Source organism: Ahaetulla prasina, chromosome 3 (genome assembly GCF_028640845.1).
Source record: "Ahaetulla prasina isolate Xishuangbanna chromosome 3, ASM2864084v1, whole genome shotgun sequence".
NCBI lineage: Eukaryota > Metazoa > Chordata > Lepidosauria > Squamata > Colubridae > Ahaetulla > Ahaetulla prasina.
In genome coordinates, this window is record NC_080541.1 from 225,128,873 (window position 1) to 225,402,623 (window position 273,751).

A 273,751-nucleotide genomic window follows, 5' to 3' on the forward strand; every position below is an offset into this window, starting at 1 on the left:
CTGATGGCTATCAGCCCCACCAATTTGCTCAACTTCCCTTCATAGTCAAATGAGAACAAAGTCAGCCTGCATGACACACAATAATCCGGTTATTGAATTAAATCCATTTTGGGGGCTGCTGCTACCATTTATTTACCCCTTGAACAAGGCCACAGACTGGATCCTACTATATACATGAAGCCATCCATCAATCTTAACCAAGGTGAATTCTGATCAACGTTCACATCCAGCATGAATGCATTCTGACCAGATGTTGACCTATCTATGTAAGTCTGTGTGAGAGAGTCTAACCAATAAGTTTTCCTCAAATGTATTTTCTGATTATTTGTTTGCTTGTTTGTTTGTCTTTTATCCCACCATTAAATCATTCAGAGTGGTGAACATGCATAATATTCCTTCCTCCTACTAGTTTCCTCACAACAATCCTGTGAGGTGGGTTGGGCTGAGAGAGAGTGATTAGCAGAAAGTCACCCAGCTGGTTTTCATGGCCAAGGCAGGACTAGAACTCACTGTCTCCTAGTGATTGGTCAAAAGCCACCCAGGCATCTTTCATGCATAAGGCGAGACTAGAACTCACCGTCTCCTGGTAATTGGTCCAAAGTCACCCAGTCATCTTTAATGCCTAAGGTGGGACTAGAACTCACTGTTTCCTAGTGATTGGTCCAAAGCCACCCAGTCATCTTTCATGCCTAAGATGGGACTAGAACTCACCATCTCCTGGTGATTGGTCCAAAGTCACCCAGTCATTTTTAATGCCTAAGGCAGGACTAGAACTCACTGTCTCCTAGTGATTGGTCAAAAGCCACCCAGGCATCTTTCATGCATAAGGCGAGACTAGAACTCACCGTCTCCTGGTGATTGGTCCAAAGTCACCCAGTCATCTTTAATGCCTAAGGCAGGACTAGAACTCACTGTCTCCTGGTGATTGGCCCAAAGTAACCAGCTGGCTTTCATGCCTAAGGCGGAACTAGAACTCTCTGTCTCCTGGTGATTGGTCCAAAGTCACCAGCCGGCTTTCATACCTAAGGCGGGACTAGAACTCACTCTCTCCTGGTGATTGGCCCAAAGTCACCCACCTGCCTTTCGTGCCTAAGGCAGGCTAAAACCATCATTAAATCAGATTGCCAAGCCTTTCTCCAGGAAACCCACATTGCCTGATAAAATCAGTTCTCAACTTTCCACTTTGGGGAGGTACATAGATTGTGCACCTTTATCTCTATTGAGGAAATATATATAAGCAAAGTATGAATAGATGTATAAGCGAAAGGCACACTGTAGACGCTAATAAAACAACCCTGAAAAGCAGTGTAGAATGTGCAAACTTGGCTGAAGTCCTACAAATCTCTGCTTAAAGTTACATCTTGATTTAATTTAATGTAATTAACTCTGGGCTCCTAGTTCTGACAGTGCATAATTTTTTTAAAATTTATTTTTGTTTAAACAGTATACGTAAACATCGGCATAAAACAACAACACATCATAAAAGAAAAGAACATATATATGAGCAAAAGTATGCATCAACTATATTAATTAGATATAATGAAAGGGAACAATAGGACAGGAACGGTAGGCACTTTTGTGCTCTTATGCACGCCCCTTATAGTCCTCTTAGGAACGGGGTGAGGTCAATAGTAGACAGTTTTTGGATGAAGTTTTTGGGATTATGAGTAGAGACTATAGAGTCAGGTAGTGAGTTCCAAGCGTTAACAACTCTGTTACAGAAGTCATATTTTCTGGAATCAATTTTGAAGCGGTTGACATTAAGTTTGAATCTATTGTTTGCTCTTGTATTATTGCGATTGAAGCTGAAGTCGTCTTTTACAGGAAGGACATTGCAATAGATGATTCTGTGTGTTAAACACAGGTCTTGTCAGAGTCGGCTGAATTCTAAATTTTCTAATCCCAGGATTTCAAGTCTGGTGTTATAATGTATTTTCTTGCTTTCAGAGGAGTGGAGAACTCTTCTTGTAAAATATTTCTGGACACGTTCTATTGTGTTAATGTCTGAGATGTGGTATGGGCTCCAGACAGGTGAGCTGTATTCAAGAATAGGTCTAGCAAATGTTTTGTATGCTCTGGTTAGTAGTGTAGAGTTTTTGGAAAAGAAGCTCCGTAAAATTAGGTTTACAACTCTTAGAGCCTTTTTTGCTATGTAGTTGCAGTGGGCTTTGGCACTTAGGTCATTTGATATGAAAACTCCAAGGTTTCCTAGATCAGGAATTATGCCATTAAAACAGTGTTGGCTGCGCCTTGGTAACTCTAGGATGCGTGGACTTCAACTCCCAGCATCCCCCAAGCCAGCTACAGTCCACCCATCCTAGAGTTGACAAGGCTGAGAAACGCTGTATTTAAAAGCAGCAAGGTGATGAAATCCAAGCACTCGTGTCCGCAAGAAACTACGATTCCAAATTTGCACTTTAAATCTTTCTATTCATTGTGGCGATTTTAGTTGTGGAAAACAAGCTGTCTGAATCTCAAAATTGCTTTCAAAAGCTTTCAGTCTGGGATTCTTAAGTGAAGCCTTTAGCTGTTGGTCAGTGGTGGGTTTCAAATTTTTTTTACTACCGGTTCTGTGGGTGTGGCTTGGTGGGCATGGCAGCAAAAGAATACTGTGAAATCTCCATTCCCACCCCACCTTCAGGGGAAAGTTCCTGCAAAATCCCCATTTCCTCCTGAACAGCTGGGACTTGGGAGGCAGAGAATAGATGGGGGTGGGGCCAGGTTCCCACCCCAATCCAGGGGAAGGTTATTGCAAAATTCCCATTCCCACCCGACTCCAGGGAAAGGATACTGTGAAATCTCCATCCCGCCCCTACCTCCAGGGGAAAGTTCCTGCAAAATCCCCATTTTCTCCTGATCAGCTGGGACTTGGGAGGCAGAGAATAGATGGGGGTGGGACCAGTCAGAATTTTTACTACCAGTTCTGTGGGCATGGCTTGGTGGGCGTGGCAGCAGAAGGATACTGTAAAATCTCCATTCCCTCCCCAATCCAGGGGAAGATTGCTGCAAAATCTCCATTCCCACCCCAATCCAGGGGAAGAATACTGTAAAATCTCCATTCCCTCCCCAATCCAGGGGAACGATACTGTAAAATCTCCATTCCCTCCCCACTCCAGGGGAAGGATACTGTAAAATCTCCATTCCCTCCCCACTCCGGGGGAAGATTGCTGCAAAATCTCCATTCCCACCCCAATCCAGGGGAAGATTGCTGCAAAATCTCCATTCCCACCCCAATCCAGGGGAAGAATACTGTAAAATCTCCATTCCCTCCCCAATCCAGGGGAAGGATACTGTAAAATCTCCATTCCCTCCCCACTCCAGGAGAAGGATACTGTAAAATCTCCATTCCCTCCCCAATCCAGGGGAAGGTTACTGCAAAATCCACATTTCCTCTCGATCAGCTGGGACTCGGGAGGCAGAAAATAGATGGGAGAACAGTCAGAATTTTTACTACCGGTTCTCCAAATTACTCACTATTTCTGCTATTGGTTCTCCAGAACTTGTCAGAACCTGTTGAAACCCACGTCTGCTGTTGGTGCTCATAAAATGAATCACAAAGCAAAATGGAGGGTGGAAAAATGTAATGTTTTTGTTTTTTTTAAAGTCAGAATCACACAATCTAGATTGCAGGAGGGCTTTCCATCCCTGAGACTCTGTGAACGAAGGCAATTAAATTGTCAGAAAAAAAGAGCTGGTTCTACTCTCTGATTGAAAATTATCTGAAATTTTGCAATAGTTTGAATTTCTCCTCAACAACACCATTAGCATAACCTTGGATAAACAGCGCACCTGGTTATCTGAATAAAATATTGAGCTGCACTGAAGTGGCTGCATTTTCAAATTAAATTTATATGCTAGCTAGAGTTGCTTTGGTGATGAGATGGGTGACACATAAATGTAATAATTAAATAATTTGCACTCTGTGGACACAATTTCTGGATTTGTGCAAAATGGCTAGTCCTCGACTTACGACCATGATTGAACCCCAAATTTCTGATGCTAAGCAAAACAGCTGTTAAGTGAGCTGAAGAAGTTTCTCGGATGAGAAGCGAAACATCTTCAAAGAAAAACCGGAAAGTCCAGCTGGCTCTTGAAAAAGCACCTTTGGGACCGTTGTTAAGTGAGTTTTGCCCCATTTTATGACCTTTATTACCACAGTTGTTAAGTGAATCACTGCTGTTGTTAAGTTGGCAACATGGTTGTTAAGTGAATCTGGCTTCCCTGTCAACTTCGCTTGTTGGAGGAGTTCGCAAAAGAGGATCATGTGACCCTGGAATACTGCATCCGTCATAAATATGAATCCGATGCCCAGCATCTGACCGTAGGGATGTTGCAACTTGCTTTTTTCAGTGCCATGGTGAATTTGAACCGTCACTAAATGAACAGTTGTAGATCAAGGACTATCTCTACTTTGCCTCATCAGCTAATCAAATGGGTTAGTTTCACACAACACGCTAAATCAGAAAAAAAAAAACCAAAGAAACAATACTGAGCAGGGTTTACCTGTTGTACAGAAACATCTCTCAGATCTTTAACTGATCTGGTGAAACATGGGTCTAAACCAGTGCTAGCCCACACCTAGGACACGTGTGTCAAAGGGGACACACCATGATATTGTGAGTCATATTCTCGAAAGCCTATCCCTTTCTCTCCAAACTCTCTAAAAAGAACTTTATTCTACCCATTTTTGTAAATATGTCACTTTTCTGCCCCCTTAGTTGGATCGTATCTTGTTTTTTTAAAAAAAATAAATGAATGTATAAACAATTGCTTCTCCTTTATTTGGAGGGATAGGGTTGGGACACTCCAGCACAGTCAAGTTAGGCGTTTTCTAAAATTTTGAGCCCAAATGTTGCGTTATCCTTGATAACCACGCTCTTCTCCAGGATCCAGGCAGTTTTCAGCACCAAGGACAGCTCCCGCTCTGCCCGTTCCTATATTTCTTCTAATTTCACAGCAGGCGCCAATCGTGTTGGGTTTCTTGTACAACGGTCTTCCAAAGAGAAATAACCATGTCTGTTTCTCTTCACCCATCCTGGTTAAGTAGCGAATTGCAAAGCCAGCAGCTGCTTTGATCCCAAACTGCTAAGTTTGGTTAGTCGTAACTTTGGAGTTTCAGGCAGCTGCCGCCCCATCCCCTACTTAACCTTATTCCATTGGAACGAGCCTCCCGCCCACTGCCCCACTCACCAGAGACCCCTGGCTTCCCTCCAGGGGTGGGATTCACATACTGGAGCAACGGGTTTTCCCAGCACGGGAAATGTGAGTGCGCGCATGTGTGCGGCGTCACAAAACACAGCAATTCGCTCATGTGCGCCGTCTGTGCATGCATGCAATGTCAAACAACATGGTAATTTTCTCATGCGCACTGTTGACATATGCAGGCAGTGTCAAAAACACAGTGATATAGGATGGGATTGTGCTCAGACAGGTGGGCAGGTGGGCAGCCAACCACAGGTCACTACTACTGGTTTTCCCAAACCGGTCCAAACTGGCTAACTACCACCTCTGATTCCCTCCCCAACTCCACCCAGCCCCCACAGGCACCCCCTATGTGAGTGACAGTTAAGCTGGCCACACCACCACTACCTGAGCCTTGCCCAGTTGGCCACAACCTCCCCGACCACGTCCCTCTCCCAGTCCTCCCAAGGACAACCACAATGCTGATCCAGTCCTCAATGAAATTGAGTTCGACACCTCTGGGCTAAGGGAACTAGGTATGTCTACTCTAATGAAGAGAAAGGAGTAGGGGAGACATGGTAGCAGTCTTCCAATATCTCAGGGGTTGCCACAAAGAAGAGGGAGTCAAGCTCTTCTCCAAAGCACCCAAGGACAGGACAAGAAGCAATGGGTGGAAGCTCCTCGGAGGGGAGATCCAACTAGAACTAAGGAGAAATTTCCTGACAATGAGAACGATTAATCAATGGAATAGTTTTCCTCCAGAAGTGGTGGTCGCGCCATCACAAGAGGTCTTCAAGAAATGATTGGGCAGCCATTTAGTTGGGATGGTATAAGACTATAGCACACATGCCACAGGTAGCATGCGGAGCCATATCAGTGGGCATGCAAGCACAGCTCGCCAGCTAATTTTCAGGCCTTCTGTTCCCACCGGAAGTAGGGAAACAGGCTGTTTCCTGCCTCCAGAGGGCCTGGGGAGAGTATGGGGAAGGCCCATTTTTTGCTCTCCCCAGGCTCAAGAGACTTTCTAGGAGCCTGGGGAGGGTGAAAATAGCCTTCCCCACCCCCCTGGAGGTCAGAAACGGCCCATTTGCCAAATTCCGGTGGGATCAGAAGGGCCATTTTTCCCTCTCCCCATGCTCCAGAGCCTTTCTAGGAGCCTGGGGAGGGCGAAAACGGCCTCCCTCCCCCCATGGAGGCCCTCCGGAAATCAGAAATGGCCCGTTTGCTGGAAGTTGGCAAACAGGCCATTTCCAGCCTCCAGAGGGCCTCCGGTGGGGGATGGGGACAGCCCTTTTCACCCTCCCTAGGCTCCTAGAAAGGCTCTGGAGCCTGGGAAGGGCAAAAAGCGGGCTTACTGGGCCCACTGTGCCATCACATGCCAAAAGCGGGGGGAGCACGGGGGGGCACGCGCATATGCGCGAGGGGCGGGTGCATAAATTATGGGTGTGAGCATGCACGCAACCCCCCGTGCTCCCCCCGCTTTTGGCACGCAATGGCAAATAGGTTAGCCATCACTGGTATAAGGTCTCGAGTCTTAGGCAGGGGGTTGGACTAGAAGGCCTCCAAGGTTCCTTCCAGCCCTGTGATTGTGCCCATTTGATAGGAACAAGAAGCGTATTCCCAGTCTAGTGAAAAGAAGGATTAAGGGAGATACGATCGCAGTGTACCAGTTTTTGAGGGGTTGCCCCAAAGAAGAGGGGGTCAACCTATTCTCCAAAGCACCTGAGGGCAGGACTAGAAACAATGGATGGAAACTAGTCAAGGAGAGAAGCAACCTGGGATTAAGGAGAAACTTCCTAACAGTGAGGACAATTAACCATCAATGAAAAAAATGGCTTGCCTTCAGAAGTTGTGGGTGCCTATCACTGGAGGCTTTTAAGAAGAGACTGGCCAGCCATTTGTCTGAGACAATATAGACTCTTCTGCTTAAGAAGGGGGCTGGACTAGATGACCTCCAAGGTCCCTTCCAACTTTGCTTTCCTACGTAGGTTCTCTCCAGTGTGAAACAAGAACATGGCTTGATTCCCCAACCAGGTTAAACGGCTTGGGGGGAAAATCCAGCTCCCGAGTTTCATCGCAGTTGCTGCCACTCAGCTCCCCTCCATTACATCACAACCAACATCGCAACTCCACTCCAATTTTATTCCTGTGCCCACAGCGGGCGGGAGTGAGGGTGTCTTGAAAGCTCTCTGCTATAAATAGCATTGCAAGCTTTAGGTGGCTGAGAGTCCGGGACTGCAATCCAGCAGAGGGAAAAAAGACGGTGAGTTCAAATCCACCTTGGGGAAAAAGCCCCCCCTCCCCATTTGGGTTGGGGAGGAATTTTGGGGACCGGTCCAGAGAAGGCATCTCACCTAAACAGCCAAGTGCAGGAAAATTGGGGGGGCTTGCAATTTAGGGGGGGCTTCCGTCTGGAAAGGAGAGAGAGAGAGAGATGGTAGAAAATGTAGGATGGTGATGGGTTTATGGATGATAACTGGACTAATGGACCAAGGGACAGGTGAGGCAGGAATGGAGAGGGAATTGTTTGCCCACCTGGACAAGGGAGAAAGTAGAATAAGAGGATGCTGAAGAGAAGAAGCGTGTGGTGTTCACATACCAGGCTTAGCTAGGTTCTTCAACTCATTCTTTTTGAGAGATTTGTGCACAATCTCATGAAATTTCTACGGCGATTCTCAACCATCCAGGTCATGCTTGCGTTCCAAAAGGCAACTGGACTTTCTTGGTTTTGTGTTCCTTGAGAACATTTCACTTCTCGCCCCAAAAGCTAGACGTCTGCAGAGATTCTCAGTCATCCAGGTCACGGTTGTCCCCAAAGGTGCTTTTTTTCAAGAGGCAACTGGACTTCCTTGTTTCTTCTTTTGAAGACATTTCGCTTCTCCTCCAAGAAGCTTCTTCGGCTCTGACTGGATGGTGGGGAATGGAAGGATTGATACTCCTTGCCGGCAGCTGGTCGTTTGCGTCCTTTTTAGAAGGTCGTTGAAGCACTTGGAGGTTTATCTGTGTCCTCAGGGTCACCTGAGCGGCGCTCTGGGTTCCTTTCCATTCCCCACTATCCTGTCAGAGCTGAAGAAGCTTCTTGGATGAGAAGAGAAACGTCTTCGAGAGAGAAAAAAACAAGAAAGTCCAGTTGCCGCCTGAAAAAACAACTTCGGTACCCGAGAAGCTATTTCAGTTCTCCTGAAATGAAGCAGCTTTTTGAATGAGAAGTGAAACATTTTCAAGGACAATAAAAAAACCGAGATAATCTGACTGCCTTTTAAAAAGCACCTTTGGGTAGCCCACAAATTATGAGCCAAACAGACTGCAGTAGACGTATACTGTAAACCAGGGGTCTCCAACCTTGGTCACTTTAAGACTTGCAGACTTGAAGTCCACAAGTCTTAAAGTGACCAAGGTTGGAGACCTTTGCTATAAACTAAGCCCAACAAACTTAACCAAGATTTAACATAACATAATAACAGAATTGGAAGGGACCTTGGAGGTCTTCTAGTCCAACCCCCTGCCCAGGCAGGAAACCCTACACCATTTCAGACAAATGGCTATCCAATATTTTCTTAAAAATTTCCATTGTTGGAGCATTCCCAACTTCTGCAGGCAAGTCGTTCCACTTATTGATTGTTCTAACTGTCAGGAAATTTCTCCTTAGTTTTAAGTTGCTTCTCTCCTTGATCAATTTCCACCTGTTGCTTCTTGTCCTGCCCTCTGGTGCTTTGGAGAATAGCTTGACTCCCTCTTCTTTGTGGCAACCCCTGAGATGTTGGAAGACTGCTATCATGTCTCCCCTAGTCCTTCTTTTCATTAAATTAGACATTTAAACTAATTCAGTTTACCAGGTCATCTTTTTCCCTGTGTGTCCTGCAAATGCAGGCTGACGGTGGGTTGAGAGCAATCCTTCCACCTCTTTAATACCAGAGCAGAACAAAGAGATTCAAAGAACATAGCATAATAGGGTGGGAAGGGACTTCGGAGGTCTTCTAGTCCAGCCCCTTGCTCAAATAGGAGGTTCCAAAGTGAGACCTAAGTTTCAACTAGATTGAAAAAGGTTGGCTAACCTGGAAGACAGATCTTCGTGAAATGGTACCCGGATGACTATGTACCAAATAGGTTGGAAGGAAAGATCAGAGTTGAGTAGCCGGCTTTCTGATCTGCCTGCTGAGCTGGTATCTCATCCAACCAAGTTCTGTTCTGATGCAGAGAGGTTGGTGTAATTTTGAAGAAAGGGAGGAAGGAAGGAAGGAAGGAAGGAAGGAAGGAAGGAAGGAAGGAAGGAAGGAGGAAGGAAGGAAGGAAGGAGAGAGAGAGAGAATGTGAGGAGGAAGGAAGGAAGATGAGAGAAGAATGAAAGATGGAAGGGAGGGAGATGAAATAGGGAGAAAGAAAGAAAGAAAGAAAGAAAGAGGGAAGGAGAGAGAAAGAGAGGAAGGAAGGGAGGGAGGAAGGAAGGAAGAGAAAGAAAAAGAAAAGAAAGAGGGAGGGAGGGAGGGAGGGAGGGAGGAAGTTAAGAGAAAGAAATGATAGATAGGGAGGGAAGGAGGGAGGGAGGGAGGATGAAAGAAAAAGGGAGGGAGGGAGGGAGGAAAGAAGGAAGGAAGGCGAGAGAAACGAATGAAAGATAGGAAGGGAAGGAGAAAGGGAGGGAGGAAGGAAAGATAATTAGGGAGGGAGGGATGAAGTTTGATGGGAGGGAGGGAAGGAAAGAAGGAAGGAAGGTGAGAGAAAAGAATGAAAGATAGGAAGGGAAGGAGAAAGGGAGGAAGGGAGGAAAGGGAGGGATGAAGTTTGATGGGAGGGAGGGAAGAAAGGAAAGAAGGAAGGAGGAAGGAAGGAAGGAAGGATAGGAGGATTATCTATCCTTGTGGAGGCCATCTGTTTAATCAGGTCTCAATAGGTAGAGTTTTTAGCATATTCATAAGTTAAAGGAGCATTGAAATAGCCAAATATGGAGCTCACCCATTGTTATTTTCAGACCTATAATGGGCAACATTCTTACCTGAATCATTAGCTGGATGTTAAACCCCCCTTAAATGCTGTTGCTGCTGTTCGATGCTTTGAAGTTGCCGGAGCCAAAGAGAAGCCTTTTGAAACCAGGCTATTTCTCAGAGTAATCGCTGGATTCTATCCTAGGGTTTGGGGATGGCCTTCAAGATTTCTGCTGGGCTTCTCGTCCTTCTGCTGTTTCTCCCGCGGACCTCCTGCCTCCCGCTGGCCCAGCTGCTGCCCATCAATGACCTGGGTTGGGAGCCGGTGTGGCTGAGCCCCTCAACCTGGCGAGACCCACCTTTGGGACCAATGTCCAGCTCCGGAGAGGGGATCTTCCCAGAATCAAGCTCTCCCAGATCCTGCCCACCCACAGGGGACCGATCGCAACCACAGAGAGCTGCAAGATCAACCTTCTCCAACAAAAGACGAGCCGGCCGTCCTAATTCCTTAGACTTAACTTTTCACCTTCTCCGAGAGTTCCTGCAAATGGCTCGAGAAGAAAAAATGGCTCAGCAGGCACGGAATAATAAAATACTGCTGCATAATTTAGGCAAATGAGGGTGGGGGAGGGAAGGCCGGGGCAGGGGGAGGTGTCGGTTATCCGTAGTCCAATGGATCATTCATTTTGTAGAGAGCTGTGTGTCATTTTCGCATAGGTAGTCCTTAACCAACGATCACAGTCGGGGCTGACATTTCCATCGTTGAGCGAAGCCGTTGTCAATGAGTCGTGTTGGATTTTACGACCTGTTTTGCCACGGTTGTTAAGCAAATCCCTGCGGTTGTAAAATGAATCCCTGCACTTCTTAAGCGAATCGTGCAGTTGTGAAGCCAAACCGGCTTCTCCTATTGGTGTTGCTTTGTTGGGACTCTTTATGCCAATTGCCAAGACCTTGAATGTTGGCCACGTGGCCATGATGATGCTGTGATGGGAGGGTGAGTCACTTTCTGAGTGACTTTTTAAGGGGGAGGGTGGGTTGTGAGTCACTTTTGCAGTGTTGGTTGTAAGTCCGAAGCATCCCTAAATGAATGGTTGTAAATCGAGGACTATCTATACAGATTACAATGTCTGGCCTTGCTTCAGAGCGATGTTTCTCAACTGCAGTAGCTTGAAGGCGTGTGGACTTCAACTCCCAGAATTCTCCAGCCAGCTCAGGGAGGGACAAAGTTTGATGTGGATGGATGGAGGAGGAGAAAAGAAGGAGGGAGGGGGAGGAGGAAGGAAGGAAGGAGGGAGGGAGGAGGGAGGAGGGAGGAGGAGGGAGAGATGTAGGAAAGAAGATGAGACAAAGGAATGAAAGATAGGAAGGAAGAAAGGAAGGGTTGTAGGAAGCAAGGAAGATGAGAGAAAGGAATGAAAAGAAAAGGAAGGAAGGAAGGAAGATCAATATAGAACAGGGCTGTCAAACTCGCAGCCTGTGGGCCAGATGCTTGCTGACCACACCCACACCCAAAGTTGATGGTAGGGGAGAATTCATCACGAGACGCCTGAAAAAGAACATCAATATAGAGTAACAGAGTTGGAAGGGACCTTGGAGGTCTTCTAGTCCAACCCCCTGCTCAGGCAGGAGACCCTATATACCATTTCGGACAAATGGTTGTCCGATCTCTTCTTAAAAACCTCCAGTGTTGAACTTCCACAGCTTCTGGAGGCAAGTCGTTCCACTGGTTAATTGTTCTCACTGTCAGGAAATTTCTCCTTAGTTCTAGGTTGTTCCTCTTCTTGATTCGTTTCCCCCCATTGCTTCTTGTTCTACCCTCAGGTGCTTTGGAGAATAGCTTGACTCCTTCTCCTTTGGGGCAGCCCCTGAGATATTGGGAGAGTGCTATCATATCACTCCTGGTCCTTCTTTTCATTAAACTAGACCTACCCAGTTCCTCCAACAGTTCTTTATATTTTTTAGCCTCCAGTCCCCTAATCATCTTCGTCGCTCTTCTCTGCACTCTTCCTAGAGTCTCAACATCTTTTTTTGACATCGTGGTGACTAAAACTGGATGCAAGATTCCACGTGTGGCCTTACCAAGGCCTTATAAAGTGGTATTAAAGGTAAATCCATTTACCTTCGCTACCAGTTCAGGAGCTCACATGCTCTATGCACAAACGTGACTCTTCTGCGCATGCGTAGATGGTAAAAAAAGGAACATAATGTCATCCCGTAATGTCATAATGACACCAGTGCTACTGGTTTGGCGAACTGGATAGAACAGGAGGGGATTTCACCATTGGTATGAACACTTCACGTGATCTTGATTCTATCCCTCTGTTGTGTTTCGCCCAATCTCACCACAGCCAGGGCCTTCTTATCTGCTTCCGAACACGGAGGAATGTCCTAGTATGCCTCCCGGCCCCAGCCATGGCTCCATGCCCAGACAGGTTTGAGAGGAGGAAGTATCTCCAGCCCCCAGCTCTGGCTCCATGCCCAGGCAAACGGAGCAACTAGACCCCTCCCCCTCCTCCACAGCATGTGAGCCTGAGGGAGGTCAATTGCCAACAGCTGCTGACTGGAGTGACCCTCGCTTCAGAAGACTTGATAGACGGAGGCGACAGAAGGAAGGGAGGGGCAGGCCGGGATAAGTGCTGAGTCATGGAGCCACACCCCATGGCCTATATAACGGATCTGCTTTCTGGCATTCTCTGAGTCAGGCAAAGTCGAACATATCTTGCTGAAGTCACTTCCTGGTCTCCTGCCTGCCTTGAGAACTTTGCTAGGACTTTGGCAGAGCTGCAGAGGCACGCCTGATTCGGATTTCCCTGACCTGGCCGTCAGCGAAGGAGTGGGACACGACACCCTCTGTTTATGCAGACCTAGGAGTGTGTTGGCTTTTTTGACAGCTGCAGCACACGGCTGGCTCATATTTAAAGTTGCCGCGTCGCCAAGGTCACGTGATCAAAATTCAGATGCTTGGCAAAATGACTCATATGTATGACAGTCGCAGAGTCCCAGGGTCACGTGATCGATCCCCTTTTGCGACCTCCTGACAAGCAAAGTCTACGGGGAAGCTGGATTCACTTAACGGCCATGTTACGGTACTAACTTAACCGCTGCAGCGATTCACTTAACCGATGTGGCAAGGAAGGTTGTAAAATGGAGGGAGACTCCCTTAACAACCGTCTCGCTTAGCAACAGAAATGTTGGGCTCTTTTGTGGTCGTAAGTTCGAGGACTGCCTAAATTCGAAGACGCTGCGGTGTCCTCCCCAGTCCTTTTCTTCGATAGACCGGACACAATTTCAGTAATTGTGTCGGATGTCATACTATCACACCATTTACACAAGAAGGTTAAAACACACACAGCTTAAAATTTTTGTTATGGTGACATATTCCAGATGCTTCTGGAAACCCTGAAAATCCCCCGCTTCCTTCCTCTGGTTTCTCCCAAGGATTTGAGTGTGGTCCAGAGAATTAAAATGTCTAAATCTAAATCTAAATCTAGAACTAAATCTAAATCTAAATCTATATCAGGGGTGGAATCCAGCAGGTTCTGACAGGTTCTGGAGAACCGGTAGCGGAAATTTTGAGTAGTTCGGAGAACCGGCAAATACCACCTCTGGCTGGCCCCAGAGTGGGGAGGGAATGGAGATTTTGCAATATCCTTCCCCCAGGAATGGGGTGGGAATGGAGACTTTGCAGTATTCTCCTCCTGCCATGCCCACCAAGCCACGCCCACAGAACCGGTAGTAAAAACCTTTGGATTTCACCATTGATCTATATCCAGTGGTGGGATTCAGCCAGTTCGCACCACTTCGGGAGAACCGGTTGTTAACTTTCTGAGCAGTTTGGCAAACTGGTTGTTGGAAGAAATTGTTAGGGCAGAGAACCGGTTGTTAAATTACTTGAATCCCACCACTGTCTATATCTATATCTATATCTATATCTACATCTATATCTACATCTACATCTAATCTATCTATCCATCTAAAACTCAGATGCAATATTGTATATATATATAAAATATATGTAGGTCTTTGGTTATTTGGGTTTTCTCCCGCGTAAAATTAGAAGTGTCTTGGTGACGTTTCGACGAAGTCTCATTCGTCATCTTCAGGCTTCAGCTTCGTGCTTCTAGGTATATTTAATATATACCTAGAATATAGTATATTTAATACAGTATATTTAATATACTATCTATCTATCTATCTATCTATCTATCTATCTATCTATCTATCTATCTATCTATCTTTTGCAAAAAATGCCCCCAAAACAACAACAAATAAGCTTTAAAAATCAGCAACCATTTCTAGAACACAACAAAAGAGGATTTTTAACCTTGAGGCCGTAACATCTGGGGTGTTGTCATTCTTGAATGCTGTCGGACATACGTCTCGTAAACTGTCGTCAGCTTTGAGCTCACAAGTGTGAGATCACAGCAAGATGTGTCGGTGTGCGCGCACCTGCCCGTATGTGTTTAATGTATCAGCGATGACTCAGTTGCTTGTGCTGGTGATCGCAATCCAGTTGCGTAGGAATTGTTCACTTCTGTCGTCCGTAATTTCCTCCCGAATGGATTAAAGCCACCGCTTGCTTTAAGAATGGACGTGGAAAGTGTACTCCATAAACTTTATTTTAATCATTGTCTCTTTTCTAAAACCGGGATTAAGACACAGGCCTGGCCTGACAGAAGCAAGGATCACAAAGGGAGTTTCTTCCCGATTCAATCATTCAAACAAATAGAGATAGTCCTCAACATATGATCACAACTTTTATGTTGTTAAGTGAGAAATTTGAGTCCCTGCCATTGTTAAATGAGGAATGCGGTTGTTAAGTGAAAGGGCCTCTGGTGGCTCAGACTGCTAAGACAGTCTGTTATTAACAGCAGCTGCTTGCAATTATTGCAGGTTCAAGTCCCACCAGGCCCAAGGTTGACTCAGCCTTCCATCCTTTATAAGGTAGGTAAAATGAGGACCCAGATTGTTGGGAGCAATAAAAATTGACTTTGTATATAAATATACAAATAGGATGAAGACTATTGCTTAACACAGTGTAAGCCGCCCTGAGTCTTCGGAGAAGGGCGGGATATAAATGCAAATTTTAAAAAAAAATCTGGCTTCCCCATGGACTTTGCCGGTCAGAAGGTCGCAAAAGGGGAATCGCGCGACACCCCAGATCACCACAACCGTCATAAATACGAGTCAGCTGTCAAGCATCTAAATGTAAGTCATGTGATCCTGGGGATCTGCAATGGTCATAAGCACGAAAAATATTCATACGTCCCTTATTTCAGTGCCGTTGTAACTTTGAACGGTCACTAAATGAACTATTGTAAATTGAGGACTACCTGCACTCTTTTTCTATTACCTGAGTTTTTATTTTTTTGTAAATTATTTATTTACCAAAAAAAAAAAAAAAAGTAATCCCTGCCTTCTAATATCTTCAATTGCAAATTTGCTTGCAATTGTTTTTAGCTTAGACATCTTCGATTTGCAAATAGGTCCAAATCTGTGCATTATGTATGCAAATAAACCCAAAGGTCCTGGGAGTGAAGCAATCAGACATCAAAAGCATGACCACAAATTTGAATTCATGTATTTACCTCTCTTCTCCTGAAGTGACAGACAGCCTTCCAACAGGTGGCAAAGACTACAGAAAACCCGGGGGGGGGGTTTCTATCGAGACCAGCGTTTCTTAAGCTTAGCCTGCTGGCTGGGGAATTCTGGGAGTTGAAGTCCATGCGTTTTGAAATTGAAAAGGTTGAGAAGCACTGATTTAGACCCTCCTCTTGTTTAAGCCCCACCCCTTGTTTAATGCAGGGACCCAGACTGAAGCATCTCTAAGAGAGAGGGGGGAGGGAGGGAGGGAGAGGGGGGAGGGAGAGGAAAAAAGAGAGAAAGGAAGGGAGGGAGGGAGATAGTGAAAGGGAGGGAGGGGGATAGCGAGAAAGGGAGGGATGAAGAGAGAGAAAGAGAGAAAGGGAGGGAGGAAGAGAAAGAGAGAAAGGGAGAGAGAGAGGGAGGGAAAAAGGGGGACAAAGAGAGAAAGGGAGGGAGGAAGAAAGAGAAAGAGAGAAAGGGAGAGAGGGAGAGAGATAGTGAAAGGGAGGGAGGAGATAGCGAGAGAAAGGGAGGGAGGAAGAGAGAGAAAGAGAGAAAGGGACGGAGACAGGGAGAAATGGAGGGAGGGAGATAGCGAGAAAAAGGGAGGAAGAGAGAGAAAGAGAGAAAGGGAGGGAGGGAGAGATAGAACGAAAGGGAGGGAGGAAGAAAAAGAGAGAAAGGGAGGAGAGAGAGGAGGAAGGAGGACAAAGAGAGAAAGGGAGGAGGAAGAGAGAGAAGAGAAAGGGAGGGAGGAGAGATAGAGCGAAGGGAGGGAGGGGATAGCGAGAAAGGGAGGGAGGAGAGAGAAAGAGAAAGGGAGGAAGAGAGGCGAAAGGGAGGAGGAAGAGAGACAGGGAGAAATGGAGGAGTGGGATAGCGAAGAAAGGGAGGGAGGAGAGAGAGAGAGAAAGGAGGAGAGAGAAAGCAAAGGGAGGAGGAAGAGAAAGAAAGGGGGAGAGAAAGGGAGAAATGGAGGGACGGGGATAGCGAGAAAGGGAGGAGGAAGAGAGAGAAGAGAGAAAGGGAGGAGGAGAGATAGAGCGAAAGGGAGGGAGGAAGAGAAAGAGAGAAAGGGAGGGGGAGAGAGAGGGAGAAAGGGGGACAGAGAGAAAGGGGAGAGGAAGAGAGAGAAAGAGAGAAAGGGAGAGGGAGATAGTGAAAGGGAGGGAGGGGGATAGCGAGAGAAAGGGAGGGAGGAAGAGAGAGAAAGAGAGAAAGGGAGGAAGAGAGAGCGAAAGGGAGGGAGGAAGAGAGAGACAGGGAGAAATGGAGGGAGGGGGATAGCGAGAGAAAGGGGGGAGGAAGAGAGAGAAAGAGAGAAAGGGAGGGAGAGAGCGAGAGCGAGAGCGAAAGGGAGGGAATGTTTACAATCATTCATTTAGTGTCTGTCCAAAGTTACAATGGCAAGGTATGACCATTTTTCACACTTATGGCTGCTTGGCAACTGGCTCATATTTATGACTCATATTTGCAGCGCCCCAGGATCATGTGATCTTTTGCGACCGATAGCAAAATCAATAGGGAAGCCAGATTCACTTAAGAACCGGGTTGCTAACTTAACAACTGCAGTGATTCTCTTGAGAACCGTGGCAAGAACAGGCGTGAAATGGGGGGGAAAAAATCACTAAACAACTGTCTCACTTAATGACAGAAAGGTTGGGCTCAGTTGTAGTCGTAAATCAGGGACTACCAATACGCAAGAACTGTCATCTAGGCAAAGAGGAATGAAACATTTCTGAGAAAGTTCTGAGAAAGAATATTAGAATATTCTGATAATATCCCGGAGCTCTTAGGACAAGTGTCTCCCCGTAGGAGAAGGACTTACAGAACCAGGGGGTGGAGTTAAAAGAGGCAGAAGCTTAGAATCGTTATGTAGCCATAAACAAACGAAGTCCAATCCTCCTCGAATTCCATGGAGCCTTCTCTAGGACTAACAAGATGCTAACCATCAGTCTGAGAAGATTCCTGTGCATAGGCTTTAACAATCAATTACTACAGGTAATCCTCGACTTACAACGTTCGTTTAGTGACTGTCACGGAATCCCCATTTGCGACCTTCCCGACTGGCATCCAGCAAAAATAGTCGATGGGGAAAGCCGGATTCACTTAACCACTGGGTTACTCACTCAACTGCAGTGATTCACTTAACAACTGGGGCAAGGAAGGTCGTAACACGGGGCAATAAATTCACTTCACGGACGTCTTGCTTAGCAAGGGAAATCTTGGGCTCGCCAGTGGTCGTAAATTGAGGACTAACTGTAACCTCTTGCAAAGGAGCTTCTTGTGTTCCCACGTGAAGATCTGGACTGGATGACAGGCGTCAACGTGGACCAAGAAGAGTAAGACCTGATCTCCCGCCAACTTGTCTTAATCATGGAGCCAAAGGGTGGGGTTGAAACAGCTGCTAAGCAGAGGTTCGGCAAAGTCCTCACTTCTCCATCGGTCAGCTGTGGGACTGGAGACAGGAGCCTGGAAAACAAACAAACAACAGAAAGGCTGGGATGACTTAGTGCCATTTTTCACACTTTATTTATTTTTATTTATTTATTTATTTGATTTTTATACCGCCCTTCTCCCGAAGGACTCAGGGCGGTGTACAGGCAAGATAAAACCAACAATACAAATATACAGGTTAAAATACCATTTAAAAACTTATTTAAAATTAGCCTGAAATTAAAATTACCGTAAACTAAAAAACCCCGTTTAAAAATTAATAAAATTTCACATTAAAAATCCAATTTAAGCCAGCCCCGCGCGAATAAAGAGATGTGTCTTCAGTTCGCGACGGAATGTCCGAAGGTCAGGTATTTGACGTAAACCCAGGGGAAGCTCGTTCCAGAGTGTGGGAGCCCCCACAGAGAAGGCCCTTCCCCTGGGGGCCGCCAGCCGACATACAAAGGACTTAACGACCTTTGTAGAATTCCCCTTGGTCATGTGATCAAAATTCGGATGCTTGGCAGCTGGTTCACACTTACGACCGTCGCCGTGTCCTGAAATCACGTGATCCCACTGGTGGGATTCAGCCAGTTCGCACCACTTCGGGAGAACCGGTTGTTAACTTTCTGAGCAGTTTGGCAAACTGGTTGTTGGAAGAAATCATTAGGGCAGAGAACCGGTTGTTAAATTACTTCAATCCCATCACTGCGTGATCTCCTATGGCAACCTTTTGACAAGCAAAGTCGATTGGAGAAGCCAGATTCGCTGAACAGTTGTGAAATTAACTTAACGACTGTTGTGGGTTCACTCAACAAGCCTGGCAAGAAAGGTCTCAAAATGGAGCAAACTCACTTAAGAAACGCCTCACCGAAGAACAGAAATGTTGGGGCCCAATTGGGGTCGTAAGTCAAGGACTACCTGTACCATTTCAGACAAGTGACTGTCCAGCCTCGACTTAAACACCTCCGGTGACTTCTAGTGGCCAGTTGTTCCACCGGCTAATTTTTCCTCCCTGTGAAGGACAAGTTTCTCCTTAATTCCAGGTTGCTTCTCTCCTTGAATAGTTTCCATCCTGTCATTTCTTGTCTTGCCCTCTTCTTTGGGGCAACCCCTGAGATATTGGAGGACTGCTATCATGTAGAAGGACACATATTAATAAACCTACATCTTTAGAAGACAGCCAGATTAATTCCTAGCTGATATCTTTAATTACTCATCCTGATGACTCATTGCAACCAATTCTACAGAGACCTCTCCAGCTGCTTTGGGATGAGAGTGGGAAACGGTGTACGGACCTCAGGGTATAGTCTTAAAAAGTCGGAATGCCAATCAACATGTGGCGATCAAAGCTCGGCCTGCCTTTAATGTACGTTGTAGGCTTTTAAGATTTCTGTTATAATTCCCTACACCAATAAAGAGCATTCTATACTGCCCGCTTGTAGCTCTTCTTTTTTTCTTCTTCAATCTTTCAGTTTATCTCGATCACATCTTATACCAAACTGCATCAAGACAATTTTAAATTTTTACTAATGCAGTTATTTTATTTATCTAAATCCCACCATTATTATTTTTAAAAAAAAAAACAATTGAAGGTGGCAAACATATTCAAGACAGGTTCCTCTTTCTAGTTTAGCCACAACAACAACCCACCTGCGAAGTGGGTTGTGGAGCTGAGAGAGAGAGGGATTGGCTCAAAGTCACCCAGCTGGTTTTCCTGCTTAAGGCGGGACTAGAACTCACTGTGTCCTGATGATTGGCCCAAAGTTACCCAGGCGGCTTTCATGCCTAAGGCGGGACTAGAACTTACTGCCACCAGGTGATTGGCCCAAAGTCACCCACCCGACTTTCATGCTTAAGGTGGGACTAGAACTCACCGTCTCTTGGTGATTGGCCCAAAGTTACCCAGGCGGCTTTCATGCCTTAGGGCGGGACTAGAAGTCACCGTCTCCTGGTGATTGGCTCAAAGTCACCCAGCTGGCTTTCATGCCTAAGGCGGGACTAGAACTCACCGTCTCCTGGTGATTGGCCCAAAGTCACCCTGTTGCCTTTCATGCCTATGGCGGGACTAGAACTCATGGTCTCCCACTTTCTAGACTGGTGCCATAATCATTAGTCCAAACTGGCTCTATTTTGATCTGTATAAGAAATTGTATAAGATTTGTAAATGAAAGAAATGGTGAATTCCTTAGTTCTTCTTTCTCAAAACTAAGTAACTCCTCCTCTTTTCATTGGACAACCAATGAAACCAATCCTATACCACAGTGAGGTATAGGATCTCCTGCTTGAGCAGAGGGTTGGACTAGAAGACCTCCAAGGTCCCTTCCAACTCTCTCATTCTGTGATTCCATTCACAGAGTCAGGTTTACATGTATCATAGCCCCATATCAAGATACACTGACTGCCTTCCAGGCAAACTGAAGAATAAAATATATTTTTAAAATTAGTTCTCAAGTTCTTTGTGGTTCAGAAGTAAGAAAAGGACACTTTTATGTTGATGGGAGAGCCAGCAAGATATCGTGGTTAGAAATCCTGGTTAATTGTCTTAACAACTGCAGCTAGATTAAGCCGACGTGGATTGAGAACTTCACTTGATCATGGGGTTCACTCAGTGATGAAAGGTAAAATTTGTTACTACCAGTTCTGTGGGTGTGGCTTGGTGGTGGTGGGGGGTTAATGTGACTGGGTAGGCGTGGCGAACTTTTTTTTTTTTTACTTTTGAAAGCATTTTTTCTACAACCTCTTTGGCTGAAGAGGTTGTAAAAAAAAGGCTTTTAAAAGGCTCTGATGATCCCAGCTGAGCTGCCTGATCCTCAGAGTTTTTGTTTTCTTTTAAAAGCATTTTTTCTACAACCTCTTCGGCTGACAAACAAAAGCCTCTGGAGATCAGGGAACTGGGATTGTCAGAGCCTTTTAAAAGCATTTTTTTACAACCTCATCAGCCGAAGAGGTTGTAAAAAATGCTTTTAAAAGGTTCTGAGGATCCCACCTGAGAGGCATGATCATCAGAGGCTTTTTTTTTTTTTTACTTTTAAAAGCATTTTTTCGGCCGAAGAAAAAACACTTTTAAAAGTAAAAAAAAACCAAAAAACCTCTGATGATCACACGGTTGCTACCAGTTCTCTGAACCACCCACCGCCATTCCTACCGGATCGGGCATCTGGTCCGAACTGGGAGCATTTAACCCCTGGGTTCACTGGAAAAAAATTGAATTTATCTCTCAATTGAAACATGCCTCACAAGATTTTTGCATGGGGGAAAAGAGACCACAAGGGACAATGCAAGAAAAATGCAAAATGCAATGCAGGTAATCCTCAACTTACAACCGTTCGTTTAATGACCATACAAAGTTACAACGGCGCAGAAAAATATGATTTACGGCCGTTTTAAACACTTATGACCCATTGCAGTTTTCCCACTGGTCACGTGATCAAAACTCAGACGCTTGGCAACTGGTTCATATTTATGACGGTCGCAGTGTCCCCCAGGGGGTCACGTGATCCCCTTTTGTGACCTTCCGGCAGACAAAGTCAATGGAGAAGCCAGAGTTGCTTAACAACCGTGTTACTAACTCAACTGCAATGATTCACTTCACAACTGGGGCAAGAGAGGTCATAAAATGGGAGAAAGTTCACTTTTAAAAAAAAAAAAATTACATTTATATCCCGCCCTTCTCCGAAGACTCAGGGCGGCTTACAGTGTGTAAGGCAATAGTCTCATTCTATTTGTATATTTTTTTACAAAGTCAACTTATTGCCCCCCCAACAATCTGGGTCCTCATTTTACCTACCTTATAAAGGGTGGAAGGCTGAGTCAACCTCGGGCCAGGCTTGAACCTGCAGTAATTGCAGGCTACTGTGTTCTAATAACAGGCTTCTAACAGCCTGAGCTATTACGGCTTAATAGCTTAACAGCTGTCTCGCTTAGCAACAGAAATTTTGGGCTCAATTGTGGTTATAAATCAAGCACTACGTGTACTGTAGGTCCATAAAGATTCTCAATCATCCAAGTCATGGTTGCCCAAAATTTGACTTTTTCAAAAGGCAACTGGATTTTCTTGGGTATTTTTTGTTCTTGAAAATATTTCGCTTCTCATTTATTTATTTATTATTCATTTATTATTTATTTAAATTTCTATACCGCCCTTCTCCCGAAGGACTCGGGGCGGTTTACAGCCAGAATAAAACAATTGATACAAAAATTAAAACCAATTTAAAAAAGCGAAAACTCAAAGTTTGGCTGGACACTATAAAACCAATAAAAACCCCATTTAAAAACCATTAGGCCAGTCATTCTTGGATGAGAAGCAAAATGGTTAGCAAGATAAAAAAAAAAAAAAAACCCAAGAAAATCCAGCTGCCTTTTGAAAAAAAAACCTTTGGGACTATCTATAAAGAAATAATTTCAAAACGCATACAATTTTTCACAGGGCCCAGAAATCTTTTGGGGGTCGTGACTTTTTTTTTTTTAAATTTAAAAAACTTAAAACCTACTTATTTCGTCTTGCTGGACTCGCTTAAATTTTATATTATTAAATTGATTTATGGGTTTTTAAATTTTTTAGTAAATTTTAGAGGGAATATTTTTATCTATAAGTAGCCAAATTAAATAGGTTTTTAAAGGGTTGTTTTTAGTTTTGTATTGTTGTTTTCTTTCTGTATTTTATTTGTGGCTGTACACTGCCCTGAGTCCTTTGGGAGAAGGGCGGTCTATAAATAAAAATATTACTATTATTATTATTATTAATAATTTGAATTTATATCCCGCCCTTCTCCGAAGACTCAGGGCGGCTTACACTATGTCAAGCAATAGTCTCATTCTATTTGTATATATTTACAAAGTCAACTTATTGCCCCCCCAACAATCTGGGTCCTCATTTTACCTACCTTATAAAGGGTGGAAGGCTGAGTCAACCTCGGGCCAGGCTTGAACCTGCAGTAATTGCAGGCTACTGTGTTCTAATAACAGGCTTCTAACAGCCTGAGCTATTACGGCTTAATAGCTTAACAGCTGTCTTGCTTAGCAACAGAAATTTTGGGCTCAATTGTGGTTATAAATCAAGCACTACCTGTACTGTAGGTCCATGGAGATTCTCAATCATCCAAGTCATGGTTGCCCCAAATTTGACTTTTTCAAAAGGCAATTGGATTTTCTTGGGTATTTTTTGTCCTTGAAAATATTTCGCTTCTCATTTATTTATTTATTTATTTATTTATTATTTATTTAAATTTCTATACCGCCCTTCTCCCGAAGGACTCGGGGCGGTTTACAGCCAGAATAAAACAATTGATACAAAAATTAAAACCAATTTAAAAAAGCGAAAACTCAAAGTTTGGCTGGACACTATAAAACCAATAAAAACCCCGTTTAAAAACCATTAGGCCAGTCATTCTTGGATGAGAAGCAAAATGGTTTGCAAGATTAAAAAAAAAAAAACCAAGAAAATCCAGCTGCCTTTTGAAAAAAAAACCTTTGGAACTATCTATAAAGAAATAATTTCAAAACGCATACAATTTTTCACAGGGCCCAGAAATCTTTTGGGGGTCGTGACTTTTTTTTTTTTAATTTAAAAAACTTAAAACCTACTTATTTCGTCTTGCTGGACTCGCTTAAATTTTATATTATTAAATTGATTTATGGGTTTTTAAATTTTTTAGTAAATTTTAGAGGGAATATTTTTATCTATAAGTAGCCAAATTAAATAGGTTTTTTAAGGGTTGTTTTTAGTTTTGTATTGTTGTTTTCTTTCTGTATTTTATTTGTGGCTGTACACCGCCCTGAGTCCTTTGGGAGAAGGGCGGTCTATAAATAAAATTATTATTATTATTATTATTAATAATAATTTGAATTTATATCCCGCCCTTCTCCGAAGACTCAGGGCGGCTTACATTATGTCAAGCAATAGTCTTCATCCATTTGTATATTATATACAAAGTCAACTTTCATTGCCCCCAACAATCTGGGTCCTCATTTTACCTACCTTATAAAGGATGGAAGGCTGAGTCAACCTTGGGCCTGGTGGGGCTTGAACCTGCAATAATTGCAAGCAGCTGTGTTAATAACAGCAGACTTAGTCTGCTGAGCCACCAGAGGACTTGACTTCATGCTCAGAGGAACCTCAATGGCTAATACGGTACCAAACCTGGCTGGTGGTTGATGCCATTCCTTCTAAGAGGACATGTTCTCCTTTAGGTTCTTGTTGGCTTTCCGGGCCACCACCTTCTCTGTTCTCTGCTGAGCTCTCCGTGGTGCTGAAATCTTCTCCAGGAGATTGCTCCCTGCTTTGAGGAGGTCCATTATCTGCTAGGTCACCCTCAGGTGAAGGCGAGGGTGGAGTGGAATCGGTCACTTGGAGTCCTCCATCCGGCTGACCCTAAAATATATGCATATCCAGAAGATTGAGGGGGAAAAAAGGGAGTGTAAATCTGGATATTCAACAAAATCTTGGATTTGAGAATGTTGTGATAACTTTGGGCCCATTTCTATATCGGTTTGCCTGGCATGAATCAATCTACGATAGAGTTGTTTAAAAATAAATCTAGTTTGGGGGAAATGAAGAGGCATCAATCTACCCATTTCCTTGTAGAAAGAGTGTAGAGTTTCTAAGACACTTCTTAACTGGGTGTATACCACACGTTGAACTTAAATCCTAGCAAATCACTAGCGCTCGCTTAACGTGTCTCTCAAAACAGGATACATTACAGTAAAATCTTGATCTAATAAGGAACTCAAGGGAAAGAACCATCTGTCATCGGGTACAACTCACACTGTTGCCTTGCTTAGCAACATATTTTTTTTTTTATTTGCATTCATATCCTGCCCTTCTCCGAAGACTCAGGGCGGCTTACACTATGTCAAGCAATAGTCTTCATCCATTTGTATATTATATACAAAGTCAACTTTTATTGCCCCCAACAATCTGGGTCCTCATTTTACCTACCTTATAAAGGATGGAAGGCTGAGTCAACCTTGGGCCTGGTGGGACTTGAACCTGCAGTAATTGCAAGCAGCTGCTGTTAATAACAGACTGTCTTACCAGTCTGAGCCACCAGAGGCTCAGTTCCAGTTGTGGTTGTAAGTCAGGACTTTGAAATATGTGGGAATAAGAATCATTGGGCATATGAGAACCTAACTAGCATACCAACATGGAAGACCATTTATGGTTAACCTGATTACTGAACTAATTATTCTGTCTCCTCAGCTTCTGCTAGGAAACTATTTTTCAGGTGTCTGAAGAGTAGTAAACTACCAGAGTCACTTCCGAGAGAGGAGTAACCATATAAATGTGTTAGACTATTTGTTTGTTTGCTTGCTTGCTTGGGTGGGTGGGTGGGTGGGTGATTGTATGGATCGATATATGGATGGATGGATGGATGGATGCTTGTTGGATGGATGGATGGATGTTTGTTGGTTTGGAAGTTTGGATGATGGATGGATGGATGGATGGATGGATGGATGTTTGTTTGGATGGATGGATGGATGGATGGATGGATAGACAGATGGATGGGTGGGTGGGTGATTGTATGTATGTATGTATGATTGGTTGGATGGATGGATGGATGTTTGTTGGATGGAGGGAGGGAGGGATGTTTGTTGGTTTGGAAGTCTGGATGATGGATGGATGTATGTTTGTTTGGATGGATGGATGCATAGACAGATGGATGGGTGGGTAGGTGGGTGATTGTATGTATGTATGTATGATTGGTTGGATTAATGGATGGATGGATTGATGTTTGTTGGATGGATGGATGGATGTTTGTTGGATGGATGTTTGGATGTTTGGATGGATGTTTGTTTGTTTGTTTGTTTGGATGTTTGGATGGATGGATAGATGGATGGATGGATAGATGGATGTTTGTTTGTTTGTTTGGATGGATGGATAGATGGATGGATGCATGGATGTTTGTTGGATGGATGGATGTTTGTTTGGATGGACGGATGTTTGTTGGATGGATGGATGGATGTTTGTATGGATGGATGGGTGATTGGTTGTTTCTTTGTATGGATGGATGGGTGATTGGATGGATGGTTAGTTTGTGTATACACACACATATACAGAGAGAAAGGGGGACGGAGGGAGGAGAGAGAGAGAGAGAGAGAGAGAGAGAGAGGAGATGATCATGTTTTCCTTCAGTCTTCTATTGTCAAAGTTAAAACCATCTGCTTCCTTCCAACCTCTCTTCTTCTAAAACTTAATTTCTAGCCCCCGATCATCCCCATCCTCCTCCTTTCAACCTCTTCCAGTTTCTATAAATCCTTTCTTAGTGGTGCCCACTAACAGGATGTACAAGCTGGTGTCTGAGCAAAGCGAGAGAAAGGGGAATAAGGCAGGCTCATCAAGTGAACCAACCAGGAGTGTGAGAACGGAGAAATTTTGCACAGAACTTATATTCAGCCAAGAGGAAAAGAAAGGAGAAAAAGAAAGAAGATGACAGAGGAAGAACCAGGAGGATGGAGTAGAGTTGGGACAGGTTGCTCCCAGCTTTTCAAGTGAGATTTCTGGATCAGGAGATCAGGATCTGGATCTTACCTGCTGGGTGGACCATATGTTACTTTCTTGGCTGGTTTCAGCTAGAGATTGAGCGAGCTCTGGGGTTGAAGCTCCTGCCCCAACGGCAGCACCATTCTGAGTCCCGTTGACCAGAAGAGATATTCCTTGCCACGGGTCTTCCTTTCCAAGGGCAAAAGAGTCTTTGAGGTCCTCTTCCCTCTCGCCACCTTCTGGTTCAGCCTCTCCTAAAGCATCTTCTGGTTCTCCACAGCCCCCTTCTTCTTCAGCCGTCAATTCGGGGTCTTCAACTAGAACAAAGACACAACCGGTGGGATGAACATCAAAGTCCCCCAGGTGCTTTTTTTCCAAAAGGCAACCGGACTTCATCGGTTCATTTTTTTTTTCTTTGAAAACATTTCGCTTCACATCCAAGAAGCGTCTTCAGTTCTGAAGAACTGAAGAAGCTTCTTACAGATTAAGAGAGTTGGAAGGGACCTTGTAGGTCATCTAGCCCAACTCCCCACCCAAGCAGAAGACCCTACACAATTTCTGACAAATGGCAGTCCAATCTCTTTTTGAAAGTCTCAAGTGATGAAGCTCCCACAACTTCTGAGGGCAACTTCAGTTCCATTGGTTGATTGTTCTCCCCGTCAGAAAATTTCTCCTTATTTCCAGGTTGAATCTCTCCTTGGTCAGGTTCCATCTATTGTTCCTTGTCTGGCCTTCGGGTGTTTTGGAGAATAGCTTGATCCGCTCCTCTCTGTGGCAGCCCCTCAAATATTAGAAGACTGCTATCATGTCTCCCCTGGTCCTTCTCTTCACTAGACTATCCAGGCCCAGTTCCTGCAACCGTTCTTCGTATGTTTTAGTCTCCAGTCCCCTCATCATCTTGGTTGCTCTTCTCTGCACTCTTTCTAGTCTCAACATCCTTTTTATAGTGTGGTGACCCGAACTGGATGCAGTATTCACTAAGGCTTTGTAGAGTGGTATTAGTACCTCACTTGATCTTGATTGCCTCTCTCTGTTAATTCTTCTTAGATGAGAAGTGAAATATTTTTCCAATTGTCTGTTCCAATATCTCAGGGGTTGCCACAGAGAAGAGGGAATCGGGCTGTTCTCCAAAGCACCTGAGGGTAGAACAAGAAGCAATGGGTGGAAACTGATCAAAGATGTTGAGACTCTAGAAAGAGTGCAGAGAAGAGCAACAAAGATGATTAGGGGACTGGAGGTTAAAACATATGAAGAACGGTTGCAGGAACTGGGTATGTCTAGTTTAATAAAAAGAAGGACTAGGGGAGACATGATAGCTGTGTTCCAATATCTCAGGGGTTGCCACAGAGAATTGGGAGTCGGGCTGTTCTCCAAAGCACCTGAGGGTAGAACAAGAAGCAATGGGTGGAAACTGATCAAAGAAAGAAGCAACTTAGAACTAAGGAGAAATTTCCTGACAGTTAGAACAATTAATAAGTGGAACGACTTGCCTGCAGAAGTTGTGAATGCTCCAACACTGGAAATTTTTAAGAAAATGTTGGATAACCATCTGACTGAGATGGTGTAGGGTTTCCTGCCTAGGCAGGGGGTTGGACTAGAAGGCCTCCAAGGTCCCTTCCAACTCTGTTGTTATGTTATGTTATGTTACGTTATGTTTTCAAAGAAAAAACCCCAAGAAAGTCCAGTTGTCTTTTGTAAAAAGAACCTTTGGGACAATCTGGATGATTGAGAATCTTCCTAGAAGATGAACATCAAAGCAACTTCATGGTTGAGCATAGCATGTGGTAATCATATTGCCCAACCTAAGATTTTGATTTCAAGTCATGTTTGAGGCTCAGCTATCCATGGCTCCTATGATGAAATGTAAAATTTGTTACTACTTGTTCTGTGGGCGTGGCTTGGTGTGTGGGGGGTAATGTGACTGGGTGGGGGTGGCCAACTTTTTTTTTACTTTTAAAAGCATTTTTTCTACCCAAAGCTCTGACTATCAGGCATCTCAGCTGGGATCACCAGAGCCTTTTAAAAGCATTTTTTTACAACCTCTGCAGCCTTTTAAAAGGTTCTGACGATCCCAGCTGAGCCGCACGATCATCAGAGGCTTTTTTTTTTACTTTTAAAAGCATTTTTTCAGCCAAAGAAAAAATGATTTTAAAAGTAAAAAAAAACCCTCAGCTGGGCATTGGGGGAGGGGCAAGGATTTTTGCTACCGGTTCTCCGAACCACCCGCCACCATTGCTACCAGATCAGGCGATCTGGTTCAAACTGGGAGCATTTTATCCCTGTATGGCTCTCTCAACACCATCAACACTCTGGGTTATGAGATCGAGAATGGCCTCTATTGACATGTGGCAAGCTTCAACTGTGAACCCATGTTGCCTTGGGAAGCTGAAGGACCCATCCTTCTGTGAAGAACATCTCCCAAGGCTCATTCTTTCCATTGACCTCACCACGTGGGTGCAACATTGGTGTAATTCAGGTTGAAAATACCACTGGGTGACATTCAAATATTGAAATATTCTTTGTTGCATGGACCTTTCTTGCAATTAGGAACTTCATGCTACTTGTCATATTCATCAATATCCCAGATTCACATGGCTCTTTGGGGTTTTTGAGATATCCTTTAAGTAACACATGTAGATTACCTTTTCTAAAACATACACATAGTAGTAATGCCTTACTATATTTTGGAGCCATCTTATTCTCTTGGTATTAACCTTGAGACCATAATTGGCTAAATAGAATACAGAATAACAAAATTGGATGGGACCTTCGAGGTCTTCTAAGCCAACCCCCTGTAAAAGACCCTATATCAGGGATGGGCAGCTATAGCTCCTTTACAAGTTGAGGATTTCAATTTCCCAGAAGTCCTAAACCAGCCAGGCTGGCTCAGGAATTCTGGGAGTTGAAGTCCTCAGCTCATAAAGGGCTGACAGTGTAGTTCCCCATCCCTGCCCTATGCCAGGGGTCTGCAAATTTGGCTCTTTTAAGACTTGTGGACTTCAACTCCCAGAGTTCCTCAGCCAGCTGGCTGAAGGACTCTGGGAGTTGAAGTCCACAAGTCTTAAAAAAGCCAAGTTTGCAGACCTCTGCCGTATACCATTCTGGGTTGTCCACTCTTATTTTTGAAAATCTCCAGTGTTGGAGCACCCACAACTTTTGGAGGGAAACCTTTTCCGCTGATTAATTGTTCTCACTGACAGGAAATTTCTCCTTAGTTCTAGGTTGCTTCTCTCTCTGATAAGCTGCCATCTGTTCCTTCTTGTCCTGACTTCAAATGCTTCAGATGAAATATAGAAGTGGGTTTACATCTTCTTAATTTTCATTTTTAATGCCTGAAAGGCTTTCTCATCACTGAGAATGATTAATCATTAATTATTTTCCAAAGCACCTGAAGGCCAGAGAAGGAATAATGGATGGAAACTGCTCAAGGAGAGATTCAACCTAGAAATAAGGAGAAATTTTCTGACAGTGAGAACCATCCACCTACGGAACAGAAGTTGTGGGAGTTTCATCACTGGAAGCTTTCAAGAAGAGACTGGACTGCCATCTGTCAGAAATGGTGGAGGGTTTCCTGCTTGGGTGGGGGGTTGGATTAGATGACCTAAAAGATCCCTTCCAACTCTATTATTCTGTCTAATCAGTAGAACAGCTTGTCTCCCAGAATTGGGAGTGCTCCATCACTAGAGGTTTTCATGAAGAGACTGGACTGATCTATATAAGAAATTGTATAAGATTTATAAATGAAAGAAATGGTGAATTCCTTAGGTTTTCTTCTTTCTCAAAACTAAGTAACTCCCCCTCTTTCCATTGGACAACCATTTGTCTGAGATGGTGTAAGGACTCCTGCCTTGAGCAGGGGGTTAGACTAGAAGATCTCCAGGGTCTCTTCCAGCCCTATGATTCCATGATTCTATGACCTTTAATGAAATCCAGTTGATAGAGGATCCGTTCCTCAGCGTTGAAGTCCACCGTGTAGTGTTCCATGTTGTCGTACCCTGGTTCCAGAACTTCTGGTTGGCAGCTGTCGCTCATCTCCACAATCCTGGCAGGAGGCAAAAAAGTTACAAGTGGAAACCTTTGATTTTTTTTTTGGTTTCGATTTTTTTTTATTTTTGTCACAACAGTATACATGTCAGGGTTCCAGAAAAACCTCTTCTGCATAAAAAAAAAACTCAGAAACCATTGTCTTTCAGAGTTCTTCACTAGCATGAGGAAACTGGCACACAATGAGTGAAATTCCAAAACTGAACTTCCGGATTCTTTTCCCAGTTATACAAACCCCAAGAGTCCCACCCCCCTGACCCCTTTGATGGTCACATGGTCCCACGTTCTCCCAGTTCATTCGAATATCTTCTCGCCACTCCTCCTGCAGATGTGAACACCATCCGACCTTGACCACCTGCAGAATGTTACCATACCCCTCAGCCCCCCTTCTTCCCCTCAGGGGAAAAATGTGGCAGCGTCTGGAACCCTAAAGTCTAGTATGGTTTCCAGGCCTGACAATACACAAACATCGTCATAAATAAAAACAAGATATCACGAAAGAAATATATGTATATATAAGTAAAAAACGTGCAACAACTATGTTAATTTGATATAATGAAGGGAACAATAGGACAGGAATGGTAGGCACTTTGTGCTCTTATGCATGCCCCTTATCGTCCTCTTAGGAATGGGGTATTATAAGAGGATAAATCATACTCACTTTCGGATGAGAACTTTGGCATTCTGATATATTGGAAGAAAGAGACAAAAGGAAGATCAATTCCAAAAAAAAGAAGAAGAAAGAAATGATTAAGAAAAAGAGTGTGAGAAAGGATACAGGTGATTGATTAATCCTTGACTTAGAACCATTCATTTTAGTGACCGTTCAAAGTTACAACCGCACAGAAAAAAGGGACTTAGGACCGTTTTTCACACTTACGACCGTTGCAGCATTCCCGTGGTCACATGATCAAAATTCGGATGCTTGGCAACTGTCTCATATTTATTTTTATTTTTTTATATTATTTTCCCTGATACATTTGCCTTTATTATGCATCACGTTTCCATTTCTACAACGAACAGTGTCGTGTTTGTATCAAGTCCTCGGGCCGCGGTGTGGCTCAGGCTGTAAGAAGCCTGTTATTAAAACACAGCTGCCTGCAATTACTGCAGGTTCTAGTCCCACCAGGTCCAAGGTTGACTCAGCCTTCCATCCTTTATAAGGTAGGTAAAATGAGGACCCAGATTGTTGGGGGGTTGACTTTGTAAATATACAAATAGAATGAGACTATTGCCTTACACACTGTAAGCCGCCCTGAGTCTTCGGAGAAGGGTGGGATATAAATGTAAATAAAAATAAATAAAGAAAAATAAATAAAGAAAGTCCCTTTTAAGTATACATAGTATTAAACACCCTGATTTTAACCATTGTTCTCATAATTATACAATGTAGTCTCTTTTAAATATATGTAATCTTGTACGTCCTGGTTATAACCGTTATTGTCGTAGTTATACCATAACACTCTATACCCGTGATGGCGAACTTATGGCATGTTTGCCACAGGTGGCACGTGTAGCCATATTGCTGTGACTCCAGTCCCCGAACCTGGCCTCATGCCTGAAAGTGACTCTGCGAGTGAGGGGGAAGGGCCGGTAAGGCTTACCGCGGGAGCACCGATTCCTGTGGCTCGGCTCCAGGAGCTAGAACCAGACCAGTCAGAGGACGTAATGAGGCCGTCATCCCCTGATTCCTCCCTTCCCCAGGCTATGCCTTCAGACCCAGCTGATAATAATAATAATCAAGCTTGGCTTGACTTCAGAAGATTAGAGAGGCGGCGTCATCAAAAGGAAGGGTAGATATATAAGGAGCTTTGGGACTGCTCTCACTCCACGGGAAGCAAAAGTTTAGCTGAACCATTTCAAAAAGAGCTGAAAGTCTTGCTACGTGAGTCATTTGTTTGAACTTTGGCAAGCAGCTGCGATTTCTCTGCCAGGACTGATAACAGCTGTGAATCCACTGGCTGAAGGCCAGCTCGTGGGTCTGAAGTGGGGAAGGAGACAGAACACATATATGTGCACTGGCCAGCAGATTTTCGGGCCTTCTGAGCCCACTGGCAGAAGGGAAACAGGCTGTTTCCTACCTCCGGAGGGTCTGGAGGTGGTTGGGGAAGGCCCGTTTTTTGCTCTCTCCAGGCTCCAGAGCCTTTCTAGGAGCCTGGGAGGGGCAAAACGGCCTTCCCCACCCCTCCTGGAGGCCCTCCAGAGGCTGGAAACGGCCCGTTTGCCAACTTCCGGTTCGCCTTCACTGCTCTATACAGTTGTCACTCTATACACTTTAATCTATAGTCGAGTATAGTCCAATGGTAATATTACTTTTAGTATATATGCGTATAAATATCTATATATATGTATTTATTTCTATTTTGTTAATCTTCTTTCGTTATTAAGTTACTGATCTCTGCACCTGTTATCTAACCATTAGTACAATAATGTACTAACAATAATGTTAAGTAGTGCTCTGTTTCCTCCTTATCCTTAATTTCCATCATTAACCTGCCTATTTCGGCGCATATGTATGACATCTGCAGCATCCCGGGCTCATGTGATCCTCAAAGAAACCAACTCTACCTGAACTTCTCTTTGAAGTCACCAGAGTTGAACTTAGCTTGACTTTTATAACTAGTAGAGCGGCCATTTTGTGACAGTGCTTGAAATTCTACCAGGCCATAAACATGTGCCTTAAACACAGTATTTTTCGGAGTATAAGATGCACCTTAGTTTTTGGGGAGGAAAATAAGAAAAAAGCGGATTGGCAGGTGAATCAGGCCTCCTGGAATACCCCCAATTAGTTGTTCCCAGAGGTAAATTTTAGCAACAGGTTCCTTGGTTGTGAGCTCTGTGCCTTGCTTTTTTTTTGCTTTTTTTTCTGCCTCTGAAAGCCTCCGAAACAGAGCTTCAGAAAAAAAGCCGCTGAAGCTCTGTTTGGAGGCTTCTTTTCTGAAGCTCCGTTTGGGGGCTTTTTTTCTGAAGCTCAGTTTGGGGGCTTTTTTTCTGAAGCTCCGTTTGGGGGCTTTTTTTCTGAAGCTCTGTTTGGATGCTTTGTTCAGCCTCTGAAACCTCCGTTTGAGAAGCTGGGCGGGGCTACATTCGGAGTATAAGACGCACCCAGATTTTCACCCTCTTTTTTGGGGGGGGAAAGGTGTGTCTTACACTCCGAAAAATACAGTATATAATATACATATTTGTGTGTGTGTGTATGGATGGATGTGTGTGTGTGTGTATAATCTATCTATCTATCTATCTATCTATCTATCTATCTATCTATCTATCTATCTATCTATCTATCTATCTATCTATCTATCTATCTATCTAGCCAGCCAGCCAGCCATTTAAATATCTATCCATCCATCTCTCTCTCTCTCTTTATATCTATCTATCATCTATCATCTCTCTCTATCTCTATATAATATAATATAACAACAGAGTTGGAAGGGACCTTGGAGGCCTTCTAGTCCAACCCCCTGCCCAGGCAGGAAACCCTACACCATCTCAGTCAGATGGTTATCCAACATTTTCTTAAAGATTTCCAGTGTTGGAGCATCCACAACTTCTGCAGGCAAGTCGTTCCACTTATTAATTTTTCTAACTGTCAGGAAATTTCTCCTTAGTTCTAAGTTGCTTCTTTCCTTGATCAGTTTCCACCCATTGCTTCTTGTTCTACCCTCAGGTGGTTTGGAGAACAGCCCGACTCCCACTTCTTTGTGGCATCTATCATCTATCTCTCTCTATTTCTATCGATCCTTCAATCTATCTATCTATCTATCTATCTATCTATCTATCTATCTATCTATCTATCTATCTATCTATCCATCTATCCATCCCTCTCTCTTTCTCTCTCTCCATCCACCCTCTCTCTCTCTCTCATTCCATCTCTCTCTCTCTTTTCTCTCTCTCTCTCTCTCTATCTGTACCTATCGCTGGTTTCAAGGGCTCTTACCTGGACAAAAACTGACATCTGAGGTTCTTCCATGGACTGCAGGGCTGTGTCCACCAGCTTGGAAGAAGTTTCGATGTGGTCGCTGCATACTTTGCTCAGCCCGTTCAGATGCTGGGCCTTGCTTTCCTGTTCATACGTGATCCTTTGAAGCATGATCTTCCTCCGTTCTTCCAAAATTGCCCCCATGCGGTCAAACTTCTCACACAGCGCCTGCTTCTGAGCTTTGCAATTTGCCTGCTCGAGAAGGAAGGGATCAGGCGATACAACCAGGTTAGAGGGCCTAGCCAGGCTAATAAACCATGGTTTGTTACCGAGGCTGGGTTTGCTCAACAATACACAACTGGCGGATTGTGTTATTTGAACCCAGGGTTGTGAATGAATGACCTCAGAATAACAGAATAGCAGCGTTGGAGGGGACCTTGGAGGTCATCCAGTGCAACCCTGGTTAAGTAATTAAGCCATGTTCTAGTTTCACACTGGAGACAACCTCCATAGGAAAACAAAGTTGGTAGGGACCTTGGAGGTCATCTAGTGCAGCCCCCCCCTTTTTTTTAAATTTGCATTTATATCCCGCCCTTCTCCGAAGACTCAGGGCGGCTTACACTGTGTTAAGCAATAGTCTTCATCCATTTGTATATTATATACAAAGTCAACTTATTGCCCCCAACAATCTGGGTCCTCATTTTACCTACCTTATAAAGGATGGAAGGCTGAGTCAACCTTGGGCCTGGTGGGACTAGAACCTGCAGTAATTGCAAGCAGCTGTGTTAATAACAGACTGTTTTAGCAGTCTGAGCCACCAGAGGCCCTTCTCAAACAGAAGAGTCTATATCATCTCAGATAAATGGTTATCCAACATCTTCTTAAAAACTTTCAGTGTTGAAGCATTCACAACTTCTGGAGGCAAAGAGTTCCACTGATTAATTGTTCTCACTGTCAGGAAATTTCTCCTTAGTTCTAAGTTGCTTCTCTCCTTGATTAGTTTCCACCCATTGCTTCTTGTCCTGCCTTCTGGTGCTTTGGAGAATAAGTTGACCCCCTCCTCTCTGTGGCAGCCCTTCAGATATTGGAAGACTGCTATCATGTCACCCTTGTTCTTTCTTTTAATTAAACTAGACAAGGGCAACACTGGCAGCCATTTTGTGAAGGTGCCCACTACATATATTTGTGGTCTAACCCCTGGTTTAAAAAATGTGGAGTTTTTTCCTACTTCTCAATCTACTTTATTAATCCATCAGCATGGATAGCTTTCTAACCAGAAAGAGTTAGCATACTTTTAAAAAAACATGATAGATTTTAATTCCTGGAGGACAAATCATTTCCATGTATATGTGTATGTATGTATGCGTATATATTAAAAAGCCATTAGTATCACCGCGTTTGAAAAACATCTAAATTCCACCCACTTGTTCTGGAGATATATTTGGCTTCATTTGCTTAATTTTTCAAAAAGACACTTATTTACAGTCAAGTGAAGTAGGAAAATGGGAGGAAAAAAAAAACTTGAAAGAAACTCAAAGAGTGTTTGAAATTGTACGGGGGAAATGTTTTTCTCTTGGTGCCTTCATAAATACTTGATTCATCCTGAATCACATCTCGAATGATGCCATCAAACAAATTTAGATAGAAGTATTTTGCACCGTCTTATACCAGCTCCATCTTACCAGCTCCATCTTTTATAGTCCGCTTAAGTGGGTGAAGAAATGCAGGTGATCCTTGACCTACAACAGTTCCATTAGTGACCGTTCAAACTTATAACGGCAATGAAAAAAGTGACTTATGACCAGTGGTGAAATTCAAAAAAATTTCCCTACCGGTTCAGTGGGTGTGGCTTGGTGATCATGTGACTGGGTAGGTGTGGCTTGGTGGTCATGTCACAGGATGGGCGTGGCTTGGTGGTCATGTGGCCTGGAAAACCAACTATCACACTTTACCTGGAAAACCAACTATCACACTTTACACAAAAACAACACAAAAGCTACCCAACCACTGTTCCCTCTAAACTGCGCGCGTGCACTCTGACACGGTCTCACAAGAAATGCAGCTAATCAACGCCTGTCAAATGACGTTGATTAGCTCGCCAGATTCCTAGCTAAAACTTGCTAGCCGAATCTAGCTAAAAGTTTTAGCTAGCCGAATCTGTTTGATTCTTTTAATAAATCATGTGACTTGAATGGATGGATTTAATAAATAAATAATAATAATAATAATAATAATAATAATAATAATAATAATAATAATAATAATAATAATAATAATAATAATAAATAAATAAATAAAATAAAATAAAAATAAATAAATAAATAAAATAAATGAATGGATTTAATAAATCATGTAACTTGAATGGATGCGATGCTGGCATGACCCGCACGTCTGATGTTGCTCACAGTGGTCCAAGGGACCGCTCAGGGAGTTAGTGTGCTTGCTCAGACTCGTGAAAAATTAGAGGGAACATTGTACCCAACTGACTCACACACAATGCAAAAGCAGCTGGACTTCACACAAAATGGGCCCTGCAACAAGCAGGAACCTCACAGAGTCAGAGAAAGCTCAAAAACAAACTATCACACTTTACACAAAAATACCGGTTCGGGCAACAGGTAGTAAAAAAAATGCTTTCAAAAGTAAAACAAAAATTTCCAAGGATCCTGCAGCAAAGCTGATTGTCAGAACCTTTTTTCCCCCCACTTCTTTTAGCATTTTTTTTACTACCTATTACCCCAACCGGTTGTAAAAGTGATTCCCCTTTCGCGACGTTCTGACAAGCAAAGTCAATGGTGGAAGCCAGGTTCCCTTAACAAACCGTGTCATTAATTTAACAAGTGTAGCGATTCCCTTAACAACGGTGGCAAGGAAGGTCATATATGGGACAAAATTCACTTCACAAATCTTTCACACAGCAAGAGAAAATCCGGATTCAATTATGGCTGTAAGTTGAGGTTGGCCCAAAGTCACCCAAGCGACTTTCATGCTTAAGGCAGGACTAGAATTCACCGTCTCCTGATGATTGGCCCAAAGTCATCCAACCAGCTTTCATGCTTAAGGCAGGACTAGAACTCACTGTCTCCTGGTGATTGGCCCAAAGTCACCCAACCGGCTTTCATGCATAAGGCAGGACTAGAACTCACTGTCTCCTGGTGATTGGCCCAAAGTCACCCAACCGGCTTTCATGCCTAAGGCGGGACTAGAACTCACCGTCTCCTGGTGATTGGCCCAAAGTCACCCAAGCGACTTTCATGCATAAGGCAGGACTAGAACTCACTGTCTCCTGGTGATTGGCCCAAAGTCACCCAAGTGGCTTTCATGCTTAAGGCAGGACTACAACTCACCGTCTCCTGGTGATTGGCCCAAAGTCACCCAACCAGCTCTCATGCCTAAGGCGGGACTAGAATTCACCGTCTCCTGGTGATTGGCCCAAAGTCACCCAAGCGGCTTTCATGCTTAAGGCAGGACTAAAACTCACTGTCTCCTGGTGATTGGCCGAAAGTCACTCAACCGGCTTTCATGCTTAAAGCTGTACTAGAACTCACAGTCTCCTGCTTTCTAGCCTGGTACCTTAACCAAAAATACTTTGGTCACCTAATGAGAAGGAAGGACTGACTGGAGAAGAGCCTAATGCTGGGAACGATGGAGGGCAAAAAAAATAAATGGGACGACAGAGAACGAGGTGGCTGGATGGAGTCACTGAAGCAGTAGGCAAGAGTTTAAATGGACTCCAGAGGATGGTAGAGGACAGGAAGGCCTGGAGGAATGTTGTCCATGGAGTCGCGATGGTTCGGACACAACTTCACAACTAACAACAACAACACCTTAACCCCTAGACTAAACTGGCTCAACTGCACCATCCAAGGCAGGGGTGAAATCTACTTACCTTCCTTACCGGTTCGGAAGTGCGTGCGCATGTCACATGTGTGCACAGACCTTCTGCACATGCGCAGAAGGTAAAAAACCACATTACTTCCGGGTTAAAACTAGAAAGTAATGACACCCGGGTAGGTGGGCGGAGCTTTTCTCCGCCATCGCTACCGGTTCGCTGAACCACCGACCACGGGCGCTAATGGATCACAAGATCCGGTCAGAACCGGGAGCATTTCACCCCTGATCCAAGGGTCCTATAACCACATTTTGCAGCCGTTTTTGCTGAAAACCTCCGCTTTTTCAGTTTTCAGCAAAACCGCACCTGTAGCAAACAACGGATTCACATTTATGACCGCTGCATCCACTTAATGATCACTGCCAAAATTGTCCTCAAATCAGGTCAGTCATTGAATTGGGCAGGCAGCAATTACGGTCATAACTTCAGGACTACCTGTATTTCTCTGTTCCACTTAATCGCTTAATGTGAATGCAGCCAGTGGAAAATGTTTGGGCATTTGAAGAAGCCTGGAAGAGATTCCTGATTTACAGAAAGAAATGGGAAGAGGAATCAGGGCCCACCTCAATATTCCTGCACCTGCCTTGGAGTTCTGCCGTGTAGGTTTGGATCCTGTCATTGGCTGCCACGAGGGCCGCGATTCCATTGGTCAGCTCCGCCTAGATAGGAGAGATTGGAAGCAGGTGGAATTGCGGTCAAGATGTTTATTTATTTTATTCATATCCCACCTTTGTTATCTTCTTAGAAACAACTCAAGGCAACAAACACCTTACTATTTCCCCCGCAACAGCACCCCCTATGGCAGGGGTCTCCAACCTTGGCAACTTTAAGACTTGTGGACTTCAACTCCCAGAATCCCTATCCTTTTGCTGGCTGAGGGATTCTGGGAGTTGAAGTCCACAAATCTTAAAGTTGCCAAGGTTGGAGACCCCTGCCCTATGGGATGGGGTGGGCTGAGAGAGACTGATTGGCCAAAGGTTACCCAATTGGCTTTCATGCCTAAGGCAGGACTAGAACTCACAGACACCCAGTGTTTGGTTCAAAATCACCCAGCTAGCTTTCATGCCTAAGTGGGATTAGAACTCGCATTTCCTAGTGCAGGGATCTCCAACCTTGGTCCCTTTAAGACTTGTGGACTTCAACTCCCAGAGTTCCTCAGCCAGCTTTGCTGGCTGAGGGACTCTGGGAGTTGAAGTCCACAAGTCTTAAAGGGACCAAGGTTGGAGACTCCTATCCTAGTGATTGACCCAAAATCACCCAGCTGGCTTTTATGCGTAAGGCAGGACTAGAACTCACTGTCTCCTGGTAATTGATCCAGAGTCACCAAGTTGGGTTTCATGACTAAAGCAGGACTACAACTCACAGTCTCCTGGTGAGTGGCCCAAAGTCACGCAGCTCGCTTCCATGTCTAAGTCAGGCTTAGAACTCATAGACACCCAGTGATTGGTACAAAAATCACCCAGCTGGCTTTCATGCATAAGGCATGATTAGCTCTCACTGTCTCCTGGTGATTGGCCCAGAGTAACCAAGCTGGCTTTGATGCCTAAAGTGGGACTAGAACTCACAACTCCTGGTGATTGGCCCAAAGTCACCCAGCGGGCTTTCATAAATAAGGCAGGACTAGAACTCAGAGGCACCCTATGATTGGCTCAAAATCACCCAGCTAGTTTTCATGCCTAAAGTGTCCATGTTTCACTGGCATAAATTAAGAGCGGGCAGCACACACCGATTAAAACCTTTATATATATATATATCAGAAAAGTGACTGTAAAGGTTATCCTCTCTTATCCTATCCAACCCTACCCTACCCTACCCTACCCTACCCTATCCTATCCAATCCAATCCAATCCAATCCTATACTATCCAACCCTCCTACCCTACCCTATCCAATCCTATCTTATCCAACCCTACCCTATCCTATCCTATCCAATCCAATCCTATCCTATCCAACCCAACCCTACCCTATCCAATCCTATCTTATCCAACCCTACCCTACCCTAATCAACCCTACCCTACACTACCTTACCCTATCCTATTTATCCAACCCTACTCTACCCTACCCTATCCAACCCTACCCTATCCTATTCACCCTACCTTACCCTACCCTACTCAACCCTATCCTACCCTACCCTACCCTATCCAACCCTAACCTACCCTACCTTACCCTATCCTATCCTATCCTATCCTATCCTACCCTATCCAATTACCCTACCCTATTCTATCCAACCCTACCTTACCCTATCCTACCCTACCCTATCCAACCCTACCCTACAGTACCTTACCCTATTCTATTTATCCAACCCTACCCTACCCTACCCTACCCTATCCAACCCTACCCTATCCTATTCAACCCTACCTTACCCTACCCTACCCTATTCAACCCTATCCTACCCTACCCAACCCTACCCTACCCTACCCTATCCAACCCTAACCTACCCTACCTTACCCTATCCTATCCTATCCTACCCTATCCTATCCAACCCTAACCTACCCTATCCTATTGCTTATTTTATATCTCATAGCTTATCTTGTATCTTATCTTATCATCTTATATCAGCAGCCTGGGCCACACCTTCCGCTTTGTGCAGATGTCCGAGAGTGGAGCTACTTCGCATTCTTTGTGTTCCCCAAAAACTTTGCACAGGGAGCATGTGGGAACAGCGCACGTCACGCAATAAATGTTGATCCTTTCCTCCTCGTGCTCTTCGCAAGTTGGGTGCTCGGTTTTCAACAGAGGTCTGTTAGAGAAGAAAGAAAAATATCGGGGGGGGGGGGGAGAATATACGATGGGAGGAAGGCTAGATCTCCCCAAGGTTCCCAAAAATCCCCTTTAATTCTGTATTGGGTCAAATCCGCTGCTTGCTTTTAGAGCACTGGTTCTCAACCTTTATAGTACTGCGACCCCTTTAATACAATTCCCCACGATGTGGCGACCCCAACTGTAAAATTATTTTTGTTTTAAATTTATCGTGCCTGAAGCCATATTGGCTATTGATCTGAACTGCTTGCGATTGCCATGAGGACGGAGGCATTAAAGCGGAGACTCCTCCCCTATTAAGTTTATCGCGCCTGAAGCCAGATTAGGCTAGCGATTGGGAGTGATTGCAGCTGGCTTGAGAGGGAGACATCAGAGCAAAGATTTCTCTCTTTTTTAATTCATCGCGCCTGAAACCGAATTCGGCTAGCGATTTGAAGAGCCTGCAGCTGGCTTGTGGAGTCAACCATTGGAGCGCGATTCTTCGACTCGCAAGTATACTTCCCATATTTCCGATGGTCTTAGGTGACCCCTGGCAAATCGTCATTCGACCCCCAACGGGGTCGCGACCCACAGGTTGAGAACCGCTGTTTTAGAGTCTACCCAGATCTATGTTGGAAGAAATGTCCATCTGGGTTCAGTTCCAAGAGGGGAGAAAGACTCTGGAAACATGGTGACTGCTTGGAAAGATGGGTTTTAATGGTGGTGTCAGCTTTGGAAACCATATTAAGCCGGAAGCTTCCATGCTGCCACCTTCTCATGTGTGGGAAAGTAGGAGAGGGGATTTAGTATAGGGGTTGTCTTTAGACATAATAACATTCCTTACAGACACTTATAATACAGACACTTATGACTGTATGACTGTAACTTTTTGTTGCTATCATTAAGGGTTAAATTGCAACCTATGACCATCATTTGTGTTGTAAATGATGTACCTTTGATGAAGGTTTTTCTTTTCTTTTTCTTTTCTTTTATGTACACCAAAACAAATTCCTTGTGAGTCCAATCACACTTGGCCAATAAAAAATTCTATTCTATTCTATTCTATTCTATTCTATTCTATTCTATTCTATTCTATTCTATTCTATTCTATTCTATTCTATTCCTCCTGTCGGTCAAGGTCAGGCTGATCCTGCATCTGGAGAAGGAGTGGTCAGACTGCTGTCTCCAGATGGGACGATTGGCGATTGGAGCACGTGATCGACTGCGGAGTGAGGGGATGGTTTGGGGGATTTTGATTTCCTGAGGGAAAACCCGGACCTTTCAGATTCGGGTTTTCCCAGATGTGCCAATTTACCTATTCTAGTAAATAGAACATTGAAAGATGCTTGCTTCGGAGTTTTTACTTGGAGTTGGGGGGTTTTCTGGAACAGGGGGCTCCAACCTTGGCAACTTTAAGACTTGCGGATTTCAACTCCCAGAATACCTCAGCCAGCTTTGCTGGCTGAGGGATTCTGGGAGTTGAAGTCCACAAGTCTTAAAGTTGCTAAGGTTGGAGACCCCTGTTCTGGAACACTGACAGGTGGAAAGGATCACCTGCCTTGAAAATCTTGGGTGAAGAAGGAAAAAAAAAAGGGAAGAGATGCTGAGCGTACCTGAGTTTTATGCCCTCTCTGGGATTTTGAATTTGAGCTTGTGTTCTGATTGGTTGTCAGACACCCACGGAGCTATGCAGGGGTAACTTTATAGGTTGCCTATGTCCCAGGCTTGGTTGACTCTTGCTGGGTGATGATGTCATGAAAGGGCTTTGGGCAATTCCTGCTATGGCTCTGCCTGAAGGAGGTAGATCTTTGTGATGTAGAATAGACTGACCTTAATGGCTCTGTTGTTTCTGCGCCCCCCCACCCCCGAGCCGGGCCTCCTGCCAGAAAGTGACTTGGAAAGTGAGGGGGAAGGGCCATCAGGACTTACCTCGGGAGCACTGGCTTCCCTGGCTCAGCTCCAGGAGCCAGAGGCAGGCCAGGTGGAGGAGATAACGAGGCCTCCGTCCCCTGACTCTTTCCCCCCCAGGCCACGCCTCCAGACCCAGCTGATGGCAATCAGGCCTGGCTGGACCCTAGGTTTCGTAGGCAGGAGAGGCAGGAACAACAGAAGCAGGGGTGGGGCAGGCCTAGGAAGTGCTGAGTCATGGAGCACACCCAACAGGATATAAAGGCAGCCAGAGCTGCTGTGCCTCTTCGTAGGAGGCAAATTAACTGCTTAACTAAGAGCTGAAGTACTGTTTATTCCTGGGTGACTCATCAGCGTTGAGGGAGATAACAGAGACACTTGGCAGACGCTCGCTAGTTTGCTGCCAGAGCTGATAGTGCCGGCTAATTAAGCCATTGCTCGGACGGAGGCGAGGGGGGACAGAACAGGCTCATTGACAAAGGTGGGGGGGGGCTGAGTTTCTGCCTCCCTTTTAGGGGAAATATTCTGCCCTTTTAATATCCCCCCAAAGATCTCATTTTTCTAGGAGAAGGGTGGGAGCTAACGTCCTACATCTAGCCAGCTGGAATGACCAACTGTTGTGTCCTTCTCGCCTCCGTCCGAACGATGGCTTTATTAGCCGGCTCTTATCAGCTCTGGCAGCAGAAGAATCAGCGTCTGCCAAGAGCCCTCGATAGCTGCCAAGACGCTGGTGAGTCACAACCTTCAGCTCTAGTCAGTCTGTGGATTTGCCTGATACAAAGAGACACACCAGCTCTTGCTGCCTTTTATATCCTGTGGGATGTGGCTCCATGACTCAGCACTTCCTAGGCCTGCCCCTCCCCTGTTTCTGTTGTTCCCGCCTCTCCTGCCTATGAAACCTGGGATTGAGCCAAGCCTGATTGCTGTCCGCTGGGTCTGAAGGCGTGGCCTGGGGGGGGAAGAGTCAGGAGAAGGAGGCCTCATTATCTCTTTCACTTGGGCCTGCTTCTGGCTCCTGGAGCTGATCCAGGGAGGCCGGTGCTTCTGAGGTCCTGATGGCCCTTCTCCCTCACTGTCCAAGTCACTTTCTGATAGCAGGCCCGGCTCCAAGGCAGGGGGCCAGGTTTGGGGGCAGGAGCCACAACACCAACCAGTTTAATAAGTCAATCAGTGAATTCCGCCCCCGTTTGGGGATGTGATGTGAAAGAGCCCAGGAACAGCTGGGAAAGACAGCCCACCTTTCTGGACCCCTGGCTGACGCTTGCTTGTAGATGTCGATGATGTTCTCCACCAGCAGATTCCGTTGCAAGCCGTAAATGCCGTGTCTGTCCAGGACAACTTCGTGGCGGCACGAAGGGCAGCGGAATCTCCCTGCAGAGCCCAGGGTTGTCCCGCGAGACTGTGGGGCGCAAGAGACCAGGGTGATCAATACACCGATAGGGAGTATCGTGAGGGAGAGGACCGTTTGGATGCGTCTTTACTGTGGAGTTATCCATGGAGCATTCAAGTGTGCAGTTGAAACTATCAAAGTAATCAGTTGGTTAAAGCTGCCTATTGGGACGGGGAAGGGGGAAGGAGGAGGAGGAGGAGGAGGAGGAGGGAGAGAGGAAGGAGAAGGAGAGGGAGGAAGGGAAAGGAGGAGAAAGAGGGGAGACAAAGAAGGAGGAGGGAGAGGAGAGGGAGGAAAGGGAAGGAAAAGGAGGAGAGGGAGAAGGAGGAAGGAGGAGAGGAGAGAGGAAGGAGGAAGAGAGGAGAGAGGAGAGGAGGAAAGGGAAGGAGGAGAAGAAGGGAGAGAGAGGGAGGCAAAGGAGAGGCAAAGAGGGAGGAGGGAGAGGGGAGGGAGGAAAGGGAAGGAAAAGGAGGGGAGGGAGAAGGAGCAAGAGAGAGGGAGAGGGAAAGAGGAAGGAGGAAGAGGAGAGGGAAGAAAGGGAAGGAGGAGAAGAAGGGGAGAGAGAGGGGAGGCAAAGGAGAGACAAAGAAGGAGGAGCGAGAGGAGAGGGAGGAAAGGGAAGAAAAACGAGAGAGAGGGAAAGTGAAGGAGAAGGAGGGAGAGGGAGGGAGAGGGAAAGAGGAAGGAGAAGGAGAAAGAGAAGGAGGAAGAAGGGGAGAGAGAGGGGAGGAGAACGAGAGACAAAGAGGGAGGAGGGAGAGGAGGGAGGAAAAGGAAAAAAAAGAGAGAGGGAAAGTGAAGGAGAAGGAGGAGAGGGAGAAGGAGGGAGAGGGAGGGAGAGGGAAAAGGAAGGAGAAGAAGAAAGAGAAGGAGAAGGAGAGGAAGAAGGGAGAGAGGGAGGAGAAGGAGAGACAAAGAAGGAGAAGGGAGAAGAGGGAGGAAAGGGAAGAAGAAGGAGAGAGAGGGAAAGTGAAGGAGAAGGAGGGAGAGGGAGGAAGGGAAAGAGGGAAGGAGGACGAGGAGAAGGAAGAGAGGAGAGGGAGAAAGGAAGGAGAGGGAGAGAGGAGGGAGGTAGGGGCGGAGGGTTGGAGGAAGGAAGGAGGAAAGAAAGAAGGAAGGAAGGAAGGAAGGAAGGAATCAGGTGCTCTCTTGGGGTGTGTTTTAAGGGCCTTCTTTGGACTAATCCCCAAATCCTTCTCCACTTGAAATTTAGGTCTTCAGAAGGGGACCAAGCTCAGGTCACATCTGACCTTGAGACATCTTATCCCAAACAAATCCAACCTCTTTTGCTTGCTCCTGCAGAGTGTCGAGTGTCGTTTTGTGAGGAACCCCCCCCCCATCCTCAGTGGGCTATTTGGGTAGGTAAGTTGCACATGTTTGCAAAAACAGCCACCCACATAGAAATGGAGGGTGGGGGGGGGGTTTAGGACACAGAGCTCTGCCTTCCCTGGTTCCTCTGACAGCAGAAAACTAGCAAGCTTTGGCTCTCCGTAACTCACAGATGAAGGGCAAATGACGTGGGTTATTTTTTTTTAATTTGTCAACTAATGTAGTTACTTTGCATTTTAATTTGATTTGTTTTCTCTCTTTTAAAATGAGGTTCAGGTTCCTTAGCTTTTAACGTTCCTAAACTGATGAAGGTGTTGGGAGACTTGCTCCCGATAAGAAAAAAAGTTTGTTAGTACAAATTTGGGTGATCTCTTTGGTGAGCTCCAAACAATTATTTTCTTACAATTACACCCCCTTCTGACGTCAGACCTCATTTTAATAAACATGTGTGATATGATGGGATGCAAATATGTAAATTTTGCTCCTATTCTGTAAGGCAGCGGTTCTCAACCTGTGGGTCGGGACCCCGCTGGGGGTCGAATGACGATTTGCCAGGGGTCGCCTAAGACCATCGGAAATATGGGAAGTATACTTGCGAGTCGAAGAATCGCGCTCCAATGGTTGACTCCACAAGCCAGCTGCAGGCTCTTCAAATCGCTAGCCGAATTCGGCTTCAGGCGCGATGAATTAAAAAAGAGAGAAATCTTTGCTCTGATGTCTCCCTCTCAAGCCAGCTGCAATCACTCCCAATCGCTAGCCTAATCTGGCTTCAGGCGCCATAAACTTAATAGGGGAGGAGTCTCCACTTTAATGCCTCCATCCTCAAGGCAATCGCAAGCAGTTCAGATCGCTAGCCAATACGGCTTCAGGCGCGATAAATTAAAAACGAAAATAATTTTACGGTTGGGGTCGCCACATCGTGGGGAATTATATTAAAGGGGTCGCAGCACTATAAAGGTTGAGAACCACTGTCATAGAGAGATCTTATTTTATCAGGGTACCCCAATAAACTGCTTTTAAGTGATCTTCTGACTCAGTTGCTTACCGTGTTAGAATGCTTTCTCCAACCTACCTTGTATTTTCCCGCCCTTGTCTCACATTTCAAAATCGGGGCACCTCGGGGAGCAAGGCAAACGGTTCCAGAATTTGAGATACGTCCCACTTCTTTGCAGCCCAGACCTTGCAAAGGTCAGTGGTTGGATGCTCAGCCCTCCGGGGGCAGGTTAGGAGGTGGGGGGTGGGGGCTAACTAGATCAGCTCCAGCAAAGGAGCATATTATTTTGGCAAGAAATCCAAATGTCCAAGACTGACTGGAGCCAAGCCACGATATCCAATAATAGCGCAAAGGCAGGTGTCCGGTAATCCCCAAGGGGAAACAAAGAGCTAGAAAACCCAAAGCATTCATCGTCCTTCAGTCATTGTGACCTAGGACCACGAATGTCTGGGAAGAAATCTCGATGGTCTATATTGCACGCGCACACACACAGGCTAGACGTACAACAGGTCGCAACAGGTCGCAATCAGATGTTTGGTTTTGTATTCGTATCCTGGGTTTAGTCATTTTTATATATATATATGTGTTTACATTTATATCCCGCCCTTCTCCGAAGACTCAGGGCGGCTTACATGTGTAAGGCAATAGTCTCATTCTATTTGTATATTTACAAAGTCAACTTATTGCCCCCACAACAATCTGGGTCCTCATTTTACCTACCTTATAAAGGATGGAAGGCTGAGTCAACCTTTTTTTTTTTTTACATTTATATCCTGCCCTTCTCCGAAGACTCAGGGCGGCTTACAGTGTGTAAGGCAATAGTCTCATTCTATTTGTATATTTACAAAGTCAACTTATTGCCTCCAACAATCTGGGTCCTCATTTTACCTACCTTATAAAGGATGGAAGGCTGAGTCAACCTTGGACCTGGTGGGGCTTGAACCTGCAGTAATTGCAGGCAGCTGTGTTTAATAACAGGCAAACATATATGACTTTGGCAAACATATCCAAAACAGGGATGGGGGTGTTATCATTTAACCGTTTGTATCTTGGGCTGGTTGTTGTTGTTGATCTTATTAGATAAGCAGCTAAGAGTTACTGAGATTAAGTGGGCAGCTATATAAATTCTCTATAAACAAACAAATAAATAAATCCTGCGAGGTAGGCTGGGGAGAGAGAGAGAGAGAGAGAGAAAGAAAGAAAGAAAGAAAGAAAGAAAGAAAGAAAGAAAGAAAGAAAGAAAGAAAGAAAGAAAGAAAGAAAAGACAGACAGACAGGGACAGAGAAAGAAAGAGAAAGCGAAAGAGAGGCAGAGAGAGAGGGAGCAAAAGAGAGAGAAAGACAGAGAGACAGAAAGAAAGAGAAAGAGAAAGGGGGAGGGAGAGAGATGATATATCATAGTGAGTGAGAGAGAGAGAGAGAAAGAGAGAGATGAGAGACAAGAGACAAAGTCGATGCTGAAAGTTGTAAAAGTGTATATATCTGTTGTTAGTATTGTAGTTTAACATTTGATGTAAGTGTAATAATAATAATGTTTTAATTTGTATACCGCCCTTCTCCCGAAGGACTCAGGGCGGTGAACAGGCAAATAAAATACAGACAGAAACATACACCATAATTAAAACAACCCTTAAAAATGTGTTTTTGTTTTTTTTCTCTTGTTTTCTTTTGTTATTGTGTGTTTGGTTTTAAAAATATAAAATACTCAATAATCATTTTTAAAAAAAAAGAGACAGACAGACAGACAGACAGACAGACAGACAGACAGACAGACAGACAGACAGACAGACAGACAGACAGACAGACAGACAGACAGACAGACAGACAGACAGACAGACAGACAGATAGATAGATAGATAGATAGATAGATAGATAGATAGATAGATAGATAGATAGATAGATAGCCCAAAGTCACCCTGCTGGCTTTCATGCTTAAGGTGGGACTAGAACTCCTGCTTTCTAGACTGGTTCCTTAAACCAGGGGTCTCCAACCTTGGTCCCTTTAAGACTTGTGGACTTCAACTCCCAGAGTCCCTCAGCCAGCTTTGCTGGCTGAGGGACTCTGGGAGTTGAAGTCCACAAGTCTTAAAGGGACCAAGGTTGGAGACCCCTGGTTTAAACAGTAAACCAGACTGGCTCTCTATGTTGTGGCTTTCCTGTCCTGAATTCAATAATACAGATAGATCCTTGTTACTCCAAGTAGGGAAGCCTTCCAGGTCAACGGTGTGATCAAGACAGAAGATGGTGGTCAAAACAAGGAAAGCCTTGCCCCCATTTTTAAAAAGGGGGCGGAGCTTGACTAGGAAGATTGTGGTTGCCATCTTGGATATTTTTTGACCAGAAATGAGGATGTCTCCGGTCCAAGAAATATGGAAGTGTAGAATAGGTTTTCTTAAAGCATCAAATATGACAAAGAAGTTGACTTTGCTCCATGGAGTTGGGTGTTCCTTAACCTTGGACCTTTGAAGAGGTGTGGACTTCATCTGTTCCATCACCTTCAGGCTGCCACGACTTGATGCAAAAAACACAATCATGTCCCTTTCCAGCTGTGTTATAATATCAGTCTAATTTAATTTCAGAAGGGATCCTTCTCATTTGGAAGGATCTCATCCTTCGCATTCGGAAGTATTGCTTCCAAATTTTAGCCATTTTAAGACGTGTGGACTTCAACTCCCAGAATACCTCAGCCAGCATTGCTGGCTGGTCTAAAGTCGGAACACAATCGTTGGTCCCTGAACCCTTTTAACCTGCTGAATTTGTGTTTCCTGCTTTTTTTGAGGAAGAAATACATAAACTTCAAAGTCTAAAGTAGACTTAATATAGTGGTTTTTTTAAAAGGACAATTGTACCTATCTTCTGAAGCAGGGGTCTTCAACCTAGGGAACTTTAAGACTTGTGGACTTCAACTCCCAGAATCCCTCAGCCAGCTTTGCTGGCTGAGGATTCTGGGAGTTGAAGTCCACAAGTCTCAAAGTTGCCATGGTTGGAGACCCCTGCTCTGAAGAACAGGAAATCCTCGTCACCCACAAACACATATGATACAATCCCAACCACCTGGTTCTCCCATCCTGAAGGCATCTTCCCAACTCCTCAAAGGCTGTGTTGACCCAAGTTCTGCTCTCCAATTCTGAGAGTCAACTGCTCCACGTTGAGAAACATTTCCATTAACCTGCTTTGAAAGGTTTTTCCTCCACACACACACACCCACACCCCCACCCCCAACTAACCTGAAAAATGTCATTGGCACATTTTCGGCAGAGGTTGTGCTGGCAGGGAAGAATGACCACAGGTTTGGTGAACATCTCCAAGCAAATGGGGCAGATGAGTTGCCTCTCCAAGTTCTCCATGGTGGGGCAATCTCTTGGGTAGGAGGTGTACTCCATGTGCTTCGACATGACCAGGGTTCGAGGCAGCCGTTCGTGGAAGTTCGCAGCTCCTTCTGTGTGCCCTGGCAGGACACGGCGGTGGGGGGGAAAAATGCTGGAGAAGCCCAGAAGCACCTGACGGCTTGGGGTTCCCCAGAGGTCTGCCACATGTTACTTGAAGGCTCCAGAAATATAACTGCCCTGTGCCTCGTGCTCCCCACCAGGGGTTTAAGTTTCGTCTCGGTCTTAAAGGGCCATTTCAGCTCAAGATGCAAAAGTTGATGTTTCAAAGGTGGAAGCCGGGATTAAAATTTTGGAAGGATAGCCGGAGAAGATTAGGACTAGGGGGTGACACGATAGCAGGGTTCCAATATTTGAGGGGCTGCCCCAAAGAAGAGGGAGTCAAGCTATTCTCCAAAGCACCTGAAGGCAGGACAAGAATCAAGGAGAGAAGCAACTTAGAACTAAGGAGAAATTTCCTGACAGTTAGAACAATTAACCAGTGGAACAACTTGCTTCCAGAAATTGTGAATGCTCCAACACTGGAAGTTTTAAAGAAGAGGTTGGACAACCATTTGCCTGATATAGTTACAAGGTCTCCTGTTTGAGCAAGGGGTTGGACTAGAAGACCACTAAGGTCCCTTCCAACTCTTGTTATTCTATTGTTCACTTCCAGGGTGGCCCTTGTTGAGAATTCTGGAAGTTGAAGATCACACAGATGGGAATTGTGCAGGTTGAGTGTGCATTAAATTTAAGAATAAGAATAAAAGAATAAGAAGAATTCCAGCCATTTGTCTGAAATAGTATAGGCCAGTGATGGCTAACCTTTTTGCCATTGCGTGCCAGGAAGTGGAGGGTCGGGGGGGTGGGGAGTTGCACACGTGCGTGTCCACACCCATAATTTTATGCACCCTGCCCCCATGCATGCGTGCATGACCCCCTGCCCCGCTCCCCAATTGCTCCTGGCACGCGATGGCCCAGTAGGCCCATTTTTCTCTCTCACCTGGCTCCAGAGCCTCTCTATGAGTCTGGGGAGGGCGAAAACGGCCTCCCCACCCCCGGAGGCCAAAAACAACCCGTTTCCCAATTTCCGGTTGGACAGGAAGTGTCGTTTTTTGCTGTCCCCAGCCTCCAGAGACTCCTAGAGAGGCCTGGGGGTGGGGTGGGGTGGGAAAGGCCATTTTTGCCCTCCCCAGGCTCATAGAGAGGCTCTGGAGCCAGGTAAGAGAGAAAAACAGTCCTTCCACCCCCCCCACACCCAGGCCCTCTGGAGGCAGGAAACAGCCTGTTTCCCTACTTCTGGTGGGCCCAGAAGGCCTGAAAATTAGCTGGTCAGCACCAGAGCTGAGCTTGCGTGCCCACTGATATGGCTACGTGTGCTCACGTGTGCTCACAGATATAGGCCAAGGCAGAAGTGTCAAAGTCAATTTCATTGAGGGCTGCATCTGGGCTGTGGTTGACCTCGGGGGGGGGCGACTGGGTGGGCGTGGCCAGCTTGACATCACTCCCCAAACTGCTGGCATGTTTCCTCTTCACACTGGGTAGACCGGGCCAAAGTGACATGGGCCAGCTCCTTACATTTTCCAGGATGGCCCATGGGCTGGATCCGACCACATTGCAGTGCGTATCCTGTCCATGGGCCTTGCGTTTGACACCCTTGGTATAGGATCTCTTTCTTCAGCAGTAGTTTGGACTAGAAGACCTCCAAGGTCCCTTCCAGCTCTGTTACTCTGTATTCTCAGAAACTCTTTCTGGTGCACGCTTGCAATCCGGTTCTTTTTCAATCAGATGACAGGTGGTCCTCGACTTACGACCACAAGCGAGCCCAAACTTTATGTTGCTAAGCGAGAGGTTTGTTAAGTGAATTTCAGGGGTGGGCTTCAAAAATTTTAGCAAGGGGTTCTCTGCCCATTTGCTGGGTGGGGGTGGCCTAGTCAGCCTCCTGCACCATGGGGGGGCGTGGCGTGTTTTTGCCCTCCCCGGGCTCCAGAGGCTTTCCTCGAGACTCCAGGAGAGCGAAAAAGAGCCTCCCCAGGCTTCGGAGACCCTTTAGAGCAGAGGTCTCCAACCTTGACAACTTTAAGCCTGGTGGATTTCAACTCCCAGCAAAGCTGGCTGGGGAATTCTGGGAGTTGGAGTCCTCCAGACTTATAAAGTTGCCAAGGTTGGAGACCCCTGCTCTAGAGGCCAGAAACAGGCCTGTTTCCGGTCTTCCCGAACTTCTGGTAGGCCCGTTTTTCACCCTCCCTGAGCCTCCGGGTGCGCCCTGCACTTACCTGCATCCAAAACGGGCTGCTTAGGGACTCCTGGGAGGGGAGGGGTGGGCGGGGCCAGCCAGGAGTGGGATTTGGAGGGTTCTCGGAACTGCACAGGATCTTAGCTAGAGGTTCTCCCGAACCCCTGCAAACCACCAGCAGCCCTCCCCTGGCGAGTTTTGCCCCCATCTGTTAGGAAATTTCTCCTTAGTTCTAGGTTGCTTCTCTCCTTGATTAGTTCTTGTTGTGACACCAGCCCCCGAACCTGGCCCCATGCCCGGAAGTGACTTGGAGCCAGGCCTGCTGCCAGAAAATGACTTGGACAGTGAGGGGGAAGGGCCATCAGGACTTACCTCAGGAGCACCGGCTTCCCTGGCTCAGTTCCAGGAGCCAGAAGCAGGCCAGGTGAATGAGATAACGAGGCCTCCGTCCCCTGACTCTTTCCCCCCCCCCCAGGCCACACCTGCAGACCCAGCTGACGGCAATCAGGCTTGGTTTCATAGGCAGGAGAGGAGGGAACAACAGAAGCAAGGGTGGGGCAGGCCTAGGAAGTGCTGAGTTATGAAGCCACACCCCACAGGATATAAAAGGCAGCCAGAGCTGCTGTGTCTCTTTGTAACAGGCAAATCCACTGATTGACTAGAGCTGAAGGTTGTGACTCACCAGCGTCGTGGAAGATAACGAGGGCTCTTGGCAGACGCTGGCTCTTTTGTCGCCAGAGCTGATAGTGCCGGCTAATTAAGCCGTCGTTCGGACGGAGACGGCGGAGGACAGAACAGTTCTCGTCTTGCACTGAAGGGGTCTGCAATGTCCTTTCCTGTCTGACTGGGTGGGCGGGCTGATGTGATGGGGGTGAAGATGGTTGGGTAGGTCACCTGGCCCTAAGCCATGTAGGGCTTTAAAAGTCACAACCAACACCTCAAATGGAACCTGGAAATAGACCTGCAGACAATGCAGCTGGCACGGCAGAGGTGTTACATCTTTGGGGGGAGGGGGGGCAAGATTGCCTGTGTGGTTGTATTTTGTACTAGCTGAAACTTCCGGAAACTTTTTAAGGGTAGCTGCATGTAAAGTGCATTGCAACGGTCCAGTTGTTTTCCAGCAGACCTGGGTCACCTCCCATTCAATGCCATTCCAGTTAGATTTCTAATCCACGCAATAGCAATAGAATTTAAGACTTATATACCACTTCTTAGGGTTTTACAGCCTTCTTTAAGCGGTTTGCAGAGTCAGCCTTTTGCTCCCAACTATTTGGGTCCTCATTTTACCAACCTCAGAAGGATGGAAGGCTGAGTCCACTTTGAGCCGGTCAGGATTGAACTCCTGGCAGTGGGCAGAGTTAAGAATCCTGGATTCTAACCTTTTCGCCACCACGGCTCCAAATCTTGAGGTTAAAATTTGCAATTGAGACAGGGGAACAAGGAATTTGGAGTGGCTGCTTTTTGGCTTTCTTTCAGAGAGAAATTTAAGTTAATTCCACTTTCATCCCCAAGGACGGAAGGAAGCTTAGTTGCTGAGTAATATGGAGCAGAATCTTTCTCTCTTTCCTATAGTTTGCCTCTTTTCTCTTTAATTAAATCCCCTCTGTTTCATTTTAACTCAAGCTTGACTGGTGTTTTGTGTTTTTCAGCCTCGGCAACTTTTAGATTGAGTGGACTTCAACTCCCAGAATTCTTCAGCCAGTACTGGTAGTCCTCAACTTACAACCACCAATGGAGTCCAACATTTCTGTTGCAAAGACAGTTGTTGGGTGAATTATGCCCCATTCTATGATCTTTCTTGCTACAGTTGCTAAGTGAATCACTGCAGTTGTTAAGTGAGGAACACAGTTGTTAAGTGAATCTGGCTTCATTTGGCTTTGCTTGTCAGAAGGTCACAAAACCCAGGGACGCTGCAAAGGTCATCAGATTACCACAATGGTCGTAAGTGTGAAAACTGTTCATAAGTCACTTTTTTTTCAGTGCTGTTGTCACTTCAAATGGTCACTAAACAAGTGGTTGTAAGTTGAGTATCCAGTGGTGGGATTCAACCGATGTAACAACCGGTTCGCTGAGCGTGTGCTTTGTGCACGTGCAGTACATTTGGAAACAGCTCTAAAACTTACCTTCTACTCCAACCCTGGTGAGCAAAACAGTTAAGGCATGGCAATTCACTCTGCCACACCTATCAGCTGGGCTTCAAACAAAGGAAATATAGGTTGGTATAGTGCAGAGGCAAGCAGGCGGGCCCAGCTGATTGTCGGAGCGAACAGTTCACTCTCAGCTAATCGTCGGAGCTACTGGTTCACCCGATCTGGTTCGAACCGGCTGAATCCCACCCTGGGAGTATCTATACCAGTGCTGGCAAACCTATGGCCTGCGTGCCAGAAGTGGCATGTGAAACCGTCCCGTGCCGAATGTGCGGCTTTGCCGGCTCCTTGTGACGTTCTTGCACTCAAACGCGCGCCGGCCAGCTGGCTATCGCACGCGCGATGCCAGCGGACCCTAGACGTGCGGCGATCTATCACGCATGCGCGAACCGGCATCCAGCCTTTCGGGTTGGCGTCTCATGCGTCGCGCGTTTAAGCACGACGCATGAGGGGCCTCTGGTGGCTCAACAGACTAAGACAGTCTGTTATTAACACAGCTGCTTGCAATTACTGCAAATTCAAGTCCCATCAGGCCCAAGGTTGACTCAGCCTTCCATCCTTTATAAGGTAGGTAAAATGAGGACCCAGATTGTTGGGGGCAATAAGTTGACTTTGTATATAAATATACAAATGGATGAAGACTATTGCTTGACATAGTGTAAGCCGCCCTGAGTCTTCGGAGAAGGGCGGGATATAAATGCAAATAAAAAAAAAAAGCGCAAGAACGCGACAGGAGCCGGCGAGGCCGCACATTCGGCACGGGATGGTTTCGCGTGCCACTTCTGGCACGCGGGCCGGCACGCGAGAACGTGAAATGTTCGCCAACACTGATGTATACAATGAATCCAGCTACCACTTATGGATTTCCTCTTCAATTAAAATCCATTTCGGCTAGAAAACGGCAAAGATTGTAACAAAGAAGAAAGAAAGAAAAAATGAAAATCAATCCAAGGTTTGGTTGGTTTTTTTTTTTTTGCCATGAAAACATTTATTTTACAATCTTGGTTTCTGGTAATTTAGCAATTTTTATTGATTTATTTTTCACTTTTAAGTTCCTACTCAGACATACAATACATAAATTACCATGCTAAAACATAATAGAATTCCTTCTGGAACTGGAGGTATGTACAGGAGCTCAGGACCTGCGAGTGTTAACAATCCACAAAGTGCATACAGCCACAGCTACTTACATACAATTTAAAGGACGACCCTTTAAATAAACATAACAAAATATATATATATATATATTCTATGTATATATATATATTTATATAATTGCTTTTCAAATGCATCTATACTTTGATTGTTTTTTTTTTCTTTTTAATAATTAACTTTTTGTTTTTATTTATTTTTATTATTTTTACTTTTTAACACCTTGGGATTTCCCACCCCACTTCTTCCATCCCACAAATACAAGTGCAAAAAACCAAAAAAGCAAAACAAAACAAAACAGTTACCTTGACAGGTTACATGATTTTCAAGAAGAGGTCACAGTAAAATCTAAAAACCGTCATTAAGTGAATAATGTGCACCCACCATAGGTTGGTGTTTCAGAGCCTTGTTTTTGGAAAGTTACTGAACTCAACCAACCACTGTAAAACAGATATACTGGCCAACTACCCCTTCGTCTAGGAATCTCCAATCTTGGCTACTTGAAGACTTGTGGACTTCAACTCCCAGAATTCCTCAGTCGGCATGGCCGGCTGAGGAATCCTGGGAGTTGAAGTCCACAAGTCTTCAAGGTTGGAGATCCGCACCTTAGTCCATTAAACGTCTTCCTTAAATACATGAGACCCCCTAAAATTGACTGAGAACTAAACTACTAGGGCAGGGGTCTGCAAACTTGGCTCTTTTTAAGACCTGTGGACTTCAACTCCCAGAGTTCCTCAGCCAGCCATGTTTTACAGCTTTGCTGCCTGAGGAACTCTGGGAGTTGAAGTCCACAAGTCTTAAAAGAGTCAAGTTTGCAGGCCCTTGTACTAGGGAAATAAATTCACCCCCCCCCAAAAAAACAATAAACCTTAAGAATAGCAGGCATATGAGGAAGGGAGGTTGACTGGAACAACTGCTCAACAAGACAAAGCTGGCGTACATTCACACAGACATCCACATCCCACGAGAAAAACGGAACATCTGAAGGGCTGGTTGCTTGATAAGAGCTTCAGGTTTAGGTCATCCCTAAGCTTTCCAGAGAGAGACATAATTTAAAAAAAAAAAGGTTCAAAAGATCTCCCAACGAAGGGACTTGCACGGTGCAATTAAAATGATTGTTCTGATCGCCTCCGGGGAAATATAATATTTTTATATATAGGGTAAAGGGGTTTCTGGGGATGGAGAGGAAAATGTGGAGTCGGACAAGGGAAGGGAAGGGCTACATGGTCTTTCGAACGACTCTACTTTCCACTCGAGGGTTTTTCCACAAACCAAAACTTCTACGTGCCTATTTCAGTTCTCCCCGCATAGACGACGTAGGGATCCAGCCAAGAGGAAGGCGGGCTAGGAGGATGAACAAAATCATAGAATTTTCCCACCAATCCTCGTCTGCTCTATCTGGTAGCTTCATGGCTTTCAGAGAGCTTGAGACCTGGTGGAAGGAGACCTTTCGTAGGCGGCTGGAGGAAGTCCTCCCGGTTTCATCGGGATGGTTGGCTGAGGATGGTGGGAGGAATGAAAAAGCGGAGCGTGACTTTTAAGGCAAGGACCACAATAACGATACTCCCTACATCTAATTTGATGTAGGGGGTCGTCCCTGAGGGCCTCCCTTTCATCATGAATTCTTCTGGAAAGTCTCGTCTTTTATTCAGCCATAAAGTATAATTAATGTAGGGTCGGGTCTGCCCAGCTACCATTTTAGAATGGTGGGGAGGGAGAAAGGAGGAGAGAGTAGGAGGTAGGAAAAAGGAGAAGAGGGGTAGAAGAGGGAGAAGAGGAAGGAAGAGGGGTAGAAGAGGGAGAAGGAAGGTGTAGGGGGGAAGGAGGAGAGGATGCAGATAAGAGAAGGGGAGGAAGGTCTGGAAAGTAGAAGAAGGTAGAAGAGGGAAGAGAGTTAAAAGGAGAGGGTGGTGACTGGGCAAGCCCGACTAATTGTATATGACTGTACATTGGATGAGTTGTTGGATATGAATGTAAAAATAAAACTTTTTTATATATAAGAATCCTAGTTCAGGGATGCTTCAGAGCAGAACCTCTTGTTCCTGCTTGGCGCATGAGCTGCAGAAAAAGTGTATTTGTGGATGATCGGCAGGATGGGATTGGCAGGCTCCAGATTTGACATAGGTTCTGTCAAAGGGAGCGTTGGGACCGGGGGAATGCCGCACTAGCACACTATCCGATTCCACAGGGTGTCTTTTTAGGTACACAGGGTTCTTATCCAAAGACTTAAAAGCAAAGGATGTTAAACTACAACCAGCACAAATTATGGCTGCTGCAAGTATAAGCTAGGGCAAGGTATGCACACACACAACTGCTTTGAGGATATATTTACGTAACAGTACCGACAGATATAAAACTCAAGAGTTCCTACGTACGTGACTTAGGTTTTCAATGAAGCCCTTCGGCTTGCTAGTAAAAGACTTGTATTCTTCTTATACGCTCCTAATTTATGTAGAAGGGGGGGAGGGGAGGGGAGGGAAGGGGAACGGGAAGGAGGAAAAGGAGACGGAGACAGTGAAAGAAAGAAAACGGAAAATAAAAATGAAGGGAAGGTAGAAGAAGGGGATGGAGGAGGAAGAGATGAAGACAAAGAAGGAAGGGAGAAAGAGAGAAAGGAAGAGGGGGAAGGAAGATGGAGACAGAATGAAAAGGAGAAAATGAATGAAATGAAGGTAGGAGAAGGGAGATGAAAAGGGCAGAAGGGGGAGGAGGAGGGGGGAGGAATCAAGAGAAATTTGGCTACTCAAAGGAAAATCTAAATCTCCTCTGGATGAATTTTCAGATTGAGGATACATGAGCAATTTGTTAAGTGCAGAAAATTTAGCAGCAATATATGTGTCGGCAAGACTGCCAAATCAGAAAACAATTTGGGAGACCTATCGTATTTAGTTGAATCAGAGAATGTACTGGCAAAGTTCTGGCTTCAAATTCGTTGGCACGTCGTCTCATAAATCAAGGTCAGTGGACTTTTTAAAAACGCATTTATGGATTTAGGCCCCTGTCTTGGATCTCAGTAGCTTCTTTTGGCTTTCGAAGGGGCAAGACCTTGGGTGCTAGGTTTCACCAAATGGATGACTGAAAAGCAGCTTCGCCAGAACTCTGGGGAAAATTAATTCTGGGTGTAATACATTTTGGGCCTTACTTATACCTACCACCAACGCATTAATATCTATTGCCAAGATTTTGACGAAGTTAGAAAAATCAGAAGAAACAGCTGCTGAGAGTATTGCGGCAACGCACAACAGTTGGTCAATTAAGAACAAAGTCAAGCAACTGGGAAAAAACTCAACTTGAATTCGCCTCTTATCCATTACTGAAAAATCTGGGAAACCAGGCTGAATTGAGCACAGAACCGCTGCAAAAGATAGATCAAATAATTTTAAAATCTCCACTGCTCAAGGCACAGACAGCCATCTCTCGGGATTTTAACATTTGGGTTTGATTTAAAGAGGGGGGGAAAAATTTATGTACTAACAAGGTTTCAGAAACCCGTCTACACCAGGGAAGGGAATCTTTGGCTTCGACTAACTTTAAATTAAATTAATCTAAAACATCAAGACTCTTGAATGGAAGACAGCACTGATTGCTGTCTAAATCTGGCTTTCATTTTACACTGGAGATCAAGATCTAGACTAACCAAGGTCTGTCTACCCCCTGAATAGAATTAAAACAGTGTTCCCCAACCTTATCCATTTTAAGATGCGTGGACTTCAACTCCCAGAATTTCCCATTGTCCACACATCTTAAAATGGCTAAGGTTGGGAAACAATGAGTTAGAGAGGAATCAAAAAAGTTTACAAGAACATGATAAGGTCCTGCAGAAAAGAATGAGCATAATGAGACCACAAAGAATGAAGTAAAATTTGCAATGTAATTACTAGAATGGGTTATGGCCGTAATGGCGAACCTATGGCACATGTGCCACAGGTGGCACGCTAGCGTTGCCGAGCTCAGCTGCAGTGCACATGCGTGTGCTGACCAGCTGATTTTCGGGCCTTCCGAGCCCACCGGAAGTCGGGAAATGGGCTGCTTCCAGCCTCCAGAGGGCCTCCGGGGGATGGGAAGGGCGTTTTTGCCCTCCCCAGGCTCCTAGAAAGGCTCTGGAGCCTGGGGAGGACGAAAAACGGGCCCACTGTGCCATCGCGTGTCAGAAGCAGGGTGAATGCAGGGGCGCGCATATGGTGGCGAGGTGCATTAAATTATGGATGGGGGCACACATGCGCATGGCCCCCCCATGCTCTCCACGCTTTTGACACACGACGGCAAGAAGGTTAGCCGTCACTGGGTTATGCTACCTAAAACATTGGGTTGTTGTTTTTTTCAAATTTGGCTGTTTTAAGAGGTCTGGATTTCAACTTCCAGAATTCCTTGGCCAGAATGCTGGTCGGGGAATTCAAGGAGTTGAAATCTGCCTTTCTTATAGTGGCCAGGTTTGAAAAACACTGATGGAAACCCATCACCTGTTGAAACTCTTTCTGATCCATCTTAAATAACAACATCAAGGATATCCATAGGAAAAGACCGATCCTACCATCGAAGCCCTGCCGGTGTCAAATGCACAACTTGCGTACCAACGTGACAAAGAGTTTGATTCCAAGACCGAGGACACAATTTTGACTTTTGTGACACCTTCTCCCACCGGATGCCCTTACAATTCTACAAAGATCTAGGAGGCATGTGTGACAAGGGAAGGAGGATGTGCCTAGATTATGTATGAAAATAAGTCAATTAACAGATAACAACAGCTTGTTCCCAGTGATTTGGAATGACAGGCCAGAAGGGCAAAACTATGCTAATGGACAAAACTTGACAAAACTGAAATCATAATCAAATTTCATGCCTGAGAATGAGTCGGGTTTGGGGATTTTTTTGTTTTGTTTAATGTTACAATCTAACATCCAAATTTTGTTCTGTCGGCCTCAAATCAAGTGATTTTTGCCTTGGAAAAATCAAGAATAAACCTTAGCGCAGTGAGATTAACACCGGATTATCAACACTTCAGCCACAGTTTATACATTTGACTATTAACCCATTGTTTTTATTTCGGATGATAAACCGGACGAGGTTTCGGAAATCCATACATACGAATAAATTCATAAACTGCATTATTAATTGGAGTTATTATGCCTTTATTCTCTACGACAGACATGTTTTGGCAAAGCGACAGGGGATACTTCCAATTTTTACTAGCTAACTCAAGAATATAACTGAGCTAGCAGGGCAGTATCCAATTGGTAATTTTGAGAAATAGATTGGGTTTGCACATCATCCTTCCAATTATTTTTAAAAAAAATCAAAATTATATCTAGGTCCAGAAAGGGGAGAGGGAGCCACAGAGAAGCATTTAAAAAGGAAGCCGTAAAAAGCAGGGGAAGAGGAAATTAATCTACACCAGGGACTTTGGTGACTCCAAAGACTTGTGGACTTCAACTCCCAGAATTCCCCAGCCAGCCATGCTAGCTGGGGAATTCTGGGAGTTGAAGTCCACAGATCTTCAAGTCGCCAAAGTTGGACACCCCTGAGTTATAAACAGAGCGGAACAAGAACCAGACAGATTGACCGACTATTTCAAGTATTACGTGACATAAAACTGTTGCCTGTTTTTTTTTTTAAAAAGTGACCACCTTAAAATAGAGAAAGTGCAAGAAGATCCCCGAAGCGCTTCCTAGTGTGAATGTTTTCACTTCGCGACGATTCAACACATGCACAAATATACACACCGGGGGAGGAGTCAAACACGTAGCTGCACACCTGCCTGTGGAAAGCATAACATTCCTATCTGGCACAATGTCACAATGGGCCACAACGACCTCACGCACGTGATGCAAAAGCGGTTGTCGGTGACGGGATTTCATGGGCGCCCCCCCACCCCCGAATGCAAAGTGGGAATGAGGCTGTGAGACCAAAAAAAAAAAAGAGGGCGGGGAAGTGATCGAAGCAGAAGCCGCTGGAACAAATAGGCGAGGTTCTGACCGATGCCCTTATTAACAAACCTAGTGTATTGTACCGCAAAACTGGATGACAGAGGAAACTTTGAGACGTCCGCTGCCTGGATGAACACACAACTTCTATTTGTGGTGGATTCTCCCACTCGTCACAGAGTAAACGTTCAATAGAAAGAGCCCGAATGGAATTGGGTCCAGAAGAAAATCTGCAGAACATTTCTCCAAACCAGAGGTCTCCAACCTTGGGCACTTTAAGACCTGGGGACTTCAACTCCCAGAATTCCCCAGCCAGCATGGCTGGCTGGGGAATTCTGGGAGTTGAAGTCCCCTGATCTTAAAGTGCCCAAAGTTGGATATCCCTGCTTTACATAGATACAGGGACAAGCAAGTGGGTTTTCTTTTTTAAAAATTGCCATTTAGGCACACAACCTCGCACAACTCTACCACATACTGCTTCAAATATGTCAAGTTCCGCACAATGAAGTTTGGACATTTGAAACAGACCTGTTTTATAAAGGAAGGACGGAGGCAGAGAAAGGAACCCGCCCACCAACCAGATAAATTCAGCCATGGATTCGAGGTTGATCCGGCCATCTCAGGTCCCACTCATTCTCCCACCTGGCTCAGTTCTAGTCCATTTCCATCTGATTCTTGCCCTGCAGGTTGGAAATGGGGGAAAAAATGGAGGCCAATTCTACAATAGCCATCGCTGTCAGAATTTGTGACCTGCTTAGATCGCTATTCCTCAACCTGGTGACCCCCCAGTTGTGTTGGGACTCCCCATTCCAAAATTCCCAGCCATGAACACTGAGAAAGGGAAGGGGGGAAGCATTGCATGCATTAAGTCTGTCAAGGTGCATTATGTCTCTTACATCAGCCTCATGATACTACTGACGGCCACAATATCAGTGGCAGGGTGTAGAAACCAAGATGGTATCACCCAAGTCGTGAGCAACGGGCTCAAATTATATCAATGGACTGACGTCATCAAGGCATTCTTGACATCACTGCCATTCGCTCCCAGGACAGGAAGCGAACACCACTGGCTGATGAATGTTAAGGGCTGCACCCCAACACCTGCCGGATAATGGTACCGATTTAAGGAATCGTGAGCTGGGTGGCAGCGATTATTTTAAAATATAAATTAAAAATAAACCTAAGTACCATATATATCCCTAGAACACATTGTCTATAAAGTGGACTTGATAAGATTTATTATGATTATTTTTTAAAAGAGTACCGGTAATCAGATCTCACTAACACTTCATTCCGATTGGGCAGTGAAAACATGCATTTGTACCCAAAAAAAGTCCCAGCAGTTTAACTATAAATAGTTTGGGGGGAATGCTTATTATTTTAAAATTTAAACAAGAATAATGTGCATTTTAATTTCAAGAGATGATTCAAGTAATTTCTAGTTTTGTAGTTAAAAAAACAACAACCCTACTTTGGCCCTCTCCCACACAAGAAAAACGACAAAGAAAACTTTGCAGAGGTGATCGCTCTCCAGGTACAGGGGATTACAACTTCCTACACGGTAAAGAAGGTTGGGCAAAACGCCTGGGAAGCCTCAGATGGCTTTGAAAGAAGAAACGAAAACAACACTTCCAGAAAACAGCATTTTCCCCCCTTAAACCCCCCCCCTTCCTTGCAACGTCAGCAGTTTTCAAAATACAGTTACTGAGGCAAAAAAAATCAGGTACCAACAGGCAGGTGGGCGATCGGAAATCTCTGCTGCTCTCCAGTGGAGCAGGAGGGGATCGTTAGCTCAACTGTATGGAAGTTTTGTGGCTCCATTCGATTAATTTTCAAGTTCTCTTTAAAGAAAGAAAAAAAAAAGCCTCCTGGTTTGACTGCTTAAAATGCAGAATGTAACCGTCACACACACACTCGTCATGATAAAACTCCTTAGTACATTTACAACACAAAAAACGTTTATAATGTAAACTTGACACATGCTATTCTTCCTTTTAGAAAACAGAACGAAAGAGGGAGGGGGGGGAAAAAAAGAAGAAGACTAAAGCTAAACAGGTTCAGATTCGGCATGCTACAGTACTTCCATGTCTCATTGAGATACGACACTGAAGGTGACAAAAAAGATGACGAGGGGATTACAAAATATTTGTCAGCAGGTTATGAAGCTGCCCAATTGACCTTCGGCGAATGCTTTTCCCTTCCCCATAATCTATTCCTAATGTCCATGATTCTAGTGCTGGATTGGCCATTTAATTATTTATTCTTATCCGTTCGGGTTAAATAAGTGCTTCCTTAACTTAGTTAAATCCATCGGTGTGATAGCTGGGGTGAGAATCTGCCGTCAGCTGAGTCGTCTCTGTGGCGGAGGCTGGCTGGATCATGATGGGGGCTTCGGTGTTCTCTGAAAAACAGACAGCACCTGTTTGAAAGCTGAACATCAGGAAGGGTCTGCTAGCGCCTGTCAGGGTTCCAAGTAATACACCCATAGCAAACAGAACTCCAAGGCAAGTAGGTTCCTCAAAGAACAGGTTTATTGGATATATATCATATTGGCACAGATTGGTGCAAACCGACTCTAAAGGTTCCCACGGTTTTCATCTAATTGAGAGTAAAAAGTTTTCCCCCCTCTTTCCCAAAACAATCAGTCACATGGGCCAATCAAAGTGCTGCCCGGTTGCTTGGAAACTTCGCTCCTCCTCTCTCTTCAGCCATCTGTGGGAATGTCCTTGGTTCTCAGGGGAAACTTATTTTGTTTTGGCTACAAAACTCCAAAATTATCTCTATTTCCCCCACCATCCCCATCCCCATCCCTCAGCACCATTGTGGTAACACTGAAGCCTCCAAGATGGCCTCAGTCAGGCCAGCTTCAGAGTTAACGGCACCTTTCCTGACCGACTTATTTTATTAAAGGTTTATTTAAGCCTTAGCAGAATATGCAAGGCGTCATCGTTGGTGGAACCGAGTATTTACCAGAAATTCCCGACCTATTCTAAGAAAAGTATTCTGCAACTACTCAGATGGTACAGGTAGTCCTTGACTTACGACCACAATTGAGCCCACAGGTTCCACTGCTGAGCAAGATAGTTATTGAGTTCTGCCCCATTTTACAACCCTTTCTAATGGTTGTTAAGTGAACCACTGCTGTTGTTAAGTGAATCCGGCTTCCCCATTGACTTTGTTTATCAGAAGGTCACAAAAGGAGATCACATGACCCCAGGAGGGTATCACAAACATATGCCGGTTGCCAAGTGCTGGAATTCTGATCATGTGACCACAGGGATGCTGCAACAGTCATAAGTGTGAAAAACGGTCATAAGCTCATTTTCCCCAGTGCTGTTGTAACTTCGAATGGTTGTTTTAAAAAAATGGTTGCAAATCAAGGGCTACCTGTAATGGGTGGTGTAACAGGCTGGTGAAAACAAATTACTATGACATTCTATTTTGAACATTCATTTTACAGATTTCACCTATTTCGTTTTTTAAAAAATTGTATCTGCTTGAATGCTCAATTTATGAATTTGTTGTAATTTTTAAATTAAGTGACTTACTGTCTGGTGAATTATAAAGCTCTATTGACGTAAAAAAAATATGTGTCGCTAATTCATGCAAGTAATTTGCGTAAGTACCTTAAAGAGAAAAGTATTGTGCTGCGACTTTTGAAAAGAAAATGAATATAAAAATACAAGGGTAGATAGATAGTTAATTTTAGTCCTTTGACTGGATGCAGAGAGTGGCTGGATTGATGGAGGATCTAAATTTGGAGAAGGGAGGGGAAAGTCAGTAAGAAAGGTAATAAGCAAAATCATTATTTGAGAGCTCTCCCTTGGGGCATGTGCAGAGAGAGGGGAGTGAAGGTGTCATCCGAAATAAAATACATCTTTATAGATTTATTTATTATTTTTACAAATAACTCAAGGTGCTAAACATATCCAATACACCTTCTTCTTCCTATTTTCCCACAACAACAGCCCTGTGAGGTGGTTTGGGCTAAGAGAGAGGGGGACTGGCCCGAAGTCACCCAGCTAGCTTTCGTGCCTAAGGCAGAACTAGAACTCAGCGTCTCCTAATGATTAGCCCAAAGGGACCCAGCCAGTTTTGAAGCCTAAGGTGGGACTAGAGCTCACTATGTCCTTGTTTCTAGCCTGATGCCTTAACCACTACACCAGGGGTCTGCAATCTTAAACACTCAAAGAGCCATTTAAACACTCAAAAACCCACAGAAAACATCAGGAGCCACAAAACCTGGGTGGGCGTAGCCAACTCGACATCACTCATTCCCACCCAGTCACATGATACCCACCCAGCCATGCCTAGCCAGGTTTTGTGGCTCCCAGTATTTTCTTTTCTCTGGGAAACAGGTACAATATTTTTTGGAATATAAGACGCACCTTTTTCCACCAAAAAAGAGGGTGAAAATCTGGGTGCGTCTTGTACTCCGAATGTAGCCCCACCCAACTTCTCAAAGGGAGGTTTCAGAGGCTGAAAGAAGCTTCAGAAAAGAAACTCCCAAAAAGAGCTTCAGAGGCTTTTTTTCTGAAGTTCTGTTTCGGAGGCTTTCAGAGGCAGAAAAAGGTTTTTTCTGAAACAGAGTTTCAGAGGCAGAAAAAAAAAAAAAGCAATCACAGAACTTATAACCAAGGAACCTGTTGCTAAAATTCATCTCTGGGAACAGCTGATTGGGGGTATTCCAGGAAGCCAATCCACCTGCCAATCAGCCTTTTTCTTATTTTCCTCCCCAAAAACTAAGGTTTTTATACTCCGAAAAATACGGGGTCTTTCTCTCTCTCTCTCTCTCTCTCTCCCTCATCTCTCTTTCTCCCTCTGTCTGTTTCTCATCTCTTTCTCCTTTTCTTTCCCTTTCTCCCTCTCTCACATCTCTCATCTCTATCTCTCTCATCTCTCCCCCTCATCTCTCTCTTTCACCTCTCTCTCTCCCTCTTTCTCTCCGCCCCGAGACAATGGCTCGGCCAGGCTGCAGCCAATGGTCTGTCTCATAACGGGCTCCAGGAGGAGGTTGTCTCCCACATTGTGAAGCGCGCTAAATTTAAGTCTGCTGCGCAAGGCGCTGAGCAGCAAGCAGACCATAGAGGCAGCGAGAGCAGCAGTGTCAGCCGCAGCTGGGCCAGGCCAGTGTCTCGGGATGGAGAGAAAGTTGTGCGTCTCCCCGAGTGACCGAGGTATGCGCAGCACCAACAAGGGACGGAAGAAGAGGCAAGTACAGGACTGTTTTGCTCCTGCTCTGGCATATGGAGCAAGTCTCCATCCACTGCTTTTGCCCTTACCTTTTCAGTCGAGGAGTGACTGGGAGAGGAAGGCAAGGGGCGGGGGCGGGCCAGCCAGTGATGTGGCTCTATGTGGCTCTGGAGCCGCAGGTTGCTGACACCCGCACTGCACCAACTGGTTCTCAACTATATTGTACCTTAAGCCACATCATGTCATCTCTTTCCCCTTTTCTGATGTTTGGATGTGTTTCTGGTGGTTTAACTAGAGCAACCAACACTTACCCCTCTCGTCTGATTGTACTTGGGCCTCCAAGTCTTCTGGAGAGACATAAAATTCCGGTTCATCTCCTTCGGGGGGTTTCGGTTTACACTTTCCACAGCAACAGTTACAGCAACAGCAGAGACAGCAGCAACAGTAGCACCCGGTTATGAGCCCACAGAAGACAAACAACGCCTGGATAAGGGAGAAAAGAAATGTAGGTTATCCGTTTGGAGCAAGCAAGCTTGCCTGGGGAGGGCAAGTCAGAGAAAAAGAGTGATCAGAATTGGGTGAGTACATGTCTTAAAGAGCTGATGACGGCTCATTGGGTATGATCTTCCTCCTTGACTATACTGACTGATTTATGACAGCTGTTCAGCAACCAGTCCTGTGATCCAACGGCTTTCAAGTAGTTAATCAGCCAATTATACAAAGGGCATCCTTGTTGTGACCCAGGCCCAAGTAGGTAGTCGGAAACTCAGTCAGTGTAAAAACAAACAAACTTTATTCGAACAGCTGAGAATTACTTCATTCTCAGTGTAGTTCAATTAAATTAAAGCAAATTCCTCCCAACACAAATTCTTCAATCTTATCACCAACCTTGATCCAATTAGAGAAACTGTCAAAGGCCTTTCTTGGCAAAAGTTCAGAAGACATGATACAAAATAAATGCAACAAGACAAAGCTATCAACGTTGTTTTCCGGCAAAGCCCAAACACCGTTGCTGGTCTTTTAAGCCTTATGGGAGGGGCCAATCATCTCTTGGCCCTACTCCCGAGTTGTCCTCTTTGCTTGAGCTGCTCTTGCCTTCTGGCAGCTCTTCTCATGCGTGCATTAGGAACAGGCTCCTTCAGTTCCTCTGCCTCACTACTGTCAGCCTCTGGAGGCTCCGGAGTCCGCACATCACTCCCCGATGGCCCTGGCCCCACCTCTGCCTCTGACGCAGAGCCCTCATCCGGGCCTTCCCCAGCCTCCAGGACTGGCCCATGTTCTTCCTCAGCCTCAGCCCAGCTCCGCAGGCTGCTGGCAGACCACTACAATCCTTGGAAGGCAACTCAGAAGGGGTAAATATCTACAAAACATGGTGGGTCAGGTTGCAGGTTGAGAAAAACTGGCACGGTAGAATCACAGCCATCTCGAGGCTGCTGAGCCAGGTCCAATGCTGGTTATTATCTAGTGGACTCTTTAAAATTTAGCACTGGGATAGAGGGGAAATCACCTTGCTAAAAAATTAGATCTGCCTGTCCAGACTGAATACCAAGAGAGAACCTGCTAAGGGTCTCCCTGACCTCAAGTGATACGGTTCCTGGAGTATGGGTCCCCTTTTCAGTGATGGCCCTAGGAGAACTTGGAACAAGCTGAGAAAGAAACGAGAGGAACACCAGACAGACATCCTGGCCTATCGCATAAGCAGTAATTTGGCCTCCAGGAAAAAGAGATTAAAAATGTTCAAAGAGACATCACCTTAATGAACTCGCTTATGAAAGAGGGCTGGGGGTCTCTCTTCAGAATTTTGTGGTCTTTATTCATTCTTATCAAGGCCTGCGGGATTCTTGCTTCTTCGACAAGGCCTTACTGTAAGTGACTTGACAAGGATGACAAATGCTGGCTAGGGAATTCTGGGAGTTGAAGTCCACCAGTCTGAAGGGTGGCTATTATTATTATTATTATTATTATAATTTGTCCATTTGGACCCATCATGTCACCCATTTGGGCCCATCATGTCACCCATAATCATAAGTCTTTCAAGACCGTCATAATTCCAACATGTCTTTGGGTTTGAATGATTGTGGGTAAACCCTCCTATTATATTAACATCATTAACAATACATTAACAATATCGTGAATATTTTTATCCCTGGTTTATTTTGCTTTGTGTGCCCTGTGTCACGATGGGTTGGGATGAACAAAAGCATAGATGCATTTAGAAATATTTTTAAACCTTTCATTAGCTCTCTGGAGCAACCTTTCCAGCATTCGGGCTGTCATTATATTACCAAAATATATATCTGATCTAATAGATCTAAACTGCATCCATTAGCACAAAACTCTTGCTTCTGTATAGGAGAGTAGCAATGGCTCAGCATGACCAAGCTCTTGGTTGGACGGAGTTCCAAATGCTTCTATCATGGTAGAGAATCCAGGAAAAAGCTGAAAAGCCATAGATAAGTGTGGCTGATTCACCAAAACAGGAAAGCAGGACCTTCAAACCCACAGGAGGCTTCAAATGGGTGACATCATATGATATTCTTAAGCTAAAACCCCATGTCGTGTCCCACTCCCCCTCCGACGACTGGGTCTAGGAAGTCCGTATCAAGCGTGGCAACGAAGCCTCTGCAGCTTGTCAAATTCCTTCGAGGTTTATCAGGGCAGGCAGAAGTCCAAGTTGTGACTTCAGCGATAGCAGCAAACTAGATGAGACTTTGCTTGACTCAAGGTTGGAATGCCAAAAGCAGGTCCTTTATATAGGCTGTGGGGTGTGGCTCCATGACTCAGCATTTATCCAGGCCTGCCCCTCCCTTCCTTCTGTTGGCGTCGCCTCTCAGATCTCCGGAAGCGAGGATCCTCCCACTTTGAATTCTCTTCAGCTGTCAGTAATTCTAGCACGTGGCTGCCTTCCTGCTCACATGCTGTAGGAGTGACGTTTATCAGGTTTGTTTGTTCATTCCTGGAATCCTCTCCGGGCATGGGGCGGGGCGCTGGAGGCATGACAGGCCGTTCATCTTCATTATCAGACTTCTGATAACAGGCCCGGGTGTAGACAGGAGGGGCCCGGCTGAGGAGAGGAGGGAGGATGAGACACAACACCCCAGCAAACCTTTCTGTTTATGACGTTTAATTAAGACGTGTTTCAAACTTTAAGGAGGCCCTCCGAAAACAATCTAGAATTTTCGGGGAAATTGTATATTCATCATCATCTTCGTCATTAGGTCTTGTGCAGAGCACCCAGGGCAGCAAGTCTTTTCCAGTGTTTGTGATCATTTGAAGCATCTTTGGCATCATCCCAAGGGACGTTAACGTAATCAGAAAGATATTGCTCATGAAAAAGTCTTCAAATTAAAATGTGTTGTTGGCCTCAAATTTGTACCTCGCCACAAAAGATGAAAACGAATTCATTTTAGACAAGCTGATCACGATTACGACGAATGTTTGAAAAAAGGGCTTACAAATGGCAGACTTTAAAAAAAGATGATTTTTAACCCTCACACCCTTGTAAAATTATAAATGGCAATTCATCGTCCTCTGCTAAATTATTTGCTTTTCCTTTCCTAGACTGAGGGGGACATCTAGAAATATACGATCTCCTATGACCTTTCTAAACTCCTTAAAAAAAGACAAGGCTGTTTCTTGCTTTGGAAATCTTTATGACCCACCACCCTCCAGGAAAATTAACTGGCAGACAAATCATATGTGATTTAGAATTTCTTTAATCATGCTGCAGTTAACATTTTTACAAGCCTCAGCAGCTACTCAATTTATAGAGAGGGAGAGGGAACAGGATAAAGAGGCCAAAAACCCTGGTCTGTGGTAGCAAGATGGAAGCCTGACTATTTATTCATTTTTTTCCACATTAGAAAAAAAAGGCACTTCAATCCTTGAAAATGAACGAGGCAAATTTTGCTTTAAGACAAAATTAATTTAATTAATTTCAGGACAGAATCCACTCGGTACTCACCTTGGCCCACCAGCTGGATAACACGAAATAGGTGTTCACATTCTCTTCTCCAAACTGTTCTGCTACGTACAGCCCCAAGGAGCCATACTTATCATAAATATTTCTTTTTGTAGCATCAGTCAATATTGCGTGTGCGTTGTTAATCTCTTTAAATTTATCTGCGGCTTCTGGATTATCTGGATTCTTATCGGGGTGATATTTTAATGCAAGTTTCCTATGGAAGAAGTAAACAATATTTAAGGGGGGGGTGGGGGGAAAGCTTGACAAAACTTTAAATATAGCTGCTGGAACAAGTCACTGGGGAGCTACTCTTCAAGCAGATGGAATTCAGAGAAAAATGAAGCAACACACAATCATTTATACCACAAACATGGTGTGTGTGAGTGAAACACAGACTTCACATTTTGATACATACTGAGGATGTAGCTTTTGGGAGGGTGGGTGTGTCTGTCTGTTGTAGCTTTGAACGGTCGCTAAGTGAGGACCGCTTCTATTGGTGAAGGCATCAGGCTAGAAACCTAGAGCTATGTGTGACCCGATTTCAAAGTTATGATGGCTGCATCCCCTTCTCGCAGTCACACAATCACATTTGGGATGCTGGGAACCAGCTCGCCTTTATGGTCGCTTGCCACCTCCACTGCCCAAGGAGCTGCTGATTCAGTTCTACAGAGGAATTATTGAGTCTGTCATTTGCACCTCTATAACTGTCTGGTTCGGTTCTGCAACCCAACAAGAAAGACACAGACTTCAGAGGATAATTAGAACTGCAGAAAAAATAATGGCTACCAACCTGCCTTCCATTGGGGACCTGTATACTACACAAATCAAGAAGAGGGCCGTGAAAATATTTACAGATCCCTTGCATCCTGGACATAAACTGTTTCAACTCCTACCCTCAAAACAACGCTATAGAGCAGTGATTCCCAAACTGTGAGCCGCGGCTCCCCAGGGAGCCGCGCCACCGCCACAAGGGAGCCACGAAGAAGCAGCGTCCGCTCCACACGCGGTGCCGCGAGATCCCAGACGCACAAAGCCGGACACAGCCGCAGCGACCGGGACTCGCACACCGCAACTCGGGACAACTCCAAAAGCCAAGGGACTCCCGCGCAGCCGCACCCACACCCCCCGCGGGGCAGGCCACAGCAGGCAGGAAGACGGCAGACGCCGACGACGGACCAAAGGAGAAGCGTGAGCTCCGGCCCCGCCCGCCCGCCCGAACCACAGCGCCCGCCCAGACCCGCCGCCTGACGAAGCAACGGCGCACCTCCCCTCCAGTCTGCCCGCGACGCCACTGGCCTCCCAGACCACCCGACACGCTGCCCAACACGGCCGCGGCCACCACGCTCGACGGCATCGGGAAAGAGGGCTGCGAGAAAATAGCAAAACCACCCGTTAGTTCCTCCCAGGTGAGCCAGGCTGGAGGCGAGAACAGCCACCTCCTCCACAAGGCGGAGACCCGAGGAACAAGGGGATCGCGAGAGGCCAAACTCCGAGACCAAGCAGGGACCCCACGCCTGGGAAAGTTCCACAGAGGCCGCTCCCATCAAAGGAGACGGCGCGTCCATCAGCAAAACATGAGTATGCCAAACACTTTGTAGAAACAGACTTTTTGATTAAACTCACATACCTATGTGATATCTTTGAAAAGTTGAATGTGTTGAATCTCTCTTTACAAGGAGGCAATATGCACATTTTAAAGTTAACAGAAAAGATTTCAGCTTTCAGAAAAAAATTCAGAAAAAAAGACAAAAATTAAAAAAAAAATCGGATGTACCTATTAAGGGAGCCGCGGAAAAAATCCGAAGTGTTATGGGAGCCGCAAACCGAAAAAGATTGGGAACCTCTGCTATAGAGCACTGCACACCAGAACAACTAGACACAAGAACAGTTTTTTCCCGAAGGCCATCACTCTGCTAAACAAATAATTCCCTCAACGCTGTCAAACTATTTACTAAATCTGCACTACTATTAATCTTCTCATCGTTCCCATCACCAATCTCCTTCCACTTATGACTGTATGACTGTAACTTTTTTGCTGGCAGTCCTTACGATTTATATTGATATATTGACCATCATTTGTGTTGTAAATGTTGTTGTTGTTGAATAACAACAAATGTTGTTGATGATGAAGGTATCTTTTCTTTTATGTACACTGAGAGCATATGCACCAAGACAAATTCCTTGTGTGTCCAATCACACTTGGCCAATAAAAAATTCTATTCTATTCTATTCTATTCTAGTTATATGGTGGCAATTTTTGACAATTTTTTTGCTGGTTTAGTTTCTGGCCAAAAAAACCTCCACCCATTGGGTAAAATGGATTTACTTAATGACCAGCGTAAAAAAATGCCAGCAAATCAGGTCTTATCACGTGGTGGCCCATTTAGTGACCACCATGACTTAACACCATAACTCCAGGCCCAATTACGGTTGTAAGTTGAGGATTAACTCAAGAAAGCAGACACCATGAAGAGCCAAATTGTTTTACTTTTATTCGACGCTGCCAGCGCAGCTTCTTTTTGGAAGCATGAACAGGTGGGGCACAAAGCCGTACGGGTCTGGATGGGGAGAAACAGGCTCAGGCTCAATCCCTCCAAGATGGAGTGGCTGTGGATGCTGGCACCCCGGTACAGTCAGCTGCAGTCGCAGCTGACTGTTGGGGGTGAGTCATTGGCCCCAATGGAGAAGGTCCGCAACTTAGGCGTCCTCCTGGATGGACAGTTGTCTTTTGAAGACCATTTGACGACCATCTCCAGGAGGGCTTTTCATCAGGTTCGCCTGATCCGCCAGTTGCGCCCCTTTTTTGACCGGGATGCCTTATGCACGGTCACTCATGCTCTTGTTACATCTCGCTTGGACTACTGCAATGCTCTCTACATGGGGCTCCCCTTGAAGAGCACCCGGAGACTCCAGTTAGTCCAGAATGCAGCTGCGCGGGTGATAGAGGGGGCCGCTCATGGCTCCCGTATAACACCACTCCTGCTCAAGCTGCACTGGCTGCCTGTGGTCTATCGGTGAACTTCAAGGTATTGGTTACCACCTTTAAAGCGCTCCATGGCATAGGACCGGGTTATTTACGGGACCGCCTGCTGCTTCCGTTTGCCTCCCAACGACCCGTGCGCTCTCACAGAGAGGGACTCCTCAGGGTGCCGTCGGCCAAGCAATGCCAGCTGGCGACCCCCAGGGGAAGGGCTTCTCTGTGGGGGCTCCTACCCTCTGGAACGAACTTCCCTGGGACTTCGTCAACTTCCCGACCTTCGGACCTTTCGCCGCGAGCTGAAGACGTATCTATTTCTTCGAGCAGGACTGGCATAGGATTTTAGAATTTTATATGTTTACTATTGGGGTTTTAAATTTTAACTGGGTTTTACTGTTTATATATATTTTAAATTGGCCATATTTGATAGGTTTTTTAATTATTGTTTTAATATATTTATTATTGTGGTTTTAGTTGGCTGTGAACCGCCCTGAGTCCTTCGGGAGAAGGGCGGTATAAAAATTTGATTAAATAAATAAATAAAAATAAATAAATAAATAAAATAAACACCCCTCCCCACTCTAAAGCACCTTTCCTGTTGGAGCCCTTGTTGGAGAATGTGCTCCTGAGCATATGTAGAATGCTAAAAGAATAGCAAGTAATTAAGTAGCAGAAGTTCCCATTGAAAAGAAAAGCTGGATGCAAAGGTTTATCCTAGCCATTATCCTAGACATTCATTGGTATCCAAAGTAAATTATAGATTTATTAAGAAAGGTAAGAAAGCTTAAGTTCTGCCTAAACTGCATTTTGAACAGAAGGACCTCACTGTCGTCCTCATTGTCTTCCTCCTCTCTGCAGATCCCATCTCTTTTCAGCACTGATGATGTTACCTAACTGGGTAATGAAACATCCGGCTCATAAGTGCAGGGGGATGATCCAATCTTCATCACAAACTATCATCCCTTCAAATCAAAACTTTAAAATAACATTTACCACCAATAGCTCAGCGTCCTCTAAAAGTAGATGGTTCCCATCCAGTTGGTTTTTTTTAATACATTATTCTTGATCAGCCTGAGTTGCAGACAGATTTGGAAATACCTGATACATTTTTAGAAGAAATACTGCAACGTTATTTTTGCAATTCATTGGCAGGGTTTCTAACATCCACTGATTAGAAACAGCCAAAGAACAAGGTGACCCAATCCCCTAATTAGATGACTGAAATGAAAAAAAGGTTAAAGTAATTAGGATAAATTCAGGCATGGAAAGAATAACGACACATCCCAAATTTTGAACCTGCTTGATTCTATTTTTAATTTGTGTTTTTGCATGTCTGTTTAAGCTGATACTAAGAGGGAAACTCCAAGTTGCTTCGGCATTTTCTTTTTGCTCTATGTGGCAGCATCTTTGAAACCTGCGGCTCTTCATGCCTTCTTTACCTCAATCACAGCTGTGAACCCACAAAGATATGCCACTTACTTTGGGAGCAGAACTACTCCAAAGCGCTTTTCTTCAGATTTCAAGTGTTCCACACACCCCGTTAAACATAGAAAAAAATTGTAAAAAATCCCTAGTGATCCATCAAGTCTGCCCTTTGAGGTAGGTAGGTAGGTAGGTAGGTATTTGATGATGGATATGGATTTATATGGATTTATTTATATGGATTTATTCCAAGCATGTTTAAACAGTTACTGATGATTGACCCACTACCCCTGCTGGAAGTTGTTTCCAAGCTTCCATTACTTAATGACTATCATTAAGCTTTGTACCTTATTATTCTTGATGAAGGTATCTTTTCTTTTATGTACACTGAGAGCTTATGCACCAAGACAAATTCCTTGTATGTCCAATCACACTTGGCCAATAAAAAATTCTCTCCTCTCCTCTCTCCTCTCCTCTCCTCATCTAGTCTAGTCCAGTCCATTACCCTTTCTAAGAAGTAACACTTGGTAACATTACTTTTGAGCTTCCCACCTGTTGCTTTGAGGTTGTGCTCCTATGTTCTTAATTTTTGCTTTCTACCGAAATTGTCAAAAGCTCATATTTAACTAAAGTAAGTGATATCATCAAGGGACACGGTGGCTCAGGGGCTAGGATGTTGAGCTTGTCGATCGAAAGGTTGGCAGTTCGGCAGTTCAAATCCCTAGTGCTGCCATGTAACGGGGTGAGCTCCCGTTACTTGTCCCAGCTTCTGCCAACCTAGCAGTTTCGAAAACACGTAAAAATGCAAGTAGAAAAAATAGAGACCACCTTTGGTGGGAAGGGAACAGCATTTCGTGCACCTTTGGCGTTGAGTCATGCCGGCCACATGACCACGGAGACGTCTTCGGACAGCGCTGGCTCTTCGGCTTTGAAACGGAGATGAGCACTGCCCCCTAGAGTCGGCAACAACTAGCACATATGTGCGAGGGGAATCTTTACCTTTACCTTAAGTGATATCATCAGTTGAAAAAAACAACAACAACACATTGGAAGATCACAGTTGATTGAATTTTTGTTGAGTCCCCAACTCAAGAAAGTTGGTGGCGGATTCCAATGGGCACATTTTCTCCTGGTGAGTGCATTTACTGATCCGTACACCAGCTGACCTCATACAGGTAGACCTTAACTTACAACCATTCGTGGAGTGACTGTCTGAAGTTATAACAGCACTGGAAAAAAAAGGGACCGGCAACAATCCTCCTGGTTATGACACTTACAGCATTCTCATAATCACCTGATCAAAATCTGGTTGCAGCATCCCAGAGCCCTGTGATGGGTCATTTGCAAGCTTCCCAGCCAGCTTCCAACAAGCAAAGTCAAGGGGAGAAGCCAGGTTCGCTTAACGACCATGTGATTTACTTAACTGCGGCCATTCACCTAACCAAACCACCTTACTTAGCAAGAGAAATTCTGGTCCCAAAGGTGGTTTTAAGTTGAGGACCGCCTGGTTTCAGGTTCTAGAAATGCGGAGACCCAAAACCGCAAGCTGTGCTGGTTGTATCAACAAACGTTTGTATCAGTGGTGGGCTTCAAATATTTTTGCTACTGGTTCTGTGGGTGTGGCTTGGTGGGCGTGGCAGGGTGAAGGATACTGTAAAATCTCCATTCCCACCTCACTCCAGGGGAAGGTTACTGCAAAAATCCCCATTTCCTCCCGATCAGCTGGGACTCAGGAGGCAGAGAATAGATGGGGGCGGGGCCAGTCAGAATTTTTACTACCGGGTCTCCGAACTGCTCAAAATTTCCACTACCGGTTCTCCGGAACTGGTCAGAACCTGCTGAAACCCACCTCTGGTTTGTATGTCACATACTTATGTGCCACCCGGAGATGTTTGAAACTCAAGACAGCCTGCAAGTGTTTAAAATGCATCTGAAATCCATACTACCTTCAGAATGAGGCTCCGCCTCCTTACCTGTATGATTTCTTAATATCATCTGAGGTGGCATTCTTGTCCAGTCCTAGAACATGGTATAGTGATTCTCCGGACGTGGATAACGAACGTTGCCTCTGATCTCCCATCCTGAACTACCCTGTCAGGAAGAAAAGGGTTCAAAACATGACAATGATGTTGTCTGTGAAGAGTCTCAATCATCCCAGTCATGTTTGTCTCAAAGATGCTTTTTCTCAAAGGCAACCAGATTTTCTTGGTTTCTTATTCTTTGAAGACGTTTCGCTTCTCATTTAAGAAGCTTCTCCGGTTCTGATGGGGAATGAAAGGATTTCTATTCCACAGTGGTCAATCTGGTCGTTAGCACTCTGAAGGTCAGATCTTTACCTCTCTGAGGACCGCTGGATTGAAAAAGGGGTCAAAGAGGCCATCTATATTAAAACTGAACAGCCCCTCTCAATGCAGGGGGGAGGGATATGGAACTACCTATCTCAGTGGTTCTCAACCGTTATAGTGCTGTGACCCCTTTAATACAATTCCCCATGATGTGGCAACCCCCAACCATAAAATTATTTTCATTTTGAATTTATCGTGCCTGAAGCCATATTGGCTAGCGATCTGAACTGCTTGCGATTGCCATGAGGACGGAGGCATTAAAGCGGCGACTCCTCCCCTATTAAGTTTATCGTGCCTGAAGCCAGATTAGGCTAGCGATTGGGAGTGATTGCAGCTGGCTTGAGAGGGAGACGTCAGAGCAAAGATTTCTCTCTTTTTTAATTCATCGCGCCTGAAGCCGAATTCGCCTAGCGATTTGAAGAGCCTGTGGCTGGCTTGTGGAGTCAACCATTGGAGCGCGATTCTTCAACTCGCAAGTATACGATGGTCTTAGGTGACCCCTGGCAAATCATCATTCGACCCCCAACGGGGTCCTGACCCACAGGTTGAGAACCGCTGACCTATCTCCTGTCTATAACAGTCCTCTCAGCAGTCCCAAAAAAGCTTTCTTACCACTGGTGGGATCTTCCCGGTTTAACAACCGGTTTGGTGATTGTGCGTTTTGCATGCGCACGCCCCTGACGCACACTATACACGCATGCGCAGTTTGAAGAAATCTTCACTTCCTGTTTTCTTCGAAGGAGTAACGCAGCTGATTCGTGCGGCAATCTGCTCCACCGCGCGAATCAGCTGAGAAGATAGAGGTAGGAAAATAGTATGGGCGGGCCCATCTGATCGTCAGGATGAACCGGTTCGTTCTCAGCTGATCGATGGAACTACTGGTTCGCCCGAACCGGTTGAATCCCACCCCTGTTCCTTACCCATTTCCACTCTGATTCAGGTGACCCAGAGGGTATAGATAAACCCCCAAGTAGTCTCAACGAATCTCAGAGAGCCAAAGAATGCTACTCAACAGATGACAGCAAGGAATACAAATTCTTCCACAACCCACCATTCAGCCAGAACTGAAGAAGCTTCTTGGATGAGAAGTGAAATGTTTTTTTAAAAAAACAAAACAAAAGAAGACAATCCAGTTCCCTTTCGAAAAGCACTTTTGGAACATGACATAAAATGGGGTTTCCATCTCCATAAAACTAGCACTCTGCAATCTGCAGTGCTGAGTTGGATTAAGAAGGCTGGACCTCCCAACCCTCCGCAGCCATGAAGTTCCTTTGGAAGACACTCCAGGATCTTCTGACTGCCTGATCAACCTTATCAGGATAACGACAGGATCAATCCCATGTGTTTTGATCATAGCACCATGAAGGAAGGACATTATCACGCTCTGAAATTTGCTTTTGCTGTTTCAGCCATTTTCAATTCTCAGGTTACCAACATCCTGAGGCGGAAAGGAGAGGAAGAATGGAATGTACGCTCCAGGCAACGAGGCAACAGCCATGGGAACCAAGGACACTTCAACAGGTGTTTGCCAGAGCCAAAAAGATTTTCTCAGAGCAATATTAAGAAATACAACTGGTCAAAGTGACCTGGCCTAAAAGGGGAAGGGAGAATCTATACTTTCACTATATGGGTTTGTGCGGGAAATAGCTAGATCTGGTTTTGCTTTCATATGTGCCGAAATGATGTAATCAATAAGCTTTGCATAAGGAGATTGGATCGTCTCTGTCATGCCTGCTTTGCTTGGGTTCGTCAGTCGGAACCTTGATAGGCATGTTCCTTCATCATGAAATTAATACACTTAATCTTAAATATTCTTAAGTTTTCTTTCTGCGCCAACTCAGAAAGCTCAAACTGCCCAAGGAACTGCTGATTCAATTCTACAGAGGAATTATTGAGTCTGTCATCTGCACCTGGTTTGGTTCTGCAACCCAACAAGACAGACATAGACTTCACAGGATCATTAGAACTGCAGAAAAAACAATGGCTACCAACCTGCCTTCTTCCACTGAGGACCTGTACACTGCACAAGTCAAAAAGAGGGCTGTGAAAATATTTACAGACCCCTCGCATCCTGGACATAAACTGTTTCAACTCCTACCCTCAAAACGACGCTATAGAGCACTGCATACCAGAACAACTAGACACAAGGACAGTTTTTTCCCAAATGCCATCACCCTGCTAAACAAATAATTCACTCAACATTGTCAAACTATTGACTAATCTCATTGTTCCCATCACCCATCTCCTTCCACTTATAACTGTATGACTGTAACTGCTGCTTGTATCCTTACGATTGATATTGATATTGATTGTTTCCTGATTGCTTATTTGTACCCTATGACTATTATTAACTGTTGTACCTTATGATTCTTGATGAACGTATCTTTTCTTTTATGTATACTGAGAGCGTATGCACCGACAAATTCCTTGTGTGTCCAATCACACTTGGCCAATAAAGAATTCTATTCTATTCTATTCTATTCCATTCCATTCCTTTCCATTCCATTCCATTCCATTCCATTCTATTCAGCATCCATTTCTTTTTCCACAGGAAAAAAAATAAAGCACAGTTTTAGTGATGAACATTATTTCCGTGACCTTGATAAGATGTGAATTTATTATACAGGTAGTCCTTGACTTACAACCATTCGTTTAGTAACCATTTGAATTTGCAACAGCATTGAAAAAAAAGTGACGCAACTGTTTTTCACACTTACAACCGTTGCAGCATCCCAGGTCACATGATCAAAGTTCAGATGCTTGGCAGCTAGCAGATATTTCTGATGATTGTAGCGTCCCAGGGTCATGAGATCACCTTTTGTGACCTTCCGATGGAAGCCAGATTCACCAAACAACTGTGTTACTAACTTAACAACGGCAGTGATTCACTTAACAATTGTGGCAAGAAGGGTTGCAAAGTGGAGCAAAACTCACTTAATAACTGTCTCGCTCAGCAACAGAAATTTTGGGCTCCACTGTGGTCGTAAGTCGAGGACGACCTGAAATCCGTGTGTTGACTTCTAACCAGCAAATCTGTCATCAAGGTTTTCCAAATACATGTCAAGAATGAAACTTTGGCAGCTACGTGCCTCTTCGTTGCAACTTGCCATTAGAGTAAGGGGAAGTGTTGCTTTAGAATGGGTTAGATGGAGAAACGAAACCTCCACGATTCCGCTGAAGTCCGGGAGAGCCCGAAACCTTTTCAAGGACATTTTAGGAGGTGTGTGGAGTTGAAGCAAGACGGTTCCCATAACAAAGTGAACTGGGCTACGTGAGAGGCTGGGGGGACTGGCTGGGGAAAGTATTGTTTAATTCTATGAACTGTTATTTGGGAAACCCAGAGTTGGTTTTGCTTCCGCATCGCCATGCAGCGTGTTCAATAAACAGCTAAGATTTTCAGTAACGGAACGAACCTGGGAGTTTTATTTGGGTTTTTTGAGCTGGATGTTGACAATACATTTCACCGGTTTGCATCGGCAACATTTATTTATGTTGAGTTCAAAGCTTTTATAACCCCAGTTTTCAGCCTCTTAGGCAGAAAGAAAAGGTGATAGGGAGAGAGAAAGGAAACCTATGTAAGTCACTACGTAGTACGGGTTAATTTGTTAGCTGCTAGCTAGGGCCAAAATAGACTGATCGGGGAAAGTGCAACAGATCCCCCATCATCATCATCATCATCGCTAGAGCACAAAGTCTGTTTTTTTTTAATTTCCCCAGAGGAAAACTCAAGTGACTCATGTGAAGATGACCTGATGGGCTCAGCAGGCCACAATAACAGGGAGTCCGTAGGGCAGCCCCGAGGACGCCTTGCTCATAACTCATATCATTCGCTTCTGGTAAAAAGTGCTGAGAAACAGAGATGACAGTTTACTGTTATTTCCACAGAGGAAGAGCAAGGGGAAAAAACAGGCAAGTCCTCTTTTTAGGCTTATCACAACGAGAAAACAAAAGGAGCAATGCTTTCCCAGCCCTGGGCAGGGGGGTGGGGGAACCAGCTCATCCGCCTTCAGGAATGTTACTGCAACCTCTGATTGCTCCTCAATAATAATAAAGTGCAAGGCTCCACCACTAAAGGCTGCTCTGCCCCCTTCTAGCCGGATGGCAGCCAAAATGTCCCCAAACCATTCACAAACTTCTTGCAACAGTGTAGAAAGAGCCCTGGTGGCGCAGTGGTTAGAATGAGGTATTGCAAGCTAATTCTGATGACTGCCCAGAAGTTTGATCCTGGCCGACTCCAGGTTGATTCAGCCTTCCATCCTTCCAAGGTCGGTAAAATACAGACCCAGATTGTTGGGGGCAAATAGGCTGACTCTGTAAACCACTTAGAGAGGGCTGTGAAGCGGTATATAAGTCTAGTGCTATTCCTATCTATCTATCTACCTATCTACCTCATCTAACTACCTACCTACCTAATCTATCATCTACCGTATCTCTCTCTCTCTCTCTCTCTCTCTCTCTCTCTCTACCTATCTACCTACCTAATCTATCATCTACCTAATCTATCTATCTATCTATCTATCTATCTATCTATCTATCTATCTATCTATCTATCTATCTATCTATCTATCTATTTACCTACCTACCTACCTACCTACCTAATCTATCATCTACCGTATCTATCTACCTATCTACCTACCTACCTACCTATCTACCTATCTATCTACCTATCTATCTATCTATCTATCTATCTATCTATCTATCTATCTATCTATCTATCTATCTATCTATCTATCTACCTATCTGTCATCTATCTATCTCATCTATCTATCTATCTGTCTATCTATCTATCTATCTATCTATCTATCTATCTATCTATCTATCTATCTATCTATCTATCTATCTATCTATCTACCTACCTACCTACCTACCTACCTACCTACCTACCTACCTACCTACCTACCTATCTATCTATCTATCTATCTATCTATCTATCTATCTATCTATCTATCTATCTATCTATCTATCTATCTACCTACCTACCTACCTACCTAATCTATCATCTACCGTATCTATCTATCTATCTATCTATCTATCTATCTATCTATCTATCTATCTATCTATCTATCTATCTATCTATCTATCTATCTATCTATCTATCTACCTACCTACCTACCTACCTACCTACCTACCTTATCTATCTATCTATCTATCTATCTATCTATCTATCTATCTATCTATCTATCTATCTACCTACCTACCTACCTACCTACCTACCTATCTACCTACCTACCTGCCTACCTACCTTCTATCTATCTACCATATCTACCTACCTGCCTGCCATGGTGGCACAGTGGTTAGAATGCAGCCTTGCAAGCTAATTCTGCCGACCGCAAGGCATTCTATCCCGACTGGCTCAAGGTTGACTCAGCCTTCCATCCTTCTGAGGTCAATAAAATGAACCTCGATGCTGAATTACTTCCATTCACTGCATTTTTCATGCTGTATTTGCCTCTCATGTTACACCTGTGGCTTTTCCACTGCCGCTGTCTTACTATGAGAGACAACATCTGTCCAAATGACTCAGGGCCTCCTATTGAAGACTCTGCTTCTTTTTAACAAGCATCTCAACCGCTGACGCATGTCTTGACAAAACAGCCTTTCCATATCCCCATGTCACGTCAGCTCGTTCATTTTCACTTCCCACCTTCCTCCCACCTAGCACCATCATTAACTGCATGACTCACCATGTGCAAAAGACAAAATAATAAAATTTCCATGATTTATTTATTTTATTTATTTATTTATTAAATTTTTATACCGCCCTTCTCCCGAAGGACTCAGGGCGGTTTACAGCCATAATAAAAAACAACAGCAATGTACACATAAAACCATAGTTTAAAAAACTTATTATACAAATGGCCGAATTAAAACATTTAGAATAAAACCCCAAATTTTAAAATGTTAAAACTTTAAAACTAATTAAAATCCTATTAAAATCCTATGCCAGTCCTGCGCGAACAAACAAATAGGTCTTCAGCTCTGGGCTACAGGTAGTCCTCGCCTTACGACAGTTCATTTGGTGGCTGTTCAAAGTTACAACGGCACTGAAAAAAAACTGACATGACTGTTTTTCACACTTATGACCGTTGCGGTATCCCTGTGGTCGCATGATTAAAATTCAGAAACTCGGCAACTGATTCATATTTATGTCGATTGCAGTTCCCCGGGATCATTTGATCAACTTTTGTGGCCTTCTGACAAGCAAAGTCAATAGGGAAGCCAGATTCACTTAACGACCATGTGACTAACGTAAAACCTGCAGTGATTCACTTAACAGCTGTGGCAAGGAAGGTCATAAAATGGGGCAAAATTCACTTAACAAATGTCCTGATTAACAACAGAAATGTTGGGCTCAATTGGGGTCGTAAGTCGAGGACTACCTATACAAAGGCCAAATGGTGCTCTGGGTTAATCAAGGTTTCATTTTCCTTCAAACAGAATTTAAGGGAGAATGTTTGTTTTCTAGATTCAGTATTTATTTTCCTACATAACCAAAGGAAGGGATAGCAAAAGGTGACTCTGAATCCAGAGTGATGTTACAAGAAAATTGTTTAAAATCTAGAATACTAACTTTCTGGATACTAAACAATCTGGAACTGAACACACTCAAAACCGTAGAAATGGTGGTAGACTTTAGGAGAAACCCTTCCATACTTCCACCTCTCACAATACTAGACAACACAGTATCAACAGTAGAAACCTTTAGATTTCTAGGTTCTATCATATCGCAAGATCTAAAATTTATTTTATTTATTTTATTTATTTGATTTCTATACCGCCCTTCTCCCGAAGGACTCAGGGCGGTGTACAGGCAAGAATAAAACAGACGGTACAATATACAAATTTAAAATGCAGTTAAAAAACTTATTTTAAAATTGGCCTGAGAAGTAAAATATATAATAAGCTAAAAAACCCCATTTAAAATTAATTTCTAAGAATTTAAAATTTTGTTAAAATCAATTTAAGCCAGCCCCGCGCGAATAAAAAGATGTGTCTTCAGTTCGCGACGGAATGTCCGAAGGTCAGGTATTTGGCGTAAACCCGGGGGAAGTTTGTTCCAGAGGGTGGGAGCCCCCACAGAGAAGGACCTTCCTGGGGCCGCCAGCCGACATTGCTTGGCGGACGGCACCCTGAGAAGTCCCTCTCTGTGAGAGCGTACGGGTCGGTGGGAGGCATGTGGTAACAGCAGGCGGTCCCGTAAGTACCCAGGCCCTAAGCCATGGAGCGCTTTAAAGGTAGTAAGCAACACCTTAAAGTGCACTCGAAAGGCCACAGGTAGCCAGTGCAGTCTGCGCAGGAGCGGTGTTATATGGGAGCTACGCGGAGCTCCTTCTATCACCCGCGCAGCTGCATTCTGGACTAACTGAAGCCTCCGAGGGCACTTCAAGGGGAGCCCCATGTAGAGAGCATTACAATAATCCAAGCGAGAGGTAACGAGCGCATGAATGACCGTGCACAAGGCATCCCGATCAAGGAAGGGGCGCAACTGCCGAACCAGGCGAACCTGGTGGAAGGCCCCCCTGGAGACGGCCGTCAAATGATCTTCAAACGACAGCCGTTCATCCAGGAGGACACCTAAGTTGCGCACCCTATCCTTTGGGGCCAATAACTCGCCTCCAACAGTCAGCCGCGGCTGCAGCTGACTGAATCGGGGTGCCAGCATCCACAGCCACTCCGTCTTGGAGGGATTAAGCTTGAGCCTTGGACAGCTAACATCAAAAACATCATCAAAAAAGGACAACAAAGAATGTTCTTTCTGCGCCAACTCAGTAAGCTCAAACTGCCCAAGGAGCTGCTGATTCAGTTCTACAGAGGAATTATTGAGTCTGTCATTTGCACCTCTATAACTGTCTGGTTCGGTTCTGCAACCCAACAAGAAAAACACAGACTTCAGAGGATAATTAGAACTGCAGAAAAAATAATTGCTACCAACCTGTCTTCCATCGAGGACCTGTATACTGCACGAATCAAGAAGAGGGCCGTGAAAATATTTACAGATTCCTCACATCCTGGACATAAACTGTTTCAACTCCTACCCTCAAAACAACGCTATAGAGCCCTGCACACCAGAACAACTAGACACAAGAACAGTTTTTTCCCGAAGGCCATCACTCTGCTAAACAAATAGTTCCCTCAACACTGTCAAACTATTTACTAAATCTGCACTACTATTAATCTTCTCATCGTTCCCATCACCCATCTCTTTCCACTTATGACTGTATGACTGTAACTTTGTTGCTGGCAATCCTTATGATTTATATTGATATATTGACCATCATTTGTGTTGTAAAACCTTGATGAAGGTATCTTTTCTTTTATGTACACTGAGAACCTATGCACCAAGACAAATTCCTTGTGTGTCCAATCACACTTGGCCAATAAAGAATTCTATTCTATTCTATTCTATTCTATTCTATTCTATTCTATTCTATTCTATTCTATTCTATTCTATTCTATTCTATTCTATTCTATTCTATTCTATTCAAAACAAATAAGTTCCTGCTGATCATAAAAGTGAAAAATCTCCCGATTATGTGCTGAGTAACTGACACGGCATTTTAAGAATCCTTTCCTGAGGCCTACGTTAAATGACAGCCAAAACAGTTTTCAAGCTTCCTTTATCTACATCAGTGTTCCTCAACATTATACACATCTGGAAGTTGGAAAAGGTTGAGAAACACTGATCTACAGAGTGAAAGGACGCAGTTAAACTCCCAAATATTATTCATGAGAGAGTAATACCGGTGGAGAAGCCCCTGCAAATGGGAGGAAGTACAGAGTTTCCCCGGACTAAAAAAAAAAGCCAGATTTTGCAGACATTGGTCAATGCTCCTGTTTCTCCAAGCGATAGAAGGACATCATCAGACTGTGAAACAGATAATAATATTTATTATTAGATAGCCCTTGACTTACAACCACAATTGAGCTGAAAATGTATGCTGCTATGCATGAAATATTTGTTAAATGAGTTAAGTCCCCCACTTTTACAACTTTTTTTTGCCACTGTTGTTAAGTGAATCATTTGCGATTGTTAAGATAGTAGCACGGTTGTTAAGTGAATCTGGCTTGCCCATTGACTTTGTTTGTCAGAAGGTTAGCAAAAGCGGATCACGTGACCCCGGGACACTGCAACCGTCATAAATGGGAACCGATTGTCAAGTGTCTGAATTTTGAAAAGGTGACCGTCGGGATGCTGCAATGGTCGTTAAGTGTGGAAAAAAAGATCGTAAGTCACTTGTTTTCAGTACTGTTGTAACTTTGAACGGTCGCTAAACGAACTGTTGTAAGTCGAGAACTACCTGTATACAGTGTTTTTATTTAAACATATTATATAACTTTTCAATAAGGTCTGATCAAAACATACTGTAAAGAAGAGAGCAGTACTCTAATCTCATGGAAATTCAAAGATTAAAACTAGGGGTGGGTATAAAAAAACACACCTATGTCAACCTCAACATGTTGCCGGTGTGCCATCAAATCAATGTTAACTCTCTTTTTTTAATACAAGTTTTATTAAAAAAAATTCTGTCATCATGCACGGGTGATAGAGGGAGCTTCGCGTAGCTCCCACGTAACACCGCTCCTGCGCAGACTGCACTGGCTACCTGTGGCCTTCCGAGTGCACTTTAAGGTGTTGGTTACGACCTTTAAAGCGCTCCATGGCTTAGGGCCCGGGTACTTACGGGACCGCCTGCTGTTACCATATGCCTCCCACCGACCCGTACGGTCTCACAGAGAGGGACTTCTCAGGGTGCCGTCCGCCAAACAATGTCGACTGGCGGCCCCCAGAGGAAGGGCCTTCTCTGTGGGGGCTCCCACACTTTGGAACGAGCTTCCCCCGGGCTTACGTCAAATTCCTGACCTTCGGACTTTCCGCCGCGAACTGAAGACATACCTTTTTATTCGCGCGGGGCTGGCCTAAATTTTAAATTTTACATTTTAAATTTTAAATTTTAAACTACATAAATCTTATCGATTTTAAATTTTCTACTAATTTTAAATGGGGTTTTGGTTTTATAAATTTTAAGGTTCTAGGCTAATTATAATAAGTTTTTTAACTCGTATTTTAAATTGTATATTGTGGTGTTTGTATTTTATTGTAGCCTGTACACCGCCCTGAGTCCTTCGGGAGAAGGGCGGTATAAAAATCAAATCAAATAAATAAATAAATAAAAAAATCATACATTTCCATAATTCTTTTATCATTTTCAATTTTACTTATAAATAAGATCATTTTACACCTTATATTTCTCCTCAGTTTCAATTATTCCAGTTATTTACCAAGTCTGAACTGGGACTTCTGGTTGATGTTGCAGCGGGAACGGACTGGAAAATAGAGGGCTCTTATGAGCCGCCTGAATTCTAGCCAGAGAAACCCCTTCCAGGAGGTTTTCGAGCCATAGTTGTCTTGCAGGGATGGTGAAGAAAGGAGAGGCGTTTTGTGGACCGCGAGGAATTAGCAATTTCCTCACTGGAACAGAAACAGCTTTCCCGAAGCAGGGGGGCGGTGGCCATCTTATGATAGCTGGGACAACCAGATCTAAGAATTGAGCTGGAGTGGCATTTGGACGGAGTGCTAGAACTGGGTGAGATAATTGCTAATTTATACTAAGAAAAAAATGAAATTGGAGTCTTAAAAGAAATTCCTGAGCTTGGACTAGCGGATATCTTGCATTTGGGGGGGAAAAACACACATAAAAAAAGAAAAAGCGGGGCTGTAATATCAAATGCCTAAGAAGTTTTAGATCTGGAAAATTGGGAAAAACAAAATATTTCAAAAGGGAAAAAAAGTGATTTTCAGAAGAAAACAACAACTTTATATGAGGATTTTAAAAATTTCCGGATATTTTGATAATTAATTGGATTTAACAGACTATTTTGTAACTGAATAGAAATGGAGAGTGCCATCTGCTGGAGAAAAAAATAAGTACTGTAATACTCTACTTAAATAGACAAAACAGAAGAAATAGCAGCTGGAAGCCCTGACCTTGGTCATATATAAGAAGATAATTTGGACATTGTGAGAACGATTAAGGAGTGACTGTGTTTTACATATGAGATTTTGTTTCATTTCCCTTCTCTCATGGAAGATAGCTTTTAATTGAATTTGACTGTTGCTGAATTTGGACAATTAATAACTGAGGAGATCTTTTTAAACTTGAAGAACAACAGAATAACTGAAGAAGAAAAAGAAGAAAAGAAGAAGAGAGATAAGAAAATTAAATAGACTTTAAATTTTGGCTAATTGCAAAGAGTTACAATTGGGGAGGTTTTAATAATTTTTTAAATTGCTACAAAATGGAGTTGCAGATATATGAAGAGTTAATTTTGATGTTTAAAAGTATGTGTGAATCTTTATTAGTCAAAAAAGAAATAGAAAATTCACTGAAAGATATAGAAAAAGAAAGTGAAGAGGAGTTTGAAGAGGGAATTATAAACGAGAAAGCAAGAAGTTAACAATGTTGAAGAGAAAATATTAAAAAATAAAAATCAGCTCAATAATATTATAGAAATTTTTGGGGATGCAAAAAGAGTAGAGAGGAAAGGGGGAAAATTCCCCCCAGAAAAGAAAGAGTTAAAAGGGAAGAAGGGAAATATCTGGGAGAGACAAGGGAAAGTCTTGGTGAGGGATGCTCAAAAAGTACAACAAAAAAAGATAAAAGGAATCTAGAAGATGAAATGTAACACATATAAAAAGAAAAAAAAGAGAATTGAGACTTTAGAGTGAGGTTGAGCAAAAAACAATTAGAAAATGGGAAAAGATTGAGAGATGATGGTTAAAGATGAACGATGATGAGGTAAATCTTAGTAAATATATATAATAAGGTAGATTAATGAATGGGAATGGGAAAGTAGACAATATAACAATAATAGTGATTGTAATAGTCTTGAATTTAAGTTGTTATTGTATTGGTAAGAGAGAAGAATTATAGGATATACCGTGATGTTATTTGGGTGAAAGCATTGAATATGAAATGATAAAGATACGGGAAAATAAGTAATTTGATAACATTAATTTTGATAACAATGTAAATTAACATGAATGTTTAAAATGTCAATTGTAAAGGGAATAACAATGTTGAAATCATGTAAGCGATTATTATTGTAAAAAAGAACAAATAGAAGTTGTTTGTGATAAACTTCAGCAGATGGAAATGTGAAAATAAATACTTTAACAACATTATTAATTTTGATAACAATGTAAATTAAGATGAATAATTCAAATGCTAATGATTGGGAAAAAGGAATTACAGACATACTTCCGGAAATGAAGAAAGACGGTAAATAACTGGAATAATTGAATCAATGTTGACTCTTAATGACCGTTTAGATTTTCTCCGTGTCTATCCCTCATCTGTTTTTTTCAGGTCTGTTCTTAATAGCGTATCCATCGCTGGTATAATGGAGTCTATCCACCTTGCAGTTGGTTGTCTGAATTTTTAGTGCGCACGCACATAATTAACTCCAATTTAAAAGAAGACCTTGAACCTCATTCTCCCTTCTGTCCAATTTTTTTAAAGTTCTGCACTACAGAGTTTCAGTTTCAAACCAAGCTAAATCACCATCTGCCATTATTTAGCAGCAAATACTCTTGAGAGAAGAGACACTGCTAGCTATTTTGGGATCAGGTCATTGCAGCTAGCTATGCTAGATTAAACAGGCCTGACGGAAAAGGTATTTTTAAAGCCCTTGGATTAACTCTGTGTGTTTTCTCTTGCTTGGGGGCCTTCTCCTTGCAAAACAACACTAGCTAAAGAGACAAGGATCAAAAGATTTTTCTCACCTGATTTTCAAAATTGGTTCTTCTAAAATGATTTGGGGACCTGACATTCTAGATACAAATAAACCAATGATGCTCAAATTCTAGGCAAGGCAGCATCAGCCTAAACAATCAAAACTCAAAATATGCCTTTTAAAGACACAGGAGGCCAAAGGTGGCAGAGAGCTTTTTGTGAATCTTTTTTCTTAACCCAGTTAAAATAATTAGGCAAGGACATACCCAACGTGGAGGAAAGCTCTTTTTAACACTAATTTCACTTAAAAATTAATCTGCATTTTGTTGGGCCTGTTTTCTTGGTAACAGTACAGAAAAAGCTTGCCAGGGTGTTGTTGCGTCTTCCCTATCTAATCTACAGCCCTGGGATCTGCCCTCCCAATTTCTGGAGAAAGCGGATATTAAATTAAAATTAAAATTAAATTAAATTGCTCAAGTTCCAAGAATCAAAGCTCCACATGGATTCCAAAATCTTGCTAACAAACATATATGAAATGACCTGCTTTTTCATTCAAAACCATTTGGTTTGAAAAATCCACTTTTTTTCCCTGCACTGAGAAATGTATTGCTAATGCTTGTATTATTGTTATATGCAATGTTTTATATCTACCTGGCCAGTGGTGGGTTTCAAATTTTTTTACTACCGGTTCTGTGGACGTGGCTTGGTGAGCGTGGCTTGGTAGGTGTAGCAGGGGAAGGATACTGCAAAATCCCCATTTCCTCCCGATCAGCTGGGACTCGGGAGGCAGAGAATAGATGGGGGCAGGGCCAGTCAGAGGTGGTATTTACCAGTTCTCCGTTCTACTCAAAATTTCCACTACTGGCTCTCCAGAACTGGTCAAAACCTGCTGAAACCCACCTCTGTACCTGGTCTACCAGGACAAGAAGGCAGAGCCCCACCTCTGTACCTGGTCTACCAGGACAAGAAGGCAGAGCGTGTTACAGGTCCCACTGAATAGGGATTGTTAGCTAGTGGGGCCACAAAAAAGGGGTTTTCTCGGTAGTGACCCCTTCTTTATAGAACATCACACACACACACTAGTACGTTTCATCCTCACCCTGCTGTTTTTCCGAAAGGCCCTAAAAATGTAGTTTTGCCAATGGGCCTGGAAGACCAAGAGGGAGCAATCGAGTCATTGTGTTATTCCTACCATGGAGGAGATAGTGAGGGGTTTTTTTTCAATGTACTTTTATTATATAATGGGTTTTTAAAAAAATTTGTAAGCTGTCTGGAGTCACCTATGTGTGAATTGGGGGGAGGGGGTCTATATAAATTTGTTTAATAAATTGTTTGTCTTTAAGCATTTAGTTGAGTCCAACTCTTAGTGACTTTCTAGGCAAGTGCTCTCCATGCTACCCTGTCAATCGCGGCTTCTTTCCGTTGTTCAATGTTCAACTTTGCATCTGATTTGATGTTATCATCACAGCCACAGTTCTGGGCTCCATAAACAGAGGGATAGAATCAAGATCACGTGAAGTGTTAGTACCACTTTATAATGCCTTGGTAAGGCCACACTTGGAATATTGCATCCAGTTTTGGTCGCCACGATGTAAAAAAGATGTTGAGACTCTAGAAAGAGTGCAGAGAAGAGCAACAAAGATGATTAGGGGACTGGAGGATAAAACATATGAAGAACGGTTGCAGGAATTGGGTATGTCTAGTTTAACAAAAAGAAGGACTAGGGGAGACATGATAGCTGTGTTCCAATATCTCAGGGGCTGCCACAAAGAAGAGGGAGTCGGGCTGTTCTCCAAAGCACCTGAGGGTAGAACAAGAAGCAATGGGTGGAAACTGATCAAAGAAAGAAGCAACTTAGAACTAAGGAGAAATTTCCTGACAGTTAGAACAATTAATAAGTGGAACGACTTGCCTTCAGAAGTTGTGAATGCTCCAACACTGGAAATTTTTAAGAAAATCTTGGATAACCATCTGACTGAGATGGTGTAGGGTTTCCTGCCTGGGCAGGGGGTTGGACTAGAAGGCCTCCAAGGTCCCTTCCAACTCTGTTGTTATGTTATGTTATGTTATGTTATGTTACGTTACGTTACGTTACATTATGTTATCAAGCCAGCCTGTTCTTTGCTTGCTCCTTCTTCTTGTTCCACTAACCATTCCTGGCGTCACTGCCTTCTCCGATGAATTTGAACACAAAACATGTCCAAAGTAAACCATAAGACATAGACTTATGATCTCAGTTTCTAGAGATGTATCTAGTTTTAAACTATTTAACACCTCTCTGTTAGTGACACTGGCTGTCCATGGTAGTCCATGCAGTAATTTACGCCACTTCCACAGTTCAAAGGTGTCAATTCTTCTTCCATCACCATTCTTATGGTCCAATTCTCACACCCAGACAACATTACAGGGAAGACTACCAGTGGTGGGTTCCACATATTCTTACCACCTTCCGTGCATGTGCTTTGCTTGTGCGCGCGCGACTTCCACCCATGTGCCCATGGCTAAATAGGATGGCATGTACACTGAGAGCATATGCACCAAGACAAATTCCTTGTGTGTCCAATCACACTTGGCCAATAAAATTCTATTCTATTCTATTCTATTCTGTCCGGGCGGGCAGGCCCACCACTACCGGTTCGTGCGAACTAGGACGAACCGGCTGAATACGACCTCTGAAGACTTCTGCTCTAACTAGACTGCTTTTTGTATTAATACCTGTCAGTACTCAAGAAAGAAAACCCCCGACTCCATTTTCATAGAGAAAGGTACTTTTACTGAGTATGAACTGAATGCAATTAAAGAAAATTAAGGTCTGAGGCAATAGGCGCGAAAATCACAAATAGGAAACATCCCCAAAACCAGGGATGGAATCTAAAATTTTTCTCTACCGGTTCTGTGGGTGTGGCTTGGTGGTCAGGTGACTGAATGGGCATGGCCAATAATAATAAATAATAAAAATAATAAAGTATACAAAACTTGGGAGCGCACCATCTACCTTCTTTAAAAATAGAGGCACAGGTCTACTAATTGCCTTTTTTTGGGAGCGCACCAGTCTACCTTCCGGCGTGAGTTGGAGACTCTTTTATTTCATCGTGCAGGACTGGCCTAATAGTTTTTAATGGGGATTTTTAATAGTTTTTAGAATTTTCAGCCTATTTAAATTGATCTTTTAAATTTGTTTTTTAATTTTTATATATATATATTTTTATTTGAATTTATATCCCGCCCTTCTCCGAAGACTCAGGGCGGCTTACATTGTGTAAGGCAACTTGTTGTTCTTAGTTGGCTGTAAACCGCCCTGAGTCCTTCGGGAGAAGGGCGGTATAGAAATTGAAATAATAAATAAATAAATAAATAAATAAATAAATAAATACCTTCTTTAAAAATAGAGGCACGTGTCTACTAGCCGCCTACAGCGCTGACCAGCTGTACTGCGGCCCTTTGAAGCGCCTAGGCAGTCATTTAAGGCCGTCTGCAGCTATATCATCACCGAGAGCTTCAGGGACAGAGAAGAGGAACAGCGAGGGGTGGGCAGTGGGGCAGGGATTTTTGCTACCAGTTCTCTGAACTACCCGCCCCCATCGCTACCGGATTGCGCGATCCAGTCCAAACTGGGAGCATTTCACCCCTGCCCAAAACCCTGCCCCCAAGGTTCCAGTCAGGATTATCCAACCCACATTCCCTCAGGGGGTCATGTGGGGTGCAGCTTCAGATGGCCCCATCCTTCTGGTATGCCTGGACGGTTGACCTTGACTAGTTATCAGCATGCCTCCCAGCTTTAGAGAGAATCCTGGGGGGAAAGTTCCTCCAATTCACTCCCTGTTACAAGACATCTCCACCACCTCGCTTCCCCCCCCCCCCCACAACAGCCAAGACAGCTCCCTCTCCCCCCCCCCCCCCCGTTACAATGGCAGCCGTAGCAAGCATTCAATATAGAAGCGGAGGCTGACAATATCTCTGTTTTTTTCAGAGCTTTTTCATAAGGTGAATAAGATTTGAACAAACTAATCATAAATAATAAATATCTTTGCCAGCATTTAAGAAGGCACCTGGGAAAAAAAACACACCACGATTTGTGCATCTTAAGTACAGGGAGAGCAATCAGCAATATTTTTTAGATGACACATTTGAAAAGAGAAGATGTTCTTAGGACAGCAGAGAACTTGATATGTCTACAATGCAGGCAGAGCTAATATAAAGTAATAAGTTAACGCCAAACAAGAATGTGTTTTGTGCCAGATAGAACAACGAAGAGCAAAAAATCATTATTTAGAGGAGGCCTGATTACAGATAGAAGAAACAGACATCAGCATTTCCCTAGTTTTATTTTGCTTGATGAAAGGACATCAGCTCAGTCCAGTTGAGAGGCAGTCCTCGATTTACGACAGCAATGGAGCCCAAATTTTTTGTTGCTAAGTGAGACAGCTGTTAAGTGAATTTTGCCCCATTTTACGACCTTTCTTGCCACAGTTCTTAAGTGCATCACTGTAGTTGCTAAATTAGAAACACAGTCACTAAATGGCTTCCCCATTGACTTTGTTGGTCAGGAGGTCACAAAATGTTACAACATGACCCTGGGAAACTGTAACTGGCATAAATATGAGTCAGTTGCCAAGTATCTGAATTTCGAACACATGATCCCAGGGATGCTGCAGAAGTCGTAAGTGTGAAAAGCGGTCGAAAGTCACTTTTTTCAGTGCCGTTGTAGCTTTGAACGGTCATTAAATGAACTGTTCTAAGTCGAGACTAACTGGATTTGTTTGTGGTTCAAAACCAGGGGCTGTGAGGATGGTGTTTTGGGGTGCAGGCTGGCTCAGGAATTCTGGGAATTGAAGTTCACAGGTCTTAAAGTTGCCATAGTTGCACCCCTGATCAAAACCAATCATAAAAATACAGTTAGTTTTCAAATTACAATAGTTCGTTTAGTGACTGTTTAAAGTTACAACGGCACTGAACAAAGTGACCATTTTTCAGACTTACAACCATTGTAGCATCCCCACGGTCACATGAGTTATATTCAAATGTTTTTTGTTTTGTTTTACATTTATACCCCGCCCTTCTCCGAAGACTCAGGGCGGCTTACAGTGTATAAGGCAATAGTCTCATTCTATTTGTATATTTTTACAAAGTCAACTTATTGCCCCCCCAACAATCTGGGTCCTCATTTTACCTACCTTATAAAGGATGGAAGGCTGAGTCAACCTTGGGCCGGGCTTGAACCTGCAATAATTGCAGGCTTCTGTGTTCTTAATAACAGGCATTACCAGCCTGAGCTATCCGGCCCCAACTCACATTTATGACCGTTGCAGTGCCCCAGAGTCACGTGATCCGCTTTACGACCTTCTGACAGGAAAAGCCAATGAGGGAAACCAGATTCACTCAACAACCGTGTCACTAATTTAACAACTGGAGTGATTCGCTTAAGAAATCTGGCAGGAAAAGTCATAAAATGGGGCAAAACCCACTTTACAAATTTCTCACTTAATGTGACAAAACATGAATTTTGGGCTCAATTGTAGTCGTAAGTTGAGGACTACCTGTAGTACATTTATGCATACATCCCCCCCGCTCCAAATGTATATGTTACAACATAGGCCTGAAATAGTTAATACTGTAAAGAAGGCATCCAACAATTTATATAAAACATAGTCATCGACAGAGGTTTTTGGAGCTATGGAAAACTGGTTGCATAGACCAGGAATGGTCTATGAAAAACTAAACAAGGAGAGAAGCAACTTAGAACTAAAGACAAATTTCCTGACTGTGAGAACAGTTACAATTAAGAACAACTGACTCTGACAAGACCTGTGTTTAACACACAAAATCATCTATTGCAATGTCCTTCCTGTTAAAGACTACTTCAGCTTCAACCGCAATAATACAGGAGCAAACAATAGATTCAAACTTAATTTTAACCGCTTCAAACTTGACTGCAGAAAATATGACTTCTGTAACAGAGTTGTTAACACTTGGAACACGCTACCTGACTCTGTGGTCTCTTCTCAAACTCCCAAAAGCTTCAACCAAAAACTGTTTACCATTGACCTCACCCCATTCCTAAAAGGACTATAAGGGGCGTGCATAAGCACACAAAAGTGCCTACCGTTCCTGTCCTATTGTTCCCTTCATTATATCAAATTAATACTTTTGCTTTTATATATATATATATATATATATATATATATATATATATATATATGTATGTATGTATGTATGTATGTATGTATGTATGTATGTATGTATGTATGTATGTAGGTCTTTGGTTGTTATGTATGTATATATATACGTATTTTAGCCTATATTTTATACATATTTTAGCCTATATATATGTTTATATGATGTGTTGTTGTTTTATGACAATATTTACATATACTGTTGTGACAAAATAAAAACAAAAACAAAACAAAAACAAAACAATTAATCAGTGGAACAATTTGCCTCCAGAAGCTGTAAATGCTCCAACACTGGAAGTTTTTAAGAAGATGTTGGATAATCATTTGTCTGAAGTGGCGTAGGATTTCCTGCTTGAGCAGGGGATTGGATTAGAAAAGGGGTTCCCAAACTTTCAAACCTCAGGGACCACTAAATTCATAATTTTAAAGCCCGTGGACCACTAATATGATCTGCCTAAAGACCGGCTGGGTGGACGTGGCTAGGTGGGTGTGGCCAACTTGATGTCACTCACATCGAGGGGTGCCTTGACGGCCTTTTTATTTATTTATTTATTTATTTATTTATTTATTTATTTATTTATTTATTTATTTATTTATTTATTCATTTTACCTACCTTATAAAGGATGGAAGGCTGAGTCAACCTTGGGCCTGGTGGGACTCGAGCCTGCAGTAATTACAGGCAGCTGTGTTTAATAACAGGCTTCTTACAGCCTGAGCCACACTGCGGCCCCTCCCCTCCCAGCACTCCTCGCCTGCCCACCCGGGCTCCTTAGGGCCCCAATAGGAAGCAGTTATTGGAGCTAAGCAGCCACCACGCAAAACAGCCGGCTCAGTTCAAATTGGATCTGACTGAGAAGGAGGCTTAGCAGAAGCACCTCAATGAGGACTAGGAGCATAAGCTTTCCAAGCAGAGGGGAGACCTGCGGATGTGCAAGGCCAGGTACCGGTGCCTGAAGGCTCAATGGGCTGAGATGGTCAGCCGGTTCCAGGCCATGATACAGACCCACTGGAACAAGGCCCTCCAGCTCTTCACTACCAGTTTCACTTCCCTCCAGCTTTCGCCCAAAGCCTCGCACCAGGAGGCTGAAGCAGACCCCAAGTCAGAATTTCTGTCCCCCACCCCCGACCCACACAAGAAGACTCCGAAGTGGGAGACTCTCTGCAGCAACACAAACATTCACTGCATGTATCCAGTCCACGGGCCGTAGTTTGAGGACCCCTGATTTAGTGCAATATAAAAAATGCAAATAATTTTTCTGCGGACCACCAGAATTTTCTCGTGGACCACCAGTGGTCCACGGACCACCAGTTGGTGACCGCTGGACTAGAAGACCTCCAAGGTCCCTTCCAACTCTGTTATTCTATTCTATTCGTAAATTCATGATATCGATTAGATTTATTGGGAGATGGTGATATGAGACTGGCTCAGCACTGAGTGTGCAACTAAAGGAAAGAGGAAGCGAGAGAGCTACAGGTCACCCCGGTGGAAATATAGAGATCGTCATCGGCATAACTGTTGGAAGTCCCTAAGGATAAAGGCAGACAAAGAAGAGGTGAGGGCAGGACAAGACAGAGAAGAGCTCAGCATTAGTGGGGTTGCTGGGCAACCGGGGACATCAGAGGGCATAGAAGCTGTGTACTGGGAGGCTGAAACCAGTGGTGGGTAGAGAAAATCAAGAGAGAAATCAGCGGCTGAAAGTTTGAAGTCTCAGCAAGCAGGAGGCCAGGATGGGCCTTCTCTGGGCTACAAAACGGGCAGGGTACACAACTCTGTACAACCCCTGGTCTGTGGACCGACACCGGGTCACGGCATACCGGAAACTGAGCCGCGGAAACAAGTGAAACCCCAATCGCCATGGTTACGCTACCTTGCCTGCTGGATCAGCCAAGGTTAGCGAAGTATTGCAACTTCAAATCATGATTATTATATGAACAATCCAGGAATTTTTTTTCTGGCATTTAATTCAGAAATAGCAATAGCACTTAGACTTATATACCGCTTTACAGTGCTTTCACAGGCCTCTCTAAGCGATTTACAGAGTCGGCATATTGCCCCCCCCCAACAATCTGGGTCCTGATAGAAGGATGGAAGGCTGAGTCAACCTTGAGCCTGGCTGGATTCGAACTGCCAAATTGCAGGCAGGCGGCAGAAGTCGCCTGCAGTACTGCACTCTAACCACTGCGCCACTGACAAAAATAGTTCGTTACGGCATTCTACCTGCAAATGTTTCATTGTCAGCGTCAGTGGATGGAAGAGTCAAGTTTGTTGCTTGTTTATGCATATTTATAGGGAGTCCTCAACTTACAACAGTTCACTTAGTGACCGTTCAAAGTTACAACAGCAGTGGGGGGAAAAAAGTCTTATGATTGTTCTTCACACCTAAGACCGTTGCAACATCTCCATGGTCATGTGATCAAAATTCAGACGCTTGGCACTCATATTTATGACGGCTGCAGTGTCCTGGGGTCATGTGATCCACTTTTACGATGGTCTGACAAGCAAAGCCGACAGGGAAGCCACATTCACTTAAACAACCATGTTACTAACTTCACAACTGAAGTGATTCGCTTAACAACTGGGGAAAGAAAAAGTCATACAATGGGGCAAAAATCATTTAACAAGTGTCTCGCTTAGCAACAAAATGTTTGGGCTCCATTGTGGTCATAAGTCGAGGACTACCGATACTAAGACATCAGCCTTGAAAAGGCCCATGGAGATCTACCTACTATTTAAAGATCCCACCAAAAGTCAAGGAACTAAAAAAAAAAAGCCCAGCCCACAGTGGAATTCTTTCTAGTTGGCCACAACCAGATAAGCAGGAAACCGCACCAATTAAACAATCAAGGAAGAAACCAAACCCTAATTAAGGAATATTAAGGAAAATTGATACCACACCCCAAACAAGACTGGCCAGGGATATATAACCAGCAAACTTTAATCTCTGCCTGCACTGATGAAGTTCCCCAGCCTCAAATGTCTCGAGGGAAACTTTCAGGTTCAGAAAACATCGAGAACATGACAAAAAAAAAAAAAGGGATGATTATCAGCTGCATTATGTGAACACAGCCCATTTGTGCATAACGTTGCTCAAAGTGATATTGAAGGTATTTCTTTGACCATAGTTCTCCAACTAGCAACTCACAGGCCTTCTCACTAGCTTATTCACCCCAAACCAAATTTGCTTTCCCTTCTAAGTTAAATACAAGACAGACATTACCAGTGGTGGGATTCAAATAATTTAACAACGGGCTCTCTGCCCTAATGAACGGTTGGGTGGGCGTGGCCAGGGGGGTGACAGGCAGTATTCAGTCTCCTGCACTCCCTCCGGGAGCAAAAATGGGCTGCGGCGGGGGGGGGGGGGTATTGCCCTCCCACTTCCTTTTTTTTTATTTTATTTATTTACATTTATATCCCGCCCTTCTCCGAAGACTCAGGGCGGCTTACATTGTGTAAGGCAATAGTCTCATTCTATTTGTATATTTATATACAAAGTCAACTTATTGCCCCCCCAACAATCTGGGTCCTCATTTTATAAAGGATGGAAGGCTGAGTCAATCTTGGGCCTGGTGGGACTAGAACCTGCAGTAATTGCAGGCAGCTGTGTTTAATAACAGGCTTCTTACAGCCTGAGCCACACCGCGGCCCTATTTTGGGCCTAGTAGGCCTCCCTGCAGCCTCCTGGGAGCCAAAACAGGGCGCATGGGGACTCCTGGAAGGGGCGGGGAGGGGAGGGCCCAGCAATTTAACAACTGGCTGAATCCCACCACTGGTCATTACCCTTTGAAAGCAAAAAACACCTAGTGGTCGCTTTCTTGCTACAAGGGGCAAAAGAAACTTCACCAGCTGGGAGCAAGGTTATTAAGCAACTGGAAACACATTAAAAGTAAAGTGATACAAATGGGAGAGAGAATAACAGAGATGGAAGGGACCATAGAGATCTTCTAGTCCAACCCCCTACTCAAGCAGGAAAAGACAATCATCGTGTAACTGGGATATCCAAATAGGCCTGAACCTACGACCATACTTGAGCCCCAAATTTCCATTGCTAACAAAGACAGTTGCTAAGCAAGTCATAGCCAACTTTATGACCTTTTTGCCATGGTTGCTAAATGAATCACTTGAGTGGTTAAGTTACTACACGGTTGTTAAATGAATCCGGCTTCCCCACTGACTTTGCCTGTCAGAAGGTCGCAAAAGGGGATCACATGACTCCGGGACACTGCAACCGTCATAAATACCTGCCAGTTGCCAAGCTCCCGAATTTTGATCATGCGACTATGGGGCTCTTGCAAAGGTTGTAAGTGTGAAAAAGGGTCATAAGTCACTTTTCTCAGTGTCGTTGTAGCTTCGGACGGTCACTAAATGAATCGAGAACTAAGTCAGGGACTACCTGTACTTGGTTAAATGCGGTATATTTGATCTTACCTTTTTCCTCTCCACCATCATCCCTTGCTGCTGTTGTAAGCTAAAAGACTAATGGGCAGCCTGAGAAATCGATTAAATAAAATGGAACTTACTTACATATGGAAAGAAAAGCTAGAATGTACCTAACTAAGAATAGGCCACAACTAAGGTGCGCCTTATTTGATTTCCAAGGATACATACAAAGAAGTGATCACACACAGCTTTCAAACATTACATTAAGCCATAATTTAATTTGGTGCCGTCAAATTGATGAATGGGGGCTAACACTGGCTATAATTTAGCACAGGTAGTTCTCGAATTATGACCACAATTGAGCCCAAAATTTATGCTGCTAAGTGAAACATTTGTTAAGTGAGCTTGCCCCCAATTTATGATTTTTTCTTGCCACCGTTAAGTGAATCATTGCATTTGTTAAGTTAGTAATATGGTTGTTAAAACAATCTGGATTCCCCATTGACATTGCTTCTCAGAAGGTCGTAAAAGTGGATCACATGATCCTGCAGCACTGCAACCGTCATAAATATGAACCACTTGCCAAGCATCCGAATTTTGATCACATGACCATGGAGATGCTACAACAGTCATAAGTGTAAAAAAAGGTCATACGTCACTTTTTTTGGTACCATGGTAACTTTGAACAGTCACTAAACAAATGGCTGTAAGTCATGGACTACCTGTATAATGTATAGGCCAGGTCATATATAAGGCTTAATTAGCTACAAAGACATCCAGATTTGTTCAATCAAAGCTTCACAGACCGTTTTTGAAAAACTGAATGGGAACATTCAAAATCTTCAAGGATGTTATTTTTTGCCAAGAGTTCATCGTGGTATGTTAGCCAAAGCTGCCTATTGGACAGCAGATGATGATTTGAGATCGTGGGTCTTGGACAAATACCTGCAAAGCAATTTCTACATCCAAGTTGTGAACAGGATGCAGGGAGAAATCTGAAGCTAATATTCCTTCACTGTCTTTTTCTTCTCTTTTCTCTAAACACTCTCATTTTATTTTCATCCTGGTTTTAGATTTGCAGCATTAGGTTGCTATTAAAGAGAGTCTAGAGCCGAGGGAGACCACTGTACCTCAGATTGCCGGGTGTGAATCCCTCTTTGTGAGGTGGGGTCATAGATGTCAGATGGGCTTGCTGGTCGCGTACCTGGCTCCTTGCTGCGTGACAGCTGCCCTGCCCGAGCCCGAGCTCCTGGAGGTGCTTGCCGGGGTGGCAGTGGAGACCCCCAGACTTTTAGTCATGGGGGACTTTAACTTGCCATCTGCCGGCTCGTCATCGACGGTAGCTCGGGAGTTCCTGGCCTCCATGACGGCCTTGGACCTGACTCAAGTAGTGGATGGCCCCACTCACATCGGGGGAGGCACACTGGACCTGATTTTTGTCTCTGGTCAGTGGTTGAGAGATCTGGACTTAAAGGAAATAGTCATTGAACCTTTGTCATGGTCAGATCACTCTCTCCTTCGCCTGGACTTTCTGACCGCTACCCAACACCGCAGGGAGACGGAACCATTACGGTGGTACCGTCCCAGGCGCCTGATGGACCCAGAGAGGTTTCGGACGGAGCTTGGGCCACTTCCTGAGGGTCTGGCTCACGGCACGGCAGAGGAACTAGCTGCAGCCTGGGAACGGGCTGCGGCTGGGGCTTTAGACCGTGTCGTGCCTTTGCGACCTCTGACCCGGCGCAGATCCCAACCGGCTTCTTGGTTCTCCGAGGAGCTGAGGGGATGAAACGCGGAGAAGACGCCTAGAGAGTTCCTGGAGGTCCAGCCGCTCAGAGGCTGATCGGACACTAGTTAGATCCTATACCAGGACCTACCTAGTGGCACTGAGGGAAGCGAGGCGTTCCTCGCCTCCTCCCTCATTGCGCCGGCAGATAACCGCCCAGCTGCCCTGTTTGGTGACCCGCTCCTCCTTCACCAGGGGAGCGGGATGACCCGCTATGGGACGTGCTGAGGAGTTTAACGGTTATCTATACGATAAAATCGTTCAGCTTAGGGACGGTCTGGACCAAAATTGTGGCGATTCAGGCGAGGTATCTGAGGCGGTCTTGGTGATGTTGTGTGGGATGAGTTTGACCCTGTGACTCCGAGGACATGGACAGGTTGCTGGGTAGATTGAATGCCACCACGTGTTTACTGGACCCGTGCCCCTCCTGGCTGGTGCTGGCCACTCAGGAGGTGACACGAGGCTGGCTCCAGGGGATTACGAGCGCTTCCTTGTTGGAGGGAGTCTTTCCGGCCGCCTTGAAAGAGGCGGTGGTGAGGCCCCTCCTCAAGAAGCCTTCCCTGGACCCGGCTGTTTTAGGTAATTATCGTCCGGTCTCCAACCCGCCGGCGAAGGTTGTAGAAATATGGTGGCATATCAGTTTCCCCTGCACCTGGAGGAAACTGTCTATCTGGACCCGTTCCAGTCCGGCTTCCGACCCGGTTACAGCACTGAGACGGCTTTGGTCGCGTTGGTGGATGATCTCTGGAGGGCCAGGGATAGGGGTTATTCCTCTGCCCTGGTCCTATTAGACCTCTCAGCGGCTTTTGATACCATCGATCATGGTATCCTGCTGCGCCGGTTGGGGGGGTTGGGAGTGGGAGGCACCGTTTATCGGTGGTTCTCCTCCTATCTCTCCGACCGGTCGCAGACGGTGTTGACGGGGGGGCAGAGGTCGACCCCGCGGCGCCTCACTTGTGGGGTGCCGCAGGGGTCGATTCTCTCGCCCCTTCTGTTCAACATCTATATGAAGCCGCTGGGTGAGATCATCAGTGGCTTTGGTGTGAGGTACCAGCTGTACGCTGATGACACCCAGCTGTACTTTTCCACACCGGGCCACCCCAATGAAGCTATCGAAGTGCTGTCCCGGTGTTTGGAAGCCGTACGGGTCTGGATGGGGAGAAACAGGCTCAAGCTCAATCCCTCCAAGACGGAGTGGCTGTGGATGCCGGCATCCCGGTACAGTCAGCTGAGTCCGCGGCTGACTGTCGGGAGCGAGTCATTGGCCCCGATGGAGAGGGTGCGTAATTTGGGCGTTCTCCTGGATGCACGGCTGTCTTTTGAAGATCATTTGACGGCCGTCTCCAGGAGAGCTTTCCACCAGGTTCGCCTGGTGCGCCAGTTGCGCCCCTTTCTAGACCGGGATGCCTTGTGCACAGTCACTCACGCCCTTGTGACGTCTCGTCTGGACTACTGCAATGCTCTCTACATGGGGCTCCCCCTGAAGGGCATCCGGAGGCTGCAGTTGGTCCAGAATGCAGCTGCGCGGGTGATAGAGGGAGCCCCTCGTGGCTCCCGAGTGACACCTATCCTGCGCAGGCTGCACTGGCTACCTGTGGCCTTCCGGGTGCGCTTCAAGGTGTTGGTGAACGTCTTTAAAGCGCTCCATGGCATAGGGCCGGGTTACTTACGGGACCGCCTGCTGCTACCAAATACCTCTCACCGACCCGTGCGCTCTCACAGAGAGGGACTCCTCAGGGTGCCGTCGGCGCGACAATGTCGTCTGGCGACACCCAGGGGACGGGCCTTCTCTGTGGGGGCCCCCGCCCTCTGGAACGAGCTCCCCCCAGGACTTCGTCAACTTCCGGACCTCCGAACCTTTCGCCGCGAGCTCAAAACTTACTTATTTATCTGCGCTGGACTGGGTTAGTTTTTTAAGTTATGGGTTTTTAAATGGGTTTTACTTCCAAATTTTAATTATGGCCAATTTAAATAAGTTTTTTATTAGTATTTTAATTGTATGTATTGTGCATTTTACTTGGCTGTGAACCGCCCTGAGTCCTTTGGGAGAAGGGCGGTATACAAATTTAAATAATAAATAAATAAATAAAATAAATTACAATCTCAAAAAAGTTAGAAGCAGGTTTATTCTGAACCAAAGGAAAAATGAAATTAAATGCCAAGAAGTTTGCTTCTGGAGCCTCATGACCGTAGTACGCATCGTCGAAAAAGATTGTGGTAGTCTAGAATAGCTGAGTCATCCCAAAGCTGCTTTTTCAGAGGAAACTGGACTTTTGTGGTTTTTTCTTTGAAGATGTTTCACTTCTCATCCGAGAAGCTTCTTCAGCTCTGACTGGATGGTCTAGAATAGTCCAAATTCAGGAGACTAGTACACTTTTCCTGACTACAGGTAGTCCTTGACTCACAAACACAATTGAGCCCAAATGAACTGAAGAAGCTTCTTGGATGAGAAGCGAAACATCTTCAAGGAAAAACAAAAAACGACCATTTGCCTTTTGAAAAAGCACTTTTGGGAAAACCAAGATGCTGGATGACGGAATCTCCACAAATTGAACCCAAAATTTCTGTTGCTAAGCGAGACAGTTGTTAAGTGAGGTTTCCCCCATTTTACAGCCATTCTTGCCACAGTTGTTAAGCGAATCCCTGCACTGGTTAAATTAGGAACACAGCTGTAAAGTGAATCTGACTTCCCCATTGATTTTGCTTGCCAGAAGGTCGCAAAATGTGATCACATGACCCCGGGACACTGCAACCGTCATAAATATGAGTCAGTTGCCAAGCGGCTGAATTTTGATCATGTGACCATGAGGATGCTGCAACGGACATAAGTCTGAAAAACAGTCATAAGTCCCCTTTTTCAGTGCCTTTGTAATTTCAACTGGTCACTAAATGAACTGTTGTACGCCAAGGACTACTTGCAATATATTTTTTTCTCAAAAGGCATCATGAAGATGCAACTCTCTCCTCAGAGGCATGGAGCTGCTAAACTGATGTTGGATTTAAACGAGGGGTGAAATGCTCCCGGTTCGGATTACATCGCCCGATCCGGTAGCGATGGCAGCGGGTGGTTTGGAGAACCAGTAGCAAAAATCCCTGCCCCTCCTCATGTCCAGCTGAGCCACGTGATCATTAGAGGGTTGTTTTTTTTACTTTTAAAAGCATTTTTTCTTCAGCCGAAAAAATGCTTTTAAAAGTAAAAAAAAAAAAAGCCTCTGATAATCGCACGGCTCAGCTGGGATCGTTAGGAGCCTTTTAAAAGCATTTTTTCTACAACCTCTTCAGACAAAGAGGTTGCAAAAAAAATGCTTTTAAAAGGCTCCTCTGACGATCCCAGCTGAGTTGCCTGATCGTCGGAGGCTTTTTTTCTTTTAAAGGCAAAAAAAATGCTCTTAAAAGAAAAGAAAAGCCTCCGACAATCAGGCAACTCAGCTGGGATTGTCAGAGGAGCCTTTTAAAAGCATTTTTTTTACAACCTCTTTGCCCCCCTACCAAGCCACGCCCACGGAACTGGTAGTAACAAATTTTATATTTCACCACTGATTTAAACGGGATACTTTGTCCGCCAACAACTGTAACATCAGAATATCAGATTGAGTGAGAGATTGTTGAACCAGTTTGAGAACCAGTTTGGTCTAGTAGTTAAGGCACCAGGCAAGAAAGCAAGAGACTTCACATTTAAACATGAAACAGCATTAGTAACATCCCCAAAAGCTTATGCTGCGTGACATTTGATAATAAAATACTCTGGCCTCAATATTTGTGCAACGCAGGTTTGTTCAGCAAAATAGCAGGATTAAATCAGAGACAAATACACAAATATTTGCAATACTTTCACAATCCAGTGTTTCAGTGGACTATCAAGGAAAATGGTAAAACTTTTTGCTTTAAAAGCCAGCTACAAATATGCCTGACCGGAAATACTGTATTCTAAATTCGACCAATTTTGTAAAGCAAGATCTTTAAAATCCCGTTCTGAAGAAAGCAGCATAGTTATAGTTTCCACTGGCTAAACGCCAAATTCATTCAGTTGACACAAACCACAAATCCCACGGTATGGAATAAAATGTGGCCTGAATGTCTATTATCAGAGGAGCAAAAAATAGCAGAAACTTCATTTTGGATAAGAGCTGATTAAAACAACAACTCAAAGCAACATGTTGTAAAAACTGAAATACTCAACATCGTCTATAGCAGAGGTGTCAAACTCAAGGCCCGTGGGCCGCATCTGGCCCACGGGTTGCTTAGATCTGGCCCGCGGGGCCACCCTGGAAATAATGAAGGATCGGATCGCAGTGCCACTGCCAGCAAAAATGGAGCTCGGGAGGGCTGCGTGTGGCCCTCCAGAGCTCTGTTTTTGCTGGCAGGGGGTTGAAGGAGGCTTTCGCAGCTGAAAATGTAGCTCGAGAGCCCGTTTTCACTGGCAGAGTTCTTGGCCCACCACAGGCGTCCCTCAGGGCTGGGTTTCTACTGGTTTGCCCCAGTTTGGCTCCACCCACCCATCCAGACGTCATCAAAAACACTCTGCATATGCGCAGAAACGCTGAGCACTTGCAAAGTGAGACTACATGCCCGCACGCTACCAATAGTGAACCGGTAGCGCTGGGATTTGAATCCCATCTCTTGCACCCCCAATGCGAGTGACATTGAGCTGGCCACGCCCACCCTGGCCACGTACCCTCCCCCCAAAGGTCAAACACAACCTTGATGCGGCCCTCAATGAAATCAAGTGTGACACTCCTGGTCCAGGGGGTGAAATGCTTCCGGTTCGGACCGGTAGCGATGGCGGTGGGTGGTTCAGAGAACCGGTAGCAAAAATCCCTGCCCCCACCCCCACGCAGGTGAGCCACGCGATCTTCAGAGTTTTTTTTACTTTTAAAAGCATTTTTCCTTCGGCCGAAAAAATGCTTTTAAAAGTAAAAAAAAAAAAGCCTCTGATGATTGTGCGGCTCAGCTGGGATCATCGGAGGCTTTGAAAAGCATTTTTTCTACAACCTCTTCGGGCCAAGAGGTTGTAGAAAAAATGCTTTTAAAAGTAAAAAAAAAAAAAGTTGGCCACGCCCACCCAGTCACATTACTTCCCCACCAAGCCACGCCCACAGAATGGGTAGTAACAAATTTTACATTTCACCACTGCCCAGAATATGTGTTGGAGGGGGGATGCTTACGTACAATATTACGGAACAATACAAACGTGAGGGAGGAAAAATGAAAGAATGAAATAGATCATGAAGTTTCAAGTCTTAAGCATGAAAGCCAGTTAGGTGACCTTGGGCCAGTCACTCTCTCTCAGTCCAGCCCACCTCACAGGGTTTATTTATTTTATTTATTTATTTTGTCACAACAATATATGTAGGTATCATACAAAAAAATTATATAGGGTTGTTGCTGTGGGGAGAAAAGGAGGATATTTTGGCTCTATCTGCTGCCTTATTTGTTGTGGGGCATAAACAATCTATCAGTCAATAAACCCACAACGGATCGAAAGATTTTCTGCTATCTCCAGAGGTCTCAGGAAACAGAATGGGTTTTTAACCCATTACAGTTGTTAATGAATAACGGCCTTGGTTCTCACATGTAATCTGCATTTGCATAATCAACCTGTCTGCCCCTCCCTCCCCTCCCCCTTCTCAGTTTAAATCCTCTAACCAGCGAGCCTTTCTATGCATCTGAGCTGAAGCTCACAAAAGCTTTTGCCTTAATAGTACTTTTCAGCCAGGGATGACTCCATCTTGAGGGGAGGGAGTGAGCTAATGAGTAAATTTATGTGCACTGATTTTATATGCGGGGCCACAAATAAGCCTGGAGTTTTGAAGTAGGACTAGCATTCTGTACCTTTAATGCAGGTGGCATGCTAAGCGCTCGCCGCCCTCCATCTGTTACAGTTTCTAGCCTGGGATGGTTCTCCCCCTGAATGCACAAAGAAATATAATCTCTGGGATTAAACGGCCCACTTTTAACTGTCTACCAAACAGTATGATTGAATTAAAGCCCTAACCTTGCTTGATTTTATCCGTGTTTTTCAAAGCATTTATTCCAGAGGTGAAATGCTCCCGGTTCAGACCGGATCAACTGATCCGGTAGCAATGGCAGTGGGTGGTTCGGAGAACCGGTAGCAAAAATCCCTGCCCCTCCCCATAGCCAGCTGAGTCACGCCATCATCAGAGCCTTTTTTTTAACTTTTAAAAGCATTGTTTTAACAATCTCTTCAGCCAAAGAGGTTGTTAAAAAAATGCTTTTAAAGGGTTTAAACAAGGCTCTGACGATCCCAGCTGAGGTGCCTGATTGTCAGAGGTTTTTTGGTTTTTTTTTCTTTTAAAAGCATTTTTTAAAATGTAAAAAAGCTGAAGCCTGCTAGGCAAAAAATGGGGGGGGTCGTGAGAGAAATGGGGGGAGAAAGAAAGAAAGAAAGAAAGAAAGAAAGAAAGAAAGAAAGAAAGAAAGAAAGAAAGAAAGAGGGAGGAAAAGAGGGAGGGAGGGAGGAAAAAGGAGAGGAAGGAAGGACTACAAACCTGGCACTAGGCCGGCTTCAGAGGATAATCCAGGGCTGGATGGGACCTGGAGGTCATCTACTCCAAACCTGCTCTAGCAGGACATTGTTAGTGAGTTTCTGTCTTTTGATCCCCCACACATCACATAGCCACGCCCACCTAGTCACATGACCCCCACCACCAAGCCACGCCCACATTTAGATTTCACCACTGATTTAGATTTTAGAAATTTAGATTTCACCACTGATTTATTCCAATGTTTAAATGACAGATTAACAGGATGTTTCTCAACCTTGGCAGATTTCAGAGGTGGGGCTTTGGCTCCCAGAATTTTAGGGGAGACCAACACTCTGTACCTATAATGCAGGTGGTATGCTACACAGTCACCTAGGGTTGGGCATCCCCAGTGGAGTTTCTGTCATCCACAAACTCAGATCAATAGCTAGTCCAAGGGTTCTCAACTATGACAACTTTCAGATGCATGGACTTCAACTCCCAGAATTCCCCAGCCAGCTTTGCTTGAAATCTACACACCTCAAAGTTGCCAAGCTTGAGAAATACTGGAATAATGTGTTTAAATTCAGGCCTGGAATCCCTAATGTGTTTCTCAATTATAATCATTGCCCCCCTTCTCCCCCCCCAATCCTTCTAACACTGATGATGTTAGCTAGTTGGGTAATGAAACATATGCAAGAAAACAACCCAGCTCACAGAGCACCAAGGACTCCACTACTCCTCTACACACGTCCTCCTCTACTCAGCACACACCACTTCCTTATAGCACTGATGATGTTACCTAATTGGGTAACGAAATGTCGGCAAGTAAACAACCAAGCTCTGACAGCAGCAAGGACCCCTCAAGACTGAATCTATTTAACTTCAGGTTGTAACCAGCCACCCCCACTACATCAACCTTTTGTAAGTAGCAGGTCCAAAATGTAGGCAAAACCATGTTTAAAAGGACACACGGTAAATAGGCTCAAGATACAGAAGGATCTTGACAGACTTGAACACTGGGTGCTATCTAACAAAATGAAATTCAACAGTGAAAAAAGTAAGGTTCTACATTTAGGCCAAAAAACCAAAATGCACAGGTATGGTAAATGTATACCTTGCTCAATAGTAGTACCTGTGCGAGGGATCTTGGAGTCCTAGTGGACAACCATTTAGATATGAGCCAGCCGTGTGCAGCAGCTGCCAAAAAAGCCAACACAGTTCTGGGCTGCATAAACAGAGGGATAGAATCAAGATCACGTGAAGTGTTAATACCATTTTATAATGCCTTCGTAAGGCCACACTTGGAATACTGCATTCAGTTTTGGTCGCCATGATGTAAAAAAGATGTTGAGACTCTAGAAAGAGTGCAGAGAAGAGCAACAAAGAGGATTAGGGGACTGGAGGCTAAAACATATGGAGAACGGTTGCAGGAACTAGTTTAATGAAAAGAAGGACTAGGTGAGACATGATAGCAGTGTTCCAATATCTAAGGGGCTGCCATAAAGAAGAGGGAGTCAAACTATTCTCCAAAGCACCTGAGGGTAGAACAAGAAGCAATGGGTGGAAACTAATCAAGGAGAGAAGCAACTTAGAACTAAGGAGAAATTTCCTGACAGTTAGAACAATTACTCAGTGCAACAACTTGCCTCCAGAAGTTGTGAATGCTCCAACACTGGAAATTTTTAAGAAAATGTTGGATAACCATTTGTCTGAAGTAGTGTAGGGTTTCTTGCCTGGGCACGGGTTGGACTAGAAGACCTCCAAGGTCCCTTCCAACTCTGTTATTCTAAACTTCTAAATATTATCACCTCATTATCAGTTACATTTAATTGGGCATATCTGAGGGATAAAATGGCAAAAGATCAGATTATACTTCAGTATTCAATTTTAAAGGTAATAACGTATTTAGGTTTCCTCACCTGACAAATCTAACCATTACGTTTTATGGAATGGCGAAACCACTGATGTTTCAAATAATAGGAAAAACAGAAGTTTTAGTCTAGATTCTGCAAACAAGCCCTATGCATAATTTATGCATTCTATGGAGATTGCATCAGCAATGACTGTTTTTTACACACTTCGTTGATTATTTTTAATTTTAAAGATTTTTTAACCTTTAAAATTTAAAAATAAATTATACATATTTAACTGATTTTCTTCAGCCATGTTGCTACTGCTCGGTTATAAATGATATCTTTGGAGCAGTCAAAATACATTTCCTTCCCAGGGATTTTAAATTGTGGGAATGAATATATTGATTTGTTCATTTGTTGATTACATTTATACAGCGCCCATTTTGAAGTTTGTGGCAACTCTGGGCAGCTTACAATGTAATAAACACATATACAGTAGTGGCCAAAATTGTGGAAGCCTTTTGGGAAAAGTATATTTTCTAAAACTAGCTAATAACACCACTTTTTTTTTTAGTAGTAGCATAAAATTATATATCAACGGAAAGATAATTTAATCAAGAATGCAATGCGATAACTTTCATGAAGGATTTGCTATTAGAATAGCAGTTACAATATAAAGTCGGCTCCACAGATTTTCAATTGGGTTAAGGGCTGGGCTATTCCCAGGCCATTCCAGCAGTGGAATAGGATTAGCTTGAAACTCCAAAAAAAAAGTAGTGTTATTAGCCATCAAACCTAAAAAATGTACTTTTCTCAAAAGGTTTTCACAATTTTGGCCACTACTGTAGATATAAAAATTATTATAAATATAAAAACAGATGACAATTACAGAAGATTAAGAGCAGTCTAAAGAAATCCCAGGTTTGGAGCAGAGCAGCGATGGTGCCTTCACTGCTCCTGCACCAACCACCTCTAGCCTCCAGCTTCTTTTTCAGGGCCCTGTGCCAACCGGCCTGGCCAGGTTTTAAGGCTTTTCCTTAAGGCTGGAAGGGAGGAGGTGGATCTCACCTCCAGTGGCAAGATGTTCCAAAGGGTGGGGACTCAGGCAGAAAAGCCTCTTCTGGACCCCACCAGCTGAAATTCCTTGGCTGAGGATCTACTACTGGGACAGTAGACTTTTTCTGCCAGAACTAATGGGGTGGGTTGACCTTTCTATCAACAAACAGCAGCAGAAAAACCAAATGATTCATATGGAATTTTAAAAAAAACAACACACCACTCTACTAATATGACCGAAAACAAATTATTGACTTAGACCAGTATTCATGCAGGTTCATTTGCCCTATTTAAATTAAGAACAATACTTGCAATCTTACATGTTTTAAACTTCATGTATGAATGGAGTCTGGTGGCATCTTTTTTTTTAGTCTAATAATTTTTTATGAAAACCATAAATTTAGAGCTTCAGATCATTTCATCAGATGCAAGTGAGAACTGAGCTACAGCTCACTAAAGCTTATGCCTTTTAGTAAAAATCTATTAGCCAGAAAAAAGGCTACCATAGACTAACATGGCTCTCCTTCTACAATGCCTAGGTAGGGCTAATATCTTTTTTAAAAAACAACCCGTTTAATCGTTATGCAGTCTTTTTGACTACAAACTCTTCTTCAGCACAATATAATAACTCATACATGTTTACTTTAAAACACTAAACCATTGATTGTTAGATTTGTCACCCAGCATCAGGCCACTGCAATGCAAAAGATCAGGAATAATTGTGTCAATACTTGCTAAATGAATAATGCTGTAGTTATTTGTCTTTGCACCCTGGTGTAGGGTGGTGCTTTTCTTTTATTTATTCTTTTACATTTTATACCGCCTTCATTTTTTTAAATAAATAACTCAAGGCAGCAAATATAGCTAATACTCCTCCTCTCTTTGATTAAAGTACCAGTTTTGGCAACAGATGATATTCTGACCCTTTGCTTCTATCGTCAGCTATGCTGCGGACTCTCAGCCAGGTGCATTTAAAGAAGCAAAGCCACGCATTCGGTTTCTGCTGTATCATCTGCCTGCGTCTTATTTGCAAGCCCTGAAAAAAGATAAAAGAACTCTCACTTACTGAAACAATGCCGTCCTTGTGAAACGAAGCCAAACAGATCCCGGTTGCAGATCCTGGAGTTAAATCTTCGTAGATATGTGACCAAGATTCTCCTAAGGACCGAACGAAAGGGAATTGTGATCTATTAGATTTCTGACCATTCCAAATGTTTGTCACAGTGCTAAACTATTTTGTGCTTAAAAAGAAAATACAGAAATGCAACTAATGCCGTCAACGTATGGAAACTGGAAGAGGAACTGGGATTCCACTGAGACGGTATAAAGATCAAAGATGTAACGCTCGTAAACCTATTTTATGATGAAATTTAGAAAGTGGTAGTTTCAGGTAGCTGAATGTGCTTAGCACAGGATTGGCAGACAGTTTGGCCTTTTCCTGGACCAACAATTCCTGCTCATGGTCACTCATGCCCTAGTCACCTCCGTCTTGACTATTGCAACATGCTCTACATGGGGCTGTCCCTGAAAAGCAACTGGAAGCTCCAGTTGGTGCAAAATGCAGCGGCCCGCGTGATTTTGTGCAGACCTTGGTGTGCACATGTTGTCACCTCTCCCGCGGGAGCTGCAAGGGTTACCGATTTGCTTCCAGCTGCAATTCAAGATGCTGGTTGTCACCTTTAAAGCCCTTCATGGATTGGGACCAGGTTGTCTGAGGGACTTGCCAATTCACGTCTACCTGACCTACTGGAGGGGGAGGTAAGGAATGTTGTGGGTCCCATCCCCTAAGGAGATACATCTGGTGGAACCCAGAAGAAGGCCCTTCCTCTGAAGTATCATCCCCCTGGAGATTAGATTCTAACACTCTTTTGGAAGGCCCTGAAGACATGGTTTTGCTAGTGAGCCTGGGGAGCCCAGAGTGGGATGGAGCCCATCAAATGACTAGTATGAATGTGTGTTGTCACCAGGGTGGGATGGGGGGTATTTTATTCTTTTTCTTTTTATTCTTTTATTTCTTTTATCAGGTGTTTTTATGTCTTTATAAGCCACCTTGAGTCGCCACGTGTATAAATTTTCTAAAAAAATAAAATCGTGAAGTAAAAAATAAAACAAAATAATAAAATAAAAAATAAAACAAAACAAAATAAAATAAAATATAATAAAAATAAAAATAAAAAATAAAATAAAATAAAAATAAATGTGAACAGTGCCAGGAATATGGACAGCTCCCTCTGGGTTGACCAAGTAAACATGGAATGAGATGACAATGAGTTAATCAAATTACTAGCATATTTTCATCCTATAAGAAAGTACAGATTAAAAAGAAACAACACTAAGATATGTTTAAGGCACAAACCAGGGAAATTAATGGATAAATAAAAGGGTTCCCACTAAGGCTTTCTTTAGTGCATTGATAGCAGTGTAGAATGAAAAGCAGTCCTCAGTTGACTGTTTAGTATTTTTGTGAGCGTCAACACCTCTGCCCACATCTCTATAAAGTGCCTTTTGCACAATGGACTTCCCCCATTGTCTTTGCTGGTCAGAAGGTCGCAAAAGGTGCAACAGCAATAGCCCTTAGACTTATATACCGCTTCACGGTGCTTTCCAGCCCTCTCTAAGCGATTTAGAGTCAGCGTATTGCCCCCAACAATCTGGGTCCTCATTTTACCCACCTCGGAAGGATGGAAGACTGAGTCAACCTTGAGCCTGGTGAGATTTGAACTGCCAAATTGCAGGCAGCCGGCAGTCAGCAGAGGTAGCATGCAGTACTGCACTCTAACTACTGTGCCACCGTGACAAGGAGGGGATCACATGAGCCCAGGACACTGTAACCATCATAAATATGAGTCAATTGACAAAGGTCTGAATTCTGATCACATGACCATGGGGATGCTGCAACGGTCATAAGTGTGCAGAATGGTCACAAGTCCCTTTTTTCTCTGCCATTGTAACTTTGAACGGTCACTAAATACACTGTTGTAAGTTGAGGACTACCTGTTTAAGTGACTCAAAAATGATTTTACCACCCCCAGTACTCTGGAAATATTTCAACCTGGAGCTCTGAATCACACCTGAAACTGCTGCTCTTACTTAATCTCTCAAGTACAGGTAGTCCTCAATTTACAACCGTTTATTCAGTAACTGTTCAAAGTTGCAACGGCACTGAAAAAAGTGACTTATAACGGTTTTCCACACTTACGACCACCGCAACATCCCTGCGGTCATGTGATCAAAACACAGGCGCTTGGCCACTGACTCGTATTTATGACAGTTGCAGTGTCCCGGGGTCCTTCTGACAAGCAAAGTCAATGGGGAAACCAGATTCACTTCGTATGTTACGAAATTAACAACTTGTAGCAATTCACTTAAATGTGGCAAGAGACGTCGTAAAATGAGGCAAAGCTCACTTAACAACATAAATTTGGGGCTCGATTGAGGTTGTAAATCAAGGACTACCTAGAAGTGCCATGGAGCAGAGGTCTCCAACCTTAGCAACTTTCAGCCTGGCGGACTTCAACTCCCAGAATCCCCCAGCCAGCTTTGCTGGCTGGGGATTCTGGGAGTTGAAGTCCGCCAGGCTGAAAGTTGCTAAGGTTGGAGACCTCTGCCATGGAGGTAGAAGAGAACCCACAACAGCAAGCAATAGGATGGATGTTCCAAATCAGTCATGTTGTATTTGTGATCCTATACACTAGGGGTCTCCAACTTTGGCAACTTTAAGACTTCTGGACTTCAACTCCCAGAGTTCCTCAGCCAGCTTTGCTGGCTGAGGGATTCTGGGAGTTGAAGTCCACAAGTCTTAAAGTTGCCAAGGTTGGAGACCCCTGCTATACACTGTTCAAGTCTCTACTTTTTGGCAGGGGGATTATTAAATGAGGAAGCAGCAGCCATATCCATTTTACTTAATGTTTCTTTCATGCTGTTTCATTAGCATAAAGTTCACCATTCTGTAAATCGAACACGGGGAGGTCAACCCGAGCGGCAGGCATGAAATGTGGGTTTAAGAGCCCACTGTGAAAAAAAACATGGGAGCCCAGAATCCTTTAACTCAGTTTCGTAAAGAAATGGATAAGCTTCTCAAAGTGACAGCAATTCTATCTATCAGAATTATCTGATCTATCTATCTATCTATCTATCTATCAGAATTACGGATTTTTTTTTAACCATTTACAATCCCTATTGATTTGACTTAAAATGCAGGAAATTGTCTATAATTAGCTCTGCTGAACATAGTAGCCCAAATATCATTGCTTTAATAGGCTTAGAGGATTAAAATTCAGCTATTTAAATCTAATTGACCAGTGTCTTGTAAAGATTTGTGACCTTGTGGTCTAAGCAAAGGTCTCATGTAAATACAGGACACAACTAGGTATGAATTTAGGGGTCAAAACACTTTGGTTCACTTATGTTTATCTGCCACTAATGCCTCTTGGATAATACTATATTTCCAAGCTCCGTCAAGGAAAGTAACGAAGCCTATTTTCTGACTCTTTTAAAGCCAAATGAATTCTGTGTTCTCTTCTTAAAGTCTTTTTAACTAGGATGCAATCTAAGATTTCAAACCTGCAAATCGTATCTTTCTGCTACTAAACATTCTTCTCCAATCCTCTATCCTTGGCGGAAAAGAATACTGCTTTTCTTTTCAAAGAGACAAATATCAAAGCAAATTCTCTACAGACCTGAAAACTTAAAAGGAATTCCTGCAAAAATTCCAGTCTAGTCAGGCATAATATAGTAATTCCTTCCTCACTGAAGTTTTCAAGAAAAGATTGGGCAACCAGTTTATTTATTTATTTATTTATTTATTTATTTATTTATTTAATTTGATTTTTATACCGCCCTTCTCCCGAAGGACTCAGTTGACCAGCCAGGATGGTATAAGGCCGTGATGGCGAATCTACGGCATGTGTACCATGGGTGGCACGCAGAGCCCTCTCTGCGGGCATGCCAGCCTTCGCACCAGCCCAACTCCACTGGGCATGCGTGCGCACCTCCCGCCGGCCAGCTAGACTTCAGGTCTCTGCCGCGCACGTGCAGGAGGTGGAACACATGTGGGACGTACGCGTATGTGTGGGATGGGGGGGGTGCATGCATGGGGGGGTGCAGGTTGGTGCAGGAAAATTTCTGGGCCCAAAACAGGCTGGGGGGGGGCCTTATGTGCCTTCCCCATGCCCCACTTTGCCTTCCAGGTTGGTGCAGGAAACTTTTCAGGCCTAAAATGGAGTGCGGGGCTCGCACTCGGTTCCGGCTTCCAGGTTCGTGCAGGAGCCTTTCCAGGCCCAAAACGGGGCGCCTGTGCCCCGTTTTGAACCTGGAAAGCCTCCTGCACCAACCTAGAAGCCAAAATAAAGCGCAGGGGGGCGGGGCGCATGCGTAGGGGGGCGCTCGCATTGCATTTTGGGGGTCCTGGCATACGCACATACATTTGTGCTCGCATGCGCACACTTTGGGCACTCAGCACCAAAAAGGTTAACCCTTACTGGTATAAGGTCTCCTTACCTTGAGCAGGGGGTTGGACTAGACGACCTCTAAGGTCCCTTCCAGCCCTATGATTCTACACCTAAGAACTGCGATTGACAAAGACCGGCACACTGGACTTGTGAGCTAGACCACTCCCCTAAACAACCAAGCAAAGCTCAGGATGAGAGACAAGATGGAGGACTTCCAGATGTTGCAGCCAGATACACCATCTGGGAACAGCCTGGCAAAGTATTAACTGCACGCAACAATAGGCTTAACAAGCAGGATAAGTGGCATAAAAACATTAATGCTTCAAGTGGGCTATGTGTGATAGGGTGACATGATAGTGTTCCAATATATGAGGGGCTGTCACAAAGAAGAGAGGATCAACCGGGGTGAAATCCAGTAGGTTCTGACAGGTTCTGGAGAACTGGTAACGGAAATTTTGAGTAGTTTGGAGAACCGGTAGAGGAAATTTTGAGTAGTTCGGAGAACCGGTGGAGGAAATTTTGAGTAGTTCGGAGAACCGGTAAATACCACCTCCAGCTGGCCCCAGAGTGGGGAGGGAATGGGGATTTTGCAATATCCTTCCCCTGGCACAACCACCAAACCACGCCCAACAAGCCACACCTACAGAACCGGTAGTAAAAAAAATTGGATGTCACCACTGGGGTCAACCTATTCTCCAAAGCACCTGAGGGCAGGACAGGAAGCATTCTTTAGCACTAGGCAATTTCTACAAGACTGGCACTCTGACAAATTAGCCATCAATATCAACAGACATAAACAATATCATAGAAAGACCTTGCACATGGATTAAGGAACAAACGAAAGTATATGATGCCATCAAGAGAGCAAAAGAACTGAAATGGAAAAGGGGTCGGCTATATAGCAAGAAGAACCGAGGGCAGGTGGATCCAGAAAGTCACAGAAGAAAGAGATCCCACTGGATCAAAAGCATCCATGAAAGAGACCTACAACATGATCAATCGGCGACATTGGCGAGTATGGCTGCCCCAATTGGCAAAAGAAAGCTCAGGACCGTATTGGTTGGAAACATGTGGAAGAGGCCTTCATCTTGCAATGGATAGAGAATGGCTGGAATGATGATGATGATGATGAATCTATAGACTGTGCAAAAGAGACAATCAACCAGCCCAAAAGAGAAAAAGATTCCAGCATCTCTCCATCAGCAATCAGCAGCCAGATGAGCATAGATTAACTCCAAAATTAACATCAGACCAACGATCAAGTAAACAACACCCCAATCAAGAAACTGCCAAAGAAGAGCCCAACCAAAGAATCTCTAAGACCATCCCCATCAACAATGACAGAGCAAGGCACCATACTATAAACTGACAGCAAACCTCACTTCTTACCAACACTGATAACGTTACCTAGTTGAGCCATGAAACGTCGGCCAGCTAAGAGAGCATCAAGGATCAAAGATCCTTCTTTCCTAAGGTCTATCCAAGATAACAAATCTCTTCACCGATGGTGAGAAGAATGCAGCCAACAACTGCATTCTTATCTCCCAATTCTTGATCAAGTCCATTTATACATCTTTGTTTTCTGGACCAGTTTTAAGATGTTGGTTTTGTTCTCCGAAGGACCGCCCACCTTCTTCATGATTCCTAGTACATTCCCTCTGGAAGGACTCAGAGGGTCTTTGAAATAAGGATTGTTTGGGAAATTCATCCTCATTAATCTAATTCTACAAAATCCTTGCCTTGGGAGAGCTGTAATTTACAGCACATGAAGACATTTATGAAGACATAAAATTTGCTTTTTATTTCCAGCTGCTAATTAATTTTTTTACCCTAAGCTTTTGAACAACAGCCAAATATTAATTCTCACCTGTAGGCAGAGGATTATGGAGGACCTCAACTGTGTTTCTCGTGAAGCTGCCAAGAACAAATCTTTAGAAAGATACTTAAAATCTTACAAGATCCACCAAAGCTTTAAATATTTTGGTTTCTCATTCAAAACCTTACAAGATTTGGGATGGGAGTATTAAACTACTGAGTGATCTCATACTGTTTGGACTATTTGTTTCTTAAAAATAGCTTTAGTTTTTATCTGAATGTTTTTGGCTGCAAACTAAAGAAAGCTCTTTCCTTTTTGTAAAAAGCTCAGAGAAGCCAGATGTTACTGATCCACGTAAAGCAAGGCTGGTCCAACCTTAGCGACTTTAAGACTTGTGGACTTCAACTCCCAGAATTCCCGAGCCAGCATGGTCTTGTGGGGAAGTCTACCAGTCTTAAGGTTAAGTAAGTAGTCTTACTTAAGTAAGTCTCAGTCTTAAGTAGTCAAGGTTAGACATCCCTGGCAAAAGGAAAAGATTGGGAATTGCTGACCTAGCAGCTTTTATTTCATTTTCAACTTAGGGGAAATTTTTAAATCTTAAATAAAGAGAAGTGCTGCTATCAGTTCAAGGATTGACAAGCTTTTCAAATATTACCAGAGGGAAAATATTGTCAGATGTTAAAATTTTCAGAGTATCTACCGGTATGTTCCCAAACTGTGTTGCTTTTCTTTTTCTGTCCCTTTACATCTTTTGCTTCTTTGACTTACGTACTTGTAATTCTTTAAATAGTCCACATTTACTGATCACCTGTTTGGCAACGGTACAAATTAGCAATGTTCTGCCACCACAATCATGTGAACGGAATCTGGGCATTTGGCAACCAACTTAAACTGACAAGGGTTGTCGCATCCTGTAGTCGTGCAATCGCTGTTTGTGACCGTCCCTGCTGGTTTCCCAAGAAGAAAGTCAATAGGGGACTTTTTGCAAGTCCCTCTGGTAAGTCTGTGTTTCCTGCGCTTGCACCAAGCTATCCTTCCCCCCCACCACCCCTGCATTCGTGCCCTGCCATCCCATCCATCCCTGCACCAGAGCTCCCAAACCCTTAACTCACAACTGGCTGTGTTCACTCTCTGCTGCAGCCTCCGTCCATCAATCTTCTTTGCCTTGCACTGCACCATCCAGCCCCCAGCCTTCCTGCATTTACATCCTCCCTCACCATCCATTGACCTTCTGGCCTTCTGGTGCCACCTTCACTAGGACTCACCCAATTCACATGTGGCTTGAGGGCCTCCCCCCCACCTCACTGCAACATCCCCCTCACTTTCTGCTTAGCAACAAAGTCTGCTAAGATTGTTGCCACATGATGTAGTCCTGTGATATCACCCTTTACAACAGCCTCGATTAACGATGGCAATCCTTGTCCCTTGACTGCTGTCATAAATTGAGGACTACGCAGTCCTCAATTTCCCTTCTCTACAATAAGAACACGTCCGGACTGAAGCTAAGATATCAAAGTGTGTAAAAAAAATGCCTTTCTCATAAATACAATAAAAATGAACCTCTGTGTTGTAAATTTACATTGGAGTACTTACTATGGCTTTCCAAAAATATTTTTTTACAATTTAGCTTCCTCTCCAATGAGGTGCCTTCAAGGAGTATTTGTACCACAATGCCCAGAATTATCCAGCCAGAAAAACTGAGGTCCAATTATACTATTCTATCAACTGTTTCCCAGAATTTTCACTCTATTCCACAAAACCTAGTTTGTATCCTCCCCCCACCATCAGAAAGCAAGCCAGCATTCTGGGCCTGCAGTGAGCACTCAATTCCCCCCCAGACTGTCTTGGGGTTTTCCTTGGCATCTATTTAAATTCTTTTTAAGTCATATTAATTTTGACATTTTGCTCTGCAGACAAACACCCTCAAAGACCCACCTAACTTTGCTCTTTTATACAGTATATAAGCTATAAAATTTGAAAATGGCTACCTTTCTTTCCTTTTTCTGCATATGGTATACGCTCATTTAAAACACATACAGTATAATAATAGATGTGATATTGCAAACCGCAGAGGATCATAACCAAATGCATGTTGCATCCACAAAATTAGGCAATGTATTTTACACAACAGGAAAATAACTGCCCAAAAAGATACATGTGATTAACACACAAAATTTAAAAATCTTTTGTAATACAACATCCAAGACAAAAGCGCCATTAAACCCAAGAACATTAACACGTACTGTGTTATCAACTGTCCATTTTAAATCATCAGCAACCACTAACTCACAGGCTAATAGGTCGAGGACTACAGGTAGTCCTCGACTTATGACTAAAATTGAGCCCCAAATTTCTGTTGCTAAGTGAGACAATTGTTAAGTGAGTTTTGCCCCATTTTACGAATTTTCTTGCCACATTTGTTAAGTGAACCCCTGCAATTATTAAATCAGTAATATGGTGAACTGGGATTCCCCACTGCTTTTGTTTGTCAAAAGATCGCAAAAGGGGATCACATGATCCCGGGGACACTGCAACCGTTATAAATATGAACTAACTATGAACTAGACCTGGATGACTGAGAATCTCCATAAATATGAGCCAGTTGCCAAGCAGCTGAATTTTGATCACATGACCATGGGGGGGGGGTTACAACAGTTATATGTGTAAAAAATGGTCATAAGCCACTTTTTTCAGTGTCTTCGTAACTTTGAACAGTCACTAAATGAACTGTTGTAAGTCAAGGACTACCTATATTTTATGGAAAAACAGCAGTTTTTGAACAGTACCAGCCTCTATTTTAATTAATGACTTTTTGTAAAAAAAAAAACCTTCAGCACTCTGATTGCAAAATAATTAAATGGCCCCTCCATAACTACTTGTGCTCTGGAGAGCTTTCTTACTAAAATTCACTGCTTGTTTTTCATGAGGCTGCAAAAAAAAATATTGGCAGTTTTTAACTACAGTGCCACAAATCAGCAGAACTGATGCAGCTCAAGAAAAGAATGACTAAATGCAACTCCTTGCTCCTCTGTAAAATCCCAATTAAAACAACACCATCTCTTTGGGTCACTGGGTCCTGCTTTTGACTGCTGTTAAGGAACATTTTTCTGCCTTCCTTAAATCCATTATTCTGGGTCCTGCCCTCTGGCACAGAATTATTATTATTTTTTTGTCTTCTGGATGACATGCCCACAAAAGGTTCGTCAAGAGGCTATCATCCCTCCTCAGCCTTCTCTTCCGAAAGCAAAAGTCAACTCCTTCCTTCTGTTGACACAGGACTGAAATTTCTACACCCGTGATCACCTCTGAATCCGTTTCAATTCCACAGAATGCATGTTAAAAATTTAAGGTGCAATGTGACTAAAACATGAAATAAACTACTGGATTAACTACTTCTCATGGTTTGGAAAATAAACGTTAACTTTTACTTCTGTTCTACCCCCACCCCCACCCCCCACAAAAAACTGCTGACTCAGATTCAGTTTGTAATCAACTACCTGTATTATTGCAGGATCCTTTTCACAGATTGTACTGCCAAACCAAACAGCCCCATTTTGTATCTGTGCATTCAATGTGTTTTGTAAGCATTTAGCTCTAATTCTCTGTAAATTTAATTGTGTTATTTCCACCCCACTAATCTAGGCTATTAAGAATCATTTTGAATGTTATTTCTGTTTGCAGAGCATTACCCGATCACCATTTCCCCCCCCCCAAAAGTGCATACTTTTCATTTTATGATAGACTCTTAAAATATTTCCAGGTGTTGAGGTCAATATCTACCTACCTTTGCGAGGCAGATAGGCAGTTTTAAAAATTCAATCAATAAAAATAAAAACAGCTATGCTTGGTTTTGGGAGGTGTCATTCACATCTTCTCAATGATTGGGTAGGAGGAACCAACAATAGCATTTTTATTATTTCCTGTGCTCCGCCTTTTTTTTTTTTAACTCAAAATGCTCTACCTGCACCACTTCTGAAGATACTGCAATACCTGTCCTCTTCCAATAATCTGCTAAACCATTGTCCAGGATTGCCCAGACCTTCAGATAATTCCTTCAGGGCCCTCAGATATAATTCATCTGTTTCTTGAAGAAGAACGAATATAAATATAGAACTAAGAAGAAATTTCCTGACAGTTAAGACAATTGATCAGTGCAATGGCTTGGCTCCAGAAGTTGCGGGTGCTGCATCACTGGAGGCTTTTACGAAGAAAAAGGACAGCCATTTGTCGGAAATGGTATAGGAACTCCTGCTTAAGCAGTGGGTTGGACTAGAAGACCTCCAAGGTCCCTTCCAACTCTGTTATTCTATTATAATTGAAGCTGATTAGTTCTGCCTACAGTATTCTTTCTCAGCATCTTGCCATTTTCATTCAGCAGCTGATTAACCACTTTTTTTCCTCTTCTTTTTATTTTGAAAATATCTGAATGAGTCCTTCTTTGTATTCTTAGCATCTTTCACCAACTTCAACTCATTCTGAGTTTCAGCTTTTCTGAGTTTAGGATGGTCTCCAATTTTGAGCTAACTGATTCTTTTTTCTTGGCGAGTTGTTCCTCTTTCTACTTCCTGTACATGTTGTCTTTTTTCTCAGTTCCTTAGTCCCACAAGCTTATGCTCTATGTTCTCTATCTTGCTGGAATTTTGTGGTAGCCATATTCTGAGCGTTTATTTTTCTTTGGACCATCGAACCAGCCTTTTCTTCTCTATAGTGCCTTCCTACAATGAAATCACAATCATCATTCCTCTGAGCTTATAAAAATCTATTTTCATGCACTCAACTACACCCAACTTTAGTTTCCCTTACCCTCAAGAACAGAGGACTTCAAACTTGGCAGCTTTTAGACTTGTGGACTTCAACTCCCAGAATTCCCTAGCCAGCTATGCTATGCTGGCTGGAGAATTCTGGGAGTTGAAGTCCACAAGTCTTAAAGCTGCCAAGTTTGAAGATGTCTGCTCAAGAACAGCAGCATTACACGATTACTTTCCCCCAACTGTTCCTGCTACTTCCATTTCATCAATTAAGTTTTATCTGTCAGCTGGCATTAAATAAGATAGCTGGGTTTTTTTCTACCTTCTGCCATTCTCTGACTGACAAAGTCAGCAAAGCAGTTCAGGAACAGCCACAAAGGACCAAACTTTGTCTTCAGCTCAAAAGAATAACACTACAACTTCATGCTCTCTTCGAAGATCTCTATTTTGGGTTTGGAAGGGGTCCTTCACATTTTTTCAATGATGGGGGGGGGGGGAGGAGAAAACAACAATAGTATTTTTATTATTTTCTCCTCTCCACTTATTTTAACTCAGATTCTTTACTGCCAACTCCATTTTCTTGTCTTTATGAGCAAGGATATTTTCAATCTGTAATGCAACTGTGCAATTCTTCTTCACTTTCTATTATTTAACTGAACTCATATACATTAAAAGATTTCAGAACAAACACAATGGATTATCTATTATCTATTTTTATTATATTATAGACAATGGAATGTGCAGTCTAATGAAAAGAAGGACTGGGTGATAATATTTGAGGGGCTGCCAAAAAGAAGAGAGGGCCAACCTATTCTCCAAAGCACCTGAAGGCAGGACAAGAAGCAACAGGTGATCATTAAAGAGGGAAGCAATCTGGAACTAAGGAGAAATTTCCTGACAGTGAGAACAATTAATCAGTGGAGTAGTTGCCTCCAGAGGTTGTGGGTGCTCCAACACTCAAGGTTTTCAAGAAGAGACTGGACAGCCACTTTTCTAAAATGGTATAGGGCTCTGATGGTGAACTTATGGCACGCGTGCCAGAGGTGTCACCCAGAGCTCTCTCTGTGGGTACACGTGTCGATGCCAGCTAATCTTCGCGCGAAGACCAGCTGGCTGGCGCATGCGCAGAACAGAACCCAGAAAAGAGCAGCTGTCTGGTGTGCATACGCGCAATGGAACCTGGAAGAGCAATTGGCCATCATGCGCATGTGCACCGGCCAGCTGCTCTCTTCTGGATTCTTGCCCTCCGGTGCACATGCATGTGCATGTGCTCCAGTTTCAGCACTTGGTGCCGAAAAAGGTTAGCCAGCCGTCACTGGTATAGGGTCTCCTCCTTGAGGGGAGGGGTTGAACTAAAAGACCTCCAAGGCCCCTTCCAACTCTGTTATTCTCACTTTAGCACATTGCAACTGTTTATTGATATAGTAACCTGTAATATCTCACATTTACATAACAAGCTTGTCTTCCCTTCCACCTCAGCTCAATTTACAATAAATCCCAATTCAACCCAGCCACTCTATGCATCTGATGAAGTGAGCTATGACTCACAAAAGCCTATGCCTTTTAATACATTTCGTTAATAGGGAAATGTATCCCCCGACTCCTTTAATTACTTTTGTTTCTTCAGCCGTTAACATTCCAGTTATAGAAGAGATTCCCTCAGGTTTCTGTTGTACTTATTAAATTGTATCTACCTTTCTTGTATTAGGTGCTTAAGATCCTCTTATTTAATTCTCATGCACTGAGTATTAATCTACACACAGTAAAGGCCATGAACCCTATGAGCCAATATTATTTCTGATTTATCATTGAATAAATGATGCTCACAGAGGACTGACTTAAAACTTTACAAAGAGACCACAAGTAATTAAATAGTTGCATTCAGGCATTCAAAGTTGTCCTGAACTACTAAGTTTTCAGTAATTTTCTAAACCTACTTACTTACCTACCTACACACACACACACACATATCACTTGTCGCTACATAGACAAATCCCTGCAGTTTTCTCGGCAGCATTTATGGAAGAGATTTGCCCTTGTCTTCTTCCTAGGAGCAGAGCTCATGGTTTCCCAGTTTCTAGCCTGTTGCCTTTAATTAGCTCCCAAGAAATCACTACAAAAGAAAGATTACCACACTGTACTGCTTTTATTTGAATGTATGGCTTACAATCCACATTTGGGGTTACCTACGGAAAAGGCTATAATAGCAAGACATGGTATAAAAAGGAACCAGCAAAATGGTAAAGGGCAGGAACACCTTTGCTCTAAAAGGCACACCAATATTTGGAACTTTCTAATTTTACGAAAATAATGTAAAGTGTGGAGCTTTGGGTTAGGATTGTTCCTCTTAAATGCACGTGGCTAAATGGCTCCATTGCTGTGCATAATGAAGAGTTCCTCGCACATGCTTAATTCTTGGAAGCAGGTGCTTGGAATAAACACAACAAAGCTATTCCTTCATGCTTTATTTGCAAGCATCTCAAGATGCTTTTGTTGATCATATTGGCAACAGAATGCTAGCACAGGTCGTGCTCAACTTGCAGCAATTCATTCAGCAACCACTTGAAGCTACATCGTACTGAAAAAGAATGGTCCTCATGCTTATGATTGTCACAGCATCCCCACGGTCACATGATCAAAATTTGGGCATTTGGAAACCGGCATGGATTTACACCTGTTGAAGTGTCTTGGGATCAGGTAATCACCATTTGTGATCTTCTCAGTCAGCTTCTGGTAAGCAAAGTCAACGGGGGAAGCCGGATTCGCTCAACAACTGCAGTGATTCACTTAACAACCGTGACAAAAAAGGTTGTGAAATCAGGCACCAGACACTTAACAACTACCTTGGTTAGCAATGGAAATTCCGGTCGCAATTGTGGTTGTAAGTCAAGGGTTACCTTCTGATTCAGCAACGCTTTCAGCAGCAAATTTATATAAACAAGAGTACAGCAGATGTCTGGATTCCTAAGACTTACTCACTATTTCTTATTGTTTTGGATCAGTATTACTGCAACAGATTCTCCTTCACATATGCTTGACTAAAACAAACCATATTTTTAATCCAGTTTTTAGCCTTTTCCAAGTTGGTTCAAACTGTGCCTAGACTTGCCCATAAATTGTACAGAAATGCCAGCTATGATAGACAGGCAATAGATTTGTTCATTTTAGAAATGTACGTACTGTATCTTTAACATCAATGGATATAACAAATTTAAAAATTCAGAGCCACACATGTTAAAGTTCTCATGAGATCATGACATTTTAAAGTAAACAACTCCCTTATAAGGACACCCTTAAACATAAAAATACTTGTCAGCCCTTCAAGATAGACCAGGTCAGGAAACAGGATTTTGACAGAAGAGAATATTTGTAGCTCAGGGTTGAACTGTGGGGTTCTTGGTGCTCTCTGAGCTTTGTGGTGTCCTCGCAGACATTTCATGACCCAACTAGGTAACATCATCAGTGCACTGTACCTATCTAGTTGGGTCATGATATGTCTGCAACAAAACCACCAAGCTCAGAGAGCACCAATGACTCCACGTGTAATATTTGAACTTTACTAATATAGGCTAAAGTAGCAGAAACATGAAAAACTGACTATATTCCCCCCTGCTCCTCCAAGAGTTAAGCCATAGCCAATCTGAGTTTCTTTCTAGTTTTCTTCTTGTTCTGAACTTAAATCGTATTTTGACAAACTGCTTTTGCATGGTTTCTCCAAGGTCATCTCTATGGTTGTGCCCATACTGCTACGCCTATCTTGACTTCCTTTTATAATATCTATGCTACTCATGCCTTCATCCCATCCCGAAATGACTAGAGATTTATCACATGGAAACTGCCCTATGTGGTTACCTCAGTGAAACATATCAAGTCAAGAATAATCTCAAAATAACATTCTCAACTTTATTGTTTCATTGTTTGTTCAATGCCATCAATATTGTACAGCAACAGTTTTCAAACATTCCCCACATTGGAATGCAACCATGGGCATCTTGGTGTTCCTTAATTCTGTATTTATAGACTATCAATCTGTTTTCGGCATATGTGCTTTTAGAAGTCTGTGGTAGTCAATAAACTGAAGAAACTATGCCAGGTATTTTGTATGGATTTTCTTGTTAGAATTCAGGACTATCTTACATAAGCTGGCTGAGTTAATTATTCTATTTGGTGCCATGAAAGCATGTTGCTGTCAAAAAAATGAGAACCAAAAAGAGAGTAATTTAACCGGAAAGACTTTCATTTACAAATTTATGGTACATTCACACTGGAGGGTTGCAATTTTCTTCCATGCTGTATAAATATTACAAACCTGTAACCCTCTCTCTATTTATCCAATTTATATCTCCGACCATCGCACATTCATGTCTCTGGACTGCTTCCAATTAAAATAGAAGCAGTACCAAAACAAAAAAGCGAAACAGCCATACAAGCAATACAAACATTAAAAACAATTCAACAATTAAAAGCTATACGGTACAGTACCAGGAAGGCACAGCCATTCAAGAACAATACAGTTATTTTATGGGATCTATACCACTCTCTGACCCCGGGGCCAGATGACAAAGCCAAATCTTCAAGCTCCTTCCAGAAGGCTATCAAGATCGGGCCCAGACGTACGGGAAATGATGTTCCACAGGATAAGCACAGCAGGAGAAAAGGCCCTACTTCTAGGTCCCACCATATAACATTTTCTACTGGATGCAAGCTTCTTCTGCTGCACCTGATGGGATGGATAGATGTCGGTGGTCTCGCAAATGATAGCAATAGAACTTATATACTGCTTCACAGTGCTTTTACAGCCCTCTCTAAGTAGTTTACGGAGTCAGCCTATTGCCCCCAACAATCTGGGTCCTCGTTTGATTGATCTCAGTAAAATGGCTGAGACAACCTTGAGCCGGTGAGGATCAAACTCCTGGCAGTGAGCAGAGTCAGCCTGTAATACTGCATTCTAACCACTGCCCCACTAGGGCTCCTATAACTTTATTCTATGATATGGAAGGTTTCCTTATCATCTAAAGACTGGTTAAAATCTTAGGGTGAGTGCAACACATGACACACAAAAGCTATATTACATCAAGAATCTATAGATTATATTCTGAATAAAATAATCTACATATTACTTTTATTCGTGTGAAGATGACAAAGAAAAAGGAAGAGGGCACATTTCTATATTTTAACATTTGATACTACATCCTCATATTCATGGAAATTGAAACTGAGTAGAGAAAATGACATTTTTAATTAATTTCCACATGCATACTCTCACTTTCTGTTTGTGAGAAAAGCCAGCTTTATTTTTTTTTTAAATTATGCCACCCATCTCCCCAACAAGGTGACTCTGGGCGGATTAAAATAAATTACAAAAATACAAAAATAAATATTGGTCACCAGATTTTCAATTTTTTTTTCTCCCAAAAAAAGCTGGTATTCTTAATGCTGTAAAACATTCACAAGAGGAAAAAAATACACCCAACTTTCATGTCTGCAAAGTGAACAAGCTAACGTTAGCACCAATATTAAGAACCAAAAGCTCCAAAAATTGCCACTCACTTGAAAGTATGTGATATGTGAATTATTTCTTTCCATATAACATTTTCCATAAACATTAGACCATGGGAGCATTTTACAGCCTGCCTAGACCCCCAATAAAAGGACTTTAAGGTAGAACCACATGATACGTACAAACAATTGTAGCTCCTTCTCAATAGCCCCTTCCCCCTCAGCAAAATACTCTAGAAGAGAAATGTTCTCTGTTTTCCCTTCCTTCCGGGCTTCATTTTCCAAATGTCTATTTATCTCATTGAACTCCTACAGGGAGGAGGAAAAAAAGGAAAGAGGATAAGAAAAAGTAGTGCATCAAGGTTTAAAAGTTTAACGCACGCCTCTTTTACTTTCTCTCCCTCCATTTCTCTGCTTCTGACAATCTTGAAAGTTGGCCTTTCTCCCTACCCACCCCCCCGGGGGAGAGGTAGTCCTTGTCTTACAGCCACAATTGAGCCTCAAATTTCTCTTGCTAGGCGGAACAGTTGTCAAGTGAGTTTTGGCCCATTTTACAACTTTTCTTGCCATAGTTGTTAAATGATTCACTGCCGTTGTTAAAATAGTAACACAGTTGTTAAGTGAATCCGGCTTCCCCATTGACTTTGCTTGTCAGGAAGTCATCACAGGTAATCACATGGCCCTGGGACTCTGCAACCGTCATAAATATGAACCAGTTGCCAAATGCCTGAATTTTGATCACATATTTGTGGGGGTGCTGCAACGGTCATAAGTGTAAAAAACAGTCCTAAGTCATTTTTTTCAGTGCCATTGAAAGTTTAAACAGTCACTAAGTGAATGGTTGTAAGTTGAGAACTACCTGTATTCAACTCAACTCAGAAGACCCTCAACTAAACCAGAGAAACTAAGAAAGAAATGGAGGTGTTCATTTTAGTATTACATGCTGGACAGCTCCACTAGAAACGCATCCAAGATAAAGGCCTATTTTTTAAAAAAAACTACTACTGCTATTATGTTGACATGATTCTCCGTCTGAAAAGGCCACATTGTATTTTGGCTCAAGAGAGCATTGATAAAGCACAAAGACAAAGCCACATTTAAAATGGCAGGAAGACCAACTTCCCAAACTAAGTAATTTAATAAAGCGTATTCATTTATTCTCATTTGGAAGCTGAACTTCCCCAACCTTTTGCTTCCTAAGTAAATTGGATCAATTCTCCGTACCTTCGGCCAGCAGGACCATCAAATAAAACTCTGCTGTGGGTGTATTTGACCCACACAGCTGCCAAATAAAATGTGCTGAGAAGCAGCAACTCAGCTCCCCTCCCTCATGCTGTCACTTCACTTCTTTCTGCCCTGAAAACAAGAGCACTTAACATTTATACACTTAATTGTTACACAACAATGTTCGATGCTGCTTTCTAGAGATGTTGGATAACTTGCTCTTTTACTTGGAATTACAAAAGTAGAAGTTCAAAGAGAGCAAGTTGGGGAATAGTGTGTAAGAACTGGTTTACCTGAGAAATTCTTGGCAATTCTGACACACGTGTTTTGAAACAAAACAAAACAAACAATCCATTTTCTAGCATAAAATGGATTGACTAGTGCACCGTTTCTCAACTTTAGCAACTTTAAGATGTGTGGACTTCAACTCCCAGAATTCCCTAGGCAGCATGCTGGCTGGGGGATTCTGTGGACAGAAGTCCACATATCTTAAAGATGCTCAAGTTGAGAAGCATTGATTTGGTGCATACGAAAGCGAATTGCTGAATCATCATCCTGTATGTAATAAAAACTTACAGCTTTCCTTCAGACTTTTGCCACTAGCTAAAATCTAGAAGTAGCTAAAAGTTTCCATGGATACAGACAGAGATGCCTTCAAGAAGAGATACATATTAAAGTGCTTCACTCAGCAACTGGGCATTTCACTACCCACAATGGACAGAGGAAAAGATGTGAATAACGCCTGCATGGACTGAATCTTGTAAGAAACCCATGAGCAAGTTCATGGCAAAGGCAAACACACAGTAATGATTGTGTTCAGGTTCTAAACATTGAAACAACCTATCCAAAATAAGCATACTTGTATCATTCAGTTCAATAATGTTGAAATACAGTACATACAAATTCATACAAACTGCTATATGCCCATACAAATCATTTTATGGCTTCCTGGGATAGATGGTTTATACGGCAAACTAGAGTAATGAATACTCACAACATACTACATACACATCCTTCCAGCCTGTTCAGAAGTCTAGACTGCAGAAATATGCAGTCACTATGAATCTTGCTACATTTGTGTGGAGAAGGTGAAGTGTGAGGATGAACTTGAAACAGTAACTGATTCGTAACAATTATCGTATTATAAATATTCTACAGCCTTTAATATTTTTGTTTACTCTGCTTATAGGAAATACAGGTAGAGCTCAACTTACAACCATCTGTTTAGTGACCATTCAGAGTTACAATGGCAGTGAAAAAAAGTGAGTTACGATCTGTCCATGGACTTACGACTGTTGCAGAATCACCACGTTCGTGTGATCGAAATTCAGGCACTTGCAACCAGCACGTCTTTATGATAATTGCAGCATTCCGGAGGTCATGCCATCTCCATTTTCGACCTTCCCAGTTGGCTTCTGATAAGCAAAGTCAATAGGGGAACCTGGATTCACTTAATGACCATGTGATTCATTTAACTCCAGGGATTCACTTAAGCGCCAAGGCCAAAAAAAAAAAAAAAATAAGGTCATAAAAAAAAAATTCGGGACAACTCACTTAACCCTCGCCTTGCTTAGGAACGAAATATTCTGGTCCCAATAAGTTGAGGAATTTCTGTACTGAGAGAGATTCTTTACCCAATGAGGAAAGATTATTAACATGTTTATTTATTAATTAAATTTGTATATCCACCCCAAGACTCTACTGAGTGAAGTATTAATATTGTCATTCATATTGCAATGGACATCAACAGAATTACTGCTACAGTTTCCACTAAGAAAAGTATCATGGATTCCGTAAGCAGGGAATTGGATTACTTTTAAACAATTCTGAAATGACAGCAATAATGTCTCTGGAGATTCTCAGTCATGCAGGTCATGGTTCTTCCAAAGATACTTTTTCAAAAGGCGACTGGATTTTGTTTTTCCTTAAAGACATTTCGCTTCTTCTGAAGAAGTTTGCATGAGAAGTGAAATGTCTTTAAGGGGCTAAAAAAACCTCCCGATGCCTTTTGGAAAAAGCACCTTTGGGTCAAACAACATATATAAGTTAAAATCAAAAGAAGAAAAGTTTAGCATAACTTTACCAACAGCTTCCCTGTTAGACAAGGAATTTGAACCTAATGAAAAAACCATGAAGAAGCTCAGCCAATAAACGCAGCCACACCCACATCTGCTGAGGGATGAAAATGCAAGAAATGAAACTCAAGGCAATTTTGTTTCCTTTTCCTGACTATTAATGCAACCTGAAAATGAATCCCAAGGATCCCACTCGAAGGAAAGAAAATTGGGACCAGGACAAAAAACATCAAAGCAACACCTGCCACCATTAATGGGGTCAGGAATGCTATTTTTTCTCAATATTCAGCGCTACTTGGGGAAATGATTAATCAGGGTGGAGGTTCGTTCTTCAAGCTTGTGGGTTGATTTCCAAACATTTTGTTACTAGGCTAAGGAACATTTTTAGCGGAATTTAGGGAATTCTGAAATGTTTAGAAACTAACCCACAAGCTTGGAATACAAACCTCCACCCTCATTACAGATATTCGCCGTTATCACAAAACGTTAATATTTCCAAAGCAGAGATCTCTGTCTTCTTACAACTAGGGATCCTGTAAGGATACTTTCTTCAACATGATATCCCCTGGAAATGATACAAATAAAACTCTCAGAATGCCCAAGGAATTCCTGGAGAACTCTGGGAATCTCAGCACATCAGGGGGCTGCTGGATTAGGGAAGGCTAACTTTTTATGAATTGCAAATGACAGTAATGAAAAATATTGGTACTTGAAAAAGGAAAGGAAGACAGGTGGGCCTGTCTCTTTTCATTCCATAGGATCCTTCCTGTGAATATTCCACAAGAGCAAGTTTAAAAAAATATATTTCATTTGTAATACAGGCAGTCTTCGACCTACCACCAATCAATAGCCATTCAAAGTTATGCCAGGACTGAAAAAAGTGTCTTGTGACCCGTCCTCACACTTACAGCCATTGCAAAATCCCCATGATCAAAATTCAGGCATTGGGCAACTATCAGGTATTTACAACAGTTGCACCATCCTTGGGTCATGTGATCGTCACTTACAATCTTCTCAGAAAGCTTCTTTTTTTTTAAATTTACATTTATATCCCGCCCTTCTCCGAAGACTCAGGGCGGCTTACATTGTGTAAGGCAATAGTCTCATTCTATTTGTATATTTATATACAAAGTCAATTTATTGCCCCCCCAACAATCTGGGTCCTCATTTTACCTACCTTATAAAGGATGGAAGGCTGAGTCAACCTTGGGCCTGGTGGGACTCGAGCCTGAAGTAATTGCAGGCAGCTGTGTTTAATAACAGGCTATCTTATCGCTTGAGCCACACCGCGGCCCTTCTGACAAGTCTGTGGGGGAAGCCTGCTTCACTTAATGACCACACAATTCACTTAGCAACTACAGGGATTTGCTTAACAACTGTGCCAAAAAAGGGCTTTAAAATCAGGTGCAACTCAATAACCCACCTTGCTTAGCAGCAGATATTCTGGTCCCAGTTGTGGTTGTAAATTGAGGACTACCTGTTTGATGCTACTTGTACTCAACCTTGGTAGAGCTGTTTTCTGGACAGGCAGGATGGGATAAATTAAAAGTAAATATTGTGGATGGGAAGGGCACAGACATTTGTACCGGTGTATTCCCCTGAACTGCATATTCAGCTCACCACACAACTCTAAAGAGCAAGTGGAGGATTTAGAATAGAATAGAATAGAATTTTTTATTGGCCAAGTGTGACTGGACACACAAGGAATTTGTCTTGGTGCATATAGTCTCAGTGTACATCAAAGAAAAGATACGTTCGTCAAGAATCATAAGGTACAACACTTAAAGATAGTCATAGGGAACAAATTTAAGACAGTCCTTCTCACAATTCTAAGTTTTAATCTGGAACCACAAATTGCTTTTTCTCTTCAGAGTGTCTTCCATTTCAAGGCAACCATAATTCTTAATCCTGACTCTACCAGGCTTTTGACTGAGAAAGGACAAAGTTGGAAGAAGGAAGAAAAGGCACAGCATCCTAGGGAAATCTATCATTTCCTCCTTCGTGTAGGCTATGATTTCATGATTGGATTCATTTTGAATAGGTTCATTTGAATGTGGAGTGAGAGAAACAATGAAGCAAGCCAGAATTGGCCCAAATTAGGGTAAACATTGCAAAGACCTGAGAAAACTATGTAGACTGAAAGGAGAGCCAAAAGTAGAATACAATAACAGCATTGGAAGAGACCTTGGAGGTCTTCTAGTCCAACTACCTGCTCAAACACAAGACCCTATACCATTTGTTAAATGGCTGGCCAATCTCTTCTTAAATACCTCCAGTGATGGAGCACCCACAACTTCTGGAGGCAAGTTGTTCCACTGATTAATTGTTCTAACTGTCAGGAAATTTCTCCTTAATTCTAGGTTGCTTCTCTCCTTGATGAGTTTCCATCCATTGCTTTTTGTCCTGCCTTCAGGTGCTTTGGAGAATAGCTTGACTCCCTCTTCTTTGGGGGAGCCCCTGAGATATTGGAACACTGCTATCATGTCTCCCCTAGTTCTTCTTTTCATTAAACTAGACATACCCATTTCCTGCAACCGTTCTTCGTATGTTTTAGCCTCCAGTTCCCTAATCATCTTTGTTGCTCTTCTCTGCACTTTCTAGAGTCTCCACATCTTTTTTACATCATGGCGATCAAAACTGGATGCAGGATTCCAAGTATGGCCTTACCAAGACCATATAAAGTAGCATTAACACTTCATGTGATCTTGATTCTAATCCTCTGTTGATGCAGTCTAGGACTCTGTTGGCTTTTTGGCAGCTGCAGCCCACGGCTGGCTCATATGTAAGTGGTTCTCCACCAGAATTTCCAGATCAATTACTGCTGTTGAGCCAGGGACCACCTATTCTATACATGTGCATTTGGTTTTTCTTGCCTAAGTGTATACCTAACTTTTCTCATCACTGAATTTAATTTTGTTGATAGGGCCCAGTGTTCAAAGTCTCTGGAGATCATTCTGGCCTTGAGCCTATCTTCTATAGCAGGGGTGTCAAACTGGTGGCCCGCAGGACGGACGTGTCACGTGCAGGCCACGCCCCACACCAGCTCCGCAAAGGAAAAAAAACCATGAAATCTCACATGATGGCAACGTGACGCCGCAAGTTTGACACCCGCATTTTATAGTGTTGGCCGTTCCCACCAGTTTGGTGTTGTCTGCAAATTTCTTCTATTCTCTTTTCTAAATCTTTTAATATTAATATTCAATATTAACATTGAAATAATGTAACATTTTAATAAATATTTATAAAATATTTAATGCAATATTTTAATATCATTCAATAATGGTGTAAACTGCTAATTTTGTTTTGCAAAAGTTTGATAGTAACATGAGATGTGGTACTGGCTACCAACTTGACTGTCTTTTAAAAAAAAGATTAGACTAATTCATTATAGTCCTGGGATTGCTTCTGAAGACCCTCTACTGAGAGACCAGTAGGCTTCTGTGGGCAGTTAGTTGACCACAACTGAGAAATGCCTGTTGAACAAGATGGGCCAGGGCATTGCTTATGTTCTTAACAACCTCCCAACAGATCAGTGTTTACAAAGATTCCGCCTTTTCTTTTAAGTATCCAAGCTCAGCTTCCTGTTCTTTTTAATACAGCTATATGCACATATGTCTGACTGCAATTCTACTCCCCATAGCCTACTTAAGTAAATTCCTAAGGCACAATAAAAGATGCCCAGGCAGCATGAGAATTTTTTTTCCAAAATACAAGGAAACAGCATTAGTAACATCCTCAAAAGTTTATGCTGCATGAAATAAGATAATAAAATGCTCTGACCTCAATATTTGTGCAACACAGGTTTGCTCAGCAAAATAGCAGGAGAAATGCAAAATGTTTGCAATCCTTCCACAACCCAGTGGTTCAATAGAATAGCAAGGAAAAAGGCATAACCTTCAAAAGTTTTAAAAGCTGGCAATAAATGCAATAAATGGCTGGCAATAAATACTGTTTTTTAAATTTGATCAATTTTGTAATGCAGGATTATAAAAATCCTGTTCTGGAGAAAATAGAATAGTTACAGCTTTCATTGGTTAAATCCTGAACACAAACCTCAAATATTATCAGAATGTCTATTATCAGACAAGTAGAAAATAGCAGAAACTTCATTTTGGATAAGAATTAATTAAAATAACTCAAAGCAACATGTAGTCAAAAATTGAAATATTCAACATAGTCTACAGTATTCCAGAATATGTGTTGGAGAGAGGATGGGATGCTTACAAACAATACAAAGGAGAAACACAAAAATATGGGAAGGAAAATTAATGAAGTAGACTATGAGTTCAAATCCCACCAGTCTCTCTCTTCTCGGTCCAACCCACTTCACAGGTTTGTTGTGGGGAAAAAGGAAGAGAAAGGTGTGTTGGATATGTTTGTTACCTTGAGTTATTTGTATAAATAATAAACAGGAAAGTGTGTGTGTGTGTGTGTGTGTGTGTGTGTTCAGTTTTCTTCCTCCATTTTTGAATTTCTGGTCTTTTAGGCCTCAAAATTATACATGTGTGTGTGATAATTTTTAGGGCCAAGAGACCAGAAATTCAAAAATGGAGAAAGAGAATTGAATTTACTATCTATCAAGAAGCTACCTTAGCTAAGCATCTCCAAGAAGTCCAAGAAGCAGATCTATTAACAAAATGAACGGAAGAATTTAGGCAACAGAAACATAATGTATTGGGAGCTCTTTCACCTTCTGTTTTTCTTCCAAAGTTTATCTCCCTTTCAGTAATACTAAGAAAATAAGATGTGTTAATTCAATTAGCTTTATGCAGAACTGTAAAATAAATGAATCATGCACCACTGGCAATATCCAATTTAATCCCATATGTTAAATAGTTCCCCTGGCCTTCAGTCAAAAGTCCTGGGAATCACAACAGACTTAACTGCTGCCAAAGGGGGTGGGGGGCGGATAGGCAACTGACCCAATTTGTAGCCCTCATTCCTCTTGTAGTCAAGTGAAATGAAATCAAGAGGCACTAAAGATTTCGTCAGGGAGACTGTAAAGGGGACCCTATGTCTGAAATAGCTTGCAGTGAATGCCCCTTTCATCAAGTATGCAAGTACTAGCTCCTTTCTCACTTCCCTTCCAAATGAATTTAAATAGCACATTTATTTATTTGCAATGTTTTATAGGCCCTTTTGGTCAACCGAGGAAATCCACAGTTACAGTTAAATACATATCAAAGTTTAAAACCAAGACCATACATTATAAAACAATCTGATTCATTAAGTATCTAACATTGCCCTTTCAAAAAAACCCCACCCCAATTTAAATCTGGAAGGATAATCAAGTGGCAGCCACAGTCAAGTGCACCCTTTGCACAGCTCCATCTTGTATACCAACTGCAACCTTTTCTGTAATTTTTGCCTCAATTGGCTTACTGTGATGATCTCTATTTGGGATGTCATTAAAAGGCAGTTAGCAGTAGAAGCTGTTCCAGATTGTGGCAATTGGATCACCTAATAGCTCTATTTTGATTTCTTTGGGGACTACCTCTAAATAACATCTGCCCCCCCCCAATCCTTTTGATAAAGTAGAGTAAGATCATTAAAGGTCCTCTTGATCACAGATTGCCATGTGAAAGGACCATAGAAACAGGCCTCATTAGTTGCTGTTCCCCACATCTAGAACAGGATCCCCCCAGATATCTAATTCATCCAGCAAGACTGCTGTGACTATCCCTCCACATTTACTTTTAATTAGGTTTTTTTTTTTTGATGGGGGGGATGTTTAATTCCTAGTAAATCTGGTGTTTTATAATGTATAGTCTCAATTTTAACTGATTGTTATGTATTTATTTTAACTTCAACTATGGATTGGCTCACTCAGTGGATTGCAACGGCTGATAAAGTCTGCAAATAGATAAATAAATGTCTTTCGGTACAGTAATTAAAGATGTTGCCTTAGCTCACGGAATGACCTATCTAGCTCAGTCTTTGCTTCAGTAACCAGCCAAGAAAGGCACTCTCACCATTACACATCCCAAGAAGAAAATCGCAGCAATAAAACAGCTTGAACTGATAAAAGCAGATTTTATCTCCTACTGGCCCAAAGTGATATACTGATTTTTGTCTCCCCCCCCCCCAATTCCCTATTCCACACCCTCCACAAAAGGCAGAAACGAACAGCAAAAATTAGCAGTGCATTTATTAATTGCAATATTGCAAACCGAGGCTTCCCCAGATAACCAGGCGTGCAAGACATAAAGTTGATACAAGCCCCTGCTGTCTTTCAAAGGCACCAGCATTCAGTCTGAAGGCTTTGGTGTTGTTTTTTTTCCTCCTCCTCCAGAAAAAGAGCTCCCTAATTCCAGCCACAGGGATAATGAACTGACCCGGTCTGGGCCATCAAGTCTGTAATTCAGAGCCACAGATAAAATGTAGGAATGACGCACATCTCTGATTCTTCATCCTCCACTCCTCAGGGGTCTGGTTAGAAACGGCATCGGCCACCGAACGCTCAGCACCCACCGAGCGTTCATCGTTCTCCATCCTCATCAAATTCATAACGTCAAAACTGCTGTTAAAAGGACCCGATCAACCGACATCAAATGAAACCGCATGGATTTGGAAGCATCAAGATTGGGGAGGAAGTGGGGGGGCCACACCAGATTCACCTTCCATACACCTCCCAAATTACAAAAAATAAAAATAAAAATTGCAAGGCCCCACCCCAGTATCTTTTTTCCCCACCAATAGGGATTTTTTTTTAAAAAAAGGATGATTCCCAACGCAAGAGGCCCAAAGGATGCGCCCGCCTGTCCGCAAAGGGCTGGCCCAGCTTCCCACGAAATCACCTGAGAGCTCCTCCTTTGCAAAATCCAACTACCTCTTGAGAAGCCCCCAGACCCAACATCTGAAAGAGAGCGGGGGTGGGGCGGTGGCTAAGAGATGGGGATGAGGGGCTTCCCCGGCCCAGCAGCATCTCCCCAAAATCCTGGGGCCTTTCCTTGGCCCGCCCGCCTCCTTCCAGCATCGGCGGGCTCCTCCTCATCCCTTTGCCAGCCAAGCCTATAAAATGGGGAGGGGGGGGCGTTAGATGGGCACGAAGGAGTCCTCCCCCCCCGCCCCAATCCCGGTTCCTCAGGGCAGCGGGACTCCCCTTTTCTTCACCTTCCCCCCCCAATATGCCGCCCCCCGACCCGCATCCCCACAGCCCCCCCCCACGCCCCCCCACTGCGCCAACGTCGCCTCCACGCGCCCCCTTCGCCGGCCCCCTCTCACCTGCCGCCTTCGACTTCGCCGCCGCCGCCTCAGGGGCGGCCTCCGCGAGCCGCGACGGGGCGTGAGGGGCGGGCCGGGTTTCCCTCAGAAAACTGACGGACGGACGGGCGGGAGGAAGGCAGGCAGCAGGGCCGGCGACGGGGCGCGAGGGGAGGATGTGGGGGGGGGACGGGAAGGCAGGCAGCCGGCCGGCCGGTGCCAACCGCCAAAAAAAAAAAAGCCCGAAACGCTCGCGCCTCACGACCAGCCCGCCCGGATACAAGCGACGTGCGCGCTCACGAGGCCGGCAAGCGGAGAGGAGGAGGCCATCCGCGTGAGGAGGCGCGAGCGCGCAAAGGTTGTTGCGGGGCGGGGCGAGGGGCGAGGGAGGGAGGAGAAAGCGCGCGAGGAGGGATGGGCGCGTGAGGGAGAGAGGGAGGCGCGTGAGAGGGGTGAACGGGAGCGCGCGCGCCTCCGCAGTCTCTCTCTCTCTCTCTCTCTGAGGCGAGGTTTGGCGCAGGCGGTTGGGGGCGGGTCTCGGGCGCGCGCGCTCCGGCGCTCATGTGGGGGTGGGGGGAATAGAAGCGCGCGCTTCGACCGGAGTGGGGGAGGGGGAGAAAAAAAAAAAAAGAAACGATCCAAAAAATTGATATAGATATATTTATTTATATATATATTATAGGAAGAGGCTGTGGCCGGATGAGGAGAAGCGCCGGTGAGGCGGGGAAAGGAGAGCGGCGGGCGGAGGCGCCGGCTTTTGCCAGGCGCGCGAGGAGCGTGAGGCGCGCGGGTGGACCTGAGGGAGGGAGGGCGTGTGAGCGAGGCCGCCGCCGCCGCGCGTGCGCACAAGGTTTTACTGCTGCTCCGCGGGGAGGGGAGGGGGGGGATTCCCGGTGCTTCCCCGGCTGGCTTGGGCACGGCCGAGGCGCAGTGCTTCTGCGGCAGGAGGGGTAGCCCCCCCCCTTCTCCTCCTCCCATCCCGCCTCGTGTTCTGGCTGGCTGGGAATGATAGGCGCTGGGGTTCTCTGGAGGAGAGGCAGGGATGCAAAAGGGCTTTGCCATCGTGTTGCGCCTAGCTAGTAAAACTCACTTTCCCTGACCGGGAATCGAACCCGGGCCGCGGCGGTGAGAGCGCCGAATCCTAACCACTAGACCACCAGGGAGGGTACTGGTGGGCTTCTCTATGTAGCCTTACCAAAGTGAAATTTTCTGGCTTTCTTATAATTTTCATGCAATTTCTAGCGATAAGGGAAGAATGGAAGAGAAAGCAATGTGCAGTTAAGCATTGGGTGCATTTCCAGAAAGCATTTCCAGAAAGCATTGGGTTCCAAGAAAGCATTGGGTGCATTTCCACTTAATGTCAACCGCTTCAATCTTGATTGCAGAAAATATGACTTCAGTAACAGAGTTGTTAATGCTTGGAACACACTACCTGACTCTGTGGTCTCCTCTCCAACTCCTAAACGCTTTAACCAAAAACTGTCTACCATTGACCTCACCCCATTCCTAAAAGGACTATAAGGGGCGTGCATAAGTGCACAAAAGTGCCTACCGTTCCTGTCCTTTTTTTTTTTCTTTAATTTTGTCACAACATCATACAAAAAGATTATATAGTATATAAACATATAAACATATATAGGAAGAAGAAAAGAAAAACAATAGGACGGGAACGGTAGGCACGTTTGTGCGCTTATGCACGCCCCTTATGGTCCTCTTAGGAATGGGGTGAGGTCAATAGTAGACAGTTTTTGGTTGAAGCTTTTAGGATTATGGGAAGAGACCACAGTCAGGTAAAGTATTCCAAGCACTGATGATTCTGTTGCAGAAGTCATATTTTCTGCAATCTAGATTAAAGCGGTTAACATTAAGTTTAAATCTATTTAAATCTATTGTTTCCTTTCAATATATGTTCCTGTATATAATGTTGTGATAAATAAATAAATAAATATTATGTGCAGAGAGAGAGAGAGTGAGGTCCATGGGTTAGATTAGAAGATGCCCCTATCCCTTACTTGTCTCTATCAGAATTACCTGAAAAGCAGGAATGGGGGCTTCATTTCCCCTCTTCCTCCCAAAAATATAGGAAGATGGCTGCATGTGCAAATGAGTTTGGTAACCAATGTAGCATTATGTACAGGTAGACCTTGAGTAAGTTCATTTAGTGACCATTCAAAGTTATAACGGCACTGAAAAAAGGTGACTCGGGACCGTTTTTCACATTTACAACCATTGCAGCGTCCTTAGGGTCACGTGATCAAAATTCAGAGGCTTGGCAAGTGGTTCATATTTATGACGGTTGCGGCAGTGTCCCGGAGTCATGTGATCCGCTTTTGCGACCTTCTAACAACCACAGTCAATGGGGAAAGCCAGATTCACTTAACAACCGTGTTCCAAACTTAACAACTGCAGTGATTCGTGTTAACAACAACTGTGGTAAGGAAAGTTGTAAAATGGGACAGGTTCGCTTAACATAGGTTTCACTTTAGCAACACAAATTTGGGGCTCCATTGTGATTGTAACTCGAGGACTGCCCTTGAGGTGGGCTAGGACTACAACACCCAGAATCCCCACCTAGCTCTGGGAGGACCAAAGAGTGCAAAGCCTCTGCACTCTCAAAGCTGGATTGTCTCATAGAGCAAAGTTCAGGGCCAAGGACATCATATAATTTCTTCCGCTTCCTAATCCAGCCTACAAAGGAGAAATTTCCTGGTGGTCTCCTATCCATGTATTTCCCGCTGGGGTTTGCTTCACCTGCTGAAGTCTGACTTAGCGGCAACTTCTGATTACAGGTAGTCCTACAATTCTGATTGTAAGCCACGTCTCATGTCCCCCTCCCCCTCCGACAACCGGGTCAAGGAAGTCCGTATCAAACGTGGCAACGAAGCCTCTGCAGCTTGTCAAATTCCTTCGAGGTTTCTCAGGGCAGGCAGGAGTCCAAGTTGTGACTTCAGCGATAGAGTCCGATATCAGCCAACTAGATGAGACTTTGCTTGCCTCAAGGTTGGAATGCCAAAAGCAGGTCCTTTATATAGGCTGTGGGGTGTGGCTCCATGACTCAGCATTTATCCAGGCCTGCCCCTCCCTTCCTTCTGCTGGCGTCTCCTCTCAGATCTCCGAAAGCGAGGATCCTCCCACTTTGAATTCTCTTCAGCTGGATCTGCTGTCAGTAATTCCAGCACGTGGCTGGCTTCCTGCTCACACGCTGTAGGAATGAAGTTTATCGGGCTTGTCTGTTCACTCCTGACATCTTCTCCGGGCATGGGGCCAGGGCCGGGGGCTGGAGGCATGACAGGCCGTTCATCTTCATTGTCAGACTCCGAGTCTGATAACAGGCCCGGGTGGAGACGGGAGGGGCCCGGCTGAGGAGAGGAGGGAGGACGAGTCACAACACCATGATGGTGTAAACAGGGATGTTTTGACCCGTCAGGTTTTGTCTGCTGGTTAAGACCTGTGAAATGCTGAAAGAACATTTGCACACCGGTCCAGTGTTTCTGAACCTTGGCAGCTTGAAGATGTGTAATCACGTAATCACGATCTGACAGTTCATACTTAACAACTGGTTGCAGAAAGTCACTGGAGAAGCCAGCAGGAAAGATTGCAAGTCACTCAGTAAGACTCCACCATCCACACATCCCGTTCTGTGCTCATGCTGACCACCCACACCCACATGATATCTATCACATACCCCCTCACCTTCCCCGACCCTCGCTATGCCTCAAATGGTACCCCCTTGTCAACACTCCCTATGCACTTCCCCTTGCTCCCTTCTGCCACCTGGCAGCGGCTGCTGAACTGGGACTTGCAATTTCCTGCTGGCTTCCCCAGTGACTTTGCTTGTGGGAAGCCCGCAGGAACTTGCCTTGCCTAACAACTGTATGATTCACTTAACAACAACTGCCACGGATTGCTGTTGCTAAGCAATGTAGTCCTGTTTTAAAACCGTGCCCCTTAATTACAGTAGCTCCAGTCCTAATGGCTGCCGCAAATCGAGGACTTCCTGTAATATTTTTTTTATTTGCGCAAGTAGTCCTCGACTTACAACCACAATTTGGCAGCCAAATTTTGATCACGTGGCCATGGGGATGCTGCAACGGTCGTATGTGTGAAAAACGGTCATAAGTCACTTTTTAGTGCTGTTGTAACTTTGAATGATCACTAAACGAATGATTGTAAATCGGGGGCTAGCTGTACTGTGTTTCTACTGAACTGCACTACTCTCAAAAGAATAAAAATCACAGTTTTTTAACAGTATATTAATCTTAAAACATTACCTACTGTAATTTCAATTCTATCATAATTTAAAATAGCATCAACTGCTATCACCGAAAATAATGCTTCCAGCTGCAGCTGTTAAGCGTGCATGGTGCGTTGAGCACCATACATCCAAAAATTAATGCATCAGCGACCAAGATATGTTGGCTTTAACAAAATGTCATGAGTAATTACAAATTTGGCAAGAAATGCGAAAAGCTAGAGCAAATGAACGATTCTAGGTACATTGCTAGAACCTTTGCTAAAGTTGCAACTATACTAAAACTTATTTGTTCTGTCTCGCTGGACTGGCTTGATTTTTTAAAATTTTAATTTGATTAATTGGGGTTTTAAATTTTTAGTAATTTATAGGGTGTAACTGTGTTTTAGTTTTGGCCAATTGAATGAGTTTTTTAAGGGTTGTTTTTAATATTGTCTGTTTTCTTGTGTTTTAACTGGCGGTTCACCGCCCTGAGTCCTTCAGGAGAAGGGCGGTCTATAAATTAAAATATTATTATTATTATTATTATTATTATTATTATTATTATTATTATTATTATTATTATTATTATTATTATTATTATTATTGATGGAATAATGTGAAGACAATCGCTGATAGACAGGTGATGGGCAAGTATAGGTAGTCCTCAACTTATGACCACAATTAAGCCCAAAATTTCTGTTGCTAAGCGAGTTTTGCTCCATTTTGACCTGAATTTTGATTGTGAGGACATTGCAAAGGTTGCAACCAGTGCCTTTGTAACTTTGAACCGTCACTAAATGAACTATTGTAAATCGAGGACTATCAGTACAGGTGCTCCTCAACTTAAAGCCACAGTTGGGACAGTAAGAATTTCTATTGCTAATCAAGCCTGTTGTTAAATGAGTTTTATCCAGTTTTATGATTTTCGGTCATTAAGTGAATCTAAACTTTCCCCCTTGACTTTGTCAGAAGCCAGCTGAGATGGTTGCGATCACATGACCCCGTAATATGACCTTACACCGGTCGTAAATACATGCCAGTTGAAAGCGCCCAAATTTTGAACACGTGACTCAGGGACACTGGATGATTGGTGCGAGAACTGGCTGCAAGTCACTTTTCTCAGTGCCGATCTAAATTTGATCACTAATGATCAGTAAATGAACGGTTGTAAGTCCAGGACTGTCTGTGTAGTACTGCCTATTCCTTTTCTGTCCTTACTCTAAGAGAGATTAAAATGGTGGGTAAACCAAGTTTGTTTAGGGATTCTCGTGGAAGTTTTGACCTGAAACCAGTCCATGCAAAAGGAAACCTCGAATATATAAAATATTCCTGAAGCGGGTATGTGACGATCCTTTTGGTTGTTGTTGTTGTTTTTTCTTTCTATATAGATTTGCTCTTACTACAGGTAACCTGTTGTGACCCAGGCCCAAGTAGGTAGTAATAAACTTAGTCCGTGGAAAAACAAACTTTATTCGAACAGCTGGGAATTACTTCATTCCCAGCGTCGTTCAACTCAAAGTAAAACAAATGTCTCCCAAACACAAATTCTTCGGTTTTCTCACAAACCTTAGTCCAGTAAGGCAAACTGCCAAAGACCCTTCCTGACAAACGTCCAGAAGCCATAAAAACAAAGACGTAGATGAAGCAGAAGACGCAGCTACAACGTTGTTTTCCGGCAAAGCTCAAACGCCGTTGCTGGTCTGTTTTAAGCCTTATGGGAGGGGCCAATCATCTCTTGGCCTTACTCCTGAGTCGTCCTCTTTACTTGAGCTGCTCTTGCCTTCTGGTAGCTCTTCTCATGTGTGCATTAGGAACAGGCTCCTCCTGTTCCTCTGCCTCACTACTATCAGCCTCTGGACTGGAGGCTCTGGAGTCCGCACCTCACTTCCCGATGGCCCTGGCCTCACCTCAGCCTCATCGCTGTATGACTCCATTGCCAGCTTCGTAGGCTGCTGATGGACTACAACATAACCCTCGACTTGCGACCACAACTGAGCCCAAAATTTATGTTGTTAAGCGAGACATTTGTTAAGTGACTTTTGCCCCATTTTACGACCTTCCTCGCCACAGTTGTTAAGTGAATCACTGCAGTTGTTCAGTTAATAACACCGATGTTACGTGACTGTGGCTTCCCCTGTTGTCTTTGCTTGTCAGAATTTCGCACAAGGGGATCGCATGGCCCCAGGGACAATGTGAGTCAGCTGCCAACTCTCTGAATTTTGAACACACGACCACGGGGATGCTGCAATGGGCGTTAAGTGTGAAAAATGATCATCGGTCACTTTTTCCATGATGTAACTGAACAGTCACTAAACAAGTAAGCTCTTGTAAGTTGAGGACTACCTATCATATTTTTCAGAATGTAAAACAAACTTCCCCTCCACCAAAAGTGGGTAAAAATTATGGTGCATCTTATAGACCAAGGGTCTCCAACCTTGGCAACTTTAAGCCTGGCGGACTTCAAGTCCCAGCTTTGCTGGCTGGGGAATTCTGGGAGTTGAAGTCCGCCAGGCTTAAAGTTGCCAAGGTTGGAGACCCCTGTTATAGACCGAATATGGGCTCCTTTTTGGCCTCACGAACCTGCCATGCATCCCATTGTCGCCCTCCCCTGGCTCCCAGAAGCACTCTGCAGGCCAAAAACTAGCACGTTTTTGGCGAAAATAGTGCTTCTGGGGGCCGGGGAAGGCAAAACCAGCAGAGGCCAAACACTATTTTTTTCCTTGTCTTGTCTAAATCTAGGTGTGTCTTATACGGTATATTAAAAAATGAAAGAAAAGAATACTATGATCTATCTATCTATCTATCTATCTATCTATCTATCTATCTATCTATCTATCTATCAGGTGAAATGCTCCCGGTTCAGACTGGATCGCCCAATCCGGTAGCGATGGCAGTGGGTGGTTTGGAGAACCAGTAGCAAAAATCCCTGCACCCCCCGCCCCAGCTGAGCCATGCGATCATCAGAGGTTGTTTTTGTTTTTTTTACCTTTAAAAGCATTTTTTCCTTCGGCCAAAAAAATGCTTTTTAAAAGCAAAAAAAAAAAAAGCCTCTGATGATCGTGCGGCTCAGCTGGGATAATCGGAACCCTTTAAAAGCTTTTTCCCCCTCTGGCGATCCCAGCTGAGTTGCCTGATCATCACAGGCTTTTAAAAGCATTTTTTCGGCCGAAGAGGTTATAGAAAAAAGGCTTTTAAAAGTTAAAAAAAAAAAAGTTGGCCACGCCCACCCAGTCACATTACACCACCACCACCAAGCCACACCCACATAACCGGTAGTAACAAATTTTACATTTCACCCCTGATATATTTATTTATTTATTTATTTATTTGCTGGCTAGCTGGCTCTTCTCACTGGCTAGGATGTCATAGTTCCTTTGAGTCTCAGGCATTTCTTCACCCAAATCCATCTCGGTATCATATGAATATTTTTTTGATTGATCTACTGCCTGCGTTCTCCCCCACCCCACCCAAAAGAAACCCCCACCCATCCAAAACGACTGCACATTTTCCAGGCAAAAAACTCAACTTCCGGCCCCAAAGCTAAAAGATTAATTGCATAACGTTGCTGCAGCATTAAGACGTATTCTCTGCCTGGGTTAGGACGACACGTTGGGCTCTTGTTCGCTGAACTGAATTAACTACATTCAGAGTCTGCATTGCTGAACCATCAACTCACTGAACTCACAATAATCAGCAAGCGGTAAGATTGCCCGGAGTGGGTATTGTGTGAAGTTGTGTCTGCCTGTTGTCCTTCAAAGTGTTTGCAGCCCAGCAAGGTGGATTTTTCAAAAGCACAGCTGGGTGATGACATGAGTGATGCAAAGCAACCACTGGCTCAACGTCTCTTTATGTTATGCCAGTACAGATTGTCCTCGATTTATGACAATTGCAACCAGAATTTCTGGCAGATCGTTCAGTGGGTGGTGCTCAATTTTACCACCTTTTTGGCCGAAGTTGTTAAGCAAATCACTGCAGTTGTTCCGTAAATCATGTTGTTAAGGGAATTCAGCTTTCCCCTCTTCCCCACTGACTTTGCGTGACAGAAGCTGGCTGGAAAGGTGGCAGTTGTGTTGTGCCTCGCCCGCCCTCCTCTCCGCAGCCGGGCCCCTCCCATCTCCTGCTATCTCAGCCAGAGGCCGATAGTGAAGAAGAATGGCCTGGCATGCCTCCAGCCCCCAGCCCTGGCACCATGCCCGGACAGACTGAGCAAACAAACCTCCCTCCTATAGTATGCGAGCACGAAGCCAGCCACGAGCTAGAATTGCCGGCAGCTGAGCAAAAAGACGAAAGGTGGGCTGATTCCCGCTTCCGGAGAATGGAGAGGCGACGTCAGCAAAAGGAAGGGAGGGGCAGGCCTGGATAAGTGCTGAGTCATGGAGCCACACCCCATGGCCTATATAAAGGATCTGCTTTTTGGCATTCCTTGAGTCAGGCAAAGTCTCATCTGGTTGCTGAAGTCACACCTTGGATTCCTGCCTGCCCTGAGAACTCTGACAGGAATCTGGCAAAGCTGCAGAGGCTTCGTGGCCACGCTGGATACAGACTTCCCAGACTTCCCGGCTGTCAGAGGAGGAGTGGGACACGACAAATTGGTGAGTACATGACCCTGGGTCACTGCAACCATTGTAAGTACATGCAGATGGCCAAGCGTCCGAATTCTGATCACGTGAAGTGGGGATGCTGTAATAAGAGGCGTAAGTGGGAGGACCAGTCGTAAGTCAGCATTTTCAATGCCGTTGTAACTTTGAATGTTCGCTAACCAAGTGGTTGTAAGTCAAGGACTACCTGAACTAGCCATTCCATTCACACATGCTAAATTGGTTAGTATTAATCTTGGTTAGGGTTTTTTTTTTCCCCCAATGAAGCCTTTTGTACTAACTCAGACCATTTGGCTATGATCAGTGCAGAGTTAATCCTTGGCTTACAACCACAATCCAGCCCATAATTTACGTTGCTAAGTGGGAAATTTGTTAAAGTCAGTTTTGCCCCATTTTCCGACTTTTCTTGCCACATTTGTTAAGTGAATCACTGCAGTTGATAAGTTAGCACAGTGGTAGTCAACCTGGTCCCTATCGCCCACTAGTGGAAGTTCCAGCTTTCATGGTGGGCGGTAGGGGTTTTGTCCAATACTGAAGCACTTTCCCTTTTTTTAATTTAATTGACTTTTTAAAAAATTTCATAGCATTATTTAAAAACATTTTCATTAGGTTTTCATAAAATTCCCCGTGACAATTTAAAGTTCTGAAAATAGACTATTTGTATCGCCCGCGCATAAGTTTAGTTCATGTTACGTAAGTGAAACTAAATGGCGCTATAGTGCGACCGCAAACAAAAGAGCCTCGTCCCAGAATAGCTCACGCATCTCCCCCCACACCACCCAGCTGTAACAGACAAGCAAAGCTTGTAGCGCCCCCCCCAAAACCCAATCCACGATGCGCGAGAGGCTTGCACAGATGACAATACACGGCGCATTACTGTGGAACCGGTGGGCGGCTAGAAAATTTTACTACTAACAGAGATACAAAAGTAGTGTTGTGCCTTGTCCACTTTCCCCGCAGCCGGGCCCATCTTATATGCTTCCAAACGCTGAGGAATGTCCTAGTATGCCTCCCGGCCCCAGCCCTGGCTCCATGCCCAGACAGGCCGAGGAGGAAGTGCCTCCAGCCCCCAGCTCTGGCTCCATGCCCAGGCAAACGGAGCAACTAGACCCCTCCCCCACAGCATGTGAGCCTGAGGAAGGTCAATTACCAACAGCTGCAGACTGGAGTGACCCTCGCTTCAGGAGAATTGATAGGCGGCAGCAACAGAAGGAAGGGAGGGGCAGGCCTGGATAAGTGCTGAGTCATGGAGCCACACCCCATGGCCTATATAAAGGATCTGCTTTCTGGCATTCTCTGAGTCAGGCAAAGTCTACCTTGGATTGCTGAAGTCACTTCCTGGTCTCCTGCCTGCCTTGAGAACTTTGCTAGGACTTTGGCAGAGCTGCAGAGGCACGCCTGATTCGGATTTCCCTGACCCGGCCGTCAGCGGAGGAGTGGGACACGACAAGTGGGCGGTAGGTATAAAAAGGTTGACTACCCCTGCATTAGGGCATCGTAAGACGTTGTCTGGCCAGGGACATTTCCTATGAACACATCTGTATAGCATGCATTCACAATTTCAGTAGAGCAGTAAGGCAGGCCACAGGTCCCTCTCCTGGTTTCCTCATAACAATAAAAACTTAATTTATTTTTATTCTGCCTATTATTTTTTATAAATAACTCAAGGCAGCAAACATACCATATTTTTCGCAGTATAAGATGCCCCGGAGTATAAGACGCACCTTAGTTTTTTGGGGAGGAAAATAAAAAAGCTGGTAGGCAGGTGAATCAGGCCTCCTGGAATACCCCCAATTAACTGTTTCCAGAGGTGAATTTTAGCAACAGGTTCCTTGGTTGTGAGCTCTGTGCCTTGCTTTTTTTGGCTTTTTTTTCTGCCTCTGAAAGCCTCCAAAACAGCTTAAAAAAAAAAAAGCCTCTGAAGCTCTGTTTGGGGGCTTCTTTTCTGAAGCTCTATTTGGAGGCTTTTTTTCTGAAGCTCTGTTTGGGGGCTTCTTTTCTGAAGCTTCTTTCAACCTCTGAAACCTCCCTTTGAAAAGCTGCGTGGGGCTACAATTGGAGTATAAGATGCACCCAGATTTTCACCTTTTTTGGGGGGAAAAGGTGCGTCTTAAAAGTCCAAAAAATATGGTACCTAATATTCCTTGTTCCTCCTATTTTCCCCACTGTGAAGTGGGTTAGGCTGAGAGTGACTGGCCAGGGGTTACCCAGCTGGCTCTCATAGCTAAGGCGGACTAGAACTCATAGTCTCCTGCTTTCTAGCCTGGTGCCTTAACCACTAGACTAAACATCACCACAATCTGAGGATTGTTGAATCATTCCCCATTAGACTGGCTTCACACCAGCCGAAATCTTGCATACAATCTGCATAAATAGCTTGGGCAGTGTGACATCCCCAACTTGTTAAGTCTTCAGATTCCCAGGGCTGATATTCACAGTTAGTCCTCGACATACGACGGTCACGGAGCCTGCTCATTATGATGGTAAATGAGGCCAGTCACATAAGATATCCGATTTCAGGCTTTTGCAGCAGTTGTAAAATAAAATGGCACCGGTCATTAAACAAATGATGCAATTGTCAAGCGAACCTGTTATTGTCGCGTGATCCCCTTTTGTGACCATCTGACAAGTCAAGTCCGTGGGGAGACCGAATTCACTCAACAACCGTATTACTAACTTAAGAAACTGCAGTGATTCGCTCAACGACAGTGGCAAGGAAGGTCGTAAAATGGTACAAAGCCCACTTGAGATCGGTCTGGTTTAGCAAGGTAAATTTTTGAGTTCAACTGTGGTTGTAAGTCGAGGACTATCTGAACAGTGTCAACTCTGAAGCGAACCCGGCTGGGGCCATTTTGGAGGCTTCAGGGTTGCCACAATGCGAAGAAGGGATAGGGAGTGGGGGGGGACATAGTTAGATGGGGGTTTTGTAACCAAAACGAAATAGTTGCCTGTGGAAACCAAGGTCATCCCAACAGGCGGCTGGAGAAAGGAGGAGCAAAGTAACCAGGCAACTGCCCAGCACCTTTATTGGACCATGTGACTGGTTGTTTGGGGAAAGGGGGGGGGGACTTTCACTTTTAATTAGATGAAAACCGCGGGAATTTTCAGAGTCGGTTTTCACCAGTCTGTGCCAATATGATATATCCAATAAACCTGTTCTTTGAAGAATCTGCCTGCCTCGGAGTTCTGATTTCTATTGGGTGACGCACCACAAGCCAGGGACCGTTGCCTACAACCAAGATTTGCGGATCCGAAATATAACAGGACAGACAAGCGCTCTGCTTTTCCAAAAGGAATTATTTTATTGACAAATTTCCCCCAGACCCATTACAGGAGAAACAACTTCGCCTCGTCCTGCAGCGCCCGGTCGCATCAACATCGATTCTCCCTTTCCCCCCCCCCACTCCAAACGCAGGTGGGCAACCTCCTTCTTAAGAAACTACAATAAAGCCCCCATCTTAACCTCCGTGGATCTCCTGCCTCGCTTGAGCCAGGCTCTGACCCAGGAAGGTATTCAGCCAACAGCAACAAAAAGGGCGCGGGAAGAATTTCATCACCTGCGTTTTTGAGCGTCAAAACTTGCTTCTTGGGTGACTGGAGAGAGGAAGGGTCACCGAATCATTCTTTCTGGGTGCTAAGCATCACTGTTGGTATCTATTGTGGGGCGCACTCCTTCCCATCTCACTGAGCCTCTAAAGGCACAGAAAAGTCTGGATCGCATAGGGCGCCTCTGCCTTCGAGCTTCGTTCTCGCCCTTCCCCTCAAGGGTATTAGTGTTTCCATGCGTAATCGCCAACAGCAGCCAAGGCACGGTGCCACCCACGACCGCCACGGGTTGCAGAAGCCATGAACAGAATCTTGAAAACATCCGACGAAAAGTTCCCAGAAGGAGCAACGAATGAAGAAAGAAAACCCGGCAGAACGTAATTTTGGGGTGCCCCGATAATCCCGGTGGTTCCCTCGCAGCCTCCGGGACTTTCTAAGGCAAGACCCAAATCCAGAGGACAGAAAAGCAAAATTCCATACACTCCGAGGGGAGAGAGAGAGAGAAAGAACATGCGTGCAAGCGAGCGTGTATGCAACACGCCGAAATGAACGTTAACAGCCACATGCAGTTTCTATGGTAAGATGCCTCCACCTCTTTCCTTCCCTTCCCTTCCCTTCCTCACCCACTACCTTCTTCACACTTCCAAGATATAAAAAGATTATAAACGATTAAAGCAGGTGGTGACGTAAGGCTTGTGTTTCAGGTCCCGCGTCTGAGAGACCGGGAGGGGAGGGGGGAATGGGGGAGGGAGGGCCCTAAATCGCGATGCAAAAAAGCTGATGCGCTGTGGAAGTCTCCCGCCACCCACCCACCCACTCTGCAAATTCCAAAAAAATAAACTTTTCTGAGATTTATTAAAGCTTAAGAGATGCCCGGGCGGCAGGCTAGGCTGGGGTTTAAGAGGCGATTCCTTTCTAAGAATCCCAGGCGAGAGGGGGGGGGGAAGGGGGACTATCTTTAAACACCCCTCCTGCCTGCTAAGTAAACTTGGGTTTATCAACCTAAACGAGAGATGGCCAGGTTTCCAAAGCAGTCACAGGCACTTCTTAATTGCCCAGAAAGGAAACGAGCTGGAATAACTGAAAGCTAGCTAGCTAGTTATACCAAGAAGATGGGAGCAAGGGTATATAGAGCGCTGGGCTGTTTTGCGTACAGCTAACGCCTCCTGAAATGATCCTTTTCCCCTGTATTGCATTAAAAAAAAAATCGAATTTCTGCTTGCAACTGGAGGAACAAAGAGGGTGGGGGGGCAGTGTCTACAAGCCTCTGAAGCCTCAAAGGGGAGGGTCTTTTTGGGGCTCAAATGGCAAAATCCTCCCCCGCCGATACCCCTTCCGAAAGGAAGCGCAGCACGGGGCTCCCTCGAGAAACCTTTAGTGTAAAATAGGTATAAGTGTACAAAAAGCCGTCTGTTCACTTTATTGGACCTGAAGATTCCAGCAGTGAAGAGGGGATGTATGGATCGCTCTCTTCCAAGTGGGACCGCAATTCTCTCTTTTTTTTTTTTGTTTCCTTTTTTTTTGTTTCCTTTTTTTCGTCTTGCGTGTTGGGAAGAGCAAAGGGTAGGGCTCCGGCAGCCATGCACCGCCACGCTGTAGTAGGGCTTAGAAAGGCGCGTTGTCCTGGGGCGGCTTGTCGCCAGCGGCCGTCGGCGAATGGAGCTGGTTGGCGCCATCGTTATCTTTGCCACCCACAACTTTGGACTGAATAAGAAAGAAAAACGGGGTGAAGAGTTAAGTGGATCGGCATCTCCCCTGGTTGGTTGTTTGTTTGTTTTTTGCTCCATCCCTCCGCCCATTTAAGTACATTTTTCAAAATCTGTACCTAACCTTTAATCTTGTTCTAAACAACTCAATATCTGATATTCCTTCCTCCTAGTTTCCCTGCCACCTGTGAGGTGGGTTGGGCTGAGAGAGAATGACTTGCCCGAAGTCACACAGCTGACTTTCATGGCTAAGGCAGGACTGGAACTCACCGTCTCCTGGGGATCGGCCAGTTGGGTTTCATGGCTAAGGCAGGACTAGAACTCATCGTCTCCTTGGGATTGGCCCAAAGTCACCCAGCTGGCTTTCATGCCTAAGGCGGGACTAGAACCAGGGGTGAAATGCTCCCGGTTCGGACCGGATCATGCGATCCGGTAGCGACGGCTACGGGTGGTTTGGAGAATCGGTAGCAAAAAACCCTGCCCTCCCCCCCCCCACCATGCCCAGCTAAACCACGCGATCATCAGAGGGTTTTTTTTTACTTTTAAAAGCATTTTTTTACAACCTGTTCTGCCAGAGAGGTTGTAGAAAACATTCTTTTAAAAGGCTCCTCTGACGATCCCAGCTGAGTTGCCTGATTGTCAGAAGCTTTTTTTTTTCTTTTAAAGGCAAAAAAAAAAAAAAAAAGCTTTTAAAGGAAAAGAAAAGCCTCTGACAATCAGGCAACTCAGCTGGGATCCTCAGAGCAGCCTTTTAAAAGAATTTTTTCTACAAGCTCTTCGGCAGAACAGGTTGTAAAAAAATGCTTTTAGAAGTTAAAAAAAAGTTGGCCACGCCCACCCAGTCACATTACCCCATCAAGCCACGCCCATAGAACCGGTAGTAATAAATTTTACATTTCACCTATGAACTCCCTGTCTCCTGGGGATTGGCCCAAAGTCACCCAATTGGGTTTCATGGCTAAGGCGGGACTAAAACTGTCTTCTGGTGATTGGCCCAAGGTCACTCAGCTGGCTTTCACAGCTACAGTGAGATTACAATTCACGGTCTCCCGTTTTCTAGCCTGGTGCCTTAACTACTAACTGGCTCTCCACTGCCTAGTAGAGGAGGAGGAGGAGGAGGAGGAGGAGGAGGAGGAGGAGGAGGAGGAGGAGGAGGAGGAGGAGGAGGAGGAGGAGGAGGAGGTTTTCCCATGTATGGAAGGAAAATTACCTTTATGGTTCCAACTCTGTCTTCGAAAGACTTGAAAGTTGCAGAATTTCTTGCAAAAGAAAAAAGAACAGTTATGGTTTTTTTTTAAAAAAATAGAAAGAATACTACAATTTTGCATTCTTTGTTCAGGCAGGCCATCTTGGGGCGTGCCGTGGTATCTAGAGAGTACTCCAGAACCCACTTCGCACAATTGATCACCTCCACAATTTGCTGAAACCTGGATAATTATGATCTGGAAAAACTAAGGGAAGCCACACAAAAGCATGCTTAAAAGCTACAATTCTCAGTTGAATGAGAAGCACAAAAAAACCTTTTTTTTCAGTAAGAGAAAGATGCCTTTACAACTTCCAGGGAGGCTCATGTCAAAAAAAACAAATTATAGATGGTTCAGAAATTTTAGGTTCCAACTTTCCTAAAAAGCAGTTCAAAAGCAAGAATAGAATAGAATAGAATAGAATAGAATAGAATAGAATAGAATAGAATAGAAAATAAAATGTGGAATAGAATAAAATAGAATAAGGAATAGAATAGGATAGAATAAGGAATAGAATAGAATAAAGGAATAGAATAGAATAGAATAGAATAGAATAGAATAGAATAGAATAGGGAAAAGAATAGAATAGGAATAAGGAAAATAGAATAAGGAAAAGAATAGAATAAGGAATAGAATAGAATAGAATAAGGAAAAGAAAGAATAGAATAGAATAGAATAGAATAGAATAGAATAGAATAAGGAAAAGAATAGAATAGAATAGGAATAAGGAAAATAGAATAAGGAAAAGAATAGAATAAGGAATAGAATAGAACAGAACAGAATAGAACAAAGCTTTATTGACCAAGTGTGATTGGACACACAAGGAATTTGTCTCGGGTGCATAAGCCCTCAGTGTACATACAAGCAACAAATGGTAAGTCATGATCACAATCATCAAATACCATCATCATAAATCATAAGATACAACAGTGATAGTCAAAGCCCCCAAGTTTACAATAGCGTGAACAAAAACTTGGCAAACACTAAATGGTCAAGTCCCACCACCCTCCGAGACTCAACAGGCTTATTTCCTGTCGACAAACTTGCTTTCCCTCAATTTGTTTTTGTTTGTTTGTTTGTTTGTTTAGAGAATTTATATGGCCTCCCACTCACCTTCAGTGACTCTAGGTGTCTGGGACAAAATAAAGTTTAAATCATTGCCATTTTGCCAGCCTGAATACGGAATCGACCAGCAAGAGGTGCCAAAAAACGCTATCTTTCAACGTTGGCAAGTGTAGGATGCCTGGACTTCTGGGAGTTGAAGTCCACACATCTTAAATGTACAAACACATTAATATTTCTTCAGCAGCTCCCATGAGGACCTTCTGGAAAGTCAAGCGGTAGGCTACACAAATTATTGTCAATGCTCGGTGCCACTCGGAGGGCTTCAATGACCTGCAACCGATTGTACCCGCCCAAATGCCCCCTTGCCAACATCGTTTTGGGGGGGAAAAATGAGGCTTTTGCTACATTACCTCATTGCCGGCATACTTATCGAATGACGGATGGAGTAACTGCTACTCGGAAGCATTAAGGGAAGGAAGGAAACGTTAGAAGCATTAAATTACTGATAGCATCCCACCCTGCCCATTGCCTCCCTCGCAGGGAGCGAGTGAGTTGTGAGTCGCAACACATTCTGGGACCGTCCCCAGCAGAGGATCGGGAGAATTACAGAGCGTCCTCCACTTACAACCATTCATTTAGCGACCGTTCGGAGTTACGATGGCACTGAAAAAAGTGACTTAGGACTGTTTTTCACACTTACGACCGTCGCAGCATCCCCACGGTCGTGTGAACAAAATTCGGACACTTGGCAACTGGCTCCTATTTATGACGGGGGAGTCACGTGATCCCCTTTTGCGACCTCCTGGCTAGCAAAATCAACGGGGGGGAAGCCGAATTCACTCAACAACCGTGTTACTAAATTTAACCATCGCGGGGGATTCACTTAGCAACTGCGGCAAGGAACGGTCACGAAATGGGGCAAAACTGCGGTCTTGCTTAGCAACAGAAATTCTGGCCTTCATTGCGGTCGTAAGTGGAGGATGACCTGCATTCCAGAATAATGACCTGGCTGAACCCATGCAGATAAACCCTCTCGGCCTTACCTAAACGAATGTGAGAACGGATGGGCCCTGGCAGGATCCAACGGAAGCAAAAAATTGAGAACAAGGAAAGAGAGAAAAGTTAGGGGCAACGTTGCGAGACCACCTCTTCTACATCCGATACTTGGGCCTCAAACCATCCACCAAGGGATGAATCTTAAAAGGAGAAGCAACGGTATGAGGAGGAAGCTCCAGACTGCCGAATGTCTGTCACGGTTAGCGTCCATGCCACAAAGTGAGATTAAAAAGTTCGCTTCCATCAATTGACCCATCTGAACTGACCCATTTGAACGTCCGAGGCAAATCTCAAAACACCTATGAGTTCAGACAAGGATGTTGGAGAACTTCTAGCTCGCCACCCAACTAAACCAACTGGTCCAACAACATCTGCTAGGTCAGGGGTCTCCAACCTTAGCAACTTTAAGACTTGTGGACTTCAACTCTGAGCCTCTGTGGCTCAGACTGTAAGACAGTCTGTTATTAACAGCAGCTGCTTGCAATTACTGCAGGTTCAAGTCCCACCAGGCCCAAGGTTGACTCAGCCTTCCATCCTTTATAAGGTAGGTAAAATGAGGACCCAGATTGTTGGGGGCAATAAGTTGACTTTGTATATAATATACAAATGGATGAAGACTATTGCTTGACATAGTGTAAGCCGCCCTGAGTCTTCGGAGAAGGGCGGGATATAAATGCAAATAAAACAAAAAACTCCCTTAGCTGGCTGAGGAATACTGGGAGCTGAAGTCCACAAGTCTTAAAGTTGCTAAAGTTGGAGACCCCCGTGCTAGGTGGCCTGTAAACCGTCTTCACGTCGGACTGCAAGTCAGAAATAGCTCATTCAATTGTCTATAGAGATTCTCAATCATCCAGGGTCACAGCTATCCCAAAGGTGCTTTTCAAAAGGCAATTGGGACTTTCTTGTTTTGCTAGAAGACGTGTCGCTTCTCACCCGAGGAGCTTCTTCAGTTCTAGATTCAGGTGGTAGGAGACAGATAAAACCTTCCAGTGGCCTCCATGACTCTCAGGAGTACTAATGACCAGAGGACTGCAAGGAATAGAAACCCTTCCATCCTCTACCGTTCAGCCAGAATTGAAGAAGCTTCTCGGATGAGAAGCAAAATGCCCCTCAAGGAAAGAAACTCCAATTGCCTTTTGAGAAAAAGCACCTTTGGGAGAACCACAACGATTGAGAACGTCCAATAGACCAATGGTTGTTTCTCTTCCATGCGCAGCCAAATCATTGAGGTGCTTCTTCAAAAGGCAATTGAACTTCCTTTGTTTTTGCTTGAAGACATTTCGCTTCTCATCCAAGAAGCTTCTTCAGTTCTGAAGCTTCACGGATGAGAAGCGAAACGTGTTTTCAAAGGAAAACCCCAAGTCCGGCTGTTGTTTTGAACAGCACCTCTGGGCTCATTTAACTGTGAATTATAGAAGATTATAGACGATCCGCCTTCTCCTCCCCAAAGGCTAAAATTATGCTTGAGTGTACAATGAAGGAACGCCCTGGCCTTTTGCTCCAGGCGTCACCAACACACTGCTCAAGATAACGTGAGGCGGCATCTTCTGGCAGGAGAAAGCCAGAGGACACGGCCATGTGGCAAGGAAGCAGCAAGCAGGAAAACCAGTTTTCCAAGAGAGACATTAGCAAACAAACCTGGGGATCTTTGGCAAAGATTCCCAGTGATTTTAATACACTTAATAAAATAGTGTTGTTGTTTTTTTAAACCGTCCCTTTTGTTTGTCACTGGAGGAAGGAGAAGAGCAATTAGCAGTGAGGTTATTTATTTGTTTGTTTGTTTGTTTGTTTTCCACCTTTATTATTTTATTTATAAACAGCTCAAGGCAGCAAACATGTTTAGTATGCCTTCTTCCTACCTACGAGAAGGAACACCCTTTGAGGTGGGAGTGATTGGCCTAAAGTCATCCAGCTGGTTTTCATGCCTAAGGCAAGACTAGAACTCACCGTCTCCTGGTGACTGGCCCAAAGTCATCCAGCCGACTTGTTCTTAAGTCGGGACTAGGACTCACCGTCTCCTGGTGATTGGTCCAAAGTCATCCAGCTGGCTTTCAATATCGAAGGTGGGACTAGAACTCATAGTCCCTCGGCGACTGGCCCAAAGTCGCCCATTTGGCTTTCATGCTGAAGCAGGTCTAGAACTCACAGTCTCCTGGTTTCTAGCCTGCTGCCTTAACCACTAGACCAGGGGTCTCCAACCTTGGTCCCTTTAAGACTTGTGGACTTCAACTCCCCGAGCTTTGCTGGCTGAAGGACTCTGGGAGTTGAAGTCCACAAGTCTTAAAGGGACCAAGGTTGGAGACCCCTGCACTAGGACCAAACTGATTCTTGCCTGAATCCAAAGGAAGTTTGGATTCAACTAACTCCCATTGGATCGAACCCAATTCAATTTAGCTTCACTTTGATGCTTTAAATGTAGACCAGCTGGTTTAGCACATCATCCCCAGCCAGGAGAATTACTACTGGCCCAGCTGAGAGGGGGAGACGGGAATAACACACCACATCTGAACTGGAACAACCTGGTTTAGAAAATATACTGACCTCGTAGCCTTTTCTACCAGGTGACTTACACACCAAAGCCGTTCAGGTTGGCCAGACTTTCCTGGTCTCGCTCAATTCAGAATGACCTCCGGAGCTGTTTTTACCCATTTTAAAGCAGCCAAACCTCAGGGTCACACCGCAGGCACGCCAGGAAAGTAAAGGATCACACACAAAGTTTGGTGGGGAAAAGGCCATAAAACTCTCAAAAAAGACCACACAGTAAAGACAAGCTGAGCAGGGATGACTTCTGCCCTTAAAAAAAAAAAAAAAGGAAAAAAAAAGAAAGAAACTCACCACAATACTTAGGCTCTGATCACATAAGATAAACTCGAACACGGGGCCTGTTTAATCATTTGGAGTCTTTCTGCACCACAAAAAACTGGAGATGTTTGGGTGGGAGGATCCGGGGCTGCCAGGGAAGCCAAACTGCGCCCCCCACCCCCCAAATCATGGAAGAGGAGAAGCAATAGGAACCAGCTGGCAATCTTTCTCAACCGTGGTAACGTAAAAGATGGGAAGACTTCATCTTCCAGAATCCCCTAGCTAGCATGTTGTCTGCGGCATTCTGGGCATTGAAGGCCACACACGGCGAGCTGCAAAATTCTAGGGAATTGAACTCGGCACATCGTAAAGTTGCTAAGATTGAGAGGAAGAGAAAGTGCTTACTTCGATAAAACAATTGTTTTTCTTTGTTTGTCTAGTTTTAAACCTGACTGTTAATCATGACTGGGTAAGTATTATCAATTTAGAGCAGGGGTCTCCGACCTTGGCAACTTTAAGAGTTGTGGACTTCAACTCCCAGAATTCCTCAGCCAGCTTTGACCAGAGAGTGACCGGTCTCCATCACCTGCTTTTCAATACCTTATAGAGAATCTGATTGGCCATAGGAGAAACCAATACAGTAATTGGATGGGCTGTCGTCCAATCAAGCAGGTCTGTTCTTAACGTTTTAAAGCAGTGTTTCTCAACCACGGCAACTTTAAGAGGTGTGGACTTCAACTCCCAGAATTCCCCAGCCAGCATGTTAAAGTTCACACCTCTTAAAGTAGCAAGGGTGAAAAAAAACCAGTTTTAAGGTCTTTCTTTTTAAGGCTAAGGAAAGGGTGGATAGAGTCCCCTCAAAACTCAACCAAGATCGCCAATTCATGGACACCGTATGAAGCGGGACGGAGTATTTTAATCGCTCCTCATCTCCCCAAGAGCTTAATCATGATCAGGGTTTTAATTCTGCTCCGTTTCATGATTCATAAATAGTCTCGTGATTCACAGGATCCTCTTTGGCCTTTGTGGCAGAAAGGAGGTTTAAGAAGTTAAGTAGAATAGCGGGGGTGGGTGGGTGGGTGGGAAACAGTTGTGCCGCGTGATTTAGATTCACTAGAAAGCAGATTTCTAGATTTCGATTTCTAGCGAATCTAAATTGTGCAGCACAGCTGATCGTCAGAAATACCAGTTCGGACAAACCGATAGCTTTTTTTTTTTTTACTACCGGTGCGCCTGAACCGGTGCAAACCGGTAGCATTTCACCCCTGCTTTGCGGGATTAATAATGCAATCAAGCCAATACCTATGCGTGTATGTTTAAGTGTTCCACCCTTTGCATAAATGACGCACTGCTACTGGCACTGTGGACAGTCTACAAGGTTCGCCAGCCCTGACAGCCCTCATGCATCCTAAGCTGCTTTCGGTGAACAAACAACATCGGTTTGCAGAGGGAACATGGAGAGGTTAAAGGCCAGCGCCTAGTTCTTTAAATGTGTTTTGAGCAAAAGTGTGTATTTTGGAAAGGGAGGAAGACGCCGTATCGACCCACAAATTGTAGAAGTGCACACAGACCTCAAAATGGCATCGATATTTTATATTTATGTGATCAGAGCATATCGCAAGCGCTTACCACTCAGATAATCCCAGCCAGATGGGGAAAGGAGAATTCCTGAAAAATCAGAGTTCCTGAAAAATCAGCGTTCTTCTTTGCTGGACCACAATACTGTCACAACACATGAGGCAGCTGCTCTATCTACTCATTAGTTTTGTCCAGTTATAGCCCACCATTATTATTTTTTTATAAAGCACTCAAAGTGGTGAACAGACGCAATGTTCCTTCCTTCTCCTATTTACCCCATAACAAGAACCCTGCGAGGTGGGTTTGGGCTGAAAGAGAGGGACTGGCCCAAGGTCACTTGGCCGACTTTCATACCTAAGATGGGACTAGAACTCACAACCTCCTGGTGATTGGCCCAAAGTCATCCAGCTGGCTTTCATGACTAAGGAGGGACTAGAATTCACAATCTCCTAGTGATTGGCCCAAAGTCACCCAGCTAAATTTAATCCCTAAGGCGGGACTAGAACTCAGTGCCTCCTAGTGGTTGGCCCAGTCACCCAGCTAGATTTAATGCCTAAGGCAGGACTAGAACTCAGTGCCTCCTAGTGATTGGTCCAAGGTCACCCAACTGGATTTAATGCCTATCTAAGGTGGGAATAGAACTCAGTGCCTCCTAGTGATTGGCCCAATCACCCAGCTGGATTTAATGCCTAAGGCGGGACTAGAACTCAATGTCTCCTAATGATTGGTCCAAAGTCACTTAGGACTAGAATTCACCATTTATTAGTAAGAAAACCTCCAATGTGGGAAAGGTGGGGGAGGATACTTAAATTTCATATACATGTGGGAAACCCCAATGCTAGAATTTGGCCACCTTCCTCCTTCTCTCCAATTGGCTCGAAAGAAACCGTAACTCTGCAGCTTTTAAAACCAAAAGTAATTTATATAAAAGAAATGTATTTCTGCATTCTAAGTGCCCAATATCTTTCCAGAAATGATCTGCCCAGAACTTCTGGACTGCTTTCCGCATTTAAGGGCAGCAGTTTCAATGTGGGAGCTGAATGCGTTCCCAAGCCAGCAGTCCCACCAAAATATAAGATTCTACTACATACTCAGAATTATGTTATATAAACCCCGAAGTCTGAAGTATTGGCAAACGGGTAAGGTGTTACTGTAACTCTAGGACCAAGGGAAGTTCTCAACACATTAATAATAAAACGTTAATTTGTCCACAGCCCCTCATTTAGATCATCAGACTGGTTAAAAGATGTTTTTAGAAAAAGGAAAATCAAGATGTTGCATTAGATGTATATAAGAATCAGAATTTTAGGCCAAAAATAGGATGCAGTTACTTTAACTGCTGTTCCAAGATAAATGCCAAGAACAACTGCGATTTTGTAATGCGCATGACAATGTTAAGCATAGTTTAATTGTAGCCGCAGATGCTTAATAAAGAGTTATAATTAAGTTTTAACAGAATGACTGTCATACTTTTACGACTGCTGGGCCAAAAACCTGCATTCCCTACTTCCCCACTGGCAAAACCGTGGCCATAGCAAACCACCAGTTTGCTTAACAACCGTGGCGTTCTCTTAAGGGCCACCGTGCACGCCTTACGACCACGCTTTCGTTTTTTACGGATGATGCAAAACAGTTTGCAAAATCAGGTCGATCGTGTGACCGCGAGCAGCTTTACAGCCGTCGTCAGGTTACAACCGTGATGGGGACAGGCTTCATTAGGGTTGTAACTCGAGGACTATCTGTATAGGGTTGTCCCAAAGGTCACAGTGCTATGAACTGCAACCAGACAACCAGCAAAAGTTTTAATTTCCTGTTGACCAAGAATTTGTAGGAGGGGCAGAGTCAAAAGAGGTATTAGCCTAGCATCCCTACGTAGTCACAAACGGATTAAGTCCAATCCTCCACCCTTGAATTCCATTGACCTTATTTAAGCCCAAGCAGGTGCTAACCATGAGGTGAGAAGATTCCTGGGCATTGGCTGTTTAGCAGTAAATTAGCTTAACTGGACCTAATCTTTGTCTCTGCCTATCTTGGGCTGTCTGGGAAGGAGTGGCAGAGTCAAAAGAGAGACCAGTCTAGAATCGCTGCATAACCACAAGCGAACTAAGCCCTACTCAGTCCCTTGAATGCCATCGGCCCTTATTTAACTCCAAGTGGGTGCTAGTCGTGAGTTAAGAAGATTCCTGCACGTGGGCATTTTAGCGATAAGTTGGACCTTCATGCTGTGGACCTGATCTTGTGCACCTGATAGAATTCTTTGGAAGAATTACCGTATTTTTCGGAGTATAAAGCGCACCTTTTCCCCCACAAAAAAGAGGGTGAAAATCTGGATGCGTCTTATACTCCGAATGTAGCCCCGCCCAGCTTCTCAAACGGAGGTTTCAGAGGCTGAAAGAAGCTTCAGAAAAGAAGCCCCCAAACAGAGCTTCAGAAAAAGCCGCCAAATAGAGCTCAGAAAAGAAGCCCCCAAACGGAGCTTCAGAAAAGAAGCCCCCAAACAGAGCTTCAGAAAAGAAGCTCCCAAACAGAGCTTCAGAGGCTTTTTTTCTGAAGCTGTTTCGGAGGCTTCCAGAGGAAGAAAAAAGTTATTTCTGAAACAGTTTCAGAGGCAGAAAAAAAAAGGCAAAAAAAAAAAGCAAGGCACAGAGCTTACAACCAAGGAACCTGTTGCTAAAATTCACCTCTGGGAAGAAGCTGATTGGGGGTATTCCGGGAGGCCGATCCCACCTGCCAATCAGCTTTTTTTCTTATTTTCCTCCCCAAAAACTAAGGCGCGTCTTATACTCCAAAAAATACGGTAGGTCAAAAACAAACAAACAAACAAAAACCCTCAACCCCTTACCTCATATCTCCAAACTTCCGGCTGATTGCAGAACCCACGTTGGACAGAGCAGCCGAGGTCTTCTGGCCGGCCTGATACAGCGTTTCCTGGGTCTTCTTATAGCTAGAGAAAAACAAGAATTGGGAAGGAAGGCCGTCGTTCATTGCGAATGGTCTCGAAGGAGCAAAGGAAGAAACAGCTGGCGCTTAAACAACAGAAGGTGGGAAAGGCAGAGGCGTGTACGTATCCTGTGTACACACTAGAGCAGGGGTCTCCAACCTTGGCAACTTGTAAGACTTGTGGACTTCAACTCCCAGAATTCCTCAGCCAGCTTTGCTGGCTGAGGGATTCTGGGAGTTGAAGTCCACAAGTCTTCAAGTTGCCACGGTTGGAGACCCCTGCACTAGCCAAGCTTTGCAACTACCGCAGAGGGTCAAAGAGAACTAGCAAACAGGTTTTAGGCAAGGATGAGCCACTTCTGAAGACACACCCTTCATTATGGCCGGATTTTGAGAGATGCTCAAGGTACAGGCAGTTCTCGCCTTACGACCACGAGATCAGAATTTCCCTTGTGAAGCAAGGCGGCTGTTAAGTGAGTCGCGGCCAATTTTATGACCTTTTTTTTTTTTTAAACCATGGTAGTTAAGCAAATCGCTGCGGTGGTTAAGTGAACCATGCGTCATTAAGCGAATCAGGCTCCACACACACACACACAACACACACCGACCTGTTAGAAGCCAGCTAGGAAGATCATTAATAGTGACCGTATGACTTGGGAAGGCTGCAACCGTTGAAAATATAGGCCTGTTGCCAAGGGCCTGGATTTTGATCACGTGTCTGTGGGGGAATGCTGTGACGGTCGTAAGTGCGAGGAACAGTTGCAAGTCACTTTTTTCAGCGCTGTTAACTTCAAACAGTCCTTAAAGGAACGGTCGTAAGTCAAGGACTACCTGGACTTCAGCAAGGCTACAAAGCAGCTGTATGTTTCCTGTCTGGTCCCCGATAATAGTTTAAGGAGGATTAACGCTCTTAATCGTGGTTTATCTGCTGTTATTGCCAATTGTTTCTTCAATGTTTGTTTGTTTTTGCATTGTTCAAGATCAGAAAGAAGGGAAAAAGTTGAAGTCCACAAGTCTTAAAGTGGCCAAGGTTGGAGACCCCTGCTTTAAAGGCCTGAATTGTTTGAGATTTCTCCAACAATTGGAAGGTTGTAATTTTGGCTCTTACTCTTTTCCCCTCTGATCACAAGATTTCAAAAATAAACGGAGGAAGTCGTTCCCATCCGCAATCTTTGTCAGCACAACATTTCGCTGCAACGAAAGTCAGATACTGTGGAATCTCCATACACTGTTCGGCATTTTGTAGAGAAAGACTAAAACTGCAACTCCAAAATAACCGTGAATTGCAATTGCAGTGCAGTTGACCCATCTGGAAATGCTACTACAGGTAGTCCTCAACTTACAAACCATAACTGAGCCCATAATTATAAGTTAGGCGGGGAAATCTAGCCGAGGAAGCAAAAATTAAATAAAGTGCCTGGATGAAAGAATGGGGTTGTAGAAATAAGATAGACCTGAGTTCCAATCTCAATCACAATAGAATAGAACTGGAAGGGACTTGGGAGGTCTTCTAATCCAACACCCCCTGCTCAAGCAGGAGACCCTGGCCTATCCTATTTCAGACAAGTGGCTATCCGGTCTCTTTTTAAAAACCTCCAGGAATGGGGTGCCCAAAATTTCTGGAGGCAAACCCATATCACTGGTTAATTGTCCTCACGGTTAGGAAGTTTCTCCTCAATTCCAGGTTGCTTCTCTCTTTGATTCGTTTCCATCCATTGTTTCTTGTCATCTTTGTTGTGTCTGCGCCCCCCAAGCCAGGCCCCCTGCCAGAAAGTGACTTGGAAAGTGAGGGGGAAGGGCCATCAGGACTTATCTCGGGAGCACCAGCTTCCCTGGCTCAGCTCCAGGAGCCAGAGGCAGGCCAGGTGGAGGAGATAACGAGGCCTCCGTCCCCTGACTCTTCCCCCCCCAGGCCACGCCTTCAGACCCAGCTGATGGCAATCAGGCTTGGTTGGACCCTAGGTTTCGTAGGCAGGAGAGGCGGGAACAACAGAAGCAGCGGTGGGGCAGGCCTAGGAAGTGCTGAGTCATGGAGCCACACCCCACAGGATATAAAAGCAGCGAGGGCTGCTATGCCTCTTCGTAGCAGGCAAATCAACTGCTTGACTAGAGCTGAAGTACTGCTTGTTGACTCATCGGCATCAAGGGAGGTAACAGAGACACTGTTGGCAGACGCTCGCTAGTTTGCTGCCAGAGCTGATAGTGCTGGCTAATTAAGCCATCGCTCGGACGGAGGCGAGGGGGGACAGAACAATCTTCTTCTGATGCTTTGGAAAATAAGTTGACCCCCTCCTCTTCTTTGTGGCAGCCTCTCAAATACTGGGAAGACTGCTATTGCAGTCCTCCTTTTCTCTAGACTCGCCAAACCCCAATTCCTGCAACCGTTCTTCATGTTTTAGTCTCCAGGCCTTTGAGCCTCTTAGTTGTTCTTCACTGCACTTACTCCAATGTCTCAACATCTTTTTTGTACTTTCAACATTTTTTTTTGTTCATTTACGAAAACTAATGGTGAGGGAGGGATGCCTTTGGGCCAATCCTACTCTCTCAGCCCAACTACCTTCTTGTTATAGAGACAAAAAATAGAAGGCATTCATATTCTCTCTCCCTCCCTCCCCCCTCCCTCCCTCTGTCTCTCTCTCCCTCCCCCCCCCCCTCTCTCTCTCTCTCTCTATATATATATATATATATATATATAGGTCTTTGGTTGTTCGGGTTTTCTCCCGTGTAAAATTGGAAGTGTCTTGGCGACGTTTAAGTCTCATTCGTCATCTTCAGGCTTCAGCTTCGTGCTTCTGGGAGCAATGTGTGATCGCAGCTGTTTCTTCCTTTTAACTGCTAGTGGGGTTTGAACTGATTGGGTGGGAGCTTGGCTGTGCTCTGATTGGATGGGGTTTTCTGTGCTCTGATTGGCTGGGGTGTGTCCTGTGTTGGTGGGGGCTTGGTTGTGCTCAGTCTAGTCTGTGCTGCAGGGGGATTTGAGCTGGTGAGCTGCATAGCTGTTGTTTGGCTTTGTGGTCGTGCTACATCTTCATAGTGGGTGTCAGTCTGCTGCATGAATGGATTGGAGGGGTTTGAAATGGCTAATGTTGCAGCTGCGGTCTGGCTTCTGGTCCTTGGTCGTGCTTCATGATCAGTGTGGGTTTGGGTCTGCTTTCTGGGTGGATGTGCGGTGGTGACATCCTGTGTGGACCTTGTGAGTGTGGGTCTGGTGTCATTCCTCGTGTTAGGGACTCGTTTGTCAATAAGGGCGGGTTTCCAAATGGCTGGTAGGCGGGAGGTGTCATCTCGTTTGTTCATGCTGTGTGGGCGTTTTTCTATCTCAATGGCTTCTCTGATTATTCTGTTGTTAAAGTGTTCAGTTTTGGCGATAGTTCTGGTCTTTTTAAAGTCAATATCATGTCCTGTGACTTTAAAGTGTTGGATCAGGGAAGAAGTTGGTTCCTCTTTTTTGAATGAGTTCTTGTGTTCTTCAATGCGTGCACTTATTCTTCTGTTGGTTTCAAACCCCCACTAGCAGTTAAAAGGAAGAAACAGCTGCGATCACACATTGCTCCCAGAAGCACGAAGCTGAAGCCTGAAGATGACGAATGAGACTTCGTCGAAACGTCGCCAAGACACTTCCAATTTTACACGGGAGAAAACCCGAACAACCAAAGACCTATACAAACACCGTGAAAACCTCAGAAAACAAATATATATATATATATATATATATATATATATATATATATATATATATATATATATATATAAATAAATATATATATATATTTGTTTTCTGAGGTTTTCACGGGTGTTTGTATGTAAGTCTTTGGTTGTTCGGGTTTTCGCCCGTGTAAAATTGGAAGTGTCTTGGCGACGTTTCGACGAAGTCTCATTCGTCATCTTCAGGCTTCAGCTTCGTGCTTCTGGATTGCTCCCAGAAGCACGGCTGAAGCCTGAAGATGACGAATGAGACTTCGTCGAAACGCCGCCAAGACACTTCCAATTTTACGTGGAGAAAACCCGAATAACCAAAGACCTATATATATACACTGTAAGCCGCCTGAGTCTTCGGAGAAGGGCGGGTATAAATGTAAACAAATATATATATATATATATATTTGTTTTCTGAGGTTTTCACGGGTGTTTGTATGTAGGTCTTTGGTTGTTCGGGTTTTCTCCGTGTAAAATTGGAAGTGTCTTGGCGACGTTTGAAGTCTCATTCGTCATCTTCAGGCTTCAGCTTCGTGCTTCTGGGAGCAATGTGTGATCGCAGCTGTTTCTTCCTTTTAACTGCTAGTGGGGTTTGAACTGATTGGGTGGGAGCTTGGCTGTGCTCTGATTGGATGGGGTTTTTCTGTGCTCTGATTGGCTGGGGTGTGTCCTGTGTTGGTGGGGGCTTGGTTGTGCTCAGTCTAGTCTGTGCTGCAGGGGATTTGAGCTGGTGAGCTGCATAGCTGTTGTTTGGCTTTGTGGTCGTGCTACATCTTCATAGTGGGTGTCAGTCTGCTGCATGAATGGATTGGAGGGTTTGAAATGGCTAATGTTGCAGCTGCGGTCTGGCTTCTGGTCCTTGGTCGTGCTTCATGATCAGTGTGGGTTTGGGTCTGCTTTCTGGGTGGATGTGCGGTGGTGACATCCTGTGTGGACCTTGTGAGTGTGGGTCTGGTGTCATTCCTCGTGTTAGGGACTCGTTTGTCAATAAGGGCGGGTTTCCAAATGGCTGGTAGGCGGAGGTGTCATCTCGTTTGTTCATGCTGTGTGGGCGTTTTCTATCTCAATGGCTTCTCTGATTATTCTGTTGTTAAAGTGTTCAGTTTTGGCGATAGTTCTGGTCTTTTTAAAGTCAATATCATGTCCTGTGACTTTAAAGTGTTGGACCAGGGAAGAAGTTGGTTCCTCTTTTTGAATGAGTTCTTGTGTTCTTCAATGCGCACTTATTCTTCTGTTGGTTTCAAACCCCACTAGCAGTTAAAAGGAAGAAACAGCTGCGATCACACATTGCTCCCAGAAGCACGGCTGAAGCCTGAAGATGACGAATGAGACTTCGCCGAAACGTCGCCAAGACACTTCCAATTTTACACGGGAGAAAACCCGAACAACCAAAGACCTATATACAAACACCCGTGAAAACCTCAGAAAACATATATATATATATATATATATATATATATATATATATATATATATATATATATATATATATATATATATATATATATATTTGTTTTCTGAGGTTTTCACGGGTGTTTGTATGTAGGTCTTTGGTTGTTCGGGTTTTCTCCGTGTAAAATTGGAAGTGTCTTGGCGACGTTTAAGTCTCATTCGTCATCTTCAGGCTTCAGCTTCGTGCTTCTGGATTGCTCCCAGAAGCACGGCTGAAGCCTGAAGATGACGAATGAGACTTCGTCGAAACGCCGCCAAGACACTTCCAATTTTACGGGAGAAAACCCGAATAACCAAAGACCTATATATATACACTGTAAGCCGCCCTGAGTCTTCGGAGAAGGGCGGGGTATAAATGTAAACAAATATATATATATATATATATATATTTGTTTTCTGAGGTTTTCACGGGTGTTTGTATGTAGGTCTTTGGTTGTTCGGGTTTTCTCCCGTGTAAAATTGGAAGAGTCTTGGCGACGTTTCGACGAAGTCTCATTCGTCATCTTCAGGCTTCAGCTTCGTGCTTCTGGATTGCTCCCAGAAGCACGAAGCTGAAGCCTGAAGATGACGAATGAGACTTCGTCGAAACGTCGCCAAGACACTTCCAATTTTACGCGGGAGAAAACCCGAATGACCAAAGACCTACATACAAACACCCGCGAAAACCTCAGAAAACAAATATATATATACATATATACATACATACACACACACACACACACACACACACACACACACACACACAGAGGGAGCATCTGGGAAAAAAGACAAGCTGTAATTCTGGCAATTAAATGATTATAAATAAATCACCGAGGGACACTTGGAAAAGCAGTCTGCAAATAGAAATCACATTGTCACAAGAAGAATCACAAGAAGCAAAGCGAAGCTTGGCTATTATTATATTATTTCTTTTCTCCTGCTTCAAAGCAACAATCTCTGGTACACCATTGATTTACAGCAGGGTTCCTCAACTTTGGTCACTTGAGGATGGGTGGACTTCAACTCCCAGGATTCATCAGGCAGCTGGCATGGGAATTCTGGGAGTTGAAGTCCACCACAGTTAGTTCTGATTTAGAGAAATTTCTGTAATTTCTGTTATTTCTGATTTACAGAAATAACTTCAGAGACCCCGAAGACAGAATATATTTGTGATTCACAGAATACAGGTAGTCCTCGACCTATGACCACAATTGAGCCCAAAACTTTTGTTGCTAAGCGAAATACGTTGCCCTTTTTACGACCTTTTGTGCCAGAGTTGCTAAGTGAATTACTGTAGTTGTTAAAAGTTAGTAACACAATTGTTAAGTGAATCTGGCTTCCCCATTGACTTTGATTGTGACTGGGGAAGCCAGTGGATGCCAAATAGAACAATGGATCCTTAAAATTATACTTAAAGCAATCCCATTTCATCCAACTCACAATTGGAGGATGGAGCATCTCCTTCGAAGCAAAACCCACCAGCTTAAATATGGGTAGTCCTTGACTTCTGACCACAACTGGGACCAGAATTTCTGCTCTTAAGCAAGACCGTTGCAAAATAAGTCATGTTCAATCCTATGAACTTTTTGGCCACAGCTGTTCAGTGAACCATGTGGTCATTAAACGAATCTGGCTTGTCCCATTGACTTTGCTGATCAGAGGCTGGCTAGGAAAGTTGTAAGAGACGATCATGTGATCCTGGCATGTTGCAATGGACATACATACATACATGCCAGTTGCCAAGCACCCCAAATTTTGATCACATAACCACATGAGGATGTTGCAATGGCCGTTAAGGATGAAAAAAATGGTGACAAGACGCTTCGCGATTCCCTTTTGCGACGTTCTGACCAGCAAAATCAATGTGGAAGACAGATTCACTTAACAACCGGGTTAGTAATTGAACAAGGGCAGTGATTCGCTTAACAAACGTGGCAAGAAAAGTCGTACATTGGGGCAAAAACTCGCTGAACAAATTTCTCACTTAGCAGCAGAAACTGAGGGCTCAATTGTGGTCGTAAGTCGAGGTCTACCTGTATTCAGACCAGACCTGAAGGGAGAGGACCTATTCAAGCTGACTGGACAGGCTGATGAGTGTGGGAGGAAAAAAAAACTTACCTTGATAAATTAATGTGGGAGAAACCAAGTTATTCATCTATAGTTATCTAGGACAGGAGTCTCCAACCTTGGCCACTTTAAGCCTGGCGGACTTCAACTCCCAGAATTCCCCAGCCAGCAAAGCTGGCTGGGGCATTCTGGGAGTTGAAGTCCTCCAGGCTTAAAGTGGCCAAGGTTGGAGACCCCTGATCTAGGACCTTAAAGGTCTAAGCAGAACCATAAATCACCCCCTTCTCTCTCCTCTCCCACCACCACCATCACCAAGTGGTCACCCGTCCAGGAAGGAGACCCGCAGCCTTCATCCCAATCCAGAAAAGAGAGAACATGGCTAGTGGCGTTAAAAGTCAGTGAGAAAACCAAGGTAGACCGAGATGGTTGAACTTCTTCCCTAAGCCTGATGCTTCCATAGTTCATCCACAACCAAGGCAGGGTGTGGCCCGAGACCCCAACGGTCAAGGGTCCAAAACCGTCTGCTTATTCTAGGACTCTTTTAATGGAACGGCTTGTCTCCGGAAGTTGTGGGTGCTCTTATCAGTGGAGGTCTTTACAAAGAGATTAGACAGCCATTTGTCTGAAATGGTGTAGAAACAGGGGTGTCAAACACAAGACCTGCGGCCGCATCCCAAAAATGTAAGTGGCCAGCCCGCATCACTTAAGCCCCGTCTATCCGATGCGAAGAAGAAACATGTCAGCAGTTTAGGGAGTGGCTTCAAGCTGGCATGCCCACCCAGTCAGCTATGCCCAGTGAGTGGTGTCAAGTTGGCCACGCCTACCCATTTGACCATATCCACCAGTCAGCCATGCCCAGTGAGTGGCATCCAGCTGGCCACGCCCACCCAGTCGGCCACACCCACCCAGTCGGGCACAGCCCTGATGCAGCCCTCAATGAATTGAGTTTGACACCCCTGGTACAGGGTCTCCTGCTTGAGCAGGGAATGGACTAGAAGACCTCCAAGACCCCCTTCCAGCTTTATTCCGAATGATTGATTGATCTTTGCAAGTTTAGGGCTGCCAATTTCTCCACAAGCTTTCCGCAGAAAGGAAGGTTGGAGACAGGTCTAAAGTTGTCCAAAAGAACTGGATGCAAGTGAAGGTTACTTCAGCAGAAGACACCTCACAGCGTTCTTCGGAGGTGGCCGACCCATCCCCCTTGCTCAAAGTCTTAAAACTCATAGATTCCATCCAGGGGTGAAATCTATAATTTTTCCCTACCGGTTTTGTGGGCGTGGCTTAATTGGTGGGCGTGGCTTGGTGGTCAGGTGACTGAATGGGCATGACCAATGATAATAAATAATAAAAATAATAAAGTATACAAAACTTGGGAGCGCACCGGTCTACCTTCTGTAAAAATAGAGGCACCGGTCTACCAATTGCCTTTTTTTGGGGAGGCACCGGTCTACCTTCTTTAAAAATAGAGGCACTGGTCTACTAATTGCCTTTTTTTGGGAGGCACTGCTTTACCTTCTTTAAAAATAGGGGCACCGATCTACTAATTGCCTGTTTTTGGGAGGCACCGGTCTACCTTCTTGAAAAATAGAGGCACCGGTCTACTAATTGCCTTTTTTTGGGAGGCACCGGTCTACCTACTTTAAAAATAGAGGCACCGGAATACTAGCCACCTACAGCGCTGATCAGCTGTAGTGCGACCCTTTGAAGCGCCATGACAGTCATTTAAGGCCGTTTGCAGCTATATCACCACCGAGAGCTTCAAGGACAGAGAAGAGGGACAGCGAGGAGTGGGAAGTGGGGGTGGGTGGGCAGGGATTTTTGCTACCGGTTCTCCGAACTACCCGCCCCCATCGCTACCAGATCGCGCGATCCGGTCCAAACTGGGAGCATTTCACCCCAATTCCATCTCAGATCGCTTCACAAGAAGCAGCCCTGGTGTTCTTCACTGCCACAACAGGTAGTCCTCAACTTACCACCACCAGTGAGCCCAAAATTTGCTAAGTGAGGCATCTGTTAATTGAACTTTGCCCCGTTTTATGACCTGGCTTGCCACAGTTGCTAAGGGAATCACTGCAGCTGTTAAGCGAGCCAACACGGTTGTTAAGCAAATCTGGTTTCCCCCCGTTGACTTGGCTTGTCCGAGGGTCGCAAAAAGGAGATCACGTGACCCAGGGACACTGCAACCGTCATGAATACGAGTCAGTTGCCAAGCGCCTGAATTATGACCACGCGATCATGAGGATGCGGCAACGGTCACAAGTGTGAAAAAACGGTCACGTCACTTTTTTAAAAACTTTGAGCTGTCACCCAATGAACTGTTGTAAGTCGAGGACTACCTGTAGAGGAGAATATTTGTAGCTCAGGGTTGAAATGAGGGGTCCTTGGCGCTCTCTGAGCTTGGTTGTTTTTTTGCAGACGTTTCATGACCCAACTAGGTAACGCCATCAGTGCTAGTAGTCAATGCTAGTAGGAAAAACGAACCATCTTATTATCAATCTCCCCAGGAAAAGCATCAGCCAAACAGCCCGAAACTCCAAGAAAATTTCAGTGTCCCGTTTCTTCACCCTTCCCCCCCCCCAGATTTTTGCTTTATATCACACAGCACCCGGGAAGATTTTACAGCAAAGGGACGAAGCAGAAGAGTTATTAGTGCAAGGAAGGAAGAGTTAATGGTGCTCCGACACAGAAGGTGTGCGTGTTTTAGGCAGAAGGTTAAGAAACTCACGCTTCCGATTGGGTTAATTTGTCATTCCAGTCCTCCAGAGTATTGCTGGCCGAAACATATCTATAAATACAACAGATTAGATCTTTCATTTGTTCACACAAGTTACTCAAGGCCATCTATTAGGAAGAAATAGGCCTTTGCTTCTTCTCGCTCCTAGAACAGGGTCTTAAACGTTGCCAGCTTTTGAGGTCTCATCGTAGACGATGGCAATCAAGAGAATCGTAGAGCTAGAAGGGACCTCAGAGGTCTTCTAGTCTAGTCCAACCCCTTGTCTATGGCAGGAGACCTTATCATCATCCCAGACACAACGGTTGTCCAATCTATCCTTGAAAACCTCCAGCAATGGAGCACCCGCAAGCTGTTTTTGATCATTGGGTTCTTAATTCTTACCTGCTGGGCCAACACCACCCAGCCCCCACCCACCCCAACTTCTAAACCAAAGGGCATATCTTCCTGCAACCAGGTGGTCTCCTTTCCCCTGGCATACTCTTATCTAAGTCCTATCTTCCTGTAACTAGGTGGTCTCCTTTCCCCTGGCATGTTTATCTACCAGGTGGTCTCCTTTCCCCTGGCGTACTCGAATTTAAGTCCTATCTTCCTGTAACTAGGTGATCTCCTTTCCTCTGGCGTATTTATCTACCAGGGGGTCTCCTTTCCCCTGGTGTCCTCACATCTAAGTCATATCTTCCTGTAACTAGGTGGTCTCCTTTCCCCTGGCGTACTCATATCTAAGTCCTATCTTCCTGTAACTAGGTGGTCTCCTTTCCCCTGGCGTACTCATATCTAAGTCCTATCTTCCTGTAACTAGGTGGTCTCCTTTCCTCTGGCCTATTTATCTACCAGGGGGTCTTCTTTCCCCTGGCGTACTCATATCTAAGTCATATCTTCCTGTAACCAGGTGGTCTCCTTTCCCCTGGTGTATTTCCCAGCATTCATTGCCCTGCAGCTGGAGAGACTCAAACTGGAGGTGGGCATTGAGGGATTGTTCGATGGGTGGTGTATCACCAGAATAACACAATAACCCAAGTGATGGTGTTGGAAGGGACCTTGGAGGTCTTCTAGTCCAACCCCTTGCTCAAGCAGGAGACCCCACCCAGACCGTTTCAGATTTCGCTGCCATCTTGGATAGGGAAGAACCTTTTCTTACACATCACAATCCTAAGGAGGAAACATTTGATTATCTTCTTGGTAAACTGCGTCTTAATGGGGGTGTTGGGTTGAAAGGTTAAACTTTCAAGGACCGGCTTTAATCGAATGAAAGGTTTACCTGCAATACCAAGACTTTACCGGTGCATCGGTGCAAATTCTCCATTTTGAGGGTGGAATTTCATCCACGTGTTCTGCTCTGTGCGTGAAGCAGGAGCCTCTGTGGCTCAGACTGGTAAGACAGTCTGTTATTAACAGCAGCTGCTTGCAATTACTGCAGGTTCAAGCCCCACCAGGCCCAAGGTTGACTCAGCCTTCCAGCCTTTATAAGGTAGGTAAAATGAGGACCCAGATTGTTGGGGGCAATAAAGTTGACTTTGTATATAAATATACAAATGGATGAAGACTATTGCTTGACATAATGTAAGCCGCCCTGAGTCTTCGGAGAAGGGCGGGATATAAATGCAAATAAAACAAAAAAGCTGCCCCCTCCTCTTTGCAAACAGGCAGCTCTGAGCAGTTTGAGAAACGCTACGTGCTTCAACGTCGACGGAGATTCTCCATCCTCCAGGTCACCGTTGTCCCAAAGGGGCTTTTTTTCCAAGAGGTAATTGATTTTGGATTTTCTTTGAAGACGTTTCGCTTCTCCTCCAAGAAGCTTCTTCCGCTCCGACTGGATGGTGGGGGAATGGAAGGATTTAATATTCCTTGCAGACAGCTGGTCATTTGCATCCTTTTAGAGCAGGGGTCTCCAACCTTGGCCACTTTAAGCCTGGTGGACTTCAACTCCCAGAATTCCCCAGCCAGCTTTGCTGGCTGGGGTATTCTGGGAGTTGAAGTCCTCCAGGCTTAAAGTGGCCAAGGTTGGAGACCCCTGTTTTAGAGAGACTTTGGAAAGGCCAAAGTCCACATTTTGGACAGAGAGGACCGCTGGTTTGAATGAGGGGTCAAAGAGGCCATCTATGTCAAAATTGAACAGCCCTCCCTCCCACCTATTTTCCGTCTACAACACAATCCTTTCACTGCAAGTTCAAGTCCCACCAGGCCCAAGGTTGACTCAGCCTTCCATCCTTTATAAGGTAGGTAAAATGAGGACCCAGATTGTTGGGGGGCAATAAGTTGACTTTGTATATAATATACAAATGGATGAAGACTATTGCTTAACACAATGTAAGCCGCCCTGAGTCTTCGGAGAAGGGCAGGATATAAATTCAAATTTAAAAAAAATAGTTCCCAGAAGGCTCCACATCCATTTGCACCCACTCAGATGACCCTGAGGACAAAGACAAACCTCCAAGTGGCCTCCACGTCTCTCTAAAAAGGATGCAAATGACCAGCTGCCCGCAAGGAATATGAATCTTTCCATTCCCCCACCAGCCAGTCAGAGCTGAAGAAGCTTCTTGGAGGAGAAGCAAAACGTCTTCAAAGGAAAAACCAGAAAGTCCAGTTGTCTCTTCTTTGGGACTTCATGCTTAAAGCATCACTTTTCGTGTGCGAAACAGGTTCGCACACAAACCTGGACGTTACATGCACGTTCCCTGTTGAATTTCTGCCTGCGCCGCAGCATACCGCAATACCAGAACTATAAAAACATACCTATAGATGATACCAGCCTAGAGATGGAAATGATATATATATATATTTTTTTTAATTTATATCCCGCCCTTCTCTGAAGACTCAGGGCAGCTTACATTGTGTAAGGCAATAGTCTCATCCTATTTGTATATTTATATACAAAGTCAACTTATTGCCCCCCCAACAATCTGGGTCCTCATTTTACCTACCTTATAAAGGATGGAAGGCTGAGTCAACCTTGGGCCTGGTGGGACTCGAGCCTGCAGTAATTGTAACTGCAGGCAGCTGTGTGTTAATAACAGGCTACATTAGCCTGGTGAGCCACTTCCCAGCCCTTATTGACTTGACACAGTAAAGTAAAGGTAAAGGTTCCCCTCGCACATACTTGCTAGTCGTTCCCGACTCTAGGGGGCGCTGCTCATCTCCGTTACAAAGCCGAAGAGCCAGTGCTGTCCGAAGACGTCTCCGTGGTCATGTGGCCTCCATGACTCAACGCCAAAGGCGCACGGAACGCTGTTCCCTTCCCACCAAAGGTGGTCCCTATTTTTTCTACTTGCATTTTTTACGTGCTTTCAAACTGCTAGGTTGGCAGAAGCTGGGACAAGTAACGGGAGCTCACCCCGTTACGCAGCAGCACTAGGGATTCGAATCGCCGACCTTTCGATCAACAAGCTCAGCATCTTAGCCACTAAGCCACCGCGTCCCTTTTATTGACACAGTAGGAAATGGTTAAGATCACACCCGAAGTCAACAACTCCTAATTCCTTCTATTACAGGTAGTCCACGACTTAAGAACCCTTCGTTCGAAGTTACACACACGAACAAAGGCGACTTGGGACTTGTTTTTCTACATTTACCACCGTCGCAGCATCCTCGTGTTCACGCGATCAAAATTCAAATGCTTGGCAGCCGAACCAATTCCGTCGTACACATGATGTATGACGACAAGAAAGGCTACACTATTTATATTTATGACGGTTGCAGCGTCCAGGGGGGGTCATTTAATCCCGTTTTGCAACCTTCTGACAAGCAAAGTCAATGGGGGAAGCCAGATTCACTTAAGAAACAGGGTTATTAACAACCGAAGTGATTTACTTAACAAAAGATGGCACGAAAGGTCATAAAAAGGTGCAAAACTCACTTCATAACCATGTTGCCTAACAATGGAAATGTTCAGTGGCTCAGTGGCGGTCGTAGGTCGAGGACTACCTGCCCTTCAGAAGGTAACTGCAGCATACATATGTCCAAGCACACAGTTCAGCCGCTGAACACAGTTCAACCGCTAATTTCCCTGGGTTCAGAAGCTAAGCAAGGCCAGGCCCAAAGAATCCTTCGACCAGCGTTTCCCAACTCATCAACTTTCAGATGTCCGGACTTCCAATTCCCAGAATTCCCCAGCCAGCAAGGTCCAGACTTCTTAAAGTTGCCGAGGTCAACAAACAGTGCCTTCAACAAAAGCCATCAAAGCTGTAGACTAGAACGGGAACGCTATCATCCAGAGCCATTGTTGTGTCCTCCTCGCCTCCATCTGAACGATGGCTTAATTAGCCGGCTCTTATCAGCTCTGGCAGCAAAAGAATCAGCGTCTGCCAAGAGCCCTCGATAGCTGCCAAGACGCTGGTGAGTCACAACCTTCAGCTCTAGTCAATCCGTGGATTTGCCTGATACAAAGAGACACACACCAGCTCTTGCTGCCTTTTATATCCTGTGGGGTGTGGCTCCATGACTCAGCACTTCCTAGGCCTGCCCCTCCCCTGCTTCTGTTGTTCTCTCCTCTCCTGCCTATAAAATCTGGGATTGAGCCAAGCCTGATTGCTGTCAGCTGGGTCTGCAGGCGTGGCCTGGGGGGAGAAAGAGTCAGGAGAAGGAGGCCTCGTTATCTCTTTCACCTGGTCTGCTTCTGGCTCCTGGAGCTGATCCAGGGAGGCCGGTGCTTCTGAGGTAAGTCCTGATGGCCCTTCCCCCTCACTGTCCAAATCACTTTCTGGCAGCAGGCCTGGCTCCAAGGCACTTTCGGGCATGGGGCCAGATTCGGGGGCAGGAGCCACAACAGCCATGAAGACGAACCTATGGCATTCATGCCAATGGTGCCACACAGAGCCCCCTCTGTCAGCACGCACGCCATCGCCAGTTCTTCTGGTTTCCAGCCTTGTCTTCTCAAGCGCCAGAATGCCAGAAAATGGCCTGAAAATGGCCCAAAAACCAGGCCATTTTCAGACCGTTTTTTGGGCCAAAACCGGCCCCAAAAATGGCCAAAAAACAGGCATGTGTATGCCAGCCAGCTGGTCTTTGGGTTTCCGGTGCACGCACCTACACGCGTGTTCCAGTTTGGGCACTCGGTGCCGAAAAGGTTCCCCATCACTGATCCAGAGTCTACTTCAATTTTTAAAAAAAGTTTGTAAAAAAGCAAGCTTAAAACTACCTTCTCCTACCTGGAGCTGTCAAGGTGTGGCTAAGCATTCTGGGAAAAGATGCTGGAAGGGACCAAACTAAACACAACCAGGTTAGAAGAATTTTAGCATGGAATCATGTCAAAGATTGAAACCAAATATTTAAGTCTTGCAAGGAGCCACACTTTTAAAAAAAAATACAAGTAGTCCTCGACTTACAATCACAATTGAGCCTGAAATTTATGTGGTGAAGCCAATTAACGATGATGCAAGAAAGGTCGCAACGTGTGGCCAAACTCACTTAACGACCGTCTCGCTTAGCAACGGAAATGTTGGTTTCAAGTGCGATTTGTCGTTTCCACAATTGTGGAAGCCACCTCTATCCCGCTTCGCTCGCGGAGCAAAAGAGGACAGGGGAATCTCACCGAAATAAATAACGACTTTTGTTTTCCTGTGGGATGTGCTGAGGGGAATTTTCCCTTTCTTGGCGTCAGGAAACCCGAGGGAACCTCGCCAGGTATTTAGCATCCAACAAGGCCAAGAAAATGCGTTTCCCAGCGAAGAAAAAGTCTGAAAGTTAAGAAGCGAAAGGCCCCGATGAGGGCTGAGAGGGCGACAGAGCCAGGAAAAAGAAGAAGAAAGCAGGGCGTGCAAGGTGGAAGGAACTCACAAATCCGACTGGGTGACTTTCTCATTCCACTCGCCGAGTTTCTCAGAGGTTTTCACATAGCTGGGAGGGGAAAAAAACCTGGGGATCACATTTGGTGGTTTGTTTGTTTTTTTAAATGAGGACTAGGAACTTGTGGAGAAGGGGGGAAATAATCCCAAGAGGAAGAATAGAAGAACAGAGGGGGAAGGGATCCTAGGTCAACTTTGGCAATTCTAAGATGTGTGGACTTCAACTCCCAGAATTCCCTAGCCAGCTAGCCAGCAAGTAGCTGAGATTGAGAAATGCTGCTTTGAAGTGGCCTGGCATGGTCCCCCCACCCCAAAAATCATCTTCTTCTTCATCATCATCATCATGTGGGAGCTCCATCACTTCAGACTTTCAAGAAGAGATTGGACTGCCATTTGTCAGAAATGGTGTTGAGGTCTCCTGCTGGGGGGGAGGGGGGCTGGACTAGATGACCTACAAGGTCCCTTCCAACTCTGTTAATCTTTTCTCAGCTCATTCAGGATCCTGGGAAAAAAAGAAGGGGGCCTTTAATGAACCATAGAGAGCCTGTTTGGCTGGGGAATTCTGGGAGTTGAAGTCCACGCTTCTTACGCAGAATTGCCAAGGTTGAGAAATACCGTCTTAGATGAAGATGATGTTCATCTTCTGGTGAAGAAGACCAGGTGAATGTATTATCCGTGAAGTCGCCAACAGAGCAACGTAATAGCAGAGTTGGAAGGGACCTTGGAGGTCTTCTAGTCCAATCCCAAACCCACCCAACCCCGCTCAGGCAGGACACCCTATTACCGTTTCAGGCAGATGGCTGTCCAATTTCTTTCTAAAAATCTCCAGCGATGGATGTCTGTGGAGATTCCCAGTCAGCTAGGTCAGTGATGGCTAAACCCTTTTGCCATCATGTGCCAGGAGGGTCGGGGTGGGGGTTTCACGCACATGTGCCCATACCCATAATTCTATGCGCCCCGTCCCCGTGCATGCGCGCGTGGCTCCCCCCGCTCCTGGCACGTGATGGCCCGGTAGACCCGTTTTTCTCTCACATGTGGCCTCCAGAGCCTTTCTAGGAGTCTGGGAAGGGCAAAAATGGCCTTCCCCAATTCCCCGGAGCTCCTCCGGGGGCCGAAAACTTTGCCAACTTCCGGTGGGACTGGAAGGCCCATTTTTTGCTGTCTCCAGCCTCCAGACCCTCTCTAGGAGTCTGGGGAGGGCTTCTCCCACCACCCTCCGAGGCCCTCCGGCGGCAGGAAACAGCCTGTTTCCCTACTTCTAGTGGGCCCAGAAGGCCCGAAAATCACCTGACCGGCGTGCGCATACGTGCCAGAGCTGAGCTCGCGTGTCCACTGATATGGCTACGTGTGCCACCTGTGGCACGCGTGCCATAGGTTCGCCATCACGGATCTAGGTCGTGGTTGTCCCAAAAGTGCTTTTCCAAAAAGGCAACTGGACTTTCTTGGTTTTTATCTTGAAGACGTTTTCCTTCTCATCCGAGCAGCTTCTTTAGTTCAGTCAGAGCTGAAGAAGCTTCTCGGGTGAGAAGTGAAATGTCTTCAAGGGAAGGGGAAAAAACAACAACAAGAAAGTCCAGTCGTCTTTTGGAATGACAATCGTGATGGAATACCCACAACCTCCCAGATTCTGTTCCACTGATTAATGTTCCTGACTGTCGGGGGAAAAGAAAAATGGCTGGAAGGGAACACAGATCTGGATTACTTTCCTGAGAGAAAAGACAACACAGCACTCGCAAGGTTTGGCACCCTTGGGGCTATCTCAAGTCCCCAAAGCACACCTCATGTTGTCACCTGTGCAGAGTCCAACTGCAATTTATTATCAATCGAATGAACAATACCAAAAAATGGGCCAGTTTTGTCTGGTCCTTGGGTGATCACCAGAGATGGTATTCGGCTGGCTTTTTACTGGTTCAAGCAAACCGGTAGCAGAGATCGCGAATTGCCATCCTATTTAGGCAGGTTTTCGAAGCTGGGTGCATGCGCTTTGCTCACTCGTGCGCCTTCTGCGCATGCTCAGAAGGCTGAGTGCATGTGCAGAAAGCGAGCATGCGTGCGGCGAACTGCTGATATGAATATTGGAAACCCACCATTGGTGAGCACCCTCCAAGGAGAGGCATAACATTTTGGACGTGGCTAATACTGATAGATACGTAGATGATCTCACCTCCACCCTGTTTTCCACTCTTTTCATATTCCTTTTAATGTTTTCCCTTTTAATGCCTGATGTTTTAATTCTCTCATGGTTTTATTTGGTTATTTATGGCACTGTGAGCTGCCCAGAGTTCTTTGGGGGGACGAGATGGGCACCACACAAGTTTGATGAACAAATACATTGAAAATTTCATAACGCAATAAATGAAATTATTGAATAAATGAAATTTAATAAATAAATGAAATTTAATAAATAAATGAAATTTAATAAATGAAATTTAATGAATAAATGAAATTTAATAACTCAAATGAAATTTAATAACTCAATAAAGGAAATTTAATAAAGGAAATTTAATAAATAAAAAGATTCAATAAATAAATGCAATTTAAGAAATGAAATCCAATAGATGAAATTTAATGAATCGAATAAATAAAATTCAATAGATGAAATTGAATAAATGAAATCCAATAAATAATTAAAATAAATGAAATTCAATAAAAATGAAATTCAATAAATAAATGAAATTCAATAAAAGAAACTCAAATGAAATTTAATAAATAAAATTCAATAAATAAATGAATTTTAATAAATAAATGAAATTTAATAAATGAATTTTAATAGATAAGAGAAATTTAATCTCAATAAATGAAATTTAATAAATAAATAAATAAAGGAAATGTAATAAATAAAAAGAAATTCAATAAATAAATGCAATTTAAGAAATAAAATTAAACAAATATATGAAATTTAATAAATGAAATCCAATAAATAAAATTTAATGAATTGAATAAGTGAAATTCAATAGATGAAATTGAATAAATGAAATTGAATAAATAAATGAAATCCAACAAAAAATGAAATCCAATAAATAAATGAAATTCAATAAATGAAACGCAAATGAAATTTAATAAATAAAATTCAATAAATAAATGAATTTTAATAAATATATAAGTGAAATTTAATAAATGAAATGTAGTAAATAAATAAATAAATGCTCAAAATCACAGGGCTTTCTTTAGCACCAATCCCTGCGATTGAAAGAATCCTCTCTCCCAGATACACAGGCCTTCCAGAGCTGGGAGGCCTCCGGATACACTAGGACTACAATTCCCAGGATGCCAAGTGGTTCTAAGGCTCCTGGAGGGAGCCACGCTGGGCAAGACCCTGTATGCCCCAAAGAGCAGGGGAAGCCCGACTCAGGGGCACATCCAAATTGGAAGCCAATTGCCCAAGGACCACAGATGCAACGGGCTTCACAGATATAACATGAGGCAAATGGAAGGAAAGTGCAGACAATCCTTAACTTACGACCGTTAACACAACCTGCCCATCATGGTCATAAAATGAGACCGATCACGTGACCGGCTCAATATTAAAACCCTTTTTGGGGTGGTAGTTAACCAAATGCTGAGGTTGTTACACGAACCAACAAGTTTGTTATGGATGTCGCTTCCCTGAAATGGGAAATAAATGCTGTCGTGTGGTGAAACCGTCATAAAATGAGATCATGCGACTACGGGATGCTGCTAACGGGTGCAAATGTGGCCTGGTTGCAGAGTGCCTGAAGTTTGGTCACATGAGTGTGTGTGTGTGTGTGTTTCCAACTTCTGTAACTTCAAATACAGGTAGTCTTCGACTTACAACAGTTCGTTTAGTGACCAAAGTTAGAACACCATTGAAAAAAGTGACTTATGACCCCTTTTTCACACTTATGACAGCATCCCCATGGTCTGACGATCAAAATTCGGACGCGTGGCCACTGGATCATATTTATGACGGTCACCGTGTCCCGGGGATCACGCGATCCCCCTTTTGCGACCTTCTGGCAAGCAAAATCCATGGGGAAAGCCAAATTCACTTACCAACCACGTGAATAATTTTAACAAATGCGGCGATCCGCTTAACAACCGTGGGCGGGAAAGGTTGTTAAAATGGGGCAAAACCTCACTTAACAAATTGTTTTCGCTCGGCAGCCAATTTGGGGCTTCGTTGCGGTTGTAACTCGAAGACCACCGCCTAGCCTCAAGGTAGGCCCGTGGAAACTTTGGATACTTGCTAAGCGGCTAGTCGTAAGTCGAGGACTACCTGCGCCATCTCCTTTTTTTTTTTTGCTGCGCTGCAAGGTTACGTCTTTCGGTGTTTTGTCTCCTAACTGTGTGCGACAACATACAGGATCACAAAAGAAGGGAACACCTACGCGTTTGAAACCTGGACGTCATGCCAGCTCTTGGATAGGTTTTGCTTCAGGTCATCCAAGGGAGTCAAGCCCAGCTTTCTTTTCAGCTCTCCACAGTGTCTCTCCTTGGCCGCCAACACCTGGCGCAACGTCCCAATCTCCTCTTCCACCTACATAGTTGGGAGGAAAAAAAGTCCAAATTAGGCAAGAACGAGTAGAAGACAAATGTAATGGGTCAGGAACTGGGGCCTGGCTAGTCTAGTGAAGAGAAGGACCAGGGGAGACATGAGAGCATCTTCCAATATTTGAGGGGCTGCCACAGAGAGGAGGGAGGGGGTCACGTTATTTTCTAAAGCACCTGAAGGCCAGACAAGAAATAATGGATGGAAACTGACCAAGGAGAGATTCAACCTGGAAATAAGGAGACATTTTCTGACACTGAGAACCATCAACCGATGGAACAGGAGTTGCCTTCGGAAGTTGTGGGACCTTCATCACGTGAGACTTTCAAGAAGAGACTGGACTGCCATCTGTCAGAAATGGTGGAGGGTCTCCTGCTTGGGTTGAGGGTTGGACTAGATTGGGGTCTCCAACCATGGCAACTTTAAGACTTGTGGACTTCAACTCCCAGAATTCCTCAGCCAGCAAAGCTGGCTGAGGGATTCTGGGAGTTGAAATCCACAAGTCTTAAAGTTGCCATGGTTGGAGACCCCTGGACTAGATGACCTAGAAGTTCCTTCCATGTTCTGTTCTGTTCTGTTCTGTTCTGTACTACAGGGAAGACATGCTGCCTCAGGAATGGATCAGGTAAGAGAGGCAGGAGCCCAGAGTCACTTACCGGTCAGAGGAAGAAACTTAAGAAAGGGACAACTCTGATGGATCAAGCAGTTAAAAGGGACAGCGGGAAGTCTGTACCTGCAGACTCGCGCGTACAGGTAGTTCTCGACTTATGACAACGGAGCCCCAAATTTCCATTGCTAAGCAAGGCCGTCGTTACGTTTTCCCCTATTTCGGGACCTTTTGTTAAGTGAATCACTGCAGCGGTTCAGTGAATCAATTCAGTCGTTAAGTGACTCTGGTTTCCTCAAGGACTGGGCTGGTCGGAATTTCATTGGGAGAGTCACAAATAGCGATCACGTGACACCCCCCCCCCAGGACAGGGACAGTTGCCACGCGCCCAAATTTTGATCACGTGACCACGGGAATCGTAAAAGGGTCAGGTGAAAAACTGTCGAGAGTCACCTTTTTTTTAATGCTGCTTTAAATTAGAATGGTCACTAAATGAATGTTCTACTGTACAATACAGTAGAACCGTGATAGGGGACCTATATCACGTGTGCTGGAAGTGGCACGCAGAGCCATTTCTCCGGGCATGCCAGCCGTTGCCCATTGCTCTTCCAAGTTCCGGCGCACTGGTCTTTGCGTGCGCAGGAGCGCCAGAAACTGAAAGACTAGGTGACCAGCGCTTACGCATACCCCAAAAACCAGAAGCTAAGCTTTCCGACATGCACATGCGCTCCTGGGAACTGTTCTTCCAGTTTCCAGCGCTCCCGCGCATGCACATCGAGAAGCTGCTCTTCTGTTTTCCAGCGCTCCCCGACATGCGCGCCAGGGGTGAAATGCTCCTGGTTCGGACCGGATTGCGCGAATCCCCTCCCACCGCCCATGCCTCGCTGTTCCTCTTCTCTGCCCCTGAAGCTCTTGGTGGTGATATAGCTGCAAACGGCCTTAAATGACTGCCGCGGCGCTTCAAAGGGCCGCACTACAGCTGATCAGTGCTGTAGGCGCCTAGTAGACCGGTGCCTCTATTTTTAAAGAAGGTAGACTGGTGCGCTCCCAAAAAAAAGACAATTAGGAGACCGGTGCCTCTATTTTTAAAGAAGGTAAACCGGTACACTCCCCAAAAAAGGCAAGTAGACCGGTATGGCTCTGCTAGACTAAAGCAAGCCTGGTATGTTTCCTAATTAGAAAAAAGAAATGTTTTGGTCAAAAATCTCACAGTGACTCTGAAAGAATCGAACAGAAATGGGCTGGAAGCCAGATTGGGTGAGGTGCAGCTGCTTTTACATTGTGTGTGAGTCAGTTGTGTTGTGTTGTGTGTGTGTAAAGTGTGAAAGTTGGTTTTCAGTACCTCTTATTGTTTTGTATACTTCGTTTATTATTTTTATTATTTATTGTTATTGGCCATGCCTGACCAGTCATCTGACCACCAAGCCACACCCACCAATTAAGCCACACCCACAGAACCAGTTGGAAAAAAAATTAGATTTCACCCCTGATGCGCAGGCTCCCATTTCCGCACTCGGTGCCGAAAACGTTCGCCCAGCACTGCGGTAGAATATGCTCCTCTAGTCTTGTTTCCTGTCTGCTTTACACTGTCCGCAGTTCACCATAAATGATAAGGAATAAATTCCATATTTTCTTCAAGAAAAGCATCACCTTAACAGGCAACTTTATGGACATATTTAGAACACCAAAACGTCAGATATTTTAGCCCTGCTGGATCGCACAACATGCTTAAACAGGTCAGATCGATTCACCAGCTGCATTCCTCTGTGGGGCCTCTGTGGCTCAGACTGCTAATGCAGTCTGTTATTAACAGCATCTGCCTGCAATTACTGCAGGTTCAAGTCCCACCAGGCCCAAGGTTGACTCAGCCTTCCATCCTTTATAAGATAGGTAAAATGAGGACCCGGATTGTTGGGGGCAATAAGTTGACTTTGTATATAAATATCTCAATATAAATATCTCAATATAAAGATCTCAAATGGACAGCTAACATCAAAAACATCATTAAAAAAGGACAACAAAGAATGTTCTTTCTGCGCCAACTCAGGAAGCTCAAACTGCCCAAGGAGCTGCTGATTCAGTTCTACAGAGGAATTATTGAGTCTGTCATTTGCACCTCTATAACTGTCTGGTTCAGTTCTGCAACCCAACAAGAAAAACACAGACTTCAGAGGATCATTAGAACTGCAGAAAAAATAATCGCTACCAACTTGCCTTCCATTGAGGACCTGTATACTGCACGAATCAAGAAGAGGGCCGTGAAAATATTTGCAGATCCCTCACATCCTGGACATAAACTGTTTCAACTCCTACCCTCAAAACGACGCTATAGAGCACTGCACACCAGAACAACTAGACACAAGAACAGTTTTTTCCCGAAGGCCATCACTCTGCTAAACAAATAATTCCCTCAACACTTTCAGACTATTTACTGAATCTGCATTACTATTAATCGTTTCATAGTTCCCATTACCAATCTCTTTCCACTTATGACTGTATGACTATAACTTGTTGCTGGCAATCCCTATGATTTATATTGATATATTGATCATCAATTGTGTTGTAAATGTTGTACCTTGATGAACGTATCTTTTCTTTTATGTACACTGAGAGCATATGCACCAAGACAAATTCCTTGTGTGTCCAATCACACTTGGCCAATAAAAAAAAAAATTCTATTCTAAATAGAATGAAGACTATTGCTAACATAGTGTAAGCCACCCTGAGTCTTCGGAGAAGGGCGGGATATAAATGCAAATAAATAAAAAAAATAAAATAAAATTCCTGGGACTTCCTGGCCTTGATCAGCATTAAACTTAAAAGTCATTTTAAAAGAGTTTACCTGAAATGCAAATTCAGTTCTTTGGGTTAATTAGTTACCTGAGGGACAGGGCACACCTGTTCGGGAAGCAAGGCACGTTGCATGAATGCAACTGATGTGTTAGGCAGGGTTTCTCAACCTTGTCCATTTTAAAATGGGTGGACTTCCGCTCCCAAAATTCCCCAGCCAGCCAGAGAATTCTGGGAGTTGAAGTCCACCCATCTTAAAAGTTAGCAAGGTTGAAAACACCGCAGTAAACATTTTAAGGTGTGTTTTGAAAATTTAAGATCATTCACAGACTACCACGGAAAATACTTTACTCTATATAACTACGATGAAGAATGTAGCCATTCACAAAATGCCCCTCCGTATATCCTACTTGGGAAATCGTGTTTTTTTTTTAAATCTTTTTACAACCCTGTAATAATCCCTTGCTTCAGAGTGGGGTCAGGGCAATTAAGTGTAGTTGAGCATTTACTGGCTGACTGCCCTTCCTGACGCCTACGTGGAGTTCACAGCAAATATTTTCTTTTTGCACCCTGACAGAGGAACGTCTATCGCTGCCTAGAATTGAACTCTCAGCCTTCTGAGTGGGAGGCGGGCGTCTTCACCTCTAAGCCACCATGCTGCTTTCGGGAAACCTTTAGATAACCTAAGCAAACCTTGCAAATAAAAATGATGCTGCCGAATGGTGTTTTGCAGCATAGCAATTTCCTACCCTGTTGTAAAACAGATGAGGCAGGGAAGATGACTGACAGCTGGGCCCTACAGCATTAGAGCTCCAGATCCCTAAATGTCCCGGTGTTTACCTTCTGCCTGGAGAATTCTGGGAGTTGAAGTCCACACCTCCAAATGCTGGCGAAGTTGAGAAATACTGGTCTAGCTTACCTAATAATGGCTGTAGGAACATTATCAACGAAGCCAGAGAGTATTCTAAAAATTATGAAGTGACTCATGCAAAGCGCTTGAATAAAAAATAAATTGCTTAGGAGTGGGGGAAAGTAGAAGAGATAAGCCTAAATGTTTAGTTTATTGATCAGAGTTTTATCTCATCTTTATTGCTTTTACAAATAACTAAAGGTTGGCAAACATAAATAACACTCTTTCTTCCTCCGGTTTTCCCCACAACAACCCTGTGAGGCGAGTTGGGTTGAGAGGGAATGACTGGCCCAAATTCATCCAGCCAGCTTTCATGCCATACCAGAATTAGAACTCACCATCTCCTGGGGATTGGCCCAAATTCACCCACCAACTTTCATGTCTAATCCAGAACTAGAACTCACCATCTCCTGGGGATTGGCTTAAAATTACCCTGCCGGCTTTCATGCCTAATCCAGGACTAGAACTCACCCTCTCCTGGCGATTAGCCCAAAGTCACCCAGCTGGCTTTCATGCCTAAACCATGACTAGATCTTATCGTGGTGATTGGCCCGTTTAGCTGGCTTTCACGTCTAAGGCGGGACTAGAACTCCTTGGTTTCTAGCCTGGGACCTTAACCACTAGACCAGTAATAGTCAACCTGGTCCCTACCGCCCACTAGTGGGCGTTCCAGCTTTCATGGTGGGCGGTAGGGGTTTTGTCCGATACTGAAGCACTTTCCTTTTTTTTTTAATTTGACTTTTTAAAAAACTTTCATAGCGTTATTTAAAAACATTTTCATTAGGTTTTCATAAAATTCCCCGTGACAATTTAAAGTTCTGAAAATATACTATATTTGTATCGCCCGCGTATAAGTTTAGTTCACGTTACGTAAGTGAAACTAAATGGCGCTATAGTGCGACCGCAAACAAAAAGAGCCTCATCCCAGAATAGTTCGTGCATCTCCTCCCACACCAACCAGGTGTAACAGACAAGCAGAGCTGGTAGCCGGCGCCACCCCCAATCCAATCCACGATGCGCGAGAGGCATGAGCAGACGATGATACACGGAGCATTAAGTGGAACCGGTGGGCGGTTAGAAATTTTTACTACTAACAGAGATACAAAAGTGGGCGGTAGGTATAAAAAGGTTGACTACCCCTGCACTACACCAAACTGGCTCCACCACACCGAACGAGATGGTTGAGACTGAGCAAGCATCGAAGAGCGGATGGAAGGCAACTTTTACCTTGGCCAGCTCAGCCCTGAGCTCTTCTTCCTCGGCTTCGGTGAGACCATTGTAGGGCAAGGTCCTCGACGGAGCAGCCATGGCAGAGGCGCTGGGGTTGTCCACGGGCACATCGGTCATGGAATCGGACAGGAGACCTTTGTTGGGAGAGTTAAGGTTGATATCTGTCACGGACAAGAAGCAAAGGGAGGGAAAAGGACAGGCCGAGAAAGGAAAAAAAGGCAAGAGGGTTAGTCAAGCAGAGAAAAGAGGGAGAGAAGAAGTCAAATGAAAGACTGGTCCAGCGGGTTAGTGGCAGGGCACGTGGGTTTCGAGACCCGCAAGCAGCTACCCCCCAGTCGCACACCCCATAAACCAGGGGTCTCCAACCTTGGCCACTTTAAGCCTGGCGGACTTCAACTCCCAGAATTCCCCAGCCAGCAAAGCTGGCTGGGGCATTCTGGGAGTTGAAGTCCTCCAGGCTTAAAGTGGCCAAGGTTGGAGACCCCTGCCATAAACCCACTTCGACAGTAAAGATGCGATATCTGCTTTCACGGCCACACTTGCAATACTGCATCTGGCTTTGGTCACAATATTAAAAAAAAAAGACGTTGAGACTCTAGAGCAGCGGTCACCAGATGGTGGTCCGTGAGAAAATTTTGGAGGTCCATAGAAAAATTATTTGCATTTTTTATATTGCACTAAATCAAGGGTCCTCATACTACGGTCCCTGGGCCGGATATGTGCAATGAATGTTTGTGTTGCTGCAGAGAGTCTCTCCCTTCGGGGTGTTTTGTGTGGGTCGGAGGCGGGCAGAAATTCTGACTTGGGGTCCGCTTCAGCCTCCTGGTGCCGTGGTTTGGTTGAAGGCTGCAGGGAAGCGCCGCTGGTGACAAAGAGCCGGAGAGTTTTGTTCCAGTGGGTCTGCCAGCCTAGAACTGGCTGACCATCTCAGCCCGCTGAGCCTCCAGGCTCCTGGCCTTGCACTCCCTCTGCTTGGAAAACCTATGCTCCTAGTCCTCAGTGAGGTGCTTCTACTGAGCCTCCTTCTCGGTCAGATCCAATTTGCCAACTCTTTCTCGTGGTGGCTGCTTAGCTCTAGCAACTGCTTCCTGTTGAGGCCCTAAGGAGCCCGGGCGGGCAGGAGAGGAGTGGCTGGGAGGGAAGGGCCGAGTAGGGGCCGGCGAGGCACCTCTCAATGTGAGTGACATCGAGTTGGCCACACCCACTCAGTCACATGACCAACCAGTCATGCCCACCCAGCCGGTCATTAGGCAGATCATATTAGTGGTCCGCGGGATTTAAAATTATGAATTTAATGGTCCCTGAGGTCAAATATGCCTTATACACTGTAAGCCGCCCTGAGTCTTCAGAGAAGGGCGGGATATAAATGTAAATAAATAAATAAATAAAAAATAGGTTGGTGACCCCCTGCTCTAGAGCAGGGATCTCCAAACTTGGCAACTTTAAGACTTGTGGACTTTTAAGGCTTTGCTGGCTGAGGAATTCTGGGAGTTGAAGTCCACAAGTCTTAAAGTTGCCAAGTTTGGAGACCCCTGCTCGAGAAAGACTGCAGAATGTCAGGGTTCTAAGGAACACCCCCAACAAAGTAAGAGCAACGAAGACAATTAGGGGCCCGGAGGATAAAACATCATAAAGAACTTTTCCAAAGCACGAGAAACAATGGATGGAACCACCAGAAGCGAAGGATAAGAAGCGACGGATGGAAGCTCACCGAGGAGGGAAGCAACCTAGAACTAAGGAGAAATTTCCTAGCAATGAGAACAGTTCATCAATGGAATGGTCCTTGAGTGGTGCAGACTGCTAAACAGTCTGTTATTAACACAGCTGCTTGCAATTACTGCAGGTTCAAGCTCCACCAGGCCCAAGGTTGACTCAGCCTTCCATCCTTTATAAGGTAGGTAAAATGAGGACCCAGATTGTTGGGGGGGGCAATAAGTTGACTTTGTATATAATATACAAATGGATGAAGACTATTGCTTAACATAGTGTAAGCCGCCCTGAGTCTTCGGAGAAGGGCGGGGTATAAATGTAAATAAATTAAATTAAATTAAATTAAATTTGCCTCCAGGAGTTGTGACTGCTCCAGCCCTGGAGATTTTCAAGAAGAGACCGGACCGTCGTTTCTCTGAAACGGTATAGGATCTCCTGCTTGAGCAGGGAGGGCTGGACTAGAAGACCTCCAGGGTCCCTTCCAACTCTTTGTTATTCAGCACGGGGGATGAGACCTTTAGCAGAGGCTGCGGGCGTGATTTATTCGGTGGGTTGCAGCACAGCCTGGACGCACGGGCATTTTCAACAGCAATTCAAGACAAGCACCCGTTGCCAGGTGGGGTACAAGTCAGGGAGACGTAGTAAACTCGGGTCCTTGGTGCCCTCTGAGTTTCTATTCTTGCAGACGTTTCATTACCAAACTAGGCAACATCATCAGTGCTAGAAGGGAGTGGGGTTTTGCTCTCGTTGCTATGCAGGCAGTTTGCCCTGCCAGTTTTGGTGGGAGTGTTCTCAGTGGTTCCTTGATTAGGCTGTTTATCCTTCGATTGCTTATCTGAGCTAGTACTGCAGGTCCTTAATTGGCGTATCGTTCGCTGCAGGAGCTGGGTACCTAATTGAGCAATGAAACTTGTTTGCAAGGAAACAACCAACTCAGGGAGCACCAAAGATCTCCCAGTTCAACCCCGAGGCACAAATATATATTTATGCATTTGTAAAATTTATTGGCCACCCATCTTACAATTTCCCGCCCCCCCCCCCCATTGGAGACATAGTAAGTGGCACCAGGCTATACCTGCCTGATGGGTGTTTCGTCTTTCTGTGCTTCATAATTCATGCTTACACATGGACATGAAAGGTAGTCCTCGACTTACAGCGGTTCCTTCAGTGACCAAAGTTACAACGGCGCTGAGAAATGTGACTTGTGCCCGTTTTCTACACGTACGACCGTGGCAGCATCCCCAGGGTCATGTGATCAAAATCTGGACACCTGGCAACTAGTTCATATTTATGATGGTTGCATTGCCTTGGGGGGGGGGAAGTCATGGCTGGCTGGGGATTCTGGGAATTGAAGTCCACACAGCTTAAAGGTGCCAAGGTTGAGGAACAGTGGTCTAACTCAGAGGTCTCCAACCTTGGCCACGTTAAGACTTGTGGACTTCAACTCCCAGAATTCCTCAGCCAGCTTTGCTCCACAAGTCTTCAAGTGGCCAAGGTTGGAGACCCCTGGACTGGTATCAGAGCAAATCAAAAAGATTTTTCTCAACTTTTGGGGTCTGAGACAGTTAGGTCAAGGTAAAGGTTCCCCTCGCACATACGTGCTAGTCACTGCCGACCCTAGGGGGGCGATGCTCATCTCCGTTTCAAAGCCGAAGAGCCAGTGCTATCCGAAGATGTCTCCGGGGTCATGTGGCCGGCATGACTCAACGCCAAAGGCGCACGGAACGCTGTTCCCTTCCCACCAAAGGTGGTCCCTATTTTTTCTACTTGCATTTTTACGTGCTTTCGAAACTGCTAGGTTGGCAGAAGCTGGGACAAGTAATGGGAGCTCACCCCGTTGTACGGCAGCACTAGGGATTCGAACCACTGAGCTGCTGACCTTTCGATCAACAAGCTCAACGTCCTGGCCCCTGAGCCCTTGAGACAGTTACTATCTCTTTAATACAGTACACAGACTCTTCGTACAGAGGTGGGCAGAGAACAGCTGCACATTCAATATACACAAGGACACAGAGACGCCCACACCGTCTAAAAACACAGCTGCTACTGTAACAGGAGGAAAAAACCAACCTTAGGCGGCCTTAGAAAACAACTCAAAAGTTGTGTGGAACAGAGGCGTACTTGTCTGGCGGTTTCGCATCCTGCACTTGAAGTCAGCAGTTCCCTAGGATACTTCAAGGGGGTTACAGCTAGTCCTCAACATATGACCAAAAATGAGCCCAAAATTTGTGCTGCTAAGCAAGGCAATTCTTAAGGAAGCACCTCATCCTATAACCCTTTTTTGCTTTTTTTTTAATTTATTTACATTTATATCCTGCCCTTCTCCGAAGACTCAGGGCGGCTTACAGTGTGTAAGGCAATAGTCTCAGTCTATTTGTATATTTACAAAGTCAACTTATTGCCCCCCCAACAATCTGGGTCCTCATTTTACCTACCTTATAAAGGATGGAAGGCTGAGTCAACCTTGGGCCTGGTGGGATTCGAGCCTGCAGTAATTGCAGGCTGCTGTGTTTTAATAACAGGCTATCTTACAGCCTGAGCCACCACGGCCGCTTTGTCGTTAAGTGAATCACTGCAGCTGTTAAGCGAATCATGCAGCCTTTTAAGGAATCTGTTCTCCCCCCCCCGAATTGTTTTTGCTTGTCTGAAGCCTGGGATTTGTAGTTCGTCCATTTTAAAGTGGCTTAAGGTTGATTAAAAAACACAGCTCTAGATTACCTTCTATTTTTCCTTCTTTTTTTTTTCCAATAAGAGAAGAAGCGCTTGGGTTTTAACACACATTGCCTTCCCTGTTTTTGTTCTTTCTGATTAAAAATAACTTTTAAAGAAACAAAGTAAAGGAGGAATTCAGGGGCCGCCAGGAGACCTTTCCTTCCTTGGGGTATATGGGGGAAGAAAGGATATTGACCGCGCAGTTGAACTGGGTTGCAAGATCTACCCCAGGGTTCCTCCGAAATTTGGCCAAAGCCAGATAGGATTGGGTAAAAGGACCGAGGTCTGAATCAGGTATCATATAAATCAGGGGCCTCCAACCATGGCAACTTGAAGACTTGTGGACTTCAATTCCCAGAATTCCTCAGCCAGCTAAGCTAAGCTGGCTGAGGAATTCTGGGAATTGAAGTCCACAAGTCTTCAAGTTGCCAAGGTTGGAGACCCCTGATATAAATCTCTTGCAGAATTCACTGACAAATTGAAAGAGGATGTAGCATCAGTTTAGCTGTGGGCCCTTTCCTTTAAAAAAAAAAAAGGTTAAGAAGCATTGGTTTAAAGCAGTGTAAATATTACTACTGGGTAATGGGATCGACCAAATAAACATTTTTACCCACTTTGGGGTAATTTCACCTGTTTTACACTGGATGTGAAGAAGCTGGAGTGGTCCAGACCCAATTAGATTGTGCCTTGAGAAACAGTGTTTCTCAACTTTTTAAGATGTGTGGACTTCAACTCCCAGAATTCTCCAGCCTGAATAGCTGGTTTTGGGCAATTCTGGGAGTTGAAGTCCACCCATCTTCAACTCACCAAGTTTTTTTTTTTTTTAAAAAAGGCAGCTGTAAACTATCAAACCATCGAATTATCTGGCAAATAATTGGGGAGGGGGGGAAACAGACCCTCCAAATTGCAAAAGCTGACCCTTCTCCCAAGACTGCAATCTTCCACACAGCCCCAAACCAGACCCAGCTTCCCCCTCCCCTTCCAGGCAGGCCTTCCTAACCCTTAGTAAACCCTGAGTTCAGACTCCCCTTGTACCCTTCCCTCCCTCCCACTTCTAAAGACAGCCTGGCCTGGCCAAACCCGCCCAACCAGCTGCTCCTAATCCCAAGGCCTCCTCCAGGTCTCTAGGCTTCCATCCCGAAGCTTCTCCAGTGCTCCACACTGGCTTTGAAGGGGTGAGGGTCAAACAAACCCTGGGGCCCCCCTACTCCGCTTCTCCTTGCACTAGCTGGAGATCCAGTTCTGGGATTCACTTCCTACAATCCTCCTGGGGGCGGGGCGGGGGGGGGGGGGGAACGGACTGCGGGAAGGATCATCCCCAAAGGCTACCAAAAGCAAAATAATAAAATAAAAGTGAAAGAATAAAATAAATTTAATAAAAAGTAAAAGAATAAAAAATATAAATAAATCAATAAAAGTAAAAGAATAAAGAAAATTAAAAAAAAATCGATAAAAGTAAAATAAAAATGAAATAAAATAATGAAAGTAAATAATAAAAAGTAAATAACAAAAAACAGTGAAATGAAATAAAAGAACAAAAGTAAAAAACAATAAAATAAATCACAGTAAAATAAAATATAATAAAAAATAAAGTGAAATTAAAATAATAATAAAATATGAAATGAAACAATGAAAGTAAATAACAAAAAGGACATAACAAAAATAATAACAGTCATGAAATAATAATAAAAGTAAAATAAAAAACAAAGTAAATGAAATAATAAAATAACAAAAGCAAAAGAATAAAATAAAATAAATCAATAAAATAAAAAATTATAAAAAAAAATAAAGTAAAATCATAAAATTAAAGTAAAATGATAAAAAGTAAAATCATAAAATTAAAGTAAAATGATAAAAAGTAAATAAAAAGTAAAATAATAAAAAGCAAACTGATAAAAAGCATAATAATAAAAAGTAAAATAATAAAAAGTAAAATAATAAAATTAAAGTAAACTAATAAAAAGTAAATAAAAAGCAAAATAAAAAGTAAAATAATAAAAAGTAAAATAAAAGTAAACTAATAAAAAGCAAAATGATAAAATGCACCGACCCGTGCGCTCTCACAGAGAGGGACTCCTCAGGGTGCCGTCAGCCAGGCAGTGTCGTCTGGCGACGCCCAGGGGAAGGGCCTTCTCTGTGGGGGCTCCCATCCTCTGGAACGAACTTCCCCCAGGACTCCGCCAACTTCCTGACCTTCAAACCTTCCGCCGCGAGCTTAAAACACATCTATTTATCTGTGCAGGACTGGACTAGAATTTTAATTTCAAATTTAATTTTAATGGGGTTTGTATCATTTTTTAATTGTAATTTTGAAATTTTGGCCTATTTAAATAAGTTTTTTAATTTAGTGTTTTATCTTGTATTATATTTGTATTTTTATCGGGGCTGTAAACCGCCCTGAGTCCTTCGGGAGATAGGGCGGTATAAAAATGTGATTAAATAAATAAATAAATAAATAAAAATAAATAAATAAAAAGTAAAATAATAAAATTAAACTAATAAAAAGTAAACAAAAATAATAAAAAAAGTAAAATAAAAGCAAAATAATACAAAGTAAAATAATAAAAAAATCAAAAAGGAAACTAATAAAAAGTAAAATAGTAAAAAGCAAAACAAAACTAACATGATAAAAACTACAATAATAAAAACAATGGAATAAAGACCCCTTCCCCCACCCACCCACCCACTTTCCCAGCAGGGTCTCATCCCCTCCTTGAGGAGCCCCCTGACCCCAATTCCCACCGTTCTTCCCCTGGGGGAGTGTGGTGGGGGGGCTGCCTGTCCTTCCCCTCTGAGATTCTGGACCACTGAAGAGCCCCCCCACCCAACCCCCCGCAGACAAACACGGAGCCCCCCCCCTCCCCGCCCTTGGAAGCGCAGCCCAACCTGCTAGATTTCTGCTTGCAGGGGCGGCCAGTCAAGTGAGAGGCGCCCCCCCCCACCCGGCCCTTCCGAGAAAGTCTGGAGCCCCGCAGCCCCCCGACAAGGCCCCCAACACCCCCCCAGCCCCGGAACGGCCCTTCCCGGCTCCTCCCGGCGGCCCTTACCCTGGCTGGCGCTCTCCATCTCGGCCAGGCCCGGGAACCGTTGCGCGGCTACGGCGGAGGGGGAAAACAACCACCGAGGCAGCTTCTCGCTTGACGGCGCGACGTCACACGCTACCGACTCTCCCTTTTTCCGGCGACGTCATCAAGAAGCGTCGGGCCGCGCGCCCCTGCTCTTCCCCCCCCCCCCAAGAGGTAAGGAGGGAGAGCGGAAGTAGAGAAAAAGGACCGTTTCAAACTTCGGGTTCCCGATGGACTCCTGAGAAGCGGGAAGCAGAGGGTGGCAAGGAAGGAAGGAAGGAAGGCGGGTGCAGGTCGTCCTCGGGTTACGACCCCGACGGAGCCCGAAATTGATGCTGCTGAATGAAGCCTTTGTGAAGCGAGCGTGCTCCTTTTTTTACGACTTTCCCTGCCCCAGCTGTTAAATGAATCCCTTGCAAGTTGTTCGGTTGGTAACACGGTCGTTGAGTGAATCAGGCTTCCCCATTGACTTGTCGGAAGATCGCAAAAGGGGATCACGTGACCCACCCCACTGCGACTGTCACAGATACGAGTCGGTTGTCAAGCATCTGAATTTTGATCACGTGACCGTGGGGCTGCTGCGACGGTCACAAGTGTGAAAAACAGTCAAGTCCTTTTTTTCAATTTTGAACCATCACTAAATGAACTGCTGGAAGTGGAGGACTCCCTGTTTTAGATTTTATTTTGAAACCGTCATGTCCTTTTTTCTCGCCATCTACATGTATATATAATATATGTTCAAACCAGACTTTATTTCTCTGTGTCATATAATACATGTGGGTATATAACATAATTTTGTATTTATTTATTCATTCTGTCACGGTTATATAGTATGTATTAGAGGTGGAGACCCTGTCTCTGTCATCTGCACCTCTATAACTGTCTGGTTCGGTTCTGCAACCCAACAAGAAAAACACAGACTTCAGAGGATCATTAGAACTGCAGAAAAAATAATGGCTACCAACCTGCCTTCCATTGAGGACCTGTATACTGCACGAATCAAGAAGAGGGCCGTGAAAATATTTACAGACTCCTCGCATCCTGGACATAAACTGTTTCAACTCCTACCCTCAAAACGACGCTATAGAGCACTGTACAACAGAACAACTAGACACAAGAACAGTTTTTTCCCGAAGGCCATCACTCTGCTAACCAAATAATTCCCTCAACACTGTCAAACTATTGACTAAATCTGTACTACTATTAATCTTCTCATCGTTCCCATCATCCATCTCCTTCCACTTATGACTGTAACTTTGTTGCTTCTATCCTTACAATTTATATTGATGTTGTTTCCTGATTGCTTATTTGTACCCTATGACTATCATTAAGTGTTGTACTTTATGATTCTTGATGAACGTATCTTTTATGTACACTGAGAGCATATACACCAAGACAAATTCCTTGTGTGTCCAATCACACTTGGCCAATAAAAAGATTCTATTCTATTCTATTCTATTCTATTCTATTCTATTCTATTCTATTCTCTTCTATTCTATTCTATTCTATTCTATTCTATTCTTTGAAAGCTGTATGCAATGAAATTTCATGTTAATGTATGCCGATTACTGTACATTCCACAGTGGCAATGAAGTTCTTATTTTATTCTGTTCTATTCCTTCAGCTTCGCTGGTTGACGGGGCTTTGCTGTTTCATTCCTGCCCTTTTGGGAGGAAGAGGGCTTCCTTCAAAGCACCAGCAAGAAAAGGCGAGGCTTTTATCGCAAGCATTTCATCTTCGTGTGTGTCTCCCATGCAGGTCTCCCCCCCTGGAGGAAATGTACTTGAGACTTTCAAGGAGAGATTGGATTTATCAGAAATGGTGTAGGGTCTCCTGCTTGGGCGGTGTGTATGTGTATGATGGACTAGATCAGGGGTCTCCAAGCTTAGTGACTTTAAGCCTGGCGGACTTCAACTCTCAGAATCCCCCAGCCAGCTTTGCTGGCTGGGGAATTCTGGGAGTTGAAGTCCTTCAGGCTTAAAGTCGCCAAGGTTGGAGACCGCTGGACTAGATGACCTACAATAAGGTGACCAATCGTCCTCCTTTAGGGAGGACAGTCCTTCTTTTGTGAGTTCTGTCCTCTCTCGAAAAGTGTCCTCTTACATGTCCTCCTTTTCGATATTTGAAGACTAATCTATAAATCTCCGTATTCGATCGATGCTGATCCTATCTGTTGCATGTGTTGTGACGTATTTGTGCCGTCAGCTAGGCAATGCTGTCTGGCGACGCCCAGGGGAAGGGCCTTCTCTGTGGGGGCTTCCACCCTCTGGAACGAACTCCCCCCAGGACTCCGTCAACTTCCGGACTTCCGAACCTTCCGTCGCGAGCTTAAAACACATTTATTCATCTGTGCAGGACTGGACTAGATTTTAAATTTATAGGGGTTTTAAATTGGTTTTAATATTTATATTATTTTTTAATAATTTGGCTTTTAGAATAAGTTTTTTAATGGTTATCTTAATTTGTACATAAATGTTTTTATTTGCCTGTGAACCGCCCTGAGTCCTTCGGGAGATAGGGCGGTATACAAATACGAATAAATAAATAAATAAATAAATAAATATTTGACATGACGATTCGTCAAGGCTCGGTACACTGCGGCGAGACGCGATTATGAAACGCCTGCGGTCCGCACAGGAGAATTGTTTTGAGAGAGTGCGCCGCACGCAAGTGGCTTTGTTTACTTCTTACCGAAACACGACACAGCACACATGCATACATTAGACTCACTTCTTTCTCAGTGAATATTCAATCATACATAGGTGAGCACAATCATTCACTTTTTGTTAATTCATTATCTATTTAATGATTTCCAATTATGTATAATTTTATTTACAAGTTTATTTGCTTATGTTATTGTTTCAGTTTTAATAATTGATTTTATTTATTCAATTGCTAATGATTTTTGGAAAAGTGAGAAATTGAATGTTTAGCTGCAGCACTCGCCGTAAAATTCAATATGGAGGATATTTCTTGTTCAGATATTTCGAATATATTTTTAGAAGATGATACATTGACAAAAATATTCATTCAATGGAAAAGTACTCATTTAAATAATAATAGGCATGTAAGCATAATTACAATATAAAATGTTATTGTTACAAATGTTTTTTATTATGCATTTATCATATTACAGTGTATTCTGTATTATTGTTGCAATGAATAAAATGTTTCTTTTATTTACGGTATTTTTTTCCTTCAATTTATTTGTGTCCTCCTCGTGGTAAAAAAGTTGGTCACCTTACCTACAAGGTCCCTTCCAACTCTGTTAAATATGTAATCTATTATTTGTAAGCTGCCCCAGAGCCGCTAAGAATAAGTGAGGGGCTATATAAATTCAATCCATCCATCCCAAAGGTGCTTTTACTATTTACTAAATCTGCACTACTATTAATCTTCTCATTATTCCCATCACCCATCTCTTTCCACTTATGACTGTATGACTGTAACTTTGTTGCTGGCAATCCTTATGATTTATATTGATATATTGACCATCATTTGTGTTGTAAATGTTGTACCTTGATGAAGGTATCTTTTCTTTTATGTACACTGAGAGCATATGCACCAAGACAAATTCCTTGTGTGTCCAATCACACTTGGCCAATAAAAAAATAAAATTCTATTCTTTTTCAAAAGGCAACCAAGTCGGGTCGGATGACTTGAGAATCTCTATAGACATCAATCCATCAATATTACTGCTGCGCTTGGGAATCAGAAGTAGTGTGGAACGTGGATTAGACTGCTCCTCTTTGACCCAATGCGAGATTCACCCCCTCCCCTCCCCAGTCTTTTTCAAAGAAAAAAACGAAGTCCGGTTGCCTTTTGAAAAGTACCTTTGGGATATCGCCCTCTAGTGGCGGTAGGAACACGCGGCACCAAAAATCACGTTCCATGTTGTGGCTTCCGGAGCACACTGAAGTTTTTTTTTCTCCCCAGCCTGTAAACCTTATTAATGGGAATAAATAAATCAATCAATCCCGGAATTTCTCATTAAGAGACGAAGTTTTGGCGGTGGAGATTTAGCAATGGAACAAAACGTGTGCTGCTTGTAACTTCTGTTTGCAAAGGTCTATATTAATAAAAGTTATTTGGCTTTCACAAATATAGATAGACCTCAATTACTACTCTAGAAGTTTCCTTCCTTCTGTTGGAAGAAATATCCATCTGGGTTCAGTTCCAAGTGGGGACAAAGACACTGGAAACATGGAGACTGCTTGGAAAGATGGTTTAATGGTGGTCAGGATCACATGGCTTGAGTTCCTGAACAGAAAAAAGGGATGAGATCCTGTGCGCTCCCTGGCTTTATGCTTTCTCTGAGCTTTGAATTTCCTGGGGCACAGGAAGAGTACCCTAATTGGCTATCAGACTCCCAGGGGGTGGGAGTCTTAGCTAGCCTTGCTGGCTGATGTAATCTTCCCAGGTGTCATGTGGTGAGTTTCTGTTGCTAGATGGGTCCTATTATGTTGCAGATGATGATGGCCCATTGACAAAGGTGGGGAGAATGAGTTTCTACCTCTGACCCATTGACAAAGGTGGGGGGAAATGAGTGAGCTTAGCTGAGGCTTTAATGGCCCATTGACAAAGGTGGGGGGGGAGTCAGGAAGCTGCTTTGTCTTTAAAACATGTTTCTCCATTTCTCATCCAGGGAAATATATTCTGCCTTTTAAATATTTTCTAAAATATTTCATTCTTCTAGGAGGGAGATGGTGCTAAATTCCTACACTTCCATTCCTGGAAGTATAAAAAGAAATATCTGTATTGTAAATGCAACATTAAAGCTTCCAGAGTGCAAATATTTCACAGTGACCTGGGAAGTTAATGCTTTAAACCAGTGGTGAAATCCAAATTTTTTTACTAACAGTTCTGTGGGCGTGGCTGATCGGGAGGGAATGGGGATTTTGCAGTATCCTTCCCCTGCCACGCCCACCAAGCCACACCCAGCAAGCCATGTCACGCCCACCAAGCCACACCCACAGAACCGGTAGTAAAAAAATTTGAAACCCACCACTGGATGGATTGCTTTTGGTCTCCCAGATCATAACATAACATAACATAACATCAGAGTTGGAAGGGACCTTGGAGGCCTTCTAGTCCAACCCCCTGCCCAGGCAGGAAACCCTACACCATCTCAGTCAGATGGTTATCCAACATTTTCTTAAAAATTTCCAGTGTTGGAGCATTCACAACTTCTGAAGGCAAGTCGTTCCACTTATTAATTGTTCTGACTGTCAGGAAATTCCTCCTTAGTTCTAGGTTGCTTCTCTCCTTGACCAGTTTCCACCCATTGCTTCTTGTTCTACCCTCAGGTGCTTTGGAGAACAGCCCGACTCCCTCTTCTTTGTGGCAGCCCCTGAGATAGCCCCTGAGATAGCCCCTGAGATAGCCCCATCGATTCATGTTCGATGCGAAGTCTGGCTAGCATTAATTGTTTTTGCCCATGGAATACACACACACACACACACAAACATAGACACTTACAAAGTAAGTGGCTTTTATGTATATGGATGTGGGAAGCCAGCTTGTTTGGTTGTGAAACTTATGACCATTGCAGCATTAATCATTGCTGACTATAGGGGGTGCTGCTGCTCACCTCTGTTTCAAAGCCATTGAGCCAGCGCTGTCCGAAGACATTTCCGCGGTCATGTGACCAGCTTGAGGTCATGGTGCGTTGTTACTTTCTCACGGAAGGGGTACCTATTTATCTACTCACATTTCTATGGTTTTGAACTAGATTGGCGACTAGGTTGGCAGGAGCCAAGGGAAAGACAGGAGCTCACCCCATCTTGTGGCGCTCGGGTCTCAAACCTGAGCTGCTGGTTTTCCAGCTGAGAAGCCCAGCGTCTTAACCACTGAGTCACCGCACCACCCTTTTCAGGCTACATAAATGTTTTCAATAAAATATAAATAGATAAGTCCATGACTTATGACCACAATTGAGCCCAAAATTCCCATGGCTAAAAGTGACAGCTGTTAAGTGAGTTTTGCCCCATTTTATGACCACCATAAGTTGAGCAGTACCTGTATGTGCCTTAGGCATCTTCAGGGTTCTGCTTGGGAGTGACTGTTGGGATAATCCACCCAATCCTGCCCTTGTTTAATCTGGATTATTGGGGCCCCACGCTAACTCTCTGCACAGGACCTGCTGCCCCATAAGATATGGCCCATAGCTTTCGTCCTGCCATAGATGATGGGGGTGATCCAGCAGTACAGAAGGAATCCTACTTGGGGAAAAGGGCACATCACCCAAAGACAACAGAGACACACAATCAGATTCTCCAAGACCTTCTCTTTGTCTGTCTGTCTGTCTCTTCCTCTTTTCTCCGTGTCCGTCTCCCCCTCTTCCTGCTACAATTGCCATGGCATTTGGAAGTCATCGGGCTTCAGAAGAGACCAGTGAGTGGCCTCCACATTCCTCAGATGCTTCCTGGCTAAGAACACGGCCAACTGTTGTTTTTCTCGGTGCTGGCTGTACTTCCCGACCTGCCAAGGGAAGTGGTCCTTCAGCCCCACGATGGACTTGTAGCTCTGAAGCTCCTTGGTGCACCAATCGTCGTTCACTTGGTAGCGTTGGTAAAGGGCTGCTTCCTGCTTGGCGTTGAAGGCTCTGAGCCAGTCATGGACGGCTTCCAGTCCTTCCTGGGACATGACGCATGGGTAACGGTGCTGCAGCAACTGGATCAGGAGCTCGTTGGCCCTGTTGCATCGGAGATTGGCTATCTGGTCCTCCAGGCCCACCGGGCATGTGCTGATGACCTCATCCTTGGTCCTGCGAATGAGCAAGACGGGGCCACAGTACTTGCACAGCAGTTCCCCTACGTTGAGGTTGAAGTGTTCCTTCACTGTCCTCACCACCAGCTTATTCCAACTCTTGGGCATGACGTTGAGAGCCAAGGGAAGCAGGTCATCAAAGGTGGCATCCAGAACTAATGCGCCCAGCGTTGGGTAGGACATGGCAGCGCAGGTGGCCGAATAACCCCCTAAGGACCACCCGTACATCACAATGTCCTCCACCCGGAAGCCCAGGCGGAGCATAGCGTACCTCATCACCACGTCCACCGCGTTGGCATCGTTCTTTGGGTAAGGTTGCCCGGTGCTTCCGGCGAAGCCAGGTGGTTCCACCCAACACCGAGTAGCCTGTCTTCAAAGGGGTGAACAAACAGCCCCACTGGTAAAAACTGACGTTCCCCTCGCAGCAGATCACGAGGCGGTTCCCCCGTTCTGTTCCGGAGATGTTGAGCCTGGTTCTCCTGTCCACAAACATGGTGTCGATCTTATTCCCGTCCCGGGCTACCAGCTTCGCTCGTCTCCCGTTATACTCTTGCAAGAGGCGAGTTTGACCTTTGGCCAAGATCGGGAGCAGGGCTTGGTTCAAAAGGAAGACCGATCCCGGGTACAACAGCCACCGGCCTAAGGAGTGAGCCATGATGTAGCTGGCCACTCGACTGGGCCACTGTTTCAGATTGCTGATCAGGTTCCATTGGCTACTCCGATGTCCACAAGGACCTGCCTCAAATCCCAGCTCTGGGGGACAAGCTCCTGGTACAGCCTTGAGGGGAGGGTGCCTACGGGATCTGCCATGGTCGCTGTGAGTCGCCGGAAGGCTGCTGCCTCCTGCTTCGTCCCATCGAAATTCCACTGGCCAGTTAGCAAAATCGAAGTGATAACTGGCTGTAAAATAGGTCTTAAAAACCCGGGCTAGAGCTTTGGGAAAACAGAAGACACACATAGGGAGACGATGCTTATTCTCTAGGAGCTGCATAAAGTAATTTTTAAAAAAAAAAACGGAAGGGGCACGGTGAGGACCCCCACCTGGATAGTTCTGATGTCTCAGAAGTAGGACCTTCGTGGCTGGACCACTTCCTTCATAGCTGCATGGTGCTGGCTTTAGAAGGACATCTCTGTGGCCATGATGAACCCATGTCCACGCAGGTCTCAAGGTGGTTCATCATCCCCTCCCACAAGAACGGCGTAATAATGGGTGACATCAGTCCCCTTTGTGAGCTCCCAAATCAGGCAAGGGCCACTGTCTGAGCAGCCCCCCCCCCTGCTTCCACTATGGACAGGAGGTCCAGAGGACCACGATGGAGGATAGTGGAGGAGAATGTCTTCCAGTTATAGAACAGGTCGTATCTGTCTCAATTGTAGTAATTGCGAGAGGAATCTTGGAATCCTAGTGGACAACCATTTAGATATGAGCCAGTCGTGGGCGGCTTCCAGTCCTTCCTGGGACATGACGCATGGGTAACGGTGCTGCAGCAACTGGATCAGGAGCTCGTTGGCCCTGTTGCATCGGAGATTGGCTATCTGGTCCTCCAGGCCCACCGGGCATGTGCTGATGACCTCATCCTTGGTCCTGCGAATGAGCAAGACGGGGCCACAGTACTTGCACAGCAGTTCCCCTACGTTGAGGTTGAAGTGTTCCTTCACTGTCCTCACCACCAGCTTATTCCAACTCTTGGGCATGACGTTGAGAGCCAAGGGAAGCAGGTCATCAAAGGTGGCATCCAGAACTAATGCGCCCAGCGTTGGGTAGGACATGGCAGCGCAGGTGGCCGAATAACCCCCTAAGGACCACCCGTACATCACAATGTCCTCCACCCGGAAGCCCAGGCGGAGCATAGCGTACCTCATCACCACGTCCACCGCGTTGGCATCGTTCTTTGGGTAAGGTTGCCCGGTGCTTCCAGCGAAGCCAGGGTGGTTCCACCCCAACACCGAGTAGCCTGTCTTCAAAGGGGTGAACAAACAGCCCCACTGGTAAAAACTGACGTTCCCCTCGCAGCAGATCACGAGGCGGTTCCCCCGTTCTGTTCCGGAGATGTTGAGCCTGGTTCTCCTGTCCACAAACATGGTGTCGATCTTATTCCCGTCCCGGGCTACCAGCTTCGCTCGTCTCCCGTTATACTCTTGCAAGAGGCGAGTTTGACCTTTGGCCAAGATCGGGAGCAGGGCTTGGTTCAAAAGGAAGACCGATCCCGGGTACAACAGCCACCGGCCTAAGGAGTGAGCCATGATGTAGCTGGCCACTCGACTGGGCCACTGTTTCAGATTGCTGATCAGGTTCCATTGGCTACTCCGATGTCCACAAGGACCTGCCTCAAATCCCAGCTCTGGGGGACAAGCTCCTGGTACAGCCTTGAGGAGGGTGCCTACGGGATCTGCCATGGTCGCTGTGAGTCGCCGGAAGGCTGCTGCCTCCTGCTTCGTCCCATCGAAATTCCACTGGCCAGTTAGCAAAATCGAAGTGATAACTGGCTGTAAAATAGGTCTTAAAAACCCGGGCTAGAGCTTTGGGAAAACAGAAGACACACATAGGGAGACGATGCTTATTCTCTAGGAGCTGCATAAAGTAATTTTAAAAAAAAAAAACGGAAGGGGCACGGTGAGGACCCCCACCTGGATAGTTCTGATGTCTCAGAAGTAGGACCTTCGTGGCTGGACCACTTCCTTCATAGCTGCATGGTGCTGGCTTTAGAAGGACATCTCTGTGGCCATGATGAACCCATGTCCACGCAGGTCTCAAGGTGGTTCATCATCCCCTCCCACAAGAACGGCGTAATAATGGGTGACATCAGTCCCCTTTGTGAGCTCCCAAATCAGGCAAGGGCCACTGTCTGAGCAGCCCCCCCCCCTGCTTCCACTATGGACAGGAGGTCCAGAGGACCACGATGGAGGATAGTGGAGGAGAATGTCTTCCAGTTATAGAACAGGTCGTATCTGTCTCAATTGTAGTAATTGCGAGAGGAATCTTGGAATCCTAGTGGACAACCATTTAGATATGAGCCAGTCGTGGGCTGCAGCTGCCAAAAAAGCCAACACAGTTCTGGGCTCCATAAACAGAGGGATAGAATCAAGATCACGTGAAGTGTTAATACCACTTTATAAGGCCTTGGTAAGGCCACACTTGGAATACGGCATCCAGTTTTGGTCGCCACGATATAAAAAAGATGTTGAGACTCTAGAAAGAGCACAGAGAAGAGCAACAAAGATGTTTAGGGGACTGGAGGCTAAAACATATGAAGAACGGTTGCAGGAACTCAGTATGTGTAGTTTAATGAAAAGAAGGACTAGGGGAGACATGATAGCAGTCTTCCAATATCTCAGGGGCTGCCACAAAGAAGACGGAGTCAAGCTATTGACTGAGGGCAGGACAAGAAGCAACAGATGGAAACGAATCAAGGAGAGAAGCGACCTAGAACTAAGGAGAAATTTCCTGACAGTGAGAACAATTAACCAGTGGAACTGCTTGCCACCAGAGGTTGTGAATGTTCCATCAACTGGAAGTTTTGAAGAAGAGATTGGACAGCCAGCCATTTGTCTGAAATGGCATAGGGCTTCCTGCTTCGTTTTGGTTTTGTTTTGTTTTATTTGCATTTATATCCCACCCCTTCTCCGAAGACTCAGGGTGGCTTACAATGTGTTAAGCAATAGTCTTCATCCATTTGTATATTTAAATACAAAGTCAACTTATTGCCCCCAACAATCTGGGTCCTCATTTTACCTACCTTATAAAGGATGGAAGGCTGAGTCAACCTTGGGCCTGGTGGGACTAGAACCTGCAGTAATTGCAGGCAGCTGTTGTTAATAACAGACTGCATTAGCAGCCTGAGCCACAGAGGCTCAGGCTTGAGGCTTGAGCAAGGGGTTGGACTAGAAGACCTCCAAGGTCCCTTCCAGCTCTGTTATACTGCTATTCTGTTATTCTTCCTGGAGGGTGGTGTACCCTTCTCATCGATCTCTAGGGTTGAAAAAATGAGGCTGGAAGGCTGGTGAGGGGCTGTCAGTTTCCTACGCAGAGATCAGAGGCTTGCAGGCTTTATCCCGATCCCAATTTCTTGGCAATAAAACCAGTTCAGAAGTCTTTCTAAAAAGAGGTTGTATGTTTGAAAAACTAAAGAAGAACTAAGTGGAATGGAAGGAGTCCTGGAGGGAGGGGGGTGGAATGGGTTGCTTTTTGGAAATATGTAGGTTGCCAGCTGTCAGGCTCCAAGCAGGGGTGAAATCCAGCAGGTTCTGACAGGTTCTGGAGAACCAGTAGTGGAAATTTTGAGTAGTTCAGAGAACCGGCAAATACCACCTCTGGCTGGCCCCAGAGAGGGGAGGGAATGGGGATTTTGCAATGTCCTTCCCCTGCCACGCCTACCAAGCCACACCACGCCCACCAAGCCACGCCTACAGAACTGGTAGTAAAAAAAAATGGATTTCACTACTGGCTCTGGGTACCAAAACACATATAGAATTCCTTCTGAGCAATTTCTTTTATTGTTTGTTTGTTTGTTTGTTTGTTTGTTTGTTTGTTTGTTTGTTTGTTTGTTTATTAAATTTATATACCACCCTTCTCCCAAAGGACTCAGGGCAGTTTACAGCCAGATTAAAAACAGATTACATAAAAATTAAGAACATTTTAAAAATCTAATTCAATGCAGCCAAAACAGAATTTAAAACTATAATAGAACCATGATAAAACCCATGTTAAAATTAAATCAAGCCAGCCCTGTGCGATTAAACAACTAGGTCTTTAGCTCACGTCTAAAGGTCCGGAGGTCAGGGAGTTGACGAATCCCTGGAGGCAGTTCATTCCAGAGGGCAGGCGCCCTCACGGAGAAGGCCCTCCCCCTGGGGGTCGCCAGTCAACATTGTTTGACAGACGGCACCCTGAGGAGACCCTCCCTATGGGAGCACACAGGTCGATGGGAGGCTATTGGTGGCAACAGGCGGTCTCGTAAATAACCTGGTCCTATGCCGTGGAGCGCTTTAAAGGTGGTAACCAACACCTTGAATTGCACCCGGAAGCCCACCGGAAGCCAGTGCAGCCCGTGCAGGAGAGGTGTTACATGGGAGTCAATGACTCGCCCCCAACAGTCAGCGATGGAGTCAGCTGGCTGTACCGGGATGCCGGCATTCACAGCCACTTAGTCTTGGAAGGATTGAGTCGAAGCCTGTTCTTCCCCACCCAGACCCGCACGGCCTTCAGACACCGGGACATCACTTCAACAGTCTCCTTGGGGTGGTTAGGGGTGGAAATATACAGCTGAGTATCATCAGCGTATATGTTGTGTCTCATCCGATCTCACCACCACAGCCGGGGTCTGCTTATCTGCTTCCGAACGCTGAAGAATGTCCTAGCATGCCTCCCGGCCCCAGCCCTGGCTCCATGCCCAGACAGGCTGAGGAGGGGGCATCTCCCGGCCCCAGCTCTGGCTCCATGCCCAGGCAAACGGAGCAACTAGACCCCTCCCCCTCCTCCACAGCATGTGAGCCTGAGGGAGGTCAATTGCCGACAGCTGCCGATTGGAGTGACCCTCGCGTCAGAAGACTTGATAGACGGAGGCAACAGAAGGAAGGGAGGGGCAGGCCTGGATAAGTGCTGAGTCATGGAGCCACACCCCATGGCCTTTATAAAGGACCTGCTTTCTGGCAGTCTCTGAGTCAGGCAAAGTCTAAACATATCTTGCTGAAGTCACTTTCTGGTCTCCTGCCTGCCTTGAGGACTTTGCTAGGACTTTGGCAGAGCTGCAAAGGCACGCCTGATTCGGATTTCCCTGACCCGGCCGTCAGCGGAGGAGTGGGACACGACAGTATAGATGGCATTGCACCCCAAAACCACGAATGATCTCACCTAGCGGCTTCATGTAGATGTTGAACGGAAGAGGCGAGAGAACCGACCCCTGTGGCACCCCACACATGAGGTGCCTCGCGGCCGATCTCTGCCCTCCTGCCTCACCTAAAGACAGAATCTTGTTCCTCACCTAAAGACAGAATCTTGCCAAACTAAAGTAGACTGCAGGTAAATTTCAGCATACTACCCTGTTTCCCCCAAAATAAGACCTCCCCTGATAATAAGCCCAATCGGGCTTTTAATCGCACGGCAGTACGGCCAAGCGCTTATTTCAGGGTTCAAACAGATATAAGACAGGGTCTTATTTTCGAGGAAACACGGTATATGACCGCAACTGAGCCCAAAATTTCTGTTGCCAAAAGTCAGTTGTTAAGTTGAGTTTTGTCCAACTTTATGAACTTCCTTCCCACCGTTGTTAAGTGCATCGCTGCCATTGTTAAGATACTAACATGGCTGTTAAGTGAATCTGGCTTCCCTGTTGGCTTTGCTGGTCGGAAGGTCGCAAAAGGGGATCACATGACCCTGGGACCCTGCGACCATCGTAAATGTGAACGAGTTGCCAAGCGCCCAAATTTCGATCAAGTGACCACGGGGATGCTGCAGCGATCGTAAGTGCGAAAAATAGTCGTGTCACTTTTCTCGGTGCCATTGCGACTTTGAACGGCCACTAAGTGGATTGTTGTAAGTCGAGGACTACCCCGTAATTGCGTTAATGAAAGATATCCTCTGAAAATTAGCAATAGCAATAGCACTTAGACTTACAGAACGCTTCACAGTGCTTTACATCCTTCTGTAAGCGGTTTTACGGAGTCAGCATCTTTCCCCCAATAATCCAGGTCCTCATTTTACCTGTCGTGGCCCACCAGCAGTCAGCAGATTCGGAAAGTGAGGAGGTTGGGGAGGAACATGGGCCAGTCCTGGAGTCTGGGGAAGGCTCTGATGAGGGCTCTGTGTTGGAGGCAGAGAGGAGGCCAGGGCCGTCTGTCAGCTGCCTTCGGAATCTGACATCAGTGAAGCAGAAGAACAGCTGGAGCCTGTTCCCAGTGTGTGCATGAGCAGAGCTGCCAGACGAAGGGAACGGCTAAAGAACAAGGGTCAACTTGGGAGTAAAGCCACAAGTGGACGGTGAATGGCCCCTCCCAGAGGGAATAAAGAGGAGCAAAAAGGGAGTGGGGTTCTGCAGGATACGATTAGTTCATTTGGGTGAAGATTTCTTCCTGCATTCTTGTCAAGTATTGTTGGTTACAGTGCGGAGTCTGAAAGATATCGGCCTGGCCACTCTCCAAGCCTGATAAAGGTCGGTAATGGTGAACTATCTTGAAAGACTGTGGGTGGGAGAGGAAAGACTTTGCTGGAGAGGAATTCGCTGTAAATTAAATAAAAGGGTTTTATCGGGACCAGGACTCGGCTTCGTGCTGCTGGGGAAACCTAGGTCAGAATATTACCAACCTCAGAAGGATGGAAGGCTGAGTCAGCCTTGAGCCCGTGAGAGTCAAACTGCTGGCAGTGGGCAGTGAGTTAGCCTGCAATACTGCATTCTAACCACTGAGCCACCACGGCTCCTGGTGTATCGTGTTAGCGTAGGGCAGCGGTTCTCAACCTGTGGGTCGGGACCCCGCTGGGGGTCGAATGACGATTTGCCAGGGGTCACCTAAGACCATCGAAAATATGGGAAGTATACTTGCGAGTCGAAGAATCGCGCTCCAATGGTTGACTCCACAAGCCAGCTGCAGGTTCTTCAAATCGCTAGCCGAATTCGGCTTCAGGCGAGATGAATTAAAAAAGAGAGAAATCTTTGCTCTGATGTCTCCCTCTCAAGTCAGCTGCAATCACTCCCAATCGCTAGCCTAATCTGGCTTCAGGCGCGATAAACTTAATAGGGGAGGAGTCTCCGCTTTAATGCCTCCCTCCTCAGGGCAATCGCAAGCAGTTCAGATCGCTAGCCAATACGGCTTCAGGCGCGATAAATTCAAAACGAAAATAATTTTACGGTTGGGGTCGCCACATCTTGGGGAATTGTATTAAAGGGGTCGCCACATGGTGGGGAATTGTATTAAAGGGGTCACAGCACTATAAAGGTTGAGAACCACTGGCATAGGGAGTTGGTAAGGAGGAGCTGACGCGATCTCAACTTGGCTATCTCTTGGTCCTCTGGAGCAGGGGTCTCCAACCTTGGCTACTTTAAGACTTGTGGACTTCAACTCCCAGAATTCCTCAGCCAGCAAAGCTCAGCCAGCAAAGCAAAGCAAAGCTGGCTGAGGAACTCTGGGAGTTGAAGTCCACAAGTCTTAAAGTTGCCAAGGTTGGAGACCCCTGCTCTGGAATGCAGCCCCTCCCTCCTGGGAATCCAGACCACATTCCTCCACACCAGCTACAGCAATTCATTTAGTGACTGCTTGAAGTTACCGCAGCACTGGGGGGAAAAAAAGACTTACGACCATTTTTCACTCTTATGACCACTGTAGCATCCCCATGGTCCCGGGATCAAAATTTGAATGCTTGGCAACCCACTCATATTTATGACAGTTGCAGCGTCCTGGGGGGGGGGGTAGGTGATCCCCTTTTGTGACCCTCTGACAAAGCAAAGTCCATGCGGAAGCCAGAGTCCCTTGTCATCTTGAATAAGGCCCACTGCTGTTGTACCGTCCACATAAGTCACGATGTTGTGACTCGTCCTCCCTCCTCTCCTCAGCCAGGGCCCTCCCGTCTCCAACCGGGCCTTTTATCAGACTCCGAGTCTGATAATGAAGATGAACGGCCTGTCGTGACTCCAGCCCCCGGCCCTGGCCCCATGCCCGGAGAGGATTCCAGGAGTGAAAGGAGAAGCCCGATAAACCTCACTCATACAGCGTGTGTTCCTTTGGCTCAGCCTTCAGAGCAGGAAACCAGCCAGGTGGTGGAATTAACCGGGCCTACTCTCTCTGACCCCTCCCTTTCCCAGACGCTGACAGCAGATCCAGCTGAAAATAATTCAGTGTAGGTGGACCCTCACTTCCGGAGATCTGAAAGGCGATGCCAGCAGAAGGAAGGGTGGGGCAGGCCTGGATAAATGCTGAGTCATGGAGCCATACCCCACAGCCTATATAAAGGACCTGCTTTTGGCATTCCAACCTTGAGTCAAGCAAAGTCTTATCTAGTTTGCTGATATCGGACTCTTATCGCTGAAGTCACAACTTGGACTCCTGCCTGCCCTGATAAACCTCGAAGGAACTTGGCAAGCTGCAGAGGCTTTGTTGCCAAGTTTGTTACGCACTTCCTTGACTCGTTCATCGGAGTGGGAGTGGGACACGACACATGATATGATGGGTGGCAAACCCAGCACAACACTCATGGGTCAACAGCAGTGCTGGGATTCAATTTTTTTTACTACCGGTGCTGTGGGTGTGGCTTGGTGGGCATGGCTTGGTGGGCGTGGCAGGGGAAGGAGACTGTAAAATCTCCATTCCCACCCCTTTCCTGGGGAAGGTTACTGCAAAATCCCCATTTCCTTCCAATCAGCTGGGACTTGGGAGGCAGAGAATAGATGGGGGCGGGGCCAGTCAGAATTTTTACTACCGGTTCTGTGGGTGTGGCTTGTGGGCGTGGCAGGGGAAGGATACTGTAAAATATTCCCTCCCCACTCCAGGGGAAGGATACTATAAAGTCCCCATTCCCACCCCACTCCAGAGGAAAGTTACTGCAAAATCCCCATTTCCTCCCGATCAGCTGGGACTCGGGAGGCAGAGAATAGATGGGGCCAGTCAGAATTTTTACTACCAGTTCTCCGAACCACTCAAAATTTCTGCTACCAGTTCTCCAGAACTGGTCAGAATCTGCTGAATATCACCTCTAATCAACAGGGTGAACTAGACACAGCCTTGAGGAGATAATGAATCATAAAGCAAAAACCACCATCATCCCAACCAACCAAGCTTATGGTTAACCAGGTTTGGTGCACATGACATCAGTAGATCTTTACCTGCCGTGGTTAAATCTCCTGGGTGGACCCAGCCAGCTCCATTCCTCAGCTCTTAGAAGCAGAAAGTTGGCTTCCTATCCACCTTTGAGTCATAAGTTCTTCATCCTTAAATAAAGATCTCGGGGCAACAATAGACAATGATGTATCCTAGCTTTTATTTCTCTCTCTTACTCTGCTATCAAACCCACCATCTGCCAGCCTGGCTAGAGCTTCCAGGGCAGCTCAAACTCTTCCGGGGGTAACGTTCTCCCGTGTGTGATCTCCACGTTCTTCAGATGTTTCTTGGCCAGGAACAAAGCCATGTGCTTCTTCCTTGCAGACGGTAAGTCATTCCCGACTTTCCACGGGAATTCAACCTTGCTTCCGACGACGGACTTGTAGGTCTTCAGTTGATCGAGACACCATTTGTCATCCACCCGGTAGAAATGGTGGTAGATGAAGTGTTCCACACGAGAGCAGTCGGCAGTGAGCAACTGGTGGACCACGTCTTCCGCCCCAGAGATGATGTTAGGATAACGGCACCTTAAGATCTGCAAGAGCAGCTCGTTGGCTCTATTGGTCTGGATCACGGGAAGGTGGTCCTCCAGGTGGACTTGGGTGGTGGTGATTTCATCAAAGGTCCTTCTGATGAGGAGCACCGGCCCTTGATAGTGGCACAACATATCCGCCACGTTGAGGTTAAAATTCTCTTTGATCGTCTTAAGGACAAGCTTCCTCACCTGTTTAGTTACCAGCTTGGCGACCAAAGGGAGCAAGCTATCAAAGGAGGCATCGAGAACCAGGGCTCCCAACTCGGGGTAAGCCATGGCAGCCCACGTTGCGGTGTAGCTCCCCAAGGAGTAACCGTAGATGGCAATGTCCTCCAGGCTAAATTTCAGACGGTGCGTGGCGTACCGGATGACCACGTCCATGGCGTTGATGTCATTCTGGGGGTACGGCTTCCCTGAGCTCCTGGCGAAACCAGGATGGTTCCATCCCAGGACGGAGTACCCCGCCTTCAACGGGGTGAGGAAGCACCCCACTTCGTAAAAGCTGCCATTCCCTTCGCAGCTGATCACCAACTGCATTCCCAGCTTCCCCGAGCTCTTTCCTCGCCGGTCCACAAACATGGTGTCAATCTTGTTCCCGTCGCAAGCCACCAGCTTGGCCCGCTTCCCGTCAAAGTCCTCCATCAGGCGTGTCCTCCCGTTCACCAATAGCTTCAGTGGGACTTTGTTCAAGAGACAGACGGAACCAGGATAAAGCAGCCAGCGACCGATGGTGTGAGCCAAGGTATACCTGATCCAGATGCCGGACGCCCGTTTCATTTGGTGGAGGAAGCTTATTTTGACCTTCTTGGCCTCTCCATCCTGGGCAGCTGTGGCCACATCAGGCGGAGTGCTCCTGGGAGTGCTGTTGTTCTTCTCGCTGCTGGTACTTTTGCTGTCTTCATCCCAGAAATACTCAACTGGCCATTTCTTGAAGGAATAACTGTCCTTGATCTTCAGGCACGTCCCCATTTTGAAACACATGGTGGAACTCTTGAAATGAGGTCACCTGAAAAATGTGAGATAAATGAAAGGAAGCTGGCAGGACGGAAGGAGGAATGGCCACCAAATCTGGTCTGGACATAAGACTGGGAGCGAGCAACTTCTTCAGGATTTGGCCCCAAAAGTGGATGTGACTCCTGAAATGTGTTAGAACATCTTGAGGTCATCCAGTTGGTGCTCTTCAAAAGGAGGATGGTACCATGCAAAGGGCAGAGGACATGTCCTTTGAGAGCCCTCCAGGTCAGGGAGAGGTAATAATTAGCCAGGGCAACCTCCCTTTGTGAGCAATTTCTCCTCTGAGGACTTGGCTGAGACAGCGATGAGGACCACCTAAAACCTACCCCAGATGCCGTCTCTCTCTCTCTCTCTCTCTCGTGATACTAGATGGGAAGAAGAAGATAACCTACCAGTTTTGCTGAAGGAGACTTTGTAAAGGCCACCACAAAACCAAGAGGGTTCTTGTAATTGAGAGGTACTGAACTTCTCAAGAACTTTTAGTTCACCAGAGATGGTCACCAGGGGTGGGATTCAAAGATTTTAGCCACTGGTTTTCTGCCCGGTTGCTGGGTGGTTGTGGCCATGGTGGGCATGGCTGACTCAGCCTCCTGCACTATGGAAGGGGGGTGTTTTTGCCCTCCCCCGGCTCTGGAGGCTTTTCTCAAGTCTCCGGGAGGGCGAATACGGCCCCCCCCAGGCTCCGGAGGCCCTATAGAGGCTGGAAATGGGCCCATTTCCAGACTTCCGGAACTTCCAGGAGGCCCATTTTTCGCCCTCCCAGAGCCTCCACGTGGGCCCTGCATTTACCTGGCATCCAAAATGGGCTGCGTGGAGACTCCTGGGAAGGGCAGGGAAGGGTGGGAGGGGCCAGCCAGTCCTTGCAACTACCGGTTTGGTAAACCAGATGTAAAATTAGCATCCGGTTCATTCGAACCGGTCTTAACCAGCTGAATTTTCCATGCATTTAAATATTTTTGGGAGGGCTTATTTTCGGCGGGGGGGGGAGCTTATTTTCAAGGAGGCTTATTTTAGCGCATGCACTCAAAAGCCCGATTGGGCTTCTTATCCGGGAAGGTCTTATGTTCAGGGAAACACGGTTATAAAATATTTTAATTTTTGTCATCCGCATTTCATTCTGTCCCTCCCTTTGCGTCCTTTCTTTAACGGTTCTATTCCATCATGTCTTTGATATTATTGTCACTATTACCCCGCAGCGAGTTGTCCCGGAGTGAGTTGGCCGTAGCGAGTTGGCTGGGACCTCTGCACTGCTCTTGTGTCTTCCAGACTTGGCATAGTAAGAAGGGAAGAGTTTGTGGCCAAACCAAGCCGGATAAGGTTAGAGCTGCGGGGTTGGTAGTACATCAAATTAGGACCACTGGATGGCGCCAGAGAATGGATTTATTACGTGCCATCAAATCATTTTCTACTCCTATGAGGGGACAGAGAGAGAGAGAGTGGGGGGAGATTAGATAGAGATCAGACAGACAGATAGACAGACAGACGAGTGAAAGGGGTAGAAGATAGATAGATGGATGGACAGATAAAAGAGATGGATGGATAGATAGATAGATAGATAGATAGATAGATAGATGGATGGATGGATGGATGGATGGATGGATGGATGGATGGATGGATGGATGGATGGATGGATGGATGGATGGATGGATTAGAAAGATGATAGATGATAGAGATAGATAGATAGATAGATAGATAGATAGATAGATAGATAGATAGATAGATAGATAGATAGATAGATAGATAGATTAGAGATGATGCAAACAGACAGACGAGTGAAAGGGGTAGCGGATAGCTAAATGGAAGGATGGATGGATAGATAAAAGAGATGATAGATAGATGATAGATAGATAGATAGATAGATAGATAGATAGATAGATAGATAGATAGATAGATAAGAGATGATACAGATAGACAGACAGACGAGTGAAAGGGGTAGAGGATAGATAAATCAATGGATGGATAGATAAAAGAGATACATAGATAGATGATAAACACTCAGCTCCAGTCGGTTGCCCCGCCAGGGGTGAAATGCTCCTGGTTCGGACCGGATCACGTGATCCGATAGCAATGGCAGCGGGTGGTTCAGAGAACTGGTAGCAAAAATCCCTGCCCACCCCCATGCCCAGCTGAGCTGCGCGATCATCAGAGGTTTTGGGGTTTTTTTTACTTTTAAAAGCATTTTTTCTTCGGCTGAAAAAATGCTTTTAAAAGTAAAAAAAAAAAGCCTCTGATGATCGCGCGGCTCAGCTGGGATCGTCAGAACCCTTCCAAAGCTTTTTTTAAACAACCTCTTTGGCCGAAAAGCTTTTAAAAGGCTCCTCTGGCAATCCCAGCTGAGTTGCCTGATCACCAGAATCTTTTAAAAAACATTTTTTCTACAACCACTTTGGCCGAAGAGATTATTTAAAAAATGTTTTTAAAAGGTTCTGGAGATCAGGCAACTCAGCTGGGATCGCCAGAACCTTTTAAAAGCTTTTTTTTCTCTGGCAATTCCAGCTGAGTTGCCTGATCATCACAGGCTTTTAAAGGCATTTTTTTTTACAACCTCTTCGGCCGAAGAGGTTGTAGAAAAAAATGCTTTTAAAAGTTTAAAAAAAAAAGTTGGCCACGCCCACCCAGTCACATTAGCCCCCCCCCACACCAAGCCACGCCCACAGAACGGGTAGTAACAAATTTTACATTTCACCCCAGCTCCACCCTGCAAGGGATTATGGGGTCATTAAATGGAGATGATGATTATGGGGTCAAAAAGTTGAGGACTGTTCTTACTAAATTAACCTACCGGCTCAATACATTGAACTTTAGTATCCCTTAACGAAAAGGGTGAACTTTTGGATTTTCTAGAATAAAATCCGCCTGGAAGGGGCAAAGATTTTGAAAGCATGAAGTCCAGGGTCACTGAGAGGAAATGTTTCTGCAAAGCCAGCAAAATCCCAACACCCAAGTGCTAAAGCCATTTTCCCCTTTGAAAAGTTTGACTTCTGCATTTAGCCAAAAAAAAAAAAAAAAGTTTAAAAATAAAAAATGCCTAGATTACAAATAACGGAGCAAATATATTTACTTACTCAAGTGTTATTCAGTAAGGGGGGGAAAAAAATAGAATGGAATTGGAAACCAGCAAGAAATCTAGCAAGACCCCGAAATGGGGATCATCTACCTAACCTTGGTTGATCTTTGAGAAAGGTAACCAGGATCAGTTCAGTTTAAGATTTCTGTGGGAAATCATTACTGTGGAGACTAGACTGGGATTGGGGAGGGGTGTGTGTAGAAACCTAGATTAGTGTTTCTCAACCTTGGCAATTCTAAGATATGTGGATTTAGACCAGTGGTGAAATCCATTTTTTTTTTACATTCAGTTCTGTGGGCTTGGTGTGGCTTGGTGTGGCTTGGTGGGTGTGGCTTGGTGAGCATGGCAGCGGAAGGATACTGCAAAACCTCCATTCCCCTCCCCATTCCTGGGAGAAGGATCCTGCAAAATCCCCATTCCTTCCCTACTCTAGAGGAAGGATATTGCAAAATTCCCACCCCACTCCATGGGAAGGATTCTGCAAACTCTTCATTCACACCCCACTCCTGGGGGAAGGATACTGCAAAATCCACATTCCCCTCCCCACTCCAGGGGGAAGAATATTGCAAAATCTCCATTCCCTCCCCATTCTGGGGGAAGGATAATGCAAAATCCCCATTCCCACCCCACTCTGGGGCCAGCCAGAGGTGGGATTTGCCAGTTCTCCAAATGGCTCAAAATTTCCGCTACCGGGTCTCCAGAACCTGTCAGAACCTGCTGGATTTCACCCCTGACTTAGACATCTAAGCCAGCATGGCTTGCTAGGGAATTCTGGGAGTTGAACTCCACGGATCTTAAAATTGCCTAGGTTGGACACCCCTGCACTAAGCACTAAATTTGTTGATCCTAGAATAAATCAAGTGTGTTTTGACCTCCACAATAAGACAGAATAATAGAATAACAGAGTTAGAAGGAACTTTGGAGGTCTTGTAACCCAATCCGCTGCTCAAGCAGGAGACCCTACACCACTGATGGCTAACCTTTACTGGACCACGTGCCCAATGCGCGCGTGTGCACCTGAACCTCCAAAATGCAATGTGCGTGGTCCCTAACATACGCCCCGCCCCCTGCATGAGCCCTGCCCCTGCATGTGCCCCACCCCCCTGCGCATGCGCACGCCCTCCTGCCTCCCTGTGCATGCGCGGCAGAGTCCCGATGGCTGGTAGGAGTGGCCCACGCATGCGCAGCAAAACTGAACTGGGGTGACGGCTTGCATGCCCACAGGAAGAGTGCTGCATGCCACTTGTAGGTACAAGGTTCAAGGTTGTACCTTGATGAACGTATCTTTTCTTTTATGGACACTGAGAGCATCTGCACCAAGACAAATTCCTTGTGTGTCCAATCACACTTGGCCAATAAAAATTCTATTCTATTCTATTCTATTCTATTCTATTCTATTCTATTCTATTCTATTCTATTCTATTCTATTCTATTCTATTCACCATCACAGCCCTACACCATTCCAGAAAAGTGTCTCTCCAATCTCTTTTTAAAAACCTCCAGTGTTGGAGCATCCACAACTTCTTTAGGCAAGTCCACTGATTAATTGTCCTCTCTGTCAAGAAATTTCTCCTTAATTCCAGGTTGCTTCTCTCCTTGATTAATTTCCACCCATTGCTTCTTGTCCTGACTTCAGGTGCTTTGGAGAATAGCTTGACTCCCTCTTCTTTGGGGCAGCCCCTGAGATATCGGAAGACTGCTATCGTGTCTCCCCTAGTCCTTCTTTCCTCTAGATCAGGTGTCAGCAACCTGCGGCTCTGGAGCCGCATGCGGCTCTTTGGGCCCTCTGCTGTGGCTCCATGTCGGGTGATCCCACCACTGGCTGGCCCCACTCCCCACTATCCTCTCCCAGTCACTCCTTGCCTGGCCTGAGAAGGTAAGGGCGATGGAGCAGAGAGAGAGAGAGATACAGGGAGGGAGGGAGAGGGAGAGAAAGAGGGGAGGGAAGGAGAGAGGGAGGGAGGGAGAGATATCAAAAGGATTTTGTGGTTCCTGGTGTTTTTTAACAACTGGTTCTCTGCCCTGATGACCAGCTGGGTAGGCGTGGCTAGGGGAGGTGTCATGTGACTGGTGGAAGTGAGTGACATTGAGTTGGACACGCCCATCCAGGTTTTGTATCTCCCAGTGTTTTCTTTTCTTTGGGGACATGGGTCCAAATGGCTCTAGGCATACCCAATTCCTGCAACTGTTCCTCGTATGTTTTAGCCTAATCCTCTTTGTTGCTCTTCTCTGCCCTCTTTCTAGAGTCTCAACATCTTTTTTATATCGTGGCGACCAAAACTTTAGGCAGTATTCCCAAGAAAGACTCTAGAAAAGAGTGCAGAGAAGAGCAGCAAAGATGATTAGGGGACTGGAGGCTAAAACATATGAAGAACGGTTGCAGGAACTGGGTATGTCTAGTTCAATGAAAAGAAGGACTAGGGGAGACATGATAGCAGTCTTCCAATATCTCAGGGGTTGCCACAAAGGAGAAGGAGTCAAACTATTCTCCAAAGCACCTGAGGGCAGGACAAGAAACAATGGGTGGAAACTAATCAAGGAGAGAAGCAACTTAGAACTAAGGAGAAATTTCCTGACAGTTAGAACAATCAAGAAGTGGAACGACTTGCCTGCAGAAGTTGTGAATGCTCCAACACTGGAAATTTTTAAGAAAATGTTAGATAACCAGCGTTTCCTGCCTGGGTAGGGGTTGGACTAGAAGACCTCCAAGGTCCCTTCCAACTCTGTTATTATAATAAGTGTGGTCTGAACGTGATTTGAGGAAAACTGCTTGAGGCTGGTCAGATCCCTGGAGAAAGGCCCATGAGGTTCAGTGGTAACTGAGCTATTCTTTCTTCACTCCTTGGCTTGGCATTTTGCCCTCACCAATTTATCTATGCACAGCTAAAAGTCTGGTGCCTGTTGGATTACTTGTTGAGCAAGGTATTATCGTAGGGTGACAGGTTTTTGAGTCAATGCTTCTCAAAGGAGTTACCTTACAGCAGTGGTTCTCAACCTTTATAGTGCTGCGACCCCTTTAATACAATTCCCCACCATGTGGCGACCCCAACCGTAAAATTATTTTCATTTTGAATTTATCGCGCCTGAAGCCGTATTGGCTAGCGATCTGAACTGCTTGTGATTGCCTTGAAGATGGAGGCATTAAAGCGGAGACTCCTCCCCTATTAAGTTTATCACTTCTGAAGGCAGATTAGGCTAGCAATTGGGAGTGATTGCAGCTGGCTTGAGAGGGAGACATCAGAGCAAAGATTTCTCTCTTTTTTAATTCATCGCGCCTGAAGCCGAATTCGGCTAGTGATTTGAAGAGCCTGCAGCTGGCTTGTGGAGTCAACCATTGGAGCGCGATTCTTCGACTCGCAAGTATACTTCCCATATTTCCGATGGTCTTAGGCGATCCCTGGCAAATCGTCATTCGACCCCCAGCGGGGTCCCGACCCACAGGTTGAGAACCGCTGCCTTACAGAATAGGAGCAAAATTTGCGACCTGGGACTCTAGTGGCAGGGGTGAAATCTGTTCTGTCTCCTTCCCCACTTTGGATCAACGAGCTGGTCTTCAGCCAGTGGATTCACAGCTCTTATCAGTCCTGGCAGAGAAATCGCAGCTGCCTGCCAAAGTTCAAACAAATGACTCACGGAGTAAGATTTTCAGCTCTTTTTGAAACGGTTCAGCTAGCTTTTGCTTCCCGTAGGGTGAGAGCAGTCCCAAAGCTCCTTATATATCCTGTGGGGTGGGGCTCCTGCCCCATCCTTCCCTTTGATGACGCCGCCTCTCTAATCTTCTGAAGCGCAGGTCAATCCAAGCTTGATTATTATTATTATCAGCTGGGTCTGAAGGCGTAGCCTGGGGAAGGGAGGAATCAGGGGATGACGGCCTCATTACGTCCTCCGACTGGACTGGTTCTGGCTCCTGGAGCAGGGCCAAAGAATCAGTGCTCCCGAGGTATGCCTTACCGGCCCTTCCCCCTCACTCTCGGAGTCACTTTCGGGCCTGGGGCCAGGTTCGGGGCTGGAGTTACAACAAAATCCAGCAGGTTCTGGAGAACCGGTAGCGGAAATTTTGAGCCGTTCGGAGAACCGGCAAATACCACCTCTGGCTGGCCTCAGAGTGGGGTGGGAATGGAGATTTTGCAATATCCTTCCCCCAGGAGTGGGGACGGAATGGGGATTTTGCAGTATCCTTCCCCTGCCACACCCACCAAGCCATGCCCACAGAACCGGTAGGGAAAATTTTTAGATTTCACGACTGTCCGGTGGGATTGAAATTTGACCAAGATGCGGCCGCAGTCAGGAGCAGTCATGCAGTCATCGTTTCTGGCACTCCCTGCCAACTTCCCGCAAGGAAAGTCAATGGGGAAGCCAGCAGGAAGTCGGAAGTCTGTTCCCACCGTTTTTTTGCCTGTCTGCGCTCATTCTGTTTCTCTGTTTAGGTGAGGAAATGTCTCGGAAAGGATGACCCAATAGGTCACAGGTTGTCTAATCTTCATCTAAGGCTGTGTATATACAACACACCAAACTCTTTTTTCCTTTTCCTCTGGCTTTCCCTTCCAGTCAGAAGAAAAACATGTGGACGGCGATGAGAAAGCCCACCTCAAGTCATGTTTTCTGCCCTTTTCTTCCTCTTCCTCCTCCTTTCTCTTTCCTCCTTTCGTCCCAGCAATTCAGATCCTTGCCAAGCCAGCTGGACCGCCTGTCCAGACTCACCTTTTCTCCCCTTCCAGCAAATCTGTTTCATTCCAGCCAGCCAGCCCTGAAGAGTCTGACTTTCTTCAGTTATGCAGACAGATTTAAATATCCCCTCTCCTCAAAAGACCCCTTTGAAGGCCTCTTCCTATGGCTCTTCTGGCAGGTGAGGGGGGGGACTCTTTTCTCTCAGCACTTATTTATTGTTATTAGAATAGCACTTACTTATATACCGCTTCACAGTGCTTTTATTGCCCTCTCTAAGCAGTTTTACAGAGTCAGCCTCTTGCCCCCAACAATCTGGGTCCTCATTGTATTGACCTTGGAAGGATGGAAGGGTGAGCCAACAGTGCTGTATTCTAACCAAAGTGCCACCATGGCTCATAGAATAGAATAGAATAGAGTAGAGTAGAGTAGAGTAGAGTAGAGTAGAGTAGAGTAGAGTAGAGTAGACTAGAAATAAGGAATAGAGTAGAGTAGAGTAGAATAGAAATAAGGAATAGAATAGAATAGAATAGAGTAGAGTAGAGTAGAGTAGACTAGAAATAAGGAATAGAGTAGAGTAGAGTAGAGTAGAATAGAAATAAGGAATAGAGTAGAGTAGAGTAGAGTATAATAGAAATAAGGAATAGAGTAGAGTAGAGTAGCGTATAATAGAAATAAGGAATAGAATAGAATAGAATAGAATAGAATAGAATAGAATAGAATAGAGTAGAGTAGAGTAGAGTAGAGTAAAGTAGAGTATAATAGAAATAAGGAATAGAATAGAGTAGAGTAGAATAGAAATAAGGAATAGAGTAGAATAGAGTAGAGTAGTGTAGAGTAGAGTATAATAGAAATAAGGAATAGAGTAGAGTAGAGTAGAGTAGAATAGAAATAAGGAATAGAGTAGAATAGAGTAGAGTATAATAGAAATAAGGAATAGAGTAGAGTAGAGTAGCGTATAATAGAAATAAGGAATAGAATAGAATAGAATAGAATAGAGTAGAGTAGAGTAGAGTAGAATAGAAATAAGGAATAGAGTAGAATAGAGTAGAGTATAATAGAAATAAGGAATAGAATAGAATAGAATAGAATAGAGTAGAGTAGAGTAGAGTAGAGTAGAATAGAAATAAGGAATAGAGTAGAATAGAGTAGAGTATAATAGAAATAAGGAATAGAATAGAATAGAATAGAATAGAATAGAATAGAATAGAATAGAATAGAGTAGAGTAGAGTAGAGTAGAATAGAAATAAGGAATAGAGTAGAGTAGAGTAGAATAGAATAGAATAGAATAGAATAGAACAGCAGAGTTGGAAAGGATTTTGGAGGTCTTCTAGTCCAACCCCCTGCTTAGGCAGGAAATTCTATACCCTTGATGGCGAACCTATGGCATGCGTGCAACAGCTGGCATGCAAAGCCCTCTCTGCGGGCATGCAATCTGTCACCCAGCTCAGCTCCACCATGCATGCGCCCACATGCCTCCCACCGGCCAGTGGATTTTTGGGGTGCTCGTGGGGCGGGGTTCATGTGGGAGACCCTACACCACTGATGGCTAACCTTTTCTGGACCAAGTGCCCAAATCATGCGCGTGCGCCTGAACCCCCAAAATGCAATGTGCGCAGCCCCTGCACATACATCCCGCCCCCTGCATGCTCCCTGCCCCTGCACGTGCCCCCCCCATGCATGCTCATGGCCCCCTACCTCCCCACGCATGCACGGCACAGACCCGATGGCTGGCGGGAGTGGCAGGCGCATGCGCCGCAGAGCTGAACTGGGGTGACAGCTTGCGTGCCCACAGAAAGGGCTCTGCATGCCACCTTTGGCACACATGCCAAAGGTTCGCCATCATGGCAGTACACCAATTCCAGAAAAGTGGCTGTCCAATTTCTTCTTAAAAACTTCCAGGGTTGCAGCACCCACCACTTCTGGTGGCAGGATGTTCCACTGGTTCATTGTTCTCCGTGTCAGGAAGTTCCTCCTTAGTTCTAGGTTGCTTCTCTCCTTGATTGGTTTCCATCCGTTGCTTCTTGTTTTTTTCTTCCAGGTGCTTTGGAGAATAGGTTGGGGAGAGGAAGAAGAGGCAGCCTTCTCAAATATTGGAAGACTGCTATTTATTATTTATTTATTTATTTATTTTGATTTATATACCGCCCTTCTCCCGAAGGACTCAGGGCGGTTTACAGCCAAGTAAAACGAAAATACAAAAATTAAAACATTATTTAAAAAGCTAATTCGATTTGGCTAAAAATGATTAAAACTCTGATAAAACTCTTAAAAGCCCCCATTAAAACTATTAGGCCAGCCCTGCACGATAAAACAGAAATGTCTTGAGCTCCCGTCGAAAGGTTCGGAAGTCAGGGAGTCGTAACCCTGGAGGCAGCTCGTTCCAGAGGGCAGGAGCCCCCACAGAGAAGGCCCTCCCCCTGGAGGTCGCCAGTCGACATTGTCTGACTGACGGCACCCTGAGGAGACCCTCCCTGTGGGAGCGCACTGGTCAATGGGAGGCAATCGATGGCAGCAGGCGGTCCCGTAAATAACCCGGTCATAGAAGGCAGAAAATAGATGATTGATACTTAACATAACATAACATAACATCAGAGTTGGAAGGGACCTTGGAGGCCTTCTAGTCCAACCCCCTGCCCAGGCAGGAAACCCTACACCATCTCAGTCAGATGGTTATCCAACATTTTCTTAAAAATTTCCAGTGTTGGAGCATTCACAACTTCTGCAGGCAAGTCGTTCCACTTATTAATTGTTCTAACTGTCAGGAAATTTCTCCTTAGTTCTAAGTTGCTTCTTTCTTTGATCAGTTTCCACCCATTGCTTCTTGTTCTACCCTCAGGTGCTTTGGTGAACAGTCTGACTCCCTCTTCTTTGTGGCAGCCCCTAAGATATTGGAACACAGCTATCATGTCTCCCCTAGTCCTTCTTTTTGTTAAACTAGACATACCCAGTTCCTGCAACCGTTCTTCATATGTTTTATCCTCCAGTCCCCTAATCATCTTTGTTGCTCTTCTCTGCACTCTTTCTAGAGTCTCAACATCTTTTTTACATCGTGGCGACCAAAACTGGATGCAATATTCCAAGTGTGGCCTTACCAAGGCATTATAAAGTGGTACTAACACTTCACGTGATCTTGATTCTATCCCTCTGTTTATGCAGCCCAGAACTGTGTTGGCTTTTTAACTGCTGCTGCACACTGCTGGGTCATATCTAAATGGTTATCCACTAGGACTCCAAGATCCCTCTCACAGGTACTACTATTGAGCAAGGTACCACATATACGGTACTGGTGCATTTTGTTTTTTTGGCCTAAATGTAGAACCTTACTTTTTTCACTGTTGAATTTCATTTTGTTAGATAGTGCCCAATGTTCAAGTCTGTCAAGATCTTTCTGTAACTTGAGCCTATCTTCTGGAGTGTTGGCTATTCCTGCCAGCTTGGTGTCATCTGCAAATTTGATGAGTTCCCCATCTATCCCCTCGCCCAAGTCATTGATGAAGATGTTGAAGAGTACTGGGCCTAAAACAGAGCCTTGGGGTACTCCACTGCATACTTCCTCCATGTGGATGTAGTTCCGTTGAGGACTACACGTTGAGTGCGGTTGGTCAGCCAGTTACGAATCCATCTGGTGGTGGTGCTGTCTAACCCACATTTTCTACTTTATCTAGTAGTAGGTTATGGTCTACTTTATCAAATGCTTTACTGAAGTCCAAGTAAATTATATCGACAGCATTCCTCTGGTCTACTAATTTTGTCATTTTGTCAAAGAATGCGATAAGATTAGTCTGGCATGATCTGTTTTGACAAACCCATGTTGGCTTTTGGTTATTACTTTGTTTGCTTCTAGGTGTTCGGTGATTCGTTGCTTGATTATCTTTTCCAGAATCTTCCCGGTATTGAGGTCAGACTGATAGGTCTGTAGTTTCCTGGATCTGTTTTTTCCTTTTTGAAGATGGGAACTACATCAGCTCTTTTCCAGTCCTCTGGCAGCTCCCCTGTGCTCCAGGATCTTTGAAAGATATAGTTCAGTGGTTCTGAGATCACGTCTGCCAGTTCCTTCAGAACCTTGGGGTGTAATCCATCCGGTCCTGGTGATTTGAACTCGTCTAGGGTAGACAGGTGTTCACTTACCATTTTCTTCCCTATTTTAACTTGTGTTTCTAATCTGTTTTTTGTAGTGCTGTTTTTGATAGGTTGGATTGTTTTTTCCTTTTGTGTAAAGACAGATGCAAAATATGAGTTAAGTAGATCTGCTTTCTCCCTGTTGCTTGTCATCTTCTTGCTACTTTCTCCCAGCAGTGGGCCAATTGTTTCCTTGACTTTTTTCTTGTTTTTAACATGTTGGAAGAAGCTTTTTTTGTTATTTTTTACTTTTGTCGCTAGCCTTTGTTCATTGTGAGCCTTAGCTTTCCTCACTTGAGAGAGAGAGATCACATATAGATCATAGAGGATAGATAGGTAGGAGCATAGATCATAGAAAGATGATAGAAGATAGAATATAGATAGATGATTGATAGATAGAGGAGAGAGAGAGAGAGAGAGGAGAGAGCTGGCATCTATCTATCTATCTATCTATGCCATGGAGCACTTTAAAGGTAGTAACCAGCACCTTGAATTGCACCCGGAAGACCACTGGCAACCAGTGCTGCCTGCGCAGGAGAGGTGTTACATGAGAGCCTCGAGTTGCTCCCTCTACTACCCGCGCAAATTATTTATTTTTATTTATTTATTCACATTTTTATACCGCCCTATCTCCCGAAGGACCTTATTTGATTTTTATCCCCGCCATCCCCGTCTCTGTCCTCTCTTTTTTCTTTTCTTCCTTCTCCTCTCCTTCTTCTCATTTTCCTCCTCCCCTCCCCTCTTTTCTTATTTTTCTCCTGTTGTTTCTCCTCCCCTACATCCTCTTCATCCGCTCCTCAAGCCACTTTTCCTATCACATGTCCTCTGTGCACCCTCACAAAACCCCTCGGGTTTCTTTGCCCCCATCATTGCCTCCATATGGCGCCCAAGTCCCTTGTTTGCCTCCCTCCCTCCCTCCCTCCCTCCCTGTCCCTGCCCCCTCCCCACTTTAAAAATAGGCCAAGATTTATTCTCTGCCGGCATGGAAAGTCCCCCGGGGGCGTAAGAGAGGAAGCAGACAGGCTTTTGAAAGCCAATGGGGGGTCGGCTGGCTGGGGAGAAGGGGAAGATGGATGAAAAAGACAGGAAACCACCCTCCCCGCCCACCGCGACAGCCCCGCGGAGGGGAAGAGGCTCAAATGCAAACTCCCTGCGGTTGAAGGGAAACTCCTGGGGTGTCTAGAAGTGGCCTTGGCTGACTCTGCTGGGCGGCTTCAAGGAACCAAAAAGGAGAGTTGAACAGCTTTTGCCAGCTCTCTCCTCTCTCTCTCTCCACCCTCTATCTATCTATCAATCATCTATCTATATTCTATCTTCTATCATCTTTCTATGATCTATGCTCCTACCTATAGATTCTCTATGATCTATATGTGATCTCTCTCTCTCAAGTATCAATCATCTATTTTCTGCCTTCTATGATCTATCTATCTATCTATCTATCTATCTATCTATCTATCTATCTATCTATCTATCTATCTATCTATCTATTCTCTGTGATCTATGATCTATCTATCTATCTATCTATCTATCTATCTATCTATCTATCTATCTATCTATCTATCTATCTATCTATCTATCTATCTATCTATCTATCTATCTATCTATCTCCACACCGGACCACCCCAACGAAGCTATCGAAGTGCTGTCCCAGTGTCTGGAGGCCGTACGGGTCTGGATGGGGAGAAACAGGCTCAAGCTCAATCCCTCCAAGACAGAGTGGCTGTGGATGCCGGCATCCCGGTACAGTCAGCTAAATGCGCGGCTGACAATCGGTGGCGAGTCATTGGCCCCGATGGAGAGGGTCCGCAACTTAGCCGTCCTCCTGGATGAACGGCTGTCTCTAGAAGATCATTTGACGGCCGTCTCCAGGAGAGCGTTCTACCAGGTTCGCCTGGTACGCCAGTTGCGCCCCTTTCTGGACCGGGATGCCCTATGCACGGTCACTCACGCACTCGTGACGTCTCGCCTGGATTACTGCAATGCTCTCTACATGGGGCTCCCCTTGAAGGGCATCCGGAGGCTACAGTTAGTCCAGAATGCAGCTGCGCGGGTGATAGATGGAGCCCCCCGTGGCTCCCGCATAACACCTATCCTGCGCAGACTGCACTGGCTACCTGTGGCCTTCCGGGTGCGCTTCAAGGTTTTGGTGACCACCTTTAAAGCGCTCCATGGCATAGGGCCGGGTTATTTACGGGACCGCCTACTGCTACCGAATACCTCTCACCGACCTGTGCGCTCTCATAGAGAGGGACTCCTCAGGGTGCCGTCAGCGAGGCAATGTCGTCTGGCGACGCCCAGGGGAAGGGCCTTCTCTGTGGGGGCTCCCACCCTCTGGAACGAACTACCCCCCGGACTTCGTCAGCTTGCGGACCTTCGGACCTTCCGCCGCGGGCTTAAAACACACTTATTTAATTGCGCAGGACTGAGCTAGATTTTAAATTTATGGGTTTTAAATTGGGTTTTATTTCTATATTTTTAATTTTTGGGCTTTTAGAATAAGTTTTTTAACTGTTTTTATATTGTATTTATGTGTTTATGTGTTTTTTAAGTGCCTGTAAACCGCCCTGAGTCCTTCGGGAGATAGGGCGGTATATAAATACGATTAAATAAATAAATAAATAAATCTATCTATCTATCTATCTATCTATCTATCTATCTATCTATCTATCTATCTATCTATCTATCTATCTATCTATCTATTCTCTGTGATCTATGATCTATCTATCTATCTATCTATCTATCTATCTATCTATCTATCTATCTATCTATCTATCTATTCTCTGTGATCTATCTATCTATCTATCTATCTATCTATCTATCTATCTATTCTATTCTCTGTGATCTATGATCTATCTATCTGTCTGTCTCTCTCTCTCTATCATCCATCTATCATCTATCATCTACCTATCTACCCATTTATCCATCCATCTATCCATCCATCCATCCATTTATCTATCTATCTATCTATCTATCTATCTATCTATCTATCTATCTATCTATCTATCTATCTATCTATCTATCTACCAATCATCTATTTATCTTCTATCTTCTATCATCTTTCTATGATCTATGCTCCTACCTATCTATCCTCTATGATCTATATGTGATCTCTCTCTCTCTCTCTCAAGTATCAATCATCTATTTTCTGCTTTTTCTAATCTATCTATGACCTATCTATGATCTATCTATCTATTCTCTGTGATCTATGATCTATCTATCTATCATCTATCTATCCATCCATCCATCCATCCATCCATCCATCCATCCATCCATCCATCCATCCATCCATCATCTATATATCTATCAACCTGCCTACCTACCAACCTATCTATTCTCTGTAATCTATGATGTATCTATCTGTCTGTCTGTCTGTCTCTCTCTCTCTCTATCATCCATCTATCATCCATCCATCATCTACCTACCTACCTACCTACCTACCTACCTACCTACCTACCTACCTACCTACCTATTCTCTGTGATCTATGATCTGTCTGTCTGTCAGTCAGTCAGTCTGTCTGTTCTCTATTATCTATCTGTCTGTCTGTCTGTCTGTCTGTCTGTCTGTCTATCTATCTATCTATCTATCTATCTATCTATCTATCTATCTATCTATCTATCTATCATCTATCCATCCATCCATGCCCAGCACTTGGGTGTCCCATTGTTAATGCATTTTGTGCTTTTACAATGGCTTGTGACCACCTACAGCGGTCCTCGACTTAAGACCCCCAACTGAGCCCAAAATTCCCATTGCTAAGCCAGACAGTTGTTAACGGAGTTTTGCCCCATTTTTTCTTGCCACAGCTGTTAAGATAGTAATACAACTGTTAAGTGAATTTGGCTCCCTCACTGACTTTGCTTATTAGAAGGTCGCAAAACGTGACCGCATGACCCTGGGACAAGGTAACCGTCATAAATACGAGCCCAGTCGCCAAACATCTGAATTCTGATCACAGAACCACAGGGAAGCTGCAAGAGCGTGCAAGCCAATCATAAATCACTTTTTTCACTGCCCTTTAACTTCGCTCGATCCCTAAACGAAGAGTTCTACCTTAAGAACTACCTGTATTGCAATACCCTCTCACCGACCTGTGCGCTCTCATAGAGAGGGACTCCTCAGGGTGCCGTCAGCGAGGCAATGTCGTCTGGCGGCGCCCAGGAAGGGCCTTCTCTGTGGGGCTCCCACCCTCTGGAACGAACTACCCCCGGACTTCGTCAGCTTGGACCTTGGACCTTCCGCCGCGGGCTTAAAACACACTTATTTAATTGCAGGACTGAGCTAGATTTTAAATTTATGGGTTTTAAATTGGGTTTTATTTCTATATTTTTAATTTTGGGGCTTTTAGAATAAGTTTTTAATTGTTTTATATTGTATTTATGTGTTTATGTGTTTTTAAGTGCCTGTAAACCGCCCTGAGTCCTTCGGGAGATAGGCGGTATATAAATACGATTAAATAAATAAATAAATCTATCTATCTATCTATCTATCTATCTATCTATCTATCTATCTATCTATCTATCTATCTATCTATCTATCTATCTATTCTCTGTGATCTATGATCTATCTATCTATCTATCTATCTATCTATCTATCTATCTATCTATCTATCTATCTATCTATCTATTCTCTGTGATCTATCTATCTATCTATCTATCTATCTATCTATCTATCTATCTATTCTATTCTCTGTGATCTATGATCTATCTATCTGTCTGTCTCTCTCTCTCTATCATCCATCTATCATCTATCATCTACCTATCTACCCATTTATCCATCCATCTATCCATCCATCCATCCATTTATCTATCTATCTATCTATCTATCTATCTATCTATCTATCTATCTATCTATCTATCTATCTATCATCTATCTACCAATCATCTATTTATCTTCTATCTTCTATCATCTTTCTATGATCTATGCTCCTACCTATCTATCCTCTATGATCTATATGTGATCTCTCTCTCTCTCTCTCAAGTATCAATCATCTATTTTCTGCTTTTTCTAATCTATCTATGACCTATCTATGATCTATCTATCTATTCTCTGTGATCTATGATCTATCTATCTATCATCTATCTATCCATCCATCCATCCATCCATCCATCCATCCATCCATCCATCCATCATCTATATATCTATCAACCTGCCTACCTACCAACCTATCTATTCTCTGTAATCTATGATGTATCTATCTGTCTGTCTGTCTGTCTCTCTCTCTCTCTATCATCCATCTATCATCCATCCATCATCTACCTACCTACCTACCTACCTACCTACCTACCTACCTACCTACCTATTCTCTGTGATCTATGATCTGTCTGTCTGTCAGTCAGTCAGTCTGTCTGTTCTCTATTATCTATCTGTCTGTCTGTCTGTCTGTCTGTCTGTCTGTCTATCTATCTATCTATCTATCTATCTATCTATCTATCTATCCATCTGTCTATCTATCCATCCATCCATGCCCAGCACTTGGGTGTCCCATTGTTAATGCATTTTGTGCTTTTACAATGGCTTGTGACCACCTACAGCGGTCCTCGACTTAAGACCCCCAACTGAGCCCAAAATTCCCATTGCTAAGCCAGACAGTTGTTAACGGAGTTTTGCCCCATTTTTTCTTGCCACAGCTGTTAAGATAGTAATACAACTGTTAAGTGAATTTGGCTCCCTCACTGACTTTGCTTATTAGAAGGTCGCAAAACGTGACCGCATGACCCTGGGACAAGGTAACCGTCATAAATACGAGCCCAGTCGCCAAACATCTGAATTCTGATCACAGAACCACAGGGAAGCTGCAAGAGCGTGCAAGCCAATCATAAATCACTTTTTTCACTGCCCTTTAACTTCGCTCGATCCCTAAACGAAGAGTTCTACCTTAAGAACTACCTGTATTGCAATACCCTCTCAACACCACAGTTCCTCTCTCCCACCCCTCCATTTCTTGATTTCCTGGGGGGGTGGGGAGTGTCATTCTTACAGCCTCATCAGATCCGATTTCCATTGTAGTCTCCCCCAAAAAGACATCCTTGTGTTTTACATCCCCCTATGTTAATTTCTCCTCTGATAAGATAGCTGCCTGTTTCTCCCTTGCCTTAATAATAATAATAATAATAATATCAGAGTTGGAAGGGACCTTGGAGGTCTTCTAGTCCAACCCCCTACCCAGGCAGGAAACCCTACACCATTTCAGACAAATGGCTATCCAACATTTTCTTAAAAATTTCCAGTGTTGGAGCATCTACAACTTCTGCAGGCAGGTTGTTCCACTGATTAATTGTTCTAACTGTCAGGAAATTTCTCCTTAGTTCTAAGTTGCTTCTCTCCTTGATTAGTTTCCATCCATTGCTTCTTGTTCCACCCTCAGGTGCTTTGGAGAATAGTTTGACTCCCTCTTCTTTGTGGCAACCCCTGAGATATTGGAACACTGCTATCATGTCTCCCCTTGTCCTTCTTTTCATTAAACTAGACATACCCAGTTCCCACAACCGTTCTTCATATGTTTTAACCTCCAGTCCCCTAATCATCTTTGTTGCTCTTCTCTGCGCTCTTTCTAGAGTCTCAGCATCTTTTTTACATCGTGGCAACCAAAACTGAATGCAATATTCCAAGTGTAGCCTTATCAAGGCATTATAAGGTGGTATTAACACTTCACGTGATCTTGATTCTATTCCTGTTTATGCAGCCCAGAACTGTGTTGGCTTTTTTGGCAGCTGCTGCACACTGCTGGCTCATATCTAAATGGTTGTCTACTAGGACTCCAAGATCCCTCTCACAGTTACTACTATTGAGCAAGGTACCACATATCCGGTATCTGTGCATTTTGTTTTTTTGGCCTAAATGTAGAATTTTACTTTTTTCACTGTAAGATTCTATATTTAGGCCAAAAAAATAAATTAATAAATTTTTAATTAATTCCTTAATTCCTCTCCTTTCCGTTTAGGGCAGGGGTCTCCAACCTTGGCAACTTTAAACCTGGCGGACTTCAACTCCCTGAATTCCCCAGCCAGCTTTGCTGGCTGGGGGGTTCTGGGAGTTGAAGTCCACCAGGCTTAAAGTTGCCAAGGTTGGAGAGCCCTGGTCTAGGGTAAGATTGCTGGACCCCCTCCCTGTCTCAGACTCCCTCCCCATCAATCTATAGCCATTCCTAAGTGCTGACCGGCTTTTAATTATTGAGCAGAAGCCCGCCATCCACCCACCCCCGCGATCTCATTGGAGAAGATCAGCCATTGTCGATTCCAAACAGATGTGGACCAGCTGTGCTACAGGGCAATTTTGAGAATGGCTATCCATACTTTCTAAAGTGGTCTTTTCTCTTGGAGAATTATATTTCTCCATCTTTTTTTCTCCCCCCCCCCCCGTTTGATTTGTTTTATTTCTATAACATTCAATTTTCCTCCAACAGTGTGTATTCTGGGTACAATTATGTTTAAATAGTCAGATTTATACCGTAGGTCATCACCATCACATTAATAATATAATAATATAGTAACAGTAATACTTAACATTTGATATCATCTGCTTCACAACTAGACACAAGAACAGTTTTTCCCCCGAACGCCATCACTCTGCTAAACAAATAATTCCCTCAACATGTCAAACTATTTACTAAATCTGCACTACTATTAATCTTCCCATCACCCATCTCTTTCCACTTATAACTGTCACTTTGTTGCTTGTATCCTTATGATTTATATTGATATTGACTGTTTCCTGATTGCTTATTTGTACCCTCTGACTATCATTAAGTGTTGTACCTTTTGATTCTTGATGAAGGTATCTTTTCTTTTATGTACATTGAGAGCCTATGCACCCAAATTCCTTGTGTGTCCAATCACACTTGGCCAATAAAGAATTCTATTCTATTCTATTCTATTCTATTCTATTCCATTCCATTCCATTCTATTCTATTCCATATTTTCTATTCTATTCTATTCTGTTCTGTTCTGTTCTGTTCTATTCTATCCCAGTCCAGTCTAATTCTATTCTATTCTATTCTATTCTATTCTATTCTATTCTATTCTATTCTATTCTATTCTATTCTATTCTTCTGTTCTGTTCTGTTCTGTTCTATTCTTTAACAACTCTCCTCTATACCATTTCATCCATTTATATCTCCTCCTTTCTAACTTCTGTTTCTGTTATCTAGCCCTTGATAGAATATGTCCCATGTCAAAAAATATTCCGTTTCCTCTTTGTCCTTAATAGCAAGTGTTTATCTATCCATTTCTGCACAGTCTAATATGTTTTTTTTAATTACATTCCCCTCAGATGGGAACTTTCTCCATCTTTCTGCTTACAGTCCAATGTTTGGAGAGACAGCAAGGTTACAGGAATATACAGGTAGTCCTTGAAACTTATGACCATGTTTCACACTTACGACCATTGCAGCATTTTCATGGCCACATGATCAAAATTCAGATGCTTGGCAACCAACTCATATTTATGACGGGTTGCTGTATCCTGGGGGGTCATCATGTGATCCCCTTTTGTGACCTTCTGACAAGCAAAGTCAAAGGGGAACCCCCGATTCACGTATGTGTTACTAACTTAACAATTATAGTGATTCACTCAACAAAGGTGGCAAGAAAAGTTGTAAAACGGGGCAAAACTCACTTCAGTAAACTGTGGTCTTGCTTAACAGCAGAAATCTTGGGCTCGATTGTGGTCATAAGCTGAGGACTACTTATGTGTATTGTGTGTTGTTTAGCCAAAGTACCCGAGACAAGAAGTTTACGGATGGAAACTAATCAACATAGAACTAAGGAGGAATTTCCTGACAGTTTCAGCAATTAACCAGTGGAACAACCTGCCTCCAGAAGTTGTGGGTGCTCCATCACTGGAGGTATTTAAGAAGAAATTGGAAAGCCATTTGTCTGGAACAAGGTAGGCAGAATTCTGGGAGTTGAAGTCCACAAGTCTTCAAGTTGCCAAGGTTGGAGACCCCTGGATTAGAAGACCTCCAAGGTCCCTTCCAACTCTTCCCTTCCCTTCCCTATTCTCTACCCTACCCTATCCTACCCTCTACCCTACCCACTACCCTATCCTTACCCTACCCTACCCTCTAACCTACCCTACACTTTATCTTACCCTACCCTACCCTAAACTCTACTCTACCCTACCCTCTACCCTACCCTACCCTACCCTACCCTCTACCCTATCCTACCCTCTACCCTACCCTACATTCTACCCTACCCTACCCTCTACCCTACCCTACCCTCTACCCCACCCTCTACCCTACCCTACCCTCTACTCTACCCTACATTCTACCCTACCCTACCCTACCCTACACTCTACCCTACCCTACCCTACCCTCTACCCTACCCTACCCTACACTCTACCCTACCCTACCCTACACTCTACCCTACCCTCTACCCTACCCTATCCTATACTCTACCCTACCCTCTACCCTACCCTACACACTACCCTACCCTCTACCCTACCCTACCCTACCGTACTCTACTCTACTGTACTCTACTCTACTCTAATTTAATATTTTCTGCAGTGCCCTAATATTAGATTTTTTCACTTGGTTCTTTTCCCCCTGTAACTCTCTCTTTCTCCAAACTCCTTTTATGACGGTTATTTCAGTCATGGTGGTTTCCTCCAGCTACTGAGTCAAACCAAACCAGTCTAAACTTTCTATTTTTTACCAGATTGGCATGAAGATTGGGGAACCTATTTAGCACACACACCCCTCGCTCTGTTAGAGGAAATCTAAGATTTTGAGCCTAGATTTTACGGCTCGCTTGCACCGTTCCACTACCGTGGTGAATAACCACAGAACTGTATTTTTAAACCTTCCCTCTTGCATAGCTACAGAAGGGGAGGGAGTTAAAGTTAAAGCTTTTTGGATTAAAATATGGTGGATTATGCAGAACATTTTGAAAAAGAAGATCAAGTTTGTTCCACAGTTCTTTTTATTAGGAATAATTCCAGATTGCACTGTTATAGAGACAAAACTGATTTTGAATTTAATAACTGCTGCAAGATTATTGATTGCACAATATTGGAAGAAAGAAGACTTACCTACAATTGGAGAATGGATTAGTAAAGTATCAAATTTAGCAGAAGTGGCAAAAATTTCTGCCTACTTGAAAGACTATACACAAGAAAAATATATTTTGGAATGGAAAAAGTGGATCGATTATATTCAAAATAAGTATCAGATTAAAAAATACCAATTACTTTTTCAGTGAAGTTAGGAATGGTTATGTATTAGAGTTTAAGAAAGAAGGGAATTGATAGTGTGATGGTGTGAAATGGAATATGTTTGATGTTATATTTTAGATTATGTTTGTTAGTTACTATACCCTGTATTCTGTTCTGGGAAGTCTCGTGGGGGAGGGGGGAAATGGGGGGGGGGAGGGGAAGATTATAAATTGATTGCCATTGTACAAGAATAATGGTAGAATTAAACAAGTTGGAATGGTGTAAAGTCGGGGCTGCTCGGTAACCATTCCGGAAGGGAAAGGGTAAGGAAAGAGGAGTAAAGAAGGAAGAAAATAGGTAGGCAGGTAGGTAGGTAGGAAAGAAGGGAGGGAGAAGAAAGGATAGGAGGAGAAGAAAGAGGGGAAGATAGAGGGTTAGAAAGGATGGAAGTGAGAAGTGGGAAAGAGGAGGGGAAGTAGGAAAGCGAAGAGAAGGATGGTGGGGAAAGTAGAAGAAGGATGAGAAGGGTAGGAAGGATTAAGGAAGGGAGTGGCGACCGAGCAGGCCTGATTGAGTATAATCTGAGTATAGGATCGATTGTTGGATAAGTGATTGTACTGTACACTGGTTAAATTGTGGGAATTATTATGGAAAATTAAAAAAAATTGCCCGGAAAAAAAAAAAGAAGGGGAGGGAGGGGAGGAAGACAGACAGACACAAACATGAATTTACATAAACGTAAGGAAGTTAGAAGCTGCAGTTTTTCGATACTTGAAGCATTCTTGGGCATATCCCAGAAAGGGCCAATTCCTGCAGGATCGAAGGAAAAGTTGTTCAAAACTCTCCAGATAGAAGGAGTCCTCGACTTGCGACCACAACTGAGCCCCAGATTTCTGTTGCTGAGACAGTTGTGAAGTGAATTCTGCTCCATTTTACGACTTTCCTTGCCACGGTTGTTCATTGAATCACTGCAGTTGCGAAGTTAGGAACGGGATAGTTAAGTGAACCCTAACCCTTGTCACAAGGTCGCCAAACTTGACCAGTTGATCCCGGGACGTGGCAACAGTCATAAATGTGAGTCAGTTGCCAGGCGGCCAAATTTCGATCACGTGACCACAGGGATGCTGCAACAGTCATAAGGGTGAAAAATACCCATGAGTCTCTTTTTTCAGTGCCGCCGTAACTCTGAACTGTACGAATGGTTGTAAGTCAAGGACTACCCAAATTTTCTCCACAGTTTCAGCATTTAATAAAATAGAATAACAGAGTTGGAAGGGACCCTGGAGGTCTTCTAGTCCAACCCCCTGCTCAGGCAGGAAACCCCACACCACTTCAGACAAGCGGTTGTCCAATCTCTTCTTAAAAACCTCCAGTATGGGAGCACCCACAGCTTCTGGAGGCAAGTAGTTCCACTGATTAATTGTTCTGACTATCAGGGAATTTCTTCTTAGTTCTTGATTGCTTCTCTCCTTGATTAGTTTCCATCCGTCGCTTCTTGTCCTGCCCTCAGGTATTTTGGAGAATAGATTGACTCCCTCTTCTTTGTGGCAGCCCCTGAGATATTGAAAGACTATTATCATGTCACTGAGTCGGTCCTCCTTCTTTTCATTTCTAGAAAGTTGTTCATTTATCTAGAATAGAATAGAGCTGGAAGGGACCTTGGAGGTCTTCTAGTTAAGCAGGAGACCCTATGCCATCTCAGACAAGTGGCTGTCCAGTCTCTTGTTAACAACCTCCAGTGATGGAGCATCCACGTCTGGTGGCAAGCTGTTCCATTGGTTAATTGTCCTCACTGTTAAGAAGTTTCTCCTTAATTCCAGATTGTTTCTCTCCTTGGTTCGTTTCCATCCGTTACTTCTTGTCTTGCCTTCTGGTGTTTGGGAGAATAAGTTTACCCCCCTCTTCTTTGTGGCAGCCCCTCAAATACTAGAATTCTGCTATCATGCCACCCCAATTTTCTTTAGACTGGCCAAACACAAATCCTGCAGCCGTTCTTCATATGGTTTAGTCTCCAGGCCTTTGATCCTCTTAGCTGCTGTTCTCTGAACTTTTTCTGAAGTTTGAGAGAGTTGGTGGCTGGTGCACTTACAGCATTGCAAAAACACACACACATATTTCAATTCAAGTAATAATAATAATAATAACAACAGATTTGGAAGGGACCTTGGAGGCCTTCTAGTCCAACCCCCTGCCCAGGCAGGAAACCCTACACCATCTCAGACAGATGGTTATCCAACATTTTCTTAAAAATTTGTGTTCTTGTTTTATCTGTTGTTTATACCTGGTAACTAAATATCCTTATCTATCTCCTTTCTATCCATTTATACCACTGTTCCCATATATTATAAAATACCGATGTCTCTTTATCTTTTAAACTCAGCGTTAGTTTGTCTATTTCTGCGCAGTTCATGACCTTTTGTATAACCAGTTTATTTATTTATTTATTTATTTATTTTGTCACAACATCATACAAAAGATTAAATAGCATATAAACATATATATGAGTAAATATTAGGAGGTATGAGCATATATATATATATATATATATATAGGAAGAAGAAAAGAAAAACAATAAGACAGGAATGGTAGGCCCTTATGGTCCTCTTAGGAATGGGGTGAGGTCAATAGTAGAAAGTTTTTGGTTAAAGCTTTTAGGATTATGGGAAGAGACCACGGAGTCAGGTAAAGTATTCCAGGCACTGATGATTCTGTTACAGAAGTCATATTTTCTGCAATCTAGATTAAAGCGGTTGACGTTAAGTTTAAATCTATCGGTTGCTCTTGTATTATTGCAATTAAAGCTGAAGTAGTCTTTAACAGGAAGGACATTACAATAGATGATTCTGTGAGTTTCTCTATAGGTATACATGGCTGTTTCCAACATTGAGTGAAGGCCATCCTAGCAGCAGTTAATATGTGTAGTATTAAATATTTTATACTCTTCACATATTTTTTTTTTTTGAAAATCCCCAATAATAAGAGTTCCGGTTCTAGATCCAATTGTTCATTCGTGATTTCCTGTAGCTCCTCTGGGGTTTTTTAATATGCTGCCTGGGTTTCCCTCCCAAGGAGCAAATCGTCTTTTAATGTCATGGCTGCTGTCTATCTGTACAGGAAGTCCTCGACTTACATCAGTTCATTTAGTGACCATTCAAAGTTTACAATAGTACCGAAAAATGTGACTTGTGATCGTTTTTCACAGTTACAACCTTTGCGGCATCCGAATGGCCATGTGATCAAAATTGAGATGCTTGGCAAGGGGTTCATAGTTATGACGGGTTGCAGTGTCCCTGTGGGGGGGGGGTGTCGTCACGTGATCCCCTTTTGCGACCTTCCGACCGGCGAAGTCAATGGGGGAGCCGGATTCACTTAACAACCGGGTTACTAACTTATCGACTGCGGTGATTTGCTTAACGGCTGTGGCGAGATAAGTCGTAAAAACGGGGCAAAACTTTACCGAACAAAATGTCTCGGTTAACAACAGAAATGTTGAGCTCCGTGGTGGTCGTAAGCCGAGGGCTACCTGCATTTCTGTCCAATTGTCCTTATCTGAAGCTCGTTCGGTGGGGAAATTGGTTTGGAAATTCACTTCCTAAGATTACCTCCGTCGTCGTCGCTTGCCTATTGACCGTTGTTCAGCCACTGTGCAGGTCTGGAGGTCTCGGCTGAAGGTGAACCTCTCTGCAGGTGAGCCCATAATGGCCCTGCCACGTCCCACACCTGCTGGCATCCATCACTGAGCACAAAGCTGTTTCTGCAATGCCTCCCCTTTGCGGGCGGGGTGGGTGGGTGGGAGAAATGCAATTTCGGAGCACTTCCATCTGCTAATGGAAAAGGGGGGGAAGTCACATTCCATCACTCAGTTCACTGCCCCAGGGGGAAATGTGGGGTTAAATCCCTGCCCCAGCCTCCTCCTCCTCCTCCCCTCTCCCCCCACCAGAAGGTTCCTCCTGCCATGGAGTTTGTTTTAACTCTGATCTGGAGATATATATTTTTTTCTTCCTTCTCTTTGGACTCAAAGGTTGGATGGTGGGAGGAAGGCAGCGGGGAGGGAGGGGGCGGAGAGGGTCAAGCAGCGAGGGAGGGCTCCCCCTTCTTTCTGAAGGGAGGGGACGAGGACTGGAATCCGAGGGGAAACAACCCAGGGATGAAAGGAAAGCAAGGTCACCGTGGAGGACGGGTCTCGTCACTGTGAAGATGAGCCAAGGAAAAAAAAGAAAGAAAGCTGAGAGAGAGAGAGAGAGGGAGAGGAAGAGAGAGGGAGGGAAAGAGAGAGAGGAAGAGGGAGGGAGAGAGGGAGAGGGAGGGAGGGAGAGGGGGAGAGGAAGAGGAAGAGGGAGGGAGAGGGAGAGGGAGGAGAGGAGAGGGAGGGAGAGGAGGAGGAGGGAGGGAGAGGAAAGGAGGGAGGAGAGAGAGGGAGGAAGAGGGAGGAGGGAGGAGAGGGAGGAGAGAGAGGGAGAGGGAGAGAGAGGGAGGAGAGAGGAGAGGAGAGGAGGGAGGGAGAGGAGAGGGAGGAGGAGGGAGGAGAGGAGGAGGAGGAGACAGAGAGAGGAGGGAGAGGAAAAGGGAGAGAGGAGAGAGGAAGAGGAAGAGGGAGGGAGAGAGGGAGATGAAGGGAGGGAGAGAGAGGGGGGGAGAGGAAGAGAGAGGGAGGGAGAGAGGGAGGGAGAGGGAGGGAGGGAGGGAGAGGGAAAGGGAGGGAGAGAGAGAGGAAGAGGAAGAGGGAGGGAGGGGGATGGAAGGGGAGGGAGAGAGAGAAAAAACCAAGACCTTCCACATGTTCACCTCTTCACAAGAAAAACAGGAGACCGAGGCTTCCTTCTGTCCCGTTTCATTCAGGGCAGTCAATTTTTTCTTTATTGATGGCTTTATTCATGAATAAATTCATTATTATTATTACATTTGTTATTTGTTACATTTATTGTGCCAATTTTATCTGCTAATGTTTTTATCTGCTGTGTTTCTTAGGATTGATGATTTTAATATTTTTCTATGTTTTTATGCAGTGAAGTGCCCTGAGTGGTTGGATATGAGATGGGCGGCAAAGAAATTTCATAAAGGGAGGGAGAGAGAGAAAGAGAGGGAGAGGGTGAGAGAGAGAGAGGAGAAAAAGATCTTAGGTCATAGGATAGATAGATAGATAGATAGATAGATAGATAGATAGATAGATAGATAGATAGATAGATAGATAGATCATTGATAGATAGATAGATAGATCATTGATAGATAGATCATTGATAGATAAAAAGAGAATAGGTAGGTAGGTAAGTAGGTAGATAAATAGATAGAATAGAATAGAATAGAATTTTTTATTGGCCAAGAGTGATTGGACACACAAGGAATTTGTCTTGGTGCATAGGCTCTCAGTGTACATAAAAGAAAAGATACGTTCATCAAGGTACAACATTTAGATCATTGATAGATCATTGATAGATAAGAAAGAAAATAGGTAGGTAGGTAGATAGACAGATAGATAAGAGAATAGATGAGAGAATAGATAGATAAGAGAGAATATAGAGAGACGGGAGAATAGATAGATAAGAGAGGAAAGCTAGATAGAGATCCATATTTTGATCATGTGACCACGGGACACTGCAACCGTCATAAATACATGCCAGTTGCCAAGCATCCAAACTTTGATCACGTGACCCTGGGGATGCTGCAGCGGTCGTTAAGTGTGACAAATGGTCATAAGTCACTTTTTTTTCAGTGCTGTTGTAACTTTGAACGGTCATTAAAGGAATGGGTGTACATCAAGGGCTACCTGTGCAGATGGGAGCAGAAGACAGGCAGGTGCCTGATTCAGCACCGTGGAGAGTTCTGATTGAAGCTTCTGATTCTTGATCCCAAAGGGGCTTTTTCCAGGAGGCGACTGGACTTTCTTGTTCGTTTGTTTTTGTTTTTCTTTTGAAGACATTTCGCTTCTCCTCCAAGAAGCTTCTTCAGCTCTGACTGGATGGTGGGGAAGGGAAGGATTTATACCCCTTGCAGTCAGCTGGTCATTTGCATCCTTTTGGAGAGCTCTTGAGGCCACCTGGAGGTTTATCTGTGTCCTTGGAGTCCCCTGACTGGTGCAAATGGATGTAGAGCCTTCTTGGCTGCAGGATGTTTTCTGCGCTGGGTCCCTTCACTGACCGGTGCAGGCAGTTGGGGGTTGACTCTGTGTTGTCTGCATCTCAAATGCAAGTGCAATTGGTTCCTGTAGTCTGCAATTTTTCTGGAACTCCGTTCACCCTCCCGCACCGTTTGAAGGGGATTCATCTGAAAGCGCATAGCTAAGTGTCTACGGAGATTCTCAGTCATCCAGGTCATGTTTGTCCCAAAAGATGCTTTTTCAGGAGGCAACTGGCAACCCTCACATCTTGGACATAAACTGTTTCAACTCCTACCCTCAACACGATGCTATAGAGCCCTGCACAACAGAACAACTAGACACAAGAACAGTTTTTCCCCGAATGCCATCACTCTGCTAAACAAATAATTCCCTCAACACTGTCAAACTATTTACTGAATCTGCACTACTATTAATCTTCTCATCGTTCCCATCACCAATCTCTTTCCACTTATGACTGTATGACTGTAACTTTGTTGCTGGTAATCCTTATGATTTATATTGATATATTGACCATCATTTGTCTTGTAAATGTTGTACCTTGATGAACGTATCTTTTCTTTTATGTACACTGAGAGCATCTGCATCAAGACAAATTCCTTGTGTGTCCAATCACACTTGGCCAATAAAAAATTCTATTCTATTCTATTCTATTCTATTCTATTCTATTCTATTCTATTCTATTCTATTCTATTCTGACTATCACTAAGTGTTGTACCGTATTGTTCTGTCCCCCCTCGCCTCCGTCCGAGCGATGGCTTAATTAGCCGGCACTATCAGCTCTGGCAGCAAAATAGCGAGCGTCTGCCAAGTGTCTCCGTTATCTCCCTTGATGCTGATGAGTCACCCAGGAACAAACAGTACTTCAGCTCTTAGTTAAGCAGTTGATTTTGCCTGCTACAAAGAGAGAAGTGGTCATAGCAGCCCTCACTAGTTTTATATCCTATGGGGTGTGGCTCCATGACTCAGCACTTCCTAGGCCTGCCCCACCCCTGCTTCTGTTGTTCCCACCTCTCCTGCCTACGAAACCTAGGGTCCAGCCAGGCCTGATTGCCATCAGCTGGGTCTGGAGGCGTGGCCTGGGGGGGGAAGAGTCAGGGGATGGAGGCCTCGTTATCTCCTCCACCTGGCCTGCCTCTGGCTCTTGGAGCTGAGCCAGGGAAGCCGGTGCTCCCGAGGTAAGTCCTGATGGCCCTTCCCCCTCACTTTCCGAGTCACTTTCTGGCAGGGGGCCCGGCTCGGGGGGTGCAGACACAACACTTATGATACTTGACAAACATAACTTTTATGTACATCGAGAGCATATGCACCAAAGACAAGTTCCTTGTGTGTCCAATCACACTTGGCCAATTAAGAATTCTATTCTATTCTTTCTTGTTTTTCAACCCAGACTCATCCCCAGCAGCCTGATCGTTTTTTCACACTTATGACAGTTGCAAAACTCCCCATGGTCACGTGTTCAAAATTCAGACACTTGGCCACTGACCCATATTTATGACGGTTGCACAGTCCTGGGGTCATGTGACCCCCTTTTGAGACCTTCTGACAAGCGAAAGTCAATGGTGAAGCCAGAATCACTTAACAATCCTTTGACTGACTGAAGAATCGCAGTGATTCACTCAAAATAAAGGTGACAAGACAAGTTGTAAAGGTAAAGGTAAAGGTAATGGTTCCCCTCGCACATACCTGCTAGTCATTCCCGACTCTAGGGGGCGGTGTTCATCTCCGTTTCAAAGCCGAAGAGCCAGCGCTGTCCGAAGACGTCTCCGTGGTCATGTGGCCGGCATGACTCAATGCCACACACAGAACGCTGTTCCCTTCCCACCAAAGGTGGCCCCTGTTTTTTCTACTTGCATTTTTTTACGTGCTTTCGAAACTGCTAGGTTGGCAGAAGCTGGGACAAGTAACGGGAGCTCACCCTGTTACATGGCAGCACTAGGGATTCGAACCGCTGAACAGCCGACCTTTCGATCGACAAGCTCAACGTCCTAGCCCCTGAGCCACTGCGTCCCCAAGACAAGTTGTAATATGGGGCAAAACTCCCTTAAGCAGCAGTTGTCTTGCTTAGCAACAGAAATTTTGGGCTAGACGACATTTTAAGAATCATCTATTGTAATGTCCTTCCTGTCAAAGACTACTTCAGCTTTAATTGCAATAATACAAGAGCAACCAATAGATTTAAACTTAATGTCAACCGCTTTAATCTAGATTGCAGAAAATATGACTTCTGTAACAGAATCATCAGTGCTTGGAACACTTTACCTGACTCTGTGGTCTCTTCTCATAATCCTAAAAGCTTTAACCAAAAACTTTCTACTATTGACTTCACCCCATTCCTAAGAGGACCATAAGGGGCGTGCATAAGCGCACAAACGTGCCTACCGTTCCTGTCCTATTGTTTTTCTTTCCTTCTTCCTATATATATATATATATATATATATATATATATATATATATATATATATATATGCTTATACCTTTATATACTATATAACCTTTCCCTATGATAGTTACATATATTGTTGTGACAAAATAAATAAATAAATAAATAAATAAATAAAGAGGAAAAATGAATAGGCTTATAATGTCCAACTGTTTAATATACTATAATTTTAAGATTAGAGAATTAATATTAATGTGAATGAGGTGGTAAATGCTGACGGTTGTTGCACCGAGATATTTGTACCCAGACGACACACTGTTTAAGGAAAGATCGAATGTTTATATTTTAAAAAATAAAAAATTATCTTTTTTTTTTGAAAAAAAAAAAATTGGGCCGATTGTGGTCGTATGTCAAGGACTGCGTGTATATTGTTCATCCAAAGCACCTGAAGGCAGGACAAGGAGCAATGGATGGACGGTGACAAGGAAGGTCATAAAATAGGGCAACACTCAGTTAAGAAATGTCTTGCTTAGCAATTAGAAATTATGAGCTCAGTTGTCGTCGTAAATCGAGGACTAATAATCCAGTCATAGAGTGTCTATAAACAATTTAACCAAGGTCAAAACCAAAGGAACAGTTGGTTTCTTGGGCGAAGGCTTCCATTGAACTTTCCCTGACCTGGTTCAACACGTTGTGTGAATGCAACCCAGGGTCTCCCCCCATTCCGACATAGCTCCCCCCCCCACTGTCTCCTCCTCCAAAAAATAAATATGAACTGCTCGCTTTCCGTTATTGTGCAAGGCGACATCCCTGGTTTCAATTCGGTTCTTAAAAGGATTTAAATAGCAAGGAGGAAACGAGATGGAATGCCGATTATTTCGATTATTTCGCTTTCCCCTTGTGCTCGGCTCTTGACCTGGTGACCCCGAGACCCTCCCCGCTGATCTCAAGGTCAGGGAATGCCTTAAGGAAAAATGGGGGTCTGTAGAGTCTGCTGGCCCAGGGAAGGGATTGGAACCAAAGGCTTGTTTTGATAACTCTGTGGGAGCCTCCTTCATTCCGGCTCATTTCAAGCTTCGGGCCAATTTAGCCTTTGCATCTAAGACCTTTTGTCCCTGCTGGGAACAATGGAAGAAGTACCCCTCCACAGTGGTGGCTAATCCTGTTGGTGGACATTTAACTCTTTGGGGGGGACTTCATCAGGAGGAAAAGAGAACAGGACAGCAGAGTTAGAAGGGATCTTCGAGGTCTTCTAGTCAGCAAGATAGGATGTCAGACAAGGGGGCTGGCACAAGGAAGAGGGAGTTGACTGATGTTGTGGGTGCTTCTTGATCACTGGAGGTTTTTAAGAAGAAACTGGACAGTCACTTGTCTGACATGGTATAGGTTCTCCTGCTTGAGCAAGGGGCTGGACTAGAAGACCTCCAAGGTCCCTTCCAGCTCTGTTGTATTCTAGATACCAATAGATACCAATGACTGCATCTCCAACAATCCATCTTTTATTTATTTATTTATTTATTTTTATTTATTTATTTTGTCACAACAATATATGTAGGAATCATACAAAAGATTATATATTATATAAACATATATGGGTAAATATAAGGAGGTATAAGCATATATATAGAAAGAAGAAAAGAAAAACAATAGGACAGGAACGGTAGGCACGTTTGTGCGCTTATGCACGCCCCTTATGGTCCTCTTAGGAATGGGGTGAGGTCAATAGTAGAAAGTTTTTGGATAAAACTTTTAGGATTATGAGAAGAGACCACAGAGTCAGGTAAAGTATTCCAAGCACTGATGATTCTGTTACAGAAGTCATATTTTCTGCAATCTAGATTAAAGCGGTTGACATTAAGTTTAAATCTATTAGTTGCTCTAGTATTATTGCAATTAAAGCTGAAGTAGCCTTTAACCAGAAGGACATTACAATAGATGATTCTACTTTAGTTTTTAGAAACTACTTTAGTTCGCAGATGACACAACCGTGATTGGTCTCATTCGAGACAATGACGAATCTGCATATAGGCGAGAGGTCGAACGACTAGCCTTGTGGTGCGACCGAAACAATCTGGAACTGAACACATTCAAAACTGTAGAAATGGTGGTAGATTTTAGGAGAAACCCTTCCATACTTCCACCTCTCACAATACTTGACAACACAGTATCAACAGTAGAAACTTTCAAATTTCTAGGTTCTATCATATCACAAGATCTAAAATAGACAGTTAACACCAAAAACATCATCAAAAAAGGACAACAAAGACTGTTCTTTCTGCGCCAACTCAGAAAGCTCAAACTTCCCAAGGAGCTACTGATCCAGTTCTACAGAGGAATTACTGAGTCTGTCATTTGCACCTCTATAACTATCTGGTTTGGTTCTGCAACCCAACAAGAAAAACACAGACTTCAGAGGATAATTAGAACTGCAGAAAAAATAATTGCTACCAACCTGCCTTCCATTGAGGACCTGTATACTGCACAAATCAAGAAGAGGGCCGTGAAAATATTTACAGATCCCTCACATCCTGGACATAAACTGTTTCAACTCCTACCCTCAAAACGACGCTATAGAGCACTGCACACCAGAACAACTTGACACAAGAACAGTTTTTTCCTGAAGGCCATCACTCTGCTAAACAAATAATTCCCTCAACACTGTCAAACTATTTACTAAATCTACACTACTATTAATCTTCTCATCGTTTCCATCACCAATTGTAAATGTTGTACCTTGATGAAGATATCTTTTCTTTTATGTACACTGACAGCCTATGCACCAAGACAAATTCCTTGTGTGTCCAATCACACTTGGCCAATAAAAAATTCTATTCTATTCTATTCTATTCAATCTCTTTCCACTTATGACTATATGACTGTAACTTTTTGTTGCTATCATTAAGGGTTAAATTGTACCCTATGACCATCATTTGTGTGGTAAATGTACCTTGATGAAGGTATTTTTTCTTTTATGTACATTGAGAGCATATGCACCAAAACAAATTCCTTGTGTGTCCAATCACACTTGGCCAATAAATTCTATTCTATTCTATTCTATATACATGAACAACTTTCTAGAAATGAAAAGAAGGACTAGGAGTGACATGATAGTAGTCTTCCAATATTTAAGGGGCTGCCACAAAAAAGAGGGAGTCAAGCTATTCTCCAAAGCACCTGAGGGTAGAACAAGAAGCAACGGGTGGAAACTAATCAAGGAGAGAAGAAATCTAGAACCAAGGAGAAATTTCCTGACAGTCAGAACAATTAACCTGTGGAACAACTTGACACCAGAAGTTGTGGATGCTCCAACATTGGAGATTTTTAAAAAGAGACTGGACAACAACTTGTCTGAAATGCTATTGGGTCTCCTGCTTGGGCAGGGGGTTGGAGTAGAAGACCTCCAAGGTCCCTTGCAACTCCGTTATTCGTTAAATGAGGAGCTGAAGTCCACAGGTCAGAAAGGGGCCATAGATGCCCTCCCCTGATATAGACTGGCATGAAAAGGATCCTTATGCCCGAATTGGCAAACGCTTTAAAAATGATTCAGCCTGGAATCCAAGATAAGTGTTGGGACTGCAGTGGGCGTAGAGAGATTTATTCTTTTTCTCCTTTTTATGACTCTGGAAACAAAGGTCCTCTTCCATAATTGACTTTCTTCACCCCACAGGTGCCTGGAGGGGATTTTTTATTGAATGCTTACAGCAGCTGAGAGAACAATGATTTTCTTCAGGACTGGGAAATGGGAGAAATTCTCTCTCTCTTCCCCCCTAGTTTCTCTCTCTCTCTCTCTCTCCCTTTCTGTCTCTCTTTCTCTCCTGCTCTTTTTTTCCCTTTTGCTCTCTCTCCCTTTTTCTCTTTCTCGCTCTTTCTCCCTTTCTGCTCTTTCTCTTTCCTGCTTTCTCTCTCTCTCAGTTCTTCGTATGTTTTAGCCTCTCCCAATCATCTTTCAAGCGTCTCAACATCTTTTTTTAATCTTGGGGTGACCAAAACATGATGCACTATTCCAAGTGTGGTCGTACCAAGGGGTACTAATATTTAGGGGTTGCGGTAGCTCAGTGCAGTGGTGAAATCCAATTTTTTTTTACTACCGGTTCTGTGGGCATGGCTTGGTGGGCATGGTGTGGCTTGGTAGGTATGGCAGGGGAAGGATATTGCAAAATCTCCATTCCCACCACACTCTGGGGCCATCCAGAAGTGGTATTTGCTGGTTCTCTGAACTATTCAAAATTTCCGCTACCGGTTCTCCGAACTGCTCAAAATTTCTGCTACCAGTTCTTCAGAACCTGTCAGAACCTGCTGGATTTCACCCCCGGCTCAGTGGCTAAGATGCTGAGCTTGTCGATCGAAAGGTCGGCAGTTCAATGGTTTGAATCCCTAGTGCCGCATAATGGGGTGAGCTCCCGTTATTTGTCCCGGCTTCTGCCAACCTAGCAGTTTCGAAAGCACGTAAAAAATGCAAGTAGAAAAAATAGAGACCACCTTTGGTGGGAAGGAAACAGCATTCTGTGCGCCTTTGGCGTTGAGTCATGCCGGCACATGACCACGGAGACGTCTTCGGACAGCGCTGGCTCTTCGGCTTTGAAACGGAGATGAGCACCGCCCCCTAGAGCCGGGAATGACTAGCATATATTTGCAAGGGGAACCTTTACCCTAACGCTTAGGGGACCCACCTTCTCTTTTTCAGGATCCTGGATGAGCTGAAAAAGAAGAGGAGGAGGAGAGGAAGGTGGACGAGGAGGAGGACTGTTGATTCCTTGGTGTTCTCTGAGTTTGGTGGTTTTCTTGCAGATGTTTCATGACCCAGCTAGGTAACATCATCAGTGCTGGAAAGGGTGTGGAGGAAGAGGACGAGGAGGAGGGGGAGGAGGGTGGCAATTCTGGGGCTTGAAGTCATATTTCAAGTGGCCAAGGTTGAGAAACAATACTTTTAAAGCAACTACCACTTTTCACACTCTCGGAACAAGGATGCACCTTCCAAACCAGCAGAGATGGGCTATGTGCGCCTTGGGGTTCCCAAGCCCCTCCCCATCATTTTCCTTCCATCACTCCCCCTTATTCCAGTCTTAACTGGCCCCCAAACGCCCCTTTGCCAATGTCCTCCCCTTGTTCCCGGTGCACAAAGTTTTGGTTTCCCAGCCCCCTCACCAGCTGCCCTTGTCCCCAGATCCACCTGCAAGGCGAGCAAGCGAAGAACCGAAGGAAGTGCGTGGTGGAGAGCGTTACAATGGAGACAGGCGGGGGATTTTCCTTTCTGTCCGTTTGATGGATGAGTTCTGGGGCGGGTTTGGGTGCACGAGCTTAAATTTCATCATTCAGACCCCTACACAAGGGAAACAGATGCCCATTCCCAAAGGCTATCCTGCATCCGCCAGGTTTTTCCCATCTGGAGGTCAGCTCCCCCCTTGAGATGCCCTTCCTTTCCCTTCTCCCACTCTCCTTGCCGGAATCCCAAATGGAGGCGGGTGGGTGGGTGGGTGGGAGTTCTAGATTTCCGGTGCAAAAGGGCCGGTGCCCCCTCCCCACCCCCAACCCAAAGGAACAGGTCAGGAAAAGGACTGGGGGTAGTAGGCTACCTCCAGCTGCAGAGGATGTGAGTCAGAGGCGGGAAGATGCTTTCGCCTCCCACGGTAAAAGATCGGGGATTATGGGGGAGACGGGAGACCTCCGCTGCTTCCACTTGGGAAGACTCTCGAGGCTTTGGGGCTGAGCTGGGGAGAGGAGGAGGTCTTCTGAATGAGCACAGGGCAGGGTTTCTCAAGCTTCAAGCAACTTGAAGAGGTGTGGACTTCAAATCCCAGAATTCTCCAGCCAGCAAACAAGTTGTTGCTTTGAAGGTTCTTTCTCCTTCTCCTTCTCCTTCTCCTGTACACTGAGAGCATATGCACCAAGACAAATTCCTTGTGTGTCCAATCACCCTTGGCCAATAAAAAAAAATTCTCTTCTCTTCTCTTCTCTTCTCTTCTTCTTCCTTCTCCTCCTTCTTCTTCCCCTTCTTTTCTTCCCCTTTTTTTCCTTTCTCCTCTTCCTCCTCTTCCTCCACTTCCCCTTCGCTTCCCACTCCCCCTCCTCCTCTCCTTATCATCATCATCATCATCATCATCATCATCATCATCATATTTTTAACCTCATCCAGGATCCTGAAAAACAGAAGAGAGCCCGTAAAATGAGGGCCCAGATGGTTGAGGGCAACAGACTGACTCTGTAAACTGCTTAGAGAGGGCTGGAAAGCTCTGTGAAGCAATATATAAGAGTAAGTGCTAGTGCTATTGTTATCTATCACCTCTCTTCCTCTCTCCATCCTTCCTTCCTTCCTTCCTTCCTTCCTTCCTTCCTTCCTTCCTTCCTTCCTTCCTTCCTTCCTTCTTTCTTTCTTTCTTTCTTTCTTTCTTTCTTTCTTTCTTTCTTTCTTTCTTTCTTTCTTTCTTATCTACCTGCCATGGTGGCGCAGTGGTTAGAATGCAGTATTGCAGGCAAACTCTGCCCACTGTCAAGAATTCAATCCTGACCGGCTTCAGGTTGACTCAGCCTTCTATCCTTCCGGGATCGGTAAAATGAGGACCCTGATATTTGGGGGGCAAGATGCTGACTCTGTAAACAGTTTAGAGAGTGCTGTAAATCACTACGAAGTTGTATATAAGTGCTATTGTTGAGGGTTTTATACCAGGGGTGAAATCCAGCAGGTTCTGGAGAACCGGTAGCGGAAATTTTGAGCAGTTCGGAGAACCAGCAAATACCATCTCTGGCTGGTCCCAGAGTGGGGAGGGAATGGGGATTTTGCAATATCCTTCCCCTGCCACGCCCACCAAGCCACACCACGCCCATCAAACCCACAGAACTGGTAGTAAAAGAATTTGGATTTTACCACTGGGTTATACCAATATCTAGGCCAGATATCGAACTATGTGAGCCTCAGCTTATAACCAATCATGCATGATACCGTCTTGTGCAGAGGTCTCCAACCTTGGCCACCTTAAGCCTGGCGGACTTCAACTCCCAGAATGCCCTAGCCAGCTTTGCTGGTTGGGGCATTCTGGGAGTTGAAGTCCTCCAGGTTTAAAGTGACCAAGATTGGAGACCCCTGCACCAGCAAAGCTGGTTGGGGCATTCTGGGAGTTGAAGTCCTCCAGGCTTAAAGTGATCAAGGTTGGAGACCCCTGCACCAGCAAAGCTGGTTGGGGCATTCTGGGAGTTGAAGTCCTCCAGGCTTAAAGTGACCAAGGTTGGAGACCCCTGCACCAGCAAAGCTGGTTGGGGCATTCTGGGAGTTGAAGTCCTCCAGGCTTAAAGTGACCAAGGTTGGAGACCCCTGGTCTGGTGGATACTCTGCCCCATTTATAGAGTGAAAAGCCAGGCAAAGTGTGAATCCTAGTCAGGACAGTCCATCGATGACATGGTAATCGTAGCTTCTTCTCCAGGAACACTACACTACTTACCAGAGTTTATAAAACATTTGCTAGACCAATTCTTGAATACAGCTCGCATGTCTGGAACCCATACCACATTTCAGACATCAGTACAATTGAACGTGTCCAGAAATATTTTACAAGAAGAGTTCTCCACTCCTCTGATCACAACAAAATACCTTATGCCACCAGACTTGAAATCTTGGGGTTAGAAAACTTAGAACTCCGCTGCCTTCGACAGGACCTGTGTTTAACTCATAGAATCATCTATTGTAAAGTCCTTCCTGTTAAAGACTACTTCAGCTTCAATCACAACAATACAAGAGCAAACAATAGATTTAAACTTAATGTTAACCGCTTCAATCTTGATTGCAGAAAATATGACTTCTGTAACAGAGTTGTTAATGCTTGGAATACACTACCTGACTCTGTGATCTCTTCCCAAAATCCCAAAGCTTTAACGAAAAACTGTCTACTATTGACCTCACCCCATTCCTAAGAGGTCCGTAAGGGGCATGCATAAGAGCACAAACGTGCCTACCGTTCCTGTCCTATTGTTTTCTTTCATTATATTCAATTAATATAGTTATTGCATACTTATGCTTATATATATGCTTATATATTATATAGTTACTTTCATGCTTATGCTTATATATACTGTTGTGACAAAATAAATAAATAAAAATAAATAAAATTCAAATCCTGGCATCATTTTCATGGTGTCTAGATGAGGCCCCTCACGAGTGCTTATTGCCAATCGCTATTATTACATAATCGACGTCAGATTCCAGATGTGAACAAACTACAGCTGGGATCTTCCCTTCGGGGCCTTTGCAGCTGCCCAGTCCTGCCTAAAACCGGGCGGCCCGAGCCGAGAAGCAGCCCAGCGGGTTGCCTGAATGCAGGAAAGTCCCAACCCTGAGAGGTCTGGATTTTTAAAATGGGATTCATCCAATCAAAGCCGCCGAGGTTTCTTGGCTAAACCGTTGGGCATTTTTCTTGCTTGAGAATCGGTCTTGCAAGAGCAGCTTGAAGTCTTGGCTGTTTTCGGGCCAAAAGAGACTCAAAGACGGGATGCTTTTAGAAGCTGACAGATGGGGAAAATGGCAGATAGTCCTTGACTTATGACCAGTAGCGGGATTCAAATTTTTTAACAACCAGTTCTGTGGGCGGGGCTTATTTTGGGGTGTGACTTGGCGATGTGGCTGGGTGGGCGTGGTTAGCTGGTCATGTGACTGAGAGGGCGTGGCTATGTGCATAGGGACTACTCAGAGGGCTAAAAAAATGTCACTTCTGACCGGTCCTCGCACTTTTGACCGGTCCTTGCATTTATGACCATCCTCACATTTATGCCCGTTGCAGCATTCTTAATAACCGTGTTACTCATTTCACAACTGCTTCTCTTCACCACGGTTACAAGATAGGGCGCAAAATGTAAAATGTGAGAAGTCGTAAGTGTGAGGACTGGTCAAAAGTGTGAGGACTGGTCAAAAATAACTTTTTCAGCCCTCTGAGTAGTCCCTATGCACATGCTTAACTGCTTAACTACTTAACAACCGGTTCTATCGAACCGGTGAGAACCAGTAGAATCCCACCACTGCTTACGACCACAACTGAGGTCAAAAGTTCTGTTGATAAGCAAGACATTGGTTTAAGTCAATTTTGCCCCATTTTTACAACCTTGTCAAGTGAATCGAGGCAGCTGTTAGGCGAATCACACGGACTAACTTCTCCATGCTGGCTGGAGAATTCTGGGAGTTGAAGTCCAGACCTCTTAATTTTGCCGAGGTTAAGAAATCCTGCTCTAAATCAATTTCCTCAACCTTGAACCATTCTGCCCCGTTGACTACAAGTCCCATGCCTCCCACAACACAGAGGGTAGCTGCCTACCTTACGATGGTTGCAAAGTCCTTGGGATTGCAGGCTCGCCGTTTGCGATCTTCCAGAGCAAAGTTAATGTGGGAAACGAGATTCACTTAACAACTATAGTAATTTTCTTAACAACTCTGGGGGGGAAAAAAATTCGGTGTGAATTTGGGAGTGACTCACTTAACGACCACCTCGCTTAGTGACAGAACTTCCAGTAGCAATTGGGGCCGTAAGTCAAGGACTAAACAGCGGAAGGCTGGGAAAATCACCGAGGAAAGTAATTTCCTGGATATGTAAATAGTCTTCGACGTACGACCACAGTGGAGCCCATAATTTCTGTTGCTAAATGAATAGAATAGAATAGAATAGAATAGAATAGAATAGAATAGAATAGAATAGAATAGAATAGAATAGAATAGAATTTTATTGGCCAAGTGTGATTGGACACACAAGGAATTTGTCTTGGTGCATAGGCTCTCAGCGTACATAAAAGAAAAGATACGTTCATCAAGGTACAACATTTACAACACAATTGATGGTCAATATATCAATATAAATCTTAAGGATTGCCAGCAACAAGTTATAGTCATACAGTCATAAGTGGAAAGAGATTGAGACAGTTGTTAAGTGAGTTTTACCCCGTTTTACGACCTTTCTGGCCACACTTGTTAAGTGAATCACTGCAGTTCTTAAGTTAGCAACCCGGTCGTTAACTGAATCCGGCTTCCCCATCAGTTTTGTTGGTCAGAAGGTCGCAAAAGGAGATCAGGGGACTCCGGGATTCTGCAAGCGTCATAAATACGAGTCAGTTGCTAAGCATCTGAACTTTGATCACATGACCATGGGGATGCTGCAAGGGTCGTAAGGGCAAGAAGTGGTCCTAAGTTCACTTTATTCAGTGGCCTTTTGAACGGTCACTAAACGAACGGTCGTAACTCGAGGAACCACCTGTGCTTAACTGGATGCAAAAGATGCTTGAGAGTTGTGTCTTTCAATAAACTATCCCCATCCCCATCATCCTGACTGCATCGGCGTCATTAAAAAATATGTTTGTTTTTTTTAAATAAATATTTTTAAAAACTTATTTTAAAACTTCCACGTTTTGGGCTTAAGCAAGGAGAGGTGCCTATCTAGAGAGCATCAGGGAGGCCTGTGCATTTCCTTCCCTGAACTCCCACCCATCCCCCGCCTCTCCTCCTTCTACCTTTTGACTTGTCAAAGTTAATTTAGAGACAATTCCCCAGAGTGGTTTTCTCCCCCTCCTCCACCAGCTCAGCAAATGCCTCCTTTCGCATCATGGAAAAAAACAAGACCAAAAAAATTGCAGTCAGCTTGTCAACCTCCCACCATAGAAAGCATCCGGATTCACCCATCCCGAGCTGGGAGGGAGCCTAGGATGGGGAGAACGACAACCACTTGGCGAGCCTTTTCAGCACCGAGGGCCAAAATGGGAGGGTGCGTGCGCGTGCAAACACCGGAAACCGAAAGAGCAGCTGCCTGGTGCGCATGTACGCGCCAGGAAGATGATCTTCCGGTTTCGGCCACACACATGCGCACCGGCTACCTGGACTTCCGGTTTGTGGCATGCATGCACGCGCGAAGACCAGCTGGCTGGTATGCATGCGCGTGCCGGGAAGATGATCTTTTGGTTTCCGGCGCACAGATGTGCACTGGCCCCGATCTTCCAATATCAAGCACACAGATGTGCATTGGCCCAATTTTCCAGTTTCTGCCACACAGATGTGCACTTGCCCCCTGATCTTCTGGTTTCTGGCACACACGTGCAGTGGCCCCCTGATCTTCTGGTTTCCGGTGTACACATGTGCACTGGCCCCCTGATCTTCCGGTTTCTGCCACACACGTGCGCTGCCCCCCTGATCTTCCAGTTTCCGGTGTACACATGTGCACTGGCCCCCTGATCTTCTGGTTTCTGCCACACACGTGCATTGGCCCCCTGTTCTTCCGGTTTCTGGCACGCACATGTGCATTGGCCCCCTGATCTTCTGGTTTCTGGCATGCATGTACACCAAAGACCAGCTGGCTGGTGCGCATGTGCGTGCCAAAAACTGGAAGATCATCTTCCCAGCATGCAAATGTGGCGGTTACTCTTTCAGTTTCTGGCTCTCCCACATGCCTGAAGACAAGCTGGCCAGTGTGCTGGAACCCGGAAGAGTGACAGGCGAGGGCTCGGATGACAGAGAGATGGCTCTGCGTGCCACTTCCGGCACGCGTGCCATAGGCTCACCATCACGGTCCTAAGGGTTTGTTGAGGAAAGCTTGTTTTCCAAAGGTGACATTCCTCAAATTACGACCACAATTGAGCCCAAAATTTCTGTCATTAAGCGAGACGTGTGTTAAGTGAGGCTTGCCCCATTCGATGACCTTTCTGGCTGCCGTCGTTAAGTCAATCACTGCAGCGAAGTTAGCCCCACAGTTGTTAAGGGAATCTGGCTTCCCCCACGGGCTGCTTGTTGGAAGGTCGCAAAAGGGGATCGTGCCGCGACCGTCATTAATAGGAGTCGGTGGCCAAGCGTCTGAATTTGGAAAACGTGACCAAACGGGGATGCTGCAACAGTCGTTAAGTGTGAGAAACGGTCATACGTCTGTGCCGTTGTAAATTTTTTCTGTGCCGTTGTAAATTTGAACGGTCACTAAATGAACGTTTGTAAATCGAGGACTGATCTTGTAACTTTGATGGGGCTCATTGACCCTTCCCTTTCAGGCAACAGAGCAGAATAACGGAGTCAGAAGGGACCCAGGAGGTCTTCTAATCCAGGGGTCTCCAACCTTGTCAACTTTAAAACTTGTGGACTTCAACTCCCAGAATTCCTCAGCCAGCTTTGCTGGCCCATGTATAATCTAGTCCAGTGGTAGTCAACCTGGTCCCTACCGCCCACTAGTGGGTGTTCCAGCTTTCATGGTGGGTGGTAAGGGTTTTGCCCGATACTGAAGCACTTTCCTTTTTTTTAATTTGACTTTTAAAAAAATTTTCATAGCATTATTTAAAAACATTTTCATTAGGTTTTCATTAAGTTCCCCATGATAATTTAAATTTCTGAAAATATACTATATTTGTATTGCCTGCGCATAAGTTTAGTTCACGTTACGTAAGTGAAATTAAATGGCGCTATAGTGCGACCGCAAACAAAAGACCCTTGTCCCAGAATAGCTCGCGCATCTCCCCCACACCACCCAGCTGTAACAGACAAGCAGAGCTGGTAGCCGGCGCCCCCCCCCCCAAAACCCAATCCACAATGCGCGAGAGGCATGCGCAGATGATGATACACGGCGCAGGCTCTTTTGTTTGCGGTCGCACTGGTCAGGACGCAGTTAGATTTATAAGAGTGAGCACGAACTGGTGGGTGGTTAGAAAATTTTACTACTAACAGAGATACAAAAGTGAACGGTAGGTATAAAAAGGCTGACTACCCTTGATCTAGTCCAATCTCCTGCTGAAGCAGGAAAAATTAGACCATTTCAGACAAATGGCTGCATTTCTCCAGCCCCTTCTCACCTCCCAAGACTTGCTGACGAAGTCCAGGCGGTGCTCAACTTACAACAATTTGTTTAGTGACGGTTCAAAGTTACAACAGTCCTGAAAAAAGTGACTTACAACCCTTTTTCATACTTACGACCGTTGCGGCATCCCCAAGGTGATGTGATCAAAATTTGGGCCGTTTGGCAACGGATTCATATTTATGACGGTTGAAGTCTCCCGGGGTCATGTGATTCCCCATTTTGTGACCTTCTGACAAGCAAAGTCAATGGTGGAAGCCCAATTCGCTTCACGACGTCTTCAGAACTGATCAAACTGCAGGGATTCACTTAACAACAGGAGCAAGAAAGGTCGTAAAACTCACTGAGCAGAGCAACAGAAATTTCGGGCTCCGTTGTGGTCGTAAGTCGAGGACTACCTATATTTGTTTGATTTATAGGTTGCCGGACTCCGAAAGGACCTTTGGGGGCCTTTTCCAAAAATAGAAAACAATAAAAAAGGAAATCCTACACATCTGGGATGACGGAGACACTTCAGATAACAGAAGACGCAGCTTCCGGGGGCTCCCCAAGTACCCCTTCCTCTCCATGGTCTTGGGAGAACAGCCAAGATTTCCAGAATACAGGTAATCCTCGACTTAAAACCATTCGTTTGGTGGCCAAAAGGCACTGAAGTAAGATGACATTATGCCAGGGGTGAAATGTATAATTTGTTACTACTGGTTCTGGGGGTGTGTGGCTTGGTGTGTGTGTGTGGGTGGATAATGTGACTGGGTGGGCATAGCCAACTTTTTTTTTTTTTTACTTTTAAAAGCACTTTTTCTACAACCTCTTCGGCTGAAAAGGTTGTAAAAAAATGCTTTTAAAAGCCTGTGATGATCAGGCAACTCAGCTGGGATCGCCAGAGGAAAAAAAAACTTTTAAAGGGTTCTGACGATCCCAGCTGAGTTGCCTGAACGCCAGAACCTTTTAAAAGCATTTTTTTACAACCTCTTCAGTTGAAGAGGTTGTAGAAAACATGCTTTTAAAGGATTCTGAGGATCCCAGCTGAGCCGCGCGATCATCAGAGGCTTTTTTTTTAACTTTTAAAAGCATTTTTTCGGCCAAAGAAAAAATGCTTTTAAAAGTAAAAAAAAAAAAATCTGCTGATCGCACGGCTCACTGGGCGGTGGTGGTGATGGTGGTAGGGATTTTTGCTACCGGTTCACCGAGCCACCCATCGCCATCGCTACCGGATTGGGCAATCCGGTCCGAACCGGGAGCATTTCACCTCTGCATTATGCCTGTTTTTCCACCCTTCTGGGGTCATGTGATCAGAATTCAGGGGCTTGGCAACTGACTTGTACTTATGATGGTTGCACTGCCCCGCGATCACGTGATCACCATTTGCAACCTTGACAAGCAAAATCGACGGGGGAAGCTAGATTCACTGAACCACCTCTTCGTTTACTTGACTGTAGTGATTCGCTTAACAACGGTGGCAGAAAAGGGTCATAAAATGGGCATTTAACAACGGTCTTGCTTAGCAATGGAAACGCTGGGCTCCGTCGCAGTTCTGAAGTCAAGGACTGCCTGTACTTAAGATGTTGCAGAGGGTGTTTGACAAATCCTTCTTTAGATCTGGTCTAGACAAATGTTGGACACCTCATTATGAGATCTCAGTCTATGGCAGGAATGAGCAGGTAGGACCCCTTTATGACCTGTGGACTTCAACTCCCAGAATTCTGGCTGGGTCGGAATCCATGCTGGCTCAGGAATTCTGGGAGTTGAAGTTCACAGGTCATAAAGGAGGTTGTAATCGTCCACTGTGGTCTTAATACCTTGTTTCTCAACCTCGGCAACCTTAAAATATCTGGACCTGAACTCCCAGAATTCCCTAGTAAGTTTTAAGTCCCAAAATTCCCCCAGCCAATTCCATGGGGAATTCTGGGAGTTGAAGTCCACAGGTCATAAAGTTGGCAAGGTTGAGAGACTTTGAATTAGAGGGAAGAAGACCAAGAAGACCTGTTTCTTTGCAACCCAAGTGGCATTGAGGGAGGGGTTGGAAGCATGCTGGACTGTTTTAAGTTGCTGCTCGAAAGCGTTGCCCCAACCCCCCCCACTCCGCCCTTCCCCCACACTCCGATTTTTGAAGCAGGGGGACAGGCTTCCTTTCTTCCATTCAGAGAGTGGGTGGGGTGGTCAGAGGACATCCTTCCTTTAGAGAGACCCCCCCCCCTCCTGCAGCCAAGAATGGGGTTCCAAGGGATAATAATTATATCCCTGAATGCATTGTTTGTTTTAAAATGCATGAATCATCTTTTCATCTCAATAGCTCCAAAGGCAAAATGCAGGTTGAATAACACAGAGAAGGAGAGGGAGAGGGAGAGACAGAGAGAGGGAGAGGGAGAGAAAGAGAGAGAAAAGGAGAAAAAGAGCGGGAGGGAAGGAGGCAGGGAGGGAGAGAGGAAGGGAGAGGGAGAGACATAGAGAGAGAGAGAAAGTGAGAAAGAGAGAGATGGAGAGAAAGAGAAAAGGAGAAAAAGAGAGGGACGGAAGGAGGCAGGGAGGCAGAGAGAGAGGGAGGCAGAGACATAGAGAGATAGAAAAGGAGAAAAGAGAGGAGGGAGGCAAGGAGGGAGAGAGGAGGAGAGGGAGAGACATAGAGAGAGAGAAAGAGAGAAAAGAGAAAAGAGAGGGAGGAAGGAGGCAGGAGGGAGATGGAGGAGAGGAGAGACAAGAGAGAGAGAGAGAGAGAGACAGAAAGAGAGAGGGAGAGAAAAAAAGAGAAAAAGAGAGGGAGGGAAGGAGGGAAGGAGGGAGAGAGGGAGGGAGAGACAGAGAGAGAGAAAGAGAGAGACAGAGAAAGAGAGAGAGGGAGAGAAAGAGAGAAAAAGAAAAAGAGAGGGAGGGAAGGAGGGAAGGAGGGAAGGAGGGAGAGAGGGAGGGAGAGACAGAGAGAGAGAAAGGGAGAAAGAGAGCACAGAGGGAGAGCTAGGAATCTTGAAAACAACCATAATGAATCATTCGGTCTTCCAGTGGGGCTCATTTGGGTGTCTCCTGGGGGGTTAACAGAGCAATTTGCAATTGCTTGTTTGTGAGTTGAGGATCCAGTGTGCTCATTACACATTATTCTTTTGGGGTTGTGCGTGTTGACGTGAGGGCAATTGCTTTATTGCAGACCAGAGAAATTTCGTAAGACGGTTTGCAAACCACTGCACGGAAGCCTAGAGTCCATCACAGAAGAAGTCGAGAAGTAACTGTTGAATCCATCCAATGTCACCTTTGCAGGCTCCCTACAGCTAAGCGAAGATGCAGGTCAGCCTGACCTTCTCGGGGTTACCTTTGAGATGGGGCTCCTTGGGGCTCTCTTTCCTTGCAGATGTTTCATTACCAAACTCGGTAACTTCATCTAGAAGGAGGCATACATACAAGGAATTTGCCCATCGGTGCTGGTGGGAGTGTTGCGGTGATCTCCAACTTCCAAAATTGCCTTCATCCAGATAGCTTCGTCCAGATGTGAAACCTTGCGGGAACAAAAAGGGTGCAAAGCTGGGTTAACAACCTCCAGCACCCACAACCTCTGGAACCGAGCGGTTCCACTGACTGACAATTTTCACGGCCAATGGGATTAGCTGTCTCTTCTTTGGCTTAACACAAAGTATAAGCAGGATTGGATCCAGTTCGTGGATCTGTGCAAACCCCAAAGTTTTATCCGAGATGGGAAGTCAAGCACACCCCAAAAGGCAGCAGAGGTGAATTCAACCTAGAAGAAGAGAAGATGCAATCAGGAGATGCTTCCAGAAAAGAGAAGCAACCTAGAACGAAGGAGAAACTTTCTGACCGTGAGAACAATTAATCTGTGGAACAACCTGCCTCCAGAAGTTGTGGGTGCTTCATCACTGGAGGTGTCGTGTCCCACTCCTCCGCTGATGGCCGGGTCGGGGAAGTCCGTATCAAGCGTGCCTCTGCAGCTCTGCCAAAGTCCTATCAGAGTCCTCAGGGCAGGCAGGAATCCAAGATGTGACTTCAGCAATCCAGATTAGACTTTGCCTGACTCAGAGAATGCCAGAAAGCAGATCCTTTATATAGGCCGTGGGGTGTGGCTCCATGACTCAGCACTTATCCAGGCCTGCCCCTCCCTTCCTTCTGCTGACGTCGCCTATCAATTCTCCGGAAGCGAGGATCTCTCCAGGCTCCAGCTGTTGGTAATTCACATTCCTCAGGCTCACATGCTGTGGGGGAGGGGGAGGGGTCTAGTTGCTCCGTTTGCCTGGGCATGGAGCCAGGGCTGGGGGCTGGAGGCACGTCAGGCCCTTCGTCTCGTTCGGCCTGTCTGGGCATGGTGCCAAGGCTGGGGCCTGGAGGCATGCCAGGACATTCCTCAGCGTTCAGCAGGAGATAAGAGGGACCCGGCTGCGGGGAAAGCGAGCGAGACACAACAGGAGGTTTTCAAGAAGAGATTGGACAACCATGTGCCCGGAATGCTATAAGGTCTCCTGCTTGAGTGGGAGGTTGGACTAGAAGACCTCTAAGGTCCCTTTCAATCCTATTGTTCTATGTCAGGGATGGGGCAACTATGACCGGGTTGGGCTGCTGCTGGTTGTAACAACCGGTTCGCAAATGTGAGCGCGCACGGCATCAAAAAACCAGAAATTATATAGGATGTGATAGCGCCAGGATGGGTGGGTGGGGCCAGCCCTGGTCAGAACTACCAGTTTGCCTGAACTGGTCCAAACTGGCAGTAGCCCATCACTGACTGTGACCCCTGTCAGTAATAGACCGAGAGCAAGCAAAACTCCGAGGCAGGTAAATTCCTCAAAGAATAGCTTTACTGGACGTATCATATCGGCACATATCTGGTAAAAACCGACTCTGGAAATTCCCGCGGTTTTCACCTACTTAAAAGTAAAAGTGTGTCAAATCAGTCACATGGTCCGATCAAGGCGCTTGCCTGATGACATCACTCCGCCTTCCTCTGACCAGGGGTGAGAATGTCCTTGCTTCCCAGGAGAAAAGTATTTTGTTTCGGCTACAAAATCCCAGCTATCTCAAATCCCCTCTCCCTATCTCTCACCTCCAGTGTGGCAACACCGAAGCCGTCAAGATGGCTTCGGTCAGGTCAGCTTCAGGGTTGACCCCCTTTCGGATCTGTGGGTTTCAATTCCCAGAATTTCTAAGCCAGCATGGTTGGCTCAGGAATTCTGAGACTTGAAGTCAACCGGTCCGTAAAGGGACCATCGTCGCTCAGCCCTGTTCTATGTTCTTGGAATGGTGGATGTATCCTTGCAAAGGAATTATATCCGAGTAATCCTCTGGAATTTCGTCCAGTCGCTTTTGTTAACCGAGGTTAGTCTTGGCTCGATCATCCCAGGGTGCAGACCCAAGCATGTTGACTTAACACAGCCTGGGATTGAGTCATTGTTCCTTTGCCCAGAGTCTTCTTTCGGGAACACTCAGCAGACAGGAGACAGGAGCAAAGCCAGTGGGAGCCTTTGTTTGCACAGTTGTGCAAACACTTGGCCGTCCATTACTTCTGTCTTCTCAGCCGTCACAAAGAAGGGAAAGAGGCTCCCACTTGGCTCCCCGCTGGGGGAGTCCTCAGTAACCCTGAGGTTCTGCCAGGGTGGGGTTGGGAGGAATTAGCAAAGCGGCCAGAGAGGGGGAGTTCCTAGAGAGGTCCCATTTTCGGTAAAGGGGCTTCTGCAATAGAATCTCAGGAGCTGGGAGTAAGTTTGCACAGCACGGAAGGCGGTGCAATGAATCTAGCCCCCCCCCCAAAAAAAACCAGCAGAGCTTCTCACAGGACATGGTGAAAAAGTTGAAATTTCTTTCTTTAGGAAAATACATTTCTCTCTCTCTCTTTCTCCATCCATTCATCTGTCTCTCTTTCTCCATCTATCCATTTCTAAACTGTTTCAACTCCTACCCTCAAAACGACGCTATAGAGCACTGCACACCAGAACAACTAGACACAAGAACAGTTTTTTCCCTGAAGGCCATCACTCTGCTAAACAAATAATTCCCTCAACACTGTCAAACTATTTACTAAATCTGCACTACTATTAATCTTCTCATCGTTCCCATCACCAATCTCTTTCCACTTATGACTGTATGACTATAACTTTGTTGCTGGCAATCCTTATGATTTATATTGATATATTGACCATCAATTGTGTTGTAAATGTTGTACCTTGATGAACGTATCTTTTCTTTTATGTACACTGAGAGCATATGCACCAAGACAAATTCTTTGTGTGTCCAATCACACTTGGCCAATAAAAATTCTATTCTATTCTATTCTATTCTATTCTATTCTATTCTATTCTATTCTATTCTATTCTCTCTCTCACTCCATCTATCCATCTCTCTCTCTCTCATCTATCTATCTATCTCCATCCATTCATCTCTCTCTCCATCTACCCATCTCTCTCTCATCTATCTATCTATCTATCTATCTATCTATCTATCTATCTATCCATCCATCCATCCATCCATCCATCCATCCATCCATCCATCTATCGTCTATTCAATTTACAGGTAGTCCTCAACTTACGACTACAATGCAGCCCAACATTTCTGTGGCTACGCGAGACATTGGTTAATTGCGTTTTGCCCCATTTAATGAACTTCCTTGCCACAGTTGTCAAGTGAATCACTGTCATTGTTAAATTAGTAACACGGTTGTTAAGTGAATCTGGCTTCCCGCCATTGACTTTGCTGGTCAGCAGTTTGCCAAAAGGGGATCACGTGACCCCAGGGTACTGCAACCGTTATAAATATGAGTCAGTCAGTTGCCAAGCGTCTCAATTTTGATCATATGACCATAGGGATGCTGTAATGGTTGTAAGTGTGAAAAATGTTTTTTCTAGTGCCGTTGTAACTTCGAACGGTCACTAAGTGAATGGTTGTAAGTCAAAGATTACCTGTATATACCATCCAAATCCCTAATAAGATGATTCAATATAATAATATATGGTATGATATGTTATGTTATATAGGATATATAAAATATAATAAATATAATATATTATAAATAATATAATATAATATAATATAATATAATATAATATAATATAATATAATATAATATAATATAATATAATATAATATAATATAATATAATATAATATAATGCAATGCAAAAAAGGGGCGCAGTGGCTTAGTGGGTAAGATGCTGAGCTTGTCAATCGAAAGGTTGGCAGTTCAGCAGTTCGAATCCCGAACGCCGCGTAACGGGGTGAGCTCCCGTTACTTGTCCTAGCTTCTGCCAACCTAGCAGTTCGAAAGCAAGAAAGTAAAAAATGCAAGTAGAAAAATAGGAACCACCTTTGGTGGGAAGGTAATAGCATTCCATGCGCCTTTGGCGTTGAGTCATGCCGGCCACATGACCATGGCGACGTCTTCGGACAGCGCTGGCTCTTCGGCTTTGAAACGGAGATGAACACCGCCCCCTAGAGTCAGGAACGACTAGCACGTATGTGCGAGGGGAACCTTTACCTTTACCTTAATGCAATGCAATGCAATGCAATGCAATATAACATTCATAAGCTCTTTGGGGTCCTCAGTGGTTTTTAAAATGGCAAAGGGGTCCAGAGATCAAAATAGTTGAGAAGAGCTGGGCTAAAGAGAGTTCACACATTCTGTGTTCCTGGCACCTGGATAATTGTATGTGTGAACAGGACCCAAAGACGCTCGCCCTGGCTCAGATGAACCAGGCTGCCTGAAAAAACATAAATCTCCCATTCTGCTGAGAGGTGGTGTCATTTGAGAAGCCGTCTCAAATCTGGGGCCAAACGCAGATGCGAAATGCAGATACAGCATTCCCTTTTCCTGACCAGCTGCTTGTGTGCAAAACAATCTGCCAAAGTGAAGAACTGGGACCTCAGGGAGTGTCCAGAAGTAGCAGAGGTGAAACCGCCCTGGATTTTTAAGGTGGGAGGGGGGGAAAGATTCTTATATTTTTGGAGTCCTCCCCAAGGACGCCCTCCTACCCCAGGAGATTCTGGCTGCCTCCGTCTGCCCTGTGCACTTGGGGGAATTGTGAGTCAGAAGCTGGGCTGCAGCTGCTCTACCTGGCAGGGGATTGAACCCTGCCAGCTAAATAAATATAACATTTTCCTTCCGGAGATGGGGACGGAGGAGGAGGAGGAGGAGGAGGAAGAAAAAACTAATTTAGGAGGGTGGGAAGTACAGCATGAATGCCTGAAGTCAAAGATCGCAAAGGGCATTACAAGAATTCAGGAGGAGTATCAAAGACTATTGGGAGTCGTAAGCAGCTGGAATGAGGACACCTTTGTGCAGTGTTTCTCAGCCTCAGCAAACTTTCAGATGTTGGGGGAATTCTGGGAGATTACTCCCAGAATTCCCCCAACCAGCTATGCAGCTTGGCCACTTTTAAGATGTGTGGACTTCAACGTGCAATATCATCTGTACGCTGATGACACCCAGCTGTACATTTCCACCCAAGACCACCCCAACGAGGCCGTTGAAGTGATGTCCCGGTGTCTGGAAGCCGTACGGGTCTGGATGGGGAGAAACAGGCTTCGGCTCAACCCCTCCAAGACCGAGTGGCTGTGGATGCCGGCTTCCCGGTACAGCCAGCTTACTCCATTGCTGACTGTTGGGGGCGAGTCGTTGACCCCCACGGAGACGGTTCGCAATTTAGGCGTCCTCCTGGATGCACGGCTATCTCTAGAAGATTATTTGACGGCCGTCGCCAGGGGGGCTTTTTATCAGGTTCACCTGATTCACCAGTTGCGTCCCTTTCTAGACCGGGTTTCCGTTTGCACAGTCACTCATGCCCTCGTTACATCCTGCCTGGACTACTGCAATGCTCTCTAAACGGGGCTCCCCTTGAAGAGCACCCGGAAGCTCCAACTGGTCCAGAATGCGGCTGCGCGGGTGATAGAGCGAGCACCTTGTGGCTCCCATGTAACACCTCTCCTGCGCGGACTGCATTGGCTTCCAGTGGTTTTTCGGGTGCAATTCAAGGTGTTGGTTCTCACCTTTAAAGCGCTCCATGGCTTAGGACCAGGTTATTTACGGGACCGCCTACTGCCACCAACAGCCTCCCATCGACCTGAGCGCTCTCACAGGGAGGGGCTCCTCGGGGTACCGTCAGTTAAACAATGTCGACTGACGGCCTCCAGTGGGAGGGCCTTCTCTGTGCGGGCTCCTGCCCTCTGGAATGAGTTGCCTCTGGGGCTTCGCCAACTCCCCGACCTTCGGACCTTCCGCCATGAGCTGAAGACTCTTTTATTCCATTGAGCAGGGCTAGTCTAAAAATGTAGTTTTTAATGGGGTTTTAGTTTTATTATTATTGTTAGCTTTTTAGTATTTTGGCCACAAATTATATTAATTTTATTGTTTTTAATTTGTATTTATTATGTTTTTTAAACTGGCTGTTAACCACCCTAAGTCCTTCGGGAGAAGGGCGGTATACAAATTCAATTATAAATAAATAAAAATAAAATTAAAAAAGCTCCCAGAATTCCCCCAACCAACCATGCAGCTTGGCTTTTAAGATGTGTGGACTTCAACTCCCAGAATTCCCCCAATCAGTCATGCAGCTTGGCCAATTTTAAGATGTGTGGACTTCATCTCCCAGAATTCCCCCAAACAGCCATGCAGCTTGGCTACTTTTAAGATGTTTGGACTTCATCTCCCAGAATTCCCCCAACCAACCATGCAGCTTGGCTTTTAAGATGTGTGGACTTCATCCGGGTTACTTACGGGACCGTCTGCTGCCACCGAATGCCTCCCACCGACCCGTGCGCTCTCACAGAGAGGGACTCCTCAGGGTGCCGTCGGCTAGGCAGTGCCGACTGGCGACACCCAGTGGAAGGGCCTTTTCTGTGGGGGCTCCCACCCTCTGGAACGAGCTTCCCCCAGGACTTCGTCAACTTCCTGACCTTCGGACCTTCCGCCGCGAGCTTAAGACACATCTATTCATTTGCGCAGGACTGGACTCGGGTTTTAAATTTTTAAATGATTAAATTTTAGCTGGGTTTTAAATTGGGTTTTATTATTTATATCTTATTTTAAATATTTGGCCTTTATAATAAGTTTTTTAGTTGAATGTTTTTATTCTGTACATTTGTGTGTTTTTATATGGCTGTACACCGCCCTGAGTCCTTAGGGAGATAGGGCGGTATAGAAATACAAATAAATAAATAAATAAATAAATAAATAAATAAAACTCCCAGAATTCCCCCAACCAGACATGCAGCTTGGCTACTTTTAAGATGTGGGGACTTCATCTCCCAGAATTCCTTCAGCCAGCTGACTCAACTGTGGCAAGAAAGGTCCTACAATGATGCAAAACTCACTCAATAGCTTAGTGACAAAAATTGTGGTCGTAATTCAAGGACTATTCAAGATGTAAAAAAATATTTGGCCACTAGATGTCAGCACAGAGGTAGTTTCCTTTCTCTGTACTGCCATCTAGTATATACACCTGGATTTTGTTGTCCAGAAATTGGAAAGGCAGTCCTCCACTTACGACCACAATTGAGCCCAACAATTCTGTTAAGTGAGACATTTCTTAAGTGAGTTCTGCCTGATATTTAGACTTTTCTTTCCTCAGTTGTTAAATGAATCACTGAAGTTATTAAGCTAGTAACCTGGTTGTTAAGTGAATCTGGCTTCACCATTGACTTTGCTTGTCAGAAGGTTGCAAAAGGGAATCATATGACCTTGGGACTCTGCAACCGTCATAAGTATGAACCAGTTGCCAAGAGTCTGAATGTTGAATGCTGCAAAGGTCATAACTTTGTCATGTCATTTTTTCCAGAGTGGTGGGAACTTTGAACGGTCACTAAGAGAATTGCTGTAAGTTGAGGACTACCTGTAAACTGTACAGGTAGTTCTCCATTTAGTGATTTAATTGAGCCTCTCATAAGTTATGCCGGTCATTAATGTGACTGACTTGATTTTAATGACATTTTTCATGGGAGTTGTTCAGCTAACAAGGCAGCTACAAAGCAAACGGCATGGCCATTAAACAAGCACTGCAGTCACTATGTGAACCCGTTGTTCATAATGAGTGCTTCTGTTAGAAACCATAAGCGACTACAAGTAGCCCTCAATTTACAACCTCAGTTGTGCCCAAAATGCATGTTGCTAAGCGAAACCTTTGTTAAGCAGACTAAGTCTGTCTGTTATTAACACAGCTGCTTGCAATTACTGCAGGTTCAAGTCCCACCAGGCCCAAGGTTGACTCAGCCTTCCATCCTTTATAAGGTAGGTAAAATGAGGACCCAGATTGTTGGGGGCAATAAAAGTTGACTTTGTATATAAATATACAAATGGATGAAGACTATTGCTTAACATACTGTAAGCCGCCCTGAGTCTTCGGAGAAGGGCGGGATATAAATGCAAAAGAAAAGAAAAGTGAGCTTTACCTCATTTTGACGACTTTTCTTGACACATTTGTTAAGTGAATCACTGCAACTGTTAAGTTATTAAGTGAATTTGGTTTCCCCACTGACATTGCTGGTCAGAAGGTCGCAAAAGGGGATCACGTGACTCCAGCACATCGCAACCGTACATCAGGCTGTACACCGCCCTGAGTCCTTCGGGAGAAGGGCGGTATAAAAATTTAATAAAATAAATAAATAAATAAATAAAATAAATAAATGTGAGTCGGTTGTCAACTATCCGAATGTAAATGACGCGACCCTGGGGATTCTGCAATGGTCATAAGGGTGAAAAATGGTCATGAGTGACTTTTTTCATTGCTGTTGCAACTTCCAGCAGTCACTAAGCAAATTGTGGTAAGTCGAGAACTGAATTACAGCAAAAAGTTATAAACCATGACCACGGGACACTGCGAATGGCTGTAAATGTTAAAACTACCAGATCTGGAACTCAAAAGCACCAGTTTTTTTTTCCCCCATTTAGCCACTGTTGGTAGTCATTTGGATTTTTGCAACCCAAATCTGTCAGCCCCAGTTGTGTGCAATGTGGGTCTTCCACAATTTGAATACATGCCGTCTCCACAATTTGAGAAACGCAATGCACGAGGGTGGCTGTTGTTTAATCATTTTTCACTGACTCACTGACTTCTTTCCAGTAATAAAATATCGCAAGCACGCATGACTGGGTGTCATTCTAGCAGATCTCTGCTTGCGCCACGCACTAGCACATCATTAACCACAGTTTACTGAATTAATCCAATTAGCTTAAACAGATACCGAAGCAGCCCACACAGCAACACAAGGCTCAGAGGGTTGTTTGTATGGATGTGCAAAATGGTATTTATCTGTGCAAAGAAAACACGTGCAAACAAATTTAAAAAAAAAGTGACTAGTGAGTTTGTGGCTCAGGGTGCCTGGATCCTAAATGAAAACCGAGCATTGTAGCAACTCTGCCAAAAGGATAATTCAGTGAGTGGTGGCTTAGTACAGGCGGTCCTCGACTCAGGATCTCAAGGGAGTCCAAAATTTCTGTTGTTAAGCGAGACATTTCCTAAGTGAGTTTTGCCTCATTTACGACCTTTGTTGCCACCGTTGTTAAGCGAATCACTGCAGCTGATAAGTTAGTAACCCGGTTGTGAAGGAAATCTGTCTTCCCCATGGACTTCGCTTGCTAGAAGATCACAAAAGGGGATCCCGTGACCTTGGGACACAGCAACGGTCCTAAGTATGAACCCCTTGCCAAGCATGTGAATTTTGATCACACTTGACTATGGGGAAGCTTCGAAGGTCGTACTTCTGAAAAACAGTCATACTTTTTTTTCAGCGCTGTTGTAACTTTGAACCGCGACTAAACAAACTGTTGTAGATTGAGCACTACCTGTACGTTACCAGCAAGTCCTGATGATGCGGAGAAATTCAGCCATTTGTCTGAAATGGTGTAGGGTCCCCTGCTTGAGCAGCAAGTTGGACTAGAAGACCTCCAAGGTCCCTTCCAACTGTTATCCTGATCTGTTTTCTGAAATGGAAAGGTCACTGAGCCCCAAGGTCACAAGGGTACAGGGAGTCCTCGACTTTGTAACTTTGAATGGTCACTAAACAAACTGCTGTAAGTAGAGGACTTACCTGTATTGTTCCAGACACCCGGAAGCCATAATTTGCCCAACTTCCTATCAGTCCAGACTGTCATGTGAACCCTGTGCATAGTATAGGGTCTGCTGCTTGAGCAGGGGGCTGGACTAGAAGACCTCCAAGGTCCCTCCTAACTCATTCTATTCTATTCTATTCTATTCTATTCTATTCTATTCTATTCTATTCTATTCTATTCTATTCTATTCTCCTTATTATATTCTATTTTCCTTATTCTATTCTATTCTATTTATTCTATTCTTTATGCTATTCTATCCTATTTTCCCTATTCTATTCTATTCTATTTATTCTCTTCTCTTCTCATCCTATTCTATTCTATTTTCCTTATTCTATGTTCCTTATTCTATTCTATTCTATTCTATTTATTCTATTCTATTCTCCTTATCCTATCCTATTCTATTCTATTTTCCTTATTCTATGTTCCCTATTCTATTCTATTCTCCTTATTCTATTCTATTTTTCTTATTCTATTCTATTCTATTCTATTCTCCTTATTCTATTCTATTCTATTCTCCTTATCCTATCCTATCCTATCCTATCCTATCCTATCATCATCAATTGTGTTGTAAATGTTGTACCTTGATGAACGTATCTTTTCTTTTATGTACACTGAGACCATCTGCACCAAGACAAATTCCTTGTGTGTCCAATCACACTTGGCCAATAAAAATTCTATTCTATTCTATTCTATTCTATTCTATTCTATTCTATTCTATTCTATTCTATTCTATTCTATTCTATTCTATTCTATTCTATTTTCCTTATTCTATGTTCCTTATTCTATTCCAGAGGTTCCCAATCTTTTTCGCCCGCGGCTCCCCCGGAAATCCGACCTGCAACTGCGCATGCGCACCAGACGCCCCAGAAATGGCGCATCAGCGCCAGACCCAGCGGGCGCAGATATTCCGCGGCGCCCCCATGACGATAGCGTGGCTCCCTGGGGAGCCGCGGCTCACACTTTGGGAATCACTGTTCTATTCTATTCTATTTATTCTATTCTATTCTATTCTCCTTATCCTATCCTATCCTATTCTATTTTCCTTATTCTATGTTCCCTATTCTATTCTATTTTCCTTATTCTATGTTCCCTATTCTATTCTATTCTCCTTACTCTACTCTACTCTACTCTACTCTACTCTACTCTACTCTACTCTACTCTACTCTACTCTCTATTCTATTCTCCTTATTCCATTCCATTCTTTTGGCGGTCCTGAGCGCTAGGTGAACACCTGTGGGAACCTTCCTGGGTCTGGAATGCAGTGGCTTCTTGGGTTTCCCACCCCAGC

The 273,751-nt window shown here is 44.6% G+C and overlaps 6 protein-coding genes and 1 non-coding gene across 13 annotated transcripts; all 7 read right to left on the reverse strand.

The window, feature by feature from the left end:
- Nucleotides 1-17,832: 17,832 nt before the first annotated feature.
- Nucleotides 17,833-50,215, reverse strand: LOC131194947 (tripartite motif-containing protein 54-like). The gene is made up of 10 exons (XM_058176564.1): nt 50,048-50,215; nt 44,346-44,506; nt 41,035-41,200; nt 39,026-39,121; nt 34,589-34,822; nt 31,313-31,335; nt 30,525-30,649; nt 26,656-26,924; nt 24,268-24,498; nt 17,833-18,161 (listed from the first exon to the last, which is right to left on the reverse strand). Exons 1-10 carry the CDS (start codon nt 50,213-50,215, stop codon nt 18,060-18,062), a joined length of 1,575 nt encoding a protein of 524 aa, XP_058032547.1. The 3' UTR covers nt 17,833-18,059.
- Nucleotides 50,216-56,778: 6,563 nt separating this feature from the next.
- On the reverse strand, nt 56,779-140,271 carry DNAJC5 (DnaJ heat shock protein family (Hsp40) member C5). 3 transcript variants are annotated; one of them, XR_009154553.1, is made up of 7 exons: nt 140,042-140,271; nt 113,072-113,163; nt 77,171-77,288; nt 70,799-71,012; nt 67,146-67,317; nt 63,373-64,042; nt 56,779-62,321 (listed from the first exon to the last, which is right to left on the reverse strand). XR_009154553.1 is itself a non-coding variant. In XM_058178042.1 (6 exons), exons 3-6 carry the CDS (start codon nt 77,275-77,277, stop codon nt 63,939-63,941), a joined length of 597 nt encoding a protein of 198 aa, XP_058034025.1. In that variant the 5' UTR covers nt 77,278-77,288; nt 113,072-113,163; nt 140,042-140,271; the 3' UTR covers nt 56,779-63,938. The 3 variants fall into 3 exon arrangements, 1 of the variants encoding a protein (XP_058034025.1); XR_009154554.1 differs by having other exon boundaries at nt 63,369-64,042; XM_058178042.1 differs by having other exon boundaries at nt 56,779-64,042.
- An 840-nt stretch (nt 140,272-141,111) lies between these two features.
- Nucleotides 141,112-141,183, reverse strand: TRNAE-CUC (transfer RNA glutamic acid (anticodon CUC)). Its single transcript has one exon. It is a non-coding gene; the product is annotated as a tRNA-Glu (tRNA).
- Nucleotides 141,184-152,131: 10,948 nt separating this feature from the next.
- Nucleotides 152,132-198,167, reverse strand: TPD52L2 (TPD52 like 2). Of its 5 annotated transcripts, none has more exons than XM_058178037.1 (8): nt 198,014-198,167; nt 190,542-190,678; nt 184,847-184,995; nt 180,490-180,549; nt 174,709-174,768; nt 164,692-164,793; nt 155,315-155,363; nt 152,132-154,102 (listed from the first exon to the last, which is right to left on the reverse strand). In XM_058178037.1, exons 1-8 carry the CDS (start codon nt 198,030-198,032, stop codon nt 154,004-154,006), a joined length of 675 nt encoding a protein of 224 aa, XP_058034020.1. In that variant the 5' UTR covers nt 198,033-198,167; the 3' UTR covers nt 152,132-154,003. The 5 variants fall into 5 exon arrangements, with proteins under 5 accessions (XP_058034020.1, XP_058034019.1, XP_058034023.1 ...); XM_058178036.1 differs by having other exon boundaries at nt 190,542-190,705; nt 198,014-198,150; XM_058178040.1 differs by lacking the exon at nt 174,709-174,768 and having other exon boundaries at nt 190,542-190,705; nt 198,014-198,150.
- Nucleotides 198,168-204,376: 6,209 nt separating this feature from the next.
- Nucleotides 204,377-205,757, reverse strand: LOC131195806 (protein ABHD16B-like). The gene is given in 2 exon segments (XM_058178034.1): nt 204,377-205,148; nt 205,150-205,757. Coding segments are annotated over 2 exon segments (1,380 nt in total).
- Nucleotides 205,758-206,143: 386 nt separating this feature from the next.
- On the reverse strand, nt 206,144-207,344 carry LOC131195090 (protein ABHD16B-like). The gene is given in 2 exon segments (XM_058176718.1): nt 206,144-207,173; nt 207,175-207,344. Coding segments are annotated over 2 exon segments (1,200 nt in total).
- Nucleotides 207,345-214,811: 7,467 nt separating this feature from the next.
- Nucleotides 214,812-216,119, reverse strand: LOC131195807 (protein ABHD16B-like). Its single transcript, XM_058178035.1, has one exon. The coding sequence runs from the start codon at nt 216,117-216,119 to the stop codon at nt 214,812-214,814; it is 1,308 nt and encodes a 435-aa protein (XP_058034018.1).
- Nucleotides 216,120-273,751: the final 57,632 nt, after the last annotated feature.

Coding starts and splice junctions, on each gene's coding strand:
- DNAJC5 (XM_058178042.1), bottom strand. CDS start 77,277: ATGGGAGATCAGAGGCAACGTTCGTTATCCACGTCCGGAGAATCACTA. Junction 67,318..70,798: donor TATCCAGCTGGTGGGCCAAG/GTGAGTACCGAG, acceptor TCCCTTATCCAG/GCGTTGTTTGTCTTCTGTGG. Junction 64,043..67,145: donor AGTACAATCAGACGAGAGGG/GTAAGTGTTGGT, acceptor TCTGTTTTTCAG/AGAACACCGAAGCCCCCATC.
- LOC131194947 (XM_058176564.1), bottom strand. CDS start 50,215: ATGTCGAAGCACATGGAGTACACCTCCTACCCAAGAGATTGCCCCACC. Junction 30,650..31,312: donor GCCAAAGTTCTCATCCGAAA/GTGAGTATGATT, acceptor GCCTCCTGCCAG/GATTGTGGAGATGAGCGACA. Junction 18,162..24,267: donor TGGCATCAACCACCAGCCAG/GTTTGGTACCGT, acceptor TTTGTTTTCCAG/GCTCCTGTCTCCAGTCCCAC.
- LOC131195807 (XM_058178035.1), bottom strand. CDS start 216,119: ATGTGTTTCAAAATGGGGACGTGCCTGAAGATCAAGGACAGTTATTCC.
- TPD52L2 (XM_058178036.1), bottom strand. Junction 184,996..190,541: donor TCAGGGCTGAGCTGGCCAAG/GTAAAAGTTGCC, acceptor CCAACTATGTAG/GTGGAAGAGGAGATTGGGAC. Junction 155,364..164,691: donor CGGAAGTTTGGAGATATGAG/GTAAGGGGTTGA, acceptor TTCTTTTGCAAG/AAATTCTGCAACTTTCAAGT.